The 288,358-nt window shown below is 48.6% G+C and overlaps 1 protein-coding gene and 3 long non-coding RNA genes across 9 annotated transcripts; 2 read left to right on the top strand and 2 right to left on the bottom strand.

Moving 5' to 3' along the window:
- Nucleotides 1-83,056: 83,056 nt before the first annotated feature.
- LOC144152412 (uncharacterized) lies at nucleotides 83,057-92,226 on the top strand. Its single transcript, XR_013319163.1, has 3 exons — nucleotides 83,057-83,167; nucleotides 85,357-85,459; nucleotides 92,097-92,226. It is a non-coding gene; the product is annotated as an uncharacterized LOC144152412 (long non-coding RNA).
- A 38,465-nt stretch (nucleotides 92,227-130,691) lies between these two features.
- Nucleotides 130,692-135,651, bottom strand: LOC144152235 (uncharacterized). The gene is made up of 3 exons (XR_013319114.1): nucleotides 135,360-135,651; nucleotides 134,311-134,422; nucleotides 130,692-130,831 (listed from the first exon to the last, which is right to left on the bottom strand). It is a non-coding gene; the product is annotated as an uncharacterized LOC144152235 (long non-coding RNA).
- Nucleotides 135,652-162,332: 26,681 nt separating this feature from the next.
- LOC144153055 (uncharacterized) lies at nucleotides 162,333-267,166 on the top strand. 6 transcript variants are annotated; one of them, XR_013319289.1, is made up of 4 exons: nucleotides 162,333-162,481; nucleotides 223,926-225,483; nucleotides 257,751-257,907; nucleotides 264,745-267,166. XR_013319289.1 is itself a non-coding variant. In XM_077684689.1 (3 exons), the coding sequence occupies exons 2-3, from the start codon at nucleotides 224,041-224,043 to the stop codon at nucleotides 257,796-257,798; spliced, it is 1,491 nt and encodes a 496-aa protein (XP_077540815.1). In that variant the 5' UTR covers nucleotides 162,333-162,481; nucleotides 223,926-224,040; the 3' UTR covers nucleotides 257,799-259,197. The 6 variants fall into 6 exon arrangements, 5 of the variants coding, with proteins under 5 accessions (XP_077540815.1, XP_077540820.1, XP_077540818.1 ...); XM_077684689.1 differs by lacking the exon at nucleotides 264,745-267,166 and having other exon boundaries at nucleotides 257,751-259,197; XM_077684694.1 differs by lacking the exons at nucleotides 162,333-162,481; nucleotides 264,745-267,166 and adding an exon at nucleotides 223,255-223,531 and having other exon boundaries at nucleotides 257,751-259,197.
- Nucleotides 267,167-271,647: 4,481 nt separating this feature from the next.
- LOC144152206 (uncharacterized) lies at nucleotides 271,648-273,573 on the bottom strand. The gene is made up of 2 exons (XR_013319095.1): nucleotides 272,994-273,573; nucleotides 271,648-272,038 (listed from the first exon to the last, which is right to left on the bottom strand). It is a non-coding gene; the product is annotated as an uncharacterized LOC144152206 (long non-coding RNA).
- Nucleotides 273,574-288,358: the final 14,785 nt, after the last annotated feature.

The raw sequence follows: 288,358 nt of genomic DNA, 5'->3' as shown, positions 1-288,358 counted from the left end.
CAGAGTGTATTAAAACATCACATCCCTTCAAGCATGTTCGGTAGATTGACTCATTTGTGGTGACACAGTCACAAGATTAACCCATTTCCGATGGCCTTATCGAAGTGAAGGCAAGAACGAGTGTGTAGCAAGATTTCAATGTGGATTTTAAGAACTGTAGGTTGTATAGGCTGTCTGCAGCCATAGTTACTATTGTTCGCCTAACAACCTAGTACATTGAGTGCAGTGAACTTCAGCAATGAAAGTAGTCACAAGAAATTTCTATCCTATGTTGACTTGCGAATCCTAGTAAACCGTTACAAGCACCTGGAATGTTGGCAAGAGAGAGGGCGAGAGAGAGTAAAACTTTTTGAAAGGAGAAGAGGTCAGCCTGAGAAACTGAATTTGGGCCTGCTACTTAAATCCCACTGGGGCAAAGACGGTACTGAATACTGAGGTATGAGAAATGACAGTGAAATCAACCAATGATCTTTGTACACTTTAAAGCACGTATAACATGCAATGAGGTGCAGAAACAGACTAATCACTGTACAATTCGCATCACATATTCATCGTTCATAAAACAAAAAAATTGTTCCGCAGTTTGTGAAATTTCACCACCTAGAGCCGAGAGTCCAGACAGGGCAAGCAGCGACTTGACAGCTCGATCTTGCTTCTTGGTGTCAGCCCACGTGCCCAAAATCTTTTGTTCGGACCGAGGGTAAGCATTCAAGCGCAGTAAGGCTGCTTCAAGATCTTTTCACTCACTAGTATACCTTGGCCGAATTGTCTCTGTACAACCACACAGAAGGCAGTCTGGGCTGCCGTCGCGTCCGATTGTGTGAAGATACTTTCAGGTCAATGCTACTCCACGCCGCAGCCTATGAAGCAAGGTTTCATTGACTTCTGCGAAATCGAGGGGCATGAGCGAGCCAGAACCTTTGCTTGGGATCAGTCCTGGGGAGCTGTTCCTGTCAGTTTTGTGGGTCAGACGAATGCAAGACAGCAGTTTGGGCACGGGCTCTTAGAGTATTGCGTTGCTATCTTGTCTTAAGATGGGTGTAGCCAAAAGAGGGTATATTCTTTAGCAAGCACAAGGCCGCATTTCCTTCACATAAAATTACTTCTATAATTGTAATTACGCTAGCTAGTTTCTAATAATTTTTGCAAACAAAGAGCACGACTACAAAGTGTAATGAAGGAGAGAGACATCAACGACTACCAGCTATAGTGCTTTGTTTGAAACGTATGACCCATATAAATACCATGCGCTACATAACGTAAACATAGCAAAAACAGCACAGCACCATGCTGCAACTTTTCTGCTACGACCCCCATTAGCACTGCCATCTTTCATGTTGGCAACCTTGTTAAACTCAATTTCACCTTGAGAACTTGATTTTAGCGCTAATGACGACAGACACACTTTACTGGTGGTTGCATCTATTAAACACCAGCAAACATCAGTTAATTTGAAATGATATGGTAAACTTGGAAGCTGGCACAACTCAATGGGATGGGAGGGGCAACAAAAAATCTGTGCACAATTACAGCCCCTGTTGCAGCATTTTCAGCATGGCGACAGTTGTCACACCGCTATTGTTAACCTATATTTGAATCTCCTGATACTATGGAGAGACTTGTTGCATTGGTGGCACACTGGAATTAGCATTGTGTCGAACCATGAAGCCTGCCAGTTGCCATTCGAGCATGCGAGTCTACCGATGGAAATTTTTTCTGGCGACTGTTGCACTGCCGCGCGGTGCTTCATGAATTATTTCCTGTTGGCGCAGCCATTCCATTCCACGCAGAGAAACAAAATGCGCACAGGCCGAATGCAACAACCATGTGTTTGCGTTGTTGTGTGGGAAGCAGGTTTGCCCAATGGGTACCAGTCGGCTCTCCAGTAGCACCATTATGCATGCTCAGATGCAGATACCTAGTGGGTCCACTATGGTTCATTCCACGAAGTCAAAAGCAACGCTTTCTCATGTTTCTCAGATGGTGCTTTTCAATGGCCTCAACTATGCATTGTAGTAAACAAAGAGACAGAGAAATATTTTATGAATTCGCGAGGAGGAGGATGTTAGGGCTTCCACCCCGTGAGAGCCGTTCTTAGTCCAAGTGCACTGAAACACACAAGCGCCGTCAAAGTCGCCCACCCCGGACTTTCACTACGGCCTTCACCATCGCAAGAGTTACCTCGGGATTTTTGAAATTATTAGTAACAATTAATTATTAACAGTGACCCTTCATGGCTAGTCAGTGAGTGGAAGTGGCTTTGTTTATTGGGTAAAAATCAGTACAGACTGCTTTCTCCATGTGTTGTGAAGTGGGCGTGACAGTGACCCTGGCTCGTCAGTGAGCAGAACTGCTATTCGCGACATCCTCCGCTCCCACTCCTGCTATCCGGGCTTGGCCAGCGAATGAAAGAACCAGCGCTCGCGGTTCAACCCTACCGGAACGTACGAGCTCTCCGACACCCGCTGCTCCAGCCCGAGTCCAGCGGACGAACGACATAACACTCTTGCAGGTACGTCCGTCAACGAGCAACGACACGGCCAGCGCATATGCGGCATGTCCGAGCCAGAACGAACAAGATCCCCGGCACCCGCGCTCCGACCGAGACTCAGACGATAAACACCATTTCGTACAAGAGGACGCAACCGCGAGCAAGCGGACTCGCGACGAACGGAGCCTGCTTGTATGGGAGAGATAGCGATTATAGCATTCTCGAAACAACGGGAAAAGGACGAGGGCTTGAGCGACGAGACGGACACAGCAAGTACGGCAACGAATGTACCCGATCCAGACGAAGGCATCGAATGCCCTAACGATGAAGTCACGCTTGCGACGTCAAGGAATGTGGGACCGAACGGACGGCACGAATTACGCCCGCTTCCCCACCACAAGGGTTTCACTTCCGAAACAACCACGGCGACTGCGAGCACGGAGCCACAATGACTTTGACCGATCTGCCATGCCACCCTACGAAAACGCCACGCTACCGCACACTAAACGAAAAGCCAATCGGCTCCCGCACCATACGCAACGCACACGTCAATTCAAGCAACGTCCTCAACGCGCCGAACTATGCCATCCCTACACAGCGCAGCTCTCCAGCGGACAAACCGGACGTCTACGCCCCCAAATGCATCAAGCACGCGAAGCGCTACACGAACACAATCGCCGACGGAAGCGCCGCGACTAACGCAACGCCGTAAACACTGTCAAGTTCAGGTCTTTCGAAATGAATCCCACGGCACACACAGAATAAAATAAAGCAGATTTGAAATTCACCGAAGCTCAACGAGATGAACACCCTGTTAACGAAGTTTCTAGTAACCGAAACAGCAAAAAAAAAAAACGCCAGCATCGAGCATCTGTGATTAAGCGGACAGTGATCTGGATACGAACGGACATCAATCTACAGAAACGCTTCATTGTGCCTGGGGGCAGGAACACTTCGGATTTGGAGCACGATTAGGAGAGTATCAGCGCGCCCGGAAACGAAAACGAACGACAAAAGTTGCCACCCGAAGACACGCAGAAAACCGCAGTTTACGGCCACGGCCGCACCGACAAGCCCCGAGCTCCCCTGAGCCCGACCCGGCCCAGACTTCGTTCTCTTATTCACGAGAACAAGAGGAGACGCCAGACGCAGCGCGAGTGCTTACGTTCCGTTTCGCTCTCTCACATGTACGTGTCTTGGCGCAGTAACTCGCCCTACGACAGCGCACTGCGTCAGACGTTTTCTTCCTCTGTCCTGACCTATATGTAACCTGTGTTTTTTTAACCAATTAAACATTTTATTTTTTTCTATTTAGTCTTTCATTCGAGATACGACCTAGCTAACAATGCAGATAAGTTGATTGTTCGTGAGTAATACAAATTGAGTACTCATGAGTACAGATTGAGTACTCATGAGTGCAGAATGAGTAGTACTCATGAGTATAGAAGATTGAGTACTCATGAGTACAGATTGAGCACTCATGAGTACAGAGTGAGTACTCATGAGTACAGATGCAGTACTCATGAGTACAGATTGAGTACGAATACTCGTGAGGACAAATGAGTTTGAGTACAAGTGAGTATGATTACAAATGAGTATTTGATGAGTGAGTACGAGTGATTTTGTGAACAGACGAGTTTTTTTAGTCTGAGTTTGATTGTGTACAGAGTGAATGAAAAAAAATTGTGATTAAGTTTGAGTGAGTTCTTTCTGTTTTGCCGACCTATGGTTTAGAATGCTCCCCAGCTAAATCATAACTTCTCGTGCTCCCAGCCAAGCGAGTCTCCCAGCCACCCTCAAACATAACAATCCGTATTGGCGAAACGGATGTACCGAATGTACCCAGCATAAATATATTGGGGTTAATTATTCAGAGCAATCGTGCCAACACTCGCTTCATGACCAACTCACGACTCAAGTGAACCAAACAATTGGACTAATACGGCGTGTAGCAGCCCAGAATAAAGGTCTCAAAGAAGCTGAAAGAATCCGACTAATCCAAACATTTGTCATCAGCCGTATTACATACTCGCTACCATACCTTAACCCATCCCCGATCGAACTGAACAAGTTAAATTGCCTCGTTCGTGAAGTCTACAAGACAGCCTTACAAATACCCCACAGCACTTCCACTGCCAGGTTGGAACAGTTGGGCGTCTACAATACAGCCGAGGAACTAATAGAGGCCCACAGGCTCAATCAGCTATCGCGACTGTCGGCATCCCCTACCGGCCAACAAATCATGCACAGACTGAGTCTGCGAGCCACGCTAACTGCCGATACCGGAGTCCCCATCCCCCATAAAATTCACGCACAACTTCTCATTCGCCCTCTCCCGCGAAAAATGCACCCGGTACGCAATCAAAAGCGCAGGGAACAACGAGCCCGAACTCTAACCGAGAAATACCCAATAAACCCAAGCACGGTATACGTGGACGCGGCCGAATACAGACATCACGATGCTTATGCTGTGACGGCTCTGTGTGACCCCAACATCCCACCCATCAATTCCCTTACTGTACGCACCCGAATTCCGGCAACGGCAGAAGAGGCGGCTATTGCGGTGGCACTAGCTCACCGGCCGACCCCTGCAATCATAATGTCAGATTCGAAAACGGCCATCAAAAACTTGGTCAAAGGGACTATTTCCCCTCAGGCACTCAAAATTCTCGTACAAAATCCTCCTAACAACGAAGTGGAATTGATCTGGACTCCTGCCCATACAGGGTTGGAAGGTAACGAGGCGGTCAACCAAGCAGCTCGAGAGCTCACGACCCGAGCAGGACCAAGCCTCGTCCCCTTACATGGAGCCCGATCAGACCGAAACAGCTTACTAAGCTATCAAGAAATCACCGCACACTACCGTTTCTACCGCCGAATGTATCCGCGCGAACATCGAGATCTTACTAATGCCAAAGAACGTCTGTGGCGCCTACTACAGACGAACACGCTGCCATGTCGCTCCTTACTGCACTATATTTACCCGAATTTATATCTGTCACCTAATTGCCCAGCGTGTGGTGCGAAGGACACAGTCACCCATCTTATATGGGCATGCTCTGAAGACCCTTTTCCCTTGATCCCCTCAGAAGAGTTCTGGGCGAAGGCGCTGGGCAGCTCGGACTTGCAGACCCAGAAGATTCTCGCGGAAAGAGCTGCCGTGATCACCGGCAGGCTGCGGCTGTCGGTCACCGAAGGCACTTAACCGGGCTTTAGAATAAAGTGTTTTCTCTCACTCTCTCTCGAAGGGACACAAGGGTGAGTTGGTTCAATTCTTATTTGTAGCGGCATTGTGAAGTTTCACCCGTATGAAACGTTTTGGCCTATGTCCAAAGCTTTGGTTTACGTACAATCTGCCTTGACGGCTTGGTGTCCTGCTAGCCTAAGAATATGGGTCTGATTCCGGCATCACTGGCCACTTTTCTGGTGCAGGCAAACAAACAAAATATCTGTGTGCCAAGAATTAGCGCATGTCAAAGATTCATAGGTGGCCTGAATTAACCCATGGCGTTCCATTACAGTTTGGTTTTCAAAGGCCGCGACCCCCCTTAAACCCCACAATCAATCAATCAACAAGGGGTGTTCTTGTCCATTGCCGGGCGGTATGTTAAAGGGACACTGAAGTGATTTATAAACATTGCAGAATTACTAGCGCAAATTGTAGTCCGAAGTCCATGGGCCATGTTTCGACCACTCTGAGTGGTTTTACACGAATTTATTTATTGGAAAAAATCAATTAAAAAATGTTGTCCTCCCCTATGCATGCATCCTGAGGCGTTATTGTACGACGTGGGGAAAAATGACTTGGCTTGACTGCAATACTGCACGGCTTGCCGTCCTTCCGACAGAACAGAGTCAGTCAGCCCAGCGTTTAGTCCGCTGGCCGCCCACAGGTCGCATACCGGCCAACTGTTCCGAATTTTCTGTAAAATATACGAATTTCGACCTGTCTTACGATTTTACGGAAAATATTTTGATTTTCAAAAAAAAAAAGAGAATATTCATTAAAACGACACTGTGCCACCTTGCGCCGCCACGAAAGGGCAATATGTACTCTTGTTATCATCATCAGCAGAAGCTGCGACTTTGTCGTCTTCACTGGGTGGGCTACGCATCCATGTCCGGAATTCGCTTCCACCTCGACCAGCCTGCTTAGAGCGCGTCGTTCGGGGGCCGGTTAGGACCTCCGTGTTCGCGTCGCTCTTCGTATGACTGCCGCAACCAATGCACTACGACCTGTGGCATGACCGCGGTAGGTGCTTCGCAGTGCAATGACGCGAAGCCGCGACAATACTGTACCGCGTTTGTAAAATCATACACGACAGAATTTGCTCCTCCTGCCTTGTTGCTCATTACTCTTCAAGACTTGCGAATTTCACTTATGGTTGCGAAAACGTGAGAACGCTTGGCACGGAACGGTAATCCTTTTAACCTTGTAAAAAATTAGTGTGCTGCCACCCCCCACCCCCCCCGGACCGCGGGTTTTACGAATTTCCAAGTCGTCTCAATTCGTTCCCTCAGTTGAAGCTAAGCCACGACATGTTTGTGAATGTAAGAATGAACCTTTCTTTAGATTGTTAGTTTGTACACTGTATCAAGCTCTTTAGTCTAGGTCCGCTCCGCACAAGCGCACATGCTACGCTTCGCTGACTGGTACACTAGTAGGAAAATCTTAGGCCAATTGAAGGCGGGAGAAGAGTCAACGAAGTTAATATAAATACCAGGGAAATAAAACCAACTGAAACTTTTACCGCACAGCGTATAACTAGGGTGTAGGAAGAACTTTTTTGCGCTGGGTGAACAAGCACAGCTGTCAACAGCACGAGCACACATCTGTGAGCACTTTTCTGTCTAAGAAATGCAGTTGCTAGACGTGATATACCGTATTTACTTGATTCTAGGCACCCTCCGATTCTAGCCCCCCCTTCCCCCCCTTTCCGGGAAACAATTTGGAAAAAAAGGTTTGCATGCGAATCTAAGCACCCCGTTTTCTAAGCAACCATCGCAAGATGGATTTTAGACGCGTGGAAACATGTCTCGATCTGAGTTGTGCCAAGGTAATTTATGAAGGGCCTCGCGTGCAGAAGGACCGTGGTTCGAATCCAGGTGCCAGACAATTCCCACCGGATTAAAAAAAAATCCGCGTATTGATGGAATTGCACAAAGGGGCTTGGGGTGCGGCCTGACCCCGGCGACCATTGCCGGTAATGCACTCCCTCACCAGAGCAGGATTGGCCACCCTGGTGTAGTAACGGCCACAACCTCCCATGAATACGCCAACTAACCCTCGGCCCTCAGTCCCCAGCGGCTGCGAAGCAACTGACCACGGCGGCGTTCAGACCTGTGACGCAGCAGAGGGTGCTAAGAATCCCTGGATCCGGACAGGCCGCCAATGGAATCTGAACCTGGCAACGTTTAACGCGCGAACCTTATCTAGCGAAGCAAGTCTAGAGGTGTTGTTGAGGAATTAGAGGGCATTAAATGGGATGTAATAGGGCTTAGCGAGGTTAGGAGGGCAGGCGAAGCCTTTACGGTGCTGAAAAATGGACACGTCCTATGTTACCGTGGTCTAGAGGACAGAAGAGAACTGGGAGTGGGATTTCTAGTCAATAAAAGTATAGCTGGCAACATAGACGAATACTATATCATTAACGAAAGGGCAGCAGGTCTTGTAATTAGGATCAATAAGAGGTACAAGCTCAAGGTGGTGCAGGGCTACGCTCCCACATCCAGCCACGACGACCAAGTAGTGGAACGCTTCTATGAAGATGTGGAATCGGCAATGGCTAAAGTAAAAACACAGTATACCGTAGTTATGGGGGACTTCAATGCTAAAGTAGGCAAGAATCAGGCTGAGACAAGGCAGTTGGGAACTATGGTCTGGGCTGTAGAAATAGCAGGGGGGACCTACTAGTTGAGTTTGCAGAACGGAATAACCTACGCATAATGAATACCTCCTTCTGTAAACGGGAGAGTCGGAAGTGGACCTGGAGGAGCCCGAATGGGGAGCACAAAAATGAAATAGACTTCATATTATGCGATAACCCTGGCGTCGTGCAGGATGTGGAAGTGCTCGGAAGGGTAAGGTGTAGTGACCACCGTATGGTAAGATCTCGAATTAGGCTAGATTTGAGGAGGGACCGCAACAAGCTAGTACGAAAGAAGCCGATAAATGAGCTAACAGTAAGACGTAAAGTAGAAGAATTCAGGATCGCGCTGCAGAACCGATATTCCGCCCTTAACGAGGACGCCGAGGGTACGACACAGGAAGCCAGCGACAACCTTACCCGCATTATCACGGAGTGTGCAGTAGAAGTCGGGGGCACTATGTCTAGACAGGATACTGGTAAACTCTCACAGGAGACGAAAGGTCTAATCAGGAAACGGCAAACCATGAGAATCTCCACCGCAGCTGACAGAATAGAACTAGCCGAGCTCTCGAAGTTAATCAATAAGCGCAAGACAGCTGACATACGGAAGTATAATATGGGCAGGATCGAATACGCTGTAATGAACGGAGGTAGCCTGAAAGCAGTGAAGAGACGTCTTGGCGTGGGGAAAAATCAGATGTATGCACTTAAGGATAAGCAAGGCAATGTCATCACAAATAGGGACAAAATAGTCACAGTGGCCGAGGAGTTCTATAGGGATCTGTACAGTAGCCGGGACATACAGGATAATGCCGAACGAGACAGTAGTTCAGAGGAGATAGACATCCCACCAGTAACGACCGAAGAAGTAAGGAAGGCTTTGAAAGAAATGAAAGGGGGCAAAGCACCTGGTGAGGATCAGATAACAGCAGACCTCTTGAAGGATGGCGCAGAAATTGTACTTGCAAAAATGGCAAACCTGTATACGCAATGCCTAATGACCGCAATGGTACCGGAATCTTGGAAGAACGCGAACATCATCCTAATCCATAAGAAAGGCAACATGAAGGACTTGAAAAATTACAGGCCGATCAGCTTACTGTCAGTCGTCTACAAGGTATTTACCAAGGTAATCGCTAACCGAATCTCTGCAACCTTAGATTTCAGTCAACCTAAAGAACAAGCAGGGTTCCGTAAAGGTTATTCAACAATGGACCATATTCACACGATCAATCAGGTGATAGAGAAGTGCGCTGAGTATACTGAACCCCTATATATAGCCTTCATAGATTATGAGAAAGCATTTGACTCGGTCGAAACCCTAGCAGTCATTCAGGCATTACGGAACCAGGGGGTAGATGAGCATTATGTAAGAATACTAGAGGATATCTACAATGGGTCTACAGCTACCATCATCCTCCATAGGGAGAGCAGTAAAATACCTATAAGGAAGGGTGTTAGACAAGGAGACACAATCTCTCCAATGTTATTCACAGCATGCTTACAAGAAGTATTCAGAACGTTGGATTGGGAACAGGTGGGAGTAAGGGTTAATGGAGAATACCTCAGTAACCTCAGATTTGCTGATGACGTTGCCTTGCTAAGTAACTCGGGGGACGAATTGCAAAGCATGCTTTCCGCACTGGGCGAACAGAGTAGAACCGTGGGCCTGAAAATTAATATGCAGAAAACTAAAGTAATGATCAATAACCTCGGGACAGCACAGCAGTTTGAGATAGGTGGCGAGGCAGTGGAAGTGGTAAGCGAATATATCTACTTAGGCCAAGTTGTGACCCCAACTCCGAACCATGAGGCAGAGATAATTAGAAGGATCAGAATGGGATGGGGTGCATATGGCAGACATTCTCAGATAATGAATAGCAGCCTACCATTGTCACTGAAGAAGAAAGTGTATGACAGCTGCATCTTACCGGTACTCACCTATGGGGCAGAAACTTGGAGGGTCACTAAGAGGGTTGAACTTAAATTGAGAACGACTCAGCGGGCAATGGAGCGGAAAATGATAGGTGTAACATTAAGGGACAAGAAGAGAGCGCAGTGGGTCAGGGAGCAAACTGGTGTTAAAGACATATTAGTAGAAATTAAGAAGAAGAAATGGACGTGGGCAGGGCATGTAATGCGAAGGCAAGATAACCGCTGGTCATTAAGGGTAACAGAGTGGATCCCTAGAGAAGGCAAGCGTTGCAGGGGGCGGCAGAAAGTTAGATGGGCAGATGAGATCAAGAAGTTTGCGGGGATAAATTGGTCACAGTTGGCTCAGGACCGAGGTAATTGGAGAATAATGGGAGAGGCCTTTGCCCTGCAGTGGGCGTAGGTAGGCTGGTGATGATGATGATGTTCCATTACAGTACCCCTCAGAGCAGGGCCGTAGCCAGAGGGGGGTTTGGGGGGTTCGAACCCCTCCCGAAATCTTTTCCAGGCAGCGCATAACCAATACTTACTGTTGCTTTCTGCAAAACTACCGCCTTCCCAAAACCCATAACCCCCTAAAAAAATTCTCGCTACGGCCCTGCTCCAGAACTATCCTAAGCTATGCCATATTTTGTCACGTGAAACCCAAAAACTTGAATTTTGAAGTCTACGGGCAGGCCAGGCTATAAGCCTAGTACATTTTACTCATGTATTTTGACTCAAGTTATTCAGGTTTTCTGTTTATTACAACAGAATCAAAGTGCTCAGCCAGAGTCGAATTGACGAGAGTTGACCAATGCAGGTTGAAATAATTAAATGGTTTCTAGCACAAATATCTAGAGCCACTAGCAAGAGCCACTAACTTAGAGCCACTAAGTTATAGTGACTTCAAGGATGTGGTGGACTTGCACTGTGGAAGGGCTGGGTTTGATTCCCACGTCGTTTGAAAGTTTCCCGAAGTTATTTTAAACTCAGTTCACTTTTAATCGACCAGATTTAGGAGAAATCCCTAAGGTGGAGTAAGTTTCTGCGAAGAAAAGTTTTACATCCACCTGAATGCAGTCGTACGGCTACAAAGAACAGCTTCTCAAGTGGAAATTTGAACGCAATAATTCGACGACGACACAGAAAGACCAGACGGGACTAGCGCTCACTTACAACTGCGTTTATTTTGCAGAAAGCATGGAAGTATAAGAGTCGATGGAGCCCATTATCACGTTTTTAAAAGGTCTAAAAACGCTTGCTCTTTGCCACGCAAACATACCGAAGTGTCGCTAACACACTTGTCACCCATTCTTCTGATATGATAAGCCTCCATTAATTCTCGCGCTGTCTTATCACGGCTTCTGCCTACAATCTTAATCTCCTGAAACAATGGGGTGCATTTTTTGTTACTACACTCACTACAGTGAGTTGGCAAGTGTGCCCCCTTTGCGTTTGTTAGCGAAAGATAATGTTACCTTGCACGGTCATTTACGCATCTTCCCGTCTGACCGATGTACTCTTTGCCGCGTGTCAGAGGAATGCGGTAGACCACTCCAACTGCGCAGTCCACGTACTGATTAGCATGCCGCTTTTGGCAAGCCTGTTTCTTGTCGCCTCGGGCGCAAGTTCGTGGACATAGCGGCGCAAGCTTTTTGGGAGCAGAAAACACAACGGGTACGTTGTGCCGGGTGGCGACTTTTTTCAAGTTATGAGCCACCTTGTGGATATAAGGCACCACGGCCGCCATTTTTTCCTTCGTCGCTGGCTCAGTTCTGCGGTCAGTTCTGCCCTTAAGCTTCTGGAGGAGGGTTTCAACAACTGCGACTAGTACCGTGCAAGGGAAACCGGCTTTTTCAAGCCGAGTAACCTGTACTCTGAAGCTTTTGTCTGCGGAATGGATGCAAGATTTCAGGAGGGATGACTGTAAGCATGACGCCGCTATTGCCCTCTTGATGGTCTTTGAATGAGCTGAATCATAAGGTAAAAACTCTTTTCGGGCTCTAGGCTGGTAAGACCAGCAGACATGGTTGTGCGAGAAGGTGATGTTAATATCTGAAAACTGTAAGTGATCTTGGTTAGGAAGTTCGTGGGTAAAGGATAGGCCTTTGCCCACTCGTCGGAACGTTGACAAAACGCTGTCTATTGAAGATTCCTTCTTGGGCAAATCTTGTTTTTTTAAAACTATAAGAAAATTGTCTATATACCTAAAAACCTTTAAAACAGTATCTTTGCTCAGGGCTAGTTCCAAGTCCCGATCAATACGTGAAAGGAAAATGTTACTGAGGATGGGGGCAACGCAAGAGCCAATACAAATGCCTTTGCGCTGAATAAAAAGGCGGTCATCAAAATACACGAACGTTGAGCCAAGGTAGAACTCTAGCAGCGTCATAAAGTTGTCCAGGGAAATTCCTGCCCTATTTTAAAAATCCACCACTCCGTTATCTTCCACGCATTCCCTAACAGCACTAAACAGCTCTGCATGGGGCAAGGAGTAAAATAAATCTTCTACATCGACGGAAAACGCACTATCGATGGACTGTGTAGACTGCAAAAACTGAATCACTTCTATGGAATCTTTCGTGGCGAACGGGTCTTCAATGACTAGTCCCTGCAACTGCTTGAGTAAAAACCGGCTAACTTGGTGTTGCCAAGCATCGCGTACCGTGACAATTGCCCTAAATGGCACACTCGGTTTGTGGGTCTTGGCGGAGAAGAATATTTGAAGACTATTCCGTTTGCTGCCGTAACAAACGCAAAGGGGGCACACTTGCCAACCCACTGTAGTGAGTGTAGTAACAAAAAATGCACCCCATTGTTTCAGGAGATTAAGATTGTAGGCCGAAGCCGTGATAAGACAGCGAGAGAATTAATGGAGGCTTATCATATCAGAAGAATGGGTGACAAGTGTGTTAGCGACACTTCGGTATGTTTGCGTGGCAAAGAGCAAGCGTTTTTAGACCTTTTAAAAACGTGATAATGGGCTCCGTCGACTCTTATACTTCCATGCTTTCTGCAAAATAAACACAGTTGTAAGTGAGCGCTTGTCCCGTCTGGTCTTTTTGTGTCGTCGTCGAATTATTGCGCTCAAATTTCCACTTGAAAACATGAACCAACTAGCCCAACAACAAGTTTTATTAAGTTAAAAGAACAGCTTCCTCAGAAACTTCGCAGTTGAAGAAAAAAAAAGTACCTGCGTTTTTGCAGCCGCCCTTTCCATAGGGCCGAGCGCCAGGCCGGGGAGTCGCTTGTACCTATTTTAGCGGTAGGTGCCCGGCGCCACCAAGGCACGCGAATGCACATGGTGCCTTCCACAGCCACGGTGGACGCTCAACTCGCCACCGCCTGTGGCAGGACATGCCGCCAGACTCTTTCACCCCTGGAAATGCGGCAACTTGGCATGATGGCCGGGGCCCCGCCAGATGGACAAGGGTCAGGGGCCCCTCGCAAGGGTAAAGGCAGCTTTCCAGGCATGGATTCCCCTTTCAAGGGTCCGCCCTCCACCAGGAACAGCTGTACCCTTTAAAGAAACCGGTGGGTGCCCGGCGGTACCACAGTTCGAACCCAGTACCTGCTGCATACGAGGCGAGTGCTGTACCTCTGAGCCATCGCGGTACCTCTGAGCCATCCTGAACCAGGACTAATTTTTCAACTGCGAAGTTTCTGAGGAAGCTGTATAGCTTTCCTTTGTACGGCTGCATTCAGGTGGATGTCAAACTTTTCTTTTCAGTTCACGTTTGTTCTCTTTGCACTGCCGGACAATTTAGGAGCCGTTGTGCTGATACAGACAGCAGATAATATCTTCTTAGTGAATGGGCCGCATATTGCTTTCGCATTGATAAGGTAGAGTTTTCAAGATTGTGTGTTACGGTCGGTTACAGTTGCTACATTTAGGATACTGATACCCAACCATGTGTGAATTGCAGGCCTGTGATAAGTTGGTACAGGTGATGATCCAGATCAGGGGTCCCAAATACGCATCCCATGGACCTTTTGGTTGCAGCCTGACCCGCTATGAGTGTATGCATTAATGTAATTTATTTTTATTTGCTTTTATTTATAGCGTACGCAATTTGCAATGTGGTCACAACATGTTGAAGCATCACCGTGAACAAATATTTATAACTTCAGAATGGCCATCTAAATTTTAGTCATCCTTGAGAGCGGTATCGATATGTTTCTCGAATGATGACTCCACATTCCATTCAGAAATGACCCGGTATATTTACGAGATGTGGGAAAGGACTTGTTTCTTTCAAATAGCAGCGTTAGCTGACATTTTGTTACCCCTGCCCTCCCCTTCGTTTCAACCTTCTTCGCTGTCCCGGTTCTTGCAGGAATAAATTTTCTGCTGCCCGCTGCTGCCCGCTCACTGATGTGCGTTCGAGACCCCTGATCTAGACGCATAAAACTGCGGGGACTGTCAAGGCATGCCGTGAATTTGTTACCGGAATGGACATTTACAAACATGCATCCAGATAATTTCCATTGCAGCATAAAAAATTGAGGCTTCCCAGGTAACCGCATAAAAAAAACCACTCTTAATTTTTCAGCTCCCAAGTAGTACGTTACATGGGACCTTCTTGTGGTGCTTTGGACCTCTCACAAAAAAGTGCACCAAGCCATAGAACTAGCTAGTGCTTGATGTAGTTGAAACATCTATTCCCTTCGAAATGCAAGCTGCTTGACACCAGATTTCCCTGCAGAGACGTGGTCGTATAGACAAGTAGAACGAACTGGAAAGCTGTGGGTGAAAAGTATGACCAATATGGCAATCCCAACTGGGACACGACCACCTTGTCTTGGGATTTACCGGAACTTGTTGCTGAGTAGGTTGGTTCATCCTTGCATGAAAAGATAACGTGGCATTAAGCAGACGTGGACGAACGCTAGGTACGATAGACACAGGCGCCAGCTTACACCTGTTTGTTCGAAAAAAACCACGCTTATTTGTAAATGACTTGTAAAGGAAACGTCAATTTGTTTTGGACTTGGTCAGTGACCTGTGTTTCTTGTTTTGAAAAAAAAAACCAAAACCAAGGTATAGTCCAAACTAACAAGTGTAACCGGGGGGGGGGGGTATCGCTGGAATGCACAAGTGCAACATTGCGCATAGCATAACAGGATAATTGCCCAGCCCTGAAGTTAACAAACCAGAGTGCGCGTTCGTATTCCAGGCGCAAAACGAACCACAAGAGGGGAATGACAACTGCACATTTTAAAACTACTCGACTACACACTGTCTTTACTGAAAGACATTTCTTTGTCACCTAATGCTAGTGACGGCATGCTGACACACCTGTTGCGTGCTCTTTTTAGAAAGGCCGTCTTTTCCAGTAACGGCTCACACCCACAGCGCTTGCAGTGGTCTGCTAGGTGCACGCCCGTGTTGCTGCTGACTACCAACCGGCGCCCTCTCGCACTTCAAGGAGGTACTGTAAATGTCATCGCTGACACATTCAGTGTAGCGCGTTGCGTGCTTCTTTCAGTATGTTTCTGGTGGCTTCTTAGCCATCATGGGGCAAACCAGCTTGCACTTGTGGTTTTGTGGTAATGCCGCAAGGAATGTTTGATGCGAAGGCCAGTGAGGGGATCCAGAAGAATTTTGAGCCCTCCAACGCCCTACCCAAGAAGCAAAAGCCGTGGTCCTCCGTATGCTAAAAAACAGCATTTGGAGCAACTCCGGAAAGCAGCCATGAAGACTAAGAAGAGCAGCCTTGATGTTTTCTTTATGGGCAAGACGCACAAGCCACAGTGCCCAGTCAGGGTGATTGCATCTGATAAAGGTTTTTGGCTAAATAAAGTAAGCACGTTTCTGCAGTGCAACCTCAGCAAGGTTGCTCTGAAGGACCCTTTCTTGGGGCGCAGCTCGACTGGTCTGGTTCAAGCTCTAGCAGAAGAGGAGTTGGCGTCTGCCACCTTTGCATTTTTGACTAACGTATAAGATTTATTTTATTCTGTACCCCATCAAGGCCTGTTTAGGGCTGAGCGGGGGGAAACCATTGAAACATCGGGTGAAGTAGAAGTAACCGCCCGATGGCTACTGCAAGGTGTACGTGAGGGGGCACTGATTGGGGAGCCCATCATTAAATGTCAGGAAGAAGCGGAAAACGTGCTGGAAAGCGTGGAAGCTACCGAAATCTGTGTTGGTGCTCTGAATGCCAAAGATTATGACACCTGCTTTTTAACAGTAGGACTCCAGAAGCAGCTCAAAATCAAGCATGCGACGTATTTCAACATCAACTGCAGCGGCAAAGTAACAACCAAAGGTGGGTAACGAGTCACCCGATTTTGGGTTTATCATTTGACTGAAGTAGTGCAGTTCTTTGTTACATAATTTATTACTTGCTGGCGCATTCGTGCGCCTATAAGTACTGGCAGTGCTTTCTTGTTAACGTCCCGGTAAGAATTTGTTACAATTTCCGCACATTTATATTTTCAGGTGGACAGTGCATGAGCTGCAAATACTTCAAGACGGCTCTCTTGACAAGGAGGTCCAGAGTTCGACGAACACCTTCCAGGGCTTGTAAAAGTGTTGCCCAAAAGCTGAGGTTCCTCGCACGTAAAAACAAGCCCTTCGCTTCACGGATTTCCAGAATGAGGGAAGATGTTGAAAAGATGCGGGCATCCAATGCAGCAGTAACCGAATAGACTCTAAGTGAACAGATTTCGAAGCTTCCCCAGAAGCAACAAGAATGTGTCAGACAATGCTTTGCCGCAGCAGCAGCAAAAAAGAAAGGTTTCCGCTACAGCAAGCTGTGGATCCTGGAATGCATCATAAAGGAAATGAAGAGTGCCCGCCTTTATGACCACATCAGGGACAATGAGATACTCGCCCTTCCGAGCAAATCTACACTGAAACGATACATGTCTCTGTACAGGTCAGCATTTGGCTTCAGCAAAAAAGTGTTGGAAGAATTGAAGAACAAGACGGAAGACATGGACCCATTCAAAAAGCACGGCGGGCTTCTTGTAGATGAGCTCAAACTTGCGGAGCATATATCTGTGAAGCAATCAGGTCAAATCGAAGGGTTTGTAGATTTAGGACCATTCACTTCTGCAGCAGACAGGTCCACGCATTCGGATCACGGCATGGTGATTCTATTTGTACCGTTCGTCGGTGGATGGACGCAAGTGATCGGGACATTTGTAACCAGAGGCAATATCAAAGGCGATTTGCTAGCTCAAATAATGGTAGAGGCCACAGTGCTTACTGAGAAGAGCGTGCTTTTCGGTGACTTTATAACGTGTGACGGCGCCACTTGGAAACGTCGGATGTGGACATTGTTCGGTGTAAAGGGAACGCGTGGCAGCGTGAAGTGCAAAGTGAAACATCCAGTTGTCGAAAGCCGTTATTTACACTTTGTATCGGACTTTCCCCACCCCATAAAGTGCTTGCGGAACGGACTGTTGAAGTGCCCATTCAACACACCAGATGGGCACGTAAGTCATTTTCTTTTGCCCTTTAGGAAAAAGGGCACATGTTTATGAAATTCGACATCTTCTAAAGCACCTGATGAAAGAAAAAGTGCTATGTTTGCTTTGTTTCCGAGCTTTACTAAGTATTTTCTTTTCCTCAGGTGACGTTGTGGTATGTCAAGAAAACCTACGATATTGACTTCAAGAGCCTTACGTTAAAGGCAATGCCAGGAATAACCAAGTGCCACGTGCAGCCAACTTCATTCGAGCAGCAGAGAGTTTCCTATGCGTTCCAACTCTTTGGGGAGAGAGTTCTTCAAGGGCTCGACCTTTACAGGGATGAAATTGAGGCAAAGATAGGGCCCATAAATAGCACACAGGAGTTTTTCAAGTAAGAATTTTGGACGTGTTGTTTGGATGTGCTCAGCCAGTTGGTATGCATGCTTATTCTTAGATAGTTCCTTAGTCATAGGACTTTCACGTATTGCACAGAAGTACCACTACATAGATTAGAACTAAACCCTCAAAGACAGTGCAAAGTTAAGGTGCGGCGGCCACAAGCCATAATATAGCATGTATATGAATGAACTTAAACTCATAATCATTCAAATTTTTTTTTGACAGGATGATCAACCACCTGATCACCGTTATGACGTCTCGGCACCCAAGAGAAGCCCTGAAACCAAACTCCTCTTCAACAACAGCTCTTTCGGGTTTTCTGGGGTACCTGGGTTCTTGGGAGCAGCACGCAGAAAAAGATGGGGGGGGGGGTTCTTGAGCCAGTCAACTGCGATTGGCCTGCGTGTCACGATATCAAGCACTCTTGAGCTTCTTTCCTACCTTGCAAGTTTAGGTTATTCGTACCTTATGACATCCAGACTTTGTCAAGACCCCCTTGAGAATATGTTTGGGATAGTCAGGCAAGCCTGTGGCTGTAACGATCATGCGACACCCACTAAGTTTCTCATAACCATGAACGGCATATCTTTCTGCAGTTTAGTGAAAACCGTTAGATACGGTAATGCAGATCCGTGTGCACAAAGTGCCTTGCTAGACACACAGCAGAACCGCACAAGTTGCCCTCCCAGCAACAATTTGTGGGAACAAGTAGATGTTCTGACTGCTTCGGGGAATTTACCTGAAGCCGAAGTGGTGCTGTCTTCGATGGAGCATGACCAGCACATACAGAGAAGCGACTCTCGCCTAATTTACTATGTGGCGGGATACGTTGCACGAAAGTGCGTAATGAAAACCACCTGCCAAGGCTGCATGAATGCTCTGACCGGGTCATCTGAAGATGAGAATCCTGGGCTTGCTGCGCTGACGCTGCACAGGGATCGAGGTGGACTTCTCTACCCACACTCTTTGCGTTTGTAAAAACGCATGAAGACACGTTTACAGAACACCTCGGCAAGAAAGAACTGCATGCTGATAGCATATTGGATGTGCTGAGTCTGGTGAGGGCAAAGTGCACGCGCCAAATAGGCTGCAGTGAGCATTCAACTCGGCTCACCAAGGCTTTTACATTACAACGCGGCTTCATTTCTTTGCAAAGGGCATTAATTCTGAAAAACTGGATAAGAGGAAGAGCGTAGCACACCGGAAGATTGCGAAAACTTAATGAGGCAAACCTGCATGGTGCATGTTCAATGGTGCATATCAATGTGCAAATGTCTCCATTTGCCATTCTTCAGCCTTTTTTTAACCTAATGTTTCTTGTGCAAATTCTTTCAGCATTTATTTGTAATTAAACATTATTTCATAAATGTACCTGGATTTTATGTAATTTTTTTAATGTGCTACGTCATTAACTTGATGGATACAGGAAATATGAAAATTCATAGGCAAAGAATGGAATGGACTCCGGCAGTGTAGGACAGGAGCGGGTGTAAGTCAAAGAGGCCTCCGTCCTGCAGGACCGAATAGGCTGTTGATAATGATGATGCTGCGTCGTGTTAACAGCAAGAAGCACGCCACACACAAATCAACACCTGAAGTCTCGAAGCAGCGATGCTAGAATGTTAAACGTCGTGCGTGGTTGTCATGGTGGTAAAAGTTTGGGTTTACATGCCTGCAGCAGGCACGTAATCAAGAAAAACCCGGCTCGGAGGCTTAGTGTCTGAGGCGTTGTACTGTTGAACCCAAGGAGGTGTGTTCGATCCTAGCCGCGGTGGCTGTTTTCCTGACGGAGGCGAAAAACGAAACAAGCCGTGTATCGGCCGGAATTTCGGCTGACCTTAAAAATTCTCAAGGGATCTAAATTAATCTGCAGCCCTCCGCTATGGCGCACCTCATAGCGGAAGTGTGTCTTCGGCCCGTCAATCTCCAAAATTTTAATTTTGAAATTGCGAAAAAAAGGTGTGTAGTATTTTTCGCCCCTCGGAACCGCAGTCGACATGACCGCTGCGTTAGCGAAACCACTTTGAACATTTCAACGGCAGGAAAATAATACGATGTCAGTTGCTTCGCGCCCTGCACACTGATAAGATGTACCAAAAGAAGTATCGTGCATTGCATATCGTGAACGTTGCATAAGTACTGGCATTTGAACTATTGCGCTGTGGCTCTACTTCGGCGCGCAAAGAAGTTTCAGGTGACGCTGTGAACCGCGCCGCCTCTCGGCGTCTACACGAAGTGAGTCACCCACCGCCGCCTGTGAGCACACTGCCCCTATTCTAGTACACTGTAATACGGCTGTGAGGAGGAGAATGGAGTAGAGACGCGCATGCGCAGTGGAGTAGCGCGCAGCGCGTGTGCGCACCAGGAGAATTTACGAGAGACGCGCATGCGCAGTGGAGTAGCGTGCAGCGCGTGTGCACACCTGGGGCCCTATTCTCGACTGCACAAATTGCCGGCATTTCGCCCATGTTTTTTTGCGTAAGCACGACGTAAGCAATCAGTGACGTGCTGCACCTATAGCTATGACGACATGCAGTGTAATTTGACGAGTCACTCATAAAGATCGCTACCAAGGTATCAAATATTGTGCAAGAAAGATATAAAAACACTTGGCATGTACTATAAAAATTAAGACGGAAGCTGAGGCTGACAAGAAAAACACATTTCTGGAGGTGAAATTTGGCGTCAACACCACAAGGCGATCGAGTAACGTTGATCCAAAAGCGAGCGAAAGGCGGATGTCGAGCCAAAGAACATCACACAATTTTTTTACCGTATCTATTTATTTCTTTCAATCGCTTTTAGTAACATAGCTGGGCTCTCTGCTTCAATGCAAGCTTTGTTGCGTTATCACCTTCTCTGCCGCCACCGCCGCCACGCCATCGTCTGCTGCTATGTTGCACGTTTATGGCGTGATCACAGAAAAAGACGGCCGCGACTATCGCTTCTATGACACATAAGAGCAGCGAAGCGCTACGCCTGATAACCGCGGAGCGCACCGATGTCGCCGATTCACTCATTCGTCAAGCTCGACTGCAATCAGCGCTGTAATGAACTAAATAGTCACTTTTCATTGTTATTTTTCTCTTGAGTTCGATCATGTGACCCAACAGCTTACTAGGACAAGTATGGACAAATGCCATGCATTGGGTTCTCTTTGTCATGGAGAGGCTTGTACTGCCCTCTTATGTTGCGGTTACGCCAAACAAATAATTTTTATTTAATTGCCAAACATAAAAGCAAAATACTGCATGTTATTTGTATGTTCCATGATCGCTGACTTGAAAGCAGTTGAAACTATAATTTGTTTCTGTAGGAAACAGGCTTTAAACAGCGCGCATGCGAAACTGCGCCTGCTGCAAATTGCCGCACATTTCGCGGCGCCGTAAGCCGGGGCAATAGTTTGCCCTATTTTGCTTGTATTTTGCGACAAAAACAGCCGCCATTTTCAAGCTGTTACGTAGCATTACGTCACTTTTACGCATCCTGAAGTTGCCAATGCTTGACGTAATCGTTCCCGCCAAGTGTTTAAATTACGTCACGCCTTCTCAGCCAATCACAGCGGGGGTGTGTATTACAAGCAGTATTGTTGTTAAATAGCAAAGACAGGCTTACGTTGTCATGTCCGCTGTATTTAGTGTGGTTTTTCATTGCCGGCCAAGAATTATGCACATTTAGTAACGAGAAATAAGGGAAACTTTAGAACTGGTGTCCGTAAACGACATGAAACGTCAAAATGACGACAGCACACACAACCGCTTTGTCAACCGGAAGCACGTGACCAAAATTGAAAGCCAATCAGAAAAGACTTCCGGAAAATTGCCTGAATTGCCGGCAATTTGTGCAGTCGAGAATAGGGCCCCTGGGGCCCTATTCTCGACTGCACAAATTGCCGGCAATTCAGGCAATTTTCCAGAAGTCTTTTCTGATTGGCTTTCAATTTTGGTCACGTGCTTCCGGTTGACAAAGCGGTTGTGTGTGCTGTCGTCATTTTGACGTTTCATGTCGTCTACGGACACCAGTTCTAAAGTTTGCCTTATTTCTCGTTACTAAAGGCGCTTAATTCTTGGCCGGCAATGAAAAACGAGACTAAATGCAGCGGACATGACAACGTAAGCCTGTCTTTGCTATTCAACAACAATACTGCTTGTAATACACACCCCCTCTGTGATTGGCTGAGAAGGCGTGACGTAATTTAAACAGTTGGCGGGAACAATTACGTCATGCATTGGCAACTTCAGCCTGCGTAAAAGTGACGTAATGCTACGTAACAGCTTGAAAATGGCGACTGTTTTTGTCGCAAAATACAAGCAAAATAGGGCACAATATTGCCCCGGCTTACGGCGACGCCAAATGTGCGGCAATTTGCAGCAGGCGCAGTTTCGCATGCGCGCTGTTTAAAGCATGTTTCCTACCGAAACAAATTATAGTTTCAACTGCTTCCAAGTCAGCGATCATGGAACATACAAATAACATGCAGTATTTTGCTTTTATGTTTGGCAATGAAATAAAAATTATTTGTTTGGCGTAACCGCAACATAAGAGGGCAGTACAAGCCTCTCCATGACAAAGAGAACCCAATGCATGATATTTGTCCATACTTGTCCTAGTAAGCTGTTGGGTCACATGATCGAACTCAAGAGAAAAATAACAAAGAAAAGTGACTATTTGATTCATTACAGCGCTGATTGCAGTAGAGCTTGACGAATGAGTCAATCGGCGACATCGGTGCGCTCCGCGGTTATCAGTCGTAGCGCTTCGCTGCTCTTATGTGTCATAGAAGCGATGGTCGCGGCCGTCTTTTTCTGGGATCACGCCATAAACTTGTAACATAGCAGCAGACGATGGCGTGGCGGCGGTGGCGGCAGGGAAGGTGATAACGCAACAAAGCTTGCATTGAAGTAGAGAGCCCAGCTATGTTAATAAAAGCGATTGAAAGAAATAAATAGATACGGTGAAAAAACTGTGTGATGTTCTTTAGCTCGACATCCGGTCTTCGCTCGCTTTTGGATCAACGTTACTCGATCGCCTTGTGGTGTTGGCGCCAAATTTGACCTCCAGAAATGTGTTTTTCTTGTCAGCCTCAGCTACTGTCTTAATTTTTATAGTACATGCCAAGTGTTTTTATATCTTTCTTGCACAGTATTTGATACCTTGGTAGCGATCTTTATGAGTGACTCGTCAAATTACACTGCATGTCGTCATAGCTATAGGTGCATCACGTCACTGATTGCTTACGTCGTGCTTACGCAAAAAAACATGGGCGAAATGCCGGCAATTTGTGCAGTCGAGAATAGGGCCCCTGGTTTATACGGAGGCGAAGCTAAAGTTTGCCGGGCGAGGGCAGCGCTGCACTCTTCCCTCCGCGGGAGTACGCGGTGGCTGCCGCCGCTTCGGCACGTGCATTTTTCGCTGCGCGCGTGCTGCATTTTTCGCGCTAGAAAGAGGGCTGGGTAAAATTTTCTTTTGATTTATGAAACCATACGCGTCAGCACGTGTCCAGTAAGTTCGGTTTAAACGTAGAGTTGTTACTGAGTTCATTTTTGCCGACGTTTGTATTGTCGTCTGCTACAGACCCGCCACTCGACCGGCAGGCTGCCCCGACGATTTTAAGGGGGGAAACGCGTTGTTCGGCGGTCGCCGGCTGCTGTCCTTTCGTCTGCAAGGCGAGAGATGTTCAGCTTGTCACATAGTACTTTTCTCTTCGCGTACTCCCTTCGCGTGCTCGCGCTTCGGACATCCGGATTTTCTGGACTGCAGCAACACTGAGGCTTGCAAGAATTGTAAGATAAACGTGATTGCTTATGGTAATAGGTTATTTCTTCCTCTTGAAACAATCAGCAAAAATGGACCCAGTAGCTACTCTACGTGTAAACCGAACTTGCTGGATACGTGCTAATGTGTGTGCTTCCATAAGTTGAAAGAAAATTTTACCCCGACCTCACCGTAGCGCGATAAATGCAGCACGCGTGCAGCGAAAAAAGCACGTGCCCATGGAGGAAAGAAAATGTTAGGAGAGGCCCTGACGTCACATTTGTGAAGCCGAGTCCCGCCATGACTTGAGCCCACGGAGCCCAGCACTCTATCCTATCATCCTTTGCTGTCTCCGGTTTGACTTGACTAACATGGCGTCGCCCTGCCCTACCGCTTCGAAGCGAAAACAGCTTCGTCGCTAATTCCTCGGTGCGATGTCATCTTCTAAGCTGTTTATTTCGCCTTCAATTTGCCCATTATAACCCTCACCCAAAGTTTCAATCAAAAAACGGCCTTCGTTTTTGAGATAGAAGGACGATTTTTCAGCTCTTAAGCCCGGAAAAGTACCGTTTGTCGTCGTCATAGCAACAGGCTCGCGGGATGGCGAACGCAGACGACGGGAGCATTGTTTGGGGTCGTACAGCACTGCGGTCTTTGCGCGCTACGTCTCAGCAGCGATAAATTTCACTTCACTTCACAACGGAGAAGCGCAAACTCAGCACATAACGAACTGTGGCTCTCGCCAACGCTGGGTGAAGGCGATTTTCGCGGCAGGTCGCCGGCGGCGTCAGCGGCTCGCTCCGGCGACCTCGACGCGACGTAAGCGTCGCTGCGGCCGGAGTAGTTAAGGCCGCCTCCGACGGCAGAGTTTTCAAACTGGCCTAATCTGAAAACGTTTGTCGTCGCGACTGCGCTGGTTTGCAAGCGTAGCAAGGCAGCCACATTCCAAGCGCCTTAAAAGTTTGTCCGGTCTATTCGCCCAGATTTGGCCACCGCAGTTGTAAACAAGTAAGCAACATTGTCCATGGACTCAAGAAAAATGACGTCACTTCTTCCACACTTTTTGCAATGCATTGGGATGCTAGGGGCCTCTCCTGAGTATTCTTTTTTCCATGCACGTGCCGAAGAGGCGCAGCCCCGGCGTACTCCCGCGGAGGGTAGAGTTCCTGAATATAGCTCCCGCAGGGAGCTAAGAGTTGCGCGACCGTCCGCCATTGTTATCCGGATTGCTGCGGGAAAGCCGCCCGTCGCGCGTGTAGGAGCCGCGCCGCCGCGCTTCCGACGGCGGCCGACGCGCGGTGGGGGCGCTTCGGTCAGCGGCGCCTTACGGCGGCTACGCTGGATTCGTACGATGTCGCGCACGCTGTTGCTGCTGCTGTTCCTGGGCGGGGCGCGGTGCCGCTCGCGTCGGAGGCTGGACGTGGATAACCGGAGTGACGTCATCACGGCGGCGCGTGGAAAAGGGTCGCGCAACTCTTAGCTCCCTGCGGGAGTTATATACAGGAACTCTAGCGGAGGGGAGAGTGCAGCGCCACCCGGCGATCGTTCCGGAGCCTATACGGCTGTGAGGAGGAGAAGGAAGCGTGCTCGTCTCGTGGGGGCCCAGGCATAGAGTTTCTCAATATTACCTAGAGCGGAAAGTGTCGCTGCGATCGCACGACGACAAGGGAATTGTGGGTAGTGTGCGAATCGGATTGGCAGCAAGTGGCTAGTACAAAGGGCTATGAATTAGGCTTCTCGGCTCGGAAGTGCTTGTTAGTTCTGTTTTCGGCATGCTTTACCGTTTTCGGGATGCCACTTTCTGGCATTCAATGGCTATCACAGATATGTCTAAATAACAGTGTGATTAGCACTTAACGCATGTGCTCGCGTTAACGGCGAGTTTCTTAAAGGGGCACTGACACAAAATTTTGAAGGCGAGATAACTTCGGAGATAGATTGGTGGGAACACATATACATCATCTGCAAAATATAAGCGGCGAATACAGCCTAGAACATATTTAAAATCAATTTTGAAGTGTGCGAAACGCAACCGAGCAGCCAGCAGAGGACCACGCGCAATTGTAAATAAACAACATCCAAACACGTCACGAGTTTGTGTTTGCCGCTTCCGCAGTACCGGCATTTTTTGCCGGCTCGCACGGCTCGCCGCTCCAATCGGAGGGCCGGAGGGCGGAGCTTCTGCTCTCGAGAACGAACGACCCGATCGTTGGCGGCGGAGGCGCCGTGATTTCGTCAGCTAATCGGGCAGCTGGCCGCGACCAAAGTTCTACAGCGATTCCAGGCACTCTGTTTCTATTACTGTTTATTACCATTGGATGCGAAAACGCGCCGGAGGCACGAAAAGCTCACTGTGCAGGCACGGTCGCTGTGCAGGCGGCGGCCACGGCCGCGAAGTGGCCCAGGCCGGCGCAGGTAGCTCGAGTGATAGCTTGTTACCGCTGCACGAAATTGTCCCCAAGTCCCGACCATGGTGGCTTACATGAGAAAGGAGTTAATGATGCGATGATGGGTTGCATTAAAAATTGTCATCTGCACCGCTTACGAGAGCGGCACTCGAATATCCGCTGCAGTGCTGAGCCGAACACATCTGTAGGCGGACCTGTAGGCAGACCGGCCGGCTGCTCCCAGCGCGCGTCTTGCCACCCACCATCTCGAGCGTCGCGCGTCGTTCTTTAGCCGCGGTAGCATTTGCACTCGCAGCGCCTGCGTAACATCCACGGTCGCTTTTTAATTAAGCACCTCACGAGATCAGTACGTGGGGGCATTCGCAGAAACTGCCGTCGATGCGGATTCGACAGTGCTACGGCGGCTCTGCTCTGTGATATCCCTCCGACGGTCACGTGGCCAGCTTTGTTCACACAAAATCCACAAAATCCATCGTTTCGCGGCACTCGCTGAAACCGAAACTGCGACTGGCCGCATTGAAAATGCCTCTAATTAAACAACCGTCGCACGCTGAAGCAAATGAGGTTTCTACAGGTTATAAGTAGGTCACTAGCTACTTATCGCAACAAAAAAAAAAAAACAAGATGCAAAATTTTTGTGTCAGCGCCCCTTTAAGATGAAGGGGTGACCACATGCAGTGACGGCGACAAGCGACGCCGAAAACGTAACTCAAAAGGTACAACACCAGAGTGCACTGGGTGACAGCAACAAGCGAAAAAAAAATTAATACACTGCCGCGAATGTCCTCTGTCGTCGTCGCTCGTCGCTACAGTTCACTGTATCACCGTGCCGCTCGCTTGTGGGCTGCTTCTGGCCAGCAAAAAGCGAGCGAGGGTCCCAGTGGCCTGTTATATACCGCATCATACCGCTTGCCGCCGCCGCCCACACTACAGCCAAAAAATAAGCTACGCTAGCCCACACTATCCGTTTTCTGCACACATTCAGTTACGATTTTCGCATCGCTTCTCGCCGCCGCTGCGTTTACTTACTCCTTGAAGCATGCACTACCGTGGCAGGCGCAATGGGGCAACATACATAGCAACTCGACAAGCCAGTATTTATTTGCCATTCGAAGGATTCATGCAATTTCATAATGCTTTGCGCGCGTACTTGAAGACTTACTTGCGGTAACAGGCTTCACTTCTACATTAATTTATACCTGCTTAGACAAAACAAATAAATACAACGGGATTATATCATTCTCGCATCTGTAATGCTGCATCGCCTACCAAGGCGCGTAGCATACGATAATGAGACTAATGAGAGGGAGCAAGAACACAGCTTTAGACAATATAAATAATTTTTTTTCACCTAAATATTACAACAAAATCAAAGAAAATTTTACCCAGTTTGAAGAATGTAGTAACTTAAAAATATATCCGAGCCGGCCCGCTCTATCTGGCAGCGTGAGCCAAAGGCAGGACTTCTACTTTTGTCTTTTCTTTGTAACTCTCTAATTTGTTTTGCAGCATAAGACCTCGAACACAGTGCCTTACACAAAACAAAATTTGTTGACTGCGGCACTTTCGGCATCAATTTTTTAAACAAAAACTCAATTTGCGTAGCCACAAAGTCATTGCCGGCCATGCCATGCCGAACTTCCGGCCGAACTACACACTATGGCGGCACTCATGGAGGCGTACACTTCTAGTCAAGGAGGTTAAAAAAAATTGCTGGAGTGGAAGGGGCGCCCGCAAAGTGAAGCCGCCGCGACGCCATCTTGCTAGGGGAGAAGACGCGGAGTTGTTGCAGCGCGCGTTCCTTGCGTGCACAAAAAAGTGTTGTTGATTCGTGTGCGCGCCATGTAACGAGTTGGTTGGTTCGTTCGTGGTTGGTTGGTTCGTGTGGTTGGTTCGTGTGTGGCTTACGGTTGTACAAACAGTGTGAACCCGGCCCCGGGAGTCGCATTGCGCACATAACTTGCACGCGTGCAAGTTGATTCCAAACTGCGGTCATGCTAGTTGCATTGTGTCGCGTAGTATGCGCCTTCAATGTTTAATTTCTTTGCTTGCTGCTAGGCTTCCTAAAGATGTTGAGTCACTGTCCTTTGTCAGTGTCTTTTGTTTGCCATTTGATAGTATGTTTTAGCAGTTTAATTGACGTCTGGTATCATAAGTCTGTCTTCTTTAAAAAAATAAACACTTTGTTTCCAAAAATACAAATTGGTTCATCTTTTTTCGGTAGTTCATGTCACTGGCAATGTAACCTCATGGTGTGATTTACCAGAAAGATTGGTGGTTCTTTTTTTGCAGTTTATTTGTGTGTTAGGTTGGGCAGCAATGCAATGAACGTAATAGCATTGGTTGCTATCATACACTCATGAAAGTTTTCTGTATCGGTTTTTTGTCACTCCATTATGTCTATTATCACAATATTTCTGGGTGTTTACTGTTGTTTTTCGGAAAATGCTGTATTTTCTGGTCATGACTGCTGTTTTTCACATCACAGTTGTAACTCTATTGCTTTTTGTTTTTTTTTTTGTTCTTAGAACTTTCACGGTCAATTTCTGCATTTGAACAGTTTAGAATAAAGAAGGTAAACGAGTTCTTATGTATTTTTTACTTTGTTGCAGCTGCATATCCGAGCCATAAGGTGAAAAAAACAATGTCCCTGTACTCGGAGATCTGACTTTAGCGAAATTTCTGTGGTAGAAATCAATACGGAGACGTCGGAAATGGCTCGCAGTGTTGAATTAGAGTATGAGAATGCGTTACGTAATTTAAAACCGCTGGGAAAGTCGGTAAATACTGCTGCGAAGCAATCGGCATCTGGTTTCTTTCCCCGAGCAAGATGGCCGCCACGGCTTCAGCCGAGCCGATTGGTTGGTATAGGTGACTTCCACTCCAGCAATTTTTTTAACCTCCTTGCTTCTAGTACACTCTAGTAGAGCGCTTCTGCCGAATCACGTTGACGCTAGCGCGAGATTCCTCTCTAGGCAAGCTAGTGAGAAACTCTATGGGCCCAGGAACATAGAGTTTCTTAGTAAGTATACTAGAGAGGAAACTGCGCCTCGTTAGCCATGTCGTCGTGGGGGTTCATGGGAAAACATCCTTTTTGGCTTGGGCTTGGCATGACAACTGGATTCTTAAGCGTTTTTTGGGATTTGATTTCTTCACTATGCATTCACACGTTTACGAGCTACAAGGAAGCCGAAATCCTCCCGTTTCTGTGGTAGCCGTGTTCAGTGAAACAGCAGGCAATGCGTGATGGCACCTGACGTTGCTCATGCCGCAATCGAAGGACGTATGGCTGAGGGGGTAATATGCCGCCGGGAAATTTGTACCCGACAAAAAGAAGAAACAAAATGTACTTCGACGAAGACAAGATACGGCAGATACGGGCGCTTGTATGCGTCCTATCTTGTCATCGTCCACGACTGTTTAACGCCACGTTTTCATTTTTCTTGTTAAACTAGCTGTCGGTCGTGGTGCACCGGTTCACCACGAAGGCAACGTTTTCATAGGTACGCTCAAAAAACTTTCGAAACTCTTCTAACAACTGATTTTTTGAAATAATGGTAAAATTAATAAGATCGCAGTCTCTAATGAGTTACCCCCCAAATAATAACATTGTTCGTAACTACAACCTTGGCCTGCGGAATAGCAGGCACAACCATTCCGGCAAAAATACGCTTTACTTCTTTTTTTCTTAGTTTTAAAACAGCCTGTTTTTATTTTTCACTTACATAATCGAACACTATTCTTCGCGTTTTTGTGGCACTTTGTTTAAATTTGCGGTCACTAAAAGGTTTCAATCCAAGCCAATGATGAAACTAAGGCGAGCGCGATGTATAGGGACCGGGCGGCCGTTGTATGGCACCACCGTCGTTTCAGCGAACAGCGCCGCCCGTGGCGAACCGCTCGTCAGTGGAATGCCGGTGGCGGTCAGCGCAGCGTAGTTGTGCATGGTTTTCTTTCGTTGTTTAGCGGTGCGGCTTGGAAAGCGAACGTAACCCCGCGTGCATTTTTCAGATCGGTAAACCTTGAGTGTGGATGTGATGTTTACAAGGCATTCCATGCCATGGGCTCGGCATGCCATACGCCCATACTCAGTATTTACAAATAGCAGACGACGCTCAATGCGCCAAGCTGGAAGTCAAGCTGGAAGTGAGAGTTCGTTGCTTCATGCAATTTTTTCATGCCTGCATGCAGTTTCGCGAATCGAGGAGTATATTGCCGCTGAATGCTCCCACAAAGCCGGTGTGTGCAACCGATCTAGGAATGCTGCGGCGCTGGCCTTTCGCAGTTGATGACGAAACGGCGCCGACGTCGTGCACATGCGAAAGACAAAGTTGGAGGGTGTCTTCGAAGATTTACCTCAAAACAGAAATTGTGACGCTTCCGTATCTTCATTACCTACGGCTGAAACGTGTTTAATTTCACAGAAATGCTCTTACTACAGTCATCGGGAATCATTGATAGAATAAATACCGCATGATAGTAGAATGTTATTGCTTGTCGTGGAGAAGCATTGCTTTACAAGAATTGCAATGGTTGCTGGCTAGTTGGTAAATTTTTCAAAAACCAATTCCTGCGTGGCTGAAGGACGTAAGACAAGAGGGTGCCCAAAACCTGTACTCAGCTTCACAACTGAATGCTGCGGTCGGTTTACAAGCTGCTACCTACGCTTGAAAAATCATGCACACCTCCGTCTAACGACGATGATGGTTTATCGCAAAGCTCTATCGTATGGGTTTCCTTGGTTGCCTACTGGATTTAAACTTTGATTAGTTAAGCATCGAATTTGACCAGCACGCAGTTTGGACTTTTGATCGCAGCGTCTTTGACTTTGACCATTTCCCATTCGATTTCGCACGAAGAAAGCTTTGTGTTCAACCACCATAATCATTAGACCGAGGGCTAGATGATTTTGCTGTTTAATTTTGAACTTCCATGCTCCCTCTCCAAATCTAAACTTTTTCCAGAGTGTCGGAAATGTGTCCGTGGTGGAGGACTCGGGCTCATGCACCTATATTTGAGGCAACTAATCGCGCGTTCTTGGTGTCTTCACCAGGCATTACACGATTTTTATAGGTACTCTGTAAAGAATACTTAAGCATTAAAAAACACCGGCTGACGTTAACACTCCCACATTTTTTAACTATCGGTGCCAGCCTTTATTCTACGCAGGGGGTAAAACGGGAAGGGGAGGAGGGATGGTTTGTAGCTTGGGCTGTTGAGTTGGTGAATAACTTTGGCTCTTGATAAAATGACCACCACAAACGTGGGATTTCCACTTCGGCTTTCAGGCTCCCATGCTGTCACAGTGTCGCTCACCAAAACCGAAGGTACAAAGATCACGGTTACAGAAAGTGTAAACTACCGCAACATTTCTACGGCTACACGGTAATCCATCTCGTATGCAGGTGCATTTCTATTTAAAGCACCCGTATCGAGGTATCCCAGCGCTAAGGCTGGCGTGGAAACCGTAGTCATTGAAACCAGTGAAGATAATTTAAAGTGGTAGAAAAGAATTCTAATATTGCTAATAGTTTTATTCCTACTCAGATCGCGCGCAGCCAGCCGCAGAGCGCTGCAAAAAGCGCTCGTGTCAGTGTAGCCCTTCCCCAACTTTACAAGCATCCAATAATTTTGCGTAGCCGTGAGTGCATTTAAGAAGAAAATAATACTAATAATAGTAGTTTTATTCGTACTAAGAACGGGTGGAGCCAAGCGCAGATCGCTGCAAAAAGCGCTCATGCCATTGCAGCCGATACCCAACTCTAGACGCGTCCGACAAGTTTACGTAGTCATTACTACATCTAAGAACTCAACACATCTGTTTAGACTTCGTTTCATCTCACATGTCTGCTCACAACGCCACCAAAACATACAAAGCACCGAAGCAAACACGACAAAAACAACAGGAGGCTGTGTAGTCCAATGCACCGGCTCATTCCACTGACGAGGGGAGCGCCGAGTGGTGGCGCCACCCGTCCAGCTGCCCGGTCCCTATAATGGCGGTCCATGACGACACAGACGACCTTGATGTGAGCCTCATAGACGCTAGCGCCAGATTCCTCTCTAGTGTATACTGTAAGAAACTCTAGGCCCAGGAAGGCATCTGACTAAAACCCGCCCGCGACAGCCGCCAAATCGGCCTAAACGCACCAAACTATGCTGGCAACGCTGTCGTTTTTACCTCAAAACGTCTCCAACTTTGGTCTGAAAAATCGAAGGCCTTTGGCCGTGCTGACAACATTATTTTGCGCATTTCTTGCTTGTCCGTCCGCGCGGACAAGCTCTGTCCGTCAAGCTCTGTTCTCCCTGCTTCTTCGGCACCGTTTCGACTGAACGACCGGACGGCCTGTGCGCCTTCGTGGTTTGAAATCGCAGCTTTTACTCCAACTGAAGTTCCTAGGGTCCTACCGAGCCTCACGTCAGTCTGCGCCTCATTGACGGACTCTGGCCTCAGCTTCGACAGCGCAAAGTCGGAGACTTCGCTAGCTCGGTTTCGTGGCCGTCAACGTCGGTGGTAGCAACGAGCTCGTGAGGAGGTAAGTGTTTAGACTTGTCACATCGCCCTTTTCATACGGAGAAGAAAACACACAAGGTGATGTTGCCTTTAGTGTTCGTGGTAGAAGTGTAGGCTAATTTCAAAGTGGATAAGCTACGTGCCATTTCTTGCGAAAGCACACCCGAAACACACGCTAGTGTCGTAATGTTTTTCTTTTTTAACTTACAGGCTCATATGCGTAACTGTTGGCTAGAATCTTCTGTGGTGTCACTATACTTACCACTAGTGACAGTTATTACATGGAGGCTTACTACGTTAACAGCCGTAGTAAGCAGAACAGGGGTTTTAGATTGCACACACAAATGTAAAGCAAGCAATGTTTCGGAGACATTTATTTCGTATCATGTGTCATCGAGACGCCGCTCACTGAGCTTTCGTTACAGGGGCTGATAAATTTCCATCACAGTCCCAGCATGTGTACTGGGTGACCTGCTCCGTTTCTAGGAGGCAGACCTACCTCAAGAGACTGCTTGTCCATGCCTTGGCATACACGGTGCCACTGTTCTCATTGTGGAAGTAAGTGTTTCGCCGAATCTGCGCTCCCGATCCTTATTTTCGTAGACAGTGCAGTGCAAGTATATTTCTGTAGAGGAGCCACATATATATGTGGCGCGCGTGCGTGCGTGCGTGCGTGTGTGTGTGTGTCGATACAATTTGCACCTGTCCTCACAATTTTTGTTCTAATTTTTTTTTAAACAGAATGGAGAATTTTCAGCGTTTGTATGCAGGAGTTGGAAGATGGAATTTATTTCACGGAATGCATGTCATGACTGACTTATTCTGTTGGAGGGAAAGCGCAATAGAGATACTGGATACTTTCAATGAACAAATACTGTGTAGCATGTGGTGGGCCCACTTAACCCACTCACGTTTGATTCCCGACAGTTGGTGTTGAATGTACGTAATACAGCTGCTTCTCTTTATCAATTGCTATAATCGCACTACAAGGGTTGCTGAGCATGGTCGTTTTATAGGTTATTAAATTGCTAAAGATTGCAATTTACTAACGTAATTGCACTTCAGCAGAAATTTTCTCAAGCAATGCAAGTGTGGTTTCGAAATTCCAAGAGCCTCGTAGGTAATCAAAGAATAGGTAGCAATCGCTACTTTTCGCTAACACGGGGCACTTCTTGGCCGGTCCCGCATCACTAGACGTGACTTTTTCTCGCATTGCTCATGCTATAGTCGTCGTCCTGAGCCTATTTGTGTACACTGTAGAACAAGAACAAAGGCCTGCCTGCTGCATTTTCGATTGCTGCTATCTTGCTTTGTCCATATCCATTTGTTGCCCCTGGGTTTTCTTCTCTCACACCCCTCCACTGAGTGGTGTCTTCTTCAGGCCTCTCGTTCCTTGGTGGCATTGTCATAGGTGTGAGCAAGCTTTCATGCGACAAAAGGTGCTTTCGAACGAGTAGGTGATGCCAAATTCTTGGATGAAAAATTAATCCTGAAAGCAATGTTTGACTTCGATCTTTACGTACAGGTGCCGTCATAAGTAATTGGAGCACGGGAGCTGTGGCCGAATTGTATCGGAGCGCCATGTAGCTGCACCGGCGGTAAATGAAAGCACGAGAACACGCATGCGCGCCTGCCGACGGCGATAGCCCATCTGTACTTCTCAAACCACTTTTTTTAACCTGGCTTCAAGCATTGTTCGCAGCATACTGGTCTTGGCGATGGCGCTGATAGCGTACACACGTAAAACCGGGACAGCGCGCCGCTTCTTCGGCAGCTGGAAGTGCGCCAGAGACGCTGCCAGAATCGTCTCTGCTATCAGCGCCGTCGGCCCGATCTGGTGGTGCTCAGGCGTTCGAGTTGTGACACGCGCTGCGCCTCGCTGATTTCCGCCAGGGTGTTGTGCACGCCTAAGGACAGAAGGGCCGCGTTGCTGGTGCCGTTGAGGAGGCCCAGGGCCGCCCGGTACGACTTGCGGATGGCCGCGTCGATCCGGGCCCGCTCTTGGGTCCTCCACTGGTGAAAGGCGCCCACGTACGCCACGATACTACAGAGGGTGGGCCTGAGCCCGCCCCTCGGACCCGCGGCGGAGGACGAGGTCGTTCCGCTGCGGGACGACATCGCCCGCCGCGTCATCGTGCCGCCGCTCCCGAGGAACGTCGACCCGGAGCGGAACGTCGAGCGCAGGTCGGCGCTCGCGTGCGCGCTCGCCAAGGAGTACAACAAGCGCGAAGGCGCAGTGTTCGTGGACGCGGCCAAGCACCGCGAGCGGGCCGACACCTTTGTGGCGGTGGTCGTGAAGGCCACCACGGGAGGACTGCTGAGCGCCGGGAGCGTGCGGGCCACGACCGCCCGCCAGGCCGAAGAGGCGGCGATCGCCCTCGCCCTGGTCCGGCCGGGCACGACGACCATCCTCAGCGACTCCAAGTCGGCGATATCGAACTTCGCCCGGAGCACGGTGTGCAAGAGCACCGCGCGGCTCCTCTCCAGCATCGGAGAGGGAGCCCGCGCGAACAGCACGAGCATCCGCTGGTTCCCCGCCCACGCGGGCCCGGAGCTGCGCAACGGCCACCGCAACCGCAACGAAGAGGCGGACGCCGCGGCTCGAGACCTCGCCACGTGCCGAGCCGCGCCCCCCCCCCCCCTCGCCCGACCCCCCTCCGAGCCCGGAGAAGAACAGCAAGACGACGATGACGACGCGGAGCCCCTGACCGCCTACGGCGCCACGCTCCGGTGGTACAGGCACGGGAGACGAGCCTTCCCGCCCCCCCCATCCGGGGCTTACGAGAGGGGAGACAGTGCTCCTGCGGCAACTGCAGACAGAAACGGTTCTCACGCCGGCGCTCGCGCGCCACGTGTGCCCGGACCTCTACGAACGAAGTGAGTGCAGTGTGTGTGCGCGAGTGCCCGCGGACCTTGTCCATCTCATGTGGGGCTGCGAAGAACACTGTGCGCGTGACGGAGTCCGCGGCCTCCCACCAGACGTTCGCGACATGATCGGCTCTACGGAGCACGGACTCCAGCTCAGGGCCGTCCAGCGGCTCGAGGCTGCTCTGGCGCGGCAACGGCGAAAGGAGGACCCGCGCTCCCCCCCGGCTGCTTCCCTCGGGAACGGTGACAGGGGGCGGGGCGGGGACACCCCTAGTAGCCCGAGCCGCAGGCCAGGCCCATTGCCTCGAGGTCAGCCCGATACCTAGAATAGGTAGATAGACAGGGGTGACGGCGAAGCCTTGCGTGGCCTGACCCGCACCCCCCGCCGGACAACGCAATAAAGGTCATTTCTCTCTCTCTCTCAGCGCCGTCGCCGAGAGCAGCACTGTGCTGCGAGCAATGCTCGAAGCCAAGTTTAAAAAGGGGTAGGAGAGGTATAGATGGGACATCGCCGTCGGCAGGTCGGCAGGCGCGCATGCGTGTTTTCGTTTTTTCATTTACCGCCGGTGGGGCTACACGGCGCTCCGATACAGTTCGGCCACAGCTCCTGTGCTCCAATTACTTATGACGGCACCTGTACACAGTGACAGACTGATTTTTTAGATTGTCCAATCATTCAGACACGTCAGTGGCGCTGCCGTCCACCCTATTGTGCCAGTGTATAACGACGTCTGAAACTTAATATGCTGAAGCCATTCACCATCTGCTTTTTCTGACTTTTTGTTTGCCGTGACGAGAGGTTAAAATGGCAATAACCGCAGCAGCCCTATTGCTGGTCGCTTTATCCTACAGCCTTCAACTAGAATTTTCATGTACCACCCTCTGCTAACCTCTTTTTTTTACTTCATATTTTGGCCATGCAGCATATGAAGAAAAGATAAGACGGTAGAAGAGAGAGAAGGGGTACAAAATCACAGGCAGTCAGGAAATTGATGCCCACAACGGAGAAACTTGTGATGCTTCCATGTGAAGGAGGAGAAAGAGCAGGCTCAGAAGAAGTTGTCCAACGCCAACCTCCTCTGGGCCTACCCTTTCTCTTCCTTCACATTGAGGCATCACAAGTTACTTCGTTGTGGGCATTTACTGTGCGTTAGATATCTGCTTTTGGCATTTCTTTTTTTGCTCCGACCCTGGTTTCTACACACGATTATTACCAGTGAGATTTCGTTCACTGTGTACATTCATTTTTTCAACTGCTCTCACATTCCCTAGAAAGCTTGAACAATTGGTCAGCTTGTTCATTAATTTAATCTTGCATAACATATTAACTAGAGATGTGCAAACAGGAAATTTGGAACTGTGCATAAAATACAAATAGCAAAAACTGACTGGATTGAATGAATCAAATATATTCGAATACAGATATCTTTTTCATAGTTTCTACAGTTTTTAAAACAAAGGGACAAACAAGATAACTTAGGCAGTCGGCAGGACCTGAGGCATTAGAATATTTATGTATCGATAGGAAAACGGTTCAAAAATTGGCAAGTAAACGGCAACCACATGCAGCGACGGCAAGACGTAACTCAATGGGTGCAGGAAACTGGTAGTGTGGATGACGGTGACAAGCGAAAATGTTTCTAACCAGGTCGCTAAGGGAGTCGACAGCAGAAGGCGACGGGCTGACGCTGCCGCTTGCTTTTTGCTGGACAGAAGCAGCCCACAAGTGAGCAGCAGCGACGAACGATGACGACGGAGAGCATTGGCGGCAGTTTGATCATTTTTTTCACTTGTTGCTGTCACTCGTGATAGCTGTTTGGTGTACCCATTGAGTTACAGTTTTCACGTCGCTTCTCGCTGTCGCTGCGTGTGGTTTAACCTTAAAAGATTAAGACAGTATGGCAAGGCAGTGGAATGAAATTTGGCACACCCTGCCGTGGAAAATGCGGTTTCCTCAACATGTTGTGACCAGAGAAATTATACAGTTGGCTACCATTAGTACAAAGTCTGCAACAAAAAAACAGAAGGCACAATAGCGCATTGCCATTGGTCCGCAACAATCTTCTCTTCTTGGTGTTGTTTTGTTGCCTATTCGAATGTGACACAGCTTGCCGTGATAGTTCAGACTTGTGGTGAAAATCGAAGCCTGAAGCTTTCACCACGCAAACTGTTGCACGGAGCTGTGCGCAACAAAGAAGGTTGAGGGCCTCAAAAGAGAGATGCTTACACTGGCACAAGTTTCAAGTGACCGGCTGCTTTATCAGCTGTGCGCTGCCTCGGTTGTGATGGTGCCAACATTGCAGGACACGGCGGTGTTTTGACACTTTAAAATTTCCAATTTTATAAAGATGTGATGTTCACCTCGAAGCTTTTTATTCGAAATAACTTTCAATTAATAGAAAAATTGGGTTTCAGCTTTAAATTACCAAGCAATTTCTTCTACTGAATTGAATGTACCATTGGTGGGACCAGAGCATTGCTTGCAATTACCCGAAAATTCCAATTAGTTGATGATCAAGAGTCGACTGCATTTTAATGGCGTGCTCCAGGCATTGAAAAGAGGTTAGGTACGTTAGTGTTTCGTATGACCTTTACTCTAATGCAAGCATTTCCAGCAAGTAATAAACCTTGATTTCTCACTCATACCACCATATTGATGGGAAACTTCTTTCCAGTTTATAAATTTTGCCCAGGTATCGTTGCACCTCAGCCAACATTGGCTGCCAAAGTTCCACTCTTGTGCAAGGATTTTGTGGTAGGCTTTCTTGCATGGCTTCGGCGTCGCGCCAAAAAGCTAACACTAAAGAAAATACCATCCAGTGAAGCTTGGAAGTTTGCATGTCGTGTGGCAGAGCCAACTTTTATTTCTGTATTAATGAGCTGCAAACCTTATCTGCTCCATGAGGATAAATATCTAGTGTTATAAGCAGTGAAGAGCCACTATATTCCCTGGGAGCAGATGGAGCATGGCTTACAAGGAGAAATAACATACAAAACGAAAGCAAGTCCTTGGTGGCTCCACAACACTGCAGGGCTCCATAGCCTCCCAGCTCTGAAGCCATCAGATTGCGTGGTATTCATCGGAGCTGTCTGGCGACCTCATGACTCGTGCCTCGACAGTGCACCAGGGGAACCTATCAGTTTACGTGATGTTTGTCGAAGGTATTGGAGTTACTAGCACTGTGTCTCAGTATAGAATGTGGTTCGACATCGGGTGTACTGCTAGATTCTGCACCACCTAACACAACATATAAATGGACATCTCATTTTTAAAAATATTTATACCCGTGGTGGACTTACTTCTTTTACCCATTTTTTAACTGTAAAACTGATGCTTCACATAATTATTCTACTACTTCGAGTAAAGTGGATCAGGAAATTTGTAATGCAAGTGAAAGCTGTCGTGACCATATCACTTTTTACATTCTGTCTTGCATGCTCATGCTCCCAGCGCTGCTGCAGCAGCAAAAAAGAAATGTAAGGAAAAACAGGGAAAAACACATTTTAAAAATGAAAAAGGGCTGGAGTTATACAGCTGTATATCATACTCTTCCTGACTGGGATAGATTGAACAAACTTCAGAACCAACCAAATTTCAGAACTGTTCAGCTACAGAAATAATTTCTTTGCAACGCAGCTTGTTAAGGCAATCTGCTTGCCTTTTGTTTTTTAGAGCGCACCTCTTAAGAGGCCAACTGCACTCAAATTTCACCTCGACCAAATTTATTTTAATGTCTAGTAAGTACCCCCACATCATCTGGGACACGAGTGGTAGCCCCGTGAACTGCCTCGTTAATCAGTCAGAAGCGTTTAAAAAAGCTCCACCGCAGACCACGCTGCACCTGCCGGCAGATTGCGTAAACAGCCATGACACGCCTGTGACGCTCCAGCTGACGGTGGCTTCGTCCTCTAGCCAGCCATGCAGCTAGAGAACCGGTCAAGCTCTGCTGCGAACACTTCACCCGTTTGCTGCCCCGCACGCCGTCCGGCCGCTCGCTGGATGGCTGCAATGTCATTTTAATGGCCGCGCTCCTCGATTTCGGTTTCAAAATCACCTGTTTTTGCTGACCGCTTGCTGCGTCCACACGCGTATTTCAGCCGTTGCTTTCTTTCTTTCTTTTTCAGCAGACTATACGAAAATGGTGTTTCCGAGAGGTCGAAATTTTGAATGCAGTTGGTTTTATGTGCCCGCTTGACTCCTGTGGTTTCGTGTGGCCGTCGACTTTGTTGTAACCGAACGAAGAAGAGGGCACTGGAGATAAATGAGATAGAGCAAGCAGGAAGGCGGAGGAGGAAAGTGAAATGAAAGTGTGAAGGGGAGGGAAGTACGCAGAGGCCACGCCAGACATGCTCAGTGGCACCGATGCGCTGTGAGAAAACGCCAGAGTAGCGTCCGCCGTCGTGTGTTCACTGATGACACGATCATTTCCTGAGACACAGCAGCTACACGCTGCCACCGAGAAGACTGCAGTTTGCACTGCGCTCCAATTTTGCATGAGGGAGTATCGTATTCTTGAGCTGTCTTTTTTTCTTTTATGGTTATTCCTAGCGCAGTGTTCAGAAAAGTTTGCAGTATCCTAGTTTTGTATCATGTTTACTTTTAGCGCACCCAATGCAGATATGCTGCTACCAATAATCTCAAAATCACACACCGTAAACAGCTCACTGCAATTGAAGAACAAAACACACTTGGTCTGCCGACAGTATTCAGCACATTTATTTTGCATTCCGAGTTTTCGAATGATACTTCAGCTTTATGTGCACAGAGGGCAAAGGTATCATCAGGCTGGACTCCAATGTGCCAGTGTATTTTTCCAACAATGCTCCAACCATACACAAGAAATCGCTGATTCTGAACCAAAAGAAAAAAAAAGCTATTCTTAGTTGCCCGCCGCTTTTCTTGTTTCTTTTTGTCAGATTCATAGCTTGTTGTATTTCACCCGTTTGGAGAATGCAGAAATTTGTGGAAGCTTACCTCAGGTGTCACATACACCTGATGGAATATAGCTTGCACCACATGAAAAAGACAGATCAGATCAGATTAAACTTTATTGTTGCCACGGGTGGGACCGTTTTCAGGTCGACTTTAGTGTCCTTCCGGCAACGGCAGGATTCATGTAGATCTCTGCGGCGTCTTCGGCCACCTGGGCTAGTGAGACCTGGGCCATAGGGTCTGTGCTGAGCAGCGCGGCCTCCCACTGCTCCTCGTTCGTAATTTGTAATAAAATGGGGTGCTTTTTAAGAGTTTGAAGGGGTTTTTCTTCACAGGACCAAATCACGTGTGGTAGGTCTGCGTATTGATTGCAAAGAGGGCATCGGTTAGAGTGCAATTCGGGGTAGTAGAGTGATAGGAGGGCAGGGGTGGGAAATGTGGATGTTTGAAGTTGGCGCCATACAACAGCGTGGCGGCGGGAGAGGGAGGGGTCGGGCGGTGGGAAGCGAGCTCTGGACAGTCGGTAGTGATCGCGTACCGATCGGTAGGTGAGGAGGCGGTCCCTATGGGAGAAGGGTTGAGGAGATTCTGCAGCGTCACTGGGCTCTCGGATTACCAATTCTCGAGCAACCTCGTGCGCCAATTCATTTCCTGGGAGGTCGGAGTGGCCCGGTGCCCAAACAATATATATTTTTCGTTTCGGGAATTTCGGTGCCTGCAGGAGAAGGCGTAAAGTTCGGGGGTCAACTCGCCCGTTGGAGTAATTGGTAATGGCCGATTTGGAGTCGCTTATTATAGTAGTAATCTTAGGGCTAGAAATAATTGCAAGAGCGATAGCCATTTCTTCGCCTACGGTTGGAAATTGAGTAGGGAAGGAGAGGGCGGCCAGTGTTCGGTGAGATGAATCAACTACGACCGCTGCCATGGCTTCGCGCCCTGGGTATTCTGCAGCGTCCACTTAGGCTACTTGTGGGTTGGAAAAGTGTTGCTTGTGTAAAGCCTGTGCTCTCGCTCGGCGCCTTTCCTCGTTATGAACCGGGTGCATGTGTTTAGGGAGGGGGTGTATTACCAATTGGCCTCGAATGACTGGGGGAATGTCGACGTGGGTGTCAGAAATAGTGGGGTGACTGAGGCCAAGACTCTGAAGAATGTGGCGTCCAGTGTCACTTATCGTGAGTCGCTCAAGTTGCGAGACCCGTTGGGCTTCGATAATTTCGGCTAGTGTATTGTTAAGACCGAGCGAGAGCAGTTTGTCTGTTGAGAGTGTAACGGGGAGACCTAGAGCCTGTTTGTATGATTTACGTATCATAGCTTCAATTTTGTGCGTTTCGCTGACTTTGAGGTTTAGGAAGGGAGTGACGTATGCTATGCGACTGATAACGAAGGCTTGTACGAGACGTATTAGATTGTTTTTTTCACTCCTCGATGTTTTGTAGCTATGCGGGAGGTGAGTCGTATAGTTTGGTAAACCCCTTTTTCTAGGGCACGGAGAGGATCAATATTATGTCCGTTTGCCTGTATACGGAGACCTAGAATCTTGATGCAGTCAACTATTGGGATGGGTTGCCCGTTAGAGGTAGTGATTTGGATCAGGGGGAGTGGGGGAGGCGATTGTTTTCCTGGTCTTTTAGGTCTGTATAGAAGAAGCTCTGATTTTGTTTGGGAGCCGGACAGACCACGAGAGGCAGCATACGCTTCGACGACATCAGTTGCCGTTTGGAGGGTATCTTGGATGTGACCATCAGATCCTCTAGTAACCCACAACGTGATGTCGTCGGCGTATATGCTGTGGTGTAGGTCGGGGATGGCGTCGAGGAGCGGGCGTAGACCTCGTAGGGCCATATTAAAAAGAAAGGGGGAAATGACCGATCCTTGGGGGGTACCTTTGCTACCGAGGGGGATGGGGGGTGTAGTCAATTGTCCAAGGGTGAGTGTGGCTGTTCGACCCGTCAGAAAATTACAAATGTAGTTGTATGCTCGCGCACCGACTCCAGCCGCGGCCACTCTTTCCAGGATTGCCGAGTGCCTAACGGAGTCGAACGCTCGCGTTAAATCGAGGCCCAAGATCGCCTTGGTGTTATGTGTGGAACTGAATCGAGCATCTACTATGTCTATTACCAATGGCTGGTCACACAGAAAGGAACGTATAAATGCGGGGCTTTCTTGAAAGAAAACTAGCAGCAAGCCACACAGTCAGCAGCAGCGGCTTGACGGAAAGAAAGCGCGCTTACCCACCGAAAGACAGCGTACCTAAATAACAATATGTTGTCACCAATACTTAACAAGAGATTAGGTCGAACACTGTATACAAATCTGCTTGTATGCATTTAAAATTTGCCGCCAATCTACCATGCTGAAGCAACTGCTACAAGCACATTCTACAATTGCTACAAGTGCGCCATGATTTGCTACAGCGGATTTCGCGTTTTTGTGGATTAATACCATGCTATTTTGGCTTTCTCTATTACCATTTCATATTTGCTTTTTTTTGAAGCTTAACGAGTACTCAGATCGCAATAATTGTAAGTGGCCGCTAAATTTAGCGAAATGTTGATGCTGGTTTGGTAACATTGATGTAAACAAACATTCAAGATGGCGGCGCCTATCTATGTTTACGGCAATTGAGTTATCGAACTCAAATACCGCTTGTATCGAACTCAAATACCGCTTATTCATTAGTTACGGTCTATATTACGCTGTTTTTGAGCTTAAGTGACGCACCCGAAGCCGAAAAAGCTTCGGAGCCTAGCGGTTCTGTACAGTTCACCTGTGTAAAGTACTGTGTGTAACCAGTGGAAGAGGCCGAACTGCTTACCGGCGTTGTCGCATGTCCCGTGGCTGTAACTTGGTTGCTTCATTGGGGCTTTTCCATTTACAGTCTCGGACTCACCGTGGGTAGTCTGCGGGTAGTCCGAGGATTCCCCGAAGTCATAGGGATACGTGGGAAAATCGAATGCCGGACTGCTTCTAGGGGAGTCCGCGGTGAGTCTGAGACTGGAAATCAGAGCCCCACTGTTTGCGGTTGCGCCATTGTTTTTATAGTACTCCTTGGATGTTCAGGCATGAGTTGCAGTCAGTGTAACTTGCCTTGTCGCATCGATTTCGTTAAAAACTACGTAGAATGACCGTTACGATGTGCCGATATTCGGATCAAGAACTTGCAGTGACGATGCGATGACGATTTGATGTCTTGCGAGTGACGATTGTGCGAATCAGTCAGTGATCGAATATTATTCTCTAAACATTTAAATTTGATGAAATCTGATTTTTATGGGGTTACAATTTACGAGTGAATTTGGGTTAACGTATGATCCTATTGGATCGCGGTAAGGCGAGGGCGACACTCGCAAAAAACTCACTGCATCGGCGGCGCAGCTGGTTGTGGTGCGGACGTTCAATGGGCATGTGTAGCGAAAATAAGAAGTTCATTAAACACTGAAAGCGTGCGTAATAGCCGAACATAATAGACTGGACGAGCTTGCAATATACGTTTGCATGTTTTGGAACATGCAGTGAGCACCTTGCTTACACATTGGTTGACTTCCACGACCAAACGAATATGGTGCTTTTTGCTTAAGCTATCACGTATTACTTTACATGGAGTAACCTGGAATGCTATACTCGTACACTGCAGGGTTTCGGTACGTTCCAATGTCTATGCAATCCATCCAGTACCAGCACCCCATTGTCGCTCAGCTGAATGCTGGGGAGTGCCACATTTTATCAGAAAATGTGATGGGTACCTGACTATATCAAAATTTTCCTGGATCCACAGTACAAACGTCAGGAGTTCCTCCACCACAATTTCATCTGGCTAGTCTTACCTTCGGGTGGTTTTGTAGTTGCCAAGGCCAAAATGCATTGGCTAGGAAGCTATACACAGGTTTATGTATCCTGCCTCTGCCACTAGTGCATATGTATACAACATATGCTGACACACATATATACATGCACCAGCATATATGCTTACAGAATGCAGTGCATGCCGGATGAGAAAACTTTGTTTATCTAATGTGAATCGATGTGGTAGCGCTCGAACAGTCACTAAGCACTGCTTAGGGCATGTGTAGCATGCTAAGCACTGCTTAGTGACTGTTACTTATCTTGTTTTGTGCAACTAGTTGAGCCACTATTCTGGGTTCAACACTGCATGATGGTCTTGGCATTGTTTACTCTTCGAAGTTTTAAAAGCGGGATAATGAGCACTAATATTAGCTGAATTACTTGGCCTCTCTCCCTGAAACTATTGGAAGGTGATAAAGGCGATACGCTGCCCTACCACCAGACGATAAGGCCATGTAAGCCGGATCCTGACTATATATACCCTAGCCTCCTCTTACTGCCGTCTCTGTGCAGTTACTGCACTCTCCATTGGTTCTTGCAGCAACTGCTGTACCTAGCATACCCGACGCCCCTGGGCATTGCCTAGAAAAGCTCGTTTGCTCACTTAACATTCTTTCGCTCTGTGAACTTCTGTTATGCCCTGGATGCGGTCTAACAGAAGGGAAAATGTTTGGGCGTGTTGGTTCATACTCTCACGAGAAACATAGTGCAGTAAAAACAATAGGTCGAGGACGGGACAAGTGCAAGGTTTCAACAAATGCTTTATTGCAGGGCCAGCACATATAAAGACATCTGGCTCCTAAGAGGAGATAAGAAAAAATAAATAAACAACAAAAGATGAGACGAAACCCGCCACATGCCGCCTACACCATGAAATCAAGCTCTGGCTTTGATAAAGCCATAGACAGTCTACGGACACACTCATCACCAGAACATGCTATCTCACTTGCTTCCACAAGTTTCTCGTCAGCCCAGAGCAGTGGTAATGCAAAACAATTGTCTAGTCGTACATGGGATAACAAAGGTTTCCCGATACACACATTTTACAATGGGCAGCCAGGTGGCTGTTAGTGGGATCAATGTCTTGTTCACAGCCCCGAAAAGGCTTTTGGGCTTGTGCAGGTTAACTTGCCTAACGCGTGCGCAGAAACCGGTCTGCTCTAAGCTGGTACGCTGTGGGCATCGTGCTGTCTACAAAATTTCTCTCTCACGTGGAAGCGACTATACTGGCCAAACAAGCAGATATTTGAATGTCCATTTAAGAGTACAAGAATAAAGTAAGCAGCGTTGCCACTGACGGCCAGCGGGCTGCCCATTGTAAAAAAAGACATCCCCCTCGCGAGGGGCACGATCAAATGCACAGCATTTCCGAGGGGGTGCGCCGGCAAGTCGTATCTCTCGATCGCGGGACCCGTGTCGCCATGTTTTGAAGGCGCGGGACAACTTGTGGCGCTTTCGAAACAAACGATAAATGAGTGAAGGATATAAGGCGCGTTCGGTGCATCGAAATCTGTGTCGGTTTCGTGGCTCGGTCGGTAGTGCGCCGGGTACCTTGCGTTCCGCCCGCGGCGTCATGGGTTCGAAACCGGGCGCCGGAAACTGTTATTTCTTTCATAGTGTAGTGGCCTGGCTGCGGACTACGACAAGGCGCGCATGCGGACTACGACAAGGCACGCCAACGCCGCGTGACATTGTGAGTTACTAAAATGCTATGCATTTAAAGGTGCGTATCGGGATACCTGTGTTATCCCCTGCACGACGAGATGATTGCTTTGCATTACCACCAGTCTGGACTGACGAAAGAACTTGTGGAAGAAGCTGAGATAGCATGTTCCGGTGATCAAGGCATCAATAGGCCATCTATGGCTTTACGAAAGCTAGAGATTTATTTCTTAGCGTGGGCGGCGCGTGGTGGTTTTTAAGTGCAATGCACTTTATAAGCGACCCCAAACCATCCACCGCCGGCGGCGGCGGCGTCCGCAGTGCTCCTCTATATTTAAAAAAGAAACAGCATCCGGCGCCAGGTTTCGATCCGAGGACTTTGCGGCCGCAGCGCGACGCTCTACCGACCAAGCCACGGACGCGACGCTGATATCAGAGTTAGTGACGCGCCTTATATCTTTAACGCATTCAAACTACGTCGTCAGCGGCGTGCGTTGGCGACTCAGCGGCTTTATAGCGGCTTGATAACTGCGTGGTGTACACGTGATACTACAAACCCGATGGAAGAGATGGAAGAGAAGGCGGCGAGGCGGTGGACTGCGGGGGCCGAGCGCAAGCGCCGCAAGCGGGCCGACAACCGTGCATTCGCACTTTCACATTCTCCCCCTCGGGGAAATGCGGGGGAATTTTTGTCTCATTTCGTTGTTCGTTTTGATGTTTTCCTTTCTTTCTCTCTTATTATGAGCCAGATGTTTTTATAAGCGCAGGTCCTGCAATAAAGCATTTGTCGAAAGTTAGCTCTTGCCCCAGCCTCACCTTGTCCTTTGTTTCTACTGCACTGTGTTTTCTGTGTGGTCTAACATTGTTACACTCTTTTTTTCTGTCTTGCACGTCACTTGTCTGATCCATGCCCATTGACACCACAGTTTGACAAAATGACAGATGCGATTCGATAAGGTAGGGCACCTACCAAGCTTGGGCTAAAATTTATCCGTACTACTTGCATCACTACACACCGTCAAAGCCGCCACTGACTCGGGGGAGGAGCCGCACCCCGCTAAGGAGAGGGCGGGGAACAATGGGCGGGATCACGACTGTGCTTACAAGAAGATGTGGACCTCACTAATGTAAGAAAGTCATGAACTGGTGCAGCTTCTTATGTGTGACAGTTATGAACTAGTAGAATGCCACTGTTTCTGTTCCACATCATCATTCTTTCCCTCGGTCTTGTAATCCTTGTCATGCTGGCCATGCCATCCAGCAAGATGAAGAGAACACACCTCCCTTCCAAAGGGGCGATGTTATGTCACCCATGCCTCATTGACATGAAACCTCCATTAAGAAGTGCACGTGTGTATGCTAATGAATACGTGAAATCGCAGTGTGCCCTGCAATCCTTTAAAAGGAGAAATTGATTTTCCCCCCTGCAATCCCTTGTCTAACTCTCACTGCACATTTTTTTGCCAGCAGGGAGCCACAGCCCCGGTAGCAACAAACTTGGTGCAGACTGGTACCACTGGTGTTGTGTCCCTGGAGCGAGCCAAGAACTTCGGTTCGTGGTCAGCGGGGTAGAGTGTCTCATCTGTTTGAGTGGTGGACTGGAGCCATGGCACTTGCAGAGCAACAAGAAGAAAGCGACTGTTGTGGAGCAATTCAGTGACATTTTGTTGCTCACGCCCTGCCAAAGGGCACAAAAAAAAGTTTTACGAAGAGTCAGTGACGCTGCTGCTGGATGCAGCGATGGCGTAGAGGTAGAACCCCCGCCTCGCGTGCAGAAGGACCGTGGTTCACATCCCGGTGCCGGACAATTCCCACCGGATTAAAAAAAATCCGCGTATTGCTGGAATTGCACAAAGGGGCTTGGCGTGCGGCCTGACCCCGGCGACCATTGCCGGTAATGCACTCCCTCACCAGAGCAGGATTGGCCACCCTGGTGTAGTAACGGCCACAAGCTCCCATGAATACGCCAATTAACCCACGGCCCTCAGTCCCCAGCGGCTGCGAAGCAACTGACCACGGCGGCGGTCAGACCTGTGATGCAGCAGAGGGTGCTAAGAATCCCTGGATCCGGACAGGCCGCCAATGGAATCTGAACCTCGCAACGTTTAACGCGCAAACCTTATCTAGCGAAGCAAGTTTCGAGGTGTTCGAGGAATTAGAGGGCATTAAATGGGATGCAATAGGGCTTAGCGAGGTTAGGAGGGCAGGCGAAGCCTTTACGGTGCTGAAAAATGGACACGTCCTATGTTACCGTGGTCTAGAGGACAGAAGAGAACTGGGAGTGGGAACTCTAGTCAATAAAAGCATAGCTGGCAACATAGACGAATACTATAGCATTAACGAAAGGGCAGCAGGTCTTGTAATTAGGCTCAATAAGAGGTACAAACTCAAGGTGGTGCAGGGCTACGCGCCCACATCCAGCCGCGACGACCAAGTAGTGGAACGCATCTATGAAGATGTGGAATCGGCAATGGCTAAAGTAAAAACACAGTATACGGTAGTTATGGGGGACTTCAATGCTAAAGTAGGCAAGAATCAGGCTGGAGACAAGGCAGTTGGGAACTATGGTCTGGGCTGTAGAAATAGCAGGGGGGACCTACTAGTTGAGTCTGCAGAACGAAATAATCTACGCATAATGAATAACTTCTTCTGTAAACGGGAGAGTCGGAGGTGGACCTGGAGGAGCCCGAATGGGGAGCACAGAAATGAAATAGACTTCATATTATGCGATAACCCTGGCGTCGTGCAGGATGTGGAAGTGCTCGGAAGGGTAAGGCGTAGTGACCACCGTATGGTAAGATCTCGAATTAGGCTAGATTTGAGGAGGGACCGCAACAAGCTAGTACGAAAGAAGCCGATAAATGAGCTAACAGTAAGACGTAAAGTAGAAGAATTCAGGATCACGCTGCAGAACCGATATTCCGCTCTTAACGAGGAAGCCGAGCTTACGACACAGGAAGCCAGCGACAACCTAACACGCATTATCACGGATTGTGCATTAGAAGTCGGGGGCACTATGGCTAGACAGGATACTGGCAAACTTTCACAGGAGACGAAAGATCTAATCAGGAAACGGCAAACCATGACAATTTCTACCGCAGCTGACAGAATAGAACTAGCGGAGCTCTCGAAGTTAATCAATAAGCGTAAGACAGCTGACATACGGAAGTATAATATGGAGAGGATCGAATACGCGGTAAAGAACGGAGGTAGCCTGAAAGCAGTGAAGAGACGTCTTGGCGTGGGGAAAAATCAGATGTATGCACTTAAGGACAAGCACGGCAATGTCATCACAAATAGGGATAAAATAGTCACAGTGGCCGAGGAGTTCTATAGGGATCTGTACAGTAGCCGGGATATCCAGGATAATGCCGAACGAGACAGTAGTTCAGAGGAGATAGACATCCCACCAGTAACGACCGAAAAAGTAAGGAAGGCTTTGAAAGAAATGAAAGGGGGCAAAGCACCTGGTGAGGATCAGATAACAGCCGACCTCTTGAAGGATGGCGGAGAAATTGTACTTGAAAAACTGGCAAACCTGTATACGCAATGCCTAATAACCGCAATGGCACCGGAATCTTGGAAGAACGCGAACACCATCCTAATCCATAAGAAAGGCGACATGAAGGACTTGAAAAATTACAAGCCGATCAGCTTACTGTCAGTCGTCTACAAGGTATTTACCAAGGTAATCGCTAATCGAATTTCTGCAACCTTAGATTTCAGTCAACCTAAAGAACAAGCAGGGTTTCGTAAAGGTTATTCAACAATGGACCATATTTACATGATCAATCAGGTGATAGAGAAGTGCGCTGAGTATACTGAACCCCTATATATAGCCTTCATAGATTATGAGAAAGAATTTGACGCGGTCGAAACCCTAGCAGTCATTCAGGCATTACGGAACCAGGGGGTAGATGAGCATTATGTAAGAATACTAGAGGATATCTACAATGTGTCTACAGCTACCATCATCCTCCATAGGGAGAGCAGTAAAATACCTATAAGGAAGGGTGTCAGACAAGGAGACACAATCTCTCCAATGTTATTCACAGCATGTTTACAAGAAGTATTCAGAACATTGGATTGGGAACAAGTGGGAGTAAAGGTTAATGGAGAATACCTCAGTAACCTCAGATTTGCTGATGACGTTGCCTTGCTAAGTAACTCGGGGGACGAATTGCAAAGCATGCTTTCCGCACTGGGCGAACAGAGTAGAACCGTGGGCCTGAAAATTAATATGCAGAAAACCAAAGTAATGATGAATAACCTCGGGACAGCACAGCGGTTTGAGATAGGTGGCGAGGCAGTGGAAGTGGTAAGCGAATATATATACTTAGGCCAAGTTGTGACCTCAGATGCCAACCATGAGGCAGAGATAATTAGAAGGATTAGAATGGGGTGGGGTGCATATGGCAGACATTCTCAGATAATAAATAGCAAAATACCATTGTCGCTGAAGAAGAAAGTGTATGACAGCTGCATCTTACCGCTACTCACCTACGGGGCAGAAACTTGGAGGCTCACTAAGAGGGTTCAACTGAAATTGAAAACCACTCAGCGGGCAATGGAGCGGAAAATGATAGGTGTAACATTAAGGGACAAGAAGAGAGCGGAGTGGGTCAGGGAGCAAACTGGTGTTAAAGACATATTAGTAGAAATTAAGAAGAAGAAACGTACGTGGGCAGGGCATGTAATGCGAAGGCAAGATAACCGCTGGTCATTAAGGGTAACAGAGTGGATCCCTAGAGAAGGCAAGCGTTGCAGGGGGTGGCAGAAAGCTAGATGGGCAGATGAGATCAAGAAGTTTGCGGGGATAAATTGGTCACAGTTGGCACAGGACCGAGGTAATTGGAGAATAATGGGAGAGTCCTTTGCCCTGCAGTGGGCGTAGATAGTTTGGTGGTGATGATGATGATGATGACTGACATTGCTAAACTTTTTTCTTTGCGTGTACATATGACAGTACTTAGTGGTGCCTTGCATCATTTAGCACTGAATTTTATCATTTTAGCTCTGAAAGAATTTCTAGCTCTGTTATAAGGAATTTTAAGTTTACATTGCTGTCAGCACGTATATTTAATGAAGCTTGCTTTCTTTTCCGTACAGCAGTTAAAATTTGTAGGTTAACGCACGGAAGCCATACTTGAGCTGTAATGCATACCGTAGTTGCAGACTATCGGCTAATTAAACCAGCTGGTGCATTAATGTTGCCTAAGACTTTACGCACGAAGGCAATTTTGTTTGCCTTCATAAGAAAAATGGCTGCTCTCACCTCATGCAACTGTTTTTATGACAGCGGCGGAGTGAGGAATGAGTTTAAAAAAATTGAGAGGGGGTTTATGAAAAACAGTTTTGCTCCGACCGACTCTATATATAGTGACCTCCTATGCTCGCCGATGCCAAATGTTTTTTTTTCTCCTTGTTTGGCCTTTTTTAGTTCTTTCATATGGCAGTGCACCAGCTTGTGCTGCTTGTGATCCCCATTGAAGCATTGCGAGCTATTTGTCCGGCCTGTTGTCAATGGTATTTCGCCTCCTCCGCAGTTTGTTGCACTCATTAGTTGCACTCCTCCACAGTTTGTTGCACTGCTCAGTGACACTGCGCGAAGTACACCTGTGGGTTCGACAGTGTGCTTCAGTGAATCGCTTTCTAAATGCGAAAATATTACTTGCTATGTTGCGAAACGCCTGCGCCCGGTCGGTGTCCACAGAATGCACATACGGATATTGTCTGCAAAAAGCGTCCACAACAGCTGACAATTTCCTAATGCATTCCTAACATTCCACGTCACAGAATGGTGCGCACATCCACGACATTCCATGGATGTTTGTTCCATGGCGTGGACCAGAAAGAAATAAAGAAGCACTTGGTGTGCACTGTTGCATATACTGCTGCAGAAAAAGAAACTTTTGGCGCTTGGTCCATTCCGATTTCCTTGCAACACGCTAAGACGTGTTGCAAGGAAGGACGTGTAAGACGTGCAACACAAAAATAAATATGCATTCAAATAAATTGCAACCGCAGTCTTTGTTGGCCCTCTGCTTCAGTCGAGGCAGTGCCGCAGCAGCATGGATAGTGATTCTGTAATGAGTGGCTGCACCGAGTGCACTGTCGGGATTGTAGGCTATAAGCGGCAGTGGCGGAACGCTCGACAACAAACCGAGCCATAAAAGACGCTGTCGCGCTCTAATCCTGTTAGAATATGATGAGATCCTGTGCAATTTTCTTCCGTTGCACTTTGAGTCAACCCGATGGTTTAGTGTTGCATATAGCTGAGCAAGGCCAGCAGCGGCATGGCAAAAGCATTTTTTTTGTTTGGTTCTTATCGCTTTGGTATACGGGCGTGGCTCAAAAAGATATCACGAAGATAACTATGTGTACGGTTCTCATCGCCGGCCCTGACCAGGGCCAATTCTCGTATACCCAGCTTTGCTATTTGTAGGGCTGGCGAGCCACCTTGAGGACGGTGCTACACGAGTGGCGCAGTTTATGTGAAACAGCCGCAGCCCCCGAAGAAGTTTGCATCAACTAGTGCTCCTGCAGCTGGAAAATTGTTATCCTCCCACGCAAGAATGACGGCATTTCCCTGCTTTAAATGGCCAATTTGGAAATGCTATCTATGAAGCCAGCCTGGTTTTAGCCGCAGCGCAGTAAAAAAACAGCGCAGAAGGAAAGATCCTTTCATTCATCCTCTTCACCTGACCATACACATAATCCACATGGATTATACGTTTATTGTTGTTGAAGTGCAGTTGCAGCATGCCATGATATAATTTTGAATGGGTACGTGTTTACCTCTCATGGCCATTGCTATTCTTTCTGGTGCCTATAGTTTTGTTTTGTACACCCCATTGTAGCCACACAAATAATGTGTACAGTGCATTTGTGTAAATAAAATTTATTTACAAGTGCGATTCCTTTTCTTGTGTTGCACCTTGTCAATACAGTTTGTATCTAGTTGTCCAAGTGTCAGTCCTATGAGTAACCTTCACCGCCAGGTCCTGCCTAACAGATTAAAATGAAAATATGGCAGCAAAGCAAGCCATAAAACCTACTTTATTTTTCACTAAGTGCATACAGAAAATTTTCACTGAAGAACTGTCTGTTGGTCTGTGTACACTAGCTGGCAGGAAAGGCCTCCATGGCAGTATTACAAATTGAAGGAGCTCCCATTCGTAACATGACTGGGACAACAACTCGACCGAAATGTTTACAGAGGTGGCACAACTTTGCACTGCTACTGAGAGCGTTGCCTACCTGTCTGCTATTTTTGTCTGAACAGGCAATATCTGGTGTACACCATGTTTGCTCACTGTTGAAAACAATACCCCAAATTCTGAAAGGCTGCCATAAAATAACACTAGCCTGCCAAAGCAGCACTAAATTCTTTAGTCTTAATATTATAAAATCTCAAAGTAAAGGTCATATATTGGTCTATGTAATTGAGCGACCCCGACAGCTGAAACTTATACCCTTTTTGTGTGTGTGGGAGGGGGGGAGAGGCTTTGTTCAACTTGTGTGCGGAAGCTGCACATGCACCTTGAAGCACACCACATTGGGATCTATGGATCAATGTTGACCACTTGGGGACCTTGAAATGTGCAGCAAAATCTCTATACACAGGTTTTCTTTTTCGCCTCTACCAGAAAAATGATGATGATGATCGTTGGATGTTTATGGCGCAAGGCCAACTGGGGCAAAGAGCGCCAAAACAATAGTCGATGATAGGGGTGAAACCTTAAACACTAAGTAAAATCAAAAACAAAAGTAAAATCACAACACGACAATGAGCATGGCTGGTGTATAGGGCCAGATTTCATGATGCGTGATAGGAAATGAGGTTTAAAAACTTGCCGTCGGACAAATACTCAAACACACGTTTCACGGAAACAATGGCATCATCACCTAGGAAAAACGATGGATGTAGGGGAATATGTTGTCTGTAGAGTTCTCTGAAGTGTTTGTGTCGTGTTGTGTGAAGTGCCTTGCATGTTATTAGTATGTGCACTACAGATAGGGCCTCTCCGCACCTGCCGCACTGGGGTCTAGGAGATCCCGTCAGCAGATACGAGTGAGTTGCATGCGTGTGCCCCATCCGTAGCCTAGCCAAGGCGACTTCTGTGTTTCTGTTGTATGAGTCAGATGTGTACCGTCCCAAGTGTGGCTTTATTACATGTAGTTTGTTGTCTGTCTGTTCGTTCCAGTGTGTTTGCCATGTTCTGCGCAGGTGTTGTCTTATGTGTGGCTTGAGGTCTGTGTATGGTACGCTTGTTATGTCTACAGTGTTCCTGAGTGCAGCTGCAGCGGCCCTCTCGTCTGCCAACTCATTCCCAGCGATCCCTGCGTGTCCTGGGACCCAGCAGAGGACCAGCTCGTGCTTTTGTGCATACACGGACATGATAGTGCTGAATACAAGATTAACTATGTGGTTTTTGGGAGGCTTGTGCGATGACAGTGCGCGAACAACACTCAAAGAATCTGTGTAGATGATGGAATTGGGAATTTCATTTTCAAGAATGTGTCGTGCAATCAGTAAAATTCCATACGCTTCTGCTGAAAAAATTGTTGTGTGCACGCTCATGGTTCTGGCTGCATTGAAATTGGGACCATGAGCAGCGCACGACACCGTAGTGGAGGTTTTAGAAGCGTCACTGTAGAATTCAGTACGTGGGTATTTGAACTGCAAAGAAAGAAAGTGCTGCAGTATTGCAGCTCGCGGTACCCGATTTTTGTCAAGCTTTATAAAAGAAAGGTCACAGGACACAGGGCGAACTTGCCAAGGCGGTAAAATGTTTAAAGAGGATGGCCTGTACACGTCTAAAAACGAAGCACTCAGATCCGAGGCTTGCTCTCTCGCTCGAAGTGAAAAAGGCGGAGTAACGGACGGGCGATTTACAAACAGCACAGATGTGGATGTATCGTTAAGGACAGGATAAAAAGGGTGGTTATTCTGAGATGAAATTTTAAAAGCATAAAGTAAGTCCATGTACGTTCGCTGGTTCTCAAGGCTCCACTTATTACATTTAACATATAGACTCTCGACAGGGCTAGTGCGAAAAGCACCCGACGCAAGCCGTAGCCCCAAGTGTAGTACTGGGTCAAGCATTCGCAATGCTGTTTTACTCGCCGACCCATATACCACACTGCCATAGTCCAAACGAGACCCAACCAAAGCAGTATAGAGCCGTAGTAGGAGTTCTTTGTCGGAACCATACGAATTGTGGGAGAGAACCTTCAGGATATTCATTGTTTAAAGACATTTATGTTTAAGTTTCCTGATGTGTGGAATGAATGTGAGTTTCTGGTCAAACACAACACCTAAAAACTTGTGCTCCTTGTTCACAGGAAGCGACACGCCATTAAGGGTAATTTCTGGGTCTGGAAGGATCCCGCGCTTCCTAGAGAACACAACGCAGGAGCTTTTTGCAGGATTCAATTTAAAACCATTTTTGTCTGCCCAGCTGGCAAGTTTCTTGACGCCGAGCTGGACTTGACGTTCGCATATTGACATATTACAAGATTTAAACGATATCTGCACGTCATCAACATACATAGAGTAAGAAATTGTAGGCGGCAGTGCCTTCCCAAGGGAGTTCATCTTTACTATGAAGAGAGTGCAGCTTAGAACTCCACCTTGCGGCACGCCATTTTCCTGCACGTGTACCTTTGACAGTGCAGACCCAACTCTGACGCGAAAGGTTCTCTCTGACAAATAACTAATAACGGTATTTAACATGTTACCAGAGACACCGAACGACTTAAGGTCAGTAAGTATGCCATAACGCCATGCGGTGTCATAGGCCTTCTCTATGTCAAAAACACCGTAAGACAGAATTGCTTGTGAATGAAGGCATCCTTAATGTATGACTCTAGTGCCACAAGCTGATCGTTTGTGGATCTCCCTGCCCTGAAGCCTGCCTGGCAGCTCTCAAGAAGACCGCTGTACTCCAAAAAGTACACAAGCCTCCGGTTTATCATCTTCTCGAGAAGCTTGCACAGGCAGCTGGTCAGGGCAATGGCTCGATAGCTAGCGGGAGAAGAAGGGTCCTTCCCTTCTTTCAAAAATGCTACAACTATGGCATCCCTCCAAGACTTTTGAATGTGCCCCGAAAGCCATATCTTGTTGAAAAGGTGAAGAAGTGTTACAAGAGTGTCTGTGTGTAAGTTCTGTATCATTGTATATGTAATGTTGTCTGGGCCTGGAGCTGAGGGTTTACACGTGCTCAGAGCAGCCCTCACCTCATGTAGTGAAAAAAGGGAGTTGTAAGAAGTCTGTGATTTGTTGTTGTCGTGTAGGGACTTCTTTTCACAAGAGCCTTTATACTTCAGGAAAGTGTTCGTGTAGTGTGGTGAACTGGACACGTGTTGGAAGTGTTGTGCGAGTGTGTCAGCCTGGTCTTCCAGTGTGTCCCCTGTTGTACTGACCAGGGGCAGGCTGTGTGCTTGTTGTCCTTTGAGTTTGCGTATACGTGTCCATACCTTGCGTGTGTGTGTGTATGAGTTTATAGATGTTATGAATGAGCGCCAACTCTCTCGTTTTGCCTCACGGCGCACACGTTTTCCTAACGCCTTGACCCGTTTGAACAAAATGAGGTTACCCGACGTGGGGTACCGACGAAGGACACCCCACGCCTTGTTCTGGGCCTCTCGCGCCCGCCTACAGTCCTCATTCCACCACGGCCTCCGCTGGTTGCGCGGGGCACCAGAGGCGTGGGGAATAGACTTTTCGGCGGCGTCGAGGATGTGAGCCGTGAGGAGTCGTGCGGCTTCATCTACGTGTAGGTGTGCTATGGATGTGTGGTGTAGTTTGGATGTCTCTGTAAATGTATTCCAGTTAGCTCGTGCTTCATTGAACCTATTATGGGAAGATGAGCTGCTTGGGCCTTTACCTATATATCTAAGTGAGGTGGGGAAGTGGTCACTACCATATGGGTCAGTTCCCACACCCCACTCGAGAAGAGGAAAGAGAACTGCGGAGCCAATAGCCAAGTCAAGACATGAGTATGTGTTGTGTCTTATGTTATGATATGTAGGCTGTTTATTGTTGAAAAGGCATGCTCCAGAAGATGTCAGGAATTTCTCTATCAGGCGACCTCGGGCATCCGTTCTGGGAGAGCCCCAAAGAGAGTTGTGAGCATTAAGGTCGCCTGTAAGGATGTATGGTTCGGGCAGCTGGTCAACCAGCGCCTCGAAGTCGGAGCTCGTAAGTGCAACATCAGGAGGAATGTATATGGAGCATACCGTTATCAACCTATTAAATATTATTAAGCGTATTGCTACAGCCTCAAGGACGGTGTTCAAGGTGACAGGGTGGCATGCTAAGGATTTGCGGGTGATTATGGCAACACCGCCAGAAGAGTGTGTGCAGCCATCCCTGTCTTTCCTGTATACCATGTAACTATTCAAGAAATTTGTGTGTTTGGAATTCAGATGTGTTTCCTGGACACACATTAAACTTGGCTGATTGGCATGCAGAATCTCATGCACATCGTCAAGAATATTCAGAAGGCCTCTGCAGTTCCATTGAACTATGTTTTCTCTTCCCATTATGATGTGTTAGAGCTACTGGAGTGTGATTATTTATGTAGGGTCTTTCGGGGCTTGCACTCTTGGAAGGGGTTTTCTGGCCTTCTCTACTGACCTGGACGTCGCAGCCCGTTCCTTCCGCGGCGATGAAGGCCGGAAGGGCTCGACGTCCATGTCATCATCTGAAGGCAAGGGGGTGCCCAGCGGACTACGCCCCCTTGACGTGGTACCCTTTCGGGTGTTCTTTGCCTGTGCTGCCAGTGCCGAATGCGTGGGGAGCACCACAGATGGCACAGCCAGTGAGGCGGGGGAGGGGGTCGCTGCGACTGCCTCCGTCTCCATCTCGTCCGGGCCCTCGCGTGTGCTTCGGGCCGGTAGAGATGGGGAAACGGTGGGTGCAGCAGCATCCCCACCGGACGTGGATGCCACCACAGCCGCTGCTGGCTCAGCGAGCGGTGCGGAGGCGGGTTGGGCTGCCAGAGGCAACCCAGGGGGGGGCGGGGGCGGGACCAAGTCCGACTCGCGGTACTGGGTCCCTGCCGAAACCAGACGCCGCTCCGCCCCCCAGCGAGCTGCATCGGCGTACCTCCCCAGAGGGAAAGAGGCGAACCTCTTCCGCGCCTCTGGGAAAGTGATGTTTTCAGTGACCTTGATGTTAATGATTTTCTTTTCTAATTGAATCTTTTCGCATTTTCTGGAGTAGGCCGCATGTGGACCCTGGCAGTTTACACAAAGAAGTTGTTGCACGTTGCAGTTTTCGGCCGGGTGATCGTGCTGGGCGCATTTTGCGCAGGTAAGTCGGCCGCGACAGGTGTTTGTGCCGTGCCCGAACCGTTGGCACTTGAAGCAGCGCCGTGGGTTCGGGATGTAAGGCCGGACTGAACAACGGATGTAACCTGCGTTGATGAATTCAGGAAGGGTCGCCTTGTCAAAGGTTAGGATGAGGTGCTTTGTCGGTATTTGTTTATCGTCTCTGCGGATGGTTATGCGCCTGACCGCTGTTACGCCCTGACTACGAAGGCCCTCCAGCAGGTCAGCTTCAGATTCATTGATTAGGTCATATTCGGAAATCACGCCCTGGGAGCTGTTTAGGCTGCGGTGGCGCGTGACTCGGATGGCCAGATCGGCTATGCGGGTTTGTGCAAGTAGTTTCTCAGCCTGATCCTGGCTACTGACTTCAACAAGGATTTCACCGGTTCTTTGTTTTTTGGCTTTATATGATTCGCCGATGACACCTTCAAAAAATTTGGAGACGAGAAATACTGACTTTGAAGCAAGAGGGTTCAACTGGTCAACTGATTCTATTACTAAGAAGCGAGAGTAGTTGTTCGGTTTCGGAATACTCAAGTTGGGAAGTGGTGGGAACGAAACTTCGGTGCGGCCCCTTTTCGGGGGCCGATCACGTTTGGGGGGGGTTTGGAAAATGCCATATGATACATTGGAAAGCAGGGAGACGGGGGTACTTTCTTCTTTGACCTTACCCTGGTAGCCAAAGAGGTCCCGGAGCTCCCTGCCTGGTGAACAGACAGGGAGCCCATCCGCCGGAGCTTGACCTGGGCTCCGACGGCCACCGTTCGTGGTTTCTAACCCTCCACCTATAAACACATTGCCACGGTTGGATCCAGCGTATGTTTGGGGGCTCGGGGTCCGCGGTATCGCCAGTACCGTCACCAAGATTGCTCAAGGTGCCCCGTGCGGGGACCAGAAAAATGGCTGCCATGGCTGGGATTGAACCCACATCTTCGATCATGGCAGTGAAACATCCTAGCCGCTGGGCCGTTACAACGGGTAGTACATAATGCTTTTAATTTAAACTGGATCTATTTCTTGTTAGCAGAAACGCAATTTAAAACAGAACAAAAAGTGCTTTTGGTAATTTTTGCTTGCATCAATAACCTGCTAAGGTTTCCTACAGAACGCACAGCTTCACTAAGTTTTATCAAGCTATAGAACACATGGCCGATCCTGAAGACGTTTTTCAGAAGATCGCAAAATAGAGACACACGATTAATGCAAATGTGTTATCCAAACTTATATGGACCGAGCTTTCAAATTGTAAGTAGTGAGAAAATGCCATACCCTGGAACACAAGAACGCAATAGCCTAGAAACTTCTAACATCACCTCTAAAGTGAGTGACCTAGCGTAAATTATGCTGTGTTTTTCCTATTTTGATTATGCCTCAGGCATGGCCACATTTAGCCAGCAAAGCCAGCTTGCAAATGTGACGTCCGGCTGGATATCACAGGTGCCACGCATGTATACCTCAGTTAACGCTATTTTGCTACTATACAGAGCAAATGGCAGATTTATGCTGTACGCTTCTTCTATCCGAAGTGCAATTTTACCGTTCTAGGTATTCCAAATTTACGAACAGAGCTATAACAGTTTGCTCTGCCATACAACATGCAATCCTTGAAACTTCACCGCAACGAACGCCTGTTTGGGTCGGCTTTTCTGCACGACGACTAAGCCTAGCAAGAAAGCCTAATGCAAGCAACACCTTGAGCAAAGCCAGAGTGGTAACTCTGGTGTACATTAACGTAAGTGGAACCTGTGCAAACCTGTGCAAAGTTAATAAGCCGGAAAGAAGTGTCCGGCCAATGGGATGGCATGAACGAGAAATTGAGTTATTTCTTGTTAGCTATGCCTCGGTAGCATACTGGTCCTAGTAGGCATGCATAGCAACGGCCTTATTTTAATGACTGGAGGGGCTGCAGCCCGTCAAATATACTTCTATTCAGAGCAGGTTGAACAACCCGCATGTATTCAAGAAAATGTGTGCCAAAATTTTTTCACTGCTCCACTGTCACCTTTTTTCTGTACCATTTCTTAATCAGTGCATAAAGTCTACATGTCAGGTTGTGATTAACCAATTTATCTTTTCTCTGTTTTTGAGCTCTGCTTTCAAAGCTGTAAACACGTTAAAGCAATGATATTCAGTCGAACATATTTTATTCAATCTGCGGTCACTTTTTCTATTCATGTGTGATTTGCGGTACAAAATTTGATATTTGTACACCCCTGCCAAAAGATGTATCGAGGAGTAGTAAATCTAATTTCTTTGGAAGAAGTGAAAGTCTTTTTTCCAAATCTGAAGCAGCGCTCATAGCATGCTTTTTCTGTAAATTACGTACCCTCCATTATAGAAAAAAAAAAGAATTTGGCAGTCGTTTGACTTCAGTGTGTGAGTAGTAGCGCTTGAGCGGGGGAAGCACAGCTTGATTATCGTTTTGATTTTTTTTTTGTTCAGACTGACGAGTGTGACACTGAGCATTGATATCAGTTGAAATACTTTGCCTGTCCACCCGTGAGACTATTTCGCCTGCAGAGCCAATGCACTGCACGAATACGAGGCAATAAAGCCGCAAAGGCCGGAACCCGGATGTATATATATTGTAAGAAAACTAAGCTTGAGCTCCCCGCTTCTCACAGTCGGCGGCTGTTCTCTTTGCTGTCTTAGTAAATTGACCACTGGCTGTGCTCAGCTCTGTTTTCAAACCTTCACACCTCTACTCCGGTTAAGATGAACTCTATGAATAGGATGAACAACACTTTTGCTTGCTTGTAACATCCACAACGCAAAAACCTCAGCTTAAAACAAATTTCTGGTAATACATATTTTTATGGTTTCCTCGAGTTTGTCTTAATGAGCATCTACTGTATATATCCTCTACCCTGCTCTCCTTACTGTCGTTGTCTGTGTATCCTGTGCAGCTACAGCCCTTACTAAGTGGGCCCAGATGGAACCCGCTTGTCTTTAGCGTGTGAATGAGACGCAGCATAAGTTGCTCTTCCTTTGGTTTTTTTCTTTAAATGGCCAATTTGGAAATGCTTTGCACAAACTCAAGCGTTTCCGTCGGAGGGGTTTGGCTTTTGAGGCACCAGACACGTGCATGAATATCTCGTGGTCAGCCTCCCTAGTGCGTGTGCGTGTGCGTGTGCAGCCTCCCTGCCTTTGCCAATCCTCGAGTGGGCATTTGCCATTCTTCAGCACACTTGCACACAGTTTGTCGTAAGAAGCATGCTAAGCTCCTTGTTAAGTGTGTGATGAGACACCCTTGAATTGACAAGTTTACATCAGCCAAATGTCCTAATGTAATAGGGATCATTTGAAAACGCGCACTTTCGGGAGAAAATTACCCAGGCTGTTTCATTGAAAAGGTTGTAATTGTGTACCCAAATTGATAAACAAAAATAGTGGAAGGAAGCTGGGGTGTAATGGCACATTAAGTTTGTATAAAATGAACGAGAACAATATGTGTGAGTGAGACCCCTCTTTATCAATCTACTCCAAGGAATGTGCCTTCTTAGATAAGTTCTTTTTGTGTGTGCTCTGGTCGAATGCTTGTGGCCTTTTGTTATTGCTTCTCATACATGATGAACATACCCTAAATAAATCAGTTGCAAGTAGCGTCCGTCCTGTTAGTTCAATCCTGGGTGTTTTGGTATAAAACAGCACCGTATCCTAACGCCAAATACAAGGATAAAACAGCGCGGCACTTTTCTGCTGTGTATGTCTTTGTACCTACCTTGCTGAAATTAATAAGCGATGCAGGCATCATAGTAGGTAGTACAAGCCACATGCAGTAACTAGAGTTTCTATGCACAGTTAAAATGCATTGTCCATTTCCTTGTTCACCCTCCGCACTAACTTAAGATTACATGCTTTTTACATTCTTCTAAACGGAACACAAATGCTGGCACACGTCAAATTATGCAACGACTAAAGATCCCACATGCTAGAATACACTACAAATTCAAACAGACTTGGCAAGCTGATACACTACAAACATACCGAAGCGGAGCTTGCAGGCTCTAGTAGAATGAGGTTATTCATAGAAGTCCTGAGTAATTAGTCACTATTGCTAGGCATGTTCCATCACAACTACGAGATAAAAGTGACGGCCGGAAGCACGAAGATGCACAGGCACCAATGTCGAAAGCTTGCAGGGAGCGGAAAGCTCGCCTTCCACTCTCAGATTCCTTGGCACAAACGGTTGGCGGTGCTGCACCAAATGCACCAAGGTGAGCCAACTTCACACATGGATCGCACGGAGAACACTCAGCAGCAGTTTGATGAAAGAAACCAGCAAGATGGGCACATTTCCGGCGCTGCACAGTGGAGATCGGCTTCTTCTGTAGATCAGCTGATGCGCGATACCCGGTTCTAGGTTCTGTAGTGCTGGGCCGTGCTGGGCAGCATCACAGCAGACCGCAGCGACTAAAACCCGCACACAAGGATCGCACGGAGAACACTCAGCAACTGTTTGATCAAGGTGGGCACATTTCCGGCGCTGCACAGTGGAGATCGGCTTCTTCCGTAGATCGGCTGATGCGCGATACCCGGTACTAGGTTCTGTAGTGCTGGGCCGTGCTGGGCAGCACCACAGCAGACCGCAGCGACTAAAACCCACGACCGGAGCCGGTCGTGCTAAAACCCGCCCGCAACACGGTCGTTGTTCCGGGCGCGTTGCAAGTGTTGCCAGCATAGCCATGAGGGGCAGCGTCCAGCGTCGGTCGCGGTCGGAACAAATCAGTGTTGCCAGCACGCGTTTCTCGAGTATGCTGGCAACAACGTCCGGTCGGCGGGCGGGTTTTAGTCGCTCCGCCCAGGAAGACACCGGCAACACTGTCGCTCCAGGAGCCATTAAAGGGTAAGACACCACCGGGCGTTCAGCAAGCCCAGCATGCGCAGTGGGGGTTTGGACGGCGCAACAACAACAAGGGAGGGACATAGCCCCGACAATGAGATGCTTCGCATCTAAAGCTTAGGAGGGGCTTTGGCTAAAAGCAATAAAGGGACTTTAGTCGATGATGATAACTGGGATAGCCTGCTTCGCCCTCTAACGGCTAGTCGAAGAACCAGGAATTTTGAAGCGGACGATGCGACTGGCGTTGAAAAACGTCAATATAATGTAAGTGCTTTGAACAGTGCTGATTTTTAAGGGATTATACAAAATTAGAAACTTTCATGTTTAGGTGCTACCGCAGATATCTAGTGTGGCGACATTTTCGGCGAAATCTTAAGAAAAAATGCCTACGTTAGGCGTCTTCTTGCTCGTCGTCTGGCGAAATTGACTCTAAAGACAGTGGCAACACTGGAAGCAGGCGACGATTGCGGTCTTGGAGTCGTCGAAACGTGGTGGAAGTGGTCGAAGTCGCGTGCGTGTCTCGCATGCGTCGTCGTTGAACCTTCAGCGGCACATTGTAGCCCAATCTATTCATTTTGGACCAATATCACAGCTTGCCATGATTACAAACGGCCCACTTTCGGTCTGAAGTCCTTCGTTTACGCCGAATTCACGTACGTTATTGCTTGCGTATAGTCTTGGTTCCCCGCGGCTTTTTCTTCTTGCGGTTTTTAAAATATTTTTAGAGCTTCGCTGAACAACTCTTTGCACGACCCGCTTCGGGCTGTCATGCTGTCCCTGTGCACGGGATCGCTTGGCAGTGTAAATGTCGCTGGAGGGAGGGGGGAAAAGGAAATAATTAAACCGCACCACCGCCAAGCTCCTGGAGTTTGGTTGCTGCTGCCGTGCCGTGCGGGCGTATTTTCTCGTTCGTCTGCCGCGGTCGCAACGGTTCGCAATTCTGCGATGGGTTCTCTGCTGCGTCAGGCCGCCGAGAATTAGCTCCTGCTTGCCAGTACCCGCCCGTTTGCGTGAATCCTCGCCCACGAAACTCCCGAGGTTGAGGAGCACCGTTGGCACCGCAGCCTCGCCGCTACGCTTCTCTACGCTTCGCCGATCATGTCTCAATGCCATCTCCTGGACGCAGCGCGGCGCCAGACTGGGCCCTGTGATCCGTGTACGTGCGCGGTGGTCCCAGCGTAGGTGGCAACCCCATCCCTCCTGTCTTTGCTTTTGTCACCCCCTAACCTATTCTCGCACACTATGTTCGGGCCCCCGGACGGATTTGAACGTATGTGAACCCCCGGATATGGGTTCCAGAATATCCCCAGTCCATTTATGTTCCTCCATTAAAATCAAACCGCTACCCCCAGCTCCGTCGGATACGCCACTGCTATGCACTGCAGTGAAAGAGTCTATGCTCGTTGTCCGGTGTGCTGGGCCCCTGTCGCAAAGTGAAGTGAAACAAAGAAGACGATAACGAAGACGCGCTCTTTGGGGCACGTTTCAAACACCCCGAGAACACCGCCACCGTCGTCGTCCTACGGGGTCAGCTATCCCGCACTCCCGAGCCGGCCACCAGCCAATCGCAAACTGCCAGCGACAGTGGCCGGCGGAGGAAGAGATCCCGGGGAGAAGAGAGAAGATGGTGAAGAGAGACCGGAATGCTAACGGCCGGGTGTCCTCACCCAGGCCACGGATGTCCAAGACGTCCTTCACAACGAACACCTGACGCCCTCTCCTGCAAGCAAGTAGTCTCGCCGGTATCGGCAGAAGGCAGCGGCGTTCCAAGGGAGCTGCGTTGGCTCTTCAGCGAAGGGTGCTCGGAGCGCGTTGCCCAACCTCCAGCAACGAGATGTCGCGCCATGACTGTGCTCCCGGGAAGTGAGGGGCGGCGGACCATTCTTTTTTTTATTTTTGAAGTTTGAAGTTTCTTGTTCAAACGCAAACGCAATACTGGAGGAGGTCCCGATGTTCCAAAAAACTGTCCTCCCATGAAGAGATATCAAACATTGTTACATTTGAAAGCAGCGACAATTATACATTACTGAATAAAGTAACCTGATTAGTACGAAAAAGACACTTCATAGACAAATTAGTTTGGACATTGTACAAGAATAATATATGTCATGAAGTTTTGAACAATACAGTCATCAGCATACCGAGAGCATAATTGAAAAGTTAACTGTCAATTCAAAGCTGAGGCAAAAAAACTGCGTACAAACAAGCATAAGGAAGCAATGACGAATCACTCAGAAACTTAGAAAACATGATATTTGGGGAATCCTGTGAAGTTATCCATCCGTCTGTAATAAGAATGTAACGAAATATTGCTTCACCCTTCTACTGAACTGTGTTGTCGTGCGAGAGGATTTTATATGGTTAGGGAGGCGGTTCCATATTGAAATGCCCATGAAGTAAGCCGGAAATTGACCATAGTTTGTGGGTAGTAAAACATTTTTATTTTCGGAAAATCGCGTGTTATTGTAATTAAGCAGAGCAATGGCTGTTAGGCTGTCAATAAATATTTCCTGGGCACGAGCATGGTAAATCACTGTGGTTACCTTTTGCTGGAAAATATTTATCACAGGCGTTGCCCAACCTCCAGCAACGAGATGTCGCGCCATGACTGTGATCCCGGGAAGTGAGGGGCGGCGGACCATTCTTTTTTTTATTTTTCAAGTTTGAAGTTTCTTGTTCAAACGCAAACGCAATACTGGAGGAGGTCCCGATGTTCCAAAAAACTGTGAAATATCGGTTTCGCGTGAGCCATGAAAGGACTAAACGTAATGAGTCGCAACGCTTGGATTTGTAAATGTTGGACATGCACAAGAAGAGTGGCGTATGTGTTACCACATGTAGACACGCAGTATTTCAAATGGCTATGAATGGAAGCGTGATAAAGAGAGATTAATGTAACGCGGAAAATAGTGACGTGATTTGATAAGTACCGTTAGCCCAAATCCGATTTTTTTCGATAGCAGTTTAGTGTGTAGATTGAATTTTAGGTGTTGGTCCAGCAGCAAGCCTAGGGACATCACGTCTGATGAGGGATGAATGACATGGTTTTGTAACAGTAACGGCGATGTTAGTTCAATTGTGCGCAGCTGCGAGTGAAAGATTACAAATGGGTCTTTGTAGGATTTATGCGAAGTTTGTTTTCTGCGCACCAGTGGGATAGGTTGCTTAGATCATAATTTAATTGATCAAATATTACGTTTGCAGATTTATTGTAAGCATAGATTGATTGATTGATTGTGGTGTTTAACGCGCCGACGCAACGCAGTTGATGAGGCGCGCCGTAGTGGAGGGCTCCGGATGAATTTTGACCACCTGGGGATCTTTACCGTGCGCCGAAATCTCGAACACACGGGCGTTTTTGCTTTTCGCCTCCATCAGAAAAGCGGCCGCCGCGGCCGGGAATCGAACCCGCGACCTCGTGCTCAGCAGCGCAACGCCTTAGCCACTGAGCCACCGCGGCGGGTTGTAAGCATAGATGGTTGTATCGTCAGCATATAGCAAGCAATTACTAAAACGTAGACATTCTGGCAGGTCGTTTATATATATTAAAAATAATATTGGGCCCAGAATAGAACCCTGAGGGACACCTTTATAAATACTGAGTGGTTGTGAAAGGGAATCATTAATTTTGACGACTTGAGATTGGTTAATTAATTAGCTGCGCAGTAATGATAAGGCGGGACCACGAATTCCAATATTTTCAAGTTTTTGGCAAAGTTTATTATGACAAATGGTATCGAACGCTTTTGCGAAATCTATGAACACTGCTCCAACATTGTCACCTGCATCAATTCGGCGTTTTATATTGTAGGTAAGAGATATTAAAGCTAGATCAGTGGAATATGCTGGGCGGAAGCCATACTGATGCGGTGTTAGAACGTTAAATTTATTGAGATACCTGAACAACCGAGTTACACTTAATTTTCGATTATCTTGCTAAAAAACGGCAGTACACAAATTAGACGATAGTTCGAGACTGTTTCAGGATTTCCTTTTTTGAAGACTGGAGTTACCCTACTGAGCTTCTGGGCCTCTGGAAATGTGCCAAATTTAAATAAACCGTTTATTATTGGAGATAAAGCAGGTGCAATATAATGGGCTACAAGCTTCATTTTTAGGGAGTGTATTCCATCAAGTCCAGGCCCCGTCGTTATTATGTTTAAAATAGTAGGGATAACTTCCTGCGTGTCAGTCGGGAAAAGCTAAAACAAGTGTACGAGTGAAGAGGGGCCCGTATATGCTGTACCAGAGGTCGATGAGGACCTCACGTCAGTACCAATAAAAGATCGATTAAATTCATTGGCGATGTCAGTTGAATCAGTCAGCGTACCCACCTGTGTAGTAATTTTTGATACAGAGTGCTGTGATGTAGGCTGATCAAGAAAAGTTTTGACTAGTTCCCAGGTTTTCCTAGTATCGCCTTGACATTTCCGGATTTCCTTTTCGAAATAAGCCTTCTTCGCCTCTTTTAAGAGCTTGTTAAGCATGCTAGAATAATTAGTGAAATGTGTCCTTAGGGTTAGGTTGAAGGGTTGACGCTTAAATTTCTTATGCAGGTTGTGTCTTTTATTGATACTACGCAAAAGGGCCCGGCTTATCCACGAATTTCTTGGCGCAGAGAACCAGCGCGTGGTATGAGTGGTAGAAGTGTACCAACTTTGTACGAACTTTGTATTAGAGAAGTGAACTTTTCAAAGGCAGTGATTGAGTCTAACTCGGTATTAACGGGTTGTCATTCAGTGTTCGCAATAGCCTCTATAAACTTCCCGTTATCAAAAGATTGCTTAATCTCCTTGTGTGTCTGCTCTGATCTGATCGACTTCTAAAGTAGAAACGTGGGATAATGATCAGTTATTGGGACACTAACAACACCTGCAGAATATTCGGATGTTAAATTAGACAGTACGTGGTCTATTATAGTTTGTGAGCCAGTTAGCGAACATCTTGTGGGTACCGTTATAAGTGACTCAAGACCATAACCTGTGTAGCAGTTTACATAGCTAGAACAACCAGAGCTAGGTGGATTGGTGGTATCAATATTGAAATCACCAAATAGCAAAATGTTTTTGTTTTCACTGGTTAGCTTGTCTAAAATCTCTTGAAGTTCTAAGCAGAAATCGCTGTAGTTGGACGATGGTGATCTATATATTGTGCCGACTATTGCACTTTGCTTATTTGTTTCCAGAAAAGATTGATCTAATTCTAACCACGCAGACTCCACGTTAGCGCAATGGAATGAAATGTCCTTGCGGCAAATGTATGAGTATTTATCAAGGATGAATATTGCAGAGCCGCCATAGCGACTGTTTTCGCGGAAGCTAAATTCAGAATTATAACCGGGAATGTCATATAAATTTGCATCGGTGGGAAATAGCCATGTTTCGGAAAAACACACGACAGAGAAACAATGATCTACAGTTGTAAAGAAGTCGATGATGTCGTCAAAATGTTTTCAAAGACTGCGGGCATTAAAGTGAATGAACGACATATAAGTTGCTCGGGTTTCGTTAAGCAGGGATCTAGGCTCACCGGGGCAGTAACAGGCCATTTATCATCGGATCGCAGAGCTGCAAGTGAACGCGGTTCAGTGAATGACGCTGAGGTCGTGGACGCTGGTGATGACATGCACTCGGCTGTCCTCGTCCTTTCTTGCCTTGATACGGCAGTTTGAGGTCCAGAGGAAGTTCCATTCTTGTTCGTTTTAGATGCGACGCTGAGAGCATCTCTTGTCGGCGGCCCTGTCCTTCCTGCGTGCGTCCGTCGTCGTCGTCGGCGTCCGCAGTCTCCTCCGCTCACCCCCTCTCCTCTCCGATAGCGAGCACTCTTTCGCGAGGGGCATTGGATTGGATTCCATAGAATTGGCTTGGCTTGGATGGAATTGGATTTGGATTGGATGGATTAAAGTGGATTTTGTTGGATTGTGTTGCGTCATAGCCGCGGCAGACGCACTGGCGCCGGCGCGTGCCCAGGTGAGAGTGAACACTCTCTCTCAACATCTGCGGGTGTGCGGCCTCACTCCGCAGGTGGGCGGCGCTGCGCGCGGTGCTGCGCATGTGCAGTACTCTCTCTCTCCGCGGTCTCCTCTCCTTCAGGGGCGCTGCGCATATAACCGGTGTGCCGCTTCGGTCGACGGTTGCTCTCCGCTTGCGCTTGAACCCCCCTCAGCGTCTCATCACACCAGGGTTCCCGCGAAGGGAGGTGGGCGTAATTTTTTTTTCGATCGAGCGCCTGAGCGAATAAACGCTTATTCTCGGGCGTGAGGTGCTCGTTGACAAAAACGTTATTTTCTTCCGTCTGAGAAAAGCCGAGTGCAGTTGTCGTCAAGCGGGCTTTTCGAGCTTTGGCCACGAAATCTGCCTTCTTAGCACGAGAGCATAACCCAGCAATTATATGTTTCCCTTCCTTAGCCCGTACGCGGTGAACAACATCGATGTGAGCACTCGTGACAGGGCACCCGATTTCGTCACCGATTGCTTGCAAGATTGCAGTGCAGTCCTCATTTTCGGTACACGGTACTCCTTTTAGCTCAATGTTATTAACACGTGAGTATTGCTCAGTCTCGCCAAGTCTTTTCGATAGTTGCTCATTTTCTTTTTTCAGTGCTTTGTTTTCCGAGGTTAGACGCGTCTGTTCAGTTTTCATGGCTTCACAAAGTTCATTAAACATACTGTAAGGAGACGGAAGACCCGGCACAAGTCGGCACCAGTACCAGCGGACTAGGTTTAATGAGACCGTCGGTGACTCAACGGAATTAGCCACTCATGACGATGATTATGTACAGATGATGATGATAATGGGTATGCACAGATGAGGGATTGGTCCTACCGAATGACGGCGATTGGCCACAGCACGTAAGTGTCCCAGAGCGCAATAATTGTCCAGTAATGTTGACTGCGCTTACACACGCTCACAATATCCCCTCTGGGCTGGGAGCGGCCTCCTGGTCGCCGAGAGTCACGATGTACGCTGGTTGTAACGTTTCATGCGAGAGACGTGCACTATTTCAGTTCCTCGCCGTCGGCGGTCAGTAGGGGCAGCTGCCGGAGACACCAGATAGTTCACAGGCGATGTCTGCTCAACTACGATGTAGGGACCAATGTACCTATGGAAAAACTTTTCGCATAGACCGGGGGAGCGTAGTGGCGTCCACAGTAATACTTCGTCCCCAGGACGGAAGTGAACGGAGCGATGAGTGGAATCGTAGTGGCTTTTGCGTTCTTGCTGTGTGAGTTCAGTGTGAAGACGGGCCAGGTGACGACAGTGGTTAAGCCGAGAGACGAACACGTCAGAAAACGGGGCGGCAAGGGAGTCCTGGGCAGAAACGAAAGCCGTGTCAATGATGAAAGAGGGGGAGCGTCCAAAAACCAGGAAGAAAGGTGAGTAGCTAGTGGTGCGCTGGATAGCCGAATTGTAGGCGAATGTAACAAAAGGAAGAATTCGATCCCAGTTAGTGTGGTCCGGCTTAATATACATGGATGGCATGTCGGAGAGGGTACGATGAAATCGTTCGATGATGCCGTTGGTCTGAGGACTGTAGCTAGTGGTAGTTTTATGCACAGTATTTGCTGCTCGAAGCACTTCAGCCAGAATTTGAGAAAGGAATGCCTTGCCTCGGTCGCTCAAAAGCACGCGAGGTGCACCGTGGCGCAAGATGATGCTCTGAAGTACGAAATCTGCAATTTCTTGAGCGGATGCAGATCGCAGAGGTGATGTTTCCGCGTACCTGGTCAAATGGTCGACTGCCGTTGCAATCCAGCGTTAGCCGGTGGGTGTGCGTGGCAGTCGTCCATACAGATCAATGCCCACCGTATCAAAACGAGAAGGGGGACAGGGAACTGGTTGTAACGGACCAGCTGGGGAAGACGTACTGCGTTTCCTGTGTTGGCATTTGGCACATGATGAAATGTATTTTGCCACACTTGTGGACATTCCAGGCCAGAAAAAACGACTACAGATTCGGACGTACGTCTTCTCAAAACCAAGGTGTCCAGCGGTCGCGTCATCGTGGAATGTCTCTAAAATGACTGGCCTGAGCATCCGAGGCAAAACAGTGACCCATTGACTGCCTGCAGGGTGATGGCTGTAACGGCAGAGAACTCCACTAACTAGCTGAAAGTTCTTGAGCTGCCAACGTAAGCGGCTGTTGGGTGGTCTTGCGGTGCCTTCAAGTCTTTCTATGATTCGGCGACAATAATTATCGCCACGTTGCAAGGCCGGTGTTGAGTGTGTCTTCAACCATGGCACAAGGATGGGCAGGACACGCTGCGTCGACGCGGAGGCAGGGGCTGGCGATTTGGACAACGGGCAACGTGAAAGGGCGTCCGCATCCAAATGCGTCTTGCCGGACTTATAAGTAACAGTAAAACTGTACTGCTGCAGACGAATAACCCAACGGCCAAGGCGTCCGGAAAGGTTCTTGAGTGTCGACAGCCAGCACAACGCATGGTGATCGGTAACGACAGTGAAATGCCTGCCGTATAAGTAAGGGCGAAACTTTTGAATTGCCCAAACAACGGCGAGGCACTCCTTTTTTGTTATGCTATAGTTTTTTTCTGGCGCCGTAGCGTATTCCGGTTTCGGCGATGCATCACCCACGAAAGGGAGAAGAGGAGGAGTGCGAGAGGGAAAGGCGAAGGGTTGCGGGGCTGTTCTGCCTGCGCACACACTCCCCGCTCTTGGCCCGGCGGCCGGCCGGCAGTGAATGCCCATTTCTTTCCTCCATGTGAAGCGGCAAGTGTTTGGATTTCGCCTTCTGGGATGGCTGCGCTGTTACTCAACCACACTCCTAGATCTGGATATTTTAACGAAGTTAACAGTGCTTCAACTGTGTCTGTGTTGGATTTCGCGTCCTCCCTGTTCTGTGGTGATACCCAACGTTGGTGATACCCACCTCTGTGCATTTCGAAGTGCTTCAACCGGGTCGTTACGTTTTACGCTGCGACAGTGTTCTAGGTAATATTACCTAAATACTTTGTAATCCGTGCTGTTTTGCAATCGCAGTGTAGCATTCGCAAATCGTCGCGTGAACGGTTGCTACGCAAGCGTGCATCCACAGTTCACCCTGTGATCGGCCGCCGCTGTGAAAGTCAACCTTTATTATGAATGAATTCCTGGAGTGTGACAAATAGAAATTTAGCCTAATGCCCCATAAAGTTGGGCCTAAGTCACACTGGGAATACGCGATAAGTATAATCACTTGTAGCCCACCTTGAACATGTTGGTACTCAGATTTTCTGACGATTGCTTTCAACCTTGTCACGATGGTTGCACTTTGTGCCCTGCTGCTTTTTATGCGATCGCACAAACAACCGGGTTGCTTGTTTTGTTTTTTTCTTTATCGTATCTAGCGCTCCGCCCAGACGAAACGCGCACTAAAGTTTTGCCCAGCCAGAATTAGAACTGTCAAATACTCCTGCTCTGATCTTCGCCTCTTAGATTTAGACACGCAGGACTACCTTTGCACCGCCTCCTCTTCGCGATCGTGTGTTCACGGGTCTTTTTCTTTTTTGCTTGCAAGCCCCAATGGTGCTAGCACCCACATTTATTTGCGAGTTGGACTATGAAGCCTCCACTGATGACTTACGTTTGTCCACACACACTGACCAAAACAAGCTACAAGGGGCTTTGGTATCCAGTATTCTTACGCTGGAGCATGCTTCAAGGCATGTGATCACAAAAGCACTTAAGTTTACAGCAAATACAGGTTCTCAAATTGACTGAAAAACTGAAACATAACATTAAGCCTTATAAATATTTACCTAGTATGTGTGCTAGTTCTGCATCAATTGCTAAAAAAAAAAAAAAACCCGCAACACATGCTAATGAACTGATCATGAAAAAGTGACGTAGTGAATAGTAAATCTGTCTGCTGAAAACAATTTTTAATAACACTACAGATTTGAATATAGATTACATGTTGCAATGTATGGGCATATGAAACAGCAGAAACCAAGTCCCAAAGCTCGAAAATTCTTTATTAAATGCTTTATAACCTCAAATATACATACAACATTTTACGTGCCCATCACGGTTTAGGCCAGGAACATCTTGGCTCAAAACTTTCCACAATTTCTCAGTCAGCACCTGCAACACCAAAAGAAACAAATAAACGCTTCCTTTTACAACCACACCGCAAACGTCAAGTGAATCTAAATTCACAACTTATTCTGAATTTTTTTTCTACGTGACACCAGAGATCCTTTGCTGATGCAGTCTTGTGTCTAAAACCTGCTTTAGTCCCTTCACACCAAACGGTATTTTTGACTTTTTTGAGAATTTGTACAAGGCCAAATAATGGCTTACACTAGTAGGATTAAAGTTCTGAGCTAGACTGCTTTGATCTCTGATCTCGTTAACAAACTGCACTGCCTTTCGCAATAGCTAAGCAGGTGCTTACAGTGTATCTGACAGAACAGCTGTCACGCAATGGCCATACAGGACAACTGGGTCGGTTTATCAGTCAGGAATTATATGAGGGGGCACTAGGCTGAGCCCAACTCATCGCACCACTGCTGCAAAAACAAAGTGGAAAAAGATTCTATTTCGGGGGTTGTAGTTGCCGAAGCCACTCTTGGGCTATGAAGCGTGACACAGTGCTAGGTTCGATTCACGTTAATCCTGATATTTGGGTATCTTAACTCGCACTGAAATCTCCACACACGGGCGTTTTCGATTTCTTTCGTTTTGCCTTCACTAAAAAAAAAGAAAAGGAAAAGAAAAAAGTCCTTGGGCACAGCTGCACAATGCTTTAGGAACTGCGGCTGCTGCTCAGGCAAAAGTTGGAGCCATTACTTGAGTAGGCACAAATCCTCAAGAGTTGAAAACTGATTTCAGCGCAAAGCGGCAAAACAGCACTTTATTAAAAACAAGAGAAGTGGGAAAGACCTTATAACAACACGCGCTAAAGAACGACCTTTTTGAATAAACACAGTGTCACTTTGTAAATCGTCAATGCCTGGATAGCATATCCTTCATGCACAAGTATACTTAGTTGCTCCTTTAGACCGAAAACGATGGCCAGAAGAAGTCAGGCTGCTGCCTTGCACTTGCTGCTTCGCCTTAATATTACCATAAGTTAGGAGCCAAGTATCTGAAATACCCATCTGTTTGATGCTTTGAACATGCCATGTAGGTGTTGCCGTGCAGTAATCCTCATTGGACGACGAGAACGAATGCAAATTAAATGACTCACGAGCGAAAAATGACGTTACCAAAGTTGATCAGTTCGCTACTCTGGCACCGCTTTACCATTGAGCCAATGCTGTGGACTTGTTTGTAAACAACCTGTGATTTCTCTGCGCCACGTAACATCATTGATAGTGGTTGCGGACTGAAGTAGCGTAGAAAACCGGGCTAGTTGGTGCAGATTCATCTTCGCAGCGCACAAATAATGGGACAAAAAGGAGGATAACACTGGACAACCACTGAACCAAAACCGAATTTTTATTGAAGAGAAATATAAAGCCATCGAAGGTATAAAACAAAGATAAAACATGACACACGAACCCACTATAAGCAACTGTACAGACAAAGCTCTCAAGTACTGCTCTCTTCAAGATACGCCAATTCTGCATCTAAAAGTGCTAAAGAGGAGCGCTAACACACGAGTCAGACATTTTTCGAATTTTATGTGCTTCCACTATACTTCCCTCACCTTTTGTTCATCGTGCGAGAACAGTACCGTTGTATCATGAAGGAAAAGCGTACAACCACAATCTTTGCAATGGGTGGGAAGAGGGCCAGAAGGCACTCGGTGAACTGGCCAACATCAAAGCGACCACAATTGAAAGGAATGCAATAAACCACGTTTAATCTACAAGGAACAACCTGTTTCTTATGTTTCACACCACAGACGTTTGCTCGGCCCTTATTACTAATATTCTTTTCGATGGCGGGACAGATGCCCTTTAACTTAATTTTGGCTGAAAACACCACATTGATGTTATACCTGCTCCCCACTTCTTTCAAGCGGTGAGATACCTCGTGCAGGTACGAGATTACAACTATCTTTTCCTTCACAACATCACAAGCAGGAGACAAGTTTTCTTCACCAAATCCAACAACTGAAGATGGGCCGACCCAATGACTCCGTCACCGTAGCCAGCATTTTTGGGTCCAACTAACTGTTCACCAAAGCTAGACTCAATTAGGTGAAAACAAGACTGAAAACAAAACAAGATGGCTGACCTGAGACAGTTGACAACAATCCCATATTTTGCAATCCTAGAACGTGCTGATGAAGAGTTCAGTAAAGGCTTCTTCGATCGCGGGCTATAGAGCCAACATACATGATTCTGCTCGAATTTTAACAACAGGTCCAAAAACTGGATTGTTCTTTGATTTAGCACCTTGGACATAAAGGTCAGCCTAAATGCGTGACGTTTGAATGCTTTTAAAATGTCCACCATTTTTCTTGTAGGGTCATAGTTTCCACAAAGTACTAGGTAATCGTCAACATACCCGAAAGTTTTAATTGCCAAACCCTCCAAGTCACGTTCCAATACACGGTCAACATGAGCCAAGAAATGTCACTAACAAGGTGAGGAACTTTAGAACGTCTACAGATTCCAGATCTCTGCACATAGACACTGTCACACCATCCTACAATAGTTGATGCTAAGTAGGAACGCAGAAGCTCCAAAAAGGATTCCAAGGAAATCCCGCAACTTTGCATAAACTTAACCTCGCCGTTGTAGACGGTGATGCATTCTTTCACAGAGACCAAAACTTGTTCATGTGGAAGGGAGTAGAAAAGGTTTTCAGCGTCAATGCTGAAAGCAGAGCACCAGCCTGGATTACTGCGCGCACAGTAACCTCATTTGCACGCTGTGAAGATGAAGAGGCTTGCGCAGCGTGCCCTATCCTGGTCCTCTTGCACTGCAACATCTGCTACCTCAAACACGGAGCTGCGCAGTGGACGCCAGGTCGGCACAGAAATTTTGGCACTCGATGGAGCCCTCTGGCAGACTATGCCACTTATGGTCGTCTCCCATCCCTGCGACCGCAGCACCTTCTGCGGCACTGACGTTGATGACTGGATAAGCACCTACGAGAGTGCGAGCGCTCATAACAGATGGGACGCAACCTTGGTGCTGGCCAACGTAATATTTTACCTCAAGGGCCCAGCCAGACTATTGTTGGTTTGAGACACACGAAGCAGACCTGACAAGCTGGGAAACCTGCAAATTGACATTACGTGAGCTGTTCGGAAAGCTTGTTGGCCACCAACTAGCCGCGAAGGAACTTTCTTCCCATGCCAAAACCTCGATGGAGTCATCCGTCGCCTATATTCAGGATGGTGTTGCTCTGTGTCACAAGATAGATGCCGACACGTCAGAAACTGGCAAAGTAGGCCATGTGCAGAAAAGAATTGCTGATGGCGCTTTCAACCTGCTTGTTTATAAGGACTGCACCAGCACAGACGGCATCATTACAGAGTGCAGACCGTTTAAACATCTTGAAAAGGGCCTCGCAGCCTCTGGAAAATGTTTCTTTGGTTATCAATGTAACTAGTTGATGCATTTCTTTTTGTTATTCCCCCCACTGTAATGCCAACAGGCGCTGTGGGTACCAAATAAAGTAAGAAAGAAACAAGCGAAAGCTCACTGTATTGCCCTACAGTTCACTCGACTGCCTAACACGGGTCCCACATCCTATTACGAGTATACCACTCCACTGGAATGTGCCCTTCTTTGTTCGACGACTTAATGAAAATAGTACGCCGTGAGGTGGAGGCTACGGCTACGGCTGCCCTACTAGCCCCGACCCGTGAATGAACGTCACCTTCCATCTCCCTAATCCATGCGATATACAGCAAGAGCTCGCAAGCCACACCATTCCACGCATTTGCTCTGTAGCTCACCCGAAAAACGCTTTCACTGTTCCTCGTGTCTTAACTCGTCCCCACCAATATGCCCCACGCCATTTTCAGACACAAAATTTCGAAGAGTGGAGTACTCCTGAAAACAAGCCAATATGCTTCCACTGCTGTCACGGTGGGCATGTGGCCCGCTACAGCTTTCGACATTGCCACGCTAAGCCTTCGCCTCACCACAAGACTAATCAATGCAGCTCAAGGAGGTAATACTGCACCTGTGACCTGGACGACAGATCCTCTATTAACCAAGGAGTCTAAGCCCAATTTACTAGACGTTACTGTTGATGGTGTTGCAACCCAGGCTCTCGCTGACACAAATGCTCACATCTCTGTAATCAGCTTAACCCTCCGCTGGCATCTCCGCAAATTCTGACGCCACCCATGCAAACATTTGTTCGAGTTGCCAATGAGAGCACACCTTCAATTGCCAGAATGCGTACCGCCTGAATATGGATTGCCGACCACGATAGTGTCGCTCTCTTCACCGTCCTTGAAAAATGCCCCCATGACATTATCCTCGGCGTCGATTTTTTCTCGAACCGCTCTCATAGACTGTTCTGCGGGACTTCTCTCTTTTGAATTTCCTTCTGCCAAAAATGCTCAAAAGCACTGTTCTCGTTCCACAGATTATGTCCATTTGCTGTCAAATGCTGTAACATACATGCCCCTGTGATCAAGCCCACCCGTTTCTCACAGTTACTTCTCACCAGATTGTTCGACAAGCCAAGCGGAAGCTACTACAAGCACGTATCCTTGAGTGCCGCCAGAAGCTACGAGCTTTGGAGAAGCAAACCTTCTTTGCACGCCGGCAACTTGAGTATCTTATTCCTGAGGACTTCCCAGATGTGCAGCTGCACGCAAACTTCACCGCTAGCATGGGAGAAGGCCGCCATAGAACGTCGCAAGAGAGGAAACTGCAAGCACTCCGGCCGGACGTGCCACAATGCACCCAAGAGGTCATCAACCTATCTCCGTACACATTGGACGAAGAGGAGGCTAAGGTTTTGTCCCGTGGTGTGAATTTTAACACGGAAGCACCCCCGGAGCCAGGAAAGGTGATTTGTGCGGTCGAACGCATGGTCGGCCAGCTTCCCTCTGAAGTACGGCAAGAAGCGCGCACCCGTGCTATTGGTGTGCTCTCTGGTTTGCGAAGACATTGTGCAAGACTGCATTTATCGGTAGCGGAGAGGCAAGCCATCAGGAGCCTGCGGAATAACAGCAGTATCGCAATCCTTCCTGCTGACAAAGGCAATGCCACAGTCTTGCTAGATAGCAGTGACTACCACACGAAGATGTTGGCCCTTCTCGAAGACCAGCAGACATACGCTCCTCTAGCCCGTGACCCAACTAGCAGGTTACAGTCCAAGCTTCAAGAACTGCTAACCAGGCTTTTAAAGCTAGTCCCTCCGCCCCACAAGGGCCCCTACTACAGCTTACTGTGCACGAACGGTTCAGCCCCAGCAATCTACGGTCTGCCTAAAATCCACAAGCCTGCCGTTCCTCTTCGGCCTATCGTCGACTTCTCGAGGTCACCGCTCTACCGACTTTCAGGCTACCTTCACCAAGTGTTGAGCCCTCTAGCCGGTAAGACGCCCACGCACGTCGGAAACTTGTCCTCTTTTGTTTCGAAGCTGAAGGACGTAACTCTAACTGAAGACGACGTCATGGTTTCGTTCGACGTCAAGTCTCTTTTCACTAGTGTCCCAGTGGATCTGGCAGTAGCCATGTGCGAAGAAGCACTAAACGCGGACATTAGTCTTCCCGATCGCACTGCCTTTGACGTCCCCGAGCTCTGCGAGTTGCTTATGTTTTGTCTGAGCAACACCTATTTTTCTTACGGGGGAAGCCCCTATCAGCAGACCCATGGAACGGCGATGGGTGCGTCCATATCAGTTACTACGGCCAATCTAGTTATGGAGGCTTTAGAGGGGAAGGTAGTGGCAACCTTCACACCGGCACCGAGGTTTTTCTGCCGCTATGTCGACGACTGTTTTTGTATTTTAAAAAAGCAAGATGTCCCATGTCTTCTGGACAGCCTCAACGCCCAGAATGTGCATATACAGTTCACCGTGGAGTTCGAGCAAGACAACATGCTTCCCTTTTTTGGATGTTTTTGTTCGCCGCGATGCGGGCGCTCTCTCCTTCTCAGTGTACAGGAAGCCCACACACGGGGGTCGTTACCCCAGTTTTGAATCTTGCCACCCTCTCGGCCACAAGACATCCGTTGTGTTGTCCTTGATAAAGCGCACCGTACGCATGTGTTCAGATGACAGTGCACTGAAACGTGAATTAGGAACGATCCGCCGCGAACTAATCGCCAATGGCTACCCTAAGCGACTTATTTGCCAAACCAAGAATAAGATACTACAGCCAAGAATGGCCAACAACAGGACATTACGAGCACGCGCAGCCATCCCCTACATCCCAGGAATAAGCGAAGCATTGTCGCGCGTCTTTTCAAAATACGACATGCGCATTGCCCATGTACCGACCAGCAAGCTCCGCGACGACTGAAAGAGCACCAACGTGATGTAAGAAATCATAATCACATGACGAATGCCATTGGAGCACGCACACAAACATTCCCACAAGATTGACTGGGAGAACGCCGCAATTTTAGCTAAGGAAAACAACACATCATCTCGGCGTCTGCTAGAGTCATTTTTTATCCAATCAACGCCAGCCGCAATGAACCGGACGGATGGGACTTTGCCTCCCGTCTACGCATGCTCTCTACGTCATGTGCTGCCTATATAATTGACGACGACGGCTTGTCTTACGTAGTGAACAAGGGACCCGTATGTGGTTCCGAAACGTCAATATATTTTTATTCTTGGTAAGTGTTCGCTTTTCTTTTGCAAGTTATTATATGGTCTTCCCTATTACAGACGCGCTGCTTCTGTGAAACGTCACTCTGCCACACATCATCATTACTGTGGTAGAGAACCAAACCTGCCTTCCCTTTCAGTTTTTCAACTTCAGTTTCACACCTCAAGTCCTTCCCAAGGGGATTTCGCTTGCAATGCTGTGCCCTTTCTGGCATGAATGCTAGCACTCCTGCAGATTTACCTCCTGCGGTGCAGGCGTCTCATCAAGCACCATCAATCAAGGCAGTGGCTGCTTCAGACCTCCCACCGGATCATACCGCCGATCTCCCTCATCTTCTGGATTCCTGCAAGGACATCTTCGACTTAGACAACCATCCACCAACTCAAACTTCTGCAGTCACCCATCATATCAACACCAACGATGCTTCACTAGTGTACAGGTGGCCCTATTGCGTATCACTTGCTGAACGACTCGTCATCCAAAAGGTAAAAAAAAAATGCTCAGTAAGGATACAGTCGAACCATCTTCCAGTCTGTGGGTGTCTCCAGTCGTGTTGGTCAGAGAAAAAGATGGGACGTAGTGCTTCTAGATGGATTATGCAAACTTAACTATTATGAAGGAAGGCCTTATACAGTGGGATCTCATTGATACAATTCTGCATATTACGTTTTTCTTTTCATTCTAAGCCAAAAATCCCTTAGAAATAATGCATTTTCGTGCATTTGATACGACCACATTTTTGCTAAAAATTGGATGGCACGACCACGAAAGTGAACCTTGACCATTTTTAGAAACCTTACATTTATTCTTCGGTATACTAGCTCAAACCCCATGTCAACAACCCATGACCTGCATGGCAGCGCCGGTTCTGCGACAAAAACACTGCTGCCGGGCGTGGGCGCTCTGTTTAATGAGGATGATATGTGAGGCGAGGCACTGTGCCATCTAGTGAAACATATCATAATCACAGAGTTTGATCATAATCGAGGAAGAAGGTTCCAATGCTCTTGGCAGGCGGCGACTTCCCTCTTTAACTGCTCGCCATGCTTTGTGCTTCCCGCTCCGTTCTTTGTTCTCTTTCTGCGCTGTTCCTGTGTTCGGTGGTGTTGCTTATGAGGCTATTTTTGTTCTTGTTCTATTTGACTAGTCTTGTTCTCCTTAGGCTACCTTGTTGCTGTGCGGAGTGTGCCGCCAGGCTTGTGGCAATGTCGAGGAAACGGAAGGCACTCAGTATAAAAAGAAAAAGTGGAAATTGTACAGAAATTGGAAGAAAACCCGAAGAGGAAATGCGTGGATTTGGCACACAAGCTCGGTTTGCCAGTGTCAACGCTCAACACTATTGCCGGTCAGCAAGAGGAACTTCAAAAGAATCTGAAAGTTTCCGGCCCTGATGCGAAACAAGCACAAGGTGCGAAGCATGACCAAATGGAAGACATCCTGCTCACATGGTGGGAGGAAGTTAGAGCGGCAGGATGAACGCCGATAGGTCAGTACTACGCGAAAAAGTTGACAACACTGCGCTCTCCTTGGGCATTGAGGACTCCAAAGCGTCTGGTGGCTGGCTTCATCAATTCAAGGCACAGCGTGAAGTGTCATACAGAACAGCATCCGCCCAAGTGAAAAAAACCAGCAGCTTTTTTTTTATTTTTACATTTCTGGAGAATTTTCTCCCAGACTTCGAAAAGAAAGTGCAGCACAAATTTACCAGCTACCGCCCTGTTGCTCAATAAAATTGAGTTGCTGACGGAGAATGCAGATTTTTCTCCTTTTTTTAACAAACTCTTTGGATAATACGATTTTCACATAATGCTTTTTATTTCCCGGTTCCCCTGAAAAACGTATCAACGAGATTTCACTGTACATGATACATAGACAAGATGTGGCTGGCAACTTTTGAAGGGAGGTAACTTCGTGCAACCAAAGCCTGATTAGTCATGCTAATTCCTCCTATATTTCAATATGGTCTAACACCAGCTACCCCAACTCGGCAGAGCCAGTGGGGAACATTTCAACACTACTGTCACTGTGTACTGCAGAACGAACATCCATCTCGCATTTAAAAACCCTGCATACGAAGCTGCATCGCGCAAAGTTGTTCTATGGCCACTGAATGTCCTCGCTGAATGTCAAGGAAGCGTCCTCACCGACGCGCTTTGGCGTCGTCTATCAGCGGATTCGTATGTATACAAGCGTTTACAGCAAGAACGGTAAATATATTACTACGCCCTTCAAGCACATGTCGGCAAAATGCGATTACTTCGCCGCGTTCGCAGGATTGAGCCGCACAGTAGAGAACACAGTCGTAGCATACTAGCAGGAATGAACGCATCGTACGGCTTCTTCCACGTTTCGTCACCCCGTGACTACAGTTTACCTCAACACCAATTTATAACGCACGCCCTTAAAGAGCTTACACTCTAAAAAGCGCTACAACCTTTCTGGTAACCTTGAGTGAATGTAAAAGCGTAGCCACCGCGCACATCACGTCGTAGCTAGCGCCGACTTCAATGCGAACGCGGTCGTCGACGCGGCTACGTGAACGTACCGCTGACAGCCTCAAGGAAAGTGTATTTGGGGGCTCTAGAACAACGTATTTAAATTTAGCCCATGTTTGCGAATAACAAATGATTCCTTGAGTGCTTTAGTTACATTGTCATTCAGAATGTGCCTAGCCAGTTATGTCCAACATACGGAGAGCGCACGGCGTTTGCAGTACACGGACAGGTATATAATTACCCGTCCCTCTTGACACCAGCCCTTAAAAAATATCTTACCTTTCGTTTATGACGCAAAAAGATGCAGAGGAGAAAGCAGCAGGTTTCGTTATCTACAAGAAATCGATGCTGGCTTGCGCTTTGAAACTCGTACACAACAGGCAAGTGGCTTCGGCTTGACGTGGCTTGATCAGTGTTGCTTTTGCCTTGTGCAAACTTAATTCAACTAAAAAACTCTGTCACGCGACCGGCTAAATACAGCCGCTCGTGATATGTTACTTGCGGAGGTAACAGAGTATAAAACTTGTGTAACAGAGGATTTTAGTTGATTTAATTTTGCGCAAGGCAAAAGCAACACTGGTCAAGCCACGTCAAGCCGAAGCCACTTGCCTGTTGTGTACGAGTTTCAAAGCGCAAGCCAGCATCGATTTCTTGTAGATAACGAAACCTGCTGCTTTCTCCTCTGCATCTTTTTGCGTCATAAACGAAAGGTAAGATATTTTTTAAGGGCTGGTGTCAAGAGGAACGGGTAATTATATACCTGTCCGTGTACTGCAAACGCCGTGCGCTCTCCGTATGTTGGACATAACTGGCTAGGCACATTCTGAATGACAATGTAACTAAACCACTCAAGGAATCATTTGTTATTCGCAAACATGGGCTAAATTTAAATACGTTGTTCTAGAGCCCCCAAATACACTTTCCTTGATGCTGTCAGCGGTACGTTCACGTAGCCGCGTCGACGACCGCGTTCGCATTGAAGTCGGCGCTAGCTACGACGTGATGTGCGCGGTGGCTACGCTTTTACATTCACTCAAGGTTACCAGAAAGGTTGTAGCGCTTTTTAGAGTGTAAGCTCTTTAAGGGTGTGCGTTATAAATTGGTGTTGAGGTAAACTGTAGTCACAGGGTGACGAAACGTGGAAGAAGCCGTACGATGCGTTCATTCCTGCTAGTATGCTACGACTGTGTTCTCTACTGTGCGGCTCAATCCTGCGAACGCGGCGAAGTAATCGCATTTTGCCGACATGTGCTTGAAGGGCGTAGTAATATATTTACCGTTCTTGCTGTAAACGCTTGTATACATACGAATCCGCTGATAGACGACGCCAAAGCGCGTCGGTGAGGACGCTTCCTTGACATTCAGCGAGGACATTCAGTGGCCATAGAACAACTTTGCGCGATGCAGCTTCGTATGCAGGGTTTTTAAATGCGGGATGGATGTTCGTTCTGCAGTACACAGTGACAGTAGTGTTGAAATGTTCCCCACTGGCTCTGCCGAGTTGGGGTAGCTGGTGTTAGACCATATTGAAATATAGGAGGAATTAGCATGACTAATCAGGCTTTGGTTGCACGAAGTTACCTCCCTTCACAAGTTGCCAGCCACATCTTGTCTATGTATCATGTACAGTGAAATCTCGTTGATACGTTTTTCAGGGGAACCGGGAAATAAAAAGCATTATGTGAAAATCGTATTATCCAAAGAGTTTGTTAAAAAAAAGGAGAAAAATCTGCATTCTCCGTCAGCAACTCAATTTTATTGAGCAACAGGGAGGTAGCTGGTAAATTTGTGCTGCACTTTCTTTTCGAAGTCTGGGAGAAAATTCACCAGAAATGTAAAAATAAAAAAAAAGCTGCTGGTTTTTTTCACTTGGGCGGATGCTGTTCTGTATGACACTTCACGCTGTGCCTTGAATTGATGAAGCCAGCCACCAGACGCTTTGGAGTCCTCAATGCCCAAGGAGAGCGCAGTGTTGTCAACTTTTTCGCGTAGTACTGACCTATCGGCGTTCATCCTGCCGCTCTAACTTCCTCCCACCATGTGAGCAGGATGTCTTCCATTTGGTCATGCTTCGCACCTTGTGCTTGTTTCGCATCAGGGCCGGAAACTTGCAGATTCTTTTGAAGTTCCTCTTGCTGACCGGCAATACGGTAGTGTTGAGCGTTGACACTGGCAAACCGAGCTTGTGTGCCAAATCCACGCATTTCCTCTTCGGGTTTTCTTCCAATATCTGTACAATTTCCACTTTTTCTTTTTATACTGAGTGCCTTCCTCGCCTCACATATCATCCTGACATATCATTATACAGTGCCTCGCCTCACATATCATCCTCATTGAACAGAGCGCCCACGCCCGGCAGCAGTGTTCTTGTCGCAGAACAGGCGCTGCCATGCAGGTCATGTGTTGTTGACATGGGGTTTGAGCTAGTATACCGGAGCATAAATGTAAGGTTTCTAAAAATGGTCAAGGTTCAATTTCGTGGTCGTATTATCCAATTTCTGGCAAAAATGTGATCCTATAAAATGCACGAAAATGCATTATTTCTAAGTGATTTTGGCTTGGAATGAAAAGAAAAACGTATTATGCAGAATTGTATCAATGAAATCCCACTGTATAAGGCCTTCCTTCATAATAGTTAAGTTTGCATAATCCATCTAGAAGCACTACGTCCCATCTTTTTCTCTGACCAACACGACTGGAGACACCCACAGACTGGAAGATGGTTCGACTGTATCCTTACTGAGCATTTTTTTTTACCTTTTGGATGACGAGTCGTTCAGCAAGTGATACGCAATAGGGCCACCTGTACACTAGTGAAGCATCGTTGGTGTTGATATGATGGGTGACTGCAGAAGTTTGAGTTGGTGGATGGTTGTCTAAGTCGAAGATGTCCTTGCAGGAATCCAGAAGATGAGGGAGATCGGCGGTATGATCCGGTGGGAGGTCTGAAGCAGCCACTGCCTTGATTGATGGTGCTTGATGGGACGCCTGCACTGCAGGAGGTAAATCTGCAGGAGTGCTAGCATTCATGCCAGAAAGGGCACAGCATTGCAAGCGAAATCCCCTTGGGAAGGACTTGAGGTGTGAAACTGAAGTTGAAAAACTGAAAGGGAAGGCAGGTTTGGTTCTCTACCACAGTAATGATGATGTGTGGCAGAGTGACGTTTCACAGAAGCAGCGCGTCTGTAATAGGGAAGACCATATAATAACTTGCAAAAGAAAAGCGAACACTTACCAAGAATAAAAATATATTGACGTTTCGGAACCACATACGGGTCCCTTGTTCACTGCGTAAGACAAGCCGTCGTCGTCAATTATATAGGCAGCACATGACGTAGAGAGCATGCGTAGACGGGAGGCAAAGTCCCATCCGTCCGGTTCATTCTGGCTGGCGTTGATTGGATAAAAAGTGACTCTAGCAGACGCTGAGATGATGTGTTGTTTTCCTTAGCTAAAATTGCGGTGTTCTCCCAGTCAATCTTGTGGGAATGTTTGTGCGCGTGCTCCGCAGTGGCATTCGTCATGTGATTATGATTTCTTACATCACGTTGGTGCTCTTTCAGTCGTCGCGGAGCTTGCTGGTCGGTACATGGGCATGTCGTATTTTGAAAAGACGCGCGACAATGCTTCGCTTATTCCTGGGATGTAGGGGATGGCTGCGCGTGCTCGTAATGTCCTGTTGTTGGCCATTCTTGGCTGTAGTATCTTATTCTTGGTTTGGCAAATAAGTCGCTTAGGGTAGCCATTGGCGATTAGTTCGCGGCGGATCGTTCCTAATTCACGTTTTAGTGCACTGTCATCTGAGCAGATGCGTACGGTGCGCTTTATCAAGGACGACACAACGGATGTCTTGTGGCCGAGAGGGTGGCAAGATTCAAAACTGAGGTAACGACCCCCGTGTGTGGGCTTCCTGTACACTGAGAAGGAGAGAGCGCCTGCATCGCGGCGAACAAGAACATCCAAAAAAGGGAAGCATCTTGCCTTGCTCGAACTCCACGGTGAACTGTATATGCACATTCTGGGCGTTGAGGCTGTCCAGACGACATGGGACATCTTGGTTTTTTAAAATACAAAAACCGTCGTCGACATAGCGGCAAAAAAACCTCGGTGCCGGTGTGAAGGTTGCCACTACCTTCCCCTCTAAAGCCTCCATAACTAGATTGGCCGTAGTAAGTGATATTGATGCACCCATTGCCGTGCCATGGGTCTGCTGATAGAGGCTTCCCCCGTAAGAAAAATAGGTGTTGCTCAGACAAAACATAAGCAACTCGCAGAGCTCGGGGACGTCAAAGGGAGTGCGATCGGGAAGACTAATGTCCGCGTTTAGTGCTTCTTTGCACGTGGCTACTGCCAGATCCACTGGGACACTAGTGAAAAGAGACTTGACGTCGAACGAAACCATGACGTCGTCTTCAGTTAGAGTTACGTCCTTCAGCTTTGAAACAAAAGAGGACGAGTTTCCGACGTGCGTGGGCGTCTTACCGGCTAGAGGGCTCAACACTTGGTGAAGACCGTGGCATTGCCTTTGTCAGCAGGAAGGATTGCGATACTGCTGTTATTCCGCAGGCTCCTGATGGCTTGCCTCTCCGCTACCGATAAATGCAGTCTTGCACAATGTCTTCGCAAACCAGAGAGCACACCAATAGCACGGGTGCGCGCTTCGTGCCGTCCTTCAGAGGGAAGCTGGCCGACCGCGCGTTCGACCGCACAAATCACCCTTCCTGGCTCCGGGGGTGCTTCCGTGCTAAAATTCAAACCAAGGGACAAAACCTTAGCCTCCTCTTCGTTCGGTGTGTACGGAGATAGGTTGATGACCTCTTGGGTGCATTGTGGCACGTCCGCCTGGAGTGCTTGCAGTTTCCTCTCTTGCGACGTTCTTTGACGGCCTTCTCCCATGCTAGCGGTGAAGTTTGCGTGCAGCTGCACATCTGGGAAGTCCTCAGGAATAAGATACTCAAGTTGCCGGCGTGCAAAGAAGGTTTGCTTCTCCAAAGCTCGTAGCTTCTGGCGGCACTCAAGGATACGTGCTTGTAGTAGCTTCCGCTTGGCTTGTCGAACAATCTGGTGAGAAGTAACTGTGAGAAACGGGTGGGCTTGATCACAGGGGCATGTATGTTACAGCATTTGACAGCAAATGGACGTAATCTGTGGAATGAGAACGGTGCTTTTGAGCATTTTTGGCAGAAGGAAATTCAAAAGAGAGAAGTCCCGCAGAACAGTCTATGAGAGCGGTTCGAGAAAAAATCGACGCCGAGGATAATGTCATGGGGGCATTTTTCAAGGACGGTGAAGAGAGCGACACTATCGTGGTCGGCAATCCATATTCAGGCGGTACGCATTCTGGCAATTGAAGGTGTGCTCTCATTGGCAACTCGAACAAATGTTTGCATGGGTGGCGTCAGAACTTTGCGGAGATGCCAGCGGAGGGTTAAGCTGATTACAGAGATGTGAGCATTTGTGTCAGTGAGAGCCTGGGCTGCAACACCATCAACAGTAACGTCTAGTAAATTGGGCTTAGACTCCTTGGTTAATAGAGGATCTGTCGTCCAGGTCACAGGTGCAGTATTACCTCCTTGAGCTGCATTGATTAGTCTTGTGGTGAGGCGAAGGCTTAGCGTGGCAATGTCGAAAGCTGTAGCGGGCCACATGCCCACCGTGACAGCAGTGGAAGCATATTGGCTTGTTTTCAGGAGTACTCCACTCTTCGAAATTTTGTGTCTGAAAATGGCGTGGGGCATATTGGTGGGGACCAGTTAAGACACGAGGAACAGTGAAAGCGTTTTTCGGGTGAGCTACAGAGCAAATGCGTGGAATGGTGTGGCTTGCGAGCTCTTGCTGTATATCGCATGGATTAGGGAGATGGAAGGTGACGTTCATTCACGGGTCGGGGCTAGTAGGGCAGCCGTAGCCGTAGCCTCCACCTCACGACGTACTATTTTCATTAAGTCGTCGAACAAAGAAGGGCACATTCCAGTGGAGTGGTATACTCGTAATAGGATGTGGGACCCGTGTTAGGCAGCCGAGTGAACTGTAGGGCAATACAGTGAGCTTTCGCTTGTTTCTTTCTTACTTTATTTGGTACCCACAGCGCCTGTTGGCATTACAGTGGGGGGAATAACAAAAAGAAATGCGTCAACTAGTTACGTTGATAACCAAAGAAACATTTTCCAGAGGCTGCGAGGCCCTTTTCAAGATGTTTAAACGGTCTGCACTCTGTAATGATGCCGTCTGTGCTGGTGCAGTCCTTATAAACAAGCAGGTTGGAAGCGCCATCAGCAATTCCTTTCTGCACATGGCCTACTTTGCCAGTTTCTGACGTGTCGGCATCTATCTTGTGACACAGAGCAACACCATCCTGAATATAGGCGACGGATGACTCCATCGAGGTTTTGGCATGGGAAGAAAGTTCCTTCGCGGCTAGTTGGTGGCCAACAAGCTTTCCGAACAGCTCACGTAATGTCAATTTGCAGGTTTCCCAGCTTGTCAGGTCTGCTTCGTGTGTCTCAAACCAACAATAGTCTGGCTGGGCCCTTGAGGTAAAATATTACGTTGGCCAGCACCAAGGTTGCGTCCCATCTGTTATGAGCGCTCGCACTCTCGTAGGTGCTTATCCAGTCATCAACGTCAGTGCCGCAGAAGGTGCTGCGGTCGCAGGGATGGGAGACGACCATAAGTGGCATAGTCTGCCAGAGGGCTCCATCGAGTGCCAAAATTTCTGTGCCGACCTGGCGTCCACTGCGCAGCTCCGTGTTTGAGGTAGCAGATGTTGCAGTGCAAGAGGACCAGGATAGGGCACGCTGCGCAAGCCTCTTCATCTTCACAGCGTGCAAATGAGGTTACTGTGCGCGCAGTAATCCAGGCTGGTGCTCTGCTTTCAGCATTGACGCTGAAAACCTTTTCTACTCCCTTCCACATGAACAAGTTTTGGTCTCTGTGAAAGAATGCATCACCGTCTACAACGGCGAGGTTAAGTTTATGCAAAGTTGCGGGATTTCCTTGGAATCCTTTTTGGAGCTTCTGCGTTTCTACTTAGCATCAACTATTGTAGGATGGTGTGACAGTGTCTATGTGCAGAGATCTGGAATCTGTAGACGTTCTAAAGTTCCTCACCTTGTTAGTGACATTTCTTGGCTCATGTTGACCGTTTATTGGAACGTGACTTGGAGGGTTTGGCAATTAAAACTTTCGGGTATGTTGACGATTACCTAGTACTTTGTGGAAACTATGACCCTACAAGAAAAATGGTGGACATTTTAAAAGCATTCAAACGTCACGCATTTAGGCTGACCTTTATGTCCAAGGTGCTAAATCAAAGAACAATCCAGTTTTTGGACCTGTTGTTAAAATTCGAGCAGAATCATGTATGTTGGCTCTATAGCCCGCGATCGAAGAAGCCTTTACTGAACTCTTCATCAGCACGTTCTAGGATTGCAAAATATGGGATTGTTGTCAACTGTCTCAGGTCAGCCATCTTGTTTTGTTTTCAGTCTTGTTTTCAGCTAATTGAGTCTAGCTTTGGTGAACAGTTAGTTGGACCCAAAAATGCTGGCTACGGTGACGGAGTCATTGGGTCGGCCCATCTTCAGTTGTTGGATTTGGTGAAGAAAACTTGTCTCCTGCTTGTGATGTTGTGAAGGAAAAGATAGTTGTAATCTCGTACCTGCACGAGGTATCTCACCGCTTGAAAGAAGTGGGGAGCAGGTATAACATCAATGTGGTGTTTTCAGCCAAAATTAAGTTAAAGGGCATCTGTCCCGCCATCGAAAAGAATATTAGTAATAAGGGCCGAGCAAACGTCTGTGGTGTGAAACATAAGAAACAGGTTGTTCCTTGTAGATTAAACGTGGTTTATTGCATTCCTTTCAATTGTGGTCGCTTTGATGTTGGCCAGTTCACCGAGTGCCTTCTGGCCCTCTTCCCACCCATTGCAAAGATTGTGGTTGTACGCTTTTCCTTCATGATACAACGGTACTGTTCTCGCACGATGAACAAAAGGTGAGGGAAGTATAGTGGAAGCACATAAAATTCGAAAAATGTCTGACTCGTGTGTTAGCGCTCCTCTTTAGCACTTTTAGATGCAGAATTGGCGTATCTTGAAGAGAGCAGTACTTGAGAGCTTTGTCTGTACAGTTGCTTATAGTGGGTTCGTGTGTCATGTTTTTATCTTTGTTTTATACCTTCGATGGCTTTATATTTCTCTTCAATAAAAATTCGGTTTTGGTTCAGTGGTTGTCCAGTGTTATCCTCCTTTTTGTCCCATTATTTGTGCGCTGCGAAGATGAATCTGCACCAACTAGCCCGGTTTTCTACGCTACTTCAGTCCGCAACCACTATCAATGATGTTACGTGGCGCAGAGAAATCACAGGTTGTTTACAAACAAGTCCACAGCATTGGCTCAATGGTAAAGCGGTGCCAGAGTAGCGAACTGATCAACTTTGGTAACGTCATTTTTCGCTCGTGAGTCATTTAATTTGCATTCGTTCTCGTCGTCCAATGAGGATTACTGCACGGCAACACCTACATGGCATGTTCAAAGCATCAAACAGATGGGTATTTCAGATACTTGGCTCCTAACTTATGGTAATATTAAGGCGAAGCAGCAAGTGCAAGGCAGCAGCCTGACTTCTTCTGGCCATCGTTTTCGGTCTAAAGGAGCAACTAAGTATACTTGTGCATGAAGGATATGCTATCCAGGCATTGACGATTTACAAAGTGACACTGTGTTTATTCAAAAAGGTCGTTCTTTAGCGCGTGTTGTTATAAGGTCTTTCCCACTTCTCTTGTTTTTAATAAAGTGCTGTTTTGCCGCTTTGCGCTGAAATCAGTTTTCAACTCTTGAGGATTTGTGCCTACTCAAGTAATGGCTCCAACTTTTGCCTGAGCAGCAGCCGCAGTTCCTAAAGCATTGTGCAGCTGTGCCCAAGGACTCTTTTCTTTTCCTTTTCTTTTTTTTTAGTGAAGGCAAAACGAAAGAAATCGAAACCGCCCGTGTGTGGAGATTTCAGTGCGAGTTAAGATAGCCAAATGTCAGGATTAACGTGAATTGAACCTAGCACTGTGTCACGCTTCATAGCCCAAGAGTGGCCTCGGCACCTACAACCCCCGAAATAGAATCTTTTTCAACTTTGTTTTTGCAGCAGTGGTGCGTTGAGCGGGGCTCAGCCTAGTGCCCCCTCATATAATTCCTGACTGATAAACCGACCCAGTTGTCCTGTATGGCCATTGCGTGACAGCTGTTCTGTCGGATACACTGTAAGCACCTGCTTAGCTATTGCGAAAGGCAGTGCAGTTTGTTAACGAGATCAGAGATCAAAGCAGTCTAGCTCAGAACTTTAATCCTACTAGTGTAAGCCATTATTTGGCCGTGTGCAAATTCTCAAAAAAGTCAACAATACCGTTTGGTGTGAAGGGGCTAAAGCACAAGACTGCATCAGCAAAGGATCTCTGTTGTCACGTAGAAAAAAAATTCAGAATAAGCAGTTAGAATAGTTCAAAAGCAGGCTAAACTAACTTTTGTGTACATATTAATGTAGCCATATATGGGACAAAATACACCATCAATTGTGAATTTAGATTCACTTGACGTTTGCGGTGTGGTTGTAAAAGGAAGCGTTTATTTGTTTCTTTTGGTGTTGCAGGTGCTGACTGAGAAATTGTGGAAAGTTTTGAGCCAAGATGTTCCTGGCCTAAACCGTGATGGGCACGTAAAATGTTGTATGTATATTTGAGGTTATAAAGCATTTAATAAAGAATTTTCGAGCTTTGGGACTTGGTTTCTGCTGTTTCATATGACCATACATTGCAACATGTAATCTATATTCAAATCTGTAGTTAGTTTTATTAAAAAATTGTTTTCATCAGACAGATTTACTATTCACTATGTCACTTTTTCATGATCAGTTCATTAGCATGTGTTGCGGGTTTTTTTTTTAGCAATTGATGCAGAACTAGCACACATACTAGGTAAAGATTTATAAGGCTTAATGTTATGTTTCAGATTTTCAGTCAATTTGAGAACCTGTATTTGCTGTAAACTTAAGTGCTTTTGTGATCACATGCCTTGAAGCATGCTCCAGCGTAAGAATACTGGATACCAAAGCCCTTTGTAGCTTGTTTTTGTCAGTGTGTGTGGGCAAACGTAAGTCATCAGTGAAGGCTTCATAATCCAACTAGCAAATAAATGTGGGTGCTAGCACCATTGGGGCTTGCAAGGAAAAAATAAAAAGACCCGTGAACACACGATCGCGAAGAGGAGGCGGTGCAAAGGTAGTCCTGCGTGTCGAAATCTAAGAGGCGAAGATCAGAGCAGGAGTATTTGACAGTTTTAATTCTGTCTGGGCAAAACGTTAGTGCCAACTGCCGTTTCGTCTGGGCGGAGCGCTAGATACGATAAAGAAAAAAACAAAACAAGCAACCCGGTTGTTTGTGCGATCGCATAAAAAGCAGCAGGGCACAAAGTGCAACCATCATGACAAGGTTGAAAGCAATCGTCAGAAAATATGAGTACCAACATGTTCAATGTGGGCGACAAGTGATTGTATTTATTGCTGACTTAGGCCCAACTTTATGGGGCATTAGGCTAAATTTCTATTTGTCACACTCCAGGAATTCATTCATAATAAAGGTTGACTTTCACAGCGGCGGCCGATCACAGGGTGAACTGTGGATGCACGCTTGCGTAGCAACCGTTCACGCGACGATTTGCGAATGCTACACTGCGATTGCAAAACAGCACGGATGACAAAGTATTTAGGTAATATTACCTAGAACACTGTTGCAGCGTAAAACTTAATCAAACGACCCGGTTGAAGCACATCGAAATGCCCAGTGGCGGTCATCACAAGGGGACGCGAAATCCAACACAGGCACAGTTGAAGCACTTTTAACTTCGTTAAAATATCCAGATCTAGGAGTGCGGTTGAATCACAGCGCAGCCGTCCCAGAAGGCGAAATCCAACGCGCAATTGAAACACTTGCCGGTTGGCGCAAGCGAAAAGGGTGCACGCTTCGGTATTCACTGCCGGCCGGACGCCGGGCCAAGAGCGGGGAGTGTGTGCGCCGGCAGAACAGCCCCGCAACCCTTCGCCTTTCCCTCTCGCACTCCTCCTTTTCTCCCTTTCGTGGTTGATGCATCGCCGAAACCGGAATACGCGGCGCCGTAAGCGAATGACTGGCATATGCAACCACTCGCTCTTTTTGTTGGGCATCTAGTTGCAGCAAGACGGCACCAATGCCTTGCCCACTGGTGTCCGTGCGTAGGATCGTGGGAACGCTGTTGTTAAAATGGCAAAGGACGGGGCTCGACGTGAGGGTGTCTTTCAGGGCCTGAAAAGCCCGTTCGCAATTTTCTGTCCAAACGAAAGGGATGCCAGGGCGTAGAAGGTGATGTAGCGGGGAAGCAACTGTTGCGAAATTTTGTATAAATTTGCGGAAGTATGATGCGAGTCCGATGAAGCTGCGGAGTTCCTTCTGCTGTTGTGGACGGGGAAAATTTAAAACTGCCGAAATCTTTTCGGGGTCCGGTTGAATTCCTTTTTTGCTCACAACGTGGCTTAATACTTTGATAGATTTGCTGGGGAAAGTGCATTTCTCTGTGTTTATCTGCAGTCCCGCATTGGAAAGACAACTCAGTACTTCGTCCAGACGGCGTAAGTGTTGGTCAAATGTACCTGAGAAAACAACAATGTCGTCCAGGTAGCAGAGACAAGTTTTCCACTTAAGACCACGAAGCACGGTGTCAATCATTCGTTCAACGTGGCAGGCGCGTTACAGAGCCCAAATGGCATCACGTTGAACTCGAAAAGCCCGTCTGGGGTGGAAAACGCCGTCTTCTCTTTATCATCCTCGTAAATTGGGATCTGCCAATATCCCGAGCGTAAGTCGAGACTCGAGAAGTACTCCGCTCCTTGGAGACTGTCCAAAGCATCGTCGATGCGGGGCAGCGGATAAACATCTTTTCGAGTGATCTTATTTAGTGCACGGTAGTCGACACAAAAGCGAACTGATCCATCCTTCTTCTCGACTAACACAACCGGCAATGACCAAGAGCTTGACGATGGGCGGATAACGTCGCGCTTGAGCATCTCAGTGACCTGCTCTTCAATAATTTTTCTTTCGTGAGAAGAGACGCGGTATGGTCGCCGGCGTACAACCGCTGAGCCATCTGTCTCAATTCGGTGAGCGGTCACAGTCGTCCGTTTTAGTGTGTTAGCAACCACGTCAAAGGATGCAAGGTGCTTCGCCAGTACCGTGAGCAGCTGTTCTGTTTGCTCAGACGTAAGGTCGGGGCTGATGGTTGCAGCGATACTAGACATACCACCCGAAGAAGCAAGGTCACACGCACGCGAAGGTGGTACTGCGTTGGACAGGGCAGAAACAGGCTCTCTGTCAACCACAGCAGCGGCGGTCATGCCTTTAGGCAACAAAATTGTCTCTGTGGTGGTGTTCCGAGCGGCCAAAGCTGCAGATCCTTGTGAAAAACGGACGAGGCATGTGGACATAGCAATTCCTCGGGGAAGCATACGGCTTGATGGAGACGCTATCACATCACCTGCGGAAATGCTGCCCGAGGACACGAAAAGAACTTCTTCACAACCCGGCGGAAAAAAACAGTCCGTCCGTAAGGTTCAGTTCTGATGTCGTGAGTTTGGTGAAGGGGAAGGCTCTGTGCTGGAAATGTGAATGGCTGGTTGGCGGCAGGAAATAACCGGAGAAGTTGAAGAAAGAAAGTCCCATCCAAGAATTAATTCATGGGCGCATTCTGGCAAAACGGCAAACTCAATATGGTGACAATCGTCTCCGAGGACGACACGTGCTGTGCAAGATGCGGCAGGCTGTATGATATTTCCATTTGCACTGCGCAATGAAGGTCCAGAGTAGGGCGTCTTCACTTTTCGTAGCCGGCCACACAGATCAATATGCATGACGGAGATACTAGCACCAGTGTCCACTAAAGCTTGTACAACAATTCCTTCCACAATTACAGGCAAAATGTTCGAGGGATGCGCCGGAGGAGTTGTAGACAGTTCGCACGATGCAGTTTCCCCTCCATAAACCGCAGCATCTAGTTTTCCGGCTGGTAGTTGGCGTCGTTTGAGACAGGGCGAAGAGGAGAGACAAAGCGTCGTCCAGGCGAAGGGGAACGGCGCCTAGGGCCACGTTGACTGCGGGAAAATTCGGGTGAATCCTGAGGCGACGGGGAGCGGTTGCGAGGTTGCTGAACAGGCCGTCGAGGGCTGTAGTTGTAGCGGAGATCGCGTTCGCAGGGCGCGTAACCCCGCCGCTCATCTTGCTGGCGCCGGTGGCAAAAGCGCGAGATGTGGCCGCGAATTCCACAATAGAAACAGACCTGGCGTTCGTTAGGCTGGAAATCCATACGCGGTCGCCAGTTGGAATATGTTGGTGACGCATGGGCCGCTGAGGAGATCGCTGTGAGCTGTTCGAACATTGGCGGAGGTGCAGGAACTCCGATCGGTGAGACCGGGGGTCGCGAAGCTGCGTCTGCGTACGAGGGTGCGGCGAAAGCCACTGGGGGGCTACAGCGCGGGCTACACGTCATCGACGCCAGCTCCTCTTTAATAATCCCCCGCAAATCAGTCGCGGGCTGAGCACACCGGTCACCATGATAGCACGATGGGCCTTGCTTTTGGAGTTCCTCACGAATGATATCGCGTATGAGAGCACGAAGCTCCGACTCAGGAGGAAGACGAGCTGATTCGTGCCGTGGCTGCAGGCGGATCGCTTGTAGCTGGTCGAGGCGCTGACACGAGGTTCGTACGTCTTCCACGGAAGACGGATTTTGTAGGGCAAGCGAGTTAAAGGCGAACTCTGCGATTCCCTTGAGTAGATGGCGAACTTTATCAGCCTCTGACATGTCTGGGTTCACCCGACGGCAGAGAGCTAGCACATCCTCAATATAAGATGCAAATGTCTCGTCTGGACGCTGCCAGCGGGCATCTAGTTTTCTTTTTGCCTCATCTGAACGCGCACACGGTGTGCCAAATATCTGGCGGATCTTCTCAGTGAAAGGGGCCCAATCAGTTATGGTATGCTCGTTGTTGCGGTACAGGTCTTTGCAACTTCATGCAGGGAGAGACCTACGTTATGGAGCTTGAACTTCTCGTCCCACCTGTTAAATTGGCTGACTCGGTTGAATTCGTCAAGCCACTCCTCGACGTCTTCGCCACGAAGACCAGCGAAGCCGGGATGGTCGCGCTGGCGGCAAGTCACCATCCATGCCGGCGTGGTAGGAGCGGCAGCATTCGGTGCGCCTTCTCGGTCCATTGGACTGGGTGGCGGTTGCACAAGGCGACCTGAACGGAGCTCCAGGGGTGCAGCTAGGTCAGGGAGAGGTCAGGGTCGAAAGATGCACCCTCCACCACTTGTGAGGAGACGGAAGACCCGGCACAAGTCGGCACCAGTACCAGCGGACTAGGTTTATTGAGACCCTCGGTGACTCAACGGAATCAGCCACTCGTGACGATGATTATGTACAGGTGATGATGACAATGGGTATGCACAGATGAGGGATTGGTCCTACCGAATGACGGCGATTGGCCACAGCACGTAAGTGTCTCAGAGCGCAATAATTGTCCAGTAATGTTGACTGCGCTTACACACGCTCACAATACTAAGGCTATTTTTCATTTCTTCCACCTCCTGACGAAGCAAGTCAACCTCACGTGCCAACTCTGCGTTAGTAGTCTTCATCACAAATGCAATGTACAGATCTTGGCAGCAGCAAATGTGCGGAAACAATAACGAGAAAAGAAAATTACGCCCATCATCCCGCGAGAGAACCCTGATGTGATGCGACGCATGGGGGGTTCAATTGGCGTTTCCATCGGGTTGATTCTCTAAATCGGGTGAAACGTGTTGTGAACGCGTATGATGCATTCCATCACACGCGGGTGTTCTCATATGCGGGAAGATGGGCGTAATTTTACTTTAGCGTCTGGAGGGACGCTGGTATTGGATTTTGTCACACCACTCGCTGAAGGGACCGTCGCTTCCATCACGTCTTCATCGGAAAAATCGAGTCAAGCGCGCAGTCTTCAAGCAAAGTTACGCGAAGTCGAACGAGAGCGAGCGCTCACTAAACCGCCGCAGCGCGCTACCCGCTTTATGGTCACAGCGCCTGAAGGAGAGGAGACAGCGGAGGAGAGTCGCGCATGCGCGCACTTGTGCGACGGGAGCGGAGCGAAGCGAGCGAAGCGCGCGCACGCAGCTGTTGTTTGTGATAATGAGACGGAGTGAGAGTGTTGCGCACAGCTGTCGTAGAGAAGAGCGGAGGAGAGTGGCGCATGCGCAGGTGGCGTGCGGACGCCGCCGACGCCGACGCAGGAGGGACATGCCTCAGAGCAAGAGATGCGCCGCATATAAAACACAAATGATAACTAAACACTAACCTGCGGATTCAAAAGCGCACAGTTACGGAGTGGCCTTCTTGCACAGATGCTGCTGCCAAGTGAAGCACTGCGCAGATCGCCGGGACTTACAATGCTGCAGCCCGCAGCGCCAGGTTGCGGCTTGCCGGCTTGCAGATAGTGGTCCGTGGCGTGGGGCAGGGTGATGTCAGCGTTGGACAAGCGTTGGAAGAAGAAAACGCAGCCTCGTGCGCTTGATCGGCACAGTGGTTCACGTGGTGCGCTGGCTTGAAGCTGTATGCCCTGCGGATTCAAAAGCGCACAGTTACGGAGTGGCCTTTTTGCACAGATGCTGCTGCCGAGACCATTGACGGTGACAAGCTCGTAGTATCCCTTTTTTTGGTTGAACTCTAACATTTCGCCGAGGGTTAGCCACGCTTACCTTTTGTTATTCTTTCAACTCTGTATCCGTTCCTGCTATATGTGTATTTTGAGTGGTTTGGAGCAATAAAACTTAATCTCGTCGAAAATTTTCCATTCTTTTATTATTATTGTCACGAACCTGACAGCCCGTCGGTGTGGGCCTTTGGCCTTTCCAGCACCCACCAGCTCTCCTGGGTTAAAATAAAGCATTATTATCATCATCACCACCACCAATAATCATCGCAGCCTGTTCAGGTCCTCTCCACGACAGATGCCGTTGATCGCCATCCGCGCCTGTCCTGCGCTGCCCAAAGTCTTTGCCTCCCAATTTTCTTATTTCTTCTCTCCATCGAGTTAAAGGGCTACTCAAGTGCTTTTAAAATCGCATAAAATTTTATTTTGTACAATTATTACATTGGTCAGTTTATCCCTGTAAGCTTTTTTTCGCCATTTTTATCTTGCGGACAGCGGTATTTGTCGATAAAGTTGACGTATACGCCCCGCCCAGCATCTCGTTGCACATTCAGGCTCGATCAGACCTTCCGACTCAGTGGATCTTTCGTCTTGTTGGACATTCAGGCTCGATTGGACCTTCCGTCTCGGCGGATCTTTGGTCTCGCCGATCAGGTGACGGATTGGACCTTCCGACTCAGTGGATCTTTCGTCTCGTTGGACATTCAGGCCACAAGCGCCGCACGGGGTACCTTGAGTATTCAACTATTCATGGTGACGGTATTGGCGAAACCGCGGACGCCGAGCTTCCAAACATAAGTTGTAACCTACCATGACGGTGTGTTTATAGGCGGAGGCTAAGAAACCACGAACCGTGGCGGTCGGAGTCGTGGTCAAGCTCCGACTGATGGGATCCCTGTCTGTTTACCAGGCAGGAAGCTCCGGGACTTCTTCAGCTACCAGGGTAAGGCTGCCGCTTGGGGGCCACGCAGTGCGAACGCACTCCACGCTGGCTCCGGGAAAATCTTCTCATTTCTGGAAACGCGACGGAATTCTGCCACCCCCTTTGTCAACAGTGGTGCCTAGGATCTACCCTAGCATCGTGGATGGCCGTTTTGTGCTCGATCTGTGAACTGAGCTACTCAACGAACGTTCAAAGTGCCGACCACGCCAGAGTCAGAGCTAAGCCTAACGTAGGCTTCGCCCAAGGTCTGCGGACGCCCGGTGCCGCAGCAACTGCACCTCTCTGCCGTAACCACGTGGCACCCGCAGCAATCTCATCGCGATGGAAAGCGAAGTTGAAGGAGAACCCACCCCTCCAGACCTATATAGATGGCAGCACCTATTGCGAAAAATGCAGCGCCAACGAAAACCTTGCATAGCATTACCGCACTGCAGATACTGGGAAAGCATCACCCCCTCCCAAACGGAGAGCGACCATTACGCCTTCAAATGAGGACTCCCTCCAACTGGATACTGCGCATGATACGCGTTCTGAACGTCTAGAGCGTATGATTGCAGACCAAAAGGTGGAGTACACGCATATTACTCAGAGTCTGCTCAGCGCGCAGCCGACCATGCGGGCCACTATTGAGAACATGCGCTCATAAATGCATAATTTCATTAGTAACATTATGGCTCAGATCAACCCCGCAGCTGTCCAAAGCCTTGACATTACCGATGGAAACCTCCCGTACAAAGCTGGTAGTATGAACTGTCGCGGTTGTTCCAACTCCATATAGAACAGACAGAAGTTCCACCCGATGTCATCGCGCTTCAAGAAACCGGAAGGCGAGTGAAATGCACTGGTTATCAGACATTTAAGACACAGGATAACCGTAACACTGCTGTTCTACTCCAGCGAAACATACCAGCGCAACACAGATTCATGACATTAACATCCCCCACGATTTTACTTCACTATACCTGAAAAACCCTGCCCACCGTAGAATAATCACAATTTCAGAACACTTATCATGGCAGCCAAGCAAGCAGCTTCAGGGGAATTGCTTTTCATTGTTGGAGACTTTAATGCGCCCCACACAGCATGGGGGTACCACAAAGACACAAAAAAGGAAGGCTACTATGGGGATCCATCCAGACGCATCATATCAAACTAGAAACCCTACCGCACCTGCCCACTCGGGTGGGAGCGACTACACAACGGGACACAATACCAGACCTCAGCCTCAGCCACAAAGTCGGGGGAGCGGTGTGCGACGGGTTACAAGATACACTTGGTAGTGTTCATCATATAGTGTAGCTCACCACAACACCACAATACCTATAACCACCCAAGCGCACACAAACAACCATTACAGATTGGCACGCCTTCCGGGAAACAAGGCAGGAGGCAAACAGTCAGCGGACGGACCGACCTAACCTTTCTGAATGGACCAGACAGCTTCTCACCGACGTTCAGCAGCATCAAGAAAGCATAGACCTGGTAATCCCATCACTAACTGAACACTCAAAATTACAGCACATGTGGCAAGCGCTCAAGAGCCTTAAAAAATGGTGGCGGACACAAAAACGTAATAGAAGCCTCAGAAAGCGCATCGCTAATCTCTCAAAAGAGACGACATTATAGGCTCAAAAACTAGCCAGGGCAGAATGGAAGGAGCTATGTGACCGGCTGCGAAGAGCGCTTGGAATGAAACGCACATGGTCTCTCCTTAGGCACTTGCTTGACGCTAATCACTCCAAAACCGAACAGGCAAACAGAATCACTCTCTTGATCCATGAAGCGGCAGAGAACCCGAACGCAGTGCTGGAAATGCTAAAAACTATGTACATCCCTGAAGCTGAGCAGGTCCAGCATCCCGATTATGTCGGCTCCCCCAATCCTACTCTGGATGAGGACATCACTGAGGCGGAGGTGCGGGAAATATTGCATGAACTGCATACAACCTCAGCCCCGGGTCAAGACAGGGTTACCAATAAGATTTTACGATATTGAGATGACGCCTCCATATCCTACTTAGTTTGGGTGTTCAATTACCAGTAGAAGGAGGGTCATACCAAAACCGGGCAAGCGACTATCTCTGGAAAATTTTTGACCCATCTCGCTAACCTCATGTGTTGGCAAAGTACTAGAGCGGACAATTTTAGGTAGGTTAAATCGTTTCACCGAAAACACGCAAGCTCTGTTCCATAGCGGATACCGCAGCTGTCTTAGCCCTGGACTTAACCAAAGCTTTCGACAGAGTTACCCACGATGCTATCATGAGAGGTCTTGACCACTAAGAAAATCATCGTACTAGCAAACACTAAACAGAGACAGAGGTAAAAGAGGCGACGAAACACACGCTAGAACTTCAACTCAGTTTATGCAACAGAAACACGAAAGGCTATATGTACATGAAGCGTGGAAAGGGTAAAAAGCAGTGAACACAAACCAAATAAAATAAAATAGTCTTGCACTCGTCACACTTGCTCATATAACATAGCCACCTCACAGTGCCCGCTAATATCACTCGGTGTAAATTAAACTTACACGTGTGTTCGGCTATCACCCCTCACCCGTACACAACCTGCTCCCCCTCTCCAAAAAACCGATTTCCTTTTCAGACAGTGCCAAGGATGGTGAACTGATGCACCTTTCACTTTCTCTGTTTATCATGAAGGCCTCAAAAAGTTCTCGTTCTATCTGCGAGGAAGACCTGTACAGGATGCGCATGTGCAGAACACTATAGGATTCTTGCGTGACAGTAACTTGGCCTTGACGTTGTCTGACAAGGAGGGCGGTTTTGTTGTCATGAAAAAAGACCTGTTCCAGGAAAAGGCCGAGAACGCCTTGAAAAAGAATTTTGTAACCATGCAAGACAATCCCGTCCAAGTTAAACGAGATGCCCTTCGCTTTTGTGATGAGCTGAACCTACCCAATCTAAGAAAAGAGATCGTGGATGCAAAAACAGATGCCCTTGAAGTGTTTTACACTGCAAAAACCCACAAAGATTCTAACTTTTCGCGCGATTGTGACGGAAAAAGGCTCTTGGCAAGGTGCGCTTTCCAGGTTTTCACAAAAGCAGTTAAATGGCTTAACTTTGGGAGACCCGTTTTTGGTATGCAACTCGGAAGAAGTCATTAGTTTTTTCCCGGAGTGTGAAGGGACAGGAAATGGCCTTTTCGCATTTTCTATTGACGCGGAACAGCTTTTTTATTCCATTCCCAAAAGTGGAATGCTCAACGCTGTCCAGGAAAGCATAGATGCGAGTGGTATTGTTCCGTTCCAAAATTCTGCGGGCATGTCGGCTAGTAGCTTCATGGCATTGTTGGAATTTTACCTATCATCCACATTGGTTAGATTTCAAGGTAGGCTGGTGGTGCAAAAAGAGGGAGTTTGCATAGGCTCGTGTATTGCCCCAGTCCTGAGTGACTTGTTCTTAGCAAAGTGTGACAGGCAGATTTCTTCTCGCCTTGAGGGCAGCTCGGTTGTGAAAATATGCAGATATGTGGATGATTTCCTTGTTGTGTTAGACCAGGTTGTGCCCGGTGATACAGATAATATTGTAGGTCATGTGCTACGCACTTTTTGTGAGTGCGCAGGCGGTCTGACGTTCACGCACGAGTTGCCTGAGATGGGCACTCTGCAGTTTCTGGATGTGCGCCTGCACCTGGGCGGTGATCAGCCGTGTTGGCAGTATGCGCCTCGAAGTAAAAAGGGCATCCTGCCCTACCAGTCAGCCCATTCCAAGCTGGTGAAACGTGGCATTGCTAAGAACGTTATGAGGGCGGCGCTCACCAGGTCGTGCCAGCATAAAATGCAGGCTAGTTTTCTTGAGCAAGCTGAACGACTGAGAACGGCAGGTTTTCCATCAGAAGTTGTGTCCTCTGTGGCGGAGAACCTTGTCAAGGATTTTAAAAGTGACCGCTTGCCAGGTTCGGAAAGCCAAACGCAAAAAGTGCCCGTGGTGGCTGTTCCGTACGTGCATCAAGTGTCCCACCGCCTCAAAAAGGTCGGTGGGGAGTGCGGTGTGCAGGTTGTATTCTCGGCACCTGAGAAGCTCTCCAAGATGCTGCGTAAGGTGAACAACCCTTGCACAAAGCCCCGCTGTGACACGAAGCACAAAAGTAGGTTTGTGGATTGTGCGATGGGCGTAGTCTACAGGATCCCCCTGTCATGCAAGAGATGCTACGTCGGTCAAACAGGCAGGTACCTTAATGTAAGGCTGAAAGAGCACCAAGCGGCTGTGAAGGCGCATATGGGGGCTGGCCACCTGGCTGATCACTGCCGGAGGTGTAAGGATTGCACTCCAGATTTTCTGCACACGCGCATCCTGTACAGGTGGTATTCCTCGCAGATAGAACGAGAAATTTTTGAGGCCTTCATGATAAACAGAGAAAGGGAAAGGTGCATCAGTTCACCATCCTTGGCACTTTCTGAAAAGGAAATCGTTTTTTTGGAGAGGGGGAGCAGGTTGCGCATGGGTGAGGGGTGATAGCCAAACACACGTGTAAGTTTAATTTACGCCGAGTGATATTGGCGGGCACTGTGAGGTGGCTCTGATATATGAGCAAGTGTGACAAGTGCGATATTATTTTATTTTATTTGGTCTGCGTTCACTGCTTTTTACCCTTTCCACGCTTCATGCACATATAGCTTTTTCGTGTTTCTGTTGCATAAATTGAGTTGAAGTTCTAGCGTGTGTTTCGTCGCCTCTTTTACTTCTGTCTCTGTTTAGTGTTCGCTAGTACGATGATTTCCTTAGTCAGTAACCAACTCGTCCAACTTACCGCCTTAGTTGTCTTGACCACATAGGGTCCGGTGCTCGAGTCTACAACTACGTGCGCGCCTTTCTCACACCAAGGATGGTCACCCTCCGATTGCGAAATCTTACACTGACCGATATACAGCCTCCATCGTGCGGTACTCCCCAGGGATCCGTGATTTCCCAGCTGCTCTTTAATCTAACAGTGGCTCATATACCAATCATCTTAGATCAGATACCGGAGTTGCATTACGCCCTTTACGCGGAAGACATCACGCTCTGGGTCAAGCGAGTTAGTTATGCTCCACTTGAAGGCACCCTACAGGCCGGAGCAACAGCCATAGAAGAAGGTGCTGCCTTGGCTGGCCTTCACTGTTCACCAGCCAAATCCGAACTATTAGCCGTCCCACCCAAGAAATCTAGAGCACCACGAGCCCCCTTAATCGCGATACAGCGGAAGGGGGGGGTACACCCGCACCACGGGTAATGCAAATGAACTTTCTTAGACTGCCTCTGCAACGGGACCGACGCAACAGCGTACATCAGGAAATTATCGGCTTATGCAGCGCAAATAATCTCGCTTCTTAGAAGAATTGTAGCACGACGACATGGCCTTAAAGAAAAAGATCGGCTTAAACTAATACAAGCATTCTTAATAAGTATGTAACATATGCGCTCCAATATGCGCTCGTCCTTTTGTCTCCTCTTTGTGTCGTCGTTCCGCGCAATCGTCATGGCGTTTCAAAAATCTTAGCCTTACGGAAGCAGGAACTCGAAAAGTGAATTGCCTAATTTGGAAGGCTTATCGAGGCGCTCTACAAATACCCCCAGGAGCTTCCACTGCCAGACTGGAGAGCACAGACGTACACAATATGGCCAGAGAGCTCATGGAAGGACATCGCACGGGGTAACTTGGCCGCCTGACGCGCAGTGCATCCGGCAAAACACTCCTTGACAGCCTACGCATTGGCTACCTACAAGAGCCCGAGACAAACTCACTCATCGAAACCATTACAAGAGAAAACTTCATTATTCGGCCCCTTCCTCGAACGATGCACCCCCAGTATCATTCCCAGAGAAAGGCGCAACGAGCGCGTGCATTAACAACAAAACAGCCTATTGATCGAGGCACGCTGTATGTTGATGCAGCGGAGTATCGTTACGTGCACGCTTTTGCCCTGGTCCGATCCACTCACCCGATTCTCTCCCACTCACGGCGCTCACCATTCGAGCCCGCCACCTCAAGTGGCGGAAGAGGCGGCGGTAGCACTTGCACTCACACATAGGCCAACACCCCGATAGGCCAACACATAGGCCACCACGTAACAATATTGTCAGATTCGAAAACGGCTGTTCTAAACTATGCCAGAGGACAGATCTCGCCTCAGGCCCACCAAATTCTTAATCAAAAACCACCTACTGATCCTGTAGAATAGGGCTGGTCCCCTGCCCACAAAAATATTGGAAGAAATGAAGTGGGACCCACCGCAGCCCGAGCTCTCGTCTCCCGGGCCTGTAATGGCAGCACTGCCTTCCATGGAGCCAGATTATCCGTACCGAAGTATCCTTTCATCCCTTCCAACCATGACTGAACTCGCAACCCGAGAACTACCCCCGTTTTTTGATAGTTGAATCTGTGAACAAAACAAAACCTTTCTCTTCTCAATCCGTATTCCTGGTCTCAAAGTTCCTGGAGGGCTTCCTTGGCAGGACATACGATGCGAAAAAAAATCCGGCGAAGAGCTAGTTTAAGTCACGACGCAGGAGCAAGCCAAAAATATTGCCGCGAACCATGTATAAGTTTATCGTTTCAAACACACGAGACGCCGACCAGTCAAAAAAAAGTTTTTTTGACTGGTCGGCGTCTCGTGTGTTTGAAATGTATTCTCCCGGCCAGAGGGGATCCCGTCACTGTCTAGACTTCAAGTTTATCGTTTGTTTTTGCTGCCCGGCCATGCCTGGCTGTGAGTGAATGAAAAGACTCCATTTGATTATCCGGCGGACGACTATACTAGTCCCACGAGGGGAGGGTCTTCGCGATGCGGCCACACATCATCTCGGCGTGGTGTCCTTTATTCGACGAGCAGCCCCCGCTACTCCCGCCTTCTGGCATCCGCGCCTGCCCCTGTGCTGGTGTGTTAGCGAGCACCTGGCGCTTTCGCTCAGGCGTTGCTTTTCGAGGGCAGCCGAAATCCACTGGACGGCCCGTGTCTGTTAATTGTTCCCGTTGGGCGCTTCCCGCAGCGGCCGCAAGCCATGGCGGGATCGTCGTCACTGTCCGTGCCTCCCTCGGATTTTGTTCAGAGTCCCACAAAATGTGGGCCGCAGTAGCCCTATCCGATGCACACACGCGACACAAGTCACTCACACATACGCAAGAGCACACGTGTTTCATAAGCACCGGCGTGGGTAGCGACTCAGTCTGTAGTTGCCGGAACGTCACTGCCTCGCTTCGGGTTACGCCCGGGTGTGGCGGGGGCATAGTCCTGCGCCCTTGTCTATACCAGTTCAGCACTTCACTATACTCCGTCATCCTGTTTTTGGCTTCGCACCACCATTCCTTCGTCGAGTCGGCCGGTTGGGCGGGACGGTGTGTGAAACCTCGCGCCGATTCGTTGGCCGTCTCGTAAGTGGTTTGCGTTGCCTCGGGCTGACACGTCCCTTCCCATGTCGGCCGGGAACCACTTGATTGTCACCGCTCTTTCCGTTGGGTTCACCGCGCGCAGCACCCGCACTGCTGCCACACACACACTGCCTCTGGCGTAGTTCCGCACCGCGGTCCTGGAATCACTCAGCACGGTCGTGCATCCGGGGCGATGGCTACCTCCTCGGCCTGATGCGCCGACCGTGTCCACACGCTCGCCGCCGCCTTCGTCTCGCCGGTGACCGCACTGACCACCGCCGCAGCGAAAGCTCCCCTCCTGTCCTGTCCAGCGGTGCCGTCCACATAGACGGCACCGCTGTCTCTGGCATGGAGGTCGATCAAGGCCCTGGCCCTTGCCGCCCTTTGCTCCCTGTTGTACTGAGGATTTACGTTCTTTGGTATCGGGCACACTTGCACGTGTCTCTGGCACGTCCGCTCCTTCCGAAATCTCCTCGTCCGCTCTCCTCGGTTCCAGTCCTAGGTTACGGAGAACCTGCCGGCCGGTTCTCGTGCCCAAGAGCCGCTCCAGCTGGGCCGTTCTCCGGGCTTCTGCAATCTCCTCGAGAGTGTTGTGCACCCCCAGTGACAGGAGCGTCTCCGTGCTTGCACAGTCGAAAAGCCCGAGTGCGGCCTTGTATGCCCTTCGTATGAGCACGTTGATCCTATTGCGCTCGTGTACCTTCCAATTGTGGAAGGCCGCCACATAGGCAATATGGCTCAAAGCAAAGGACTGGACCAGCCGCGTGAGGCAGGCCTCCTTCATGCTTGCGGCCCTTCTGCTTGATACCATCTTTATGAGGCGTATGGCCGTGTTGACTGGCCGTTAGGCGGTTGATGGTTTCGCCAGTGGCTCTGCTTCGCTCTAGAAGCATGCCCATGCCCGGCACCCGGATCTTTTCGACGTGCGCGATCACCTGGCCGCCGCTCGTTCGTATTAGGATTTTCTCGCTGTCCCTTCTCGGGTCTCGCTTCTTCTTTCTCACTCCCTTCGGTGGCACCACTAGCAACTCCGACTTGCTCGGCGAACACACCAGCCCTGAGCCGTCCAGTTCCTCCTCGATGGCGTCCACCACCGCCTGTAGCGTGTCTTCAATGTGGGCGTCGCTACCTCCCTTCACCCAGAGCGTGATATCGTCGGCGTAGATGGTGTGCCTGACCCCGCTGACGCGCAAGAGCCGTTCAGCCACTCCGATCATCACTAGGCTAAACAGCAGCGGCGAAATGACCGACCCTTGCGGGGTCCCCACGCTGCCCAGCTTCTTCTCCGGTAGCTGAAGGTCGCCAGCGTGCATTTCAACCGTGCGACCCGACAGAAAATCCCTGATGTATCTGTACGATCGTTCGCCCATGTTCAGCCTCGACATCTGCGCCAGGATCGCAGAGTGCGTCACCTTATCAAAGGCGCTCTGCAGGTCCAGGCCGGGCACGGCATGGCTGTCCCTCGTCCTGGTGGTGTCGTCCAAAATTTCGCTCTTGAGCTGGATCATAGCGTCCTGGGTGCCTAGCTTGCTCCTGAGGCCGACGATCGTGTCCGGGTAGAGCCCGCACTCCTCCAGGTACCGCTGCCACCTATTCATCAGGACGTGCTCCAGCACCTTGCCCACGCAAGACGTGAGCGAGATGAGCCGGAGGTTTCCAATGTCCGGCGGCTTGCCCAGCTTGGGCATAAGGATGGTTTTGGCCGCTTTCCACTGCCGAGGGAGAGTCCCAGCCCGCCAGCACCGGTTGTAGTAGTCCGTCAGGCTCGCGATCACTGACTCGCCGAGATTCTTCAGCACCATGTTCGTCACTCGATCTGGGCCTGCCGCCGATCTGGTATTGAGGTCGTGCAGGGCCGCTCGGACCTCCCATACCTCAATGTCTCTGTCCAGGCTCGAGTTGGCCGCACCTTGGTAGTCCGAGTGATGCACCATCGGGGTGGCCGGCAGGTAATTGGCGTCCAGGCAACTTCTCACCTCGTCCTCCCCGCATTCCGTGACCGCTGCGTGCATGATCCTCGTTAGCCGGTCTCGCTGGTGCGACTTGGTCCTCGTTTCGTCCAGGAGGTGCCGTAGCAGGGTCCATGTCCTGCCGCAGTGCATCTGCCCGTCCGCCGCGCTGCAGATCTCGTGCCATCACTGGGTGCACGGTGTTCTGCAATGGGCCTCAATCACTCGGTTTAGCTCCGCGATCTTCTTGCGGAGCTTCCTGTTGGTGCGTTGCGCTTTCCACCTCACCAGGAGGGCTTTCTTGGCCTCGATGAGGTGGGCCAGTCGGTTGTCCACTCGCTTGATACTGGCATCCATCTCAATCTCTCTGGTCGCTGCCGCGGCCCGCTCCATGAGCCCCGCCGTTCACTCCATGATGTCCTCAATCACCACCGTCTCGCCCAGTGGGGACCCTCGGAAGGCGTCCCAGTCGGTTACTTTGTGCGCCCTGACGCAGTTGCTGGAGTTGGTACCCGTGTCGCCGCTGCTGAGCGGTACGGCGATCTCCACGATGTAGTGGTCGCTGCCCAGCTCGTGCCCCGTGTTCCACCAGCCAAAGTCTCCCGTGTCGGCATTGTCGCTGCCGCCGCTCCGAACGAACGCAAGGTCCGGCGTCGTGTCTCGGGTGATCGAGTTGCCGATCCGCGTGGGGTCCGCCGGGTCGGTGATCAGGGTCAGCCCAAGGTCGGTCGCGTCCTGCAGGAGGTCCCGGCCCTTGACCGGTGTCCTGCTATAACCCCAGGCCTGGTTCGGCGCGTTAAAGTCTCCGCAAACGGCCAGTCTGTTGCTCGGGCCGGCGATGCAGTTAGCCTTGTGGAGCAGTGCCTTGAATTTCTGTTTCCTGAGTGCCGGGCTGCTATAGACATTTAGGATGAATGTGCTCTTCTTCCTACTCTTCTTTCCGGTTACCACCTCGATGAAAGTGTGCTCAATCAGGCTGTTCACGCCGACTACCTCGTGCTCTAGGAAAGTGATGCCCTTCCTCACCAGTGTGCAGGCCCCTCTGCCGGTGCTGCCGGTAGTGTCCCGCAGGCTCGGAAGGCTGACAATCGCCTTGTAGCCTGGGAGCTTGACCTCTTCGGTAAGAGTCTCCTGCAGTACGACGACGTCGGGCCTCACGGTTGCCTGTTCCAGGTGTTGCTGCAGGACTGCCTTCTTTCTGGCGAAGCCGTTACAATTCCACTGCCAGACCAGGAGGCCTCGCGTGGTCCCTACTGCTGCAGCTGATGTTGTTGCTGCTGTATCCATGCTTGGGGTGGGTGGTGTTGCTGGCTTGGTACTTGTCCTCCTGACGCCTGCAGCGCCGCCATGGTTTGTTGTACAGCGGTGTCAATGTTCGCAAAGTGCTCGTTGAATGCACTGATTGTCGCGTTGTGTTGCTCTTCCATTCTGTTGAGCCTCTCGTTGATTCTCCGCTCTTTGAGGCTTTCGGTGGCTTTCCTCTTTGGCACCACTCCCGCTGCCACCGTCGTCGTCTCGTATTCCGCAGTCTCCTCTTCCATAGCCTGAGGGGCTGCGGCGGCCGGGGTCTGCGCCCACTCCGCCTGTTGATGCGGCGGCTGCTGTTGTCGCCGCTCGCAGTCCCGCTCCTCCGCCAACTGTTGTGTCGGCGTGGGTCGTCCCAGCTTGAGCACCATCACTTCCTTGTTGGACTTGTCCAGCGATGCCACGAGCGCCGCGACTTTTCTGTTAACTCGTTTGCTCTGGTAAGCATGACTACATTCTTCTTGAGTAGCTCTATCTCCTCGTCCCTCTTGTCGCCTTTCTTGTCCCCGCTGTTACCTCCGCCGCTCGGCCCTGGGCTCTGCTGCAGCGATGGACCCCTCTTCTTAATTCCTGTTTTGGTGGCGTCCGCCCAGCTTACGTGGTCTCCTGACTTGGATCTGCCGCGCTGGCGACTCGCGCTTCGGCCCCTGCTGTTCTTCCTGGAACGTGACGTGCTCCGCTCGGTAGCAGCTGTTGTTGCTCTTTCCACTGACGTCCTCAATTCCGGCAACTCATTCGGGTTCGGCAGCTGCCGTCTTGCACGATGCTCCTCCATCTTCCTTTCCCACTGCCGCCGGGTCACCACGTAAGGTACCTTGTACCGATGCTTGCAGTCACGATCGCCTGTTGGGTGTGGCCCCCCGCTGATCCTGGAGTTGACCTTACAGTCATGTCCCTCGGTCGGGTTGTTAACGCCGCAGTCGAAGCACACTTTAGCACTTGGGTTGGGGCATACGTCCCTCCTATGTCCGACCCTACCACACTGTCTGCACACGTCAATGTGCTTGCGGTACAGGCTGCACAGGAGGAGCACCGTTTCATAGCACACATAATTAGGCACCTTCAGCCCCACAAAGGCCACGATCACCGTTGTCGTATTCCCAATGGGTTGCGCTCCGCGCGCCAGCGGATTGCGCGGGTGGACGATGTTGCGGTGGATTTCTGCCAGCGTGTCCTCCACTAAAGCTCCTCGTATTATTCCCTTCACCGTGCCGTCTGGCGTAGTTTGGTATGCTCCTACTTCATGTACTCGATCTCCAATGCGGATGGACTGAATTCTGGCATAGGCCAGGAGTCGTCCCTCGTCTGGGGTGCTCACCACCACGATGTTCTGGTGTACATTCGGGCAAAACGTGCCTGCCGCGCCCTCTTCTATTGATACTCCCGCTGCCGCGCGAATGGCCGTCGCCACGGTCGCCTGCAGCTTGGCAATGTTTAGGCCTCCCCGAGGCCTGACGACGATTTTGATGTCTTCGCGTGGTAACACATTCGGCATTTTAGACGCCCTTGCCGTAGAGGCGATGACTCTCTTGGCGTACTGGTTCCGTTCTCGAGGCCGAGATTGCCGCTCTGCTGTCGCCGGCCGCGCAACCTCCTTGCCTTAGGTCTAAGGTTTTCGGTCGACGTGCGTCCAGCCGGAGCCCTCTTTAAAATCCTCGGTTGTAATTTCTTCTCCCTCCACCTCGACTTGCATCTGGCTAATGCCGGGGCCAGAAGCCGCAATATCCTCCACCGGAGACGCCGTCTTCCTTGTAGAAAAGGAAGCCATTGCGTAACCGTGGCTGTCCGGCTAACCCTTGATTTAGGGTTACCGTGGCGGCCGCCGCTTCGAAACTTCCCGGGCTCGTAAAATCAGAATTAACGGCTTGCCTGGGGAAAATCTGGTCTCCCGGTGATCGCGTGGAGAATCTCTGTCGATTGGTACCAGTTTCGTGGCCCTGCATGCACTTGGCGCGTCAGAGGACCGATATTTGCTGGAGCCGACGTGAAGCACGAATGCATCGGTTGGCCCCCTGTTGGCGGATCTTCGCCCGCCTATGTTATCTGCGTTCCAAGCGAAGCGCGCCTTCCATTCTTTATTTATGCCGCACGGTCTATCACATTCAGATAAGCAGACTGTCCCGCCCTAACGTCACTAGCCCAGAATGATCTTCTTTGATCTACAATGTTCTGGATGTAAATCGACGGTTCCAGAAACACTCGCGCCAAGAAATAAAAGCCTGCAGAGCAGACGCCATGGCATTCAAATCGCCGACACCAGTTTACGCACGTCACTTCGTTGATTGCTGTATCGCCGCCTTTGAGTTGTTAGGGGAGCACAAGTTCGCTCCAATAAGCTTGTTTTTCTTGAAGACAACTGCGTCGTCTTTGGCTTCGTGACATCTGGTGGAGGTTCGGGGTACATGCACCCTCAACCCTCTTCAAGTCGTCAAGCAAGCCCAACTCGTGCCAGCCACCGACAGCAACGCCTAGAGGCGGAGTTTAAACTACTTCCAGATAAATTGAAGGCGGAAGACGTCACGGCCGTTGCCATGAACAACGCATCCACGATGACCACGAGCCATCCTGTAGTTATGCAGCAACCCCGGGAACCACCATCATTTTATGGATCACCCACGGAAGATCCTGAGGACTGGTTGGAGAAAGTGGAGCGTGTTCGGACCTTTAACAGGTGGGATGACGAAGAAACGTTTCGGCATGTCTTCTTCTATTTGGAGGATGCAGCTCGAACTTGGTTCGAGAACTATGAAAGCTCTTTGACTGACTGGACTCTCATCAAGAGCGAGTTCCTTAAAACGTTCCACAGTCGTGCGAAAGGAACGAGCCGCACTTTTGCTAGAAACGCGCACGCAACACCCCAACGAAGGGGTAGTGATCTTTGTTGAGGAGATGAAGAGGTTGTTTCGACGTAGGGATCCGGAGATGACAGAAGGACAGAAACTAAGGTTTCTCATGCGTGGGGTAAAGCAGGAGCTTTTTGCTTGCCTTTTCCGCAACCCTCCTAAGACGGTGAGCGAATTCCCTTCTGAGGCGGCCGCGATGGAGAAGACGGTGGTAGTTCGAACGAGGCAGTACGATCGCCCGGTCAACGCGCTGGTTTCCGAGACGATCGGTGCCGGGGCTACAACCTCCGACACATTGCGTGAGGCCATCCGAGCAGTGGTCAGGGAGGAGCATCGGAAGATTTTTCCGACGACGCCGCAACCTCAAGTAGCTTCCCTGACTGACGTCATCCGCGAAGAGGTTCAACACGCTTTGGGCACTTCTATGCAATCCGAGGCACCCGTGAGCCACAGGCGATGACATATTCCACGGCTATTCGTCGACCCCGCCTTGCTCCAGCCCGTCTACAAGAAGCTCCGCCGTACCGCCGTCCACTCTCGCCGCCGTCCCCACTGCCGCCGCCACCCACCGTACCGCCGTCCACAGCCCAAAACCAGACGCCGAGAAAGACCGACGTTTGGCGAACCGCCGATAATCGTCCGCTGTGCTACCACTGCGGAGAGGCCGATCACATCTATCGTTGCTGCCCATACAAAAGACTCGGACTGCGTGGTTTCTCCGTCGACGCACCTCGCCCTCTCCCTAGGCAGCGACCACGTGAGATCGACGACTACCTTTCGCAAACCAGCCGTGGTACAGCCCGTTTCAACCGTTCGCCGTCGCCCTACCCATACCAATCACCGAGCCGCGTAGCAATGCTGACTTCTCACGTGGAAGGTCCCCCAGCACACGCAGGGGAAACTAAAAGCAGCAACCTCTGGAGGTAACGTTGCACAGCAGCGGTAAAATGAAAACCCTCCAACGACGCACCGATTCGCTGAAGACAGTGATTCGCGACATGCCCTCATCCCGACGACCCGACCTAGCCCTGACGAGACTCCCGAACACGACATAAGGCCACACGGCGCGACGCTTACCCGACATGACCGAATCTGCCGCTGAGAAGACGACAACGACGCTGCACAGTGCGCGACCGTCAACACGCACAAGCCAAGATGCGACGCCCCGACGCACCCGGAACTCGAGGAAGACGTCATCTGACAAAAAAAAGAGAGCTCCGCTTTACCAACTCGCAGTGAGTGAGGGTGTCTTGTTTTATATTATTGCCTACAAAGGGATATTTGCGGGATGGATGCCGCTGGCGCATACGCACAGCGCGCTTTTTGTTTACGTGTGCGGTTCTGTAACATCTCAGGATAGCTCGTGAATGCGAAAGGATCGAGCGTGGACATTCCAAACTGCTCTGTTACGGTAGTTCCGTTCTTGCATTCGCGTGACTGTGGTCGTGCAATCACTGCCCAGAGGGCTTAAGCGGGTTCGAGAAATCCTATAAATGCTACCAGAGAGTGATTGCGGTGAGAAAACAAGAGCAAAGGCCATAGCTCGGCAAAACTGGATGCCACTCACTCACACTCACTCAAAAAAATATATGTATACTAAAGCACTCACTCGCACTCACGCTCTCCACTCGTGCCCAGCACTCGCACTCCCTCGCGCTCACGCTCGCCCCTCCGCCGTCACCACTCGCCCTCATTCGTCCTCACGCTCACAACTCGTCGTCAGCATTCGCACTCCCTCGCACTTACGCTCGCCAATCCGCTCTCACTACTCGCACTCACTCGCGCTCACACTCACCACTCCGCGCTCACAACTCGCACTTACTCGCACTCCCGCTCACCACTCGTCGTCACCACTCGCACTCACTCGCGCTCATACTCACCACTCACGAGTGCGAGGGCACTCACCACTTGCAAGTACTGAGCCCCGCTCGCCACTCGCGAGCGGCGGGTGCACGCACGTGATGTGCGGTGCTTACCGCTGTGAGCGCCGACACTCGAGCTATTCTTCGCAAGAGCCACTCGCTGGGGTGGACGACCACAGCGAGTGGCTCCTGCGAAGAATAGCCAACACGAGTAGAAGCTCACGGGTCGTCACTCACAGCAGTAAGCACTGCACATCGCGTGAGTGCACCCGCCGCTCGCGAGTGGCGAGCGGGGCTCACTGCTTGCGAGTAGTGAGTGCACTCGCACTAGTGAGTGGTGAGAGTCCTCGCACTCACGAGTGGTGAGTGGGGCTCGCCGCGAGTGGAACTCGCACTCGCGAGTGGTGAGTGGGGGTCACCGCGAGTGGCACTCGCACTCGCGAGTGGCGAGCGGGGCTCGCCGCGAGTGGAACTCGCACTCGCGAGTGGTGAGTGGGACTGACCGCGAGTGGAACTCGCACTCGCTAGTGTTGAGTGGGGTCGCCGCGAGTAGTACTCGCACTCACGAGGAACGAGTGGGGTTTGCCGCGAGTGGCACTCGCACTCACCAGCCCACAACGATGGCGAGGCTCACTCACCACTCATGAGTGGTGAGTGGGGTGTGTGTGAGTGCACTCCTGAGTGAGTTTCCCGACCGATGGAGCAAACTGCACGAAAACCTGCAGCGAGCGGACCGAAGCGTTGCGAGGGGGTCTGCTCTGAAGGAGCCAACAAAAATGGCGGCACCGCCGCGGAGGTAAAGGGACCGCGGCGCTGCGGGTGAGGGGAAAGATAAAGAGGGGGCAGCGGAGTAGGAGGGAGCAGTTGGCGCTACCTTAGTAATTTTAAGGACCTTACGGAGAGCTTCGTCGAACAAGGGCTGTGAAGGGCAAAGTGAAATAAAGGACACAAATTTGAAAAGCTGTGGTTGTTGCTATTCCTTTCTTCGTAGCACATGGCCAAATGGGTGACTTACCCGCAATTGAGAATCTTGAGGAGCGAATGGGCTCGGTTTTGAAAATTCACAAAACTATGAATCATAAAAGTAAAACTTGTAGAATAATGCGTGACACGTGAACGTGATGGCACGTGAGAATGACAGGTGCACACAAGCTCCGCAGAACCACGATTATAGGGAGGCTGTGCCGTGTGCCAGTCTTCTTGCTGGCGAGTTCACTACGAAATGAAAGAGAATGAACTGACGCAAACGCGGTATAGTAGAAAAGAAGCCCGTCGAATGCCAAAATTCATGCCGAAAGACAAAGAAATCAAAGCAAGGAAAAATACGCAAGTGCGATTGCACTTAGGAATTAGGAATTACCGCAAGTACAATTATCAGTTGCTAATAAGTATCGCAAGTGCAATGTATCACTTGTTATTGAGAATCGACAAGCTTTCGCCTTGAAATCACGTAAGCAGGCCGAAGTGGTTCTAGGAAATTTCGCATCTGAAAGCGGACGGAGGGTTTCGATAGCACCGAGCAGCAAGTACTGAGAATGTGGCGCGTTCCCATCACTCGCTTTCTTTTTTTGCCAGTCGGCCTTAGTCACATGATTGCATTGTCTGCCACCGAAGGCAGAAATGGGCAGAAACAGCTGCTTAGGACGGCAAATTTCAAACAAAAGCTAATAAGAACGCCCAAATTACAGAATAAATGAACTTGGTAGTGAAATGATGATTAATAAAATAAAAGCGCGAGAAAGTAATGTAGTTAGATTTGCTTGCCTGCGATGGGTAACCGCATGGGTAACCGCATGCTTCACCAGATTGGCTGGGCAGCCCAGAATGTCACTCCGCTTGACGTACTCCCAGACTCTTGGCAGCTAAAACTAAAGAAGCTCCCTTTGCTTAGAAATATGAACCCCTCACATGACGAAGGTCACCGAAAAGCACGGGCTCAAGCACTAAACACCACCCTCGGTGGGGATCATGCAGTTATCTACACAGACGCCTCCAAACATCGAGGGCAGCATTACGCCATCATCGTGGCTACCTCCAGAACCAATCTCCTTGCGTGTACTTCACTTAGGACCCAAGAAATGACGGCAGCAGAAGAGGCAGCCATCACCTTGGCTCTCGCTCAACCAGGGGTTCGGAGGGTAGTCATCGATTCCCAGCAACCCTACTGGAATTACCAGTAGTGTTGGGTTTCCTGACCTGCACTGCGCGTGCTAAAAAACCACTCCCCAAACGGTTTCATTCAGCTCATTTGGACACCCCCTCACGCTTCAATGGAGGGCAACAAATACGCCCACCCAACACGCCTGCGCTTTTACCTCCCGTACTATGGAGCTGCACGAGGACAGTCACCCGCTTGTCACGTTCAGGGAGATAACCCAGCATTATCGCCTTCTGAGACAGACCATACCTTCGCCTTAGCCTGACCTTTCCATAGAACAACAAACTACCCTACGGCTCATACAATCCGGGCCCCTCCCCACAGCCTACGCGTCTTCACTTAAGGCCCATAAACAGTACCTCCGGCAGGGTCGTTCCGTCCCGGCCAAAATCATTCCGGCGGCCGGAACGCGGTGCTTTCCGGCCGAAAATCGCTCTCCGCCAGAAGTTGGCCAACTTCAACTTTTCGCCGGACCGCGATGATGACGCGTTTCGCCAGCCATCATCCAATGCCCTGATTGGTTCCTACCGACCTCCTACTGGCCAATCAGGGCTATCAGAAGGTTTCAGGCTAAACAACATGGCGGCGTTGCTCAAGCGAAGCGATGCGGAGGAAAATAGTCACACCGGCTTATAGTACGTCGCGACTATTTTGTGACTGCTTGAATCGAGGTATAAATCCACGAAGCATTTGTTTGTGCCGGCGGAAGCATACCTGCACTGCGCTTAGTTTGAGATCCGCAGTGCCGCGATATTATGGCAGCAAGCATACCCCGATGTGTTTGTTGGTGACGGCTGGCCTGTCCTTGTTTTTGGGTGTGCGTGAGTGTGCTTGAAGAAGTTGACAGCGTCATTTGTACTCGCCATCTTCCAAAATGGACCAAGGAGTGACAAACCAGCAAGCTGTCAGTTCTGTGTGCGTCCGTGGGAGTTCGCGGTGCGGCAACGACTACGGCCAGGGTCTCGCACCGATGCTCTGTGTACGGGCGACTGTTGTGTGCCACTGCTTTCTAAAAGTTCCGACCGTGGCCCGTGGGAGTTCGCGGTGCGGCAACGACTACGGCCAGGGTCTCGGGCCGATGCGCTGTGTACGGGCGACTGTTGTGTGCCACTGGTTGTATGTGATGTGCTACCGTGATGCTGTTCATCGCAGTGACCGCGACAATTCGTGTAAGCGCGCGCACGATTTTAAATTTTATTGCAGTAAGCTAGACATCCACGAAGATTGTTGCAGACAGCAGCCGGCAGCATTTATTTACGCCGACAGCGTCATGTACACTGCGCAACAGTGCTCAACAGCACGCTTGCGCCGAAGTTTGTTTTGCGTGCGGGCGCTGGTGGTGTAATCCTACGGGCAGTGCTTTTCATAGGCGGGGATATGCTTTGCAGCAACACCATGCAGCTGTATAAGTACACGCAAAACCTCTCTTAACAGCTGACAATAGGAGTTTCAAGAGCTGTGTATTGAAACATTAGTGAGTGACCCAGTCTACTCATTTGTCTGGGTTGGGTGTGTGCTAGGCTGATTGAGTGTGCTCTTGTTTGTGTCAGGAGTGTTCAAGCAGTCAGAGTGCACGCTCGTTGTGGTAAAGCAGATATACTGTTCTGTGTTGCTTCTGGGGTACACCCACTGTATACAATAGGCTCGTCACCTGCTGAGTATACTGGTGTTTGTGTGAAACTGACTCATTCTTTTAAATCAATCCATAACCACTCTACATGGCCGAATGTGTACTGTCGGGAGCTAAAGTCTGGATTCCACGCAAGCACCAACCAAAACACACTGCAGTGCCACCTTGGGGAAGGGAGACTGCTGCCGAGATTAAGGCTGTGTCGCTTATTTTAATTGCACGCATCATAGTTTGCACCTATGCGTTGATGCAATGTTGGTAAGCAGAGTGACTGAACAGTGTTGCTTCAGCTGCACATGTTGTGCCTCTTTTCAAAGGTGGCCCCAGTGAGTGGCTGAATTTGCAGTTGCTATATGTGTGCGCATTAATTGTCATCTGTGTTTCTGTTCTTTATTGTTACTCCGTCTTCTTCAGTCATCGTTGCACTTCCTATACAATCTGGGACTCAAGAGTAAAATAATGCATACTCTGGCCTTGTTTGAATGAAGCATGTCGTGTGCTTGAGTTCGTGATAAGGAGTAACAAGAGCGGCCCACTGGTTCAGCATATCATTCTACGCTAATTACATCGTTCATCATTGCTCAGCGAGAACACTTAGGGAAGGTGTGACACATGGGCAACCGAAGCGAACCAGCTCAGTCCTTTTTCGTAATAAAATCGTATCAACTCAGGCGAGCCAACGAAGGTGCATGCAGTTAAAATGGGACGCACAACCAGTGTGTCGACAGCAGAAGCTCTTTCGCATGATGGCCCTGCAATACATTTTGGCCGCCACTTGTGTGGACTCCTTACTTTTGCTCCCGGCATTAATGAAATGGAAAAAGTTGGCTTGTTGCCATTTAGGAATCGTCATAGCACAGCTGCAACCTCGTGTAGTCTTCAGTATTCCAGCTTTGTGTCTGCCTTGGAATTGCTGTGCGTAATTGAAGGAGTGGGCACTCTGGCTTCTTTCTGTGGCTTCAAATTAAGGGAACGGCCGTTGTACACACAAAGGAGCCATGAAGACCGAATACAAGTTTGTTTTATTTGAAATATTTCGCGTTTTATAGTGCCCCCAGCGCTTGTCCGGCATCAAATGATGCCGTATTCACTGAAAAATTGATCCCTTTAGATTAAATTTTGAATCCCCATCCAAATTGTAGGTTTTCGTAATTTCAGCAATGATGTCATGAGCGCGTGTATTCAAGCGAAATTCCACTGCGTCATTCGGGTTTGCGGCCTTGCTGTCCATCAGCCCTCCCAGGTGGTACTACTATAGTCATCCACGAACTGTTGTCTGCCGTTGCTTTGTTTTTGAGCGTATTTCCACCTGGCTTGTTTTCGTTACTGTAATAAGTGATCGTCTCGTGAAACCTGGGGTATCCTAGACAAACAGGGTCACGTAAGACAACGCCGCTTACGGCAATCGGGCAGTGTCCTGTAAGACAACTTCAAAGCGGCGGAGTGCTGTGCTCCTAAAACAAGCATAGTGCGCCCAGTATCAACAGCAGTGCGCATCGGTACTTCTATGCTTACGTCTGTTTTCGTAACTTCCATTGTTTAATGCACCATTCTTACTGCTGTAAAATGAATATCCATTACACTTAAGCGCAAATAGTTCGTTCGGAAAGCCTATAAGCCGTGCCTAATTTGCCTTTGCTTTTTCCGTCCTCGGCCAATCGCGCAGCTGGGCTGATATGACATCATAGGTTCTCTTGCGGGAAATGAGCTAGTGAGTCGCATGGCCATTCCGTTTTTTCCTAATTATGTAGCTTATTTAGGCGAAGTGTGCGTTAGCAGTGGTGGCATTATGATTCTAACGAGGCAATCTTTAAAATGAATCGAATTTGTGTTTTGTCCTCATGACTCCTTTAACTAGGATCATGATTGCTTGGCTGCCTTCTGGCCGTCATGTCTTAACACACTCCTACTGAGAAACATTTTTCGGCAAAAGTGGTTTCCTCCTCGGTTGCCACCTGGACATTAATGAGCGTTAAAAGTGCGTAAGCAGTGCCAACAACCTGATAAAAGCAGACTTGAATTTCGAGTTGTCAACTTTCCATGTGATGTGAGTGGTGGTGGCACAATGCACTTCTGACAGATGTAACAGCAGTAGCTATGCTGATGTAACAGCAATAGCTATACTGTCGCTCATGAATATAAAGCTCTGGTTTGGTTTGTGAATCAAACACTGCTGATTGCACTTGGCAGTTGCATGGTCAATTGCGATAATGCAGCTTTATGCCGTATTTATTGTTTAAACTCGGTGAGTGATATGTTGAGGATGGCCCTCACACCCACTGTTGTAACCAGCTGTTCAAGGTGAAACAATTAGCGTTTTCAGCATAACTGTTAAGAGTGGAATGCTGTCTCGGCTAGTGCTTGGTGCGAAGCTGGATCATTCTTGCTTGCCCAAGACCACTTGTCAAAGCTTGCTTTAGCCACCACGATGTCATTACAGTGAAAAACTAATTTATTTACAAAGGGGTGGCGAGCCAAGATGGCGGACTGGGCTACCATCCAGCTTCATCGTCTTCCTCCTCAGTATTGTAACGTGACATCTTTCTCGCTGGTGTCAAAATTTAAGGCGGCCAATATCGCAAGGCCCTGGAGGCCATAACATTTCCCCCATCAAAGATGCAGCCATCTCTGTAAGTCAGTGAGTGTCACGGGGTTCAAAGCGTTTCAAGCAAGGTGCGCGAGCCACTTCAGTTCTGCGACTACGCCGTCCTCAAGCAGTAAGCTGAACATGACATAGTTCAGACAACTAAGTCAGTCAAGGTCCACAAGTGGGCTGTCTTAATGTGACAGCAGTTTCTTGCACAGTCCATGCTGTCGCTGAGGTGTCCAGAGCAAAACCAGGTCTCCCCGCGAGTACGAATTTCCTGATGTCAGCTGTTGTAGCGGAGTTTCGAGCGGTCTTCTGACGGCAGTATGTGGAGACCAGTGAGTTTCTGAGCTTCATCAGCAACGCAGAGGGTGTTTGATAGGCTGCCCTCGTCTTGAAAGAAGGGGAAGATGGTGTTGAGGTAGTTGGGGGAACACGTGCGTCAACTGGGTAGAATTGTCTCATTGTCTCATGCTTGGCAGTGTGGTAAGCATGGGTAATAAACGGCAAGATGTCGTCCCAGTTGTGGTCAGAAGCAACAGGCATGGCATTCATGTTAGTGAGTGTCCGGATGGTCCGCTCAGTGAGACCATTTGTTTGTTTATGATATGGCACTGAATGGCAGAATTGAGAATCGGACAGATGAAGTAGCTCCTTAACGACGTCAGCAGTGAACTGGCGCCCACGGTCACTGATGAGGACACGAGGTGGGCCATGTTGAAGTATACGGCGACTGAGAATGAAGTTCGTCACTTTGGCAGCTGTTGCAGATGACAATGCAGCTGTCTCATTATGGCGTGAAAGGTAGTCGATGCACACGATCATCCAATGGTTCCCATTCTTTGACCGAGGTAAAGGGACCATCAAATCTATGCCCACTTTTTAAACTGGTAAAGGGGGAGGGGGATTCGCAGGGTGGAGTCTTCCTGGCTGAGCAGTCGTGAGGCATTTGTTGCGTTGACACCGGGGGCAACTCACCACGTACAGCTCGGTCGACTGTCACATTTTCGGGCAAAAATTACTGCTGTTGTGTGCGGTGAAGAGTGCATGCACAGTACCGATGCCCAGCTGTGGCGTAGTCGTGCATAGCATGAATTACAGAAGAACAATTTTTCTCCCATTACTAGGAGGTGCCAGGATCTCGTCGGCGAGTAGCTCTTGTTGTGTTGCAGACCACTGTGAACACAGGAGGATTGGGTCTGACCGTACAGCAGTAAACAGTGCTTTCACTGAACCCGAACTGGAACTAAACAAAAAAAAGAGAATAGCATTTACTGGCTCACGACAAAGGAGTCAGAACATTTGTTGTTGGTAATCCGCAGTCAATGTCATTTGGTGCCGTCAATCTGGTAATGCCCAATGCACTTTTCCCCCACAGACCAATCACAACACTACAAGCCCGCTATCTATGGTTGCTAATTGTCACATTTGTGGTCTTAATTCTTGTGTGTCACTTAAACATGAAGCCGAATGAAGTCTTGAATAGCCATACATACATTTGCTTCTCCTAAACAAGTGCAGTATATTTTTTCCCCATTGCTTAAATTTTTGTTGTTGATCTGTGGTAAAGAATGTAACAGGTTATCTGCTGTTCCTTTTATTCATTTTGTTCCTTTTGCTGTTATCTGCTGTTACTTTTTTAGCTTGCCTAGATCAGTCCTGAGGATTGGTTACATCTTGTGAGAAAAATAAGGCATGCAAAGTAGGTAGCACTAGCAGGAAAATATCCCCGGTTTGCCTGCAGTGTGTACTGCACGTCCCATTCCGACTTTCCTGTTGGCAAAACATCATGTAGAAAGCTTCTACTGTTGACATCACTGTGCGACAGATATAAAGACGAAGTTGCCTCCCCATACTGAATTCAGATGTCATTTAAATAGCTTCAACTTCCACAACTGAACTAATTATCAAGTGTTTTCATCATAAGAGATTCTGTCAGAGAAGTACCTATTTGAAAAGAGCTACAGTTATGTCCAGTAATAAGCTAAAACAGCTTCTGCATTGAAATTATTTGCCACAAAAGTGATGAAACATAGGCCATCAGTTTGAATGGTTTGATTCTCAGCTGTACACCACAACATATAGGTCTGTGATTTTCCCCAACAATAGCACCCCGGGGTAAACTTGTATGTGCACATAGCACTGTTACTAGTAGTGATGCCACAGGTTACATACACTTTGCCCTGTAAGTGTATGTCAGTGAACCAAAATTTTGTTTCGCTTAAATGTGTTAAAGTGTGCACACCTATATGTTGTGTAAGTGACAGGAGAAGAAGTTCGAGGACACCGAAGCATTTCTTATGGGTTTGGAATGCAAAAGCACTAGTGTCCCATTGCACGCATAGTTTTCTCCACAAGCAGCTGTTGGAATTTCTTGCCGAGACTGGCCTATAGACTATTCTGTAGGTCATGAAGCCGCTTGCATCCCCTCACTTTCCTTTTTTTACCCCTCTGTCACTTTGATGCCCTGTGTCAAACTTGTGCAATAAATAAATAAAAAGAATGCCACACGGTGTTCTTTCAAGTGGGTATGTTCACATCACAGCCTATAGGAACTGGTAAATTCACCGTGAATTTTGAAAGCACCTTTCATTATCAGTCGCCAGTCCCACTCTGTCGGTATGTGAGAATTTAGTTTGTTATGAGAGTAAGGGAATTGGCCATGAGCTTCTAACAGCGGTCATTGTCATTGTCACCTTTTGAGAGAGTAAATGTTTATTGAAAGGGAGAAGAGGCCGGCCTAAGAAACTACTTGGGCCTGCTATTTCTCATTGGGGGAATGGAACTGGGGACAAAAAGAGAACGGAATGAATATGGAAGGTATGAGGAATAACAGTGAAATCAGCAAATGAACTATGTACAAGCAGTACAACCAGTAAAAGCCTCATGTACAATGGGTCGCTGAATCAGATTATTACAGGGTGAGTGTCCAAGTGTAGTATTAATGCTGCCTCAAGAATCTTTCGCTCACTAGAGTACTTTGGACAAGCGCTAAGCAAATGTTCGATAGTTTCAGGACAACCACACAGAAGGCAGTCCGGGCAGTCCAGGCAGTCCTCGCGTCCGATTGTGTGGAGACGTTTAGGTCAATGCTACTCCAAGACGCAGCCGGTGTAGCAATGTCTCTTCACTTCTGCGAAGCCGAGGAGCGTGAGCGAGCTGAAACTTTTGCCCTGCATCGAGCCGGTGAAGCCGTTCATGTCGTCCGTTCTTGTCGATTCTACGGGCCAAACGAATGCAAGGCTGTAGCTTGTTTACGTGCTTGGTAGAGTATCGTGTTGGCATCTTGCCGTGTGATGGGTATAGCCAAGAGAGTTCCATTGTGGTGTGTCTGCTGGGCTTCTGCATCTGCCAATGGGTTTGTGAGAATTATGGGTGGGTATGTGAAGTTGCAGCCAAATGCGATTTGGTGGAACAGCCAATTGGTTCTGATGGCAGCTGTAGTCCCTGCTGGCTAATCTACCTGAGTTGGTATGTCGTCATGCCAATATTCATTTTACCCTGTCATTACTACAGTAATGTCGACCCTCTTTACGTGCCAAGCAATGTCGAAATCACTGTACATTGAGCTGAATGTACCAGTTGTCCGTGTGTTCTAAGTAGAAAGCCACAACGCAATCACAAGACCCACTTTCACTTGGAACAATAAAACACTGGCAACGGGGATGCGTACTGGGATCACATTTTAGACGTGTATTATTCCCATCCAATCCCGAATTTTAATTAAAAAAATCTGAGAGCTGACACTATAGCTGATTAGCGATCGCAGTGACATAGTTTGTCTCGGGTGATAGATAGAAGTCAATCTGGCATAAAGCATGTACAGACCTACAGATGTGCATTTAATGTTGAGTTTAAGTGCAAGGAAAATCAACCTTTGTCAGCCTGCAACCTTAAGTTGTTAAAATTTTGGGAAATATGAAAGCCTAAAATTGTTAAGTTGAATGAAAAGCAGTAGAACTTACACTGATTGTTGTCTTGAAAAGTGTTTTTGCTCCTCCTGCTAGTTTCTACCTTTAATTTTATGTGTGGTGAACAAAACTTCATGTAAAGTTCATTTCAATAGCCAACACGCCCCTCCACCATGTGTGTAATCATTTCCTTAGCCGGTGCAGTATTGCATTCTGGGTCAATTTTCCTGCTTGGAACTTCTGATTATGCTAGGTGGCAATTTGAAGGTGAACTTGAGTGAGTTTGTGTTGTGGATGCCCTAGAGTTTTTGTGGGGGTGTAAAGGTGGGCAGGTGAAGGGCCGTTTTGTAGGCTTTCCATGGAAACACTGGTTCCAGAAACTTTTTTTTTTCTTTTCAACCAATTCTGATGACACTTCATGGGCTTGTTCAGTTTTTTTAGCTGATTTCAAATATCTAGTTAGTTTTGATGTGAGGCAACTAGTTTCTGTGTTAATTAAAAGAATTCCTTGATTGTTTTTGGTTTTTGAGAACAGTAGAAAAAAAACTATTCAACAAAAGATTGCCAGCAAGACATGAATAGATACCAGAAGTGGTGGAGAATGAAACGTGAAGCAGTTTTTTTGTTTTGCAATCACATACAAGTTTACACCAACTCTAACTTCTAGGTTTGAACTACTACTGCTAACCAATTAAAAATAACGCTAATTAAACAACTACTGAAACACAAAATGCAAAATCTGCTTCCCATATCGCATGGCTTACACATTCAGCTTCACAGTGCGAAAGAAACGATCATTTCTAGCTGCACTACATGCTGGGATGTACTATTGGCGTCAAATGAAACGCGAACATTAAAATATGAACCAGAACGTGCAAAATTGAAAAGTACTGTTCGTAGAGTTCATATAATGGCTTGCTATTGTTATGTTTGGAAATCCTCTGTTTCGAACTTTGTTTTTGTAACTAAGCGACGCGTCATTTAACTTGCATGGAAAGAAATCCTGCTATTTGTGTGTTCAGGTTCATATTTTCGTGTTAGCGTTTCATTTGATGCTGATAGTACCTCTCGAGAGTTTTGTATCACTGCGATACCACTCGAGGCGAAAAAGTGTGGAATTATGGGAAAATAATTATTTGTTTATTAAAATCGCGCTTCTATGGCTTTTATAAGTCGGTGGCACTGTTCCACATATGGAATTCTTGGAGGAAAAACTGCAAATCAAGAGAAAAGTGATACCTGAAAAAATGCTTTTTTGGGCAATTTTTTGGTCCCAAAGACCCATGTTCCCCCTTAACATATCAAATTTTCTTAATTCAGGGGGGGTTCGACTGGAGTATAAGTCATCCTGTAGGTGATGCGACTAAGCAGCAGGGCCTGTTTGAGCTTGCTTACAAGATTCATCCTCTCTGAGTACTGCGTGTTGGTGTCTTAGACGTTGAGTGAGGCATGTAAGTTGCGAACATGCTTTAGTGAGTTGGAGGCTAAGGGCAGCACTCGGGCCATCACGATGCAAAGGAACGCCAAGATTACACAGAGCAGAAACTTGGGGGATAGGAGTGTCTTGAATCGCCAGAGTAGAATTTGATGGGGTTTCGGCAGGTCTTTCTGGCGTGCGTAAGCGAAGCATCAGTAGTGCAGACTTCTCGGCTTGGCAGCGTAGCCCTTTTGGTATGAGATACGTGTTTATTTTATCTATAGCTTGCTGTAGGGTGTCGTGTCGGCTCCAACTGACCTTGAATTGTCCACAGTATGATGTTGTCGGCATAGAGAGTGTAATGAAGGTCTGAGATTTGGTGAAGGTCTCAGATTTGGTGAAGTCTTATGGGTGAGTGGAGTAATTAGCATTGAAAAAGAGAGGTGATGTAACGGAGCCTCCAGAATTTTTTGTTCGCCTTTTTTGGCTGTAACAGCGCGTGTTGAGCCAACAGTGCGGTACAAAAGCCAAACATGGCATAAGGATACTGTCCGCTTGTTCAAGGTGCGTGGTGATTTGTGTATGTACCAAGTGTTCAAATGTTTTGCCAACAGAAGAGGTACAGGCGTAGTTGGAGGTTTGTGGATCTTCGGTATGAGGGTGATATCTGCTCGTCCACTGTGCAGGCAATTCAAACAGTGCTTGTGCGGGCTGTTGAGTTAGATAACAAAGCTGTTTTTCTTTGTAATGAATTCCTTGCTCTGGCTTGTATATTTTTTGTGCACTTTCATCCTTTCATGCTCTTTTATTACCTTTTTTGGCCCCAATCCTCCCCCGAAATGAAATCCTGGATACGTAACTGGTGGGTGGATGATGTTGCACCAAGAGATGTTTTTTTGCACCACCACGCTCACGTGTCTTTCCCTTTGGGCTCCCATGCCACTATAAACTTGTAGTCCCTGTTTCACAAACAATGCTGGGTGCATTTGCAGAATTCCAACCTTCAAAGGTCGTCATCAGTGGTACAACTGACAGCTGGGCATTTGGGCACATGTGGACATTAAATTTGGGTTTTGTTGAATTTATTTTGAGTGTTCGATTATCCTTCTCTGCCACTGAAGTTTTCTGAAATATGCCCAATTAGCAATTAGCTCGTGATATTTTGCAGCACTAAATTCACTTCAAGTAAATCTTATGGCTAGTTTAGAAAATGTTGAACTCCGATCGGTCTGGAGGAGGAGAAAATAATTTTATTCGGTCGAAAGGGGAAGCCTATTCAGGCCTGTGGGGTTCTAGACGACAGCCAAGATGCCTTAACACCTGGCGATGTTTTCCTTGGGATGGCCCACTGTTGGATTTCAGGCTTTTCGCTGTGCGGCACTGTTTCCCATTGCTCCTTACTAGTGATAATAAATGTTCCTTTTGAATTTTCGAACCCATGTCTCTATACTGGGATGTTCCCATGGCATGCGAGCCAAGGTCGCAAGCTTTGGGCAGTGTTTACATCCAGCGCTGTCTATTTCCAAATGGAAGGGCCAGTACAGCCTTGGGTTTGGTTAAGTGATCATCTTGAGACTTCTACACGCCACTTTTTGTTTCTTGGTGAGCGAAAGGCCAGCAGCCGGGTGGCTTCGTCTTTCCCCTTTGTAGTGAAAAAGCACGTCTCGGCGAGAACAGACGCGATCTTTAGAGTTGTTTGTGGAATGTGTGCTGGGGCTCTTGGTGGTTGAGATCTCGGGCAGCCTCGTTGGCCGTTGGCCCGTTCGTTGCCTTGTAGTGCCACATGTGCGGGGGTCTGGTGTTTTGGTTCGTCTCATGGCGGGCAAAGATCCTGCGCCTTCCGCTGGAAATTCTTCCTTTTGCAGATCGCTTGATGGGAATCGCTAATCATTTTCCGCACTTGGGTAGCTGCTATATAGGGCTAGGGCAAAGGCCAGTTCTTCGTCCTCCTTTAGTTGTTTGGGTGGAGCAGGGTTCAAGAACTTTTCTCGAGCAGTCGGTAACGGCTGAAACCATAGCTCCACGTGGCTGTGTCAATACAAACAACGTGCGGATTTCCTCAAGTTCCTGGACTCACAGCTCTCTCCGCAGGGGTGGAGATGTTGTCGCCGACGGTATTCTCGTATAAAATGCGCAGGCTGTCTAATAGGTGTCTGCTCGCGGCTGTCTTGGTGAGGTGCTCTAGGTGCGCATTGTGTTGCACGGCTTGCGCCTTGATTTGTTCTTCGAAAGTGTTGCGCACACCCAACGCGTCATATTTTTCGTTTGGAGCGTACATGGGTATTCCTAGGGCTTAGTCATGCTCATTTCTTGATGAGGCTGCTTGGTTTGCAGTCATTTTAAAATATTAACGGAATTGTGGAGTTGTTAGGGGTTTGTGTGAGGGAGAGGCTGGAAGATGGGTACTTGTTAAGGGGGGGATATGTCGATCCACCCGCCCCAGTTGACTGAACAGTTCGCAAACTGGGGTCACTTAAAATCTAAGCTGAATAAACTTGCGCAAGCGCTGTTGGGTAATGAAATTGTAGGTTTAAAACTATATTATGACCCTTGATCTAAATTTCTGCGGAGGCTAAATAAGTGATTGGAAGCGGCAGCGTCTCGCGGTGTCCTACGGCTACGGGTCGAATATGACAAGCGGGAGGTCGGCGGGGGAGCGGGGGCGATGCTACGATATGAACTAGACACTTCTAGCTTCACTGTACTATCAGATCCGTCCGCCCCTAACGAGATCCGCGGCTTGTTTGGTTTTAATAATCAGTATCCTGGAGTAGCTGCCTAGCGATGATAAATAAGGGTATCTAAACAAATGGCGTAAACATGCACAGCAAACCGCGGTATGTACGTGCGTTGCTTAAAATCAGCTGCAGACAGTTTTTACCTACGATTGCCTTTGTGCAGTCGCGCGGGCGCCGGCTGGCAGCTTGTTATGTAGCTTTGTGCTTTACACATACAGGGTGTTGCGACGATAATTGGACCACTGTGAAAATTTTTCCTGAGCGAACCGCCGCTCTGTTCGCGCTCAAACTTGCCACGAAGGTCGCATTTTGTGGTCTATTTTGTTTGATATCGGGAACAGCGATGGTGCTTACCTGTGTATTCTGAAAATAAATAAAAACGATTTTCGCCTTTGGGAAAATGGCGGCTGATTTGGACGTGCGAGCCAGCGCAAGTTGATGTTTGAGCGACAGAACCACCTGCAGAGTGAAACGCACATTTGGGATTCACGTATGGAGCCAAATGGTGCAGCAGACGATCAGAAAATTGACCTAGAAATGAGCTAGCAGGCGATCAGAAAACCCGGTTTTCGGGCTCGCACGTCCAAATCAGCGCCATTTTCCCATAGGCGAAAATCGTTTTTATTTATTTTCAGGATAAACAGGCAAGTACCATCATTGTTCCCGGTGTCAAACAAAATAGACCACAAAATGCGACCTTCGTGTGAAGTTTGAGCGCGAACAGAGCGGCGGTTCGCCCAGAAAAAATTTTTAAAGTGTTCCAATTACCGTCACAACACACTGTATATTGACGCCCAGGTGCAACACACGGCGCGGGGCGCTGCGCGTTTCTCGCGCAAGCACGACCAATGCCCAGGTCAGGTTAGTTTTTCCAGACTGCTCTCACACTACTGAAGTTCGCGTAAATCCATATCGCGGCCTCTCAACGCCGAAAGTACACAATAAACGTCTTCGAATCGAGCACGCATTAATAAAAAAAAGTAAAAGCATTGCACGCACGTCATTGGACTCGCCGGCCAATAAGATGGCTCTAGCGGCGCCGGAGTGCGCGGTGTGACGGAGAGACCGTTTAAACCCCTTCCGCCATTCCCCTCATAAAAAATCCTGTTGTGTTTTTGATGTATTTCTGTAGAGTTTTGTCTTCCTCTTGTGTAGAGATTTTGTAGTTTGTGAAGAATTTTTTTGACGAGCTCTTGACGTGTTTCAACAAGTATTTGGCCACGGAGTTTCTGTAGAGAGTTTGACGAGTGATTTTCTGTAGAACTTCTGATGTATTTTTGCAGCCTTTTTACGTACATTTATGCGTACTTCTTGATGCACTTCTCATGGAGTTTCTGTAGAGAGTTTGACGAGTGATTTTCTGTAGAACTTCTGATGTATTTTTGCAGCCTTTTTAAGTAGATTTATGTGTACTTCTTGATGCACTTCTATGGCTTTTATGATGCCATCTTATGTACTTCATGACGTATTCTTACAGAGCTTCTTCATTTATTTCTGCGTACTTCCTGACGTGTTCTTGCCATTTTTGTAATGGGTTTCCTGAACTACATGAATATTCTAGGTCGGCAAATTGATACATAATTACACATTTTACGCTTTGCTGCAAGTAAGTGTTATTGGGCAAAATAGGGGCATTTTTTGCAGTCACAAGATGTAAATCGGCAGCATTGATAGTCACACATAAATTTAGTCAGACAGCGACAGCTAGCTGAAAGGCCAGCCAGTCAAAGCTGCTGAAATATACAAGCAGAGACAAAACTCAGCGACTCACGATCGATTTAATTCTGAGACAGAACTATGCAGCTGACTGACCGACAGCCTTGATTTTCCGTAACACTACGGACAGGAGGGTCGCCTTGATTAGCTGCTGTGGCACGGCAAACTTGGCACATGTGCAGGCTGGAAAGAAAGAAAAAGCAAGCTGATATCAGAATACAACATATCAAAAGTAACATTTTTTTTTAAATAGTATCCTTTTTTTGCTGAAGTTCTGTTTTTAGTTTGACTCTCTTCGATGCTGATATTTAGCCCATTTTTAATTTCCTTAAATGCTAATTTGATGATAAATTCTTAGCAAGAATACACTAATTCTCATTTGAATACTTGTGTCATAGCTTGAATTTTTTAAGGTTGCATGTGTGCTAAATTATTTTTACATGAACCATACCAGCAGTGGTAGTAATTCAAAAGATTTTGCTCACATATACATGATCTCTCAGTATAAAAAGCCACCTCATGTCACCAGACGTTCGGCACCAGCAAAAATGACTAAAGGCTAATAAAGTTTTATCTGAATCCCCAGAATGACAGGCTACCTGCCAAAAAAAGCTATCCAATAAAAGCACCAATGACTTGGGTTCACTTATGAATAATGTTTGGACACCTAAATAGCTTGTGCGCCTGTATACACAGGACACCTATGCGGTTGTCATTTTCATTCTCTGTATATGTCCGTTGTTATGTCTTGTGCAGTTGTAAGTAGCTGGCACACATGAGAAGCCCAACAATTTGTTTTAGGCAATATAGATGTCCACAGGACCACTGCTGTACAAGGAAAGCTCACTAAGTGTAAAAAGTACTGATTATTATTTTGTTGTAAGCGGCTATTATGCAGCTTCGATGTCTGCTCTGTATCAATTATCATCAGCTATTTTGCAATGCCTTGACGTTTTTTTAGCTTTCAAATTCATTCATTGCTGAGACGTGCGAAGGAAAGTTTGATCCCCCGCTTAAGCGGGCGAACATGTGGATCCCCCGCTTTGATAGAGGAGAAATATCCAAAATACTATCCACATTAAAAACCACTGTTCTAAACGATGTGCAGGAAACAAGTTGCCGTAATTTATGGACAATTTATGCTCAGATGTCAGCTATTTTGAACGCATAGTAATCTATAGCTAGCAACACGTAGTGTTGTACGGCTTCGAGCAAATTTTCATTCATGGTTTTTTACCACGGTAGCTTTTTCCAATGCGAAAAACCACTAATGACATGATGGACATTCCATAATAGTCAGCCTGAAGATGAAATACATATAAGCAAAACTCTTCCAACCTACTACCATTGGTAGCGTGGTTCATGTCAACACTGCTTGTATGCTGGCAAGGCAGCCTTGGGCAGACATAAGGAAAAACACAAATTCACAAAGAAAAGTTACAGAGCTTCCTTAAATATATTCGGTTCGTTTCAACGAAAAAATTAATGCAGGTTAAAAAACTGTTGAAAGGAGGAGAGACTAAGCGGCACAGAAAACGACCTGCCTTGTGCTGCCATAAAGGGTGCCAAATAGAACAAAAATAAAACAAAGGATGCTGTCCGTGTGGGGAGACGTGAGCCAAAGCAGAGCAAAAATAAGCAATGGGGTGAACTATTTTGTCATGAGCAGCGCCAACAAACCAAAATGTACAACTGTAGTAATGTTGGTAAATAATCAGCTCCACAGTGCAAAACATACAGAACAAAGGGACAAGAAAACACAGGACAGGCTCTGAAGTTAAACAAAAAATATGCCGCCAATAGATGCACAAAAACAAAATTTACCCCAATGAAAGCCTCGGGCATTATTGGGTTAAGTTTCTCTCATTTTTTGTATGCATGCTGGGTATACATTTTTGTGCAACTCCAATAAGTTTATTTTAGTTGACATTCAGAGCGCGTCCCATGTTTTCTTTTCCCTCTGTCCTGTCGGTTTTGTGCTGAGGATATAGACATGCACAATTGCAAGAAACGCAATGAAGACGAATAAACTCCAATTGCTACACACTACGTGAAAGTCCCTAACAAGGATTTCTGTCCAAAAATTTTTAAGTAAGCATTGAACCAAATATTTCAAAGCTGGAGCTATACTAACAGCTTACTGTGTATGAAGAGATCTGTGAAGGAAGTTTGAACAGCCACAGGTACGGATAATGCATGTTGTCATATTTAGAGCTTTAATAGCAGCAAAAAAGACAACAGAATTTTTTTTTAGTAATTTTTAAGTTTCAAATGTCCCTATCAATGTGCACGGCTACGGATAAGTCGTCACCTGACAATTATAACCAACCAAACTTCGCACGCCCACAGAATAGTCATCAGGCACAAATATGTATGTGAAATATTTCCTTTTCTTTACTGTTCATGTTCTTATTGGAGCAGCCAAACGTACACTGGCACTAAATATTGAGTAGAAAGTGTTCACAATTTACATTAAATACAGTAGTCAAATCCCGTCAACCCTAATAAACAGCGCAATAAATCCTTCAAGTAAATTTTGCAAAAAGCCATAACTTGCTTGATGCTTGAAAAAGTTTCCTAGCAAAAGAATATGTTACCAGGCAAATTGCCGCTTGTAAAACATGAAAAAAAAACAGCATGAAAATTGGACCTAAGCTCACAATTGCAAAAACACAGGACAAGAACAAGTGCTATTTCTCAGCTGTTCATCAACACAAAGAATGTATATATGCACCGAAATATCGCGCTGGTGCCCAAATGCTTCAATAATGCCAGGCGTTTCGAACAGGCCGAACTTCCCGACATCCCTATGTGCATCCAAAAGAAAAAATTGTGTGAAGGTGTTGAACCAAGATTTATTTTTTTCTCTGCGTCACACAATGCATTAATGATTTAGCCAACGAAATGGGCACTGACCACTTGCGACAGGTAAAATTGCGATTTGGCCCACTTGCCCACCATTTCCTCCCCATTGTGGGGCGTGCAATCGTGACCAGCAATTCAGTGGGGCTAGGATTTTAGGGCAAAGCAGATACCAACCAGCCCACAAGGTCATTAAAGCTTTTATGAAGGGATGCTCAGCAGGGCACTACTGTTAAGTTGAATCGGTCTGAAGTTTTTTCATGCATATTTAAGTTTTTTTTATCATTACGCGCACTGCTTCGGTTGACGAGAGGGATGATCTGCCTTTATAAATCCAACTTGGGGGTTCTACGCGCTGAAGCTATATCTGGTCTTGAGGGGTGCAGTAATGAAGTGCCGGCACTTTCGTTTTTTTTTTTCTTTCATTCCAAAATTGGCTGCCGTGGCCGAAAGAACCTCTTGAAATGGTTGGCATCATTCGAGATACAGCAGCACATCTGCGTCTCCACAAAAGTTCAGTATATACATACATTTAGTGTGCAATAAACAAATGAGAGTCAGCTCGTACCTTGTGTTGTTTAGATTGTAAATCTACATCAAGCATTCGCAGTGCTACGTTGTGTCGGAAAAAATCTAATCTGCACAAATAATCACCAAAAACCGCACTGGTGTAAAATTGCTTAAACACCTTCAAAGAGTCGCTAGTGAAAAAATGACGACTTCAGATCACTGAAATTCCGTTGTGCATGTAACAGGAAGACGAGGTCTGTAAAAACCATAAAAGAAACGTGTTCACCCACTTTTTCATAGACTGCCAAACAGTCGGCGGCGCCCGATTAGGAAACAGCCTCGGTCCTTGAAGTAGGCCGCACCAAGAAGTCATTTTGAATGCAAGTTGCACCAGTCAGCAGCCTGCAACATGTAAGTTATTAGCAAACGACAGGCCAGACACCAGAATCATACTCTGCCTTAAACCTGCGAAATCCCAAATGCTGCGTTACTCTGATCACCAAGGTGTGTTGCACACTAAAATTCATTAAGCTGGAAATTCCGTAAGTGACCCAAATTTAACAGCCATTCTTGAATATTTTTACTTTGTTCTGAATGGTTAATTTACGTTTGCGATGCTACAGTAACAGTACGAAGCGCAACCAGCGCTACTCATACTACTGTACCAGTTACGACATGCGTGTAGTTCTGACGCTACAAATAAATTCGGGTTCCATACACTTTGTTCATTCCAACATGTCACGACCAAACTGAGCGTTCAAAAAGATTAATTATTCAATCAAAACGCGAAAAAAACATCCAGATGGCATTCTAATCTAATGCTGTACGCTCGGAAATCATTCGATTTATTATTTTATTCTAATGCTACACGCACGGCAATAATTCAATTTATTGTGCACGTTTTTTAACTGAAAACTATTATGACGGGAAAAAAAACGGCATCTGCAAAACGAAACAAAAACCAAGAGTGCATATCATGCTAAAAGTACACGATTTGCGTTTAATGCATACACACTTATATCGTACCCGCACTCATATTCTCATATTCGCACTCTCCAGCTTCCCTTATTTCATTTCATATCAAAACATTCGGCTAGCAAAACAGAACAGGACACACACACACACTTCACCAAACACAGTGCTAGAAATTGCGTGAGAATTTATTCTGTTTACACACGCAACGGCCAGGTACAAAGGTCTACCGACAGATCTGCGCAACGCACAAAGCGAGTCAGTGAAATCGTTAGGACTAACCGCTTACGCGGACCGCAGTTCGCGAGCAACTCTGCTACGATAAATACATATGACAAGAGAACAAAGTTCACTAGTACTCACTTACCTTCACTACTTCGTAGTATTTCTTCGTCCGGTAGATAAATCCATGGTAGTCAAATTACCGAAACAACGAAAGTTGAAGGCGTGCACAACCGTGCCGTCAACGGCCAGTAGCACCCGCACCGATACGGAGTGCAGATAGGACGGTCGGGCTCGCCGCGCAGCACTTTGCTGTCTCATGTTCGTCCGAGGGAAAAACTAGTTCCTGAAATGACACCCACCTTGAAAAAAACGCGTGGCGAAATAGATGCCCAAGTTATTGGTAAATACAGATATTAGTTGCCAATTATATACAAGAAAAGCTTGAGCGTGGGGTTTTTTTAAAGGAAACAGTAATTGTACCGACAATGTAGATTACGGCTGGCGTGGGGTTGCGGGCGCCGTAATTTTACGGTTTGTTCTGAGGCCGCTACTAAAAACGCCGATCGAAAGACTTTAGCCGCTACCACTATAGTTGGTGACAGCTTAACTCTGCAGCGGCTTTTCAAGATCAAAGGGATTTTGTGTTCATCCGCAACCAATGGCGTCTCGCCATTTGTGTGACGCCTGCGACGTACGTTTGAAAGGAGAACTACTTCCAAAATGGCCGCGCTCGCTTCCCCACCGCTGCTGCGCTGTCGAGCGACAACGAGGTTGCCGAGAACCAACAGCTCTGTAGGCGATTTGTGTTACGAATGTGATTAGTGCATCAGGAAGCCGCTTATCGTCACCTGTCCCGTGTGTGTCTTGCCGCGTCGTGGTTTGTACGTACGTGAGGAAATCGTGGCGGCACTGGTGGGCTGCTTTACGTACTCGGAACGTCGTCAACGAACTCTATCTGAGAACGGGAAAGCGTCGAAGCTGCATCTGTTGCTGGTGTGATTGTGGAAATTGTGTCGGTGTAACGCAACCTTTGTGAAGAAATAATGCGATTTGCTTTCGTCTACGGCAGTAGCGGTGACAAGTTGCAAGCGTTTTCGTTTGTTGCTGTGAGCGTAGGCTGCGCCCGATGTTGAGCGCAGGCCTACGTGGTGTGCGTCCGGCCCGACGCGGATCGTGCAAACGTGTGCGGCATGTTTTTTGGCCGGATACGGCCGCTCGTACAGCCGAACACGTTATTAAGACGATTGCCAAATCTTACAATGTGAGGTATCTTTTGATTGATTGTGGGGTTTAACGCGCCGACGCAACGCAGGCGATGAGGCGCGCCGTAGTGGAGGGCTCCGGATTAATTTTGACCACCTGGGGATCTTTATCGTGCGCCGAAATCTCGTACACAATGTGAGGTATCTTTCCTTGCCGATTCGCGCATTGCTTTAGCCTGCCGGGGTACGAACGGAGCAGCGGTGTGGCGTTTTTCCCCCCTGGCGTAAACAGGTATGATTAAACCATTATTGCAGGGACTCGCGAAGAAGTAAACGTTCGTGCACAATTATCCGAGACTGGGTTGGGTGGCTTTCAGAAAATCGGTATGAACCTGCCTTCCTGCGAGAGACGGGTGCCTATGGCGTTCTGTTTGTGCCAATGAGCACGTTATAGAACATACAAAAGTATGAACGAGTGCGAGTATTGTTGAGGTAATCAAATGTGGTTGCGTTTCGTTTCTTGACTCATTGGTTGGTCGTAATAATCAGTAGCATTTTTGAAACGTATAAGAGGGCTAAATAAACATTGAAAGTGCATGATTGCTGGATTTTGAAATTTGAACCACGTCGTTGAAGGAAGCCGGAAATGTGTCGCCCCGCAACATGACCACGTAGTTTTTTATACATTGCCAAAAATACACACGCGCGCTGCTTTTTATTATGCCTGCTAAGCTTATGGTGCGTATGCTTCCATCGCTACTAGTGGCATCAGAGAAACTGACTATGCATGTACTGAGGCTGCGTATTTCGTGTGCAGTGTGGAATTTCTCATAAGTGTCGTCAGCTGTTAAAGTTGTTTTGAAATAGCTGAATGCGTTTAGTAGGAATGAACCAATAGTTTATCTTCCCTTTATTTTCATGCAGTTTGTGTGATGGGCTTTATGAGTTATAAAAATTTGTCTATTGCAGCTGTGTTTCATAGTGATGGCTGTAGTTTAATGATTGCATTTTGGTGCTTGTGCAGTTTAAGTTTCAACAAAGGGGTTACAGTTTATTGGCAGACATTCAGATTTCCAGTGTCTCTGTCATGATAGACTGTTATTATACAGAGTGGAGGACATGTTTGAGCGTCTTATCATGGAGCATACTTTAATTTAGATTCAACACCGCTTCCCACTTTTAGATGTTTTTATTGTTCCAGCAACTGTGGAGAGCCTTCAAACAGTGACTGAAGGTGGTTCAGGTTGAATAGCTGCAGCAATAATTGCTAATACTTGTGTGTCAGGTAGAAATGAGGTATGTCACCCCTTCAGAATGCTATGTTCATACTTTTCAAGCATGCACTGTTGATTCTGGTTATACAGCTGCAAGAATAATAGAAAGCAGTGATGCGGCATATCAAAATGGTTAAACTTCAGGCCTCCAGAGTGTCATGTCGCTGCTTTCTGTACGCACTGATGCTTCCAGCTGGTTCAGATGCAGTAAAAATTGGAAAACTTACTCAGCAGGTCGCAACGATTTTGCGTCACTTCTTCAAGATGCTATGTAACTCCTTTGCAAGGTTGAACTGTTCCTTCTGACTAGAAAGCTATGGTAAGAAGTGAAAGCTCTAATAAAATACGTTGGAACGTGTTTATGCCAGGCCTTCAAGCTGTGATGTCGCTGCTTTTTACACACACATTGTAGCTTCTAGCCATGAAGTTGTGGTGAGGGTTGGAGACACTTGCATAGTACGTTAGAATAAATTCGTGCCACGCTTTCAGGCTATGAAATCGCTGCTTCTCTCGCACACATTGTAGTTTCTGGCCATGAAGTTGTGGTGAGAGTTGAAGATGCTTATGTAGTACGTTAGAATGAATTCATGCCACACCTTCACGCTGTGAAGTTACTGCTTTTCATGTACACACTGTTGCTTTTGGCTTTAAAGCTGCATTAGGCATTGAAAACACTTGTGCAGCAAATCAAAATGGATCCAATGTCAGGCTTTCAGGGTGCCACTTTGCTGCTGCTGGCTGGAAAGTGTGGTAAGAATAGAAAATACTTGTGCAGTAGCCCATGACACGTTGACAAGGAGCAGTGAGAATTAAATATTTCTTCTCCCTGTTCCAGTTTGGTGCTCTGATTGGTTGCAGAAGTGGATAAAATGGAAATGCTTACATGGAGATGTCGGCACATTTTTAAATAATTCACTTAGATCTCACGTTCATACTCATATCATTGGGCCTGTTGAGTGTGGTTGTCTAAATAGGTGCAGTAAGAATTGAGTGCACTTGTATAGCTGTTCGTTCAGGTTTCGTATGGGGCAGTCAGTGTTCGACGTCACTGTTTGGTGTACATAGGGGAAGATTATTGGCTTCGGGAAGATTATCAGAAATTAAAATGCTTCCCCAAAAGCTTGACATGACATGGCTGCAAAGCAACTACATGTTGAACCGAATATTTTCTTTATGTATGCTATTTCAAAAGCCTCATCAACAATAAAAATATCCTCACGGTAGGCTGCTGCACATCAGTGTAAAGCCAATGAAAGTTGAATGTAGCACAACTTGGAAACGAACTTCGGACGGATGCATTTGTAGGTCACTATTCGTTTTTTTCCGTAAAAGCTCGCAACAGTAATTTTTTTAGGCGGCTGCTAGTGCTTAAGGGTGTTTTTCTATCAATTTTCACCGTCAGTTGGGGTTCTCTGCGTTATCATTACACTGTAAACTGCGGGGTGGTGATATGACACTAAAGAAACGCCGGCAGATCTTTTATTACATCGCCGGGAAACACCTCGGAAATGGTCGCCTGGATTGAAAGCATGACACTGTATACTGTCAGTCTAACCAACTGACGTAGAGCGTCTTGCCACTCGCGTGTCTCGTGAAGTAGAAATGCTTAGTCTTGTAACGTTTTACATCCCGCAGTTCTCTCCTCGCGCCATACGGTGTTGTCTCGTTTAAGCGGAACAAAATAACGCTTGTTTCTTCGCACCTACAGCTGATTTCGCAAGGCAGGACACCTTATGCGGCATCGCGATGTCCACAGTTGCGTGCGGCGCCGCGATAGGTGTTTGCAGTGCGTCACTACGTTCGAAACAGTCGCATAGAACAATGCGTGGCCCGTTGATATCGCGGCCGATTTCTGAAAGACACCGATGAATTTTCGCCGCTGGTTTCCTTTTCACCCTGGGCTTACCAGTCCGTGCACTGCATCCAGCCATTGCGGCGACGAACCGCCCCTTTCTTCCGCCCTGCGTTTACGACGCTTGATTTAGCGGTGATGATGGCTGTGGAAGATATTGTACCGACTACATTTCTTGACAATGATTGCACACGCGAAGTGAAGAAATGGTCGAACTGCGACGAGCCCTACAAAATATAACGACGACCATTGATTATGTTTCTCCAAGCAGACGACGGCTAAGCGACGTACAGCGGTCGAAATTCTAACTATTCAGACCCAAAAAATCGTGTGCGCGTTGTTTATATGTTTATTTCTGTTGTCTAACAGTAAAACAATCACAGATAGCTTTGATTTAAGCATAAAACACACCGGAAATAGTTTCTATTAAGAATAACCTTTGTTTTAGTGAGCAATTTATTTTCTCCTGAGCCAGTCTTCAATGAGGACGACTTTTTCTTTTTCCTGTGAAAATCATTCATTCTTCGGAATGAAACATATATAAACGACATTATAATCAGATGGTTATACTGTCAGCCGCTCATATTAGTAATCATGGGTATAAACAGCTGCAATATAAAGAACTATTTTTTCTAACCGCGGAGAGTCAGCTAGCGGCCAAACAACGCTTGTGGGCGGAGCTGCATTCTTACCCTGTCATCAACTATAGCAGCGCATTTTCCGCACTTTCGCGCGTCGACATCGCCCCGCGTTGACGGTGTCGGCAAATGCACGGAGACGTGAGCTGACGCGGGAGCGCCAGGAAGCATCCGAAAGCAGACGACATCGTCCGGATTCCATGTCTATCTCCTGGCTTGGAGTCATTACTTTCTCAGAAAACAATCAATTTCTTTTTAACCTACGGTAATCGGGTGCCTTGAGGCAAATTACAAGCTATTTCTGTTCGAAAGTGCGCATTCCTTCGTGGTTAGCTTGGCTTCCATCGGGGAGACCGGGGATTTCGGATAGCTTTTTGCGAGTTAAATACGGGAACTTGGCTACATCGCTTGTAGTGTTAGCATTATGGGCTTGTCTGCAAGATCGGTGCGTAACGAACAAAATTTATTAAAGCCAGAAATCTAGCGGCGCATTCAATTTCATTCGCGGCTACCGTAGCTTGCATAGGGGGAACGATGAAGCGCGATTTCTTTTCTTGGCTCAAATAAGGGAGCTTTGGTTACATCACTTGCATTATTAGCATAATTGGCTTTGCCGCCAAGATCGATGTGGAAGAAACAAGCGTTATCACTGCTGAAATTTGTCAAATACGACCAAAACAAATCATCCGACAATATTCGTTGGCAGCCTCTGTTAGTGTACCAAATTCCTGCGTACGCGCGTACCGTCCGGCGTGGTCGAGTGGTTAGGCGCTTCGGGAATTGCGGTATGTTTTGAAAGTTCATGGTTCGAATCGTAGACAATTTTTTTTTTTTTGCAATGAGGGTATCATAGACAAAAAAAAAAGGCAGAGTACTTTGCAATTTAACCTACAAGTGACGTTCGACGGTAACCTCACTATCAAGGCAGCCCCGAAATTTGCTTTGCTCACACTTTGAATTCATGAAGCTGCAGTCGGTACATACACTCAGGTTAAATCAAGTAGCAAGTAAAGTTGTGCTAATTGCGTCTTCGTTCATCATCCTATCATATTTTGTTCATATTTGACGACAATGACCCCCCCCCCCAAGAAAAAAAAAAGAAACTTACAAGGCTTGTTGGCAATGTCGCTTGTATACGAAGTTCTGCACTAAGTCCCTACCTCCTTCCGTGAGGTTCGGTATTTACTGGGCTACTGTTTTGAAGGTCAAAGGTTCGAATCTTCACACAAAGTGCCGGTTATTTTTTGGTGATAGCTAGATCACCTATTTTGTACTGGCGTAAACAAAAGGTACCAGGACACCTTGCCTTTTAAGTCTGACTAACCTCAGTAGCAAGGCAGCGCTGAAAATTTGTTTTCCTCATGCTTTAAAGTCATCAAGCAGTCTGTACATTACTTCTAGGTAGGACATCAAGTTGTAAGGAATTTTTTCGAAGTGCGTCTTTGTTCATGAGGCTGTGTTGTTTTGTTCAGATTTGACTGTGATAACTTGAAATACATTTTGCAACGTTTCAAAAATGGCCCGCAAGCATTCTTGTAGAGCAAAGAAAGTGCATTTTGTATGGCAAATCTCGAATGCTAATTACTGCATTTAAACAATTGAAATAACTTCTCATAAACGATCAAAAATAATTTAAAAGTCCTGCAGATCGAGTTCATTGAAACTTGCTCAGCAACGTTCGTCGACGCAGTGGTTGACGCATGACTTCGCCTGTTCCATGCGTTTGCATGTGGTTGCGGCTTCTTGCAGCTCTCCTGCGTGATGGTGCGACGACGCCGATCAACGCCGACGCTCGCGCGACGCGTGAATCGCGTGTAGTACGTGTGTGTGCGCGCGTGTATCGTATTGCTTGGATGGAAGGACGGCCGCTGGTACACACGAGTTATGATGGCAAACAATAAAAGTGCTGGGGAGCTGGCTTATAATTGAGTTAAAGTTCACAGATTTTCTATGGAGAACTAACTGTAGAAATTCTATAGTCTTTTTGGAGGCTTTGATGAGTGGAAGCTTAATGAACTTTTATGGTGAAGTCACAACAAAAATTCTACAGAGTATTCATACAGGCCTTGAGTTGTTTAAGTTCACAGAGCTTCTATGGAGAAGTGACGGTAGAAATTCTACAGAATATTCATAGAGATGCTGAAGAGTTTGCTCTTAATGAACTTTTATGGGGAAGTCACAACAAAAATTCTACAGAGTCTTCATAGATGCCTTGAGTTGTTTAAGTTCACAGAGTTTCTATGGAGAAGTGACGGCAGAAATTCTACAGATAATTCATAGAGATGTTGAAGAGTTCGCTCTTAATGAACTTTTATGGGGAAGTCACAACAAAAATTCTACAGTCTTTATAGAGGCCTTCAGTTGTTTAACTTCATAGAGATTCTATGGAAAAGTGACTGTAGAAATTCTACAGAATATTTATAGAGGTGTTGAAGAGTTAGCTCTTAATGAATTTCTGTGGAGAAGTAGCTATAAAAAGTTTGTAGATTTTTTATGGGGGCAACTCCATAAGCTCAGAGTTCCTGATGAGTTTCTGTAGTATTTCTTGTGACTCCATAACATCTCCATGAAAACTCTACAGAAATTCGTAATCCATCGTTCCGGCGATCGCCGGAACGCCCGGCGATCGCCGGGCGTTCCGGCTGCCGGGATGATTTTGGCCGGAACGGAACGACCTCACCGGAGGTACCGTTTATAGGCCTTTAATGTATCCGAATCGCTACGACGCTGAATGTAAATTTTGCTCAGAAGTAGGAACACTCCGCCCCGTAATTGGGGTGTGCGACTTTACCCCTGAGCACCCTCTTCTCTTTCCGTCAACTACCCAACAAGAGCAATGGCAGATGCTGCTGTCCAGGCCCTCTCTACCTACCCAGCTTCAGCGGGTGGACAGAACACAGGCCGCGCGGACTGCATATGGGCCCCACAGAAGAAGGAATCACTCCCCAGGGCTGCACTCTGGGCCGTTCAGAAATCTGAACAGAAGTATCTCTTCCTCATCCGCTTTCTCTGCCGGAAATCTCGTCGCCTCCGTCCGCGGCACAGAGACGCAGAAGACAGATCGTCTAACACCGGGTTGGAGCTTACTTTAATTTTATAAAAAAAGTTTCCACTCTTGTGCTACACCAATACAACTCAACCAAACACCGTTTATGCTTCATGCATTGATTTAACCTTAACAAGAATATCTCTTTGAAGTAATAAATGGTTTGGTTAGGTGCATTTCACTTCTCTCTGGTTTTGCTATTTGTAGAGCGATGTGAGTGAATTTAAGCGACGTCGCAGGGGAAATCACTATGGGTGCCGTTTACAGCTTTGCTTTCCAACCACATTCACGGGGTGGATGGGTGCGATTTTTTGTAGCGCTTGAACTTCGCCTCGAAATATTATCATTACGTTACGTGGACGTCGCTAGAGCTCGTTGTTTCCCCAGTTTCACTCAATCACGGGCCTTCTGGAATAGCGCCCCAGAACAAGGCTGGGTGTGCGTTGTCATTTCAGGATAGCTCGTCAATGCGAAAGGATCGAGCGTGGACATTCCAAACTGCTCTGCTACGGTAGTTCCGTTCTTGCATTCGCGTGACTGTGGTCGTGCAATCACTGCCCAGAGGGCTTGCGCACGGTTCGCGGCAGCACACAGAGCACTTCATTCGCAAATGCCGTCGTTCGAGAGCTTCGCTGGCGTCCTTGCATTCGTCTTTCTTACGATGGTTGTGAATCATTAGCGGCGTTCACTCTGCGCCCGCTTTTACTAACGACCTACATCCTACCTTAATTCCGCGCAGTTTAGAGTGTTTTGCCGTTTTTGTAGAAATATTTCTTTGACCTTCATGAATAGATTAAAAAAATATACACATGCTGTTGTGCGTGTGTGCACGTACAGCGACGTGAAAAGTCCCTGCTTCCCCGACTTCGCAGCCGGATACACTAAACTGCACTTGCGGCCGTACGTTCATGTTTGAATCGAGTGAAAAAAGCAGGCTTGTAATTCTGGGACTACGCTCCAGAAAAGACTGCGATCAGTCGATCAGGTAAACTGAAATTAGATTTGTGGCCGGTTTGTTCTCATACGAACCAGAGATCGAGTCCCTCTAGGTACAGATTATGTAACTAATTACTACAGTTAATTAATAATGCAATACGTTTTTTTTACCGGACACGGTCGTTTAGAGCCGTTATTAATGGAGGCACCTGGAAAGAATTGTTTTGTGCTGGGATTATATTGTGGCATATTTGTACATTGCACTAGCACAGGAATACACCCCAAATAAATTCGAAACTGAACCAATGTCACGATGATTATCAAAAGAGAAAACAATAAGGTATATCACAAAAATGAATTGGTGCCACCAAATAGATATTTTATTGGAACAAACGTCCGTAATGACGTCGTGCAAGTGGCTTTGTGCTGCTGACGTGGCTTTCTGTGAGAAAAAATGCTGGGAGTGACATTTGGGTTTAGTTTCTTAACGCCAAGCTTCTCCAATATCCGTTGCTCAAATTGATCCGTGAAATATTCCTATTGAGAAGGGAAAAAAATGTCACCACCGAGTTTTGAGATGCGCCACAAACACTCCGAAATATAGGCATGCATTGCAGAAGAGAGCTAGTGACCGTTCCACCGTAGCATGGTCAAATTCGTGTTCGCGCATCTGCTCAGTGCCGCGTCCACGTTCAACTCGCTTACACTAAACCCGTTTAACAAGTGCTTTGCTGGACAAAAATAGGTCTGCTGAAAATAATATAGTCGCCCAGTGTATTTTGCTTCCTATCGCAATGACTTTATACGCTGCGCCGTTGACTACTAAGATGAAGTAAGCGCGCACACTGCAAATGTAGGGCATCGCGTGTAATGCAAACGTAAGATGTAATTAACGGTCCTGTGTGCATACACGGAAGAAAGGGCTTACAGCCGTTGCGGTGCGAATATGCATTTCAAGTGGCCATTCAAACGTGCACGAATTTAACAAAACGATAACAGAAATTGCGAATCAAACGTACGTCAAGTTGTGAAATTGTTATACCTAGCCGCAAGTTTTTTTCTCGTAACAGCCTCAGTTTGCGCCGCACCGACCAAGCACATATTACGCAGCAAATCCCTCCAATGTCAAAACAACGGGATTATAATACCACCCGGGTCGCTAACACACAAAACATGACTTCACGCCACAAAGAGCTTACACGCACTCGGAACGCACACGCTACATGGTCAGACGCAAGCTGCCGTCGGCCAAAACAAGCGCGAATTCAGGTGAACAATTCTCGCGTCACGAAAACCTTACGACAACCGACTGAACATGCTACGCTGCTGATAATTATGCCGGAAGTTAAGCGCCCACATGACAAATACACGGCCTCTTATCCAAAGCAAATCTTATGACTCGAAGAACTCGTCGCTGCGCGCAATGCCTACTCAGAACAAAGGGTGGACGACGGTCGCGGAGGGAATACGCATTTCTTCGTAAGTGACCGCTCAATCTAGCGCAGAATTTAACAAAGCAAGAAGAAGCATTCAGAAACTTACCTCGCAAAAGAGTGATGGCAGCGTCGGCCTGAAGTATGCCCGTTCAAATCAGTGCAACCAAACTTTTCTCCTTTCTGCGTCGTGTTTCCCGGACGAAGTCTTTTGCCCTCCCTCGGCACTGAGAAGCAACCTAAAGCGACACCGATGCGACATTTGTTCGGAACGAGAGGCTAATTCTTACTTTTCTATTAGCTGGCGCGTACGATAAAGCCGGCACTCAAGCTCCGTGGCTCCGCAGCCAGAAATGGCGCCGGAGCGACGGTGTTTCGCAATGTCCCAGCCGCCGAGGCATCGGCGAGGCGACCCGGAGGCGGAGGCAGAAGAAAAATACCACGTGACTTAGGTTTTCATGATCCGCTTCCAGCCAGACGACAAAGACGCTGGACAAAACCCGTTGAAATGCGTGAAGATCACCTTCGATAATAGACACACGCCGTTGATTACATACTATCGTGCGAGTAAAGTGACACGAAACGCCTCAAGAAAACCGTCTGCCGCGCTGACGATAAATGAAGCTCGGGGTCATGCAACGCCACATCGGAAAGTTTTGCAACAGACGATAACGGAAGTACGTACGGCCACTCAATGGAAACCTTCTTTCCATCGAGCGGTGGCGACCGTGGGCACGACTGAAGCGTATGCTCTGGCTGCAGACGGATAAACGCATGGTAGAACCTGCGGAAGCCATGTCCGGCTAATCACCTAAAAAAAGGCAATAAACTTGTCTGCAGTAATCCTGTAGCGCACACACCGGCTGACTGTCGACTGAGGGCGGTCGGTGCGGTCGCTAACAACGATTCCGTGGAAGGTGTCCGTCGCGTAAAACCGTAGCGCACGCAACACTTGCTCCTCGGCAGTTATGAAGGGAAAACCGCCTCAAAGTCGTCGCAAAGTCGGTCGGGTGTCACATGACTGCACAGCCAATGCACAGTACTTTCGAGAGCCGAAAAAGGGCTTGAAATTTCTCCTCCGCTAAAGGAAAACGGGCCCATCTCCCCGCGGGGGGGACTCGAGTAAATGCGTCGCATAGGGGGTGGGTGTATTGCGTTAACGTTTAGTGTTTGCGGAGTTGGTGGTAGTGAATGCGTTGTATCAGCAGCTTCTTGACGTAGTTTGAATGAGTCAAGGATATAAGGCGCGTTCGTAGCCTTTCATTCTGTGTCGGTTTTGTGGCGCAGTGGGAAGAGCACCATGTACCTCGCGTTCCGCCCACAGGTAGTGAATGCATTGTATCAGCAGCTTCTTGACGTAGTTTGAATGAGTCAAGGATATAAGGCGCGTTCGTAGCCTTCCATTCTGTGTCGGCTTTCTGGCGCAGTGGGTAGAGCACCATGTACCTTGCGTTTCGCCCGCAGGGTCGTGGGATCGAAACCAGGCGCCGGTAAGTATTATTTTTTTATATAGTGTAGGGGGAGGGGTGCGGACCTGTTGTTGAGAGCGAGGAGGGTAGCGTGATGCGGGAGAGGAGGAGTGGGAGAGAGGGCGCACCTGGAACGGCTGTTGCGGACGCCGAGGCACGCCAACGCCGACAACGCCGGGTGACATCGTGAGTTAAAGAAATGCTCTGCATTTAAAACTGTCGGTATAGATATATACCTGCTACGGCGACTGTGAACCATGATCCACACCGCAGCAGCCGCAAAAATGAGCGTCACGAGTTCAACTCGGCCGCGCAATATCTCTCCCGAGTTTCTTCCGAATTCTCGTGTCAATCACACACACCCAGCCCATTCGTGGGCGCGGCGTAGCGACCGAAGCCCCACCCGACTATGGCTGCCATGGCGCCCACATCAGCGATGGGGCAGCGTCGCAGCCACGAAGTCACTTGCATTAGATGCTCTGCTAGCAAAGCTTAGCAGAAAACAATGAACGAATGACGTCCCCAGGCCACCGTCAGTCAAATGCTGCACAGTCACAGGGGAGGGGTCGGTCCGAATGAAGTGCTCGCTCTAGTCCGGACGATAGGAGCGGCCAAGACGACAAGATTTTCCTACGGCAGCCGTATTCATACACAGCAAAAACACAATCGACGACGCATGACACACCTTCAACGTCTAAAACGCACTTGTAAAATGGTGAATCACGCTCATGACACGCTAAATAGGGGCGGTGTCTGATACTACTCCCGCCGTCCGCACGTAAACAAAGCCGGTCAGTGTGACAGTGGGAAGAAGGGTGCGTTCCTTTAGCTACAGTGAACTTCCTCACTTACTTGTTTTGTGCTTGCGCTGAGCTGCACTGGAGCCACCCTCAAAACACGTAGCAAACAGATTTCAGTGGAAGAACAGAACACCCAGAAAATCAGAAGCGCCCCGCGCCGCCTTACAGGGCCAAGCCGGAGTTTTAAAAGAAATAGCTGGGTTATCTACTTTGCATAATGGAGTGTATATTGCAACTCGATTCTAGACTGTGCTGCACGCGGATGTTAGCGCAAGTTGTACTTTTTCAACGTGAGCGGTGCCAACTGGGCGCGCTGATAATGCTAAGCGTGCTCCGCGCGATTGCGCCGGTATTGCTTGAGGTTTATCAGATGCTGCACTATCACTGCTTTGTTAACTCGAGCAGCTGGAAACTCGGGACCGAGCTATCTCTGGCCTTCTGGAATAGCACCGCTGGTGAGTTCAACTGGGGACACACTGGAAGATCAGGGTAATAACACACTTGCATAACATTTCCAACACGTGTTCAGGTCTGCACACTACACAAACACGTTCATCAAACACAAAATGTCCAGCGAAAAGAAGCCCCTACTTGACGATAATAAATCGAACACTTCACACAACTCCCCTTTTTCGGTTCATGAGCTGAAGATGGCTCTTAGTACATGTAAGCCTTCAGCGCCGGGCGCAGACCATGATACAACACTTACACTTAGATACACTTGAAACGCTCATACATGTGTACAAGAAATTATGGCTTTGGGGGCACATTCCAAGGATTGGAGGGAAGCAATAGTTTTAGCATTCCTGAAAGAGGGGAAGGACCCTTCTTCTCCGGCCAACTATCGACCCGTTGCCCTGACCAGCTGCCTGTGTAAGCTTCTCAAGAAGATGATAAACCGGAGGCTCGTGCGTGTACTTTCTTGAGTACAATAGCGCCCTCGTGAGATGCCAGGCAGGCTACAGGGCGGAGCGATTCACGAACGACCAACTCGTGGCACTGAATCGTATATCAAGGATGCCTTCGTGGATAAACAGTTTTCCCTTACGGTGTTTTTCGGCACAGAGGAAGCCTATTACACCGCTTGGCGTTACGCATTCTTAGTGACCTCATCATTCGGTGTCTTGGGTAACTTGCTAAACACCCTTGTTAGTTTCTTGTCGGAGAGAACCTTTCACGTGAGAGTTGGTAGTGCAGCATCGAGGATTCACGTGCAAGGAAACGGGGTGCCTCGAGGGTGGAGTATTAAGCTGCACCATTTTCATAGTTAAGAGGAACTCTCTTGGGAAGGCATTGCCACCTACAATGTCTTATTCTATGTATGTAGACGACGTCCAGATATCTTTTAAATCATGTAATATGTCAATCTCTGAACGTCAAGTCCAGCTTGGTGTAAAAAAACTTGCAAGCTGGGCTTTTAAACTCAATTCAGGAAAAAGCTCTTGCGTGGTGTTCTCCAGTAAGTGTGGGATCCATCCGTACCCTGAAATTACTCTCAATGGCATTTCAATTCCTGTGAACCAGGAACAAACTCGCATTCATTCCTCAGATCAAGAAACTTCCGCATAGATATCTCAAAATAATGGATATCCTTAAAGTTCTCTCACACCAATGGTATGGTGCTGACAAAGAACTCCTGCTGCGCTTGTATACTGCCTTGGTTAGGTCTGGCTGAACTATGGCTTGTCGTGTATGGGTGAGCTACAAAAACGGCATTAAGAATGCTCGACCCAGTGCTACACTTGGGGCTTCGCCTTGCATCGGGTGCTGACCGCACTAGCCCAGTCCAAAGTCTATATACTGAATGTAACAACTGGTGCCTTGAGGAACAACAGGCGTAAATGGACTTGCTTTATGCGTTTAAAATTTCATCGCTGAATAACCATCCTCTTAAACCTGTTTTAAGCGATACATTCACATATCCACCATTTGTAAATTTCCCGTCCGTTTCTTTGCCGTTCTCACCTAAAGTGAGATGGGAAGCTTCTCGTCTCAACATCTCCTTTTCAAACATTTTTACATCCTATTTTACTGACGTTTACCAACCTGGCACCTTCAACCGGTATCTTGTGGCTTATCTTTCATAACAATAGATAAAACGAGGGTACCAAAAATGCAATTTTGCAGCACTTCTTGTCCCTGGATGATAAATATCAATGTGCAGAGTTTTACAGTGCTGCATCAAAAACTGCAACCATGGTGTCTTGCGCTGCTCATGGGCCAAACTTTGATGCATGCAGAACCATGAGCACATACACGACAATTTATTCAGCTGAAGCATATGGCATCTTACTCATTTCACAACACATTCTTCAACACAAAATTCCAAAGCGAATCATATATACAGATTCCTTGAGCATTGTGCGTGCATTGGCATCACATAAGGCATGCAAAAACCGTATTGTCAATATGGTTCTTAACACTACCGTGTCTATATATCCCAAAATACTCTTTCTGGTCTTGTGCTGGGTTCCAGGCCAAGCTGGGATCGCTGGCAATGAGGTTGCTGGTGAGAGGGCCGCTGCCGCCGCAGTCAGGAACACAGTAGACATAACAACAGTACCCTACACTGACCTCAAGCCACAAATCCGACAACACCTCCGTCACCACCATTACCACCAGCCTATGTACACCCACTGCAGGGCCAAGGCCTCTCCCATGAATCTCAAATTATCCCGGTCCTGTGCTAACTGCGACCAATCAACACCTTCGTAACAAACGCAAGCACCGTGGAGTCGAATCAATCAATCAATCAATCAATCAATCAATTTTTTGGTTGTCGAATCCCCCTGCATTTCACGTAAATCGGTTAAAATAACCACTCTTGGGTGGCAAGTTTTCACGAAGAAAATAAAATTATTTTCCCACAGCACAAGAATTGTCTGCTGTTATTGCTGAAATTCAAAAACTTGTCGTAAAATATGCTGCTGAAGTAAACACGCATTGAGCCTATATGTGCTTAAATGACCGCATTTGGTGCTTATATACCCCTAATTGACACTTTTCAGTGCATATTATAGGCGCCTAAAATCTTGATTTTTTTTGTGTGCCTAGCGTTCCGGTTTCTAATTACCCCTTCCAAAAAAAAAAACTGAAGGAAGCTCACACTTGTAGCAACAATGATGGAGGAAAGGTCGTTGCGGAAGCAAAGAAGCAAATCGGTTGCAATTGTGGACTTAAAACTTCGTGTGATGGTCATGAAAATTGCGTACAGCTTCGCTACTTGCACGCGTTACGCGTGAACGTGGCGAAGCTGTACGCTTCTTTCATTTTTTTTGCCCATGGTTTTTGTTATTGAAGAAATGGGCAGCCGGAAACACTTTGATTGAGCGCCGTCTTCTCACAGGCAGCTGTGGGTGAACCCGCCGGAGTCACCCACTCGATTCTGAACTCTAACGTAACTCCCGGCTGCCTGTATTGGCCGCCATTTTTTCCCGTTTCGGTTTTCAATATAGCAATTTTCGGACTTCGTTTGCAATGCAGCGACGCATATTTTGGCCTCTAAATTTTGCACTTGGCACCTGTTAAAGTGACGCTACCGGAAAACAGTTCATTTAGGCGCTCGAAAATTTCGTTTCAGTTGGCCTTTAAACAGTTCGGCTGTTAAACGGTGCATGCTAGAACCATGCAAATACGGTAATTGAGAGCGAGGCGTGCGTCTACAGATGTGCCCTTAGCCAAGACAAGCGGGGTACAGAAGTGGAATGCAGACAGGCTCGCGAGAAAGTTGTGCCAGCCGCACGTTTTCCGCGAAGCCCGGCTACGCGTGGCACTTGGCACGACTGCGTGTCGTCGTCTTCCGGGAGGTGAACGCGTCTCCGAGGCGACACTGACCTCGGGCGGCTCCGTTGCCTGCCCGCCGCCGCCTCGCCCATAAGGCGCGCTCAACGCTGCAGTCCGAGATCGACCCCGCTCTGCACTCGGCATTTTGCACGTCTTCGCTTCAGACCCGTTGCCGACGCCCTCGCACAGCCGACACACCCCAGAAATCGCGCTGCCAACGAGCGTGGTGCGTGGAAGATGCCCTGCTTGGTAGTCCTTCATTTGCCTTTCAACGTGCGCGGGCCGTAGGCTCGACATATCACCCGGTGTTACATTTGACCGGTGTGTGCCCCCTCAACAGACACGTTCGTGAAAAATTGCTGCGTTTGTTCACGCTGATTCTGCCTATTCACGAGAGGATTGTGGCGCGGCCTCGGAGAGAGAGGCGGTCATGGGATGTATGGGATGCTTACTTTGCGTTTGCTGCAGTAGTACATGAAAGCGGTCTGCGCAAAATTAAGTTTATTTATTTCCAGTACTGGTATTTGTTTTTGGGATCCTGTTTTAGGATCCCATATCATACAAGCATATTTCAAAGAAGGACGGGCAACGGCTGCATACGCCCGAAGGTTGACTGCAGCGTTGCATGTGCCCATTTACTTTTCAAAAATCCGAGTGTTCGTTGAGCAGATCCACCAATGTTATTTACATTGTCCTCGAAATTGAGACTTCGTGTAGCGCAGAAGACGGACGACACAAGGAGACAACAGGCACAAGCGCTAACTTCCAACTGAGCTTTTGAATTGAATTTTATTTGAATTGAATTTTATTCATCAAGCGCGAACATGAAGCGTGAATGGGTACAGATGCACTGGGAGGTACAGATGCACTGGGAGGCGGGACCTCCCATGATGATTGCAAAAAAAAGAGCAATCATCAAGCAACACTGGAATACAATGTCAGCAAATAAACACTCAGCATAAAACAGAGAAAGATGAATACAAAAGCCAAAGAAAACCAAAGAAAAAATATTACACTAAGAAGCAGAAACACTAAAAAACAAAGAACACAACTCCAATCTATTCAAAACTGGGGATATGAATACCACATCAACAAGACATGATACTACAGTTACAATTCAATCAAACAGAAGGGCCTAACAAGAAAGTCTTTAATTTGGATTTAAAATGCTAAGTGAATTAGAAGATTTAATATCATAGGTTATCGTATGTCTGCCGTAGTCAGTGTGTATACACGGAAGTAACAGATTCTGGCGTGTAGCAAAGCGCGTTGAATTGAGATTATAAGTGATGCGTTGAGGGAGAATATCTAAAGCAAGGTGATCATGCAAAATGGTAAAAAAGAAAATACCAATGCTGTACCTATACAGATGATGAAGGGACAAAACACGGAGCTGATAGAACAGCGGGGAAGATTCTGCTTGTTGATGGGAAAATGTAATGATGCGTAACGCTTGTTTCTGCAGTGTTAATAATGGTGCGATGTGGGTATGATAAGTACCACTCCAGGAAGAAATGCAGTAATTTAGGTGACTGCGAACAAAAGCGTAATACAAAGTTAGAAGGGTTTACAAGTTGAAGTGTGGTCTAGCTTTAATCAAAACTCTTATACCGAACATAACTTTCTTTGAAATGAAAATTATGTGCGCATAAAATTTAAGGTGAGAATCGACTATTACGCCAAGAAAATTAGTGCTACGACGAAGTTCAATTTTATCACCTGAAATATACAGGGAAGGGATGGCGGAAATTTTTCTTTGAGGGGAACTAAAAAGCAGAAAGCAAGTTTTAAGAACGTTAATAGATAACTTGTTGAGGAGACACCATCGCTCGAGGGAAAACAGGTCAGCTTGGAGCATTTGGGTTAAGGTACACATGTTTTGATGGGAGTTAAGGATGGTCGTCAGCATACAGTACGCTTTGTGAAGAGGTTAAACAGCGAGGAAGATCATTAATGTAAATTAAAAAGAGCAGTGGGCCCAAGATTGAGCCTTGTGGAACGCCTCTGTTAACTGTGACCGGGGGTGATATTGCTGTGGAAACTGAAAATATTTGTTGCCTATTTAAAAGAAAGCTGCGTAGCAAAGTAAGAGCAGGACCTGTAATGCCATAACGCTCAAGTTTAGTGAAAAGAATGTCATGGTCAATGGTGTCAAATGCTTTCGAGAAATCTATGAAAACAGCAGCAGCAACGTCGCCGCGATCAATGAAAGATTTAATTTTGTCTGTTAGACATGCAGTCGCAATGCTAGTAGACAGGGCAGCACGAAAACCAAACTGAGAGGGGGTGAGTAAGTTGAACTTTTTAAGGTAGCGGGAAAGACGGGTCTCAAGAAGTTTTTCTAGAACCCTATCTAAGAAGGAAAGAATAGAAATGGGTCGATAATTATCCATAAAGCGCGCGTCGCCATTTTTGAATACAGGAACAATTTTCGCTATTTTCAAGGCCTGTGGAAATGATCCGGTTTTAAAAATTAAGTTGAATATATAACAAAGAACTGGCGCCACAAGTCGACGTACAAGTTTCAAATGGAACCCATGAATACCATCTAAGCCAGGCCCGGTAGTCTTTAATCCTGCAATGGTAGCTTCGATTTCATCAGAACAAGTAGTATAAAGCAAAAAAAGATTGGGGGCAACGCAAAAGGTCTGAAGAATAAGGGCACGAGGGAAGTTGGGAGCATATAGCCGAAAAATGATTGCTAAAAGCATTAGCAATATCTGCAGGTTCCGTAAATGATGAGTCGCCCTGAGCAATGGATTTAATGGGCTTATGCTGAGTAGCGTTATTCAAGAATTCCTTAACTAACTTCCATTTTTTCTTTATGTTGTTACCACACCTATTGAATTCGTTGTCGTAGTAGCGGCGCTTCGCGGCTTTAAGAAGCGAGCACAGAACTTGAGAGTAGCGTTTATAACGTGCTCGGAGATTAGAATTTAGAGGTTTACGCTTCATCTTTTTATATAGGTTATCTTTTTTACGCAAGGAAAGAAGAAGGGAATTTGAAAGCCAAGGGCACCGAGGGGCAGTGTAACGCCTATTGGAAATTATTAATGTTGTACAGTCATCGACAGAATTGTTCATTTCATCAGAAAATTGCTGTAAAGCGATATCAGGATTCGAGACATGGAATATGCTGGACCAGGGTATTTCTGATACAAGGTTCAAAAAATTTTCACGATCAAAGATAGAATGCTTGAAGGTTTCAATTTTGTTTTTTTCCTGCTTGTGCACGTAAAAAAACACGGGGAAGTTATCGGTAATATCACAATGGATAGTGCCTGCTTCCTTTGGGGAATCGTGATTAGAAAAAAATATGGTCAAGGAGGGAATGGGAAGAATGATCTACAACACGTGTAGGCGTATTTATGAGTCATAACCGTAGCTACAAAAGGCTTTATGACTCATAACCGTATGACTCATAACGGTTATGAGTCATACTCATAACCGTTATGACCGTATGACTCATAACTCATAACGGTTATGACTCATAACCGTAGCTACAAAAGGCACTGGTGTAGTTCGAAGTGATAGGATTCGCAGAACCAAGAAGATTGATGTTAAAGGGACCCTGCAACACTCTTTGAGCAGTGCAAGTAAACCTGCGCGACGTTTAGATTACACTGCCAGGAATACCTGAGCCAAATATTACACGTGCACGTGAAGCGGTGAGCGCGCAAATGGATGTGAAAGACGCGGAAAAACCAACCGCTCTCTCTTCAGTTGTCCTCATTATGCAAGCCCTGGCATGGCCTAAGGGACGTCACATAGGCCATGGCTGCCCGATCAGCTGTCACTGGTCAACTTTGCGGCTAGATTCTCCCATTTCCGTCGTCGTCATCGCTGTGTACGAACCTCTTCTATGCCTGAACCTGTAGGCACAGTTTTGCCGTTTCTTTTGTGTTTTGAGTGCGCGCTGAGTTTGAGTGATGAGCTGAATACTTCCCTTTCAACGGCACCACTCGACTACAAACGTTTATTGCTTCTAAAACGCCCTACCAGCCCGAGCGCGCACTTGCGAGCAGGCACCCATGCCTGCTTTTTTGTGGCACCAGACCGGAAATAGGCCCCTCCGCGTTGCGGAGAAAAGGAGAAAACTACCCGGCATGTGATATATCGAAGGCCGCAGAAGAGAACGCCGCGAGCCGCCCCCTTCTCCGGGAGAGAGCGCGCAGCTTTCGTCACGTTGTCCGCGGTCGAGTTGAGAGGGAACGATTATGCGCGATTTCTCATCGTGTGTAGCTTCGTTAATTGTGAACGGATTTTCATAATTCTTGCGGGAGGAGATTTCTGGGACAATAGACTTTATCCCAAAATACATTACTAGTAGTCGATGGCAAGTGTTGTTGCAGGGTCCCTTTAAAGTCACCCATAATGAACACATTTTTGTTTTCGAAAGACAGCTTATCAAGCACATGAAAAAGCGCATCGCAGAAATCAGCTGCATTAGATGAAGGAGAGCGGTAAACGGCGCCAAAGACGGTCCTTTTAACATTTGAAGAATCAATTGGATCCAGTTCAACCCAGACAGATTCGCATTTGGGAACATTTATGTTTAGATCTTTGCGTCGACAATACGAGAGCTGGTTTGAACGAAAATGGCAGAGCCCCCGTAAGGGCTACCACTACGATGATCGTATTCGCAACCATAGTCGGCAAAGCCATACATATCGCGGTCTTCACAAGTAAGCCAGGTTTCAGAAAAGCAGATGATGGAGAAATGATGGTTCAAAGTATGAAGTAGTGCAGAAATCTTGTTAAAGTTCTTTTTAAGGCTACGAGCGTTGAAATGAATTGCGCTGTAAACATTCGCGTAACCTAAACATTTAGCTACCTTTGCTGGTGAAGCACAATTCATAATAGAAGGAGAGAGAAAGCTACAGAGCCAAGAAAAGTAGCCTACTCCTGCAATGAATGTTCAAGTGGCTCTTGACAACCTTATGAACGTTGTAGTCGTGCTCACGCCGCCGGTCGTTCAGGCAACGACCTGTTTGCCCAACTTTACGGCATATATACTTTACGGCACTTCAGGTGAATGGCGTACACAACGTTTCCCACGCAAGAAATGAACGGCTTTTTTGTGCTTCTTGCGACACATTTGCTGCCGGGGAGCTGCGTGGTCATTTATGCGGCACAGGCTTAACAATTTTCTTGGGGCGGAAAACACAACATTCACCTCAGCTTTCGCACCAATATTCTTCAGCCTATGTGATAGATCATGAAAGTGCGGGATCGCAACGAGCCGTTTTTACTGCGAAGAAGTATAGGCCTAATGCCTACTATTCCGGTGAAGCCGCTTTACTCGGCGCCGCTCTGGGGCTCTTTGTCGCCACCACCGATCCCTCATACCGCACTGGCATTAGGCTCGCCACCACCGGTGTCTCTTTCACATGTTGCGCAGTCGGCTTATAACGGCGGTAGCGCCTTTATCAGACGATAGCGGGAAATCAAGAAGCACGATTAAGCGTAACGAAGAATGTGTAGCCGCCCCCGTTGCCGCCTCAAATTCCAGCTCGTGTAGCAGCTGCGAGTTCCGCCCGTATGTAAATCAACTTGCCCGCTCATGGCAGTCCTTTCAACAGTGATTACTCTGCAATTTTTTAGCGCTATGAAAACTTCTTTTGCACGGCTAATATTTGGGGTGAATACTTGCTCTGTGCACAGTTTCAAGTCGCGCACGTTGCGCGACTGGGTTCCCGAGCCATGGGAACTATCCCATAGAAATGCACGGGGAGTTAGGTTTGATAGCGAATTACACAAAGAAATAGTGAGAAACCTGAAATCTTCTTTTAGCGTTTTAATCTTCACGTTGGCTTCTAGCTTTATGCCAAATATCATTTTCCTAGAGTGGTTTTGCTAGGTTCCCGAGAGGTTGTAATTTTGTAATGGATGTAAAGCAACTTGCCCGCTCCGAACGCCGACGTGAGCCCATAGTCCTGCTTCTGATTGTAAGCCTTTGCGAGCGACACTTTAGCCGGTTTATTTCGCGCTGAAGCACACGCCCATCACTGGTTGCCGGTTTATGCGTGCGCGGGTTGGGGCTGAAGGAGGGGGCGTTCACGCACAGCTAGGCTTCATGCCCGTAGCGATGACACGGCCGTCGTGCTGGCGGGAGATTTCAAGGTGGAAGTCTCACGGCACAATGCGACTTGTCAGCTGTTCTCCGTGGTCAAGTGGTCGAGCGAAAGGACACACAGACAGGACTATGCCCTGTCTGTTTGCCCTTTCTGTGGACTTATTTCCCGCGCTGTTTTATAAATCAGTTGATAAAACTCGAATATTTTCAAACAAATTTCAATCGGCTAATTGGCTAGAAAGTATGCTCAACCTCAAATTACAAACAAATGTGCTTTGGTTCATGGACTATAGCCACATTTTGTTGTAGAGGTGTAGGAGTGTTTCAAGTGTATCTGCATGTAGGTGTTGTAACATTGTGCATGCAATGTTGTTTGCGCCTGGAGCTTGAGGCTTACAAGTGCCGAGAGCTATCTTCAGCTCCTGAAGTGAGAAGGCGGAGTTATATGAGGTGTTAGACATTATTATCGTGCAAGGACTTTTTTTCACGGGATGTTTCGTGTTCCATGAAAGTGTTGGTGTAGTGTGCTGAACTGGAAACGTGTTGCAAATGTTGTGCCCAACCCAACCTTCATCAACCCTGCAAGAACACAGCAACCGGGGAAGCAGCAGGAGGCCGGCCGTTCAGTGGACTTCAGCTACTACGACAAGGCTCAACCTGTAGAAGGTTAACACTGCGAATTGTTTCGTTACTGGAGTACATAGTATGGAATAAGATGGATATATGAGTAGTAATACATACAAGGTAAAGCAAACATCGCGTGGTAGATTTAGTTCTCCAAGTTTAGTGTCATGCTCCTTCTGGATAATGGAAGCCTCATGTAGTCACGGTACTAAAACACCGGGAAACTCGTTTACGTCTCGCGCTAGAACGTAGCGCGTGCTAAAAAACACATCGGGACACTCATTTACCTTGCGCTTGAACGTTTCGTGACGCGATGGAGTCAGCTGGTGTTTTAGTCGAGCCAGCTGGGTTAAGCGTTGGAGCACAAGGAGGTTTTCGTGACGCAACCGATAGAGCCGCCGTGCCTGTTGTGCTGACCAAAGGCAAGCTGTGTGTTTGTTGTCCTTTGAGGTTGCGTATTCGTGTCCATACTTTTCGTGTGTCTGTGTAGGAGTTTATTGAATTTATGAATGAACGCCAACTATGTGGCTTTGCCTCACGGCGCACACGTTTTCCCATCGCCTTTGCCCTTTTGAACAAAAGGAGGATATCCGACGTGGGGTACCACACGCCTTGTTCTGGGCCTCTCGCGCCGTCCTCATTTCACCACGGCCTCCTCTGGTTGTGCAGGATACCAGAGGCGTAGGGAATGGACTTTCTGGTGGTGTCGAGGATGTGCGCCGTGAGTAGTTGGGTAGCTTCTTCCACGTGTAGGTGTCTTATGGACGTGTAGAGTAATTTGGACGTCTCTGTAAATGTATTTCAGAAAGCTCTTGCTTCATTGAGCCTATTATGAGAAGGTGAACTGCTTCTTCCTTTACCTATATATGTTAGTAAAGTGGGGTGGTGGTCTAGCATATGAGTCCGTGCCCACGCCCCACTCAAGACAAGGAAAGGAACTGCGGAACCAAAAGCCAAGTCAAGATATGGGTATGTGTTGTGTCCTATGTTGTGGTGCGCCGGATGTTTCTTGTTGAAAAGGCATGTTCCAGAGGATGTTAGAAACTTCTATATCAGGCGACCTCAGCCATCCGTGCGAGAAGAGACCCAAAGAAGATTGTGCGGATTCAGGTCGCCTGTGAGGATGTATGGTTCGTGCAGCTGGTCAACCAGTGCCTCGAGGTCAGAGCTCGAAAGTGCAAAATCAGGAGGAATGTAGATGAAGCATACCGTTATCAACCTATTAAACGTTGCGCGAATTGCTACAGCCTCAAAAGCAGTGTTTAGAGTGATACTGTTACATGCTAATGATTTGGGTGACAATGGCAACACCACCGGAAAAGTGTGTGAAGCCATCGCTGCCCTTTCTGAATACTATATATACGTATTAAGAAAGTTTGTCTGTTTACTGTTAAGGTGAGTTTCCTGCAGACACGTGACACTTGGCTGATTAGCATGCAGTGTCTCTTATACATCCTCGAGATTATTAAGAACGCCTCTACAGTTCCATTGAACAATATTGGCTCTTCTCATTATTAAGTGTTCAGTTCTGGAGTGTGATTATTTATATAAGGTCTTTTGGCGCTGTTATTCCGAGAAGGGTTTTTTTTGGCTTCTCTGTGAGTTTCAGCGAAGGGACCCGTTCCTTCCGCTGCGACGCAGACAGGAACATCCCGACGTCCAACTCGTCATCAGATGCTCACGGGGTGCCTGATGGGCCGGGTCCCTTGGACTTGGCACCCATTCGGGTGCCCTTTGTTTTTTGAGTCGCTACCGCTGAAGGTGTCGGGAGCACCACAGGTGGCACGGGCGGTGTGGCGGGGGTGGGAGCCGATGCGGGACCCCCCGTGTCCATCGCCTCCGCAGCCTCCAGTGGAAGCAGGGAGGGTGAGGAAGGAGGGGCTGGAGGGGCATCGGTCGTCGTCTTCTGCCATGCTGCTACAAAGCCTTCAAGGAGATCCGCATCCGTTTAGTTCAGGAGTTCTGGCTCAGAGTTCACACCCTTCGAGCTGTTGAGGCTCCGGTGGAGTGTGACGCTGAATTCTAGATCAGCCACTCCAGTTTGTGCTAGAAGCTTCGTGACCTGCTGCTTGTCGTTTACCTTGACAAGGACTTCACCAGTCCTTTGTTTTTTAGCCTTATATGACCTTCCAATAATGCCTTCAAGATAGTTTTGCGATCAAGAACACTGATTTCGCTGCAAGAGAGTGGGCTATAGCGCAAGATTCCATAACAAGAAACCTAGAGTAATTGCTCACGAAGGGTTAAGGTTGACAATGCGGGAAAAGATACTTCGTGCGGCCCCTTTTCAGGAAGAAATCTAGACTAATTGCACATTGCGGGAAAAGATACTTCGGTGCGGCCCCTTTTAGAAACCGATCACGTTTGGGGGGTGTCGAAAATACCATATGCTATCAGGGAACGTGGGTACTTTCTTCGACAGCCTCACCCTGATAATTGTTGAGGTCCCGGAGCTCCCTGCCTGGTAGACAGACATGGAGCCCATCCGCCGGAGCTTGACCTGGGCTCCGACGGCCACCGTTTGTGGTTTGTTACCCTTCACCTCTAAACACATTACCACGGTAAATTACAGCTTACGTTGGGGGTTCGGGGTCCGTGGTGTCGCCCATACCGTCACCAGGATTACTCAAGGTGCCCCCTGCGGGGTCTTTTTAATGTTTTGTAGAGTGCTGTTATATAGAAGAGGGATTTTGTTTTGTGTGTGTTTGTGTACGCGTGTTTTAAAGAAGGAAGTGCATTTTCGACCAAAGAGCACCGAAAATATATTCGGTTCATTGCTATAGATGATGCACGAAACTTCACTGCATCGCAATAGTTATGTGGAACAAGCCACGAGCCAAAAATGTCCCAAAATGTTGAGTACAGAATACGGGCAACTGTAAGTGGTCCCTGAGACAGCGCCTCCCCTTATTTGTTTATTGCAGATAAAAACCACAAACATAAAGATGGTTCCAGAAAAGATCCTCTTATATATCTCGTTCCAGTTATCGTACAGCTGTACTTACAAATATGCGAATCACCCTTGTTAATTGGAACTTACATGCACAATGAATATTAAGAGCGTATTTACGTGTGTTGGTTCGTTGAATGAAAGTTTTTTGCAAGTCTGCACCCGCCCTGGCGTCGTTCTGTCTCTGTGGATGACAATAGTTCGCGCAGTTCACGAGAAATACGTATTAGTACTTGCTGTGCCATAGTCTGGCAGGTTCCAGTTGAGCAGACCGGTCAAATCCAAGGCGCTTCACCGTGTCCCGCTCGTTGATATTTTTAGCAACCTAATTCATTTATGAAGTTACAAGATCGCTGTTAGGTGGGCGAAATGCAATGATACGAATATAATACAATTTGGTGAGCCTGTGCCTTAGGGCTGGCAGTGCTGGCAAAGCATGAGTGTCATAAAGGGACACTAAATTCTGCGAAAGTTGGACTGTATCGGTTATGATTACGGTTACGATTACGGTGCTGAAAATCTAAATAAACCATTATCGCATCCAGCAGCTGTTTAATGAGGCAGAAAACTATACAGAAACGTTAAAACAATTGAAGACGCACCATTCGCTTTTGGGCAGTGCGGTTTGTGACGTCACTAAAGTTGTGAACAGCAAGAGGTCATTGGAGAAGAATCTGTATATATTTTCCTCAAGTGAACGTTTTCGAAGTGGTTCTGCACGTGAAATAAATGTAAATCAAAGCTTTCCGTGGATCGGTGTATCTCTACTTTCCGAGCTCTCAAGCCAGGATGTTCTAAGTCACTTGAACTGCAGCGCACCGTGGGACTCGCGAATGGTATAGGCTAAACTGGAAGCGAGAATCATGACCTCCCGGCACGTACGCCCACAGCCGCCTGGGATGAGTGCTCATCCGGGGTCTGGTTCATCCCGCCCAGGGAGGGGCAGGAGGAAAGCGCGACGGCGCGCGCCGCCAGCGGACGAGAGGAAAAGGCGGTGAAAACGGCATTCCGAGGCTTCGTCGTGCTGGCCGACTTGCGCCGCCGTTACGTTGGCCGCTATCTCGGCCGCCCCCCTCGCTCCTTCACCCCACGGCGCCGCACGCCTTGGCCGCGCGCACTACAGCAGCGCCTGCGGCACGGCGCAGGTCTCCGGTCGGATACTCCTCGCTGCTGCTGCGGTGGTGAGTACCATCCTTCCCACCGGGTCCGCGACACCGCGTTGGGCAGCCGTCGTTGCGTGCACGCTGCGACTCGCGAAGCGCTGGATGCCGCCGCCGCAGGGCGGGGTATTCGATGAGCCTCACTGAGCGGGGTCAGAAATAACCTCCCGAGGCGGTTGAAGCGTAGCCTCCGAATCGTGTCACTACCACGTGCGCTGCGTGCTTGTTCAAAAACGTCTTCCGGGCGCTCTGAAGGAGCTTGTCCACCGACCAGTTTTGCTGGATGTGAACACTAGAGGTACGGGGCATTCGGGGAAATTTAACGCACAAAGGAAGCACCGCAGCAATGTGATTCATTTTTATTCTCTTGAACGTGGTAGAGAGATACATTAATGTAAGGAATATGACCTTTAATATCGTACGTACTGCAACTGCAGTTATGAGGAGACGTTTGGTACTATAGTCAAGAGTTCGACTAAAGTTCGTCTGGTCAAGTATCATGATGAGGACGAAGATGCGGTCACTGACCAAGTCAAGGTGAAAACAGACAGACGTTTCGGAACCCGTACGGGTTCCTTGATCACACTTCCTGGATTGTGCTGCCACTGTTACGCATAAAGCGACGTATTCTGCACGCGTGACTTCTATTCCACAACCGCAACCCCGATTTTGCTATATATGTGGCAGCCGCTGCTGCTGCCTGCAGTCCCATATCTTCGCGTACGCACAATTGCGCACCACTTACGGTAACGAGCCACTTGCCACGCACGGCTAAATTAGCGTTGATTATATAGCGCAAAGCCGGTAGCTGACGTCGTCGTCTCTTGAATTTGGGCTGTGTCTGCCTGTGTGCTCGATGGTCATTGAGCTTCGAGTCACTGACGTCCGGCAGTTGTCAACATGATTCTGGCGTTACGATGGCATCCCTCCACCTTCCTACAGGGTAGCTCTCAGCAGGCAGGTCTGGACTGTAAAGTTCGCAAATCGTACCCGAGCAGGTGACGGTGGCATTAGAAGAATGCAGAAGAGCTGAGGCCCCGGCCGTTCTGATACTTCTTGTTCAACAAGAGCATGCGATTTACCCCTCCTCCCGTCCAAAGCAGTAGAAGCAACCCCACACCACCTTTTTGCCCATAGTAATGATTAAATGCAATACCCCTTGAATAATTTCTGTAAATCTAACTCATTTTTCCGAGTTCACGCGCTGTAAATGTTTGAACGTTTGTAAAGTAAAATAAACGCAATCGGCTGCCATATTTTGTAGCGGTCCAATTCCCGCGGCGTTATTATTATTATTATTATTATTATTATTATTATTATTATTATTATTATTATTATTATTATTATTATTATTATTATTATTATTATTATTATTATTTAGAGGCGGCGAATTAAGGTCTAGGCAGGGATGTGAAGAGGGTAAAGGAGGTGAAGACGTCCACATCCTCTTGACACTGAGGGCAGGGAGGATTTCCCAGGTGGGCCGAAGTCCTGGTGCTCAAAATAAGAGCCGAGGCTGCTCTTACGGAGGGCACCCCACGGCAAGTCCACAGGAACATGACAGCCTCTTTGGGTGCGCCGTACCCAGAGGAGGCGATGCCCACTCCTGGAGGGTCGTGATGTTCGGCGTCCGCCGCAAACCTCCAGCACTCCCACAGCATGTGGTGCATTGTGGGCCTCTTTGGCGCGTGACACGAGAAGCAGGTCATGATGGTCGTCTCCCCGTAGTTCTCTGGGCGTTCTCTCAGATGCCTCGGGCGGCGGGGAGCGTGTGCCCGCCACTTTGAGAGCACGTCCTCCGTAAATGCACCGCGGCTCTTATTTTGAGCACCAGGACTTGAACCCACCTGGAAAATCCTCCTGGCAGTGGTCTTGGGTTAAGAGGTGAATTATCCTGAAAAACGGGCAGTAGGTTACGCACGCAGGAAGTGATGAAAGCGTTCATTGGCAAGCTGCAGTGCTGTTGGAAGTAACTGTATAAGCTGGCCAAAGGCACCTTAGTACGCCACTAGAAACTCGATGAGTGTTAAGTTCGAGGAAAGCGGCAAGGAAATGGAAGTCAATAAATATTCGTTGTTTTAAAACCAAGGCGGGCAGCGGTACTTTCTGTCGGAGCTAGATGGGAAGCAAAAACTGCTAACACCGAGGGAAACATGCTTTAGCTGCAGGGCGACTGGCAACCCGGGGCAACCGTATTCGCTTATTGTGCGCGCAAAGGCTAATGTTTCGGCGGAATAAAAATGGCATAAATGGGGCGCTCAGGCCTTCGCTTTTTGTGTTCAATTCTTTCGTTTTCCTACCGTGAAATGATGTGGTTTCCAAGGCGAAAACGACAAGAAAATGTGGTGGCAATTAAGGGCCCTATAACGCGCAACTCTCTGGCATTGATAAGTTGCCGAGTCGGAACAATATCGCGCGAACACGCCCAGGGACGTCCACCCCAAATGTGTGACTTTTGGGGAGCTCTTTCGAGCTCTTGATCAAGATAAGTTACGCCTTTTGAGTTGCACCTTTCGTCGCGGCAGCAGCGATCATCTAGATCATGCCTCAGTTTTCACACTTTATTTTCGGCACATCGGCAGGTAAAAATAACGAATATTAGGCTGTGTGTATACGCTGAGCAAGATTAACTGTACTGGTGAAGTGAAAAAGACGGAGTCAGCTGGTGTTTTGGTCGAGCCAGTGGGGTTAAGCGTGGAGCACTAGGAGGTTTTCGGGACGCATCTTAAGTGAGTACCTATTCGCCCGTAAGTAAACCGTCACTGTCTTCATGAAACCATATTGTACACAGCATAGAATCAATACATGAGCGGGCTGGTATAAACGAGTACAGGGGAGGTGGTAATTTTATATTATACGTTATTTCTCGGTTGCGGAATTGATATTTTTCGGGACCTCTGCGAGTACTGACACCATCAAACTTCTGGATTTACGGTCTTCGGTTCCTAATGGATGACATCCTTTGGAGGAACCTGACGCCGCTTCGACCTCTTTGTCACCGTTTACGTACAACTTACAAAATCAATATAGAACGCCTCGCGCCACAGATTCTGTTTTCAGCGATGATACCGAGAAGTTTATAAATGCATCGCACCGGGTGGCACCACTCAAGGTGCCACTCGGCCACAACTCAAGTCGTGTGGACAATGTTCGCTCTTACAACCTGCGCTGCGTCGTTTCAGCACTGCTGCGATGGTTTAGGGAAGTGGAATATAACAATAATAATATGCTATTTATTGTGACAATATGCAATGGTATTCAGAAAAATACATTAAAATATCTGGAATAGCCCGGAATACCTGGTATGCTCGGCAGGCAAGCAGTGACAGGGGAACACTGTAACAATGTTGGTACTAGCACCGGTTCCTAAACCACAACAATAACAACATAAACCAGTACATAGAACCAAGAGTAAATCAAAAGAAATCAAACGACTAAGGAAAATATATCACAAGTCTAACATGCATACCCAGGCACATGCATCCCATCTACAAGGCAGGCCGTCGGCAACATCGGGCCCGCCTCCTGTCTAAAAAACACCCCCAAAAATGCAAACGAAACATAATTCATTGACTACGTGAATTTAACAGAGATGTTAACGTGTAGCACAATAATTGTTTCCCGTAATTGGTACGTGGGTAGGGCACAAACCGTCCTTCTGAATGTCGTGAGTTATAAGTGTGACTTATAAATGACTTGGAGTCAGGTTTATCAGTTTTCTAATTATATGACAATTTGTCTTTGTTTCAGTGTCGTAGCTGTTAATAAGTTTTTCATCATGCAGTACTTGAACGTGAAGAGTACTGAGGCTTCCAAAAATCGTTTCTGTGTGACTATCATAACCAGAGTTAGAGACGACTCACACAGCTTTCTTTTGTAGTAGATGTAGTATTGGCTGTGTTCGTATACGTCTCCAAACTAATAGGCAGTGATTAAGCTGAGAGAAAAAATGGAAATGGTAAATTAAAACTGTTTTGTGGTAGAAAAAACAGTAACCCTGTGAGGGCGCCAAATACGCGCGTAAAGTTTGCTCGAAACATTATCGAAGCGTTCCATCTTAAAAGTGTTCCTCAAAAACAAAGCCAAGGCTTTTCTAATGAGGGATAATTTTCATGCTCGAAGCACCAATGCTTGCTTTAGAATTTATTGGTCTGAACAGGGCTGCGTTTGTTTTAGAACTGTTTATCTTTATGATTTAACTGTGCTTCCCTTAGCCAGTTCGATTCGCCTATTGTTTGCACCAACTAATAGTGTCGAGTAAAAAGTGAGGTAATGCTGCCTGCGCAGATAACACCTGCAAGACTCGTCGATATTAACCATGTCATTAATAAAACGTAAGAATAATAAATGCTGGAGAACGCCCTTATTGGCCATTCCTAATTTAACTGCATTATATGCAGACATTTCATTGTCTATTACAACGGCGTGGCATCGGGATTGAAGGTAGCTTTCTAGCAAAGTGAGATATGCACCTCTAAAACCATAATACTAGAGCTTTATTAGAAATATACCATGTCTATTTCGATCGAACGCCTTCGAAAAAGCTACGAAGACCCCTAATTTATTCTCGCAGTTTATTCTCAATTCTTTTTGCGTTAGAAGCGCAGATTCGGTGGAGATGTGCTTTCTAAATACAAACTGTAAATTAGTTATGTGTTTCTCATAAAAGCGGGAATTCTTTCGCTGATTGGTTTTTCCAGGCCTTTTGAAAACACGAGAAGAATAGATACTGGTTGATAGTAAGCTAGTTCATTTCTATCACCACCTGGAAATTTAACGCACGCTTTAGCCAGTTGCACGCGTATTGGGAAAATGCCTTTTCGAAAGCAAGGTTGTACACGTGGTGAAGCACAGGGCAATGTGCACTTAACCGGTCTGATTTTAATGTCATCGGCATCACATTACGAACTTCGGCATAACATTACAACATCCCAACGTTGCATACGACATCACGTCGGCATCACGGAAGGATGAGAATGTGCGGCAGATTTCATCGGCATCGTTTGGGGATATGAAGGCGCTGCTGCAGCTAACGGGTCGTAAGTAATCCAAAATAGCCGCATTGTAAGAGCTGTTATTGAGAGACACAAAAAGGCGTTACCCCTGTTAGCCAGCTGCGCGCCAGACAAAATTAGTTCGCCACCCGGCGCGTCTTCCTGCTGTCGGCCCAGTGCACCGTTAGGGCTCTTCCACAGAACATCGGCTTTTTTTTCTCGTGAATTCAGCTTTGGACAGACTGAAGTGTAAGCACGTTTAGCCTGTCTGAGGCTTCTGGTAAAGCCATTTCTGAATTTCTTAAAGCCACGTAGGTCGTCCACGTTTTTTGTCCGCATGAATCGCGCACACAAGGCATCTTTCTCTTTTGTCAGTTTTAATGAATGAGCTGTGATCCCTAGCTTGCTTGCTTTGTTAAAGGGTAGCGCTTTGCGGCCAAAAACTTCTTTGGTATAGGGACCCAAAAATTACGCAAAGTTATAATAGGCTGCTTTGGGGTCGGTTGCACTGAATACGGTTTCCCAGGTTATCATGGATGACTCGTTGCGGAGCGATTTAAAGTGAACAGGTTAATGTCCTGAAATCTCGCAGAAGTGTCCTTCGGTGCTTTGATTGTTTTCCTATTTTTCTTTTTTAAAAATATATGAATATGATCGCTTAAATTAGCACCAATCACACCGGATACTTGATTGCCGACTTCCATATTGGTAACAAAAATGTCTTGATGAGGCCGAATCGGGGGTAAAGCGAGTGGGTGTTGCAATTAGGTTAATGAGGGCATTTGAATCTAGTAAGCTTCGAAATTGACGTTCGGCTGAGGCTGCATTTAACATGCTGATATTAACGTCACCCCTAACACAAGTTTCAAACGATTTCCATTAATCCATCCTTCCATATTGGAAAAACGAGATCGATACGCTCCGTGCAGGCGGCCTGTACAAGACACAGAAAGCGCCTTCCTTGCAGATGTGCTCTAGCACTTCGAACTCTCCCCTGGTTTCAATTATCGTACAGCTTAAATTATGTTTGGCCGGAGTTAAAGCATTTTTGTTACAATAGCGCGGACGAAAATAATTTGACGAATGAAATTCTGAAAACCAAAAACTACGAAAAATAAAAACAATAAAAGAACAATTAACTTACAAAGTCAAAAATATGCATACTGTACTCCTCTCCCGCGAATTACCAAGACGGAAATGCAAAAATAAACCATGGAAAATCATGAAGTAAACACGAATAAAAAATGCGCCAATGCACTCGGTACAGGCGGTTAGGCAGCGGAGCTCTAACGTGCGGGAGGTGTTTACGTGTGCGATGCTCCTTGAGCGGTTGATTCATGTGCTCTTCTTTACGCGTTGCGGGGTTGCGATGTTGGGCGTTTTCGCTGGCGGCGGCTCTGACCCTCGGACGGGCCTTGTCCTTGCCACGCTGGCGCTGCTCTTCCCGCCCGCCCCTGCACGCGGCGGCCGCTCGAAGTGCGCACTGGCTTCCTGCGCGGCCGCTACGCTGATGACTCCTCTCCAACGCGGGCTTTTCGCGCAGGCTTGTCGGGTTGCGAAGGGAGTGTTTTCTGCCATCGCAGAACCGCTTTCGCCGTGCCATATAAAGCTCCCTTGTAAATATCCTCGCCACGGACCAACCGTGTAACGGCCTGCACTTGCACAAAAATGCGTAGCGCAACAACACGGTTTCTGAGGGGTATTGCCTGCGTGGTCCTGAGCGGTTTCGCGAATGCCGTAGCTGGCATGCGCGTTCATGTCTCGGGAAAAAGGTGACCGTCCTTCCTACACTCTTTGCGTTGCTGCTTCGTACATTTTCATCTAGGATCATGCTTAAAGACGGGCTGGTTTAGGAGGGGATCATGGTTATGGATCACGGTTAAGGACAGGCATGAGCGCTGAATTCTGCTTCCACAACGGCGCGGAACGCCTTCACCTCCGGGAAGGTGGCTCTGCAACAAAACTCGCTTCTACGCCAAGCGGACATTCCTCGTACGAAATTCAACTGAGCTGTGTTCGGGGCTTCTCCGGTCGTAAATACGCTGGGCCACTACAGAATGGCCCCGCTATTGCAGAAGGTGGTGCAGCTTGCAGACACTCGTCACTAAGGAAAGGCTGCTGCTATTGGGAAGAACGCACTTTTTGCCCGCGTTGCCATGTCAGATTTTTAGAAGGTGCCGCGGTAAAACGGACGATATCCGGACATATTGTACATGTGCACAATCGCGAATCGCGAAAGAAAAAAATATTGCCAATACAATTTTAATACTTCAATGAACCCCGTCATGCACACGTTGAAAACTTTTTCCTCTTTCATTTCTTGCTTCTTTAGGAGATTTCACGTGCTACGGAAATAAACCCTTCCCTCGAAGTGAAGTCGTAGTGGAGTTGCAGAAAGCCGATATCGCGGCCTTTCCGATTTTGTATGAATGTGCTAATATGGGAGCGCCGTTGCTGAGCACGTCTGCGCGATGGAAGAAATTTCCCCGTTGGGCGGCCGTGCCCGACAGGCGGCCGTAGCTCGCCTTCTCGCGCACGCACCCGCGCGGGGAATGTGCAGAAAAACGGGCTAATTACCACCAAAACTAAAGATCTCATATATCTCGGCACACCCTGTTATGTTCGGGCTCCTCATTTAATTAAGGAAAGCCGCCGGTGGCTCATGTTCGGCGTCGCCTCCGCTGGTGGCTACTTTCCCGTGTCCCTTTCATGTAGCCGCGCGGACGCCAAGTTCGGAGCCGCGGAGAGCTGTTGTGCCCGTCCATTTGTGTGTCAAAGGATGGGGGCGATTAGCCTGAGTGCCTCTGTCGCGTCGAGGGTGGCAGGGTCATTCGGCATAACAGGCTGACGGGCGGCCAGATGATCGTATCTCTTAGTGTTGAAAGCGCGCGCGGTGTAAGTTTGGAAAATCTTCGACTCCGGCGGCGGGCGCTCTTCGTAGACGGGTCGTTCGCCTCGACGATGGTCGCCTCGGCTGGCAGCGTCTCTCCCCGTGGTCTGTCCAGGTGGGCGGCGGCGCCCCTTCGTCTGGGAGGGAATTAGCAACCCTCATTGCCCGCGCGTCGCGGGACAATGGGGGCGTCGCGGGAGGCGCGCGCGGAGGGAGGTCAGCCGCGCGAGGACCGCTCCCGGCCCTCGGCTTGGCTGTTGTTTGTGCAGATGCCGCCCGCTTAACGTAATGGATGGTTCACTTAAGGCCGCAGATGTCCTGTATTTTCTGGCCGGGTGTAACAGCGTGCGTAGGAAACGCACTTTGAGTGCATAAGAGAGAGGGTTAGGTCACGTGACCGCAGGTGGGGACATGTGTGTGATTGGCTGGTTCCTGTGGCCAATCAATGGTTTCTATTAATTGTTTGAAAGGTGTTTTCTCTCTTTCTTGTACGCCCCCTTTTTGGAGGCGGGGTTTTTGCTATCAAAACCGGAGTGTTGGGTTTTGTCGGGGGTCGGTTGAGAGGGATCTAAGAGTATAGATCTCGGCCGAACAGGCTGCTGCAGTCAGAGTGACAATGTAACCGTCACTCTGACGTGATGTAAACTTGGAGTCATGTAAATAATGTAAATAAACCTAATATCCAGCAAGGAAGGCAGTCCTCATCCCTCACCCGCTCCAAGCATCGGTCGTCGGTCATCGGAGCGAGTCGAGATGGTCCTCTCGGCTCGCGCATCAAAAGAACATCCCTATTTCGCCTCCATCAGTTCGCCAAGAAGATGGAGAGGCGAAATTTAACTGGCGCAGTCGACAGGATGACCACGACCATCGGCTGGAGCTGGTGGGGCGTTGCGGAGAGACTCCTTCAACGCAAGGTTCGGCTCCGACTAACGACGAGCCAGACTCCAAGCATCGACGGGGCGACACCTCAGCGGGAGGCCTCGTGAGTTCCGGCTCAGTGCGGCAGCAGCCGCGATTCAACGGCAACGGGGCGACACCTCAGCGGGAGGCCTCGGGGGCTTCGGCCCAGGGCGGCGTAGGCCGCGGTTCAACGGGGCGACACCTCAGCGGGAGGCCTCGTGGGCTCTGGCCCAGGGCGGCGTAAGCCGCGGTTCAACGGGGCGACACCTCAGCGGGAGGCCTCGGGGGCTTCGGCCCAGGGCGGCGTAAGCCGCGGTTCAACGAGGCGACACCTCAGCGGGAGGCCTCGGGGGCTTCGGCCCAGGGCGGCGTAAGCCGCGGTTCAACGGGGCGACACCTCAGCGGGAGGCCTCGTGGGCTCTGGCCCAGGGCGGCGTAAGCCGCGGTTCAACGAGGCGACACCTCAGCGGGAGGCCTCGGGGGCTTCGGCCCAGGGCGGCGTAAGCCGCGGTTCAACGGGGCGACACCTCAGCGGGCTCTGGCCCAAGGAGCACGGCCCCATCCCAGCGGCGAGAGCGGCGCATCGGGTCCACTAGCTGCTGCATCAGCGACACTGCGACCCGACCGAACCCGGAGCGAGCACAGGTGGGCCCTGATTTGTTTTCTCCGGGTTCACCATGGCCACTATGCTAACGGGATGTCGCGGCACCGACCGAAAGGTTAGTGCCATTGTGCTCGAGATTGAGGAGTTGAGAGCTGAATTAGCTCTCAAAAATGCCCAGCACGCTTTGGAAAAAGCTAGGCTAGCGGGTAGCCGGGGCGCGGATAGCCCGTCCGTGTGGACGGCTGAGGAGCTCAGTGCTCAACTAGCCCAAGGGAGGGCGGAGATCGCTTACGAGAAAGCGAAGCTCCGCAGGATCGGCGAACTCGAAGAGGACGCCAATCTTTTCACGGTGTTTGTTCCCTCGTGGGCGCTTCGAGCGCCACGGGAGAAGGAGAGTGGAAATTTCGTGGAGGTGGCCGAAGCCACCCCAGTTGTTGGGCAACACGTTGGCGTTCCCACTGTTGCAGATGAGATCCTGGAATCGCGTGAGACAAATGTCTTAGCTGCAGCGATTCTTTCTGTGGCGGCGGGCAATGTTGCCGTGGCCGCGCAGGGAGGTGCAGAGGTAGCACAGCCGTCAGGTGAGGGCAGCGGATCGGCGCGCCTAATTGTGAAGCTTCCGTGCGCGAAGCATGAATGCGCAGGGGGTCCGCGGCGTCTTGAGCGTAGGTCGATTCCGACACGCCCGAGAACGCGGAAGGCGGCGGCAGGTGCGGCGGCGCAGGTGCGACATCGTCGTACGCGCTACCGCCGAGTAGGGTGTTCCTTCTCTCCCGGGAGCACAGGACACCGCGAGCCGAACCAGGGTTCGTGTAGAATCAGCTGGTGGCGCACAACACGGAATCAGCTTCCGTGCGACGGTCGGTGTGTGCCGCCGCGGAAAGGGGCGTTGGCGCTGAATAGTGTGCAGTGCGAGACAGGGACGGTTGAGTGTTGTTTGCCGCACACTTAGTGGTTAGCGTTTTGCGTTTTTTTTTCTGCTGTTTTTTTTGTGTAGGGTTCGCTCCGACGAGCGTTATTCTTAGTTGTCCCTGTACTGTAGTTCTCCCCCTTGTTGTTAGTTTTTTTTTTTTTGTGCATGTGTTGGTTGTGTTCAGCTGTCGTAAGGCGTGTGATTTACGAGTAACGCAGCTTGGCGGGTTTAACTGTCTTCTTGAGGACTATAGCCGCTGTTACAGCACGGTAGGGAGTTTACGTCTGGGTACAATGGCGAGTGCCTGTCTTTATTTGCGCTTGTTGGCATGTGGTCATGGTGGGCCATGGAATGTGCAAGTAGGGCCCACTTGTGGCGCTTGTGTGCGAACTAGTGTTTGAAGTACTGAAAAATGAACTTTCAGTACATCGAATGTGGACAGCAGGTGAACCGCAACAGGGACGAACAATCTGTGTCGCATCCCGAAAGAACCGGCGTCCGCGAGTGCGTGAAGAGAACTTTCTTTTAACGTTTTGTTATTGGTACAGGAGTAGCCTCGTTTGGTACGTTTGGGTTTGTTCGGGTGTTTTTTTTTTCTTTCCTTAGATTGAAAGAATGTTCCTGCATGCGCTTAACGTCTAAGAATGGATGGTGTCATTCATTCAGTTGTCAAGTTTGAATATGTATACACTTCGTGGGGTTTGTTGCCTTTAATGGTAGAGGGTGCCGCGAGTTTGTTCTAACGGGCCTTTTAGCTGAGCGCTTTCGTTTATTGTTTGATGTTGCGCAAGCCATGGCTAGGCCAAGGCACTGAGTATGCCGTGTTGTATCCGTTTTTAGTGCAGTTGGCCGGCGCTTTGTGCTGTTTGGGTTGGTGTGTAGCGGGTTAATTTTTTTGTTGTTGTACTGTATTGTACTTTGTATTGTACTCGCGTAACGGCTTGAGTGTTTTTTTTTTAGTTCTGGCTCTGCAGTAAGACATAACGTGCAGTGAGAGTTAATGTTGTACGTACAGCTAGTGTACGGACAGCATTCTTAGTGCGGAGGTGTTATGTTCGGGCTCCTCATTTAATTAAGGAAAGCCGCCGGTGGCTCATGTTCGGCGTCGCCTCCGCTGGTGGCTACTTTCCCGTGTCCCTTTCATGTAGCCGCGCGGACGCCAAGTTCGGAGCCGCGGAGAGCTGTTGTGCCCGTCCATTTGTGTGTCAAAGGATGGGGGCGATTAGCCTGAGTGCCTCTGTCGCGTCGAGGGTGGCAGATCATTCGGCTTAACAGGCTGACGGGCGGCCAGATGATCGTATCTCTTAGTGTTGAAAGCGCGCGCGGTGTAAGTTTGGAAAATCTTCGACTCCGGCGGCGGGCGCTCTTCGTAGACGGGTCGTTCGCCTCGACGATGGTCGCCTCGGCTGGCAGCGTCTCTCCCCGTGGTCTGTCCAGGTGGGCGGCGGCGCCCCTTCGTCTGGGAGGGAATTAGCAACCCTCATTGCCCGCGCGTCGCGGGACAATGGGGGCGTCGCGGGAGGCGCGCGCGGAGGGAGGTCAGCCGCGCGAGGACCGCTCCCGGCCCTCGGCTTGGCTGTTGTTTGTGCAGATGCCGCCCGCTTAACGTAATGGATGGTTCACTTAAGGCCGCAGATGTCCTGTATTTTCTGGCCGGGTGTAACAGCGTGCGTAGGAAACGCACTTTGAGTGCATAAGAGAGAGGGTTAGGTCACGTGACCGCAGGTGGGGACATGTGTGTGATTGGCTGGTTCCTGTGGCCAATCAATGGTTTCTATTAATTGTTTGAAAGGTGTTTTCTCTCTTTCTTGTACGCCCCCTTTTTGGAGGCGGGGTTTTTGCTATCAAAACCGGAGTGTTGGGTTTTGTCGGGGGTCGGTTGAGAGGGATCTAAGAGTATAGATCTCGGCCGAACAGGCTGCTGCAGTCAGAGTGACAATGTAACCGTCACTCTGACGTGATGTAAACTTGGAGTCATGTAAATAATGTAAATAAACCTAATATCCAGCAAGGAAGGCAGTCCTCATCCCTCACCCGCTCCAAGCATCGGTCGTCGGTCATCGGAGCGAGTCGAGATGGTCCTCTCGGCTCGCGCATCAAAAGAACATCCCTATTTCGCCTCCATCAGTTCGCCAAGAAGATGGAGAGGCGAAATTTAACTCACCCCACGAGTAGTCATGCCACGTTGTGCCGCTAATAGAACTCCGTTTCCGCACCGAATTTCACACATTTCAGATTTTAGGCTCCAAGCAAACTTCTGCTGTGCTGGCGGTTTCTAATTTCGCATGCATGACCTTTTGTTGTAAGAGTTCTGTCGTGTAAAGCGGCTGCAACGATGTTGTTCGTCGACAACGCTCGTCCGTCAGAAGAACGAAGAGAACGAAGTAGAACGAAGTACATGAGCATTTGGTGGTTACGTGTTTTGCAGTGATCGGTATGTAATGCTGTCTCTTAGCAGCCGCACTGGGGTCAGAAAAACGTCATTAAGATGTGTTTCAGGGCGAATTGACTGAATCGAATTCAAATTTCCCGCGTATCAAATTTCAAATTTCACATTTCTCGCGTATCAGCCCGCTTCGCTGCAAATCTTTGCCACCCTCCTCGATGTTCCAACCTCCGTGATGAAAGGAACTCATGATGTAGGCAATGGAGATTTGCTCAGTTGAATTCAATACTGCCTCGCTTCTCATGCGCCATCTGTTGGTACAGCGCCTGTCCTTTTCTCTCATCTCGATTTTCTCTTGAATCGGGTACGGTGTATGTAGGCTAGAGTAGATTGGATGCGCCTTGCGGGAAATCCAGTTTTCTCGCCAACGCCCTGTAGGTCTCAGTACAGTTGCTCACTTTTTAGCAGTGTCATCAGGATTAGCATTTATTGACCCCGTACGCCGTAGTAGGAATGTACTATAGCGAAATGTGAAAACTAGATGCCCAGCACTATATATGAGCTGGGCATTGGTATGGCACCTTGCCCGCGTTGAGTTCCTCAGGGGTGTGTGTTTAAAAATTCCGTTTGCAGTTTGTTTATTAGGAGAAGATCCTCAAATGAGTTTGTCGGCATCTGCAAAAGGAACCTTTGTGAGAAAAAGTGATTGTATGCATTATACACCAATGGTCTGAAGACATATCCCGGAATCGGCAAAAACACGTAATAACCACCAAATCCTTATCCGCCCCTTTCGAGGCTTGTTAGGGGAAGTCCTGTAGAACAGCTTTTAGGCATTAGTATGTGTTACCACGTCAACATCTCAATGGTTCTGAGATATAATGAGAAACTCCCCAAAGAAAAGATTTAGCAATTTAACCTTGCACGATCCAGCCATATTCTGATTTAGAGAACAATGGGCTTTTAGAGCTCTTAGCTACCACAAGCTACCAAAGCTACCAAACAGCATTAGCTAGTAAAAAGAAAACATTTTCGGGCAACATCTACAGCATTCCCTGCGCAGACTGCGATCGAAGCTGTGTCAAGAAAGAAAAAAAAAAACGTATCGTCTAACTCTCTGGCCAAGCACGCAGCAGCAACTTGCCATGAAATAGACTGCGCCAATGCGAAAACAATAGGAAAGGAGAAGACATGAACACCATGGCTTTATCTTGAATCACTGACAATCGAGGCAACGCAGCACAAACTTCATAGCAATGACGGCAACTTCCCACACGTGTACGCACGTTGCCTACGTCACATCTTGAGGCCAACAAAACTGGATTACTTTCGCCCTCATTTCATTGTTCATTATGAACAAGGCTGTCTCTCTCTCTCTCTCTATATATATATATATATATATATATATATATATATATATATAACTCCGCGGTATAGTCGAGAGAGGAGTCGCCGCGGAACTAGCTCAATGGTAGAGCACCGCAGGCGTTATGCGGAGGTTGTGGGTTCGATTCCCGCTTCCGGAAAAAATGGCGCATTTTTTCTCGACTGGAATTTTCAATTATGTATTCCTGCAAAAAAAAGGCAATCATGCCTTATTTGGCACTATAAAAAAAACTGTTAAAACGCCAAACAGCACTGGCAATAAAGACTGCTGTTTGGCGTTTTAACAGTTTATATATATATATATATATATATATAGCGAATCAGAACATTTGAAATGAGGGGCTCCGTGAAATAAGACAGAAAATAAGGGTTGGCAGTCAAGAAAACCTCGGAAAGCAAAGGGGAGGTTGTGGTGGGTCATAGAAAAAGATGAAGAATTTTTTTAGTCGAAAAGAAAGTGGTGAAAAAATGCCCGCCGGGTGGGATCCGAACCCACGACCCCCAGAATACCGGTCTGGTGCGATAACCGCTACGCTACCGGCGGGGCTGTTTCCCCAGCACTTTCTCGGGTATTTATGTTAAGGTATTTTTGCTTCCTGCACTTGGGGGTGGTAGCCAGCGCCACTCGGACTACTCGGGGTGAAGGGGACCATCTTTTTAACCCCCGGGCCGTGACTCGAGTGTCTACGACATGTCGAGAGTGGTCGACCAGCGTTAAACCCTCTTAAGCTCCCTTTGGCACAAAGACTGCCAGAACAGAGGCCCTCGCTAAGCATGTAGCGAATCAGAACATTTGAAATGAGGGGCTCCGTGAAATAAGACAGAAAATAAGGGTTGGCAGTCAAGAAAACCTCGGAAAGCAAAGGGGAGGTTGTGGTGGGTCATAGAAAGAGATGAAGAATTTTTTGAGTCGAAAAGAAAGTGGTGAAACCACGACCCCCAGAATACCGGTCTGGTGCGATATATATATAAATATATATATATATATATATATATATATATATATATATATATATATATATATATATATATATATATATATATACAAGAGAAGAAAAACTTCGAACAAGGTAAAAGCACGATTCTGGCCTACGTTTCAGCAAAGAGAACTTGCTTTCCTCAAGGAAGCAAGTTCTCGTTCAGGGAACTTGCTTCTTCAGGGAAGTAAGTTCTCAGGGAAGCAAGCCCTGAGGAAAGCAAGTTCTCTTTGCTAAAACGTAGGCCACAATCGGCCCTGAGGAAAGCAAGTTGTCTTTGCTGAAACGTAGGCCACAATCGTGCTTTTACCTTGTTCGAAGTTTTTCTTCTCTTGTGTTCTCTACCATCTTCAAAGTTCTACTACTCCCTATATATATATATATATATATATATATATATATATATATATATATATATATATATACATTTATATATATATATGGACACGAGGTATATTTAGGGGGGGATTGGCCACAGGTTAAACGAACGGCGATTGTGCGACGAGTCCTCGTGGAAGAAGAGGACGAGGTGTGATGGTTGCGCATTCCTCAGTGTGTACTGGCGGCACCCAGCGTCTTGCGTCTTGAATATTGCAAATACATTTTTCTACGGCACCCACGCTCCAACCCAGCCACGCTCCAACCAGGAAAACTAGACGATGCAGCGCCCAGAGGTACCACTGCATTTTCCAGACGACCCTGAAATCCTCTAACGACGCTGCCTGCCGAAAAGAACTTGTTAGACGTTAAAGTTGACAGTGTCCCTGTGAGTGCACTGATCGACACCGGGGCGCAGGTGTCCGTGATGAGGGCGCGACTTCGCTCCCGCCTGCGCAAAGTTTTGACGCTAGCCACTTCTTGTCTCCGAGTCGCTGACGGAGGAACTGCTGCCATCGCGGGCATGTGCAGTGCACGCGTCACGATTGCTGGTCTCGATACCTCTGTCCTGTTCAACGTTTTAGAGCATTGCACCCATGACCTGATTCTCGGTCAAGATTTTCTGTCCGACCATTCTGCGCTGATCGGTTGTTCTCTCGTGATCGTCCACCTTGGCCCACCCCTGTCGCCAATCACGTCGATGAACCCTTGCCCCGTCTATGCTGCCTCGAAGACACCCGTTTGCCGCCTCAGGCTCTTTCTTACGTACCACTGTGTGTATCTCCCTCTGTTCCTGACGGCGGTTACGTCATTTCTCCAATACCAGCCGTTTTACTGGAGGGCAACGTGAACCTCCCACACACAGTCGTCACGATCACGCAGCACTGGATTTCTCTCCGCTGCCTAAATTTCAGTTTTTCTACCCAAGTTCTGCTGCAAGCCATCACTTTGGGCCTCCTCTCCGCTTTAGAGGAATGCCATGTTTCTGCATTGGCCTTCGATTGCCAACAAAATACTGGACCTCGAATTGCGGACGCAATTGCACCGACCGAACCTTTTGCGAAAATGTTGGCCCCAGATTTGCTGCCTGCCAAGCCGATCAACTCCGCTGCCTCCTGGGTTCCTTTTGCGACATTTTCGACCTGAACAATCGCCCTTTAGGGAACGCCTCGTCAGTCACCCACCGGATTAACACCGGCAGCGCAAGCCCCGTTCACAAACGCCCTTAGAAAGTCTCTTGTGCAGAGCGGCGAATTATTCAACAGGAAGTCGATAAGATGCTAGCGAAGGACATCATTGAAAGTTCTTGCAGTCCGTGGGCCTCTCCAGTAGTGCTGGTGAGGAAAATTGGGCCCATCTCCCCGCGAGGGGGACTCGAGTAAATGCGTCGCATAGGGGGTGGGTGTATTGCGTTAACGTTTAGTTTTTGGGGAGTTGGTGGTGGTGAATGCGTTGTATCAGCAGCTTCTTGACGTAGTTTGAATATATATATATATATATATAGAGAGAGATCATGAGGTTCGATGGGCCAGTATAAAAATAGTGAAAGAAGTCGACTTACACGTTTCCCGTTTTTGTTGCCAACAGTTTCGGAGTTAGAAACTCCTTCTTCAGGGCTGTAGAAGGAGTTTCTAACTCCGAAACTGTTGGCAACAAAGACGGGAAACGTGTCAGTCGACTTCTTTCATTATATATATATATATATATATATATATATATATATCTATATATATATATATATATATATATATATATATATATATATATATATATAAGAGTTGCAGTCAAGAAAACCTCGGAAAGCAAAGGGGGGTTGTGGCGGGTCATAGAAAGAGATGAAGAATTTTTTTAGTCAAAAAGAAAGTGGTGAAAAAATGCCCACCCGGCGGGCACTTTTTCACCACTTTCTTTTCGACTTCTTCATATCTTTCTATTCATATATTTCATATCTTTCTATTCATATCTTCCTATTCAAAGATATGAAGATATTCTTCATATCTTTCTATGACCCACCACAATATGACCCACCACACCCCCCCTTTGCTTTCCGAGATTTTCTTGACTGCATATCATTATTTTCTGTCTTATTTTCACGGAGCCCCTCATTTCCCATTTTCTGATTCGCTATATATATATATATATATATATATATATATATATATATATATATATATATATATATATATATATATATATATATATATATATATATATATATATAACACAGAAATAAGGGTTGGCAGTCAAGAAAACCTCGGAAAGCAAAGGGGAGGTTGTGGTAGGTCATGGAAACAGATAAAGAATTTGGAAAGAAAGAAAGAAAGCGAAGAAAAAATGCCCGCCTGGTGGGATCCGAACCCACGACCTTTTTTCTTCGCTTTCTTTCTTTCTTTCCAAATTCTTTATCTGTTTCCATGACCTACCATGACCTCCCCTTTGCTTTCCGAGGTTTTCTTGACTGCCAACCCTTATTTCTGTGTTATTTCTACGAGCCCCTCATTTCCTATTCTGATTCGCTACATGCATAGCGAGGGCCTCTGTTCTGGCAGTCTTGGTGCCATAGGGAGCTGTCACAAACTCGAGCGTACGACGTCTAAAAGTACCGTATAAATTTTTCATTTTATTGTACAGCGCCTAATTCTTCTTACACTCGGTTCTATTCGCCCGAGACAAAGCTGGAAGCTTCTCGAACGAAGAGGCGGTAACACGATCTTACGCCGGCTGAAACAACAAAAAAATTCCCCCGCATTTCCCCGAGGGGGAGAATGTGAAAGTGCGAATGCACGGTTGTCGGCCCGCTTGCGGCGCTTGCGCTCGGCCCCCGCAGCCCACCGCCTTGCCGCCTTCTCTTCCATCTCTTCCATCGGGTTTGTAGTATCACGTGTACACCACGCAGTTATCAAGCCGCTATAACGCCGCTGAGTCGCCAACGCACGCCGCTGACGACGTAGTTTGAATGCGTTAAAGATATAAGGCGCGTCTAACACTGATATCACCGTCGCGTCCGTGGCTTGGTCGGTAGCGCGTCGCGCTGCGGCCCGCAAAGTCCTCGGATCGAAACCTGGCGCCGGATGCTGTTTTTTCTTTAAAGAGCACTGCGGACGCCGCCGCCGACGCCGGCGGTGGATGGTTTGGGGTCGCTTATAAAGAGCATTCGCTCTTAATAAAACCTCCGCCGCTCCGATTTCGTCGAAGCTTCCAGTACTTTCGAGGAGGTGCGCGTGGCCTTGCCAGTGCTTAAGAGCGTCGATCCTTCTAGAAGGGAGAAAAGTGAAGTTGTTCGCTGACGGCGGCGGGCGCGTGGTGTGTTGTGCTCTCCCTCTCCGCGCCGGCGCGCCGGCGCGCCTATAAAAAGAGAAGCCGCACCTAAACCCACCAGCTACGTTTGGACGTCGTGATTGACAACTGCACCTGCCAGTTTGTACATCACACCATCGGCGACCCGCACCCTGGAGGACTCCAACGAGCTCCCGGGCCTCGAATCACCGTGATCGTCTTGGACGGCCTGGCCTACAGCGAAGCCACGCTTCCCAGGTAGCCGACTCGCCTCCGACAGCGGTGCATCGTCCGGCCCGGTCGGTGAATAGGCTGGGACTCTGTCTCTCATATGCATCGAACTGTTCGTTTCTTTTTAGTTAACTGCTCCGATTCGTAATCTTCATTTGTTAACGCTCCTGATTGTATCATCTTGTCTAATTGGACTGTTTCTTGTATTTGAATTCCATCTAAGTTGCCCGTAATTATCGATCTGCTACCTCGTGCTTGTGTTTGTAATTTGCCTGTCTAAATATAAGTCTTTGTGCTGTTTTTTCGTTCAAGGCTCTTGCTCATTCTTGCCGCTCTAGTCGGCGAAAGCCGCACATCAGACGGCCACCCCCTTTGTCACCTGTGTCCTGTGGATTCGGTGGGGTTTGTTGGCTCTCTTGAGTCGACTCCCCATATCTTCCGACAGTGCACCCTAATTTAAGGAAACAGGTGACAGGAGCTTAAGAGGGTTCAACGCTGGTTGACCACTCTCGACATGTCGTAGACACTCGAGTCACGGCACGGGGATTAAAAAGAAGGTCCCCTTCACCCCGAGAAGTCAGAGTGGCGCTGGCTACCACCCCCAAGCACAGGAAAAAATTACATTGACATAAATACCCCAGAAAGCGGGGGAGAAAATCGCCCCGCCGGTAGCGTAGTGGTTATCGCACCAGACCGGTATTCTGGAGGTCGTGGATTCGGATCCCACCTGGCGGGCATTTTTTCTTCGCTTTCTTTCTTTCTTTCCAAATTCTTTATCTGTTTCCATGACCTACCACAACCTCCCCTTTGCTTTCCGAGGTTTTCTTGACTGCCAACCCTTATTTCTGTGTTATTTCTACGAGCCCCTCATTTCCTATTTTGATTCGCTATATATATATATATATTTATATATATATATATATATATATATATATATATATATATATATATATATATATATAGTTGACTAGTAGTATACAGTGGACTAGACTGTATACACACATATATATATATATATATCTATCTATATATATATATATATATATATATACTTTGGGGGGTCCCACAAAAGCCAATGGGGGAGCCCATTTGAGGCGTCCCCTTCTCCGCCTAAGCCTCCATTTGTACACGGCGTCGCGTCGTGTCGCGCCAGGTCAATGTACGGCCTGTTAATTGTTAGTACTCGGCTGTCGCCGGCACGCGTGGAGCCCTGGGCCCAATCCACGAAAATATGTCGGAGCGCGGCAATTAAAAAAAAAAAACATGAAAACAAGAAGAGAGAGGCGACCGTCGGTATGTGCCGTGCCTCTGGGGCAACCAAAGAAAAAGAAAAAAAAAGAAAAAGAAAAAGAAAAAGAGGGAAACAATAAAAAAGAGAAACAAAGCAAAACATGAGTGGAAAGACAGGAAGGGCGCGTGCACTCCGTGAACACCAGCATTGGGGATCACAATGTGATTACAAAACACCCGAGGCATAAGCCACAACAGGCACCAAAACAAAATACTTCTTACACGCTCGGTTGGAACTGAAAGCTTCAACATTCCGTTTCACATTTCTCAAGGATAAAATGGGTATGACATATGGTGACATAAACAGGCAATGGGTACCATCTGGTTATTAATGAGGCATGTTATGCTTGCTGAGCGTTGAGACAAGGAAATGAGAGAAAAAAATATAAAAATAAAAATAGCGGGGACGGGAAGGGAAGTGTTGGTAGGGGGTCGGGAGCGGACGAGATAATTGTAGTGACTGCGGAACATAATGGTAGGTTGTTGGTGTTACAATGTACGACCTCACACCTGGAGCAACAGGCTGCCCGTAAACATCAGACCGTGCAATGCCCTGCGCGGGAAGGGCCGATAGCAAAAGGACAACAAAACTACAAGGTCTCGTATGTCCCGGGGTCACTATGCTTCAATGGTCATGCAGCGTACGAATTACAGTCATAGTCCCAGGACTCTCATTAAGACCCCCCTTCAGGGTATTAAATTTGTAGATTAAGTAAGACTCACATTGTTCTCGCTCCCTACAGCTAGAAAAACTGCTCTGTAGAAGCGTGACTTTAATGTCATCGAAAGAGTGATTTTGCATCGCTAGGTGTCTGGACAAGGGAAGGTATGGGAGTGCCTTGGTGTGATAGCGGTGATTGTTAAACCGCATTCGAAAAGGTCCATCCGTCTGTCCTATGTACTGCATATTACATCCGCCACACTCCAATAGGTAAACCAAATTTGACGAGTCACAATCGAATGACCCACGTATAGAATATCGGAAGTCGGAATGTGTGCTAATTGCCACCCTCGCGGTCTGCACGTGTTTACACACCAAACATCTGTTTTTGCCACATGGTCGGCAGCCTAATTGCTGGGCGTCCCTGTCTTTGGCGTGGACAAGATGGTCCCCTATGCTTTTTGCGCGCCTGTATATTACACGCGGAGGATCACTGAAAATTTTGGAAAGTCGTTCGCTCTGCTGAAGAATGTTGAAGTGCTTTTTTAAAATTTTATTCACGTTCGGTGGGCTACTAGTAAAAGTTAAGACCAAATTAGCGCGGGAATTATTCCCATCATTCACGTGCGACCCCTGTAGCAGTGTGTTACGATTTAAACTTGCCGCCCTAGAAATGGCATCGTCAACAAGGGCCGGCGGGTAACGCTGTTTGACGAGGACGCCCCGCATTCGGCTGGCGTTCGAACGAAAGTCTTCATCCCTGGAGCAAATTCTTCTAAATCTATGTGCCTGGGAATAAGGGATAGCCGTTCTGCAATGGCGTGGGTGGCAGCTGTTGAAGTGCAGGTACTGTTGGCGGTCTGTAGGTTTCCTGTACACACTCGTCTCCAGTGACCCCGCCCGCACATGAACCTGAACGTCCAAGAAACTAATTTCGGTGCGAGAGTACTTGTATGTGAATGAGATATTAGGATGAACTGTGTTGAATTCTTCTATAAAGGCAATAAGTCGTTGCTCAGTGTCTGTCCAGATCATGAAAATGTCGTCAAGGAATCGCTTGTACAGTGCAGGTGAACTGTCTGAAGTAGAGAGGAATTTGGTTTCAATATTGTGCATGAATATGGTGGCATAATTAGGGGCCATTTTTGTTCCCATCGCAGTACCACTTGTTTGGAGAAAGTATTTGTTTTCAAATTCAAAACTGTTGAGTTCTAATACGAGACGCGTTAATGCCTCAACAACCCTCGGGCTGGGAGAGTCTTCTTCGCGGTGTTCGTTGTACGACTGAATGAGGGCACTGATGCCATCGCTGTGCGGAATGTTGGTATAAAGGGAGGTCACGTCCAATGTTACGAGAAATGCACCGTCCGGCAGAACCATTCCCTCGATTTCTTGGAGAAAATGGTTTGTGTCCCGTAAGTATGATGGAAATTGAGGGGGTATATCGCGAATGAGGTAATCTATATAACCTGAAATTGGCTCTGTGATGGTGCCTATTCCCGATATAATTGGGCGGCCGGGATTTCCAATTTTGTGTAATTTTGGAAGCATGTAAAAACGGCCAACCACTGGGTGGGCCGATGTTAGTGCCCTGGCAAGTTTTCTATCAATTTCTCGGGCCCCCACGTTGCTCCAGCACGTTATTTACAATTTTTTGGTGTTCTTTAGTAGGGTCCGATAGAAGGGGCTTATAGAATTTCCGGTCGCCTAATTGCCGATCCCCTTCTTTGACGTAATCATTCCGGTCGAGAATAACAATCCCCCCTCCCTTGTCAGCTGGTTTGATTACAATGTCCTGTCGGTTACTCAATGCATTGAGAGCATCCTGTTCGTTTTTTGTGATGTTGTGATCACGGGTTCAGCGTGATTGGTATGCCTGGAAAACGTCTCTCTGGACGGCACGAATATACAAGTCGAGATTTTCCTCCCTTTGTGCACTGGGGGTCCAGTGGTGCTTGGCGACGAAAGAAGGTTTGGCGTTCTCCCCATCACTTCTATCGAAGAAGTACTCTCGTAAACGCAGAGTACGGGCAAAATTATCTAAATCTTTCAGGAGTGTTAATTCTGAGTACTTCCCGTTGCTCGGGCAAAATGTGAGACCCCGGGACAGAACAGATATCTTCAGATGCAGTAATTGGCCCCGCTTGCATTCTTGACCATGCCGCTGAAGACGGTCAGTAGTTAATCCTTGTTACCGGTGACGCGCATGTAAACTCACTGCTCGTGGCGGCGTGTGCTTTGTAGTTTTTCCCTCCCGGAGACACCGGATGTTTTTGGGCCTTTCGCCACCCGTGAACTCGTCGCATTTTCTGTTATCCCCACAACCCGCGTTCATGCAGTGTGTTCCTCCTTGCCTCTGTCTTGCCTCCTCCTTGCCACCTTGTTCCTTCCTCTTCCTTTCGCCTTTTTTTTTTGAAGGCTTTTTTTCGCCTGCCTTTGGCAGAATAAGCTCTGTATGCTGTGTTTGGTCGTTTGTGTGTGTGCTTCCCATGTGGCTTGTGTTTCGGGGCGCCGCCCCCACTCTGAGTCCGTACGATTTTGCCCAAAGCTTTCATTCCTGAGGAACACCTGTCTCAGGTCGAAACGTTGGAAATAAAGTCTCCGAAGAGCGTACTTCTACTTTGTGTATATATATATATATATATATATATATATATATATATATATATATATATATATATATATATATATATATATATATATATATATATATATATATATACGAGAGACGAGCAGTTTGGCTCGGCCTTAGCCCTTATTCTGCTAGGGGTGTGTATCAGGAAAATGTACTAGCGGTTTAGCGGCTTCTTCGGTAACTTCCCTTCTTGGGCGAATCTCGAAGTTTGAATTTGAGACATTTTAAGCTAAGGTTCGATGCTGGAATCCGGGATTTTATGCAGTTTGTGCATGTGCGGAAATACGCGGCGCGAGACAGCCAGCATACAAATACATACCAAGCTTATCGCCGAAGCAAACGGATATTGCCGGTTGCGTCTGAGGGGAAACTCTTATCTAAAAAGTTATAGTAAAGCATCCAACAAGATAGGAAACGTAAATCGCCACACAAGCACATGTCGGCGCATACATCGGGGGTATGTGTTTCTGTGAGTGGACAATGTTAGTGAGTGGCGTAGTGTGCCCTTAATGAGTCAACCAAGCACGCCTCGTTTGGAAACGAACGTCCGAATGCGTGTACCATTATAACGCGGTAACTGCCACAGCCGCACGCTGTTAGACACGATTTTCACCTCGTCGTAATAAGTCATCACTTGTATATGCAGTTGGAGAGGATTAGTTACCATTATCAGGCTCCATTTTTAAGATCAGTATCAATAGAAGTCTAGATTGAGAATGGAATTATACGTGTACGTATACGTGTGTCTTTATTATCGTACCTCAGACTTCTACTGCACACTCCGTGATAATGCGTGTAACATCATCCCTCGCTTCCTGTGTCGTGACTCTGCTTCCTCGGTTAGAGCTGGATATCGGTTCTGCAGCGCGATCCGGAATTCTTTAACTTTCCGCCTTACTGTTAGCTTATTGATTGGCTTCTTCCGACGAAAGATTTAATTCGGAAACAGCAGAGAATGACTGTTTCCACCCCAGCTCAGAGAATAGAAATAGCGGAGCTCTCGAAGTTAATCAATAGGCGTAAGACACCTGAGATAGGGAAGCGTCATACGGAGAGGATCGAGCATGCTGTAAAGAGTGGAGGCAGCCTGAAACAGTGAAGAGGAGTCTAGGCATGGTGAAAAATCAGAAGTATGGACTCAAAGACAAGCAAGGCAATGTCATCACAAGTAGGGATAAAATAGTTGTAGTAGCCAAGGAGTTGTGTAGAGATTTGTACAGTAGCAGGGACATCCAGGATAATGCCGAACGAAAGAGTAGTTCAGAGGAAATAGACATCCCACCAGTAACGACAGAAGAAGTAAGGAAGGCTTTGAAAGAAATGAAACGGGGCAAAGCCTCTGGTGAAGATCAGATAACAGTAGACCTCTTGAAGGATGGCGGGCAAACTGTACTGGTAAAACTGGACAACCTGTACACGCAATGCCTAATGACCCGGAGTGTACCAGAATCTAGGAAGAACGCGAACATCATCCTAATCCACAAGAAAGGTGACATGAAGGGATTGAAGAATTACAGGCCGATCAGCTTACTGTCAGTCGTCTACAAGGTACTTACCAAGGTAATCGCTAACAGAGAGAGAAAGAGAGAAAGCTCTTTATTAGAAGAGAAAGCCGAGATGTTTGCCGGAATATTTACACCGACATGCCACTCGGCGGAGGAAGGGGGAGGAGGAAAGAAAAGGTCCCATAGATTACATGGCAAAATAAAGAGCAAGAAAGAACAAATAAAAGAAGACAGAAAAAAAATTACGCTCAGTTTGGGAGTAGTAGGATTAAAAAGTCTGTCTTCTAAAGTCTAAATTACTGCAATAACGCCAATTTCGTCGAGATAGTCGAACAACGCCTCCAGTACTTTGCGTTCAGCTGGTGGAGATGGCCATGGACCAAGAAATACTTTCAAGGTTATCGGTCCTGGGCTGAGGCGCTGTAGTTCCTGCACAAGACTGCACCTTGCATGTATGTATGCGGATCATTCCAGCCGCAAATGCATCAGTTTCCGGCGACCCGCAGTTGTCTCTGTAAGGGTTGGTGGTGACACCAAGTCGAAAAAAGTATGACTTCGTAAGCGCTGCGTTAAGACGCAGTCGGTGGTTTAACGTCTCTAATCGGCGCGGGAGCACCTCTGGCAGCCTAATCCTGAGCTCAGGGTCTATGTAGCGTAGAAAGGCATGGTGGTGATTTGGAATTGACCAGAGACGGTTCCGTTCCATTAAAACGAGCGCCTTCGCCATAGTTGTGGCATCACGCTTAGTGAAAAAAAGTCTTCCTCACATTGCGCATTTCCAGACCCCTGCGAGCAGCTTCATCCGCCTTTTCATTTCCTAAAGCACCACAGTGACCGGGAAGCCACTGAAACGTTTACGGTGTTCAGCGTCGTTGGCAAGGTGGTACAGGTATGTGCTGTCACGAGAGGCATGTTCATGAATGGTGAAGTAGTCGCTGTGTTGCAGGCTTTAGAGAGCCGCCTTAGAGTCTGTGAAAACAGTCCGTTGCTTTGGCTGCTGGCGTAAAATGTAGCGCATAGCTTCCTTGATGGCGTGAAGCTCGGCGGTCATAGATGATGCCGCACGCTCGAGGCGATAGGGGAACGTCTGGCCAGTAGACGGAATAAATATTCCGGAGAAACTGTGCAGGAGCCATCTGTGAGGATGTGGTTTTCGTCAGAGTACAGCCGGCTGATATGGTGAAGCGTTAACTGTAGGAGTCCACTTTGAGGGGTGCTCTTTTTGGAGTACGTCAATTCCGGGGATGCTGCATCTGATATGTACGGGCGAAAGGGCACCGAGAGCGGGCGCCGAGAGCAGCGTTCCCGAACCCGATCGCATGCAGTCCTTGACCTCTTACGCTGAGATCACACAGCACTACAGACTGTCACGTGAGCTACAAATATCTTATCTACCCCGAGAGCACGAGCGTCATTTACGTGCTCTCCTGTAGACGAATGCATTTCCCCATCCTATCCGGCTCCACCATTTTAACCACCAGAGCTCCCTGCTTTGCCGCTTTTTCGGAGAAGCCGGAACGCTACGCCATAAGGTCGGCGGGTGTGACCAATACCCACTCATTTCCCACAACCTACAACTCTCTACTGCCGAGGTTTGGGAGAGCGCCTTGGCGAGCACCGGCCTGGACGACCAGCTTCGGCTGGCTCAAAGGGCTGTCGATTATGCCCGCGCTCAAGGCACACACTAAACTTTTTTACACCCCTTTTGGCCGAAAAGGGTGTAAAAATCTTGTCCCATGGCTAACACCCTTAAAAGGTGTTTTGGCAAAAAAAAGAGTATGGATGAAAAAAGGGTGTTGAGCTCAACACCTTTAAAAAAGGGTGTTGAGGATGCTCAACACCCTAGAAAAGGGTGTTGAGTCTCACACCCTTTTTCTGAGGTGATGGCATGCGCAGAGGCAATGTCAAACGGCGGAGCGCGCAGCATTCAACACAGACAGCCAATACGTACAAGTTACAGTTGGAACACGGGATGCAAGCGGTACAGGGAGTGCATACTTACTTAGCAATACATGTGCTGTTCTTGCTTTTATACCCAGCAGAGGAAAGCCCCCAGATGGAGTCGGTGGGCTTGTCGCAAAAAACTGATATTTTAGCGCTAATTTTGGAAGTATGGATTTTACTACGAGAATATACAAATCAACACGCGGATTTGCACAAACTTTTTAATTACGCGGTAGTTTTTCTGATAACTAACTTATACAATTTTATTAAATACCATACAAATCTTCCCTGCCACCTCAACACCCTTCAAAAAGGGTGTTCATTATTTCTACACCCTTTTTCCCAGAAGGGTGTAAAGCTACAAATTAGGGTGTTCGAAACTAAAAAAAAGGGCGTAAAGAAATAAAGGGTGTAAGAAAAGACCGCAAACGAAGAAAATAGGTGGAGAGACCTCCAATTTTGGAGGCATTATGTACCTGTTTACACGGGTGGACTGAACATTCTCTACAAGCGGGGGGGGGGGGTTGTACCTCACGATGTTTACAGCAATATGAATTTGCATAATTTATTACCAGTGAAGCTCTTTAAGCTTCAGGACGTAGTTTCGGTGGCATTAGCAAAAAAAATACAAATAAAAAGAACTGGGGCACCTGTGAAGGGTGCACCAGCGCAGATAGGGTATTGTAACAGTGAAGTCGGCTTTCGAATGAATGAATGAATAAAGCTTTATTGCGAAACTATCAGCCGGGTTGGTACCCTCAGTTCAGGGCACCTCTAACAAATTTCTTTACGAAATCTGCAAGGCGGCGTTGGTCGTTTAGGGCTGGTGATTGGAGTGCTGCTCTCCCTCCGGGGAACGGGCTGCATCCTTCGAAGATGTGGTCCTGGTTGAGGGCCTTGGAGCACTTTGGGCAGGTTCGGCTTTCGAGCTTGTTCGAGTGTGAGCACAAGGGGCGTATGCGTATCCACACCTCTTATTGTACTATTTCAAAGGTACTAGTCTTTTTTGGATTCTAAAAGGTAAAAAAATTCGCGCAGCTTGCAATAGTGGTGCAAGGCTGGAGAAACAGCAACGCTGGGGGCCGACCTACCTTGTTTCCCTCTTGGATCTCCTGGAAATGGGGAGGGGGGGAAGGGGGCACACTGGAACAGCCTTGTAAAATCCGGTTAAACTTGGCCTCATCCCTCAGCGGTCATCCTGGCTTAGCAAGAACATTGTAAAGCTTAGCAAACATAACAAAACTTAGCAACACCAGAAGAAAATGGGTCGACCCCCAGCTCCGCTGTTCTGTTTTTGCAACTGAACACCTACTTCACACCGTTTCAACAACCTACAGAAAGCCAAGCGTGTTGCAGTTGGTAAACATCCTTTTCGCCACACGACTACAGTCTTCTTAATTTTGAAGGTTCAAATTGGTGTTTCACGTGCCAACGCTAAACTTGGGGCATGTGGTGCTCCGAATAAGGAAACGAGCGATCATTGCATAAGAGCAATTATTTTTTTTTTGCATTTGGAAATTTCTTGCGAGTAGAGCAGTATATGAGGGGATGTCTTCTTCTTTACAGTGCTATTATGCATCCGAACATGGCCTTATTCAATGAACAGCTCAACACCTTTTCCACACCCTTTCAACACCCTAAGAAAAACCAAGGGTGTTGAAGTTGATCAACACCCTTTTTTTCAAACAAAAAGGGCGTAGCGCTAGGAAAAGGGTGTTGCGACTCAAGAAAAAGGGTATAAAGGCTTCCCAACACCCTTTTCCCACTTATGCTACACCCTTTTTGGCTAACAGGGTGTAAAAAAGTTTAGTGTGCATCTTGGACTGAGAACGCCTCATTCAAGCTTCAGGAGAGTCCCCCCTGTTGATTTAAACAAACGTTTATTCTCTCTCTCTCTCTCTCTCTCTCTCTCTTTATCACCGTTCCTGTATTTCTTAGGGTGTACGCGCAAAAGCTGTGCTTCCTTTTCTGTCTAGCGCATTGGCCTTGGGTCCGAGTGCGATAAACCACAATGCTATAAACAGACACCAGGACAGGTTACAAGCTGTGTAATCGAACGCTATTTTACTATTTTAGATGAATCACTTTCAGCGGCAAGTTCATTCATCTAAGTTGTCGATATTGCTGACCAATAAATACTTCTGAGTGTATTAATTTCGGTAGCCGCAGCAAGCGATGAAAAAAAAACGCGACAGATCGCTTTCACGCTCACATCATGGTGTACGTCGAGTAAAAGCAGGAAGGAAAACGCAGAAGCAATAGACCTCGAGGAGAGGGTCCGCGCTTTCTGTGTCGACGGTGCTGTTCGGGCCAAACCGCCGTAGAGTGCAGGAACGTCGCCGGTTCGCAGGCGCGGAAATGGCCGCGGGCAGCGGGGAGAGCGTTGTTAGGCGCGAACCAGGAAGCCGGCACGTCGGGGCTCGGCGCGTAGAGCACCTGTGGGGTGCGACCGCGTGACCGCCGTGCTTAAAGCGCCACTTCCTGGCCGCTCACAGCTTTAGCTACATGCGTTGTCACCGAAAGCACCGGCTTTCCTCACAGGCTTGCATGTCTCTGCTGGAGGAGTCTGTGCAGTTACGACGTGGCCCGTCCAGCATGGCCCACATAGACGCGCAGTATGCCAGGCGGCCAAAAGTGGCTGGCATCGCCTCTCCTACGGAGGAGTTTCACCACACCAGTGGGAATAACGCTGGCCGTGCGCCAGCGCACACACGCACTCTGTCGCTCTTCGCTGCTTACAGCTGCTAAGTCACCACTGAGGTGACCGGCACCCTCTCATATATCCACGCAAAGCTATTTGCGCAGTTATAAGGTACGTTCGGAAGCATGGGGGCATCCACCGCACCACTTGGACGAGCGGCATGAGCGCGGTACACGAGAGCCGCCACGATTGAAAAAAAAAAATTAAAGCCGTTCCACTCAACGTGAAAGCTGTGGAAGTGCAAAGCAGTGATTTGCCAGAATAGGCTGTGGTGCCGTTGTCTGCTCACTGCTACAACCCATCACGCTCTTCGCCGCCCTGTGTCACTCCTCTCTTGATGAATAAAACGGAGGTTTGTCCAATGCAATTCAAATTTCCCACCTTCGCAGTGCTCGCGAGCCCCCTGCCTAGAACAGCGCGAGCGGGAGTTCTGTTCTTTTTGTGCTTGCTTTCATTCCGCACGTGCCGGCGCCTCGCGGCGAACGCGCCTCGCGGCGAACGCGTCGTTTTTTAGCAGCCAATTTTTTCGCTTACTATTGCAAAAACCATCCCAAAGGGCATTTTTAACTAAATGATCGCGGGGGCTGCCGGTTATATACGCAGATTTTGCCTCAAACGTACCTGCAGTTTTATTTGCGCTAAACAACGGGCAGATGTATGACAGGCGCCAGCAGTTTCGTAGTTTCGAACGGTTATAGCTATATTAACCGCTTTGTTTTCGAAGCCTCTGCGTGACGCCGTTACGGTACGCCGTTAGGCTCTACTTGGTTCCATTATCTCTCTGCGCCGCCTGACTCCGCCAGTCGCTTGACATCGAAGCGTTACAGCGAGCGAGCTACGACGACAAGGCGAGCCCACAAAATGCTCTGCACCTAATACCTGCAAAAACAGTGTATTTACACACGATTTATTTCGTAATCACGACATATGTGAGGTAAATAAATATGCTGGTGAAATTTGTGCTCCTCAACGGTGCAAGAAAAAGAGGAGGAAAAAATTGGCCGCGTATCTGCTCCTTTCGTTGCAAATGTCGTCAAAAGACAATAGTCTTTATCGACCTTTGCCAAGTAAATGCCTCCATTCGCTTTCCCGCTCACCTCTCATGTTGTTCCTCTTTCGTCGCGCTCCTCACAAGGTAAAGACGCCAAAGGTTTTCTTAAATCATTTTAAATTTACCGCGTTCGACTGCTCCAGGCCGGGTGTCTCGATGCCAACGCTGCCGTACGGCGAAGATGCGCGTGAATCGAGGAGCCCTACTTCAGCGTTTATAGAACCGCGTTTCCCTACTCCACGTGCGTTGCAAACAGAACGTGGAACCTATCAGTGGAACCTTTCGTAACTGTTGCCGGTTGATTTCTTTAAATGGCGCCAGAACCTTTAGTGGCGCGGGCGACAGCAGGCGACGGCGGAGTGAAATTTTTTTCTGCAGTTGATGAAGTATTTGATTTCGCAGACATCAAAAATGTATGATTTTTTTATAACGGAACACTGCAAACATCACTTCTGTATGAATCTGTTGTCTTATATTTGCGTAATATCTTGTTCTTCTTCAACAATGTTGACAAGTGGGAACACTACACCGGGCTTAGACGGGCAGATTTAGCTGTGACTATATAAGACTATTGCGCAGGCCTTGTTTTTTTTGGCCGGGTAGCCGAATCGAGTCACAGACAGACAGACGGACAGACAGACATACAGACAGACCAAAATTTCTGGGTTTAAGTAGCCCAAGAAAGACTATCGTCTTTAAAAATATCCGTCGTGGTCTACCGGACATGAGGGTCTTAAAACGCGTTTTGGCGCAAAATAATCTGTGAACCAGAAAGCGCCAAAAAATGAAGCAACGTGCGGGGAATCGCAACGAACAGTTCACGGAATTCAGGTATACGCCCCTGGCAGCTTGTCTCGAACCTTGAAGGTACTTTGCGTTGAGTGTGTCGAATCGGCCCGTTCGTGAGCCCTAGAAGTCTGACGAACCAACGGGAGCGGTCACTCCTATCGTCGCGGCTACCTGCTTAATTCTACCGGGAATTCTTGGTTGCCCGCTGCGAATCCCGCCGAGAGAACTGTTTCGAGCCCCCGGCACGTTTCGGCAGGCGTGCCAGCTGTGAACATGACCGCTCGCATAATTGCCGTGGAGTGATCCCGTGTAACGGCGAAATTTGTTCAAAAACTGCCGCTACGGTAGCATGATGATCGCAAGGAAGATGTCGAGACGTCGAAGAAAGGTTAACTTGTTTACTTGATTTATTTATTTAATTCAGTACCCACAGCGCCTGTGCCATTACAGGGGGGGGGGGTACAAGGAAATACACACTAATCAATACAAGTGATTTAACAATAAATGCAGAGTCAAACTTAAACAACATACACAACTTGGATACACAACTTGAATGTTTCAACAAATTGGGTCATAACAAGGACAAAAATGCATCGTTAGACATGACTGTGAAAGTATCGCGAGGTAGGCGATTCCAATTCGATATGGTCATGGGGAAAAAAGGCTTTCTTAGGACATCTGTTTTACACTTCATTTCTCTTACCTTATTCACATGATCAAAACGTAAAGAGACATAACCAGGCCTAAAAAAGTATTTTTTCTCGCTCTATGCCAGTCCTGGAGTGAAAGATATTATGAAATAACTTCAGCCTAAAGCGCTAACCACATGGAGCGATTTTCCGGCGACGCGACGAGCGACGCGACCATGATCCGCAGTCGCTGATTCGATTTCGCTCGCCGACGCAACCCCATGACAGCGACGGCTCGAGCGACTGAGGACGGCGATTCCAATGTTGCAGCACTGCGCATATTAACGCGCTTGGTACGCTGGTTGTTTGCAAACATTTAAACCCAAATATAAGTGCGACAGCAAGAGATTATTTTGTTCATTTGTCATAAAAAACATGACTAAAAAGTATTACGCACTTTTACTTGCTTTTTGTACTTCTTTGCATCCCTAAAACTGGTTGGGTTAGTGATAGCGCGCGCGCCTCGTCTCTCGGCTCCTACATGAACGCCGTGAAGAATTTGCTTTGTTGACGTCGTTTTTGCCTCACGGGTCTCACCCAGTGTGTGCGGGAGCCTCCTTGCTTCTGCTTCAGCATGTACACAAGGTTTACCAAGCAAAGCTTTCTTTGCCGCTCCATCGCAAACGACGTCTGCGCGGATTTTGCGCGCGCGCCAGCGCCAAACCTCCCCCGCCCCCCCCCCCCGCACCCCCTCCGCAGTTCTCTTCCTCGTTGTTCCTCGCTAGTCGCGTTGCTCCCCAAGTCGCTTCCAAAATCGCTCCGTGTGGTTAGCGCTTAAGAGCCCTTCTACGTTCTTCTAATGGTTCCCATTCAACAATCTCTTTCGCACGCGATACACTGAAATTCCTAGTGTAATTTCGGAACATAAAACGGGCCGCTAAATTTTGCACTCTTTATAACTTTTGGACGCCATTCTTTAGCCAAGGGTCCCATACAGTGCAAGCATAATCAAGAATAAAGCGAACCTTCATGTTATGCAGTAGCTGCTTAATTTGGAATGAATAATGTTTTGTATGGCGTCGCAAGAATCCTAATACTCGACATGCCTTGGGTGAAATATACTCGATATGGCGGGGCCACGAGAGAGTGGAGGGAAAGAAAACACCAAGATACTTGAAATCAGGTACATATGAAAGCTGCTCAGAGTTAATTGTGTATTTAACTTGATGGGGAGTACGTTTTCTTAAAAAACACAAATGTACAGTTTTCTGCAAATTTATACGCATACCCCGCTTTTTCACCACTCTGCTACCCTGTTTAGGTCATCTTGCAAGGCAAAACAATCACTCATATTATGAGTAACTCTATATAGCACACAATCGTCAGCGAATAATCTGACATAAGATGAGATGTGAGCACTTAGATCATTCATGTAAATTAAGGACAACAGAGGGCCAAAAACAGATCCCTGGGGTACACCTGATGTTACTTCTGTCTCGTGCGAGTAATGACTGTTTAATACTACTTTCTGGTGCCTTGGGGTTAAGGGTTAAATAATCCTGAATCCAAGAAATAACTGATTTATTCAAATTATACCAAGATAACTTTGTACCAACAAATCATGCGGAACAACGTCAAAAGCTGTTTTAAAATCAAGGAAAACCGAATCAATCGAGCAGCCGTTATCTAATGCACTTGCTACATCGTGAGTTAGCTCTGTTAGCTGAGTAACGCAGGAAAAACCGGCACGAAATCCGTGTTGACTAGGGCTTAGCAAGGAGAATCTGTTTAAGTGATTAATAATGTTAGTAAAGAGTATATATATGCTCAAACACTTTGCACACAATACTTGTCAAGGAAATCGGTCGGTAATTGCAAACTCTGTTACGGGGTCCAGACTTGCGCACAGGAACAAATTTGCAGCTTTCCAATCTTCAGGTAAGGCACTTTCTTTTAAGGACTTGTTGAAAATAATGCGAATATATTTCGAAATTGACTCAGCGCACGGCGACAGTAATGCCGCCGGTAAACCATCAGGTCCACAAGCCTTCCCTACATCCAATCGATCCAGTAATATTTCAATTGCTCTCTGGCCGCCCATTTTGCTGTAATCCATGTTTACAAAATTTGCACTTCCACGCGCCGAAAACAACGAAGGAAAGAACGAATTAAAGCAGTTTGCTTTGACAAGGTTGGGGGAATTGATACGTCGTCTTTTATGTTAATTTTTATGAGCTTCCAGAACAACTTAGGCTGGCTTTTAATACGCGAGTGAAAAGAACCGGAAAATTCGTTCTTGGCCTGTTTCACAGCAGTTTTCATTGCTTTTGTAAGCTGCCGCAGTTTAAGCGACCGACTGGTTTTGCATTTTGCATAAGCATACTGCCTTCGTTTGGCGATTTTGCGCACTTCGCTTGTATACCACGGTTTATTTTTGCAGCGACGTGACGTCATCACCATGCGGGCACATAACGTTCGCAAACCTCATCAATTTTACTTTTAAATATGTGCCACAACGCGTGTATGTCGCATGTTTCCGATAAGGTTTCAAAAACGGTACAATACGCCTCTAATGCTCGGGATATATCATGTGTACAGGCCTTTTTGTAACTATACACCTTTTCATCTGTTAATCTTTCATAAGATCAGAGCATGCTCTGGCCTGTGTTGCACATGCTCAGTTACATCTTCATGTCGACTGCGCCAATTGTAGGGCTGCTAGCACAGCCCACTGATAAATGGAAGCTCCCAGGACGAAGAAAATAAAATGGAAAATAAAAATAAGCGTTGCCGCTATCTGCAATTTTAGCGTATCTGAGGTTCATGGTAAAAACTATTGCATCGTGATCCCCTATCCCTGGCACAACCACCCTAGACTGTGCGGCCATGGGAACGTTTGGGAAAAGAAGATCTAGTATATTGTTTCCACATGTGGGTTGTAACACCAGCTGAGTCAATGCAAAGGAGTGGCATATATCTTCGTCATTTCTTTACTTGATGAATTTACAGAGTTTTCAGTATTGTGTGGCTGCGACCAATCGATTTCAGGCAAATTGAAATCCTCTCCGATGACTAAGTAATCGGTGTCCATGGTCTCGATAGAACCATGCAGGTCACTTAGCACTTTCACCGGGCTTCCAGGGGGGTGATAAAACGAACGTAACGATAAAGATTTTACATTCTTCAGTCTAACTTGGGCCCAAACAGACTCGCTTTGGCAGACCTAAACTTCCAGCATCCGTGAGTCTAATGTTTCGTGAATTAAAATAAAAATGCCTCCTCCACGACTACCACGATCTTTCCTATAACGAACGTAACCCTAGGGAAATACTTCGTTATCTCTTATGTCGCCGTCCAGCCATGACTGAGTTCCTATAACTGTACTTGGCTTAACCATTTCCAGGAGACTGGAAAAGTCGTCGGTCTTATTCTGAATACTTCTGCAGTTTACTACAAGTACAGTGAAGGGGGAGTGTTGTGGGCGTAACTGTCAGGCAGATGGTACAACCCTCTGAAGCGACTCATCATACATATACTTCTTTTTGTTTAAATATAGTGCGTCATTCTTAAGGGTTACTTTATCGCCTTCAGTTCGATGAACCTTTCGCGTACTCCCACAGCTGCTTCCTTTTGTTTCGCACATTTTATGAAAAATCTTCCGATATGCTGAAATTAGTTTCCTTTAACTTTTTTGCATTTGCCAGTAACTCTTTTGTATTTGAACGTGGTAAACTTCACAATAATCGGCCAGTTTCTTCCCGACTGCAATCTCCCCAGACGGTGGGCTCTTTCAAATTCTACAGCGTCCAATTCCAAGTTGGACCGGCAGATTTCCAAAACGTGTTTTTCAGACACTTCATACTTTTCATGCTCGTCGTTATCTTCCACGCCATAAAAGAGCACGTTGCTCCTTCTGCTACGGTTTTTGAGGTCATCTACTTTGCTAACCAGAGATTATAGCTTAGCGTTTTGCAATACTCTGACTTCTTTGCACTCCCTGACAGTGTTCTGAAGTTACCCGCCGCGGTGGCTCAGTGGCTAAGGCGTGCGCTGCTGAGCGCGAGGTCGCGGGTTCGATTCCCGGCCGCGGCGGCCGCTTTTCTGATGGAGGCGAAAAGCAAAAACGCCCGCGTGCACGAGATTTCGGCGCACGTTAAAGACCCCTAGGTGGTCAAAATTAATCCGGAGCCCTCCACTACGGCGCGCCTCATCGCCTGCGTTGCGTCGGCTCGTTAAACCGTACAGTCAATCAGTGTACTGCAGTTCGTCAAGCTTAATTATTTGCGATTTAAGTTTAGCCATGCGCGCGTTTAAGTCACCCATTGCCTTTTTATTATCAGCTTGATATTTCTCAATAGCGTTTAACTTAAGCTTAATTTCTTTCTGTCCATTCAGGAGATGGTTTAGTATATCATCCACTGGGCCTGGGTTTCGCTCGACATCACCGCACAGTAGAAGCAACAGGAGATAGAATGCGCAGCGCCAAAACAGAAAGAAATGGTGTCGCCTTCGGCAAGGTTTTTCGCGCACATTCAAGTTTGAACTAATACTTGCGAAAATCTCTGGAGCTGAAACCGGCAAGGCAAGAATGATATGGGTGCAACATACACCATCGCAACTAACCTGCACGAAAAGCAAGTTTGTGAGCGGCGCAGTCATGGCCACGCCGGTTTCACGTCCCAGATGAGAACTGAAGATGAGCTGCTTCAGATCAGCTGAAGATCAGTAGCATTAATGACATTGAGCACAAAGAACTTGAAACTATACACTTTTTTCATAAATGAGAAAGACAATCAACAGATTAAGAGTACTTAACGGGACATGGCTGACTGAATCGCAGTCTCCCAGCGAAAAGGGCCCGACGACGGGCGGCAGAGTTTCTGAAGTGAGTCCTGGTACCGGCCGCCCGCTGCCTTTCGCGAACCGGGCGGAGAGGGTTTATATTAGGTTCATGCGGACTCGTGGGAAAAGAAGCGCATTCTGGCCCCACTTTCTTCAGCCAATCGGGGAGACGGTTGTAAACACCAATCAGCCATGTTCCCGCCAAAATGAAAAGGACCATTCACACACAGACACAGGGTGTCAACCCGAAAACGCGCGCTTGGTGAATTATTCACGTACACAAAGTAATTCAGACAAAACACACTAAATTAAACAGTGTAAAAGACAGAAAGGTCGTCTGAACTACACCGAGGACCCGGAGCCCGAAAGAGACCAGCGCACACGCCACGGGGGGTATGGAACGCCGCGGCCGCGCCGAAACCCAACCTGGGCCGATGGTCCTCCTTAACCGCCGCGTCTTCCGGTCGGTCAGCGAGCACACCCCATGCCTTTCTTAGAAAAACACAGGGCTTAGGGACAAGGATGCTACAAAATAGAAAAAGAAAACTGAACGGGGGCTTCGCGACACCCGTACGACTACCGGTCGCATATGGCTTGAAGATGTTTGAGCCGACTGTCAACAGTTCAACTCACGCAGCCCGGCGCCCCACGGTTGCCCGCCAAACACAGCCTCATGGCAACAATTATCGACTTACGCTTTAAGTACGACGGCGATGCCCGCAGTCCCAACCGGTGTGCGTCGCTTGTCCTGGCAGCGGAAGTGTCAACTCAAGAGGCTGAGGAACGCCCACTTTGCGGCGGTGATTGCTTCATGGTATTTTGCAAGCGGTGCAACGAAACGATTCTTAACCTTTGGTGGTACGCATCCAGTCTTTCCCTTGAGGCAGGCGGTAGAACTACGGGCTTCCTACCGCCCTTAAATTTACTATGGCAAAACTGTTCTCCGCAATAGAAAAATTGGCGCAGCCTGCACTAGGGGTGCAAGGCTGGAGAAAGGGCAGAGTTTGCGTCCCCTCTCCCTTCTCCGGAAACCCGGCTGATGCACCTCACATGGATTGCCGCCGAAAGGCCTGCACGACTGGCAGGCCCGGATCGTTTTAACAGCGAAGCTGTTAAGCCAGTCGTGTGTGTATGGTGTGCGCAGTTTTAAAAATACCAAGAAAATGCCGACCGCTCGTGCACGCGTGCCTCGAGCGCACGTTTGTCACTTAAAGGAGCCATGAAGAGAAAATGCAAGTTGGTTTTATTCGAAAGATTTCGTGTTTTATAGTGCCCCCAGCGCTTGTCCGGATACAAACGTGCTTTATTCACTGAGAAATTAAACAATTTAGGTTAAAATTTTGATTTTCCCGCTCAATCGTGCGTTTTCGTGGTCCCAAATGACATCACAGGAACCGACCGCTCTGCAGCCTAGAGTACCTTCATTCACGCATCCGCCGTACAGGGTAGAGACACGTATACGCTGGAGCCGCCATTTTTGGTTGCTCGCTCGCCGCCGAAGCAAGTCATTGTGTCAAAACCGCGCTAAAATTATCGCCGCAACGCGGTTTACTGAAGAAGTTTGAATCATATTGTCTGTTTCGCGTTGCTAGGTCTCGTGGGAAACGAAAAGAATAACGCGTTGAGCCCGTTGGCCCAATTGCGGCGGCACGGGACCGTTCAAAGGTTGTCTCCACCCTGTACAGCGGTGTTGGTTTGTTCCGCGTTTCTTTACGTTCCGTAACCTAGATGGCGCCACCATACCGTGGCAAGCGTTTGGTTTGTTTTTGCCCGCATTTAAACCTGGCTTGTTTTTGTTCTGGGAGAAAATATTCGTTCCCTGAAACAGTGCTCGCTCGGCAGGGATCACGTAAGACACCATTGCTTGCGTCAATCGGCCAGTGTCGTCTGAGACAACCCCAAGCCCCGTAGTGCTGTGCAGCTAAATCAAGCATGCTGTGCGCAGTACGAACAGCAGGACGCATCAGTACTTCCATGTTTACATGTGCTTTCGTAACTTCCACTGTTTGTCACATCATTCTTATTGCTTTGTAAATAATGTGCCCTAAATTTAAGCGCAAATCGCTCGTTCGTCTAGTTTGTAAGCTCTACCTAATTTGCGTCTGCTTGTGCCAGCCTCCGCCAATCGCAGAGCTTAGCTCATGTGACATCATAGGTACTGTTGTGGGAAATGAGCTGGTGGGTCGCATGACCATTCCCGTTTTAAAGCAAAGCTTTCTACCTCTAGCCCCCAAGGGTTCTTTCGCGACCGTTGGTGTCACCAGAAAACTCCCGCAAACAAATAAAAGAATTCACTGGCACCGCCAGGAATCGAACCTGGAACTACTGGTATAACAAAGTGGGAGCGTGGTGTCTTACCGACTTAGCTACGAGCCCACGCAGAGACTGGAAAGAAAGGAGGTGCACTCACCAAGAACACCAGTGTGTTTACCCTCTGCATTGTCGGTGAATGCAACGTGATAGCTTCACGCGACATCTCGCGCTGCTGTCGCTCCGCCCACAGCATGTCTAGCGGCCCTGTACGCGGATTGCGCATGTGCTAGGAGATACAAAAATTTATGGAAGCTCACGCCAACGCATGGAATCTCTCTTCTAGTACGCCAATGTGCTAAAGCCTGTGGCCTCCGGTGTTCACGTAAGAAATCACAGCTCCTCGTCGTCCGCCCTCACGCCAAACGACACATCAAGGAACACATTCATATACTCCTTGACGGCTAGGCCATCACTCCAAGCCCCAGCATCAAGATCCCGGGCCTACATCTCCAGGCCAACACCAAGCGTGGCGTATCCTTGCAGCGCCTGAAACACAGCATCAATCAAAGCATGCAAATGATCAAGCGAGTTGCCACCAAGAAGCGAGGCCTCAAGGAATCCGATACGTTTCGATTAAATTCAAGCACTTGTCCTCTCGAGAATCACTAACGTCAACCCCTGCCTTATTCTCGGCGAGCAGGACATAAAGATGCTTTACATAAAGAAAAGAAAGGCGGTTGAGCAGGCCCTTCGTCTTCCCATTAGTGCGTCCACGGAGAGGCTGCTCAGCACGGGGCTCCACAATACAGTGGAAGAGCTGGTAGAGGGCCATCTTTCTAACCAGAAGTTACGACTGAGCATAATTGGTCGCCGCATCCTTCACTAGATTGGCCAGGCAGCACAGATTGTCCCTCCGATTGATGTACTCCTGGAATTTTGCGACAAGAACTATAGATGCTTAGAAATACGAACCCTCTCACACTACGAGTGTCGCCGACAAACACGGGCTCAAGCGCTCAACACCACCCTCGCTGGGGATCATGCAGTTATCTACACAGACGCCTCAAAAATTCGAGGGCAGCGGTACGGCATTATCGTGGCGAACTCCAGAACTAACCTGACCTTTGCAGAGAACAACCAACTACCCTACGGCTCATACAATCCAGCTCCTTCCCACACCAGACGCGTCTTCACTAATGCACTCGAATCACTACAACGCTGAATGTAAATTTTGCTCCGAAGCAGAAACACTCCGCTACATACTCGGGGTGTGCAACTTTAGCTCTCAGAACCCTCCTCTCTTTCCGTAAACTACCTAACATGAGCAATGGCAGCTGCTGCTGTCCAGCACCAGCTGCCTACCCACAATCAGCTGGTCAACAGAGCACAGGCGGCGCGAACTGCATATGGGCTCCAGTGAAGAAGGAACCACTCCCCTGAGCAGCGCTCCGGGCCATTCAGAAATCCGAATAGAAGTATTTTCTCCTTCTTCCACTCGTCCTCCACCTCCTTCGTATCTGCAGCCGATGTCGTCGCCTCCGTTCCCGGTGGCAGCGACGGAGAAGTGAGATCTTCTAAGACCTGGTTTGAGCTTCCTTTTATTTCATAAAAAAACGTTTCCACTCATGCCCTTCACCAATACAACTCAACAAACCACCGTTCATACATCATGCATTGAATTAACCTTACCAAGAATATCTCTTTGAAGTAATAAAAGGTGTGGTTAAGTGCATTTCACATCTCTCTGGTTTCCGTAATGTAGAGCGACGTGAGTGAATTTAAGTGAAGTCTCATGGGTAATCGTTTTGAGTGCCGGTTACAGCTTTGCTTTCCATCCACATTCACAGGGTGGATTGGCGCGATTTTTTTCCCTAATTATGTAGCTTATTTGAGCGAAGTTTACGTTAAAAGTGGTGTCAGTATGATTCTAACGAGACAATCTTTTGAATGAACCAAACTTGTGTTTTCTCTTCATGGCTCCTTTAAGGAGATCGCCCAGCATTGACCCCCAAACAAACTCCAGCGTTCGCCGTATTGTGGCAACATTTGTGCGGAACGAGATGGACACATCATAGAGTACGTCCCTTGTTCGTTCGCGCTCGTGTCGTCGTGCGCATGCGCTCTGTGGCGTAGAAGAGCCGAAATTTGAAGGCCCAAGCTGCTGTAGGTGATCATTGACTTCACATGGCCGCTAGAGACGATGAACAAACGAGGGCTTTGCGCGAAGGACGGGACAAGCGCAAACTCTCCACTAACTTTTATCAGAGAGCACACACATATAAGCACACTTACTATCAGGTCGTTCATGCGCACTTAATACAAACCATAGCAATCTGTGAAAGCAGCTCAATCACATTTCTTCAGACTCGTGTCAAGGTATCTCTTGTCAAGGTATCTCGTGTCAAGGTATCAAGCTATGTCTTGTTTGCGAAGGAACACTGATTTGTCACTTGCACAGTCTTCTCACTGCTTCCTTATGTATGATAGACCTCTAGAATTTCCCGTGCCTGACGCCGCTGCACCTGCGCGAAGCCTTAACCTCTCTCCACACTGGTATACACTCGCCACTCGCGCAGGCCAGAAAGTGAGCGGGCAAGTGCGCACTAGACTTGTTTTTCACGGAAATGCCATGCTCACGCATACAGTCTTTGATGCAGCGTCCGGTGTGCCCTATGTAGTCGCTTCCACACTTCAATGATATTTGATGCAGTACGCCAACTATGCAGTCCACATAGGGGTTGGTGTGCTCCTTGCCGCCACCTTTACGCTTCTTGTTTTCCTTTGCGATACGTGAGCGCTTGCCTGCAAGCTTCACCGGGGCTGAGTATACCATTTTTATTCCGTACTTGTTGGCGACCTTTTTAAGGTTATGGGTTTTTATTCGATTGATAGTAGGATTTAACGCGCCGACGCAACGCAGGCGATGAGGCGCGCCGTAGGAGGGCTCCGTATTTATTTTGACCACCTGGGGATCTTTAACGTGCGCCGAAATCTCGTACACACGGGTGGTTTTCCTTTTCGCCTCCATCATAAAAGCGGCCGCCACGGCCGGGAATCGAACCCGCGTCCTTGTGCTCAGCAGCGCAACGCCTTTTCCACTGAGCCACCGCGGCGGGCAGGAATGTATCGACGTGACGTGCATTATTAAGTCGATTATCAAAACGGGAAACCATATAAATAGGTAAATGGTCACCCAAGTTTGTGACAATCACACCGGAATCTGTGTAATGTTCCGAACAATTGATTACAAAATACATCTATCGATGCATTTAGGTTCCCTTATAACATTGGTACAATGACATGACTCGAGAACCCGTCGTATCTCACAAGATTTGGATGTCTCGCGTAGCACATTGATGTTTTAGCCTGCAAGAGCGGAAGCTTGGGCGAGTTGGTTATACATTGCATTGGCGGGAATTCGCGCTTTCCGCCAATTCAATGCAATGCCTCCTCCCATAAGTTCAGTCGTCGTCACAAAACCAAGAAATTTTCACAAAACATTCTGGGCCGTCAACACTAACGTGAAATCTGGGGAGGGCTGAAGCATGCAGTGTATAAGTGTGTTCGTATCGCCTTTGCGTATTTGCCCACGGAGATGAAACCGTTCGCGGTTAAAGGTGTACAGCCTTGCTGTAGAGGTCTCGTGTCTTTGAAGCACGAAGCGTTCTAGCGCGAGGCGTTGGAAAACGCCTGTCCCAGCGTTTTGGTATCGTGACTGCATGAGACGACGACGACGACAGGAGGCGCCGACAGCCCCAGCCCCGACGATCGTTAACTTCAAGCGGCCTTAAATGTTTGAGAAAAAACCGCACAAGTTCTTTTTGCCATTTTCCCGCTTCACTGACAATCGTTGTAAATGGCACCTCGGGCTTACGCGTTTTTGCCGGGAAAAATACATTCGGCTTGACTCCTTTGCACTTAGTAACACAGGTGCCTAGCTTGCGTATGACATGACATGACAAAGACTTTATTAAATCGCCTGCAGTAGGCACCCCGTTGGCGGGATACCTAGACGCGGCCTAACGTCGGTCCTGTCTGGACCCTCTACTCGTCAGCGTCCTCGCTACTCGCCCCCAGGCTAGTCGCCGTTACCCCGAGGGGTGGCTGACGCCTCGCAGCTTTCACTCGGTCGCTGTCTTTGGAGGGCCTCCAGGATCTGCTGGACGGCCAGGAGTTGGTCTTCCTTGTTATAGCTCCGCGCCGCGTCTTGAAGCCACGGCGGGATCACAGTCTCTGTTTCCGCTTCTGCTGGTCTTGCTGCACAATCCCACAGGATGTGGATCATAGTGGCCCGAGCCCTGCGGCACACCTTACACGTGTCGTCCGGATACTGTTCTGGGTATATGTGCTTCATTATGACCGGAGTCAGTAACGAGCCTGTTTGCAGCTGTCTAAATAACGCCGCCTGCTCCCTGGCAAGATCAGGGTGCGGCGGTGCCATTACTCGTCTGTTCATGCGATAATACTTTGTAATTTCGTGGAACGTGCCCATCCTATCTTTAGTTTCCGCCCACAGCTCTGCAGACAGGCTCGTTTCTGCTGCGCAGCCAGATAATTCTCGCGCAACAGAGTTCGCCGTCTCGTTGTGGTTGTCCGCAACTTTAGACACATCTGTCCCCAAGTGGGCGGGGAACCACTTCACTGTTACTTTTCTGCCCGTAAAATCCAACGCGGTGAGCACCCGCACTGCTCCAGGACACAGCCTGCCCTTGGCAAAGTTCCTCACGGCTCCCTTTGAGTCGCAGAGGACTGTCTTGGTGTTTGGGTCCGCGATGGCCAAGGCTATGGCCACCTCTTCGGCGCTCTGCGCCTCACATGTTTTAACGCTCGTTGCAGAGACTGTCTCTCCGGTTACGGCGTCGCTCCAGTTCTTTTCAAAGCGCCCCTACTTTGGTTTTCACACGCGTGGCTTTCACGTTCACTGGCTTTCCGTGAAAAACAAGACTAATGCGCACTTGCCCGCTCACTATCTGGCCAGCGCGAGTCGTAAGTGCGTACCACTGTTGAAAGAGGTTAAGGTTCTTGTGCAGCGACACAAAGGCACGGGAAATTCTAGAGGCCGAGTGACACATCGGTGTTCCTTCGCAAACGAGAGCTTTTGTACCTTGACACGAGTCTGCAGAAATGTGTTTGAGCTGCTTTGATTTGTATTGCCATGATTTGTATTAAGTGCGCATGACAATAAGTGTGCTTATATGTGTGCGGTCTGTCCGATAAAAGTTAGTTGAGAGTTCGCGCTCGTTCAGACCCTCCTGTATGTGCTGTCTCTTTCGCACAAAGCGCGTGTTTGTTCACCAAAGGTGCAGCAACCCGCCCTACAAAAAGTTCTTCTACGGACAATAAGTCGCACTTGCAGAGTGGCGTACGAAAAGGTCGACCGGAAAGGTGGCCTTGTTCAACATAAGGTCATTTAAAAGCCGTGCCGTCAACTTCAACCATGACCCCACAACGATACTAAAACTCTACTTAGTGTCCGTCAATGATCACCTGTAACAGCTTCGCCATTCGAGCCTTGCTGGTGCGTGCAAGCTTCCCTGAATGTTTTGCCCGAAAGGACGAGTTCACAAAGTAGGCGATGGTCTCGCCGCTAGGTTTTTCTAGCTCTTTCGAGCAGACCAGGAAAGGTGTTGTTTTCTGTTCTGCGTCAAGCTTTCCGACCACAAAGTGGACGAGTACTCGTCCGGTCACATTTGCCGTCTCGTCTACAGAAATCCATGCGTGGGATTCACCAATTTCTCTTCTGATTTCTTGTAGCGTCTTCTCGTGCAGTGGTCGCAGGTACTCCTTGCGAAGAGCCACCTCTGATGGTACAGTTTGTTTGCAGTACTTTTGCAAGAAATTCTTGAAAGTCTCGTTTTCGATCTTCGCCCCAGGGATGTTAGCAGCGACTAATGATTCGCATATGTCTGCGCTGAATTCACTTTTTTTCCCTTGAGCAAGACTTTCAGCCAGGAACGATTGTCTTGATGTCGACGGCTGGCTGTGCAGAGATGGATGGAGTGTTGTTCTTTCGTGCTACTGCCAATGGAACTTCTTTTCACAGGGTACCTGCGAGAAGAAAACAGCAAATCGCACTAAGATATTGCGTAAGGCACGTGAAACGTTGTTAGTGTACATTTGCTTTTAGTCGTGTAGAGTTGGAAACTGAATGGCTCAAGGAATAGCGAAGTTGGTCAACTGCGCGATCGCAGGTAAGAGTTTTTAAAATCATGCTGCTTATACATGAATCCGACCAACACTGCGGCGGAAATTTTCAATAAGGAAGCCAGTTTCAGTTTCCGAATTCGGTTGTAAACATTGCACAACAATGAATAGTAGTTCCCGTAAAAAGTTCTTAAAACGCACATTATTTGCACACATTCTGCGGTCATTCAGAATAAATTTAACGTAAGAACTGTTGAAGGCTTTATGTTGACGGTTGGTCCAGTGTTCACGTAAAGTGCTTGATATCGTTAATTAAGATCTAGTGGAAAGTATTGTATTCTCACCTGCTTTCCGCAGGGTTGGCAGAATGCTGTTTCTCCGTCGACGGAGTAGCACTGCGAGCTACTGGTCCATTGCCGGATAAGGACACTTTTCGGCGTCTTCTGCATTCGTCTGCAAGCTTCGGACGGATTCCGGAGAGAGCAGAAACGCCAAATAAGCTGACGCGCTGTCTGAAGTCATACGGTTTCTGATAATCTTGCCGCAAGCTTGCCTCGCACTGCCTCGCCAGGGTCCGCTCTAGCCCCTCTCGCGTACAATCTGCGCTGCACTATTCTCGAACCAAACAAATGCGACCTTTTAGGGGGGTGGGGAATTCGCGAGCAATTTGTAGTTGTTTTGCATTGTTTAGAAAGGCTTTTAGAAATCCCGTCGGAGGAAAATAAGAGGGAAAGAGCTCAGATTTATTTGCAATTTTTTCAGCAGAAAGAAAGGCGCGAAAGACAATGTTGCGCATCTTGCCGAGAGAGCAGCCGGGCTCTCGCGCGGTGCCGTCCTGGCCTTCCATTGGCCGGCTTGCGCGCACTCGTTGGAGGCGCTAGCAGTCGACGTGCCGACGGACGTGCAGAAATCTTTTTCTGCCGCTAGCATTCAATAAAAACCCTTCAAAATGCTAAATACAACTTTTCCAATTGCTCTCTTGTTGTTGTCTTGTAAACAAGCCAGTGGGAACCCATTTCCGACGCCAGTGCGCCTCGTCGTTTTCATGATTAGTTCACACCCACATTATATAGTCGCAAACATGCTGTTATCTATACTCTTCGCACACCGACTGCTAGGGGGACAACGCGTAGTCGTTATTCTCAACTTGCATGCCTTGCAGGCTAAATTCGACAAGACCATTCCTGAAAACACGTGTTATGCTGCCTGTGACAAAAAAATTATATTTTATGCCACTGTTAGCTCTGTAATACATTTCTGGTAATCTTTCCGTCGCTACGCGTCACTCTGTCAAACAGTCAGCGACATAAACCAAGAAAAGATAAAGTTGAGATAGCGCTTAGAGATAGCCGGCTCCGTGGACGACGAGAGCGAAGCTGTTGAGAATACTTCAGCAGGAGCGAGACTGAGCAGCAGCTGCCTCCGCCGACGCGTCCGTCAGTCGCGTGGAGTCTCGGCGGGTCTCTGGGACTCCCGCCACCGATTGTACGCGTTATATAACGATCGAGCACGCAGCCAGTTCAGGGTGGCAAACGAGGAAGAAATGAAAAAGACTGCGACTAATGACGATACTGGTGCACCACAAAAGGAAAGACAGGCCAAAGCCGCTGCTAGAGCGAGAAAATGTGACCGCTGAGACTGTTAGAACGTTAAAGGGCTACTGAAGTGCTTTTAAAACCGGGCGAAACTCTACTTTTTGCAATTATTACATTAATCAGTTTATCCCTGTAAAGTTTTTTTGCTATTTTTAGCTTGGGGACACCGGTATTCGTCGTTAAAGGGGCACTGGCACAAAATTTTGAAGGCGAGATAACTTCGGAGATAGATTGGTGGGAACACATATACATCATCTGCAAAATATCAGCGGTGAATACAGCCTAGAACATATTTAAAGGGGCCCTAAATAGGCTGCCAAATGTTACGATTTTGCGTGCGCAGTCACTGGAGTACTATCCAAGGAACGTCATCCCGCAAAAATTGTTTAAATGCGTTAAGTATTAGCCGAGTTATCGCTCATTAAAAGGGGCCACCCATAAGGCCTGGGGCTCTCCTCCTCTAGTAGCTCCTCCGAAGCACTGTGGAAGCCGCGACGTCATCGACCCGGCGCAAGACCACCGAGAGAAACAGGGCAATCCATCACCCTCCTTGATGTATGTGCAGTCATTGGCTGCGCCAAGCCCTGCGCGCGCTTTTTTTTTTTTAGCACTCGACGCGCATGCTCCGCCCACCAGATTCCGGTTGCACGGTGAGCGCTGTCGCTGTGGTTCGCGTTCGCGGCGCCGCACTGGGCAGTGTCTCGTGCGTCATAGAGGCACGTCAGAGCCGGAAAGAACTGCGTCAGAGCGCGCAAGTGTGGCGGCAAGGTATGGTTGGTGAGCCAGGGGAGGAAGTGAAATCTTTTTTTCGTGTTTGTGCGGCCCCTGCTTTACGCAGAGGTGTAATATTTGGTACACGTTGTCGTGAAGGGGTACTCTAGCGATTGCGTGATTGAAATGGCGACATTCGGAAGCCTATTTAGGGCCCCTTTAAAATCAATTTTGAAGTGTGCGAAACGCAACCGAGCGGCCAGCAGAGGACCACGCGCAAGTGTAAATAAACAACATCCAAACACGTCACGAGTTTGTGTTTGCCGCTTCCGCACTGCCTGCTCGCCGCTCCAATCGGAGGGCCGGAGGGCGGAGCTTCTGCTCTCAAGAACGAACGACCCGATCGTTGGCGGCGGAGGCGCCGTGATTTCGTCAGCTCATCGGGCAGCTGGCCGCGACCAAAGTTCTGCAGCGATTCCAGGCACTCTGTTTCTATTACTGTGTATTACCATTGGATGCGGAAACGCGCCGGAGGCACGAAAAGGCCACTGAGCAAGCCGCACGGTCGCTGTGCAGGCGACGGCCACGGCCGCGAAGTGGCCCACGCCGGCGCAGGTAGCTCGAGTGATAGCTTGTTACCGCTGCACGAAATTGTCCCCAAGTCCCGACCATGGTGGCTTACATGAGAAAGGAGTTAATGATGCCATGGCGGGTTGCATTAAAAATTGTCATCTGCACCGCTTACGAGAGCGACACTCGAATATCCGCCGCAGTGCTAAGCCGAACACATCTGTAGGCGGACCTGTAGGCAGATCGGCCGGCTGCTCCCAGCGCGCGTCTTGCCACCCACCGTCTCGAGCGTCGCGCGTCGTTCGTTAGCCGCGGTAGCATTTGCACTCGCAGCGCCTGCGTCGCTTTTTAATTAGGCCACGGTCGCTTTTTAATTAGGCGCCTCACGAGATCAGTACGGCGGGGCATTCGCAGAAACTGCCGTCGATGCGGATTCGACAGTGCTACGGCGGCTCTGCTCTGTAACTGTGATATCCCTCCCGCGGTCACGTGGTCAGCTTTGTTCACACAAAATCCACAAAATCCATCGTTTCGCGGCACTCGCTGAAACCGAAACTGCGACTGGCCGCATTGAAAATGCCTCTAATTAAACAACCGTCGCACGCTGAAGCAAATGAGGTTTCTACAGGTTATAAGTAGGTCACTAGCTACTTATCGCAACAAAAAAAACAAGATGCAAAATTTTTGTGTCAGTGCCCCTTTAAGGTTGACCCTACGCCCCGCCCACCGCTCCTTGCCGCATCGACGGAAGTGCGAGAAACTGAGCGCCAGTGAGCGGCAGCGACCGGAAGTAGCGTCATATTCGGAAGACGGCCGGCGACGTGCGCCGCCGCTTCGCTGTGTCCCAGTTTTTTTGGCAAAGTTCCGAATTAAGCAGGCGTGTAATCTGCACTTTATTAATCATCATTGTATAGAGTTGCTTCCGCGTCGATTTTTAACCGTAATGCTACTGCGTGATTCCCTAAAGCGACTCCTAGATACCAGAGATTTCCTACCCGAGCGCCCGTGGCTACTACATTGCCTTCACGAGTAGTCGCGGTGCCGGCCATGTCGTCGGGTGCTCTGTGGTTCGTACGCGAAGCGACGGGCTCAAAGAAATACGGAGGTACCCCAAGTTTCTGATCCATTGTTATAAGGGAATTAGAAAATTTGTGGTACCACAGCGCCCTGGGCTTTCGTTTCCCCGATCAACGTTGTTGGCTGTGACGACAGCTTAGCTGAATAGCTCGATTTTAAGAAGAAATCAACCAAGCTGAAAGCATGAAGCGTTTTATGCGCGCGGTAGCGCTCCGCACACTCGCCGGTCGTGCATGCCCGTACGGCGCACGGAACGACTCGCACCACACATGCCGCGGCAGCGACCGCCCTTCGCTGCCGTCCAGAATCAAGGCCGTCGCGAAAAGCAAGGTAAACGTGCAAGAGAGGACGATAGTGTGGTGAAAAATTGTGCTAGGGATTGTCATCCAAGGTGATTTCGAAAGAGGTGATCGAATTTGTATCGCGATGAGGAGCGCCGACCGGTTGCGGAGGCTCGTCGATGGCAACAAACGAACCTGCCCGAGCACGAGATGCGGCGAGAGGCCGGTGGATGGCGTTACCTGCGCGCAAGAATGACCACAGCACCGATCACTAGAATGATTATCAACGTAGGAATAAGGTACCACGATGATGATGATGGTTAGTGTTTAATGGCGCAAGGCCAACGAGGGCAAAGAGCGCCAGAGAAGAGGTTATTTAATGAAGAGAAGTGATTACCACACAAGGGTAGGTATAAAAACGTGTAAACCGAATATAGTAAAATCACTTAAAGATAATGGTGATGGCTGGTGTATATATGGGCCAGATTTGATTATGCGTGATAGGAAAGGAGGTTAAAAAACTTGACGTCTGACAAATACTCAAACACACGTTTCACGGAAACCATGGCATTGTCACCTAGAAACAACGATGGATGTAGGGGAATATGTTGTCTGTAGAGTTCTCTGAAGTTTTTGTGTCTTATTGTGTAAAGTTCCTTGCTTGTGATTAGTGCAGTAAAGTCGCAGCGCACCGCAGCGCCGCATGGTAAACACACGTGGCAGAGCGTCCTCGCAACATTGTGACGTCACTGCTTGAATCGGCGCCTAACCGAAACCGAAACCTGTTCACATGAATCATGCAATAAATGTTTTACTCAGAATATGTGCATGTGAGAGCATGTATTATACTTTCTAACGAAATATAAAACGTTTGCAACAAAGAATACACAAGCAACAAATTTGGTGGCACAACATCTATGAATGGCAAATTCCTAAACTCCTGCCTGAACAGTCATCCTGTTCACAGGATGTTCACAGGAAGTGTGTTCAAGAACACACTTCCTCGGTGGACGCTTTTAAACGAAAGCAAAAACGTGTTTTCTGCGTGAAGTGTAACATTACTTGTATTTGCGTGCTAGTTTGTGTATATTGTTACGTGGCGACAAGGCAAAGTTGAGACGAATACTGGGCGATTGGATTGGATTGGACTCGACGACGTAGGTCCCCCTCCCCGTGTACCCAGCCCCTGAGGGGCCGATTTAGAGTCGCCAAGACCCGACGACGTGTGACCAGACGACGAAGACGTCTCCCTAGCCCTGTGGCCCGACGTGGTTACAAGCCCTCACCGGTTAGTCGTTGCCTTGCGGACATCGCTGCTGGTTCACCAAGGCCATCACCTTCGTCCGTGGCGACCAGCGATTCTTTGTCGTGTATTTTATCGCATTGCTCATCGGCATCACCATCGTCATCGGCTTCGACCGGGACGGTCGCCCTCGGCCGGGGGATGATGTCCCAATACCCCACAGCTCCATTAAAAGATACCAGCGACGACGACGACGAAGAAGGGGCTGCCGGACCCTGCGCTGGCTATCTGATGGTCGCCATGTAAATAACATGTTCACGTTATGTTCGTTTCCTTTGAAAAAGCGGTGTGACCACACGGTAATCTTATTTTGTAGTTTATATTATTGTCTATTATTTTGTTAAGCAAGAAAGCACGTATTTCTGCTGAGTTGCAGTATTGCATCTTTGCAGTATTCATTATTCTTGTTCCTTATTGTTTGTCGACCTTTTGTTTGTCGCTTGCCCGAGCCGTTTGTTGAATTGTGTTGTTTGCACCGCGGCAAGCGTTCAAAACTTCTCCACCCGCCCTACACGTTTTCACAAAGTACGGACGACTAAACTGTATCCACAAAAGTGGGTATATATATATTTTTATTTATTTGCATTTATTTAGGCATGTATGGTTGCTTCTTTTCCTGTCGATTGCGCTGTCAGGTGTCAGGCGACTATTACAGTGGCCGTTTGCTTCAGCGCCCTGGCAATTTATAATTTTCAGAAGTTCAATAAAATAATGCACCTGCAGTAATGTACCTCGCGCTAAATAATCGGACACGTATGACTAGTGCCCGCGGTTCCAGGAGTTTTGTGCGGTTCCGGCTGCTCTTAACTTTCTTCGGCCGGAAAACTTCGTTGAGCCACGGGCGCAGGACGCCGCGTGACCGGGTGCGTGGCTGAACAGCGTGACAGCGGGCGAGCAACGGCGACAAGCCGGGACCACAAGCGCCACGCAACGCACCCGCTACGCGCAGCGCATTTTCACAGCGCTTCACGCAACAACGCACTGAGGAGGCGACGATGCGAAAGTGAAAGCCGAAGCAACAATGGAACAGAAGCAGCGTTTGTCGTGAATGGTTGGCACGCGCGAAAGTGAAAATGTTCTGGCAGCCCACGTAGCTACTGAATGTAGCCTCACTCGCAGCGCAAATGGCGTTTCTCATCGAAATGAACGCAAATGGCGTTCATTTCGATGAGAAGCACTTATAAAACGGGCAGCCTTCATACCTGGCTACGTTACTCCGATTTTCGGGTTACATAACTTGGGTTCACTTACCCCTCTCTTTCTCCTTCTTTGTGGCCAAAAGAAAATTTTGCCGACACCCACGCGACGCTGAAGAGAACTTTAATCATTCAATAAGGTGTGCTGGTGACGTTCTCTATTTTTGGGACATTTTAATGGGTATGTCGGCGAGATATCTGCTTGCACAACTGTTCGCACCATCCCGCATTTTCTCCTTTAAGCTCTCACACTACGTCACAAGTGTGCGGGGGGATTTCATTGATTTCTAACACACTTGGCCTGCGTAAACTCTCCGCGAACAAGTTGATAGACGTCAGAAACTAAGAATTCCCATTCCCTTCTTTTTTTTTTTTTTTTTCGGGGGGGGGGGGTGGATAATGCGCCGAAGCTACATAGGGGCTATGGGGCGCGCCGGAGCGGAGGGCTCCGGTTTAATTTTGACCGCTGGGGATCGTCGTGCGCCGCGACACGCGTGCGCTTTCGTTCTCTGCCTCCTTCTGAAAAGCAGCCACCGCGGCCGGTACCGAACCCGCGATGTCCTTGGGCTCAACAGCACAGCGCCTTAGCCGCTGAGCCACCACCGCTAAGGCGGGTGGAAGAACAGCGTGAGAAGTAGGCTGAAACAGCACCACTGCAACCCACTGCAAGAAGCCAGTTGGGTGGCATCGGCGCAGTTCGCGCGGCCCGGGGTGCATTTTCCCTTGTTTGAGTCGACAGCTACTCTCGATCCCTCGATTTCCTCTCGACAGCGCCACAGGTGGCCATTGGTGTTTAATTGCAGCGCGCGTTTTCTTCCGCCGCCGCCGAAGCCAAGGCCGACCACTGGGAGCGGGAAAGCGCGCGGCGACCCCGGCGTGGCGGAGCAAAGCGGCGGAATGCGGCCGCCACTCGATTTGAGCTAAACTCGCGGCGGGAGCCACGCGGAAGCGCCGGCTGCTGCCCCACTTGGCGGCGGAAACCGGCCTGCGCCGCCGCAGCGCCAACCTGTGCAAGCTCTGCGCTTCGCCTGTCAGATCCCGCGCGCGTCCTTCGTCGACCGGCTTGCCCGAGCCGTGTCTTGTTTGCCCCGCGGCAAGCGTTCAAAACTTCTCCACCCGCCCTGCACGTTTTCACGAAGTACGGACGACTAAACTGTATCCACAATAAGGTATCGCGTTAGCAAGTAATATTTCCTAACATCCGTTGCCATCACGGAGCGATCATTTTCGGAATTTTCCGCGGCTTCAAGTGTGCTCCCTGGCTGTGCCCAAAGTAGGCGGACAAAATGATCATAATCACACAATGGGCACGAACGTTCGTAATTGCTGTTGTTTCAAATAAGGACCTAAACGGACCCTGCAAGTATCTTTTATACTGTTTGGACTTATGAAATGCCTTGAGAACACAGTCAACCACCACCTCCGGTATGGGGCTACGGAGTCACAAGATACCCGCGCCAAACTTGGCTGTTCTATGTATACGTTCATCAGATAACACGGAAACTTAAGGAAGGTAAGGAATCGGGCCAGCGCAGTTTGCGAACGTGGAAATTTGCCCTAACGCTTTCTCTCTCCAGGTCATGACATTGTAGCCGCGCTTGAATGACGTCATTCAACCTACGTCGCTGCTTTTGGCCGGCTTCCCGTCAGTTGCAACAACAACAACAACAACAACAAAAAACAACAACGCTTTCGATGACCACTTTAAAGGGACCCTGCAACACTTTCATAAGCGCTTTCACTCTGTCCTTCGCGCCTGGAACCACTGCGAAAGCTATAGTTATCGCCAGCACGGAGTGGCACTGCGTGATTTAGTCGTCGCATCAGATACGCCTTTCATTTCTGCTTTCTTTTTTGTGGCTTCATTTTGAAAGTTGCGAACGAAGAGCGTTCGTTGCTGCAACTGAAGGAATACCAGCCAACAGCCGCTACGTGGCCTCAGTGACGTAATTCGGGCCATCGAAGAGCGTCAAGACCGGGAAAGAAAGGAAAATCTTTTGAGCGAGTTTCCAAGTTACCTTGTGGGCATAGAGCAGTGATTTTTGGCTGAGGTACTTTGCGACCCCCAATCTAAGTACTGGGTGTGTTGGGCGACTATGTTCTGCAAGCATTTAAGATTTCAAAAAGAAGTTGACAAGTTGACAAAGTGTTGCGTGGTCCCTCTAAAGAAAATATCAACAAAACGAGAGCAGTATCTGGGAGATGAGTCTGCTGCAAGAGAGAGAGGGACATGGCGTGCTTATTAAGAGCGCACAAGTTGCTGTTGTAGCAGTGGTTCCCTCTTCACAGGAATCCGTGAGACATCTTGCCCTGTGAGCACAGCCAGACGGAACCGACACGCACATGGTCTGTCCCATTCAAAATGACAGTCGACGTATCTGATCCGTCTGTGAACGCGCGCAGTGTAATAGCATCTTCGATAAACTGCACCTTCGCACACCGGGGCGCACCGTGGCGCCTTTTATTTTCGATAAATCGCACCGGTGCGCACCCTCTGTCCTCGATAAACCGGGGCCCACCATCGCGGGGCAATTTTTGGTTGCCCCGCCGCGCACCGAGAGTCGACGGGGCGCAGGGGTGCTATCTCACGATACATCGCGGACGACACAAACGAAGCGGCTTCCTTCGCCGTCTGCTGTAGCGACGGCGCATCGGTACAGTAAACTGTAGCATCGGCGCACTCGTGTGAAGGTGGAAGGAGCTGCAGATTGTTACTGACAAGGATGACTTGCTTGCGAATTCATCGCGTAACGATGCAACAGGCTCCGAACAGAAGGTCACAACTGCCAGATTGTAAATGAGGACGCGAACTTCGTGTACTCCGAACAACTTGGTGTACTCCATTCATTGCCAGCCAGTGGAGATTCGCATTCGTTTCGTTCGACTGAATTATCATGAACAGTCACTGGAGTGCCTAGACCACGAAGACCTACAACGAACAAAACAGGCACTCGCATTATGGCTCAAACGAAAATTAAAAGCAGCTTGTATGTGGCCGTTTAGTGGAAGCGGTGGCGGTACGTTGTTCCGCATGTGTGGCGAATTTAAGTTGTGCGTGCATATAATCTGTGGCCGTCAATAAATATCACTTTCCAATAGCGCTGTGTCTCATCACAGTGCTGTATTGCCACGTGTGAACGTTTTTATGAGTTGATTTTTAGATTAGAGATGGCGCTTGGGTAGAACCGCTCCGTTTGTCTTCGGACAACGCTCGATCAACCAAAGTCCTGTGAGTAAACCACGGCGAAATAGCACCAAACGAAAGTAAGACCGCCATTGAAAGGCGGTGAATTGGCTCCACGAGGTATTTTCTTCTCATTAAAGAGAAACCGTGGCAATGTAAGAAAAAATGCTCTAGGGTTTCGGGTTCATCACAAAGAGCACAATGACGAGAGGAGGTGAGCCCAGCGCGGTGCATATAGAAATTGAGCTGCGGAACTCTGCAACGTAAGCTAGTTAAAACAACCTCGCATTGGCGAGATTAGCACCATCGGGAGTCCCACGCATATGCCAAATGGGCGTAATCATCAAAAAAGGTGAAGACACCCTCCTGCCACCTCGCCAGATGTTGATGCCGACCTATCCGTGCTCCGCCAAGTATGGAGGGAAATTGACAGACGTCGATCGGAGGGCCGTCTAGTGATGACCTCGCTAAAGAGTCTGCTTCTTCATTCAGCCATAAACCCTTATGGCCAGGCACCCATATCAGGCGGATTTCTCTTAAGTGGGAAGGAACTAAAAAAACCAAATGTGTGAAAAAGAGCTCAATTTTTGGGGAATATCAAAGCGGAGCAAACAGCTAATGAATCGGAAACAATTACGTCATTTAATATCTGAGAAGGGAAGTTTTTATGACTATTGCCATAAACTCAGCACAGAAGATTGGGGTGAAGACCGGTAGGCGAATCGAAAGCGACCAGTTGAGTTGTGGACTGAAAATTCCCACACCCGCTCTCTCCTCAAGTTGAGACGCATCGGTCGCTACAACCACGTATGAGTCCAAGCTAGCCAGATGGTCGTTCAACAACCCTTTAGTAAACGTGTAGGCAGCATTTTTTAATTGTTAGGAAAAATGTTATTAAAGGTTAGGGGAACAGGGAGAGCTTCCCAGGATATCTGCATAACGAACGGAATGTTAATATTAAGGGGTGAAAGTAATGTCTGGGCATATACACATTGAGGGCGGTATTGGTGGGGCCACCACGAGTTAAAAAATAAAGCCGGGCAATCCACCATCAGCGACAAATCTCTGCTGAGGGGCGATTCGAAAATCCTAAGCATCGTCAGCGCAGTTAAAAGCTTAAACCGTGACTCTAATGCAGGCAGCCGGGACTCTAAATACAGGATGTTATTACCTACGTATTTCGGAAGGCCGAGACACAATCTCAGGGCACGTCGCTCCAGTGGGATAAGCGGATTGAGTTTGTATATTGGAGATCCTGAAAACAGAGCACAGCCAAATTCTAAGGTAGGGCGCACGTACCCGGGGTAAATGAACAGTATCAGAGTGCCTCTTCTCGTCCCAAAATTCCGGTTGCTAATTCTTCGCAACAGGCGAGCGCACGTGAGCGTGCGCCTCGTGGTTCCGCCTTCGTCGTCGCCGTCGTCTTGACGCGGCGGATCTGCGCCGCTACAACTGAAGATACCTCGGGAGAGTCCGCAATATCCAGCTAGTCCGGATTTTCGGCGTCAGAAAAAAAAACGGTCGGCTACTGTATTGTCTCATGCGGGCGTACGCTCTAAATGCAGTTCTGTAAAGCGGAAGCTATAAAGCTGAGACTGGGATATATGAGGCTACTCTCTCTTCTCGCATTCGAATCAATGCTTGCTGGAGGCAACACCCGTTGTATTGTTAAGAGACTGAAAAACGCCGGAAGCGGTTTCGTTGAATGATGCCTTGTAATCTCTATGGCACATGTGCGTTATGCTATTACATAGTCCATTTCAGCGGCTACAAACAAAACTGAGATTTAGTCTGTTTTTTATTTCGTTCTTACAAGTATTTCAGTGCCCGCTGGGAAGCGCAATAATCACAGTGATTGGTAAGGATAAATAAAATAATATATAATGGACCAAAAAATACAAGAACTTCTCATTTCAGGGCACATCTGAAAAGTACCTATATGTAAGTTAGCTTTTATGTTTGATGTTTGGTTTGAACATTAGCCATTTCTGTTCACACTAAAAAGTTACCGACCACATGTGCACGGGCGAGTCCAGGAGCTGCGTGGCTTATGTACATAATCACTGCGGAGGCCCCATTACCCAAAAGCACGAGTCGGGGCCACCGCGAGTGAGATTTGGTTCCAAAAATGGCAGAGCGCCCGAAGAAAATAAAATTGAAGAAAACAGGGAGATCAGGAAATGGAATTGAGCCGTCGGGTAGCCAGTCAAACACCCTTCCCCTGCAACACGGCCAGTGGATTCACTGTGGCCCTGTACAGTGGTATTCAGGCTCATAGTCCTCAGCGGGAGCTGTGAAACGTGGGCGACCACAGGAGAGGGGCCTCACAAAAAGATGGAAGGGAGCAGAAAAAAAAAAAGACGCAAGTTCTCGCTGCAGCTGGAACCACTCGTAATCGACGCCTCCTCAACCGTTACGACAGATAAATTATCCGCCAGACATATCCCTCTGATGACTAAGACAGTGTCGAAATAGAACGTGGCACAACCACGACGGAGCCATCATTACGCATAGCTTAAATAAAATCCATTCGTGCTCCTGCAACTAAGCAAAGTGTCTCTGTGACCGTTTTTAGAGGTGAAATGTTACAATCTGGGTTCTGACCGAAATTGCGTGCGTCGACAGTGTCGTGTTGACAGCATTTATCTTGCGCCAAAGCCAGCTTTCTGGCGCTTGCTCTGTATATGTCAATGTAACCCTGGTATGGTAAAAAATCACGAAGAAATTGCCCGCTAGGGCTATTCCATCGATGCACTGTGCTTAATATAATTGTCATATTGGTTTACAGTGACGGTCTATACGTTACAGAATTCTCATCTGCTGTACATGGCTGTATAAGGGGAGTGTATGGATACAGAAAACGGCTGTAACTTTTGTTTCATCAAAACTATCCCGAAACAAATTACATGAAAATTAGCAGCGGAGGCGACTCGAACATTAGGCTAAGTTTTATTTGCTTTTTAAAACATTACGTATTCCCCAGTGAATTTGGAATTTCCGTCTGCTGTAAATACATCTACGCGTGGCAAACTGACAGCTCCATGTTTGTCCGCTAGAATAAAGTCTAGTCCCTCCAAGTTTGATTCAGTTAATAAATTAGAAAGTATGCGTTCAACCACAAATTACAAACAACAACACGTTGGCAAATAAATTTATCCCTTGTCCTACTAGGGGTGACAAAACTTTAGATCTTACCCCTGACGTCATGCCCTGACGACATCACTAATGTAACTGCGTACCCAGGCACCCGTCATCACACCCGAGTACACATTTCTATAGCGTCACCTGTTGCAAAAAATCCCCTTAGAAGCAGCCAAGTACGGACTACAAATAAATGGCGCGCTTGCTCACATCCTTGAGAACTTTCAAAGCTTGCACTTAACCCGCACTGCCAACGCTAATTGGGAGCTTTACAAGACTGCGCTGATTAACCTTGAGAATTAGTACATACCAACTATACTCACTACCACAGATTCCAACAACCCATGGTTTAACAAACACCTCAAATCCCTCTGTAACCGGAAGACGCGTATTCAGAGGCAAGACAAATCTAACAGCAGCCCTGAAGCATGGGATAAATACCACACTTTTTCCAAACAGTACCTCGAAGAAATAGCTGCTGCCAAGTGTCAATTTATATCCATTGACCTGCTCTCAATGCTACAAACTAATCCTAACAAACATTGGCGTACCTTGTCCTTAAAATATCAACCAAGACAAATCGAATTCAGATGGTAATTCAGTAAATTCAGTAACCAGTGGGCTGTATACCTTTATTAGCTATTTCGCATCGGTTTTTTTTGTCGAAGCACCCCACTGCGCCCACCCTACCTGCATCGCATCCTTAGTGCCAACCAGTCTCTCAAATACTAATCACTCCTGAAGGCATATATTTAATTATTTATTTATTTATTTATTTATTTATTTACAGATACTGCTGTCTCGAGAGCAGGAGGGGGTACATCAGGAAAAGAAAAGAACATACATTAAGCAACACCACAGGAACATACAAAGCATTTAAAACATATTACAAAAATGGTTGGGCAGTTCTTTCAAAACGGTTCAATTGGTTTTTTGCGCAGGGAACCATCTAGGTTGTTCCAAATCTCAACAACGGCTGGAAAAAAGGAATGCTTAAAGCGATTTACAAATGGCTGGAAGGGAACAATGTTGAGTGGGTGAGATCGGCGCGTGGCTCGTCGTGCTGAATGACAAAAAGTAATCGGTGCTTCAATGCAACTGCGGCTGTGTACAATCTTATGTAGCAGAGTGATACGATCAAGTGTGCGTCGGAAAGAAAGGGGTTCTAACGACAATGAGCATGCGTGAGATGAGTGAGAAAAATTGCGGTCATACCGGCCGAAAATAAACCCTTTTTTTTCTGTATGCCCTCGAGCATATTTATGTCAAGTGCAGTATAGGGTGACCATGCCGCTGAGGCGTACTCTAGCAATGGTCTGACGAGCGATTTATACGCGCTTAATTTGCAGTCCTTGGTAGAGTGCTTGAGTGTTCGTCTTATGTATCCCAGTTTTAGAAGTGCCCTAGCGCAAATTGTTTCGGTGTGATGGTGCCACTTTAGGTTTTGAGTGTAGGTAACACCAAGATATTTGAATGTATTCACAGAGTTTAGGTAGTACCGATTGTAAATTCATTAACTCTCTCACGCTCTCTTCCCCCGACGGTTGTAACCTTATCAATAGCAAACTACTTAAAGGTACCATTTTTTTCTCTAGTGAAATACTAGGCATAGTATCTCGCCAGTCAGTAACAACAGGTGACATCTCATATGACTGAAAAAAGGCCCCAAATTATTCGCCAAATCAGGTGATCTTGCTATTCCATTGAACTATCGTCTAATTTCACTAACCCGCATTCCATGTAAGCTACTTGAGCACATCATAGTTACCAGTATTATGTCTCACCTAGAATCTACTAACTTCTTTCACTGGCATCAACATGGCTTTCACAATCTACTATTTTGTTAAAACTAACTAGGAGAGTTCACCCATTGCGATCTTCACGAAATGGATAACACTTCAAAGTGATGCTATCTTTCTAGACTTGACTAAAGCATTTGACCGTGTACCACAGGAGCCACTACTAGCTAAACTACCCGTCCTGTGCCTCCCTCCTAGCCTATAGGCTAGGAGGGAGGCACAGGAGGCATAGTTGACTCGGGAAAACTTTCCTTAGACAACTGTAAACCAGTTACCACCGCCAATGACTGCCGCTCTCCGCTCGCCAATGTTATAAGTCGGGCGTCCCCTGGCGTGCTTGTCTATCCTCTCTCATTTTCTTAGTCTTCATAAATGACCTCACACTTGCCTATTCGGCTAACCTGCAGCATGATCTCAATGCCATTTCATCCTAGTGCGAATCCTTACTCATGCCTCGAAACCTAACAAAATACAAGCTATTGTCATTCACACGAAAAAAGAGTCTAGCTTGTTACTCTTGCAAAATTAATTCCGTTCCCGCCGACTGGACCTACATTTATAAATTCCCCGGCGTACACATGGCACCTTCTCTTTCCTGGACTACGCACGTGGAAATTATCTGCGCAGACGCCTCCCGCGCACTCAGCTACTCACGTAGAAGTTTAAAACCGGCATCTCCGGATATAAACCAACTAGCTTATCTTGCATTCACAAGGCCCGAACTCGAACACGCCTCTTTCGTTTGGAACCCTCCACAAGCCTATCTTACAAACAAATTAGAAGCTGTCGGAACAGAGCTGCCCGCTTGATATCTAGTCAAAATTCTAACATTAGCGTGAGTGCGCTAAAACAAGCATTATCCCATCCCTTCGCTAGCTTCGCGTCGAACCATCTGTCGTTTTTACTTACGTTACTGCAGAAACGTGTTCAACCGTCATGAAAGTGGGTAACGATGTGAAGGAAGTATTGTGTGCGACGCCATTGAGGTCCAGCATGATCCAAAGCCGTGAAATAACACTTGCTGAGATTCGAGCGGTGCTTATCATTTTGCTTTGCCTGTGAAGGCTGTTTTTTGACGAGGCTATCCGTACTTTCCCTGGCAGGGCGCTTCCGCCGGCGGCGAAGCGAGCTGCCGCGCTCATTGTTATGTAACACGCGTTCTAGCAGGTCGGCGGGCGAGCACGTTTCGCCGGCAGCTGCCGCGACTCCATTTCCCGTCTCTGGCGCAGGCCCGGACGAGGATGGCCCCCCGATGCCGATAAGCGGAATCTGGAGCACGCCTCGGGGCTACCCGCTCAGGAAAAGTCTCCGTAGTGGTGGCGCACCCCGGCCGCTGTGTTCGCGATGTCAACGGTGCATCGAGACGTGGCCATGTTCGAGCTTGGTCTGAGGGACTACGGCTCCAGCTGGACGCGGCTGCAGGAAGCGCTCCGCGCGCAGCAGCAGCTTCAGAGGCACGAGCAGCCGCCGCAAGAAGCCTCCGCAGGCGGCGAGGCTTCCAGGGGAAAGTCCAAGGCCGGTCTCATCGGGCTCATCACCCGGAGAAGGGACGGCAGAAAGAAGGACAAGAGGACCAAGCACAAGGCGCCGGACGAGGCCAAGGAGCCGTCCTCGGAAGAAGACGCCAAGCCCGAGCCGACCAAGAGCTCCTCTTCAACAGCGACCGCCCAGAAAAGCGCATCCGAGCAGAAGTCATCTTCGGACGATAAATCTGGTTGCGGAGTCGGAGCGCATGAGAAGGGCCGCGAGATGCGCACTCGCGACCACTTGGAGCCAGAAAACGGGCTCTCGAGGGAAGCCTTTCTGAGCGAGCTTGCCGCAGGAAGCCAATGGTCAGACTCCCGTGTCAATCGCCGACAAGCCTCGCCCAGCGATAAGGAGAGCCGTCGATTCGCCGAAGACCGAAGCGAAGTGGCCAACGGCGGGCTAGAGCCAGGCCCGTTGCCCTTAGCGCTGGACAAAGCGCCTCGGGGACGAAAGATGGTGGCTGGCAGTAAAGACGACGACATTTATAGAAGGCACCGGCAGCGATCCTTCAAAGGCCAGCTCTTGAGTGACGTCAGCGCAGGCACAGTGGATCACAACGGGCCGCCCCCTGTACAGCGCCAAGGCGAACAGGTGTACAGAGAACGCTCTTTCGTGCAGCCTCGCAGCTCGAACGAAGCACGCCGCGACCCAGAGGAGATGTTGCGAGGACGGTCGCTAACGAGGCCCTCAGAATCGGATCTCCAACGTTCGCCCAAAGAGCGCGCACGTCGTGGACTGTCCCCCAGTGGCCCGGAGGACGGAGACGCACGCAGGCGAAGGGCGTTGTCTGCGCACCGCGCTGACAACGCAGCAAGGCGCCATGCTGACGCCGCCCAGGCTTCCCCGGCCGAGCACGCTTGGGATCTGGAGGCATCCAACTGCGAGCCCAACGCACACGGCAGGACCGAGAAGAGTCGGCCGAGAGACGAAGGGGGCGACGAATGCCCGCGGGACGGCGGCCGTAGGGCGGCGGGCAGCGACAGCGTCTGCACACGCTGCGGCGACCGCGTCTACCCCAAGGAGCTGGTGATGCCGAAGCCGGGCGTGTTGCTGCACAGCGGCTGCTTCAAGTGCCGCGAGTGCGGCGTCAAGCTGACGCTGCACACCTTCTTCACCAACCAGCGGGACACGCGCGACGCTGATGTGTACTGCCGGACGCACGTGCCCCGGCTCGGGCCCGCCACCGTGGACGGCAACGCGCTCAGCATCCTCACCAGCAGGAACAGCCGGGAGATCAAGTTCACCCGCTACCCGCACAGGGTGAGTGCTGCGCGCGCATGCGTTCTTGCGCCATTGTGTGCTGCAGGTGCGCCCCACTCGTTGCGAGAGCGGTTGAATGGGCCGCCGCCGCGGCTTTCATGGAACGGAACAGCTTCAGCGGGATGCGCCCGCCTCCGATGAGAGAGAGCGGTGTTCTTTAATTAATGCGAACCGGTGAGGTCAGCCCTGCTAGTGACGAGGCTTGCTACGCCAAATGGGGAGGACTGCAATTGTCAGGGGTGAACGTCGGATGTTACAGGTACAGCAGCGAGAAGATAAAGTAATGTTAAAAACAAGAAGCAACAAAACACTGCCAGAAAAGTTGGGACATGAGAATAAGTTTGAATCTTTAAACTCTGAATCAAAATACAAGGTAAACGGTGCGAAAAAATCAAGAGCCCCAAGCAAATAAAAAGAAATTGATAAACACCACAGCGCGAAAGAGACATAACTTGCGACATTGCAATATCTATGATTAAACATATTCGTCTAGTTCAGTCTCGTAGGAACCGGGGCAGTACTTTTGCTCCCAAGGTACTATCAGCTTTATTGGCCCAGGGCCCAAGAAAATGACAAACTTCGCGCCTGCCTCCATTACGTGCGCGAGACAGGGAGCTCGCTGCAGTTTTTCGCGCAGCAGCAAATGGAGCGCAGACGCACAGCACGTAGTTTACGGTTTCATGCACCGCGCAAATCGGGCACAGGGGTGAATCGTCCCAACCTGTCTTACAGTTAACATTTCGAGTAAACGCTACATTCAGGCGCAGTCAGTGCAACACTCCTTCACACCGCTTGATGAGGCTGCGTGGAAAGTGGAAGTCGCAGGGCGGGTCAATGGCCTGCAGAGCTCAATAACCTGCGGTGAGGTTACTGCAGCTCCAATATTTGGGCAGTACATCCACTTCCGGGTACACGGGCGTTGCTGTCTTCTCAGGAAAAAGAAAGTTGAGTCGTGCTGCTCAGCAAGTGGCCTGCGCTGGCGGGTGCATCTAATATGTTGCCTTGCATGCCCGAGTGACCAGGCAGCCACTGAAGAATGATGTGATGAGCTGCGCGCACGGCCATTGTGTGAATTTCGGCAGTTTCGCATGCCAGCTGGCTGCAGTTGTTGGACAGCTTTAGGACGTTTTGTAGGGCGCTATACGCGAGTCCAGGAATATTACTTATTGGTCGACATGATTTCCACTGATGTGCTGAAGTGCAGCCGTTACAGTTGCCAGTTTGGTAGTGGTCGAATGTTTTTCGTGGCTTAGTTTTCTTTCTATAGTGCACCGGGCTGACGGGATCCGACACCGACGGCGGATGAGCCCCTGGAAGAACGGCGCCATCCGCATGAACTTGTCTGTAACCTTTGTAAGTGCTGAAGATATGCTGTATCGTAAAGACCTTCCGCGTGGCCGCGGGCATGACAGACGTTTTGTTGATTCCGGAAATTGTGATGCATACTTTTCACGGCGCCAGTATCCACGCTGCTAATGTGGACTTTTGAGGTCTGAAAATTCGCCGTAAGCAGGTGTCTTGCATGCGGACTGGAGATGTCTGCCAAAGGATGCCTATGACACCGAGTCAAACGGCGCACAGACGTTCGGAGGAGCGCCTCTCGACGTTGTAGCACTGTGGTGGAAAAGTAGCGAGCTTCGCATAGACTGTCGATGTGCATTTTGGTAGACCCAGGCGCATACGTCTTGCCAGCACTGAGTCTGGCCTTCAGGTTTGTAGGCGACAGCTGATGTAGGGACGGCAGGCTGTAACGCGAAAGGCCGAAAAAAAGGGCTTTATATAGGGAAAAAAAGAAAATACAGAGCACCTCCAGGAATTGCCGCCGAGAATACGCAGAATGCGCACAAAACACAGAAGCCACCCTTCCAGTCGGAGAATATGTGGATTGGGCTCCACATGGTATTGCGGGGTCTAACGTGACACCGAGAAACTTGCGGTGAGTGTATAACGAGAAACATCACGCCGCGTAAATGCTATCGCTGCACACTTCTCAGGGGAAACTATCAGAGCGCAGCGTCCGAGATAATTTCTCGTCCTTAAGAATTGCCTTCTGGAGTGTGGTGCGAATATTTCGATGGCCCCTGCCTGAAGCCCAGATACAGATGTCGTCTGCGTAGAGTGAAATGTTGACATCTCTGGGCAGGACTGTTGGGAGGCGTATGAGACACATGCTCAAAAGCGTCCTGCTCAAGGCCAACGCACAAGCTTGTCTGGCGGCGTACTTCCCTACAAAGGCAACGTTCACAAAAGTGCACCTGGAATGTTGTTCTATAGTCACTAGGTGAAGTTATTAACCTTTACGCAATGGGGAGAGGTTTGTCAGGGAGCAGCAGTGCCGAGAATGCGAAATAGAAAGTCGGACGTATGTGTCCCGCTGTCCAGCGGAGGGTTAAGGAACTGGTTACATGTGCTGGCCAGCTCAAGCCACAAAAGCTTTGTGGGGCCGTGTCCGGCAGTTCACAGGACAACCCCGTTTTGGAGAGCAGCTGCAACCCTAATCTTTACGAGGAACACATGGGAGGTAGTTCCATTGTACAAAGGCGTCTTATCATTTTGTTTTGTGGTTTGTGGTTTTTTACACAAATTGTGAGCTCTAGGCTTAATGCCTGATTAGCCTGACGAATGCACTCGGCGTCTTGGGTGAGAGCTGCTGGTTCCTGCCTGGGGCTTTTGTTTACGATAAAATTTTCCGACCAACGACGGGCGAACAACTTCGCTTTAATACCCTAGCGCCAAAACCAAAAAAAAAGAACTGACTGGAGTAGTCTAAAACCGGAGACCCAATAGGACAAAGTCGTTTAGCCGGAACACATGACCTGTCTGTCAAATCTAACAGTTACCTAAGTACTCATTCACTTCATTTTCGTTTTTGTTACTGGCATATCACTACCATTAGATTTGCTGTTCCTCTAAGGGGGCAAACAATTTCTTATGATTTTTAATTTCTTATGGTTCTTAGGGTGCCACTGCTCTTTCCTAACCAAAATGCCTTATTTGTAACTTTCGGTAGGATGTTTGAAATGGACAAACATAGGTTCCTTAAAATTAACTGTGTTTAACTAAAGCTTCAGTTGTAGAAGCCAGGGCCGACACCTTGGAAAAACTATTCAGTCACAACTATTCAGTCACAAACTATTCAGTCACAAACTATTCAGTCACAACCACAAAGTTCAAAACGAAAACGCGAAAGGTTGGCTCCCAGAAAGTCTGAGTAATTCTAAAAAGAGACTGTACAAAAGCGGTGGGGTCAGTTCTGGAATCGCTTAAAGGGACGCTGAAGTGATTTGTAAACATCGCGGGATTACTAGCGCAAATTGTATGTAGTCCGGAGTCCATAGGTTATGTTTCGGCCACTCTGAGTGCGTTTACAAGAACTTATTTAGTAGAAAAATCAATTCAAAAATGCTGTCTTCCTCTCTGCATCCTCGCCCATTTTTTTTGTGGCGTTTTCGTGTGACGTCAGGAGGAAATGACTTGGCTTGACTGTGCTACTGCACGGCACGCGTCGATCAGTCGATCCAGCGTTTAGTCCGCCGGCCGCCGACGGGTCTTCGCCATTTGTTCGCTCAGTTGAAGCGAAGCCATGGCACGTTTGTGAATGGAAGAATGTGCCTATAATTTGTACACTGTATCAACCTCCAAGTCAAGGTCGCTTCATACAAGCGCCGCACAAGCTGACTAGGAAAACCTAAGGTCACTTGAAGACGGGAGAAGTCAGCGAAGTCAATATAGGTACTAAGGAAATAAAATCAACTGATCCTTTTACTGTACAGCGTACAGGTACAGTGTACAGGTAGCAGAAAGCACTTTTTTTTGCGCTTTTCTGTCTAAGAAATGCAATTGCTAGACGTGAGATATTGTGTAAATTTGGGGGACGCTTACTGCACGAGCACTATACAACAAATCGCCTAAGCTGCTTGAAATGCTAGAACTAAATCAAAGTGTAAACTGGTTATACATTATATACTTTATATTTCCGAAGGAGGCAGCGCTGGCCCTCGGCCGAGTTGTCTGGAGCGCTAGGGTTTGTAGTTTTGCAAGTCGCAAGTTCGAATCCCGGAGGGTACGTTTTTTTTTTTTGCAAGTTGATTTTTTCGTTTTCGGCCGATATTTTTTATACTGAGTTCACCATTTTTGGGCCCCAACGTTCACTGCTCCACGAGCAAGTTCGCCGAACGTGCGTAGACTGACACTGACGCGCTAGCGAGTTCTCGTTGGCGTGCTGCTGCCATAAGCACCGACTGCTTGCGAGCAGTGGGCACAGGCCAGAATCAGCAGGTGCTTGGCCTGGTGCGAACACGCTTTTTACGATGTAGGCATGAGTGAGGAAGCCAAATATAGGGGGGGGAGGGGGGGGGGGCGCATGGCATTTGAGCGGCTGCGGTGACGCGGAGGGCGTTCATCCACTGCGTAGGCCTCGGCTAGTGATTGCTACGAAATCAAGTCGTTCTGGGAGGCTTATCGTAGGCATTTTACAGCCGACAACATGGCAGAAGCGTGGTATGACGATTATTGAGATATCGAGAATGCCCATCCAACGATAACGCCGGATGTCAAGCATGTTGTACTATAGAGCCGAAACCGAAACTTGTTTGAATGTTGGACATCGTCCAATCACGGTGCACCTCCTCCCGACGTCACAGCCTTTAGTTGGTGCGGCCGCCGCAGACCGCGCATGGGAATTTTTCTTCTTACGGGCTTTATAAAATAGTTACCGACTTATCAACCGGATAAACGATGAAAAGTGTGTTAATTTGAGCCAGTCTACTCAGTGCAAGCAAAAACGGGAGCTTGACAAATTCACTTCAGTGTCCCTTTAACGTATCTTGTCAGCGCAGAAAGATCTTGCCCGCACAAGAGAGCACCTACCTGCGCTAGAAAGCACCACATTTAGCATACACTCGTCACGAAACTAAAACGACGTCTTGTCTCCTTTTAAACATCAAAATTAGTAAAAATGATCAGTGTAACTGATCATTTTGATGTAGCTTCATAATTTTGCAGGCGTATACTACAACATGATATTTTAAATAGACCCGGCTAATGTTTACGTGATGTTCCTTGGCCCTGACAAACCTTGTGCCATCAAAATAATAAAGCCCAAGCGATAATATTAACAATACTGTATTAACAATAGTTTATTCTGCAACGCACGTGCAGAATTTATGAACAGAAACGGGGGCGCCTGAGCTACCAAGGGACTATGGGCGCTACCCCCAGTGACCAGCACAAGTAAGCTGCACGTCTGCAGAATGTGAGCAGTCACAAAAATTGGCGCAGCTCGCGCTACTGGTGCAAGGGTGGAGAAACCGCAGAGCTCGCGGAACCTCTCTCCCTCCGTCGGAGACCCGGCTGTTGCGCCACACATGCATTTCCGAGCTTGCCGTCCACGAACTGGTGGGGTGAGGTGTGGACAATCGATCAGTTCTAAAATTATGTATAGACGCAAGATAAACAACCGATAGCAATCACCGCCAGCGCACGCACACAATAACCACACCGGACACGAGTCGTTTGCATGACTTTTCGGACTTAAAGGAGTACTGACACGAAATTTCTCGCTTTCAGTTTTTATGCTGTAAAGAATACCTATTGGCCCAGTAATTACGAAAATCGAACCGAAAGCCGTCAGCCGCCAACACAGAATTAATTATAGCACGTTTATTGCAACCAATTTCAAATTTGGTCGCCGCGTGGGAAAATGGCCGTTCGAAGGCCAGCCTGCAAGCGGGCGAGCCTTACGTCACGGTCTCACCCGTGACGTCAGGGACGTTTTTCTTTCCTCCATGCGTTCGCCGCATCGTCTGCTACGATTGCACATGGTCTGCCCTCGCCCGCGCAGTCGACATGTCGTCTGAATCGTCAGACTCGGATGAGTCGCTGCCACCCGACAGACAGAACAACTTTATTTGGCCAGGCGATTAGGCTGGCGATGTCTTCGCCGTCATCCGTTTTATAATATCACTGCGGCTCGAACAGGCGCAGACCGTGATAGCAACAGCTTGTTGCGACTCAACAGCTTGTTGCCACTCTTCTAATCAATCTGATCGCGAAAAAGAAGTCCCACATGCGAGACAGTAGAAGTGTGTTGAAAAATTGTGCTAGGGGTTGTTATCAGCGCTGAATTTAAAAGTGGCGTTCAGATATTTGCCGCGATGGTAAGCCTACGCCTACGCTGACCGGCAGCGGAGGTTCGGCGCTCCGACCCAGCACTGCCGGCACAGCGGTGCGGCGAGCGGCCGAAAGATGGCGCCACTTGCGCGTTAGAATCAAAACAGGCCGCGGCAGATGTCTTTGGTCACTGATCGCCGAAACGGAGATTATTGCCAAAATAAAGCTCCATATGCGAAAAAGAGGATGATAGTATGGTGAAAATTTGTGTAAGGGATTGTCATTCGCAGTTGTACAGATACCAGCGATCAAATAGTCGCCACCACTGATCTCCACCAGGGTTGCTGATGGCGCTTCGAGCTCTCCGGCGCACGGCCGCCGGAAGTTCGAGCGCTCGTCCCAGAAGTCGGGCCGTTCCAGCATAGCGCATGCTACGCATGGGCTGGTTTCGCACGCATTCCGCCAAAAATGCCTGCTTATTGCGCCGTCAACTGCACAAGCAGACCAGAGAAGTCGTCTGGGAAGACGTTCTACTTGGAAGTATTACAATATTCTGAACGACGTGCGTGATACGCAGCGAAACGCAAATGTCATATCAGTGTCGTTTTTAAGCTGGGGCTCTTGTTACGCAGATTCCCTCGCTCCGGATTCATACCGGCATTGGGTGACAAACTTATACCCTAGTTACACGGCGAAAGTAACCGCAGTTAAGTTTAACCGTGGTTACTAAACCTTAACCGCGGTTATCGTCAACTGCGGTTTTGGATGTTGCACGCGAAATTGCAAGTTTGGTAACCGCCATCACTTGATTATGAACGCTACAAAAATAAATTACCACACTTTTAACTTCACGATAAAAAAAAGAGAAGCAGTGTAGACAAAAAGAAATATCGTTAAAGCATTCGCTTCTGACACAAACGCAACGCACTCGTACGCGGCGAGAAGAGGGGCTTCCCCAACAGCTCGCAACCGGCTTGGTTTGCTTAGGTCTGTTCGGTGTTGGGAACTTTCATCTTAGCATCGCGGTAGATATTTGACCACCGCTATCTCTACAACGGCGAATTACAATCCATAGCACAATTTTTCACCGCACTAACATCCATTTTCTCGAATGCGGAAGTTCTTTTCCGTGATCAGATTGATTTCGAAGAGCGGCGATGCGATAAGCTGTTGCTGCCGTGGTCTGGGACGGTTCGGGCCGCAAGCAGTGCCGTGCGGGCAGGCGCGCCGGCGAATTTACCGGCACGGCCGACGCGCGCGCCGATCGTTTCCGTGTGCTGAAAACGCTTCAAGATTGCCTGCTATATCCATTTTTGGAGGACGACGCGCAGAATTTACAAATTTAGCACGGCGTTTGTCGTAGTTGATCGGGCGGATCGGGAAACGAGCCGCTGCTGACGGGCAGTCGCGCTGATTGCGAGAGCGATGCAAAGAACGTAAGCGCGTCTTGGGGACAGCTTTTGGGCGCCCGCTATTTGAGAACCTTTGTCTCTTCCGAACGCCAGGTGATTTTTTTTTTTTTTTTGCCTCCGCTGATGCGCCGCCACTTGCGTCCGAACTGAATTGTGCGATATTGAGCACTGAGGCTGCAGAAAGTGCGGTTAGCGTGACCGAACTGAGGTGCCAAGCTCAGTTTGCGCTAACCATGGTTAGCGACGTAACCGCAGTTTCGTCTGTCGTGTAACGCAGCAAACTGCGGTTTTGTCTAACCGCGGTTTGCTTGACCGTGGTTAACTGTGCCCGTGTAACTATAAGGTCTCCATCCCCAGGCAGCAGGCTCTGCAGTGACCACTTTACTGACAACTGTTTTGACAGAACGGGCGCACGAACTCGGCTACAGCCTGACAGCGTGCCCACGTTGTTTTCTTTCTAGCATAAATCCCTAGTATAAATTTCTAGCATAAATCCCGTTGGAGCTGTGTCGTCTCCTCTCAAACCACGACCCCAGTGACATTCTCGTTCTCGTTTGCAATTAAATTCCGCTTCATATTAACGTTGCATATTTCGGTATAGCACAAGTTGCGATCTGAACGCGATGTGTATAGCCAAAATGCAGTAAAGTGAGAACAAAATGCCAAAATGCGCCAATTGGGCGCTTGAAAAGCGTAGCAGACGCCTGACTTCCGGGACGAGCCGTTGAACTTCCGATGGCCGTGCGCGCGCCCGGCCGCGACAGCGGCGAAGCGCCATCCAGCAACTAAGTGGAGATCAGTGGTCGCCACGATACCAACGATACCAAGCCTAAAGTTCCCAGCACCCAAGGTGACCCGTGCAACCCCGAGCCCGCTGGCTTGGGCGAGTTATAGCGGCCGCCGCGGCACACGAACGCAGTCCACGTTTAGCGCTGCATGTCATCGCGTGGAAAATAATGCATCTTGGCGTCGTCGTCGATTTGCTCGGACAGGCTTCCACGAGCAGTACTTCGCATACCGCGAGCTTGCCATACCACAACCAGGGCGAGCTGGGCGACGCGCGCACCGCCGCGGTGCCCGTCGACATCGCGCAGTTTTCGGCACCAGTGCAAGGGAATACCATGCGCCGGCCACGAACTGAAGAGCAAAGACGTCGAACACGCAACGTTTACAAGCATTGCTCACACAGCTACGCCCACGTCTCCTGCCCAAACGAATACCACCGACAGCAGCAGCGCAGGATACCGTTTCCGGTTCCGAAAACGACTATATGACGTCACCCTGAACCGGCCAGACACGCAGGCCAGGCCAATGTTTCGTCACGCCGAAAGCGATTTCGCTAGTGCTGCCGATTTGTGAAAGCTCGCGGCCTGGGCAATCAAAATCGATTTTAGATGGGATTGCGGCCTCGGATCGCTGCAAAAATGTCTGTGAGGCATCTGTACAAACTACTGAAGCCAATGATATCATTTTTTAGGCGTCAAAATTTGGTGTCAGTACTCCTTTAAAGGGACACTGAAGTGAATTTGTCAAGCTCCCGTTTTTGCTTGCACTGCGTAGACTGGCTCAAATTAGCACACTTTTCATCGTTTATCCGGTTGGCAAATCGGTAATTATTTTACCAAGCGCGAAAGAAGAAAAACTACCAAGTGCGGTTTGCGGCGGCCGCACCAACTAAGGCTGTGACGTTGGGAGGAGGGGGCACCGTGATTGGACGATACCCAAGGTTAGCAATCAAACAAGTTTCGGTTTCGGTTTTGTAAAACACAACCGTTGGCGTTGTTGGATCGGCATTCCCAATATCTCAGTAATCACCGTGCCGCGCTTCTGCCGTGTTGTCGGCTGTAAAATGCATAAGATAAGCCTCCCACGACGGCTTGGAATCGTAGCATTCACTAACCGAGGCCTACGCAGTGCATGAACGCCCTCCGCGTCCCCGCAGACGCTCAAATGCCATGCGCTTTTCCCCCATATTTGGAGTGCCTAACTCATGCCTGTATCGTAAAAAGCGTGTTCGCACCAGGCCAAGGGTCTCTTGATTTTGGCCTGTGCCCACTGCCCGCAAGCAGTCGGTGCTTATGGCAACAGCACGCCAACGAGAACTCGCTAGCGCGCCAGTGCCAGCCTGCGCGCGTTCTGTGAACTAGTTCGTGGAGCAATGAACGTTGCGGCCCAAAAAAGGTGAACTCAGTATAGAAAACATCGGCGCAAAAGGACAAAGTTAACTAAAAAAAAAAGCACGTACCCGCGGGGATTCGAACTTTTGTGTCTTGCAAAGCACTTGCGCTGATATACCAAACGCTCCAAACGACTCGGCCACGGTCAAGCGCTGCCGATGTTGGAAATATAAGGTATATAATGTATAACCAGTTTACACTTTTATTTAGTTTCAGCATTCCAAGCAGCTTAGGTGACTATTTGTTGTTTTGCGCTCGTGCAGTAAGCATCCCCCAAGTTTCCACAATATCTCACGTCTAGCAATTGCATTTGTTAGACGGAAAAGCGTTCGCAGATGCGTAGTCGTGCTGCTGGCCGCTGTGCTAGTTCGCCCAGCGCAAAAAAATTGCTTCCCGCACCCTAGTTTTACGCTGTACGGTAAAAATATCAGTTGATTTCATTTCCTTAGTACATATATTGCCTTCGCTGACTCTTCTCCGCCTTCAAGAGGCCTTATATTTTCCTACTGGCGTACCAGCCAGCGAAGCGTCGCATGTGCGCTTGTGCAGCTCTTGTGTGAAGCGACCTTGACTTGGAGCTAGATACAGTGTACAAACTAACAAAGTAAAGAAAGGCACATTCTTCCATTCACAAACGTGTCCTGGCTTCGTTTCAACTGAGCGAATTGCGACGACCCGTCGGCTGCCGGCGGACGAAACGCTGGGCCGACTGACTCTGTCTGAAGGCCGGGGAGCCGTGCAGTAGCGCAGCCAATTGCGAGCTCGGCTCCTCCCGACGTCATACGAAAACGCCACAGAAAATGGGCGAGCGTAAAGAGAGGAGGACAGCATTTTAGAATTAATTTTTCTACTAAATAAAATCGCGTAAACGCGCCCAGAGTGGTCGAAACGTGGCCTGGGGACCCGGACTACAATTTGCGCTAGTAATCCCGCAATGTTTACATATCACTTCAGTGTCCCTTTAATCTGCCTATAAACTACTGCAGTGACGACAAACAAACTCGGTGAGAAAAGCAGATAATGTCACGCATTTACCGCGATCCTCTTTCAAAACGCGCGCGCACTGACGTCACGGGTCCGGCGCTTCGCCGGAGTGATACACTACATGAGGTGGTGCCGTTTTTAAGTTGTAACATAGTATAGGCGCGCCGAGTTTGATATATCAGATGTGAACTTCGTTATAAGGAATATGTTTCGCGTGTATTTTCGTAACTGCTCTTTGTTCGATATATAGCATAATTCGCTCTATCCGGGTTCGTTATAATCTGGTTTGACTGCAACTAAATTGAATTGAAATGGACTCGAGTGTTGTCAACCATAACGTGCGGAGCCCCGCGCACCTCCCCACCTGTCACGAGTTAGCTTCGGTGTGAAGGTAAGCTTGAAGCTCCTGTTTTCAACTTTCACTGCGGGCAACAAGCATACTCAAGAACTTTTTCTTTCGTATGGTCGACTGGGGCCCCTGACAGATGGGGGCCCGGCGCTGCAGCCCCCGTAGCCCTCCCTCAATTCGGCCCTAGTCCGGGTCCTCCCTGCCTTTTCTTAAAAAGCGTGCTCCCAATGATTGTTTTCGCTATGATAAATGAACTTGGGAGTTGTGTATCGACTGCCGTTCGATAAAGTCCATATATGTCGCATATGGCGCATTTTCATCCATACGTTCACATTCGGTATGGATGAAAAAAAAAAATACTTTCTACCAATCTGCCTTGCTGCATTAGCTGCGTTCATCCTTGTTATTGTAACTTGTGTTCAGGGAGGTATTAAAACGAATTGATTGTTGTTCGTTCGTTTTTTTCTACATTTGCTAATACCAGTAATTAGGGGTTATACAGCACCTTCTGTGTGTTAATTAGTAAATATTAGTTATACGCCACAAGTTGTTTCCGCGATCTGTGAGAGTTCGTGGAATGTGCGATTCCGGGAACTGTGAAGCGGGTCGGTCTCTGTGAGGAACGCTGCCAACAAAAATTCCCTGAAAGACAAGCGAAATGGAAATGTGGCGTGGTATGCGCACCTCTTCAATCGCGTGTGCCTCTTCAATGCGTTTTTCATATGAGGCAGCTGATTATTTCAAGGGTCAGAAATAATGCCGGAATCCCTCACGTTTATGTCACATTTTTTGCAAGCCTCAATGTTTCTGCTGTCCATAAAACCCGGATGTGCGGAGTACGAATACGTAAAGGAATGAGCAAAGAAGAGAAGATTGCGCGGTTAGAAATTGAGCAGCTGTCGCCTTCCTTACAATACGGCAGCCGATGACCGCCCAACCACGTTTCATCCCGTGAAGCTACCGGGCCTTCGGCCGGTCGAGCGGCGCGTAGCAGACGGCCCATCTCTAGCGGCGTAGCAGACAAGACAAGCGCTGGCAAAAGTGAACTCAATAGCTGAACCTGCTGGACACGTAATAACGCGGACGGTTTCATAAGTTCGAAGAAAATTCTACACGAACTCATCTTAGCGCGAGAGATACAGAACACGCGCAGCGAAAAAAGCACGTGCCAAAGCGGAGAGGGAAACTGCAGCGCATTCCGGTGATCGCCCGGTGGCCGACGTGCTCGACCGCGCGGCATCGACGCTCGTCCGCTGTCCTTAGACGGCGCGAGCCGTCACAGAATGCCCAAAGTCTCGTCGGATGTCCTAGACAACGACCCAACGCAATCAAGGCATGCGCGAACCAACGCAGTAAGAAAGTGTACTGTTGGGCGAGTTGGTAGTTCATTGTAAAAGATGCTACAGCGCGAAATAAAACACGGACACAGAAAGACGACTGCACGAGCGCTGCCGGCGCCCACGCTTGTGCGGAACAGCTGCCGGTGCAATAAAGGTCGAGAGTAGCCAAAATGCATAACGTGCCATGCTCTGCGCCACCTCTCCGATCGCTCGCGCCCGTCTCGAGTCGCCCCCGTGGTGAGAGGAGGGAGGCTTGCGAGGATCACCTTCGCCCAACTCGGGAGAAGAGCGTTGCCAGCGCCTCCGTGCCCCGAGTGGAGGGGTTTGCGACCCCACACATTTCAAAGAAACATTTAAAAAACACAACATTCCACACCTACATTTAGCCAAAAAAAGTGAGTGACAAGCATGGGTATGTTGTGAGGCATCAACAATTTCTAATTATAAATTATGCTTGCCACAGTGCGTAGCAAGTTGCATAGATACTCCGTGTGAGACGACCACGACAAACCACGGTAAAAAAATATGGCGAAGCGTGCACTAAGTCGCGCAAGGCTTCAACCGTGGCTGCAGAATTTCTTTCTACATGAGCACTGAGCGACATAGCACCACACATTTGCGCAAGTTTGAAATTCTTTAGTTACATGTTCCGTCGTCGCTTTGCACGGTGCTAGTAGTAGCCATCGTCATGTGCATCGATATCATCGTTTTTCTCATGCCATGCATTACACGCACGTTAGCGCTTGACGACAGCTGGGGCGCAGCGGCGGTGCGCACGTGCACGACGCAAGGCCGCGTTCCTCGAGTCCCGTCGAGCTTCCGTGGAGCAGGTGTTGCGCCAGCCGTGGCGTCCTTGGTTGCTAAGCAACGCGAGGCACTCCTGGGGGTTTTCGCCAGTTTATGTTTCTTGCTAAAGCCACTGCGCGTGCCGGGGACCAACGGCGGTCGCCGCGAGGCATTACGCGTTAACGCCTTATGCCACATATGACGGCCAGCTACCACAGCTTCTCTGTTAAGGGAATCTGTAGAAATTCACAGAATTGCCCAGTTATGCGAAGCATTCTTATCCGCTTGTCTAGCGTCTGAGTTCGTTGCAGCCATTTTTTTGGTTTCTGGAAATTATTTTCGGCCAATTATCTCTATTTACCCTATTACAACAACTACACGTGGAACTTCCGCCAAATCAGCTTCCGTTACTGTCCGCCCCTTTCGCTATTTTTTCTATTTTTTATTTCTTGGATTTTCAAAATCCTGTTCGACCTATTATCTCCACTTACGTTATTATAACGATTACAGGTGGAACTTCGCCAAATCTTCATTTTTTGCCGAAAAGCAGGGTGTTACACGGTTCCGCACTTTTCGCTACTTTTTTTCTATTTTTCTTACTTTTAGGTATTCAAAAATTTCGTTCGACCAATTATCTTCAGAAGAGTTTGGTGCTGGCCCTGTTGGTGCATAGTTCGAGGAACGGTGCAACCGAGCCTTGAAGGCGCGTACACGAGGAGTGAAGACGCATACACAACATATGTGTGTGTTGTCCTGCTTCCTCCTATGTATTGTACGCGTCCTCAAGGCTGGGTTACACCATTTTTCAATCATCGCCATTTACGCTATTCTAACGATTGCAGGTGGAACATCTTTAAAATCGCGTTTTTGTGGAAATGCAGGGCGTTACACTCTCCTGGCTGTGAAGGTACTCAGCAAAGGATGCTACGCATAAAATGCCTAAACATTTTATTGGACCGCATGAACACTGTGTGCAACCGGAGGAGTGTAAAGTAAGAATTTATCTGGCTTCATGAAAACAAATTCGCTTGGCTTTCGAGGTATTACCACTAATCCAGTCAATCTTGAACCAATCAGATACAGTAGTCCCTCGTTATAGCGAAGTCAGCGGGACGGCGAAAAATAGTGTTAAAAGCGGTACTTTGATATAGCGACCAATAGAGACAAACTAAAAAAAAATCACGCCATATTCACGGAATGAATGATAAGTGGGGCGAAGCTCGAGAGGGGGAGATCATCGGTAACCGTAACTCTCCCGTGAAAGTTCGCCCATTACATCATTAAGAAAGACGTAAGACTCTGTGCGTGCATTGTACAAATTAACTTTTATTTTCGGAGTCAATGCTCCGAGGCCCAGACCTGGTGAAAGACCCCGCGCCATCGAGGACTACCCCGCACCTCCACCACAATTTGTCACACAGGATGGGACACAACGGTAAAGAAATAACTTTTATTTAGGGCGAACTTGTGCCCGAACAAGACGATAGGAAACGAGCAAAGGTCCTTGCGTCTCGTTCGATCTCCGAGAACGACTGCCTGCGTTCGTGGCGTGATCTCTTGCGTGATCTCCCCCTCGCAGTGCACGTGCGCTCGCGCCTCCGTTGGCGAACACAGACAAGCTCGCGCTCCCGGTGCCGAGTTTGCGCTGCCGGTTGCAGCCGGTTCTTGCGCGTGCAACGCGGCCCACTTTGCGACATCTCCGAAAGCATGCGGCGGTCACGTACCACGAGACACAAGGGATGGACAGACCCATGGCTTTAGGAGCTTCGCCCCTATAATTACACGCCCACCTCCCCTCGCGGGAACCCTGGTGTGATGCGACGCTGAGGGTTCAAGTGCAACGGAGAGCAACCGTCGACCGAAAGGCCGCTGGAGAGCGGCACACCGGAGCGCGCCCGAAGGAGAGGAGACCGCGGAGAGAGAGAGTACTGCACATGCGCAGCACCGCGCGCAGCGCCTCCCACCGGCGGAGTGAGAGCGCGCTGGGCTGCACACGCTCTCACCTGGGCACGCGCCGGCGCCAGTGCGTCTGCCGCGGCTATGACGCAACACAATCCAACACAATCCACTTTATTCCAATCCAATCCAATCCAATTCAATTCAAGCCAAGCCTAGCCAAGCCAATCCAATCGAATCCAATTCAATGCCCCTCGCGAGAGAGTATTCACTATTGGAGAGGAGAGGGGGAGAGTGGCTGCGGACAACAACGGACGCACGCGCACAACAACGGACGCACGCGGGAAGGACAGGGCCGCCGACAAGAGATGCTCTGAGCGTCGCATCTAAAAGTTAATTTGTAATCGGGCCACAACTTCGAGGGACCAAAACACAATGCATTTAGTGAAGCAAAATTTTTGTTCAGGTGAAAAATGGCGGTTAGTTTTGGCTGTTTAATGTTCTTGCCGGGCGCGAGCAACCCCTCCTCCAATTTGACCAAGCACTGCATTAGGCTGTGGCCGCCGCCCATGCATTCAACTTTATTTCACAGTACGCGTAGGAACTCCCGCGTCTGCACCACAGTTGCCACTTCACGTGGCTCTTCGTCCTCGTCGGGGCCCCCAAGAAGTGCAAACTATCTCCCAACGCCTCCTAAAACTCCGCATCCGCCGCTGGTGCGACCACGGGAGCTGCAGCGTCCGCCAACGCAAACGTCTCCAAGTCAGCTTCTACCTCGTGGCCAGCAATTTTATGAACAGCCTCGTGTAGATTGCTGCCAGTCCGGTCATCGTTAGGCTGGTCATCGTCATTGTCGCTGACAATGGTGCGAAAGAAGCCGGCGCGCGAAAAGCAATTGGCGACCTTTTAAGGTCGCTCAGGGGAGAGTTCCTTCCATGAAAAGTTGAGAAAATGGATCGCACTGAGCAAATCAATGTTGTAACTCTGACTGGCGTCATACGCTGTGCGCATCCGCTGCATAAAAGCCTTGCGGCACAGCCTTCGGGTGGTTTCAATGATGCCCTGATCCATCGGTTGCAGTAAAGCGAGCTCCTTGAGGTTGTCGATCTTTCCGTGGCGGGGACAATCGTTAATTCAGAAAAGCACTTGCCGATTTTTCGCGTCACTGGGCAATTTTTCCCCGATGTGTGTAGCCTTGAAGCTTGTAAACCAAGAGTTTTTCAGCGCCGCGTGTTCGACGGCACTGCTACTTCCACGGCTCGAGCGTCAGTGTTCACACAACGTCGTGTCCACGCCATTGACCAATGTCTAGGAATAAAATTAACATAACAAAACTTTATTACAGAAGGTAGACGCGTCGGTCAGCATGGGGAAGAAAGGAAGGTGGGGGGGTGGGGGGGGGGGGCAGAGTTTAAATGTTACATTCGGCGGTCGACGCCTGAGGAGCGCGCGAACTCCCACAGAGAAAGTAGCGTCTGCCTTGCAGTGGCGGGTTGCAGCAGCGGGGTTGTCCATTCCACAAGCCGCTGGACGCCGGGCTGAAGATACTGTAAACGGAGCGTTTGAAGGCCGGGACAGTCCCACAACATGTGGTGTACAGTGGGCGTGGCTCCTGTGGAGCAAGAGGTGCAGGAAACTGTGGCCACAGATTGCGCAACCTCGACGGCATGTCGGTGACGTTTTGGCACATACGCACGCCACTTGGCCAACACATCATCGGTTGGCGCGGCACTAGCCCGTGCCTTGTGCAGAAGTACTTGTGCGCCACGGGGCAGTCCAACGGGCAGAGGGGCGGGGTCTGGTGGAACCAAATTCCGCAACGACTGTTTGGACGCGTGCCGTGCTGCCGCCTTTGCTTCTGAGGGGTCGGGGTCGTATTGTGCAAATGGGACGGGCAACGCCGGGTTGGAGCGGAGTTCAAAGTTTTAATGTACTGTAACCAACTCGTCCAACTTAACGCTTTAGTTGTTCTTCTTTCTAGTACAATGGGCCCTGTCAACCTGTTTCAATGTGATAATCCTTCTGTCACTTACATTAACCTCATCGCCATTGCTTCGTGTCGCGCACAAGTCTACAGCTTCGCTTTTGGCAATCACCTGGTTCCTCCGGATGGGCAACTGTTTTTTCTTCCTGCAATCCCTTCATGACGAAGAGCAAGAAGATTCATGAGAATTGCCCACTCGGAACTGTGGAGGCAAATTCGGCACCTAAAGGACTGTCTGCGTGCGCTGTCTGCTCACCATTGGGTTCGTCTTGACGACAGCCTCAGGCTGTTTCAACGTTGGATTCGTGAAAGCGAATCCGTGAAGGTTTTAGATGCGACTGCATCTCATTCACTCGCCTTCTCCCTCCATACGGCGTTGTTGTTGTCCGTCCACACCCCTCCCCCATTCTACTCGCCGCGCGAGCTGCGCTCTCCGCCGCTCACCCCCTCTCCTCTCCGATAGCGAACACTCTCTCGCGAGGGGCATTGGATTGGATTCGATTAGGTTGACTTGGCTTGGATTGGATTGGATTTGATTGGATTTGATTAAAGTGGATTGTGTTGGATTGCGTTGCGTCCTAGCCGCGCCACGTTGCGTCATAGCCGCGGTCGTTCCAGCACCGGCGTTCCGATTTCCATCGATGCGTTGAATGGAGCCTAACAGTTCTGCTATCGCCCGCGCAACCGTAACAAGCACCGATCACTGTGATAACAGGAATGCTAGCACCACTGAAGACAAGGCTGCGAAGCGGCGTGAACGTGATGCTGAACGCAAACAAATGAAGCGAGCAGCCGACGGCCGTCATCGTTAACGTTACGCCGCGTGTTAAATAAAGAAATACATCATAAGCGTTCCTCACACGTTTCACGCAATTAGAGAATCAACCCAACGTAAACACCAAGTGAACCCCCAAGATGCCTCGCATCTCCACAGGGTTCCCCTCGCGGGAAGGTGGGGTAATTTTTCTGTGGTCCCTATGCCTCCCGACGCTATGTTCCTGGAAGCGAGCTTCTTCGGGGAAAAAAGTTCTGCCACAGAAGGTAAAGTGCTTTGGGGATGTAACTTTGACGAGCGAAGCAGAGTCTGTGTTGAATTGTGGTCCGAAATACTGTTGTGAACCGAAAATGCATCCTGTTCGATTGGTGTCTGTTATGTTCGAGCACTCTTCTTAATTGGCAAAGATCGCCAGCTGCTCGTTTTGCGGTCGTTCGTTTTTCCTTTCCCGCCTTTTTGGGACGAGGAGATGAATGGGCAGAGCGGAACGCGACGATGGGGAAGCGTTTTCTTCGTGTAGTCGGGGGGGCGCATGAGGCAGGTTCCGAGAAGTGACGCGCCTGGCGCTCCCGTTCATTGTTATAATGATGCCGGGGACGCTCGAAGTCGGCCCGGCGCCGTGACCGCAGCCTTGAATGGGTACTGCGCCGCCCCGCAGAGCAGCGCCGCAGGGGGTGCAGCCGGAGCGCGCTAGCGACGAGGGTCCAACCGCACGGTAAAACGAAGTGTCAAAGTAATGGCCGGGAGCGAGGGGGTCAAGATTTATAAGTGTGTGTCGCTACTGTCTCCGGCGGACGGGTAACTCTGCTGCCTTTGGTTTCAAGAATCGTTAAGAGCCGAAAAGTCAGAATGCCAGACGCGCACTGTGTTCGGCACGTGGTGGCAGTAAATTACGGGTTGTTTGCAATCAGCGCCCGGCCCCTTTCATTTAGGAAGGGGACAATGATTGATCCTGCAGCCTCATTAGGAATAACCCAAGTACGGATCATGTACTCAGCGCTGCGGAACCATGCGGCCACGAGCTCATCGGATTCCGGCATCGGCGCAAGGACTGCCCGTAGTGAATCTGCCCATCCTTTCAAATTTGGCCTATTGCCGCTGTCCATGCTACCGTTCTGCTGCCTTAATCTTTCAAGTTCAATCTGCAGCTTCGCTGCCTCGATCATTTTGTCGGCGTCGCTGGTACCGCCGCTCGCTACTGCCTGTTGCCCTGTCACCACTGACGGATCGCTCAAATCTGTCCCATTAGCAATGGTCAGGAAAGGAGCATCTTGTGCCGGTCAGGACAACAAGGAGCGGTGCATAGCGGAAGGGGTAGAGTGCCTCGTGGGTGGTAGCGGGAGAGCGCAGCGGTGTAGTCGTCGTGTGAACAACACCGAATTCTTGCGGGACAATAACTTGGATTTGACGCTGTCCGACAAGGAGGGTGGTTTTGTTGTCACGACAAAAGACTTGTTCAAGGAAAAGGCCGAGAACGCCCTAAAAAAGAATTTTGTGTTAACTCCAGCCAATCCTGTTAAGGTTAAAAGAGAAGCGCTACGCCATTGTGACGATTTGAATTTACCCAACCTAAGAAAACAGACTGCGGCTGCAAAAACGGATGCCCTAGAAGTGTTTTATACAGCAAAGACACACAAGGATTCTGTACCTTTTTGTGCGATTGTTACGGAAAAAGGCTCCTGGCAAGGTGCACTTTCAAGGTTTTTGCAAAAGCAGTTGAATGGTTCAAAGCTTGGGGACCCGTTTCTGGTACGCAACTCGGAAGAAGTAATTAGTTTTTTCTCGGAGCGCGAAGAGAGGGGGGCCGGCCTTTTTGCCTTTTCCATTAACGCGGAAGAACTGTTTTACTCTATTCCAAAGGGTGGAATGCTAAACGCTGTACAGGAAAGCATCGATGCTAGTGGTGTTGTATCGTTCCAGAATTCTGCGGGCATGCCTGCAGTAGCTTTATAGCTTTACTAGACTTTTATCTATCATCTATTGTGGTCAGGTTTGAAGATAGGCTGGTGGTGCAAAAAGAAGGTGTGTGCATAGGTTCGTGTATCGGCCCAGTCCTGAGCGACTTGTTCTTGGCAAAGTGTGACCGGCAGGTTGCTTGCCGCCTTGAGGGCAGCCCCATTGTGAGAATCTGCCGTTATGTGGACGATTATCTTGTGGTGTTGAATGAAGTTGTGCCCGGTGATAGAAATAGCATTGTTGCCCATGTGCTAGGCGTTTTCACTGAGTGTGCAGGTGGTTTGAAGTTTACGTACGAGTTGCCGGAGATGGGTGTCTTGCAGGTTCTGGATGTGCACCTGCACCTTAAGGGTGATCAGCCTTGTTGGCAGTGTGCTACGCGTAGTAAAAAGGGCATCCTACCCTATCAGTCAGCCCATTCAAAGCTTGTGAAGCGAGGCATCGCGAAGAACATTCTGAGGGCGGCGCTTACCAGGTCTTGCTAGCATAGAATGCAGGCTAGCTTGCTAGAGCAAGCGGAAAGACTGAAAGCGGCAGCTTTTCCACCTGAAAGTGGCCTCTGTGGCAGAGAGCCTTGTGAAGGATCTCAAAACAGACCACATGCCCGGTTCTGAATGTCAAAGGCAGAGAGGTCCTGTGGTATCCTTGCCTTACGTACACCAAGTGTCCCACCGCCTGAAAAAGGTTGGTGAGAAATGTGGTGTACAGGTGTTTTTTTCGGCGCCTGAGAGGCTGTCAAAAATGGTGCGTAGGGTTAATAACCCCGGCTCCAAGCCCAGCTGCGCCGTGCGGCATACAAGCAGATTTGTGAATTGCACGACAGGGGTGGTCTACAGGATCCCCCTGTCGTGCAAAAAGTGCTACATTGGCCAAACAGGCAGGTGCCTCAATGTGAGGCTGAGAGAGCACCAGGCGGATGTCAATGCGCAGATGTGGGCTGGCCACCTGGCTGATCATTGCCGTACGTGTAAGGGGTGCACACCAGATTTCTGCGGCACCCGCACCATGTACGTCATCCTCCCAAACCGACCGAAAAATTGTGGAAGCCTTTTTGATAGGAAGAGAGGGGGATGTATGCGTCAGCGCACCGTCTTTGGCACTATCCGCAAAGGAAAAAATTTCCCCGCATTTCCCCGAGGGGAAGAATGTGAAAGTGCGAATGCACGAGTTGAATTTGCGCGGTTCGGTAATGTTCGCGAAAGAGAGATCACACACACACACACATAACTACAAAGAAAGAAAGATGCATTTATTCACAGACACCTATTTGTGTTGTCGTTGTACTTGATTGCTAGAGCGGATCTCAGCTTTGAAATTTCGTGTCAGTACTCCTTTAAGCGGGTGCATTAGCCCTTCTCACGCCCGATTCCTGGCCAATCCCCCACGTGGGTATGTGCCATGCACAGACACCTATTTGTGCTGTCGTTGTACTTGATTGCTAGAGCGGATCTCAGCTTTGAAATTTCGTGTCACTACTCCTTTAAGCCGGTGCATTAGCCCTTCTCACGCCCGATTCCTGGCCAATGCCCCACGTGGGTATGTGCCATGTCAGCGGCCAGGCAGCGCGCGCCCATCACCCCCCGTTGCCAAGGAAGACGAGGAGATTCCTGGCCAATCCCCCACGTGGGTATGTGCCATGTCAGCGGCCAGGCAGCGCGCGCCCATCTCCCCCCGTTGCCAAGGAAGACGAGGAGCGCGCGCACCCGCAGCTGTTGCTATGTGGACGGATGGCGGTCGCCGGAATTCAGGGTCGCTTATAAAGTGCATTCGCACTTAATTAATTTTTTGGAGAGGGGAAGGTGGTTGAGCGCGGACGAAGGATGAAGGCTGTTTGCACGTGTCTGTTAAATTTCCGCCATGCGATATGGACCGGCGCTGTGATGTGGCCTGTGCTATGAGTGATAGTGTTTCATTGCGTTTCATTGCGATAGTGTTTCATTACGATGACCCATTGGTGTTTTCCTGTTTATGTGCATAAACTGAGTTGAAGTTCTAGCGTGTGCTTCGTCTTCTCTTTAGCTGTGTCCCAGTCTTAATGATCGCTAGTACGATGAATTCGTTAGTATACAGTAACCAACTCGCCCAACTTAGCGCTATAAGCGGGATTCACACGACGGAGAAACCCTCTCACGGAGGCGGACGGATATGTGACGTCAACAGCACGTGACCGGATTATCCGGCCTGGCGGCGCATCTACACGTGCGGAGCTACGCGGAGTGACTAGCAGACGACCGCGCCGAGGAACAGGTTCCATTCCCCACCGAGGGCCACCGCCGTCGAGCGAAAACATGCGGAGGCATTTTCTTTCGCGGAGCCACCGCGGGCTATCCCCACCGAGGGGCGGAGCCTAAAACCGGTCACGTGAGTGGGTCCCGCGGGACAAAAAGAGAGGGTTTCTCCGTCGTGTGAATCCCGCTTGAGTGCTGCCTCAGCGCACTGCTGCTGCGCCCAAATATCGCATTAGGGAGTATCGTAATCTCCAGCCATTTTTTAAATTAGTGTGATTATGTGAATGGCACAAATTTCTTCGTTTATGGTTTTTTAAACAACCCGGTGAAGGCACTTTAGTTTTGGTTTATGCATCTTCATTTTAATAGTTGCTGAGCAGGACTCTTTTGTGTCAGTAACAGCGGCGACGAATCTATGGTAAAAGGTCGGAACGGTGCAATCAGCAGAATCACGTATGTGGTCTTGTTCCTAGCCCTCAAACATTAGGAGAGCACACAAGCAAGCCCTAGCAGCACCCATATGTGTCCCTCCCAAACGAGAAGTTCGGCGCGTTGGGTGTGCACAACACCCTCGAAGGACTAACCGAGGCGCCACACACTCCACACCTCGAGCGCCTCACAAAAACAGGCAGACAGCTACTAAATAGCCTGGGCATTCCGTACGAGAACCCCCCCCCCCCCCGGGGACAAGATCTCCATGTTCACCAAACTATGTCCCACCCCTTCTGAGGAACATGCGCCCACTAATACGGGATTCACACGACGGACGAGGAGCACGCGGAGGCGGACGGATATGTGACGTCGACACCGGACGATCTGGCTTGGCGGCGCATCCACACGTGCGGAGCGACTAGCAGACGACAGCGCGGAGAAAACGAGACGGCCCTCGAGAGGGACACATCGAGACACCCTAGCTCTCCATCGCCCACAACGTCCCCAAACTCAAAGGCACGCTTCTCCGGCGCCAGCACTTGTCGCTTCCACACGTGTCGACCACGCCCTCGCACTTGGTACAACCTAAAACCGCGTGACCGCAGGCTCAAAAAACTCCCCGCGGGGCAAGAGTTGAAGTTAAAACGAACCTCAGAAGGCGGCGGAGTTTCGCCGCCGTCGAGCGAAAATATGCGGAGGCGTTTTCTTTCCCTGAGCATCCGCAGGCCTTCCCAGGGGACGGGCGGAGCCAAAGTGTGGTCACGTGAGTGGGCTCCGCGGGCTAGAAAGACGGGATTTCTCCGTGCACGTCGACCGTCCCTGCAAACACGCCGGCGCCCCTGCCCGCACGGCACTGGAAGCGGCTCGAACTGGCCCAGACCACGGCAGCAACAGCTTGTCGCCGCTCTTATAAATGAATCTGACGCGCAAAAGAAGGTCTACATGCCAGAAAGTGGATGTTAATGTGGTGAAAAACTGTGCTATGGATGTGCCCTTGTAGAAATAGCAGCGGTGAAATATCCACCGCGATGCTAAGCCTAAGTGAAGTTCCCAACACCGAACCGGCCCGAGAAACCCAAGCTGGTTGCGAGCTGTTGGGGGAGCCCCTCTCCTAAAACTCGTCGCGCGCAAGTGCGTTGCGTTTGGGTCTGAAGCAACTGCTTTGAAGGAGTACTGAGACGAAATTTTCGTGTAACGTTCCTTCGCTGCTATGGGCGCCTATTAGGCCAATAATCACAGAATGGCACATTGCACGGTCTATCGTAGTTTATTCGTGTCAGTTTCGGTTTCGACAAAACGAACGTCGAGCAGCGGCCATGACAGGAGGTAGCACCAGACGTCACCATTCTTGGCGCACCGCTGCCGGTCTGGACTCGCGAACGAGCTCACGCGCTCGCCCAGATCGGTCGAGGTCTTCACCATCCCCGCGCACCCGGGCAGCATGACGTCAGTCCCAAAACCACGACGTGTACGCATTGTAGCAGCGCTCGCCAACCGCAGACAGCGCGTCGGCTACGTCACGGGAACCCCGACGTCAACAGGTTGGGGCGCGGCCGGGCTAGAGCGGCGGCGTAAAGCCCGTACTACATGGAGCGATTTCGCCTGCGAATTCGCTGATGCGGCGCCGCTCGTGCGGCAAAACCACCTTTTTTCGTTGCTGCGGCAAAGTGCCAAACATTTGAAGCGGTCGAGCAAGCGCCGCTCGTGCGGCGTGTGTGGCGTAGAGGGGCCGGACCTGCGGCCAATAGGAGCACAGCTCGGCACCACTTGCACGCTTGGAAACCAGATGGCGTTGCTTGTATGAGCGCGACAAAAGCACGGGTACACCAAAACGTTTGTCTTCTCTGCTGTGTGTGGGTATATTGATAAAGAATTAGCGATTCTTATATAAAACCGCAAATAAACTTATATTTACCGCAAACCAGGCAGAAACAACTTGCCAATTAAGTACAATAAAACCACCCTTGATAAAATCACAACAACCTTTGCTGGTGGCAAACTTAATTCAGTCTGCAAACAGGGCGCATCTGAAATGCGAAAATCGCGGCGTTCGCAGGCCCCATGTAGACGACAATTCCAGGCATTGCGAACTTCGCAAATGCGAATGTTCGTTCCAGCGGATTCGCAGGCGAAATTCGCTCCATGTAGAACGGCCTTAAAGGAGCCATGAAGAGAAAATGCAAGTTGGTTTTATTCGAAAGATTTCGTGTTTTATAGTGCCCCCAGCGCTTGTCCGGATACAAACGGTGCTTTATTCACTGAGAAATTAAACAATTTAGGTTAAAATTTTGATTTTCCCGCTCAATCGTGCGTTTTCGTGGTCCCAAGTGACATCACGGGAACCGACCGCTCTGCAGCCTAGAGTACCTTCATTCACGCATCCGCCGTACAGGGTAGAGACACGTAACGCTGGCGCCGCCATGTTCGGTTGCTCGCTCGCCGCCGAAGCAAGTCATTGTGTCAAAACCGCGCTAAAACTATCGCCGCAACGCGGTTTACTGAATAAGTTTGAATCATATTGTCTGTTTCGCGTTGCTAGGTCTCATGGGAAACGAAAAGAATAACGCGTTGAGCCCGTTGGCCCAATTGCAGCGGCACGGGACCGTTCAAAGGTTGTCTCCACCCTGTAGCGGTGTTGGTTTGTTCCCGCGTTTCTTTACGTTCCGTAACCTAGATGGCGCCACCATACCGTGGCAAGCGTTTGGTTTGTTTTTGCCCGCATTTAAACCTGGCTTGTTTTTGTTCTGGGAGAAAATATTCGTTCCCTGAAACAGTGCTCGCTCGACAAATGGGGTCACGTAAGACACCGTTGCTTGCGTCAATCGGCCAGTGTCGTCTGAGACCATGGAGTCTGAGACCATAGAGATTCTGAGACAACCCCAAGCCCCATAGTGCTGTGCAGCTAAACCAAAGCATGCTGTGCGCAGTACGAACAGCAGAACGCATCAGTACTTCTATGTTTACATGTGCTTTCGTAACTTCCACTGTTTGTCCCATCATTCCTATTGCTTTGTAAAGAATGTGCCGTAAATTTAAGCGCAAATCGCTCGTTCGTCTAGTTTGTAAGCTCTACCTAATTTGCGTCTGCTTCTGCCAGCCTCCGCCAATCGCAGAGCTTAGCCCATGTGACATCACAGGTTCTGTTGCGGGAAATGAGCTGGTGGGTCGCATGACCATTCCTGTTTTTCCTAATTATGTAGCTTATTTGAGCGAACTTTACGTTAAAAGTGGTGTCAGTATGATTCTAACGAGACAATCTTTTGAATGAACCAAACTTGTGTTTTCTCTTCATGGCTCCTTTAAGGGGCCTAGTTCCTGCCTGCGGCCGCTGCGAGGAGCCAGCGCTGCGAGCCCGCCCACTCTGCTGTTGCGCGCGTCTCCCACACCGTGCGCGCTGCTGCTCTTGTTTTCTTTTTCTTTTTCGCTACAATGCTGGTCATAGGCCTACACAAAGGAGGGGTAAGGAAGCAACCTGCGAAGACTCCACGCTCATCAACGAATAATGACTTCCGGTAATTATTTGTGTCGCACGCTACGCACTAGCCATACGCGACTTCGATGTAGGTTTTCAATGTCTCTAAAGAAACTAATTAAAGAACAGATTACGGAATCATCAATATATATTACTAGCTTTGGTTTTTCCGGCTGTCTTGATTTATTTAACTGGTCAGATTTAGGGGAACACCCCAAGGCGGAGTAAGTTTCTGGGAAGGAAAATTTGACATTCAACTCAATGCAGCAATCAAATTTTCCTTCTCTTGTTTCGTTTTATTTACTTTTGTGGTCCTTCAGGTACCCCCTCCACCCGAAATGAAATCCTGAATACTCAGCTGTTGTGGGCACCCGCCTCTGAGTGCAACAGATTAATCGTGGCAAAGTTTTAGCAATCTGGCTCTGAACTCGTAACTGATTCGTCTTTGCTAGTTTCAATGTTTCGGATTCGTATTCAGGTTTGGAGTACATTGCTTAAAGAATACTGCAATTGTCATGGGTTACTTATTAAAAGTAGCACCGCGGCTGTTAAGATACCATGCCAGAGAAAAAGCATCGGTGGATTACAACCTGCGAACTGAAGGGCACGAGACAGACAGGAAACGAGTTTATTTGGACAGTTTATTTGGGGCGTAAGATTCACAACGCAAGCCAGCTATCAGCTTTGCGATTCACCCCGAACGTAAGGCAAGTATGAGCGGCACTGTAGCGGCAGAACATCGTCTTCTCTAAATGTACCTAGCTGATTAGAAGGGGGCAGTAAAGCTGGTTGTGGTTCATTTCCCCGAAGTCCGGTGTCGATCAGGAACCCAATCGCCCGGGCTCCGGTTTATTTGGCAGGAGGCTGGCAGGGCGATGGTGTTGAAGTTCTTGGAGACCGCGGTCGAATTGACGAACTCGAGGCGTTGGGGTTGATTAAGTGAAACGACGAGTTTATATGCAGCTATTTACAGTAAGAAAACTGGGTACATGAGTAATGAAAAGAAAAACTTCGAACTTCAGCTAGACGCTAGCTCCGAGTGAGCACAAATCACTCGAGCTCCTCAACTTCGTCTAAATCTCCTAATCTCGGAGCGTACACAAACCGCTCGAGAAACGACGGCCGAGACTCTGTCTCGCCGCAAGATCCGTCTAGTTGCCCGGTACGGTGCTGTACCCTAAACCTCCGGCGCGATCTTAACCTCTAGCCTAGGGGGCTCTCAAATCCCCACCTAGCTTTAACGGTCGAGACTCCTTGCCCCGCCGGGAACTGCCCAGCTCAGCGCTCCGACAAGAACGATTTCTAAAGGCCAAGTTCGGCCTTATAACACCTCGAGATCACACTCTCTCGGGAACGCCCCTGTAGCGTTCGTACACGCGTAAGTGCCCAAATTCACGTAGACAGCTGTCACTCAGCACGCTACGGAATATTCAATGAGGTGCCGCCATCTTTGGGTCAACGGCACGCTCGCGGACGAGCAAGTGCGCGTGACCCCGCGGGGTGAGAGCGAAAGGTGGCGACGGTGCACTGTGCTAGCCGGGGCGCGTTAACAATGGTGTCTCGCGCGGCGCGCGCTTCGACGCCGGTAATCCCACCACCTCCACTCGTCACGTCGACGGTTCCCGGAATCCGGCGGCGCTGTCTGCTTTCTCAATGGGGGATTATCCCTTTGGTATGCGGTGGGCCACACAATCCGTCTCCCGTGCGCGCCGTGACTAATAGACCTTTCCGGAAAGTTGCGCGCGCCCCCAAACGGCGGCCACAAAGCAGCCTGGGAACTGTGAGCGCCGCAGCAGCCGCCGCCACTGCCGCACGGGCCGCTCTTCATGTAGCTCTGCCGTGCCAAACCGTGCCGTGCGCGACAGCGCCTGTGGAGACGGCATTTTTTGACGGTGCAGCTTCGGCGGTTAACATTGTGTGATGCATGCAGAACATCTGCTATCCTGGACAGCTGTTTTATTAACTGACTTCTTTTTCAAACTTCAGCATTCTTACCACAGCCCGCATTTCTTCAACAAACTGCTGCATTTTGGGGAGTTGCAGTGTGTATCCCATCGATTCATGCTACACTACGTCTGTATTTGTTTCAAGTACTGTTGCTTAGGCCCTAAGAGCTGACAAGTCTTATCGTGTAATCCTGAGCTCTTTTTCTGTTTTCGGCTGTGTGTAAATATGGAAATAGAGATGTTTATTTCAGTAGAAAAAAAGACGAGGCAGCTGATATGGTATCATTGCAATAAAAGACACGTACACTTTTATTCCGTTAGCAAAACTAACCAATACCGACTAAAAGGTAAAACTTTTCAGAGGGCGCTAAGAGAGAGAGAGAAGTGATTGGATGGAAGAAAGGAAAGGAAAGTGCACTGGGGATATTATTGAGCTCAGTAGGGAGCTCAAAAACACGCATAGTTGACATTTTGCTTACTTATCGATTGAGAAGTGGTTTATATAAGAAGTTGTTCAGGTAGCAACAAATTTTCCATCTGGTTTGGCTTGTCAGCCATCGCATTTGGTAAATCATACCACATGTAGTATTCTGAAGCTCTTAACTGCTCGAATAACTCGCTCAACGTGTCTCCTCAGGTTGGCGATCTGCCGTGTGCGTGTTTGCTCCGCTACTGTCAGTTGACGCCGACCATTTTACATGGGGGTATTTAACGCCAGGTTCACGGAGCTCATCTTTGATCAAGAATCCTGGGTCAGCTATGGCGAGCTGCCTCCTTTGTTTTCACACAGGAAGCACACCGCACCTTAAAAGTGGGAAATAATTCCACAATGAGCGACCGAAAAGAAATAGTGCTGAAATGCTGAACTCACAACAGCAGAAACCCCGTTCCTCCAATGCCACAGGAAATGGGCTGCAGGCAGTCGCTGTCGTTGGAGAAACCTCATCGTTGTCTGCTGGAGCGAAAGCATTGCTTTATCGCCTTGTTACGCCCTTTGTGCTAAAATTCATTACAAAACGGGCCTTGATCACTCTGAGCTGACAGGAGTATCTCGACAGTGCTGCATATCACTAGTTCGTCTTGGATTCCTGGAAGCGGTACAGGCGCTTAGTAGGGCGGCGTTCCGTTCCTTTCGCGGCAGCTAGGAAACAAAAAAACATAAAAACCATAATTTACGTTATAATGCTGGGCTTAGCTGTCTTTACCAGAGGGCACCTCTCGCTGAAGACCCGGTGTGGAAAAACGGTCGCATACGGTCCATGTAACATTTGCGTCTGCTCGCATTGAAATGGGCTCCACATATCCTGTGATGCTCGGACGGCTCCCACAAAGCGAATCGGCCATCACGACACTGGCCATTTATCCAGCGAACACATTAATCCTATTTAATTTTGTTGTCCTTCGGAAACTTGTGCAATGAAACATGCCGGTCTCATAGCGTATTGTTGTCTCAACCGAGCACACAGCACGTTTGTCCGCCTCCTGCAGCTTCCTTGGCGCCATATCGTCAGTATAGCGTAAACTACAATCGCCAAGGCAGGTCGTAAACGAGTGTAGCTTTACACACGCGGAAATGCATCACGAATAACGTGTGCACACGATATGGGCTCCTTCGTTTTCCCACTCGGCTCCCCCCCTCCCCCGGGCTGCCGGAAGCAAGAGCTGGTTATTTGTATTTTTCTCGGGGAGCTCAAGTGTCATATGTGTTTTCTATTTCCTCGCGTTGAGGAATTTCTCTTTTTCCGCGGGCCGCCAGAAGCGCGAAGACGCTTTTCAACTGTCAGCAGCTGGTTCCACTCTCCAAGCTAGCAGACGACGGTGCTAGCAGACGACAAAAGGTTCTCATGCGGTGTAGGCAGTTTCAGAAGGATGCGGAGTTTATTTCTTATTTTGGGTTATATGGTATAAAGATGTTTTCATTGATGCGGAACAGAACTTTGAAAGCACAGCATTTCATTCTATTTAAACTTTGTGCTTTGACGGGCTCGCTCCGCGCACGCTGCGCGCGGCGCGACCACCCCGTCGCCGCTCGCACCGCGCGCGCACGCAGTTCCCATGACGCCTTGCGCGGGCCCGCCAGGGGAAGGAGCGGCGCTGCAGTTTCTGGAAAGGTCTATTGGCGACGGCTGCAGCGTAGAGTCTACAGTGCTGGGCCACCAGACAGAGTGCCGGGTTCTCATGCGCCGCCCGGGGGCTTGGCCCTGACCTCATCAGTGGACTTTACAGGGGCGGTGGGGTGGCCGCTCTTCCTAGACGACTTGATAAATTCCCTCGCTCTCTGAAGTGAGAAAATGTCCTTGCGTGTTCAGGATCCCAAACGAAAGCCACAAAACGAAGAGAGTTCCGTGATAGGAACTATGTATAATCCGTAGGCATAACCTTGGGGATGCACAAAGAGGCGGGCGCATCGTCATCCTCTGGCGTGGAGGCATTCTGGTACAGCGCAGCGCCGACTGCTTGAAGCTATGCTGCGTCAAGTGTGTTAATTCTGACCACCAATTCAGGTCAAGCCACTGGCATCATGAAAATTACATCAACTTGATTGGTTGTCTCAAACTATCATCGTTTGGTATGAGAGCTGTTTGATTATTCTTGTGTCTAATTTGCTGTACACGAGCTATCGTGAATTGCGCATAACTTATATAATGTTGCCCTGCTCGATTGACGGACAGAAGCAGTGGCTACGCGCGTTCACTCTTTTTTTTCGTAGACATGTCCCCTAATGTTGCTACTGCGCACTTTTGTACATAAGTAGTACTGAAGGCTTTTTGTCACTAGAGGTGGAGGATTGGTCGATTAACCTTCCTATTAATCGAATAATGTTCTAGTCACTATTATATATTTTTAAATCAGTGAATTGGTTGAAGTCCAGGCGAGCCAAGCGCCAACGACGATATGGATCCCTTGGAAGGGTGCCATCCGCAAAAATCCCTCCTTTCTGGAACTAGCACCCATTTTAAAAAAGGCTGCTGGGCGTGCCGCTAACCTCAACGCCATTTTTAATCCCATTTACTTCCTGTCCTCAACGCCAGCGTCTGTTGAACACACGCTCGCGTGCTGTGCTGATCACCACAGCCGGGGATGACTATCCACAAAAAAAGAAACTCCCTGCTGTCGGAACGAATTGTCAACGAATTTCTCGGTCTCCGCAACAGCATGGACGAGTTACCATTGATCGCATAAAATGACCTGTATTCAGTAGCATCAGCAATCCCATCGGAACAACCTTTCAAAATGGCCCCTTTCTAAGCCATTTTTTTTAAATGAACACGCCCGTATAATTGGTATATTAATAGATTGTTCAACCAATCGAATGAAAATTTCTAATCGATGCCCAGCCCTATTTATTACAACATAATGCAATAGTGATAATAATAGTAAGTATGGACCATCTTTCGGCGGCGGTCAGAAAGGCCCATTGTCAATCCCAGGGAGCGTATGAAAACACGATTGAATAATAAAATATTGTTATTAATATTATTACTAGTATTATAGTCTAGTGGAATATCATCGTAATCCCTACAAAAACCTCCCACCTTTCAGGGCGCACCCACAAACCGCCCCTGATGGCGAATACGGGGGTCATTGTCTTTCGTATGTCCGGCGTTGTCTGGCCCTGACAAAAATTTCGTCGAAGTTCGGCGTCCATCATGCACCGCAATAATATAACAGAGCTAGGAAATTCTGCTTTGATATGATCTCTGATAAATCACATAAGCACGAACGCTGCGAAAACAGCCCGCGCGCGCGTATAACAGCCTTCAAATGCAAGCGCACATGGACCAGGCAAGGGTACGCTCCCTCAGCCCCCAGGCGGGGAGCCGCGGAACTTTACGTCGAGACTGGTCTGCATTGTTGTCGCCGCCGCTGCGAAGGTCGTATCAACCGAGCGCGCGCCGCCGCTCTAGCCCGGCCGTGGGGCAAGTAGCAGATGATGTCATGCTGGCCTGCTCTGGGCTTTCTCGTGCGGGCAGAGATTAAAATGGATTTAAAATGTGTCAGGCTGAACGGCTACTGTTGAAACTTGCTGGGAGATATCTCCTGATAAAAAGGAAGCATTTTACATAGTTATCTCAGCTTCTAAATTCCGTGTCCTACTCCTTTAACGATATTTCCTTTCGTCTACACTGATTTTCTTTTTTTTTTATCGGGAGCTTTCTTGGTTGTTAATTTATTTTGTTACACTAACAGCCACGTGACTGCTGTCACTGCACTAGGAATTTCGCGTGTAACAGCCAAAACCGCAGTTTGCGATAACCCCGGTTAAAGTTTAGTAACCACATCGTAACTGCGTTTACTTCGGCCGTGTAACTAGGGTATAAGCCCCAGAAGAGAACGGAAGGTTACAAATTCTTGAAGGTTACATTGAAGGATTCTGGTTACAAGAAATTTGCGCACTATGCCTTTGTTCCTGCCCAGGCCGAAGACGCCGAGCCAGAACTGCCCTCCTGCAGCCAGGACGAGTGATCTCCGGCTGCGCCTGCCGCTGCGCGGAGCTGCGCACTGCCCTTTCCGGACCGGCGTGCATCGAAGGGACACTGCGAGAATGGAGCAGTGCGGAAATGCCTTTCCGTGTGTGCGTGGTGTTCATTTGGTGCTTTCTTCTCTTTCCGGAAAGAGGCGAACACACAATTCATTGGGTTTCTGATAGAAAGCCTTGGGATGTTGGGTGCGCGCTAGAATTTATGCACCACTTGAAAAATGCCTCGCGACTGGGAGGCTCATATTGGTGGCAATACAAAAAAGAACACAATGAGTATTTTTTACAGATAAGATAAGGCCCGGCTGATGAAGTTGATGCACCTAGCCATAGAGTTTCTCACTAGCTTACCTAGAGTGGAATCTGGCGCTAGTGTCCACGCGATTCTGTGAAAGCGCTCCATCACTTCATGGGTGCGGCCATCGTGTGTAGTTCAGCCGCAGGTGCGGCGTTGCGTGGGCGCCAACGGCTTTGTGGCTACGTAAATAGCGTTTTTGTTAACAAATGGCGCCAAAGTGCCTCCAGTAATGGATTTTACTTTGTATAAAAATGCTGTGTTTAAGTGCTTCGGCTGAGAAATTGATTTTGCGGTTAGAAAAAAAAAAGCAGGTGTCTCGCATTTGGCTCACGGTGCTAGATACAGCGGGCCGTCCCAGATATATTTATAAATAATTGCATACTCGAGACTAAAAGCTGCTTTATTGTCATATTTATCTGAAAATATTTAGATCGCCTTAAACTATGCTCTTTCTTCCTCTCAATACTGTATTATTATCGTCTGCTACGCGCATTGGCAGGCGAAGCAAATGCAACAGCTAGACATGAAAGATTGATGTCCTCATGTCGCATTTATGACTTGTTCCGCCCAAACAGATATCAATAAATCTAGTGGCGAAGGCTATTACCGCAAGTAAGTCGCAAAGCATTATGAAAATAAGCACGCGCAAAGCATTATGAAATTCCATTGTTGCTTTAAAAGCCAAATAAATCCCGACTTCTCGAGTGGCCATGTATGCTGCCTCATTGCGCCTTTCTGAGGCAGTGACCAGTGACGTTAAAATCGCAACTCAATGGGTACAGGAAACGGATAGTGTGGGCGACAGTGACGAGCGAAAAAAATGATAAACAGGCCGCCTGGGCCGTCGCCATCACTCGCTTTTTGCCTGCAAGAAGCAGCCCACAAGCGAGCAGCAGCGACGAGAGACGACGACGGAGGAAAATGGCGGCACTGTATAATTTTTTTTTCTCTTCTCGCTGCAACCGCCCACACTATCTGTTGGTTGTACCCACTAAGGTACCTTTTTCGCGTCGCTTGTCACCGTCCCTGCAAGTGGTTACCCGTTCATTTTAAGAAACTCGTCGCTAACGCGAGAACATGCGTTAAGTGCTAATCACGCTTTTATTTAGATATATCTGTGATAGCCATTTAATGCCAGAAAGTGGCATGCCGTAAACAGAACTAACAAACACTTCAGAGCGGACAATTCCAATCCATTGCATTTTGCACTAGCCACTTTCTGCCAATCCAATTCTCACAGTACCCACAATTCCCATGGCGACGTACGATTGCAGCGACAGTTTCCACTCTTGGTAATATTGAGAAACTCTGTGCGTCTAGCTAAACAATACCACGCACTCTCTCTGCGTTGATAGAAATGTGCGCAACACCCAGGGAAGCAATATGCGGTTGCGTTGCAATATTAAAAGGGCATTTATTTAGTCAGATGAAGGCGAACCACGTTCTTTTTGCATAGCTTAACGCCATTACGAGAACCGATCCAGTTTCATTCGAACACATACGGGCGCCTACATTTATTTTAAGATGCCCAACAAAGGCTACACGCTCGTTCATTTAGCCGCGAATGTGGTCCTAGAAATTTGTTCGCGGGAAATAAAATCAGTTAGAGTCCGCGTATGCCCCTAGTTTCTGTGAAGTCATCGTTTGTGTGGTATTCCTCACATATCTGCCATTATACACGGACACAGACCTGCAATTATCCAATAAGTGATTGTTAATTAATTGCTTACCTGCATTATTGATTTACTGGTTGGTTGAATAACTAGTTGAAGTTCATTAGTCGGTCACAAAGTTCCTTGTTTGATGCGTCGGCGGAGAGAGAGGTGGGGTAACGCGATGATGCGGTATTCGCTTCCATCATGTGCATCTTGTAGGCTCGTCCATTCAAAATGTGCAGCACTGCGAGCAAACTTTGGGTCCGAACTTGCGTCTCAAGTGACAGTTGTTTGGTTATATCCATTTCGTACTTTTATACCTCAAATGTACACAATGGGAATGTGACAACCAAACAGCCTCTTCATGCCTACTACAAAAATATCCTTCAAGCACAACTAGCATACAGTTTGCAGTGAACAGACCATTTACCTCAGGGCAGTTACACACAGACACGAAGAAGACTAAGTTCTTGTTGCTTTACGCTTACTGCGAAGCATTTGACTGCCAGCGTGTGATTTTCACGTACGACTACAACTCTCCAAAAAAAAAAAAACAGTCCTGCAAGCACTTTGGGAGAAATTTCACCACATTGAGAATACACTGCAAAGCTTTCAATCCTATCGTTGTCCGATGCACGGAGTCTTAGTACCAACCTATAGCAACAGTACACGCTGAGCCCTATCTCTCCAAACACTGTTCCACGCATTTTTCACCTTCAGCGTTCTGCTCCTGTTAAATCAGCGTGTTTATTAGCTTTGGGTCAGACGTTCTCACCAAGTTTTGCAAAAGAACGAAAGAAAACGTGTCATGGGGGCAGTATTTTAAGTGCCCACTTTTTGCATAGAATATTTCAATACAATACTAGTCCGCACAATAAGTCTCAGTGAGCAGATATCTAAAGCGGTCTCTTGGTATATGTAAAATATGACAGCCAATGCGTCGTTTTCGCGGACTGATGTAACCCCACGTGTTCAGCACTAAAATAGCTGTCACGTTCGCATGACCGCGCAACTTTGAAGAGAGCCAACCTTCAAGACACGCACCTCGAAGTTGCAAGAAGATACGCTTGAGCACCTTGCCCTATAAAACTCGTTGTAGGAGCACAAATGCGCACACTTGCTTTTAGAGGAGCAGCTAAAAAAGTAAAGTTTGTGACGAGCTTGATTTAGACTGCGGAGATGTACTTTCCTGGCGCCTACCTGATAGTGCGGCCCTGCCGCGTGCACGCGGGATGCACACGCTTACCGGCCACCCTTGATTCGCTTGTACTGCCTCCGCGGGAAAATAGAGCGCACACCGGGTCTCCTCCTGTTGACTCACTCGCTTGCGTTGGCTGCCCACTTTCAGCCTCATTCCGTAGTCGCTTCCACATCCAGCAGGACCGAAAGCGCAGTTCCAAATTCCGACCCCTCGGCAGGGCGATGCTGCACGCGTGGATCTAGCTCCGGTGCATTCAGGTGAACGCTTGGAATTCCGGCCGGTGAGAAGCCTTCGAACAATTACAAAAACCCAGAAAACCGGTGTAGTTAGAATTTCTATTATTACAACTGTAAAATGCTACTCTACTGACCTGAATGTGAATCGCACGAGAGTGTTTCATTTTGCGCGTCTGTCATGCTGCATGGTTCCGTTCGAGCACACCGCAGCTCCGTTGGTTCTGCTAATGAAAGCTGTGCCCGCGAGTACATCGAGTCAAATGTGGGGTCAGTCATGCTTGAGGAACACGGGAAGGGTAACCCCTGTACGCAAGCACGAGAGCTGGGATTCTCAAGAATGGTGCTTCTAGCGAGAGGCCAGCAAATGTGTAGGCTGCCCACGACTACTTCGAGTGTATTTGTAGCTGCGACTGAATACCGCCAAAACTCTTCTCGCCTTCTCAAACTCCTGTCTCGGAAAGCAGAAGAGATGTGTGAAGCTAGACATAATGGTAGAAGGAAACGACAAATAACAGCCTCTACGACAGTTGCGAAGGGATTAAGTGGAGGGGACAGCGAACACTGCACAAAGGGAAATACGAGATGGAACCAGTAAACCCTCTCGTATAACAGCATTTGTTTTCGGCTGAGCAAGCTAGAGAATCGGAATAAACAGGCTACATGGAGGTGGTACACGCGTCCTTACAGGCCGATCCACAAGACAGGCCAGATGGCTCTGTTGGAGCGCGGTGAGCGCATCACGTGATAGGACGTCACCAGTTTGTGCGCTCCAACGTCTGACCGCGCAAGACCGCGGCGCTCGCGGTCCAGCAGTTGGCGGAGGCTTTTGAAGGAAAGCTTTACTGATTTCGTCGAGCGATTTCACCGTCGCGGAGGATTTGACTGCAGCTGCGCCGTAGTACAGTGAACTAGAATATTGTCCAATATTCTAGTTCACTCTAGCCGTAGCATTGGCAACGCATCACGTGACCCTCCGGGCCTAGCTGCGCCGCCAGCAGCGTCCGCTACGCGCGCCCGGCGCCGCAGCCAGTGCATGCTTGGCGCATGCTCTTTCCGCAGCTGGTTCGCCGCCTGGCCACGTGACTCACCGCGCTCATGCGAGCATGGCAATGGACGAGAGCGGTGGCACCAGGCCGTTCTCTAAGCACCCGCGGATATCGCCAAGCGAGGGATGCCAAGATAGCGCCGGAGAATGAGCCGATCGGCTCGGAAAGCGCCGGAAGCGGGACCACGACCGTAGACAAAGGCAGGCTTTGGACGAATGTTAAATAAATACTGCGAAATGTGCGGTTCACCAATGGAAACCCAGAAGTGACCATGCTAAGCCGAGCTTTCGCTTAGCTCAGGGTTAGCTGAGCTAAGCGCCGCCCCTGTTCAGTTTTGGCGGCGATATCAACAAGCGTGGCCGGTGCCTGGTCCGCTTGCGCCAAAACAGGAAGAGCCTGTCGATCACCTAGGGTGGGGTAGTCTACACCTACTATCGGGACGCATACTTAATCCGAGCTTTTACTAGCGACTCATACGACTCTTACTAGTGCAACGCTAGCCATCATTATCCATCTTGTTCACGGATGTGGAATGTTCGTTTAAGGCAAGAGTTCCGCCCCGACAAGCGGTGGCCAGCTGTGACAAGCTGGCCTCGTCGTCGCCGCTGTTCCCGTCGCCTTCGTGCGAACGACGCCGGCGGCTGCGTGAGCGCGGCTGGCTGCTCTAGTGGTGCTAAACTGTTTCGTGAAGGTTTGTACGCTAAAGCTTGATGTCGCGCTAGTTGGTGTTACATGCTTTTGGAGGTAAGTTGCGCTTGCTGTGAACACAGAGACTGGCACGGGAAAAAAACGTAGACTTTCACGAGAAGACGGCGCACTAACAACTGATTTATCCGGAACAATACAAAAACATATACATAGGACAACACAGATTGCTACAACAAATCCAGATAGATGGGGAAGGGAAGTCAGACGGGTGAAATATACAGATAAAAATAGCGGTGGTCGAAGCACCTAGAGTCGTTAAAAAATGAATATCACGCTGACTGAGCGCAATCGAAGGAGTGCTCATGCATTCCCCCTCACGTCCTGATATTGAAACCGCTTCGTACATCTCACGGGACATTTTGTCTTTAGCGCGGAACAAAATGGTGGTAAACGCGACCTCACACTTGCACCTCCCACTGTGTGCCGCAAGATTTCCCACTGTGATGACCTGTTGGCAGGCATATCTGTGTTCACGCAGTCTTTCGTGGATACATCGGCCTGATTGTCCGATGCAGAAACGACCGCAAGACAAAGGAATCTTATATACAACACCCTGAGCGCAATTCACAAATTTGCGCACGTGCCGTACCTTGCATTTTGCCTTAGATGCGCCCTTTTCTTTTCCTAACTGCGAAGCCTTACAAAAGCCACCGAGCTTTAAAGGTGCGGTGAAAACAACTGGTACTTTATGCTTTCCTCCGACTTTTTTTTAACCTGTGTGGAACGCCGTTGACGTATTACAAGACGGCAGGTCGCAGGCGTTCTTTCCCTATTTCTACACCTTTTCCTTTGACAACTGTTCTCTGGACTTTTTCTGCAACAGAAACTAGCAACGCGTCTCGATAACCACTTTTCTTTAGCCGGTTGACTTGGAAGCTAAGGTTTTCCGTGATACGGTGGGGGCAGGATTTTTTGGCCGCGTTCGAGAGACACGAAAACGCGATTCCACGCTTGATTAGCTTTGCATGGGCAGAATCGAAAGGGAGTAAGCCCTTTTCTGTCCGGGTTCGACTGGACCAGCAAGTGGGTTCGGAACATTTTTTGAGGCTAAGATCTAAAAATTGCAAGCAGTCATTGAAAGGAAGTTCGTAAACTGGAGACCGCAGTGGGCAGCCTTAAATATTCCCAAAATACCTATACAAACGTCGTGAACATTGCTACTGGATGGTATGCACACTAGAAAATCGTCAACATAACGAAAACACTTATACCCCTGGAATACCTTCAAAGAATCCTGCAGCTCTCTGTCGCTACGCGCAAGGTATAGGTTACAAAGCACTGGCGCGATGCAAGAGCCAATTGGCACCCCATCTTGTTGCGAGAAAACAGACCCTTGGTGACAAATGTACAACGAGTGTAAATACAAGAAGTTCGTGGAGGAAAGGCCCACTTCGTTTTCAAATCGCACATACCCATAAACATCACTATTTTGCTTCAGCGATAACAAAACATTGTCTTGGGGTACGCTGCAGAATAGGCCTTGCACGTCAACTGAGAACCAGTTCATACCGGGGCTGTCTTTTAGGTAGTACACAACTTCATCAGAGCTTCTTATCGAAAAGGGATCATCAATTGACGACTTTTCAAGTGCCTCTGAAGGAAAGTGGCAACATTCCTCTGCCAAGTGCCTTTGTCCTCTACGTTGTCCTAAAAGGTTCACCCTCCTTGTGAGTCTTGAGGGTGAAGAAAGGGCGAAGACTGACCTGCGTGCTGCTCTCGATTGCTTTGGCCAGATGGTCTAGACGCAACTCATTGCACAACTTTTGGCGGACGTTCGCATCTTTTTCAGGTTCGCATCTTTTACCCTCCTCTCGCTGGGAGTTCTTGGTGATGGCTGCTTCTGCCTTCTCTTGATACTGCGATTCTTCAAGAACGGCGAAATCTCCTGTTTTGTGGGACTGCAGCAGCGCAAGTACACTGTCATGGAGGCAATCGACGGTTTCTCTAAAAGTCCAGCCTGAACCCTTTGCAAATCTCTTGCAGCCAGTTACGCAATCAACCCCCTCGGTAACGCATGTGTTTTTCCCGTGTTGTTCTATATATATATATATGTTTTTGTATCGTTCCGAATAAATCAGCTGTTAGTGCGCCGTCTTCTCGTGAAAGTCCACGTTTTTTCCCGTGCCCGTCTCTGTGTTCACAGCAAGCGCAACTTACCATCAAAAGGTTTGTACGTTTCGACATGTTATCGAGGCCGAGCGGATCCTGTGTTCGACTTTCTCTTTTGAGAGTTCAGACGGTCGGCCATTTCGCGGTGTGCTGCGCCTTGTGGATGAGCTGTGCGCCGAATCGGACCACGGTGTACCATGATGCCGCGTCACGTGATTGGTCGGCCAGCGTTCTCGGTCCGTCGAGTGGATCGCCTCTAAAGAAACCATTGGTACACTCAACAGGACGTGCTCACACAGTTGTTGACGAGGTAATGCACACTCGAAGAACACAAGAAGCGCAAGCGTAACGCGAGCCAGTTCTAGTGCTGCCTGCTGCCCAGTGTTGCACACTCTTCTCGATACCTTGGTGGCGCTCCGAGGCTGTGTGCGTAGGGTGAATCGTACACTGAGGGCTCTGACAATTGGGATGTGACCTCGTAGGCGCCTACTGCTTGGAAAGGATAGTTCTGCCAATATTCGTCCGCGTTACGAACTAGTCTATTGTTTGTAATTTCTGAGTGAAAAATTTGTACCTTCTGTGAAGCCTATACCTTTCTGTTCTCGCGAGAAAGACCGAAAAAGTGTTGACCGAAAAAGAACGTAGCCTACACGGAAGTCTTTTAAAACACTTCTGTAGAGTTGAGATGACTTTTCTTACTAGGCTGGCGAGTAATGGACCCGCTCAGATTATACTTCACAAACTCCGTTAGGACGAATTTCACTGCTAAGACGAACAACACTTTCGCTTCTAGTAAGGTGCACGATGCAAAAAGAAGTCCGGTTTAGACGAATTTCTCGTAAAACGAACAAATTTTAGCGGTCTCTTTAAGTTGGTCCTAACGGGAGTTTACTGTATGTGATAACTACTGTCGGTTTATGCTGTGCAGATGAGCAATAACCGAAGTATTGTTCAAAGCATTTCGACACTAGCTTAAATGACTTAGGAGAGCACTGCTAATGTCACTCCATTTAACGTATCCGAATGAACATGTATCCTGCGTTATAGGCATAACCAAGAAACCTAGCTTAGGCCTGGTATACTAAGAGTATATGACTCAGTGAGTATAAAGGCGATTTTATAGCCAAGAGCTTTCTTATGAAAAAAACAAGGTTATTTTTTTATGCCTTCAGAACGCAGGCCTCGTTATACTAAAATATTTCTGTTCCGCTTACTTCAAAAGAGGAGGGCTTAAAATGGTTAACCAAGATTATCATGGTTGGTCAAAACACATTTTGGCGGCTGCAAAATAAAGTATAGATGAAAAAGCTACACGCATTCAAAACCATCTGTCCTCTCCCCGGCGTCGTGACTTTTTTGTTCACCAGAATGCGTCTTGTTCTCTTGTTCACCGCGCCTCCACGGCGCCTGCTGATTCTTTGCTGTCAGTTAAGCAAACTTGAGATCTTTCCTCTGTCAAACAAGAGCACGGTGCGCGAAAATAAATGATATAATGACCCCCCTACGCAAGTGTACGACCCCTTATAACCAGAGCTCAGCTAGTCATAAGCTACAGTGTGTCACGGATTGTGGCTCTTTGGTAGAGGCGTAGCCTTAAAGGCTATCCGCGATGACCTGGGCGTCCCGGTTCTATTTACAAGCTGCTCCTTCGTAAAAGGAACCTCGTGCGAAGCGAGCGACAGCATGCAGCGGGAATATTTTTGTGAGTTTCGGGTGTTTGAAAAAAACGTTGTCGTCGAATGCAGATGGTTGGAATGTCGGCACACTGCTTCGCTTCGCGCGAATACAGTGCGGCGTAAAGTTGACGCGGTATGTAGTACGCCCTGCTGCTTCTCGACATGGCGAGTGGAATGGACGGCTTCTGCTGGCCATCCACGCAGGAGATATTATCTTGAGCGAGGATTCTAACTCATCAGTGCATTCCGCCCTGTTTCTGCAAGTTGCGAATACGTTGAAGTGTATGCTTAACTTCATGTTAATCGACGCGCTTGAGACGCGCTGAAGTGCTTTTTGTTCTCTTCAGTGAAGCAATAATGTAACTTTGCTTGTTGTTTTGTTTCTATATTACGTTTCTGTGAACATTTATTAAATAAATCGTGAGTTCCCACAAGTAAATTGGCCGCCTTTGTGATGCTTCGCTGCAAATGGCGCTCCAGAATGAAGCCTTTTTCCTTCTACCCGCCTCAGTTGCCCTGCTCCTGCTACGGTTCTATTCTCTAAATTTATTCCGTGTCCTCCCCTTCTCGCCGCTCCTCCTTCACACCCCACTTCTGCATTCCTCCTTCCCGCTCTCCCCCGTGTTCTTTCCACTGCGCCACACCCAGGGGTGCGCTCCCTTTATTTTTGCTCCCATGGGTCGGCCAACTACGCATGTGTGCGTCCCTCGTCGCTGCTCCGGGACCCACTTGGTGACTCAGGTGACCCAGAGGCGATCCACGATTGGTTGGTGACTGGTTGGTCCCCTTTTGCGGTAATAAGCGAACAACAAAGCGCATTCATTCACTCAACCACCAGCGACATTTCTCGCTTACTCAGGTAAGAGACAGACCAACATTTTCGCGTCGATAGTTGCAAAGGATGGGCTGGAAGTCAAAGAATCGTGTAATCATGCGAACGCATTCTTACGCCGCTTTCTTTATTGTGAGTTTCGCATGTCCATATTTGTCTACGAGTGGCCAAATGGGTTGGGCAATCGCATTTGTGGATACTTTTTATTTGCTGCTTTTATTCAGGTATGTCCATTTACTGTATAGCGATGGAGTGCCTCAACTTAATCAATTACGCATTTTTGAGCAGCATTCAAATTCAATTGCACCAACAATTTTTATTTAACGTTTAAATATATTATCTCCGCAAATGATCCCTTTTGTGTGCAAATACAGAACGTTAGATCGTGGGGGAACGCAACAATGCTACGCATTAGAGCTATCGTTTCTGGAAATAGACTGTATACAGTCGCCTTTCGATCATTTGCAGTCGCTTAATTGGAATTTTCTCTTAATCGGAGTAATGTGCTGGTCCCGGAAATTTTGCATGAAATCCAATAGAAAAAAACTGCCCGATACTTCAAAGCTAAAACTCATTACATTAATGAGTAATGTAAAACTCATTAAAACTCATTACAAGTCATGGCAAATAAAATGAATTAAGGTGACCGTCACAGCCGTTCTCTTATTCCCTAGCTGTATAGCTTATTCGAGTAAAGTTTGCGTTAAAATTGATGTCAGTGAAATTATAACGAGGCAACCTTTCAAATGAACCTAAGTTGAAGTTTGTTTTCACGGCCCCTTTAAGAAATGATTTCAGCTGAAAGGAATCATCAGCAAGCCACAAATGCGCCTGTAACGTTATCCCAGAAGGCGTAGATTTCGTGAAGTTAACCGCGATGGGAACTCATCTGGCGTTGGCGGGATAAGAGCTTAGGGCGTGGGTCGAGAGTAAACGTTCAAAGCAACGCGCCGCAAGAGCCGCCGAGAAGCCGCGAAATAAGAGAGAGAGGGAGAATCCACGGAAATAGAAAAAGAAGCCACGGAAAAGGAGAAGGAACTACTTCTGCTAAAGATCGGGTCGCAAGAGGGTGTACCTACGACCGAGTACAGATTACTGGGAAGGGAAAGAGACCTTGCTTCAGCCGTTTCGTTTCACAGCCCAAGGTTACCAAAAAAGGTTCAGAAAAGCGCGGCGGAGGATGGTGAAACAAACAACTATAGCGGCGAGACATAGTGGCTATTTTGAACACGGGATAAAGATGGCGAAGGTTAAAGAAATGACGCAGCTCGCACTAGTGGTGCGAGGTTGGAGACACAGCAGAGCTGGCGGCCCCCCTCCCCCGTCGTCGGAGACCTGGCCGTTGCACCTGACTGGGATTTCCGAACTTGCCGCTGGAAGTTCTTCATGACTGGCAGGACCGGATCGCTTCGTCCGCACGCTTTCACATCTCTCCCAAAGTGGACTGCGTTAGCACCAAGCAGGTTGTAACGGCTCACATCTGAGAGACCACTTGTTTCCTTGCGCCTGTAGACAATCGTGTGAACTGGACGATGCTTATCCCACTGCGACTGCAATTGATCATCCTTCAAGGGGCACAAAGGCTTCATAATTTTTTTATTAAAAGATCATACCTTACATAGCTCTCTCACCTTTTGTTTTAGGGGTAACACTGACTTGTTTGCTGAGGAATATTTGAAGCTGACATTTATGCCTTCCATTTCCCTTCAATTTTTTTCAAGCTGGTTGCACCACGGCCTCCGCGATCGGCTGCCCGCGGCGCGCCGTTGCTCCGGCCGTCCCAATCGCCCGGAGAGAGCGTAATTCCGAAGAGGCCGTTTCGCCGTTTTCCGCCGCACCGCGGCGCGCGGAGCCGGTGGTTGAAACGAAAGCCGGGTATGCTGCAACGCTTCTCGAAATGGTGTTTCGTCAACTTTCGCGCTTCGTATCGCAATAAAAAGAAAGCATAGCTGATGTTATGGATGCAAAGCGACTCATAGAACCTGATAATAATGAATTTATTTTACCTACGATTGCAGCTATGCGACTTCTTTAACATGTGCCGCATGACGCCTTCGACACAAGGACAATATTCCCTACTACCAGCGGAAAATTTCTGGGGCTTAAATAACGTTCGGTTCGCTAAAAGGTTATTATTTTTCAGGTATTTCTTATCCAGGCTTACGTACTTTATATAATCTGCATGGTCAATGCAGTTCAGTAGAGCGCGGGGCGCGATCGCGTCATACGCACGACGGATGGCTGCGCTCTTATCTGGCCTTCGAATCAATGCCTGTTGGGTGGAAGCACCCGCCATATTTTTAGGATTAACACATTTAAAGAGTATTACCTTGAGCGGTAGCCTCAAAGATATGGCAATCTGTTTTACACATGTGCGTTAAGCAAGTTACAGTTTCAATTTCAGTCGCAACAAATAAAACAACTTGAAGTCAGATGCACCTCGATTTCATTGTATTCTTAAACGTATTACGGTGACCACAGGCAAGCCCAATATTCCCTATTTTGGACCCAAGACTAAAGACATTTAAATTTTCAATTACTGATATCGAAGCCCATCCATGTGTAAAGCAATGATGACAGGTTTCATGTTTACTTTGGACATGTACACACTGCAGCTGTTTTCAGAGGCCCGTTCTTCCACACGAAAATATGCGAGACTTCTCCGTATGAAAAAAAAAAGGTGGCGACAACAGTGTTTGCAAAATCATTTTAGTGTCTCCATAAAACTCCTCGTAAGATTTTCTGCGTTTTGGGGGGCAACCGAATGTTTGTAATGCTGCTTTCTTTAGATAGTGACAGTGTGTCTCTCGTTTAGAGAAAACTGCATAAATAAGGAATATCACCATCGTAAACGGCGGCTAATTGTTAGCTGTGTTGCACGCCGCAAAAAGCGAATATAAATTGAAATCTTGTAAATTAAAAAAAAAAGGCATGTGTGTAAGAATATAATCAATATGCTGCATAACAGGTGTTCCTTGGACGAGGTATCAAGCAAAAATATACAAATGTTCAATTTCTAAAAATAACTGGCAAAATCAAACACGGCGCCAATATAAAAATGCAACCACTGCGCTCGATTGTTGTCCATAATCCACCCTATGCGAAAATAAAAATATAACTGCTGTCCCAACCAGCAAGCACCCAATAGTTCTGTAGCCGAGAAGTTTTCGCACCCAAATATCCGCGCACCTGAATGTCCGCACGGAAATGTCCTGCACCGTTCAAGCGCAGCAATCACAGCGCAATTAACATTTCAGTGCTGTTCCTCCAAGCTTCTGATACAAGCGGACTTCATGACCCGGTAGTTCGCTTTGTCAGCTCAACAAAAATAAAGCTGCAACACAGTTACGCGAATTCCGGCCGTGAAAACACGCAGCAACTCAGGCCCCACAAAGCCGGCCAGGGGAGTCGGTGCAAGCTGCCGAACCATCGGATAACAGCGCCACCTCGCGGCGCGTTGCGGAGTTAGCCAAATTAGATGTTTTTGCTGGGGGACGCGCCGAATGGGACGGCCGGAGCACCGGCGCGCCGCCGGCAGCAGATCGCGGAGGCCGTGGTTGCACTCAGCTATTGGCCGCGAGGGCCACCACTGGGGAGGCCGGCGCTGCGATCGTTTTAACATCACTTGTAGGATCCCCGTTCCTACCTTGCTGCGTGGTTGGCTTGCAGCGCGTGACATTTCGTTTAGGGCGCGCCTACTAAGTGTATTTCCGTGTTAATTTTCGGCGTTTGACGTTAATTATCAGTGCGTGAAGCGTAGTTTGACCTCATGGGGACTTTATAATCGTGTCAACCATGGTAGGATGCCCGCAAACGACTTCAGCGTGGTGGTGTATGCGAATGGTATGCTACCGAACCAGGTGCAAGCGTAAGCTACGGCTCCTTTCCCCGATCAACATTGCAGGCTACGACAATCACAGTGTTAAATTTCTTGGTTTCACTTGTTCGCAAGAAATGGATGAAGCAGGAAATCATCAAGCGTTTACTGTTCGCAGAAACGCTCCGTACCCACGTCCGCCGTGCCTGGCCGCCGGCCTGTATCAGCCGATGAGAGACGACACGCACACCCAAGTGGTTGAGCAGCAAAGGGGAAGCTTTGTTGTATCGACGGTTTATATACCCCCCGACCCATAGTTGCTGTTTCCGGCTACGCTGCCGCCAGTGTAGCCTGATACATCTTCCTTCATTTTAAGAATTACGGAATTTGGTTGAACCGTTCATCATAGTCAAGCTTGACGCGGGGCTTTCGAGGTCTGGTCGATCTCCTTGGTACAGGCTGTGACTGTTGTGTAGGAGTGGTGACCCCTAGCAAGGATTGGGCAAGATGGTCTACATCTTCTGGGTTCGGTACTGGCTGGCTGGGTTCGAGCAGCTTGAGGATTTCCTGCTGTGGTGGAATGCTGGAGTCAGTGTAGCTCAAGGTGTCGTCTAGGGACTCCTCTGTACGAAGCAGGTGTCTCCTGTTCCTGCGAAAGCAACGGCCAGTATCAGTTACCAGGCGGTACGCGCGGGGTGAGCATTCCTCCAACACCCGGGCTTTGGGGTCCATCCCACATCGCTCTGTAAACGAACTACGTCACCAGGTTGCAGTTGCGAGAGACAACAGCCCTGCATTATCTGCTTGTGCTTTTTCACTTGAGTCCCCCTTGCCTTTCCAAAGTCGGGAAGCCTAGTACTAAGCCTCCTGCCCATGCGTAGTTCGCTGGGTGACCGTCCGTCCTCCAAGGGCATTGTTCTATAGTTCAGCACACCCAGCCAGTGATCATCGCCAGTCAGAGCACATTTACGCAAGATACGTTTTGCCACTTGCACGCCCTTTTCTGCGAGGCCATTAGACTGGGGATAACGAGGACTTGACGTAACATGACAGAACTCGTATTTGGCCACAAACTGACTGAACTCGCGCGAGGTGAATTGAGGGCCATTGTCCGAATTCACCTCCATGCCATGACGGGAAAAGATTGCCTTCGGCTTATCTACGACTTCTGCCGCAGTTGCGTTCTGCAACTTTTCTAGCTCCAAAAAGTTTGACTGTGCGTCGTATACCACAAGATAGGTCTGATGGGCATACTCAAGTAGGTCAACACCTACCCTGCTCCATGGGTGTTTGGGTACCTCACGAATCCGGAATGGCTCCTGTGGCAGTTTATAAGCAACTGCCTTGCACGCTGAGCATCTGTTGGCAAAGGCCACAATGTCCGCATTCATCCCCGGCCAAAACATGAGTTTCCTTGCTCAAGCTTTACACTTGGAGATGCCCAGGTGACCTTCGTGCAACCGTTTTAGCATGTCGGCTCGCATTGATGAAGGCACGACAACACGGCTGCCTTTGAACAATACTCCATTGACAACGGTCGATTCGGCATAGAATTGTCTGTACAAGCCATCAACTGGGCTATTGTTTGACAACGCCGATATCACCTGTTGGAGAATGGGGTCATGTTGGGTCTCTGTGACGAGTTTGTCGAGGGTCATTGGCGCTACCAGGTCGAAGAGGACATGGGTGGCATGCACCTCGATGTCCACTGCGAGGTCGTTCGGCTCTCTGGGGATGTGAGTTTTCTGCCGGGACAGCGTATCAGCCAGGACGAGCTGCGAGCCAGGAACATACTGCAAGGTGAAAGTATACTTCAACAACCTTACGAAGAATCTCTGCAGCCTGGGAGGCATGTCATTCAAACCCTTTTTTGAAATTGCGATTAATGGCTGGTGGTCTGTTTCAAGGGTGAAGTCAGCAGCATACACAAAATGATGAAACCTTTCACAGCCGAACACCAAGCCCAAAGCCTCCTTTTCAATTTGCGCATAACGTGTCTCAGGGTCCGAGAGTGCCCTCGATGCATAGGACACTGGCCGCCAGATTTCTCCATGCAACTGTAAGAGCACTGCTCCGAGGCCTGTGGGTGAGGCATCAGTGGATATCTTTGTGGCTTTCAAAGGATCGAACACTGCCAACACTGGTGGCTGCGAGAGTATGTCCATCAACTCGGCAAGTTCCTCTTCGTGAGGGGGAAGCCACTCAAATTCCGAGTCCTCGCGGGTCAGGCTACGGAGGTTCTTCGTTTTCTGTGCTAAGTTTGGAACGTACTTCCGAAAGTAGTTGATCATACCCAATAAGCGACGCAGGGCCTTCTTCTCCCTCAGTGAGCATGTGGGTCAGACCACAGACCAAACTTGGGTTGGGTGTGATGCCTTCAGCACTGATGACATCTCCCAGGAAACAGACCGAGCTGTGAGCGAATTTACACTTGTTCCGATTAAAGGTTAACCCTGCTTTGCGTGCCGCTTCGAGCACACGTAGCAACCTTTCATCATGTTCTGCTTGGTTTCGACCCCAGATGAGGATATCGTCTATGTAGACGCGAACACCCTCTATGCCCTCAAAAATCTCGGGCAACACTCTCTGAAACACCTCTGGCGCTGAGGCTATGCCAAATGGTAGCCGTAGAAAACAGTACCGGCCAAACGGTGTTCCGAAGGTGCAGATTTCAGGCGAACTGGGATCGAGTGGCACTTGGTGAAATCCAGCTTTAGCATCAAGAGTAGTGAAAACAGTGGCTCCGGCCAGGTCAGATTCGATGTCTTCGCGCCTGGACAACTGATAGTGCTCTCGCTTTAGGTTCTGGTTTAGCTCCGGCGGATCCATGCACACTCTGAGCGAGCCATCCTTTTTCCTTATCAACACGAGTGGGCTTACCCATTCGCTGGGCCGGGAACTTTGCGTATGATGCAAAGTTCCCGGCCATGCGATCCAGCTCCATGCGATCCAGCTCCGATTTCAGTGGCGTCCTCAGGGCTTGGGGCACAGGCCGTGCTGGCTGGACTATTGGCTGGGCTCCCTCGTGCAGAGTTAGGTGGTAGGGGCGGCCCAAACAACCAGTTCCTGAGAACACGTCCGGAAACTGACTAACAATGTCTTCCTCCTTGACAGAGTCGACTCTCGATACTACGCCGAGTTTTTCGCTAGTTTCCAGGCCAAGCAGGGCTTGATGTCCAATCTTGACCACGAAGAAGTCTACTGGCGCTGTGGTGCCGTTCATCTTCAGCTGGAGAGTAACCAGGCCTATGTGCTTGATTATGCCTCCCGTGTAGCTTCGAAGTGTTGCTGGGCTGGGCCGGACAGAAGCATTCTTGCTGAGCTTCCTGTACAGCGAATAGGGCAACAGGTTGGCCTGCGACCCGGTGTCGACTTTCAAGGAGAGTTTGCCTGTTGCACCCACACCAACCGTAAGAAGCCACTCTGGACGCGACGCAATCGTACACACTCCAACATCCTGGATGTCAAACTCCCCTGACGACTCGTCACTGGCAGTGTTCTCTTGGTACGAGCTAGCTGCTTTCCCACGCGCTTGGTCCGTTGCAGTTATGCAGCAGCTCTGCCGGCTCTTGGGCTTTGCAGGGCAGCGGGCGACAAAATTATTGCTCTTACCGCACCGAAAGCACGTTTTCCCGAAGGCTGGGCAGGCTCGGTCATCGTGCAGTGTGTTACACCTTGTGCATCTTGAGCGCCGGACCCTGTGCTTTTCCGGCCGCGCGGCATCGACACACTTCTCCGGCCGCAGGACGTCTACGCACTTCTCTCGATCATTCCATACCATGTTTTGCCTATCTGCGGCTTCCGTTGCTTGACAAAAACGAACGGCTGTTTCCAGCGTCAGATCCGTTTCCTTGAGCAGCTTTGTTCGCAGCTTTTTGTCACGGATTCTATAGACGACCTGGTCCCTCAACATAGACTCCGCCATACTTGAAAAACCGCAAGACTGAACCTTGATTTTCAGGTCACGAAGAAATTGCTCAAAGGGCTCACCTTCCGCTTGCTGCCTTGTTCCGAACACGTAGCGCTCGTAGATCTCATTTTTCTTTGGGACACAGTACTCCTCGAACTTTTTCACAACCACATCGTAGTCGTCACGGGACTCTCCGTCGGAAAACTTGAAGGTGCTGTACACCTCAAGCGCCTCTTCGCCGGCAACGTGCAGGAGCAGCGCGACTTTCTCGGCGGGCTTCTTTGTGGAGAATCCAGTCGCTAACATGAAGATGTCGAGGCGCTGCCGGAATCGCGTCCAGTTTACCTCGAGGTTGCCCGAGCACACGAGTGGTGGCGTCTGACGTAGTGCATCCATTTTTGCAAAGCTGTCCGAAGCGGGTTGCAACATTACGGCGATAATTCGGCTGCCGGCTGCGCCATGTATCAGCCGATCAGAGACGACACGCACACCCAAGTGGTTGAGCAGCAAAGGGGAAGCTTTGTTGTATCGACGGTTTATATACCCCCCGACCCATAGTTGCTGTTACCGGCTACGCTGCCGCCAGTGTAGCCTGATACAATAATCGTGTCAACCATGGAAGGATGCCCGCAAACGACTTGAGCGTGGTGGTGTATGCGGATGGTATGCTACCGAACCAGGTGCAAGCGTAAGCTACGGCTCCTTTCCCCGATCAACATTGCAGGCTACGACGATCACAGAGCTAAATTTCTTGGTTTCACTTGTTCGCAAGAAATGGATGAAGCAGGAAATCTTTAAGCGTTTACTGTTCGCAGAAACACTCCGTACCCACGTCCGCCGTGCCTGGCCGCCGGCCTGTATCAGCCGACGAGAGACGACACGCACACCCAAGTGGTTGAGCAGCAAAGGGGAAGCTTTGTTGTATCGACGGTTTATATACCCCCCGACCCATAGTTGCTGTTACCGGCTACGCTGCCGCCAGTGTAGCCTGATACAATAATCGTGTCAAACATGGAAGGATGCCCGCAAACGACTTGAGCGTGGTGGTGTATGCGGATGGTATGCTACCGAACCAGTTGCAAGCGTAAGCTACGGCTCCTTTCCCCGATCAACATTGCAGGCTACGACGATCACAGAGCTAAATTTCTTGGTTTCACTTGTTCGCAAGAAATGGATGAAGCAGGAAATCTTTAAGCGTTTACTGTTCGCAGAAACACTCCGTACCCACGTCCGCCGTGCCTGGCCGCCGGCCTGTATCAGCCGACGAGAGACGACACGCACACCCAAGTGGTTGAGCAGCAAAGGGGAAGCTTTGTTGTATCGACGGTTTATATACCCCCCGACCCATAGTTGCTGTTACCGGCTACGCTGCCGCCAGTGTAGCCTGATACAATAATCGTGTCAAACATGGAAGGATGCCCGCAAACGACTTGAGCGTGGTGGTGTATGCGGATGGTATGCTACCGAACCAGTTGCAAGCGTAAGCTACGGCTCCTTTCCCCGATCAACATTGCAGGCTACGACGATCACAGAGCTAAATTTCTTGGTTTCACTTGTTCGCAAGAAATGGATGAAGCAGGAAATCTTTAAGCGTTTACTGTTCGCAGAAACACTCCGTACCCACGTCCGCCGTGCCTGGCCGCCGGCCTGTATCAGCCGACGAGAGACGACACGCACACCCAAGTGGTTGAGCAGCAAAGGGGAAGCTTTGTTGTATCGACGGTTTATATACCCCCCGACCCATAGTTGCTGTTACCGGCTACGCTGCCGCCAGTGTAGCCTGATACAATAATCGTGTCAACCATGGAAGGATGCCCGCAAACGACTTGAGCGTGGTGGTGTATGCGGATGGTATGCTACCGAACCAGGTGCAAGCGTAAGCTACGGCTCCTTTCCCCGATCAACATTGCAGGCTACGACGATCACAGAGCTAAATTTCTTGGTTTCACTTGTTCGCAAGAAATGGATGAAGCAGGAAATCTTTAAGCGTTTACTGTTCGCAGAAACACTCCGTACCCACGTCCGCCGTGCCTGGCCGCCGGCCTGTATCAGCCGACGAGAGACGACACGCACACCCAAGTGGTTGAGCAGCAAAGGGGAAGCTTTGTTGTATCGACGGTTTATATACCCCCCGACCCATAGTTGCTGTTACCGGCTACGCTGCCGCCAGTGTAGCCTGATACAATAATCGTGTCAACCATGGAAGGATGCCCGCAAACGACTTGAGCGTGGTGGTGTATGCGGATGGTATGCTACCGAACCAGTTGCAAGCGTAAGCTACGGCTCCTTTCCCCGATCAACATTGCAGGCTACGACGATCACAGAGCTAAATTTCTTGGTTTCACTTGTTCGCAAGAAATGGATGAAGCAGGAAATCTTTAAGCGTTTACTGTTCGCAGAAACACTCCGTACCCACGTCCGCCGTGCCTGGCCGCCGGCCTGTATCAGCCGACGAGAGACGACACGCACACCCAAGTGGTTGAGCAGCAAAGGGGAAGCTTTGTTGTATCGACGGTTTATATACCCCCCGACCCATAGTTGCTGTTACCGGCTACGCTGCCGCCAGTGTAGCCTGATACAATAATCGTGTCAACCATGGAAGGATGCCCGCAAACGACTTGAGCGTGGTGGTGTATGCGGATGGTATGCTACCGAACCAGGTGCAAGCGTAAGCTACGGCTCCTTTCCCCGATCAACATTGCAGGCTACGACGATCACAGAGCTAAATTTCTTGGTTTCACTTGTTCGCAAGAAATGGATGAAGCAGGAAATCTTTAAGCGTTTACTGTTCGCAGAAACACTCCGTACCCACGTCCGCCGTGCCTGGCCGCCGGCCTGTATCAGCCGACGAGAGACGACACGCACACCCAAGTGGTTGAGCAGCAAAGGGGAAGCTTTGTTGTATCGACGGTTTATATACCCCCCGACCCATAGTTGCTGTTACCGGCTACGCTGCCGCCAGTGTAGCCTGATACAATAATCGTGTCAACCATGGAAGGATGCCCGCAAACGACTTGAGCGTGGTGGTGTATGCGGATGGTATGCTACCGAACCAGGTGCAAGCGTAAGCTACGGCTCCTTTCCCCGATCAACATTGCAGGCTACGACGATCACAGAGCTAAATTTCTTGGTTTCACTTGTTCGCAAGAAATGGATGAAGCAGGAAATCTTTAAGCGTTTACTGTTCGCAGAAACACTCCGTACCCACGTCCGCCGTGCCTGGCCGCCGGCCTGTATCAGCCGACGAGAGACGACACGCACACCCAAGTGGTTGAGCAGCAAAGGGGAAGCTTTGTTGTATCGACGGTTTATATACCCCCCGACCCATAGTTGCTGTTACCGGCTACGCTGCCGCCAGTGTAGCCTGATACAATAATCGTGTCAACCATGGAAGGATGCCCGCAAACGACTTGAGCGTGGTGGTGTATGCGGATGGTATGCTACCGAACCAGGTGCAAGCGTAAGCTACGGCTCCTTTCCCCGATCAACATTGCAGGCTACGACGATCACAGAGCTAAATTTCTTGGTTTCACTTGTTCGCAAGAAATGGATGAAGCAGGAAATCTTTAAGCGTTTACTGTTCGCAGAAACACTCCGTACCCACGTCCGCCGTGCCTGGCCGCCGGCCTGTATCAGCCGACGAGAGACGACACGCACACCCAAGTGGTTGAGCAGCAAAGGGGAAGCTTTGTTGTATCGACGGTTTATATACCCCCCGACCCATAGTTGCTGTTACCGGCTACGCTGCCGCCAGTGTAGCCTGATACAATAATCGTGTCAACCATGGAAGGATGCCCGCAAACGACTTGAGCGTGGTGGTGTATGCGGATGGTATGCTACCGAACCAGGTGCAAGCGTAAGCTACGGCTCCTTTCCCCGATCAACATTGCAGGCTACGACGATCACAGAGCTAAATTTCTTGGTTTCACTTGTTCGCAAGAAATGGATGAAGCAGGAAATCTTTAAGCGTTTACTGTTCGCAGAAACACTCCGTACCCACGTCCGCCGTGCCTGCCCGCCGGCCTGTATCAGCCGACGAGAGACGACACGCACACCCAAGTGGTTGAGCAGCAAAGGGGAAGCTTTGTTGTATCGACGGTTTATATACCCCCCGACCCATAGTTGCTGTTACCGGCTACGCTGCCGCCAGTGTAGCCTGATACAATAATCGTGTCAACCATGGAAGGATGCCCGCAAACGACTTGAGCGTGGTGGTGTATGCGGATGGTATGCTACCGAACCAGGTGCAAGCGTAAGCTACGGCTCCTTTCCCCGATCAACATTGCAGGCTACGACGATCACAGAGCTAAATTTCTTGGTTTCACTTGTTCGCAAGAAATGGATGAAGCAGGAAATCTTTAAGCGTTTACTGTTCGCAGAAACACTCCGTACCCACGTCCGCCGTGCCTGGCCGCCGGCCTGTATCAGCCGACGAGAGACGACACGCACACCCAAGTGGTTGAGCAGCAAAGGGGAAGCTTTGTTGTATCGACGGTTTATATACCCCCCGACCCATAGTTGCTGTTACCGGCTACGCTGCCGCCAGTGTAGCCTGATACAATAATCGTGTCAACCATGGAAGGATGCCCGCAAACGACTTGAGCGTGGTGGTGTATGCGGATGGTATGCTACCGAACCAGGTGCAAGCGTAAGCTACGGCTCCTTTCCCCGATCAACATTGCAGGCTACGACGATCACAGAGCTAAATTTCTTGGTTTCACTTGTTCGCAAGAAATGGATGAAGCAGGAAATCATCAAGCGCTTACTGTTCGCAGAAACACTCCGTACCCACGTCCGCCGTGCCTGCCCGCCGGCCGCTCGAACCGGCGCAGGTTGCGGCAGCAACACCTTGTTGCCGCGTTTTAAAATCACACTAATCGCGCAAAAGGAGTTCCACATTCGCGAAAGTGGATGCTAATGTGGTGAAAAATTGTGCTAGGTGGTGTCATCAGCTGTGATTTTTAAAGCGATGCTCAAATATCTGCCGCGATCTATGCCGACCAACCACGGACGTCGGTACCGGCACCGTCGGCCCGTTGCCGCACGGTGAGGCAAGCGTCCGAAGGGTGGCGATACCTGCGCGCAAAAATCGGCCGAGGCTGTGGCAGGTATCTTGATCATCGATCGCTAAAATCCAGTCACTGCGGATACAAACTTTCACATACGAGAAAGGGACTGTCATTCGCGACTGTAAAGATAGCGGCGATGATATATCGGCCGCGGCGCTAAGCCTACAGTTCCCAACATCGGACTCCGCGCATCCGAAACCGGCGGCGAGCTAGCTGTTGGAAAGACCCTCTTCTAAAACTCGCCGCGCGCAAGCGTGTTGCTTGGGGCTCCCCGAACTTATTGCCCCGCTCCCCCCCAACGCTTGGTTCCCCCTGTTCTAAAACTCCCCATTACCCCACGACGTTGTTAGACTCGTACACAGCCGCGCCTTCTGTGAGCAGTCGTGAGTTCCCGAACTTGATGCTAGAGAAAGGCGCAGGCTCATTGTATACAGACAAAAGCCCTTGTTGCAATTATAAATTTTCACTGCGAGGCCGTAATTATAAATTAACATAGAAACGTCTAAACCCGCTCGAAGGCGTTGAAAACTCGCGTTAATACCATTCATACATTGCGGACAAGTTGTCGCGAAAAGTAAACACATCAGGAGAACAGAATACTATCGATCGTTAATCAAATCAGGGCATCAATATAAAAAAAAACATTGGAGGGGAAATAGGCACTGCGTAAGCCAAACTGCAGATCGTACCAGCACTTTTAAACATGTGCGGCGAAGCAATCTGCTCACCGTTCTCACATTCATTTACCAAGCAAAGCGCACAGCTACGCGTGGTGAGCTCACAACTGAGCGGCACGTTTCCGTTCGCTGCTGCAAGGTCTATTTTCTTTGCACACAACGTCTCGTACATGTCACATCACAATTATTTCATAATAAATTAACAGCGTACTTTTATCGGCACCAATGGGATCGTTCTTGGCGTTAGCTGGCTGCGTACGAGCTGTCGGTGGCGATGGTAGCAACTACCTAGCCGCGGCGGTGTCACCGAGAACAAGCGAGTCGCTGATTTCTTGCGCAGTTTTTCGTCCTGTAGACAACTTTTTTTCTGTAATTTGTGTCAAAACCGCGAGGAGGGAGCACACGGTGGCCACAACAAAAAACGTGCGGTCGCATAAGCACAGTAAATGTGTTCTAGCAGACGACAACATAACCCGGCGTCCTAAATTAAATGACGTCACTCGTAGGTGGCGCCACGGTATGTCCTCGAGGCCAATATTGTGCGACTTTCTATTGTGTGTATGCACCAGCGGTAAGTAGCTGCAGTAGGCTCTCGTGTTGACCCGCATGCATGCATTTTTTGAGTGCGCTTTTCAACAAAACTGAAACAACGCTGACCGCTTGGAGTGAGCAACGCCAACCACGTCCATGCACTGTGGAAGCTGAGGTTGCCATCCCTTAAAAAAAGTGCACAAGTAAAAGTTCCCACGTGCATTTATTCTACGTTTACATGTGCCTGCATCCGTGTTAGTGGTTCATCCTGTGCTTCTCCGTGCAATACTTTTGGTGTCACGAAATGTATTGCGGGAAAATGTATGGGGCAGCGATACCAGTTTTCATGCTATTTGCTGTTTTTGTACTGATAAGTTACTTCTGCTCCTGCTGCGAATGGCATGTTTGTATTCAAGGCACCCTACTAGTGATATAGGCCTCGTGCGCTGGTACGGCTGCGCTACCGATTAGTTGTGTTCCGCGCCACACTGCGGACATCGAAGACATAACTTCTAAATTCCGCGAGCAGGCGACGCCCCGTAGCATCTCGTTTGGCAGTGTACGAACGGAAGAAGGAAAGAGTGGCCGCTGTTCTTTTGCAATGCGATACAAACAGCCAAACGGTACTTTAATAAAGAGAAAAGGTTTCGCGAAGGCGACAGGAAAGCGATTCATCAAAACAAAATCGATTGTACGCAAGCGCGGGTCTGTTTCCGCGCCGTACGTTCACACGCTGCCAGTTCGCAACGGCTTCAACCAGCGCCTTCGCCCAATGAAAGATAAAAATGTGGTTGATCCCACTCCCATAGGAACCAGTCAAATACGAAAGTGAAATGTGCCTTCACAGGACCAGTTGAATGTTTATTGTGCAAAGATATGAACTTGCTCATCGCTGTTTATATTTCGTCGGCATGGCACCGTTATACGCACTGGATTTCACGCGCCGGACCATTGCGTAAATCCTACTGAAACCACAGGCGCTCGCAAACCGCCCGTGCGAACGAAACCAAACGGGTTGTCAGCGAATCGTTTGGTGAACACACGGTCCGCTGCAGCGAAGGAGCAGCGGTCCGTGCCACGAGTGCGACATTCGCAAGTCGGCGTCCATTTCACTCCATGGTCGTTGACTTAAAGCTTCTCCGCAGGTTACGCTGCGCGTCCCCCGTACGCGTATTCCCAAACCATATCCCGTAGGGGCCCAGGCCGACCACACCCCTTCAAACAGCGACGCCACAGCGTGACGTCACTTTCTCTTCGAGCGCGACTTCATGCGACATGGATTTTTTTTTCTCGTTTTGGTCGGTGGCCGATGGCTTCGCTCCGTGCGCGAAGCTGGGGCTGCGGCGCTGGGCAGCTGACGCACATTTAGTAGAAGTTAAAGGCCCAACCACATGCAGCGTACTTTCAGCGTTTTCTCGCGTGGCAACGCGAGCTGACGCGCGAGCACCACCGAATGTCTACGCATCGCTTCCTGTATAAAAATACAGGAGGCGATGGTCTACGCTCGCCAGATATCGGCGTCGACGCAGCGCGAGAAAGCAGCGGAAAGCGGGCCATCTGGCGCCATCTGGCGTACACAAATGCAACCGGTGCAACTTCTCGATCGCGATTGAAACGTGCCGTGTAGCAGCGGGAGTGCGTCGAGCGCGTTCGAAAACTCGATCGTGATTCACTTCAATCGCGATTGAAAGGGCCCGTGTCTGCGCGTTGCCGCCGAACGACGCTCGCGCGATGCGTGATTTTGCGTCCATGTTGTTAGGACTTTAACCTTTTCGTTCCTATGCGTTCCGGAAAGCACTCTCTTTAAAGTAAAGACAAAAAAATTAGCGCTAATCCCCACTGTGAATGTGGTTGGAAAGAAAAGCTGTAAACGACACATACAATGAATACCCATGCGACGTCACTTAAATTCACTCTACAAATAGTGAAGCCAGACAGAAGTGGAATGCACTTAACCACACCCTCTATTACTTCAAAGAGATATTCTTGGTAAGGTTAAATTTACGCACGATGCATTAACAGTGGTAAATTGAGTTCTATTGGTGTAGCAAATTAGTGGAAACACTTTTTTTATAAAATAAATCTCAAACCCGGTTAGACGACCTGACTTCTCCGTCTCTGCCGTCGCAGACGGAGGCTATGAGATCGGCTGCAGAGTCGGAGGAGGAGCAAGAGAAAGAGGGACAGCATGAGAAAATACTTCTACTCAGATTTCTGAACGGCGCAGAGCGCCACCCAGGGGGACTGATTCCTTCTTCACTGTAGCGCATATTCTGTCCGCGCCGGCTGTGCTCTGCCCACCAGCTGAAACTGGGTAGGCAGAAAGGGGCTGGACCGCAGCATCTCACATTCCTCTTGTGCGGTAGTTGACGGAAAGAGAGGAGGGTGCTCAGGGCTAAAGTCGCACACCCCGATTATGTGGCAGAGCGTTCCTACTTCTGAGCAAAATTTACATTCAGCGTCGTAGCGATTCGGGTGCATTAGGTGAAGACGCGTAGGGTGTGGGAAGGAGCCGGATTGTATGGGCCGTAGGCTAGTTTGATGTTCTATGGAAAGGTGAGGGTAAAGCGAAGATAGGGTCTGTATCAGAAGGCGATAATGCTGAGTTACGTGCCTGAACGAGACAAGCGGGTGACTGTCCCGTGCAGCTCCATAGCACTGGGATGAAAGTGCAGGCTTGGTGGGCGTATTTTTTGCCCTCCATTGAAGCGTGAGCTGGTGTCCAGATTAGCTGAATGGAACCATTTCGTGAGTGGTGTTTAGTACGCGCAGTGCAGGTCGGGACACCAAACCTGACTGGTTATTCTGGTAGGCTCGTTAGGAATCGGTGACTACCTTACGAACCCCTGTTAGAGTGAGAGCCAAGGCGATGGCTGCCTTTTCTGCTGCCGTCATTTCTTCGGTCTCTAGTGAGGCACACGCAAGACGGTTGGTTCTGGAGGTAGCCACAATGATGGCGTACTGCTGCCCTCAATGTTGGGAGGCGTCTGTGTAGACGCCTCCTGATGCTAATGAGGCTGGTGTTCAGCGCTTGAGCCCGTGCTTGTCGGCGACCCTCGTCGTGTGAGGGGTTTATATTTCAAAGTATGGGGAGCATCTTTATTTCTTGTCGCCAGAAGTCCAAGAGTATATCAAGCGGATTGGCATTCTGTGGTGCCCAGCTAATCGGGAGAAGGATGCTGCGACCCGCCGCAGTTCTGCTCATTCGGTGCTTCTGCATAGAAAGATGGCCCTCTAAACGCTCTTCCACGGTGTTGTAGAGCCCCATGCTAAGCAGCCTCACTGTGGATGCACTCATGGAAAGACCAAGGGCATGCTTAACCGCCTTTCTAATAATTATATAAAGCATCTTTATGTCGTCCTTGCGGAGAAGCAGACGGGGTTGACGTAAGTGATTCTCTAGAGCAGAAAAGCTTGAATTAATCGAAAGGTATCGGATTTCTTGAGGCCTCGCTTTTTGGTGGCAACTCGCCGGATCATGTGTATGATTTTATTGATACTGTGTTTGAGGCGCTGCAAGGATACGTCACTCTTGGTGTTGGCCTGAAGATGTAGGCCCAGGATCTTGATACTGGGGATTAGAGTGATGGCCTGGCCATCAAGGAGGATTTGAATGTGTTCCTTCAGGTGTCGTTTGGCGTGAGAGCGGACGACAAGGATCTCACAGTTTTTACGTGAACACTGGAAGCCACAGGCTTTAGCACATTGGCGTAAGTGAGATGCCATGGGTTGGTGTGAGCTTCGTTTAATCCCTATGGCGTGGCATTCAGCGTGAATGCAGGGTTTAAACCCGTAGATGTGCTTGATGAGTGCACCACTTTTCTTCCCCGCTTCCGCGTGGGCTCGTAGATCAAGCCATAAAAAATTGTAGCCATAGAAAGATCCACCTGCATAAGGCACGAAGAAAAAATAAAGGAATGGACATTACGCGACAATTTAAAGAAAATAGCTTTGGAAGAAGGAAAAACGCCTGGGTTGTTTACAGAGGACATACGCAAACTCAAACAGCAACTAGAGATACTAGACGAAGAACGCTACCGCGGGGCACTCGTTCGAGCGAGAGCCGAGCGATTAGCAGTGGGAGAGACGTCAACCAAACGGGCGCTTGGAATCGAAAAGGCACGTGCTCGACGAAATACGATCGACAAAATCGAATGGAATGGACGCTCGTCAACCGATATAGACGACATCCACCAGTTTTTCTTTGAATATTATCAGTCTTTGTTTGCGTACCGACCGCATAATGTGGAAGGCTTTATAAAAGAGTACCTCAGCCGTATGCCTAGCCTTGAGGATGAAATTAAAGATAACTTAGAACAGCCCATATCTGTCGCAGAAATCAAGTCAGCAAATGATAATTTAAACCCAGGGAAGTCGCCCGGTCCGGACGGCTTAAGCGCGGCCTTTTATAAGTACTTCAAAGAGGACGTATCACCGGTTTTAACGGTGATGTTTTTAGAAGCATTTCGTCTGAAATACCTTCCACCGTCGTTTTCGTCTTCCCACACGGTTCTGATACCGAAAACAGAACAAACTGAAAAACTAAAGTTCGTAACGGCGTACCGGCCAATCGCTTTGTCGAACGTTGATTACAAAATATTGATTAAGGTCCTAGCGCAGAGGTTACAAACTGTGATCACACTTCTTGTAGGGCCACACCAGACGTGCGGCATCAAAGGTCGCACAATCACAACGAATATACACACGGCGAGATGTGTGCTTGAGTGCTGCGACGCCGCTGGAGGCGCCGTCGCGCTTCTCCAGCTTGACCTTGAAAAGGCGTTTGATTGCGTGTCCCATGATATTCTGATTTCTGTTCTTGACCATGTAAATGTGCGATCTGTCATTAGTGAGGGTGTTGGCCTGGCGTATCGACGGTGCACCACGCGGTTGATTGTAAATAATTCACTGGGAGCGTCCATTAGCCTGCAACGTTCGGTGCGTCAGGGTTGCCCCCTCAGCCCTCTGCTTTTAGGGCCGAAGCTCCTTAGGGCGTGGGTCTGTCCATCCTCGACGTATGTATGTAGCCACCTAGCCACCTCTAGTTTAGTTCTTGGATTGTTTACTAGATGGCGTGGCTACCTCTAGTTTAGTTCTTGGATTGTTTACTAGATGGCGGTACTTGTATATGATGAAAAGATGCGCTTGGATTGTTTACTAGATGGCGTGGCTACCTCTAGTTTAGTTCTTGGATTGTTTACTAGATGGCGGGGAGCGTTGTAATAAAATCCGTTCGCTGTTGGCGCGCGCTCGGAGTCGCCCGATGGATAAGGCTGCAGATGTGCGAGCGCGCGAGGCACAAGCGCTCCGTGAAGCTGCGCGACGCCGCCGCCAAGATCCTGCCGTACGAGAGCGGGAGGCCGAAGCGTGTCGTCTGGCTGCGCGACGACGCCGCCAAGATCCCAGCGTTCGAGAACGAGAGGCCCAAGCGTCACGGCAACGGCGCGAGGACCCTGCCGTACGCGAAGCGGCACGGCTGCGGCGCGAAGAGGATCTCCAAAACGTCAGAGAACGGGAAGCGGCGAGAAAGCGCGCGTATCGGCAGGCAGACCCCGATGCAGTGAGAGCTCGTGAGGCGTCTGCAAAACGCATCAGGCGAGCTCAGCCCCAAGGTGCCGACGCGCGATTTAAGCGAGACTTTCTAGACGTTACGTTCGGACACAGATGTAGTGGGCGAACTTTCACAGAAGAGTCACGGTTTTACCGATGATTTCCCCTCAGGAGCTTCGCCCACTCATCATCATTCACCCCGTGGATATGCTGTGAATTTTTTTTGTATTTACATAGAAACGTTGTGTTTAACCATCATACAAAACAACCAGGTTCGAGGATTTCGTGTACACTCTTCTGAAGTAAAGCTTCTCGCTTATGCTGATGATGTTGCAGTTTTCTGTTCAGACAAGGAAAGTGTCACTCTTGTCGTAGAAATCGTGAAACGGTTCGGTGTTGCAACAGGTAGCTTTGTGAACTGGGGAAAGTGTGTCGGATTCTGGCATGGTGATTGGCTGACAACCCCAGACATTTTCGCCAATGTCACTTGGGTCACCCATCCAGTGAAATACTTGGGTATTCCACTGGAGTTTTACAGAGACAGCGAGCCCTACTGGCGTGCGCAAGTTCAGGAGCTGCGTGAGAAAGCGAATAAATGGAGAGCCAATGGTTTGTGTATGTTTGCTAGGGCAACTGTGTGCAACATTTTTCTGGCTAGCAAATTATGGTATGTTATGCAAGCGCTGCATTGTTCTCGGGTGAATATACAACGACTTCACCGCGTGTTCGCTGTATTTGTGTGGGCTTCTACTTTGGAGAGGACCAGTCGAATGAATCATTTTCGACGAACCCGCGATGGTGGCTTAGGGCTGACGCACCTTTTTGTAAGACAGCTTGTGAATCGATTTCTGTTTTTGCTGGACGTTCAAGACCCTTTTCTGCGCACAGTACTTCAAGTGCGGCTAATGCGGGCTTTGCCCGAATTCGTAGTTTCTACGAGTAGTAGTATGACAGGGGGTATCATGGATACTTTACCCTCCGCGGTGGCTCAGTGGCTAAGGCGTTGCGCTGCTGAGCACGAGGTCGCGGGTTCGATTCCCGGCCGCGGCGGCCGCATTTCTGATGGAGGCGAAAAGCAAAAACGCCCGTGTGTACGAGATTTCGGCGCACGTTAAAGATCCCCAGGTGGTCAAAATTAATCCGGAGCCCTCCACTACGGCGCGCCTCATCGCCTGCGTTGCGTCGGCGCGTTAAACCCTTCAATCAATCAATCATGGATACTTTAAAGAGAT

This window comes from Haemaphysalis longicornis, unplaced genomic scaffold, assembly GCF_048455015.1.
Source record: "Haemaphysalis longicornis isolate Haplotype H1 unplaced genomic scaffold, Haemaphysalis longicornis Haplotype H1 scaffold_9, whole genome shotgun sequence".
In the NCBI taxonomy this organism is placed as follows: domain Eukaryota; kingdom Metazoa; phylum Arthropoda; class Arachnida; order Ixodida; family Ixodidae; genus Haemaphysalis; species Haemaphysalis longicornis.
The sequence above is the reverse complement of the archived record's forward strand: the minus strand, read 5'-3'. Positions and strand labels throughout refer to the sequence as shown.

What these genes read in the sequence shown, in the direction of transcription:
- LOC144153055 (XM_077684689.1), top strand. Translation starts at nt 224,041, where the DNA reads ATGTCAACGGTGCATCGAGACGTGGCCATGTTCGAGCTTGGTCTGAGG. An exon ending in TCACCCGCTACCCGCACAGG is followed by an intron (nt 225,484 to 257,750) that starts GTGAGTGCTGCG and finishes GTTCCTGCCCAG; the next exon opens with GCCGAAGACGCCGAGCCAGA.